The 288,358-nt window shown below is 36.0% G+C and overlaps 6 protein-coding genes across 11 annotated transcripts; all 6 read left to right on the top strand.

The window, feature by feature from the left end:
• Positions 1 to 43,831: 43,831 nt before the first annotated feature.
• LOC150084372 (hemicentin-1-like) lies at positions 43,832 to 121,433 on the top strand. The gene is made up of 18 exons (XM_090376206.1): positions 43,832 to 43,886; positions 44,166 to 44,444; positions 45,150 to 45,269; positions 56,125 to 56,322; positions 76,023 to 76,301; positions 76,426 to 76,545; positions 76,670 to 76,840; positions 81,809 to 82,087; positions 82,632 to 82,751; positions 82,875 to 83,048; positions 93,238 to 93,519; positions 95,237 to 95,356; positions 95,452 to 95,622; positions 102,552 to 102,830; positions 105,041 to 105,436; positions 120,356 to 120,634; positions 120,982 to 121,104; positions 121,213 to 121,433. The coding sequence occupies exons 1-18, from the start codon at positions 43,832 to 43,834 to the stop codon at positions 121,431 to 121,433; spliced, it is 3,666 nt and encodes a 1,221-aa protein (XP_090232332.1).
• A 21,594-nt stretch (positions 121,434 to 143,027) lies between these two features.
• On the top strand, positions 143,028 to 168,544 carry LOC150084371 (hemicentin-1-like). The gene is made up of 18 exons (XM_090376205.1): positions 143,028 to 143,088; positions 145,427 to 145,549; positions 145,644 to 145,811; positions 149,919 to 150,197; positions 157,050 to 157,172; positions 157,264 to 157,449; positions 158,712 to 158,990; positions 159,275 to 159,397; positions 159,488 to 159,655; positions 160,374 to 160,469; positions 161,172 to 161,450; positions 161,979 to 162,101; positions 164,692 to 164,970; positions 165,319 to 165,441; positions 165,537 to 165,704; positions 166,951 to 167,232; positions 168,138 to 168,260; positions 168,354 to 168,544. The coding sequence occupies exons 1-18, from the start codon at positions 143,028 to 143,030 to the stop codon at positions 168,542 to 168,544; spliced, it is 3,174 nt and encodes a 1,057-aa protein (XP_090232331.1).
• A 6,151-nt stretch (positions 168,545 to 174,695) lies between these two features.
• Positions 174,696 to 274,446, top strand: LOC150084367 (cell adhesion molecule Dscam1-like). 6 transcript variants are annotated; one of them, XM_090376009.1, is made up of 15 exons: positions 199,052 to 199,164; positions 199,515 to 199,793; positions 200,412 to 200,534; positions 200,620 to 200,787; positions 259,463 to 259,610; positions 259,762 to 259,910; positions 265,286 to 265,417; positions 265,740 to 265,904; positions 266,230 to 266,300; positions 267,605 to 267,842; positions 268,013 to 268,111; positions 269,426 to 269,614; positions 269,848 to 269,991; positions 270,117 to 270,310; positions 273,454 to 274,446. In XM_090376009.1, the coding sequence occupies exons 1-15, from the start codon at positions 199,092 to 199,094 to the stop codon at positions 273,538 to 273,540; spliced, it is 2,259 nt and encodes a 752-aa protein (XP_090232135.1). In that variant the 5' UTR covers positions 199,052 to 199,091; the 3' UTR covers positions 273,541 to 274,446. The 6 variants fall into 6 exon arrangements, with proteins under 6 accessions (XP_090232138.1, XP_090232135.1, XP_090232134.1 ...); XM_090376008.1 differs by lacking the exons at positions 199,052 to 199,164; positions 199,515 to 199,793; positions 200,412 to 200,534; positions 200,620 to 200,787 and adding exons at positions 225,961 to 226,171; positions 226,570 to 226,848; positions 228,767 to 228,886; positions 231,407 to 231,574; XM_090376011.1 differs by lacking the exons at positions 199,052 to 199,164; positions 199,515 to 199,793; positions 200,412 to 200,534; positions 200,620 to 200,787 and adding exons at positions 237,531 to 237,595; positions 237,925 to 238,205; positions 238,377 to 238,496; positions 238,939 to 239,112.
• Positions 175,866 to 192,420, top strand: LOC150084370 (hemicentin-1-like). Its single transcript, XM_090375268.1, has 18 exons — positions 175,866 to 175,944; positions 176,440 to 176,718; positions 179,211 to 179,333; positions 179,418 to 179,585; positions 180,342 to 180,440; positions 182,227 to 182,505; positions 182,628 to 182,750; positions 183,185 to 183,352; positions 184,305 to 184,583; positions 185,950 to 186,072; positions 186,155 to 186,322; positions 189,351 to 189,629; positions 189,759 to 189,881; positions 190,115 to 190,282; positions 190,373 to 190,509; positions 190,643 to 190,850; positions 191,281 to 191,559; positions 192,275 to 192,420. Exons 1-18 carry the CDS (start codon positions 175,866 to 175,868, stop codon positions 192,418 to 192,420), a joined length of 3,228 nt encoding a protein of 1,075 aa, XP_090231394.1.
• LOC150084369 (cell adhesion molecule DSCAM-like) lies at positions 201,424 to 221,641 on the top strand. Its single transcript, XM_090375265.1, has 10 exons — positions 201,424 to 201,472; positions 201,919 to 202,128; positions 202,656 to 202,778; positions 202,880 to 203,047; positions 204,690 to 204,968; positions 205,520 to 205,642; positions 205,744 to 205,911; positions 220,323 to 220,601; positions 221,179 to 221,298; positions 221,445 to 221,641. The coding sequence occupies exons 1-10, from the start codon at positions 201,424 to 201,426 to the stop codon at positions 221,639 to 221,641; spliced, it is 1,716 nt and encodes a 571-aa protein (XP_090231391.1).
• Positions 232,219 to 236,788, top strand: LOC150084368 (cell adhesion molecule Dscam2-like). The gene is made up of 4 exons (XM_090375262.1): positions 232,219 to 232,318; positions 232,531 to 232,812; positions 232,967 to 233,086; positions 236,610 to 236,788. Exons 1-4 carry the CDS (start codon positions 232,252 to 232,254, stop codon positions 236,786 to 236,788), a joined length of 648 nt encoding a protein of 215 aa, XP_090231388.1. The 5' UTR covers positions 232,219 to 232,251.
• Positions 274,447 to 288,358: the final 13,912 nt, after the last annotated feature.

The raw sequence follows: 288,358 nt of genomic DNA, 5'->3' as shown, positions 1-288,358 counted from the left end.
TTTAATACTCCAAAACCTCCAGCAACAATCAAAGCCGGATATCTGAACTGCCAAGTACGACAATACATACCAAATCCACTACGTTGTTACAAATGTCAGAAATTTGGACATTCACAAATGGCATGCAGAAACTCAGCCACCTGTGCAAAGTGTGATTCTAAAGAACACGAGACTACAGTTTGCTCTGCCAACATCTTGAAATGCACAAACTGTAAAGGGGAACACCCAGCCTACTCAAAAACGTGTGAAAAATGGAAACAAGAGAAACTAATTCAGAAATACAAAACAGAACACAACACAACGTACCAAGAAGCAAGGAGAATAATACAGCCACGGCCTACAAACAAGCCAACATATGCACAAGCAGTAATCCAATATAAATCAGTAGAGGTTCAAACCGAAATTTCCATGATGCCAAAAGAATCATCTACTGGATTGAAGGCACAGAAACAGGAGAAAATAGTGAATACCTCAATTTCTCTTCACACAGAACAGATATCCACAAATCAGCATCACAACGAAAACCGACCTAAACTTATAAACACCAAAGAAACCGAACAGATGGAAATAGGAAAAATAAACACAACTGAAGAACCAGTATTAGAAATTTTCACAGAAGAAGATATGGACATGGACAGACCAAACTATCCTAAAAAAGATAAGACAAAGCATAAGAATGCTCCATTTCGGAAGCAACCCGGAAGCCCTAGAAAAACCAAATAATGGATCAGTTCATCCAGTGGAATTGTAGAGGACTACGTGCCAATTACGACGATGTCCAGTATTTAATAACACAACATACGCCAATATGTTTTTGTCTACAAGAGACATACCTTAGACAACAAGACACCCTTTCAGTGAAAAATTATAGACTGTATAGGAAAGACAGATTAAGGGAAAGGTCAACACATGGAGGTGTAGCCATCTTAGTCCATAACCATATCCCAACCGAACACATTCCTTTAAACAGCAATATAGAAGCAATAGCTGTGAGAATAACACTGAAATTTAGGGTAACCATCTGTTCAATGTACCTCCCACCAAGACCAAATATACCATTTGAGGAAATAGACCAACTAATCTCCCAACTCCCATCACCTTTCTGTATAATGGGGGACCTGAATGGCCATAGTCAACTGTGGGGAAACATTGATACCAATAGACGAGGACGGATAATAGAAAGAATAATAGACCATCATAACCTTTCTCTACTCAATAATGGCAAACATACGTATCTTCACTTTCCTAGTCGCACAACCTCAGCAGTAGACCTAACCATATGCACCCCTTCACTCCTACCGGAATTAAAGTGGCAAGTAATAGAAAACCCACACAGCAGTGACCACTACCCAGTAATCACCATACTGACCAGAAACCTACCTTGCCACCCAAACAGACCACCCCGCTGGAAAATAGAAAAAGGTAACTGGGAAAAATTTAGAGAACTAGCAATATTTAATCCACAAATCATCCAAGAAACATCGGTCGATGATGCTCTAAAGCACGTCACAGATACCTTAATACAAGCAGCCAAACAAACAATACCCACAACCTCGACTCGTTTTCCATTGCACCCAAAATCCTGGTGGGACGAAAATTGCATGAAAACAAGAAGAGAACAAAACAAAGCCTGGAATAAGTTCCGGAGATATCCTACAACAGATAATATGATAAAATTTAAGCAAGCACGAACACTAGCTAGGTATACACGGAAAAAAGCCAGAAAAGCTTCCTGGATCCAATTTACTTCCTCTATAAATAGAACAACAAACACAAAAATAATATGGAATAAAATAGGAAAAATGAATGGGAAGTATAAAAACCAACCATCACTAGTATTACATTGGAATGGAGAAAGCATTACCGAACCATCAGAGATAGCTAATATACTAGGTGAAACGTTTGCTAAAGTATCGTCCAAACAATCCTACAATACTGAATTTTTGACCTATAAAGAGAAAACAGAAAAAAACAGAATTAATTTTAATACTAAAAGGATTGAACCCTACAACCAACCAATTACAATACATGAATTACGTCAAGCAGTATCACAAACAAAACCAAGTGCAGTTGGACCAGACAACATACACTATGATATGCTTAAACACCTAAAGCAGGAAGAGATAGAAAACCTCCTTCAACTGTACAACCGCATATTTCTAGAAAACCAATATCCTGAAGCGTGGCATCATGCAATAGTATTAGCTTTCCAAAAACCCAATAAAGATCAGAAGGACCCAAACAACTATCGTCCGATAGCCCTCACAAGCTGCTTAAGCAAAGTACTAGAGAAGATCATCAACAAAAGATTAGTCTGGTTTTTGGAGACAACTAACTGGTTCACCAATATGCAGTGTGGGTTTAGACACAATCGATCCACATTAGATCACCTTGTACGAATAGAAGCAGATATAAGAGATGCATTTATAACCTCAAAGCATATGGTTACTGTATTTTTTGATATAGAAAAGGCTTACGACACGGCATGGAGACACGGTATATTACAAGATATCCACGATGCAGGACTCAGAGGACATTTACCACTATTCATTCAAAATTTCATGAAAAATAGAACATTTCAAGTTAGACTACAAAACACCATGTCAAAACCATATAAACAAGAAGAAGGAGTTCCGCAAGGGTCTGTCCTGAGTGCCATACTATTTTCAATAAAAATAAATAGCATCACACAACAACTACCACCCACAGTGTCATATGCATTATATGTAGATGACTTCAGTATTTCATACCAAGCACAGAACATGGGAACAATAGAAAGACAACTACAATGTGCAATTAACAACGTTAGTCATTGGGCTCAGAAAAACGGGTTTAGAATATCAAAAGGAAAAACAGTCTGCATACATTTCTGTAGAAAACGAAATTTACATCCCGAACCTGAACTAATATTACAAGGTAACACAATACCAGTTAAACAAAATGTAAAATTTCTTGGACTTATTCTAGACAGCAAATTGACCTTTGTAGAACATATAAAAGAACTACGAATAAAATGTATGAAACAACTTAATATTCTTAAAGTCTTAACAACAACATCTTGGGGGGCAGACCGTTATACCCTGCTCAACTTGTATAAAGCACTAATAAGGTCAAAAATAGATTATGGAGCACCGGTTTATGCATCAGCAAGAAAGAGCGCCCTCAAATGGCTAGATCCGATTCACCATAGCGCAATTCGAATAGCAACAGGAGCTTTCCGCACATCCCCTATATACAGTCTCTATACAGAGGCTAATGAACCACCACTGTTCCTGAGGAGACAACAGTTGTCATTGCTGTATGCTTACAGGATTAAGACCCATAAGAGACCATCCGACTTGGATAACTTTATTCTCGCCAAAATGGGAAAACATATATAAGAACCGCAAAAGAGCAAACCAGCCTCTAGGCATCAGACTACAGGAGCTACTCATAACACATGACCTAAAAATAGACGACGTTGCAAACCAAGAAGGACATATAGATCCACCATGGATAAACCATACCACAGCCTATGAACTCCTCACACAAAACTGGAATAAAAATACTTTGTCAGACAGCAACTTTCAACAACTGCATGCAGCACATAGAATGCAATATCCCAATCACATACCAATATATACAGACGGATCAAAATCAGAGAACCATGTTGGAGCAGCAGCAGTATTCCCAGATATTACATTGTCACGCCAACTCCCAAAAGAATGCAGTGTCTACACTGCAGAATTAGTAGCAATTCAGATAGCCCTGGAGCATTTCAGAACCACCTACCACTTGAGAGCAGTAATATACTGTGATTCATTAAGTGTAATCCAAGTCATACAAAACACAAGCAATATAACCCATCCAGTACTCAAGCAAATTAAAAGGATACTAACAGACTTCACAAATAAAAAACAAGATATACGTTTCTGCTGGATACCAGGACACAAAGGGATAAAAGGAAATGAAGCAGCGGATAGAATTGCAAAATCAACCAATAACCTTCAAGAACAATATTTCACAGTTCCACACAATGACTACAAGCCAATCATTAAAAATCGCTGTCTAATCCAATGGCAAGAACTCTGGCAAAAACAAACAGGGAATAAATTATATGAAATAAAACCAAAAGTTGAGCACTGGAAAACGAGTATAAGGAAATCAAGGAGAGAAGAAGTTGTTCTGACCAGATTGCGGATAGGCCATACGCATTTAACAAATGGTCATCTATTACGTGCAGAAGAACCCCCAAGATGTCAAGTATACAATACTATCCAAACAGTTAAACATATACTAATAGAATGCCCAACATATGAAAATGATCGACACCGAATTTTTTCATCATTATATAAAGGAAACCAAAACATCACCCTTGAAGATCTTATAGGTGACAAAGAACACGTGTCAGATATTTTTAGATTCATACAAACAATCAACATATACCATCTACTGTAAATAATAGTATAATACCGCAGAAACAGTTAACCTTTCACATTCGAACAAGATTTATATAAAGAGAACATTGTATAATCAATGAACTGGCGCACTATGATCTCCGTTGTCGATGCGCCAATAAACACCAAAACAACAACAACAACAACCTTCTTCCACATGCCTACCCGTACCTTTTCTGCCATTGATCTCTCTATCTGCTCCCCTTCTCTACTCCCTTCACTCACTTGGGAAGTGGAGGAGAATCCATACGGAAGTGATCACTTCCCTGTGATAACCTCCTTACACAGTGGGAGACCGTGTCTTCCTTTCAGGTTACCACGGTGGAAGATTGATCAGGCTGACTGGACTGCCTTCCAACATCAGGCAAATCTTGAACTCAGTACGGTCAGTCAGGAGCCGATCAATGATGCAGTAACGTACATCACAGAAATTATCGTCCAAGCAGCTGCGAATACTGTTCCAAAAACATCTACCCGGTTTCCACCATTTCCCAAACCTTGTTGGAATTCCCAATGCACAACAGCAAAAAAGGCTCAAAACAAAGCGTGGGGGATATTCCGCCGATATCCTACCACTGTTAATCTAATAGCCTTCAAGCGTGCACGAGCCAAAGCACGCTACATTCGCCGTCAGAGTCAAAAGGAATCGTGGATCCGTTTTACATCATCCGTTAACCAGTCTACCAATTCTAAGGTAGTCTGGGATAAAATCCGGAAAATGAAGGGAAAATATACATCCCACCCTTCTTCAATCCTAGATTATAATGGATGCGCTATTGCAGATCCAACTGCAATAGCCAATGCTCTTGGGGAAACATTCTCTAACATCTCAGCAACATCTTCGTATTCCCCAGAGTTCCTCGTCCTGAAACAAAAACTGGAAAAACAGGCACTTAATTTTAAGTCTAAAAACATCTATCCCTATAATGGGTCGTTCACTATTCAGGAACTGAAAAGAGCCCTCGCCCTTTCCAAAGCAAGTGCCGTTGGACCAGATGGCATCCATTATGAAATGGTTAAACATCTTTCACCAAAATCTATGGATTATCTGCTCTCTCTGTATAACAGAATCTTTTTTGAAGGGCAGTTTCCAGATTCCTGGCGCAAGGCAATCGTTCTTGCCTTTGCTAAGCCAGGAAAGGATCCAAAAGTCACTACCAATTATCGTCCTATTGCTCTGACTAGCTGTCTGTGCAAAATCCTGGAGAGAATGGTCAATTCTCGTTTAATATGGTACTTAGAATCAAATGACCTTCTCTCCAATATCCAGTGCGGCTTCCGAAGGAACTGGTCCACTTTGGACCATCTTATTAGACTGGAAACATCCATCCGGGATGCTTTCCTAAAACGCGAACACTTGGTGTCGGTGTTCTTTGACATGAAAAAAGCGTACGACACAACTTGGAGATTTGGCATCTTAAAAGATCTGCATAGCCTGGGTCTTAGGGGGCAACTCCCCTTTTTTATTAAAAACTTTTTAGCCAATCGATCTTTCCAAGTTCGTGTGGGATCCTCACTCTCTCGTTCCTTTAGCCAAGAGGAGGGAGTACCACAAGGATCAGTATTAAGTGTCACGCTTTTTGCCATCAAAGTAAATGCCATCACAGAACAACTTCCTCCAACTGTAAACAGTGCCCTCTATGTTGATGATTTTAGCATATTTTGTCAGTCATGCAACATGAGGGTTATTGAAAGACAACTGCAGAAAGCCATTGATCGTCTCAACTCCTGGGCACTTGCAAATGGCTTCAGGTTCTCGCCGGAGAAGGCCGTTTGCGTACATTTTTGTCGTAAGCGTAGTCTTCATCCTGAACCTGAATTAAGGCTCGGACATGATGCTATTCCAGTAGCAGCGGACACAAAATTCTTGGGACTCATATTCGATAAAAAACTTACCTTTCTGGATCACATCCGTCAACTCCGGACAAAGTGCACACGCGGTCTTAATATTCTCCGCTCGCTCTCCTCTACATCTTGGGGAGCAGACCGATGTACCCTTCTACGGCTTTACCGTGCACTTGTGCGATCCAAATTAGATTATGGGTCCCACGTATATTCCTCAGCCAGAGATAGTGTCCTTCGATGGCTGGACCCTGTCCATCATCAGGCCCTACGTATTGCTACTGGAGCATATCGCACATCTCCTGTTCAGAGCTTATACGTCGAGGCAAACGAACCATCGTTATTGCTTCGACGTAAGCAGTTGTCTTTCAAGTACGCTTTAAAACTGAAATCCCTGCCAGACCATCCTTCGTGGCCATTCGTTTTTGAGCCACGATGGGAAAATTTATACAATACCCGTAAGACTGCCAATCGTCCTTTTGGTATTCGTCTCCAAGAGCTACTCAAAGAACTTAATATCAAGGTAGACAAGGTTGCTCAAACACCGAAGCAACCCCTTCCACCCTGGCATGCTCGTATTCCAATATGTGACTTGTCCCTTAAAAATTGGGGAAAGTCGGACACTCCATCTTCTGTCTACCTGCAGCTTTATTCAGCACACCGAGCTGAACATTCTGACTTCGCGCCAGTTTACACAGACGGCTCGAAGTCGGAATCATATGTGGGATCTGCTGCTGTCTTTACAGACAGCATTACATCGGAGCAGATTCCCTCTGAATGCAGCATATTTACTGCAGAGCTGCACGCAATAGAGTTAGCCTTGGATCACATCAGTAAATGCCAACACCAACGGTTCATTTTATATTCTGACTCTCTTAGCGTGTTACAGGCTTTAATAACCGTGAAATATAATTCTCATCCAGTTCTGTCTAGCATTCAGCAGAAGATTCACTTCCTCCGTGAACGTGAATATGACATCCGCTTCTGCTGGATTCCTAGCCACATTGGGATTAAGGGAAATGATTTGGCTGACGCCGCAGCCAAATCAGCAATTCCCAATAATAACCGTTGCCTGTCAGTCCCCTATACAGACTACAGGCAAACAATACAGCAAAAGATACATTCCCAATGGCAGGATTTGTGGAATAGACAGACTGGGAATAAACTATATTGTATAAAGCCTGTAATTCAACCGTGGCAGTCTGGTCTGCGCAGGAATCGTAAGGAGGAAGTTGTTCTTGCCCGGACCCGCATAGGACATAGTCATTTGACTCATTCGTTTTTGCTGAGGGCTGATGACCCTCCTATGTGTGTGTCCTGTGGTACAACTTTAACTATCAGACACCTTTTAATTGACTGTCCAGATTTTAGCAATATCCGTTTTACCGCTTTTAACCATCTGACTGAGCCGTATACACTCAGTCAGATTTTATCTGACAATGAAAATGTGTCTGCTGTTTTTAGCTATTTTAAATTAATAAAAGTTTTTAATTGTATTTAATTTATGCTTTTATTACATTATTATATATCTGGACATGGTGGCCTTACTAATTAGGTCACCGAGAATTTAAACTTTTTAAATATTACATAGTCTTGCTGCATTATGGCCACAGCTGCCAATGCGCCATAAAAAAACAAAAAACCAAACCAAACCAACCTGAGTTCGAGTCCCGTCGATGATGTGAGGAATTTTCATGGGCCTTTTTCGCAACGTGGTTGAGTTAGTCCGTCTCGCGCGACGGTAGCATTGTTTTTTTCTCTCGGAAACTGGGATTTTCGTCCAGAAAAAACGGAAAATCGACCTCAGTACACAAACAATTTACAGACAAAATACACAGAGCACTATGGCCTTAACGGTGATGTTTTTTAAAACCCTACTACAACAGCAAAGCTATTAAAGTTGAAAAACTTGGGTGGATATCCAATAAAGGTTACTCCCCACGCCACCCTACACTCCTCAAAGGGAGTATTAAAAAAATGGACTTAATAACTGTATTAGAGGAGGAAATTATCCAAGATCTATGTGAACGAAGAGTCATCCAAGCAAGGAGGCTCATGACTTGAAAAGACGGTAGCCGTGTCTGACCTTACATCTCAAATCCCATCAGGTGCTACAAGAGCCAAGAAATATGGGCACTCCCAAATTGCGCGTCGGGTGAGACAGTGCATCCTAATTGTGGATCAAAGGAGCACAACCAATCTGACTTCATCGTTACTATTCTTTATTGTCTAAATTGTAAGGGGTGGAGAACAAGATCACATACTCAGAGGCGAGAAGAAAATTAATTAAAACAGGGTTAAAGCATATGCACGCCACAGCTGCTCAACATTTTCCATCAGTAGGTATTCAAACAAGTGTATCAGTTTCTCCAAATATATCTATCGCTAATTGGGCACGTTCTTTTCTCTCTGCTTCTAAACTATGTAAAACAACTGGACAAGCCAATAATACCCCAATCACCATTCCATTTTATTATTCCTCCAACAATAAAACCAAATGACAGAAACCATCAAACTGCAACCATCACTTTTCGCCGGAACTGATATTGATGAACAGAATGATCCAGACGATGGAATTTTAGAATTCTACGCGATCGATGAGGTGGACACATAAGAAGCCCCTACTTTCCTAAGAAAGACAAATTAAAAACAGATCGATACAAGCAATATCCAACTAAAACACTTGATATGCACGGAGACACTAATTTTTACCTTTCTGGATTCCACATATTTCCGATTATTGAATCGATTCGTATTACAGAAGCAGGTTTCATTAAAAAATGGTGAAGACAACGTATTTATGCCCAATTTATGAAAGAGAAAACCACAGTTTTAGACCACTACAATTTAACAGAGGATGGTTTTGCTCCTCAGTGTAACACTTCTGGTGTATTAAAGTGGCGGAGGTTGCTTTAAGGTCATGGAAAGCTTAATTCAAGTAGTCGCCCAACGTGGCTCGACTCCAAGATCTGCCCTCTAGATGAAAGATCGAGTGAGGGGCCATTTTTCTGAAACCTAGCGGATATTTAGTATCTGCTTAAAAAATAAATTTTCACCTAAGAGCAGACGAGGCTTCTTTCATTTTTCAGAACAGATTACCTTTCTTTCTGTTTCCATATTCTTCTTTCTATCCTCTATTGCTCTTTTCTCGCATCTATCAGGAGGCTGAGACACATTTTTGAGGTAAAATATCCTAAAATTGACAGGATATACTCGCTGTCCATTGGCTGTTATCAGGTTCCACCTTGGTTTTGTTTTCCTAATCGTGGAGTGTCTATCACAAAAAGCTCTAACTGGCACTTTATTTCTAAATGACACAGCATTTCTTGTGTTCGGATGAAATACTTTGGTTAGATATGTTTTTTGGGACACTTAGGTGACCGTCTACTGTTCAGATGTGACTCTATTTGGGGTGTAAAGGTCTGTTAGATTCTGGCTATATTTATCATCACACCAGCCAAGAATACCGATTTTTTATTAGCTTATTTTCTAGAGCTGATTGAATCCTTCGTGTACAGGCCTAGATTATCAGTTGCTTTTAACAAATATGATTTCGGCAGCAAAGGAAACGTTGCCTCTGTTGGATCTCCAATGTATTTTTCCTTTTGCCAAATTGCGAAACATATCTGGAATGAAAATGGTTTTTTTTCCAGAATATATAATTTCGAAGAAACAGAAAGCATTTCTCACCTTTTGGATATGATACTTGAAATCGTTTATGATGAAGCAAAAAGTATTTTGCTTCATTATAAATGAATTCAAGTACCATATCCAAAAAGGTGAGAAAGCGTCCCTCAGAAGGCATACAGCCACAGCAGTCTAGGGAAACATTATAGGGTCAACTCTCACCTCGTAATGAAAGAATTTTAATAGTGAAATCTGAACGGCTTGGGGGAACAAAATTCAAAAAGAAAGGGTGTGTCTCTTTATATAATATATTATCTAACTCATGCCCAAATATTTTCTCTTTTAACTGTCCCAATGTTGGGGCTAAATGTTCTCATTCTGGATGCTCCAGATATACGAGTTTACAACTGGATGTGTATTTACTATTAACTTGAAGGTGTTCTTGCAAAATCTCCATCACACCACACCTATTCGACTGTGCTTTGGAATAACGGAACAAAACATAAGACTTTTCACTGGACAGCAGAAATGTGTACAATAATTACCCTTCATGGTTTTGTATCCAGAGTTTTACATTGTTTTTAAGACTATGATTATTGCTGTAGGGAAGAAGGGAAGTGAAAGGATCTACAGATAGCAGAAAGTCGTGTCGTGCTGAATAGCAATTTATCTGGCAGTATGGCACAATAATTTGGTAAACGTTTTGCAAATTACATTATAAAGGACAGTAAGTTACAAATGTCAGATAATTATTCACATTGTTTTGGCCAAGCTTGTTTAGTTTCTTACCAGTAAAATGCACTTACTAATAGTGCTTTTGATGGCATGTCAACTGAGAATATTGCGCAGTTGCAGTGCGTGTTTTAGTGCTCAATCGATTAATAACAGGCATACATAAACAAACAATATCATAAATTATATACGAAACAACGTGAGTTCATTCAAGGAGAACAGTTACACTTGTGTCGAAGGCTCTCGGATCCCTTAATAATTTTTAGATTTTTATGTATTCTGTACACTTCTGGTTTGTGTATAGTACAGTGTTTTATCTAACCTTTCAAAAAATAATGATTGTAATAAAGAGATAAATCTTTGTTTGTTTTTGAAATCCTGATTTGATATTTTTGGGCAAGAGCTTTCAGTAATAAATAGTGGACAACATTAACCACACTAGGAGGTGTGGATATCATGTCTCTCAATTTGATCCTGATTTTTCTTTTTGTCGGCATTAAAATCCAACCTTTGTTGAAGAACTTAATTTCTCTTGCGACTTTACTAAAGTCCTGTTAATAAAGATTTAATTAGTTTCTTTTTAATGCAGATCGAAACTACAATCAAAAATATTCGCAGTAAGAGCTAATCCATTGAGTCACATAAGAACTGATTTCAGAGGCGTACAAGATTATACAAAAACCTAAAACCTTAGATAAAGAATTCGAATATGCTAGAAACCTCTGGTAATTCTTTATTGCTATGCTGAGACAATCGCTTAGCGAAAACATCTAAAGTCACATAAATTTCAAAATACAATTGTCGACATGTGTAATTTATATATATTACAGAATCGACGATTCAAACAATGATAATCAAGGGATGCTAAGAGGGGGGTTATACAATAATATCTTTCCAGCTAACTCGAGGTCACATTATCTCACACTGGAGAAGGAAACATCTTAAGATAAATGTCCTGTTGATAATAGAGGCAAGTACAGATCTGAGTCTAAACTTGTTTTTGCCACGTCTCTATAATCAACTCTCTCTTTTTCTCTCCCCGTCATTTTGCTTGGGGGTGAATCGTGAGAAGAAGTTCAATTATACGTTAGATGGTGACTTATAGCTCTCCTTTTCATAGTTTTGATCAGTGCGTCGTTTGTTTAATTCAGCCACGTTTCTGTTTTAAATGGAACGATCATTTTAGGGTTAAAAATTAAATATATTTCTTTATACTCATTCTTTAACATCCTTTTGCGTCAAATCCAACATAATAAAACTTGAAATTACTAATTATTTTTGATGAATTCACTGCAAACTCTTAATGTTTGTTTAAAATAGTCTTTAATGGAAAACAGAAAAAAATCGATTTCGGTTGTTTATGTCTGAAGTGTTATAAAAGAAGCTCTTTTATGTCAATGAATTGCAGAGTCTGAATACCTGTGTGATCAGTGTAATATCTATTAAAGAAACTCCAAATAATTTCTGCTTAAAATCGACTGATCCATCGCCGTTTAAATATGCTTGGAATAGGTCCTCCAGTTTTCGACCGAATGTTAATTTTTGTCGAAGTTTTTTAATTTAGGCATTCTCAAAATAATATAATAAGAATCATAAAAACTACCAAAGAGGGATCATCATGGGCATCGCCTTCAGCATGTTCATTTGTTGTTAACTGATTTCTTTTTTTTTTCTTGAATTTTAAGGAACATTTTGGACCAAATGGCCAGAAATGATGCGTACTGTGAATTTTCTGGGTGGAAGACCAAATAAAGATGGTTTTTTTTTTTTTTTTCAGAAAGAATTGGAACTTCAAAGACTACCGGACCAATCATTCCAGAGCTGGTTCTTGATTGTATCCATACAATCAAGAACCAGAATTCTATAAAGAAATAATAAAGAATATAAACATTTTATTCAATACATTAATCTCATCAAATGGGTCAGTCCTGAAAATTTTCCAACAAAATTCATTCAAACCTTTTGTTTTACCTTAGAAATTTTGCAGTATTAGTCGGAGAATCTGGGATGCGATCTTGGATGCCCGGTTAAAATAAACAATTCGGGTTTTCAATCAAATTAAACCTTTCTTCCATTTAATTTATGGTATTCTCTTTATTTTATGACGTTGATATTAATTAATAATGTAAAATTTCAAACTAAATTCATTGTTTTAAAGAAATAACTTATTTCATAAGATTTTCCCTGATGAGGTGAAACTTTGTATCAGTTCTATGTTTTATGAGTCCGAAGAAACAATTTTTTGATAATTTTAAAAATATTTATTTACACAGATGTCTATTTTACAGTTTAATGCGGCGCTGTACAATATGTTGCGATAATAGCAGCATGTTCAGTATATTTGGTTCTGGTGTCAATGATTAATTTAACTTTTTTTTTTTTTTTTGGTAAAGAACTACAAGTCCAAAATCTTACTCCTAAATACAGAATTACTTCGGACTTCCCTTAGTATAATGATTACATTAGCTAGAATTTAAATCTTCAGAGTAAATTGGGCTCTCAGATAGTTCCTTTTCAATGCGCAATACTTATCTGGCGGACTTTGTGTCCTCTGTTAATATGATTTCTTGATTATCCTGCGTTTGCACTTGAGAAATGCTTGATTGAACTGAACTTCCGGAAGAACTAGTTACTGGAGGTGATAAGGTAGGCTTCTTCTCATCAATATATCGCTCTGTAACTTGTGATGGAGCCACCGATGTTGTAGAGTTGCTAGTTTTGTCCAATTGCTGATGATTAATACTTTTTATATGATTATTTGCAATGTTCTTGATCTGAGTATCTGAGGTTTGGAATTGAGCATTCTCATTTGTAGAGGGAATTGTACTTTGATGGTTGGTATCTTCAGTTAAACCACTGAACATTATAATCTGCTCTTGAGAATAATGGGAGGGAGCAATTGAATTCTGTGAAGATTTGGTTATATCTACAGGAACTGCTGTTGTAAAACTTTTGTTATCCGAAGAAGTTAAAAATACAGAATCCTTTGTTGCTGAAGGTGGTGTAACTGATGTTATGATGGAGTTAGAAGTTCTCTTCGACTGTTCTTTGTTAAAATGGGTAGTTACCTCATCATAAGCTACTATGTGTTCTTCAGTCGCATGGTTAACGAACTGTACTTGTTCCTGCGACTGAAAATCGGCAATGGCGGATGTCTTCTGGTCTATTGCAGATGAAGTGGTATGCGATGTATTTGATATAGAAATCGTATCAGATAACGACGAGTGTTTTTCGGAATATTGCGAAGGATAATCTATAACCTCTGTAATATCTTCTTTTGTTGCAGTTGTTGTTTGTTGAACTGGGTTCGAAGATGTTGTTTTTAAGTTCTTAACTGTGGTGGCATATACGGATTTCCTTTCTTCAACCTGAAGATCCGATTGCAGTGGAAGACCTGTAGTAGAGGAAGCCACTTCCTGATACAGTCCTTTTCCTTTACGATGGATTGTACTCAAAGGTTTGGTTGAGCTTTCCTTTGGAGAAGATTTGTAACTATCAAAGGAGGTTTGTTTCAATTCTGCATTAGTGGAATCAGTAATAATTTTATTTGACTGAGGTGTAGTCGTTTGCTCTGAACCACTTGCTTTCAAAGATGGGCGTTTTCCTTTATAAGAAAGCGTTGAAGTCTGACTGAATGGTGGCCTTCCATGGTAAGACGACTCTATGGAAATATGTGCTGAATTTAGACTTTTCGTTCCAGGTTCATTAGTTTTAATCTTTGCTCTGAATCCGCTGCTATCCGCCATATATTCAACATATCTGTAATGACCATTGTCCATGGATATCCGATAAAATCCTGAAACAATACCTTTCTTGTCTTGAGATTCTTGCCGGATATATTTTCCCCCATTGGATGGAGCAGAATAACTAAACTTGTAGGGCATGGGAGGACTGGGAGAGGAGAACCTTTCCGTTTTTACTTCATTTGTTGGATGTTTTCTAGTTTTCTTGGAGGCCTGATACAAGGTAAGAGGAGGAGAAGGAGAAACGTTCCTCGTATCGATACTGCTAGAAGGTGGCGTACGTGGATTCGATATTGGATTTCGACTATCCGTTGAGTATGATCGCTGAAAAAGAAAAGAATTTTAATAATTGGTTCTTATGAAAACATATAGAAAAAGAAACACGTAAAAATTGTACATGCATACATACAATTTTAAAGAAATAAGAGAAGTTTACGTCAATATGATACGTAGACCACTTCCGTATGATACTCTCCAGAAATTAAAACGAAAACAATTTAAAAAATCAATTTTGAATTTTTAAATTGTTTTGTTTAAAGTGTTGGAGGAGTAGCGCTCTTTTTAATTCCTTCTAGACCTGTTCCCTACAAACACCATTGGAGGCAACTGCTACCATTTCACCATTGGCATAACGATAACATTAGTCTCATTGTATCTGTGGCCAAACCACGCTTACACTCTTGCTGATTTAGATGACTTAGTAAGACAAATACCAGCTCCTTTCTGTATTCTGGGTGACTGGAATGGTCATCACCCTCTATGGGGCTCTCAACGGCTTGACTGCCGAGGAAAAATAATTGAAAAATATTCTTAGATAAACACAACCTAACTATTTAAGTACCGGTGATCACACATATGTGCATTTACCATCTGGCTCAAGCTCTGCTATTGATCTGTCAGTATGTTCTCCAACAATATTTCCTCTCATAGACTGGACAGTTACCGACTACCCGTGTGGTAGTGACCACTTTCCGATAATCTGTAAGTTCTATACAAGTTCTCTTCTGCAAAGTAACATTAGAACAATTTGGAAATTTGACAAGGCCAACTGGACTAAATATGAAGAAATAGCTCATTTAGATTACTCCATCATTACAACTGTCAAGATTGATTTTGCAGTAATCTATATCACACAAAAAATAATGATAGCAGCTGAATCTGCTATCCCGAAATCGTCATCTAAAATCCGGCTCCATCCTAAAATCTGTGGAATGAAGCATGTAGCATTGCTAAAAGAGAAAGGAATAAATTCTGGAATCAGTTTCGAAAAACTCCAACCACAGCCAACCTCCTACAGTTTAAGAGAGCAAGGGCTAAGGCTCGTCATTTAAGACGAATGAGTAAAAAAGAAGCTTGGGCGCATTATGTTGCCACCATAAACAGATCCAAAGATACCGCTACAGTCTGGAAAAAAATCAAAAGAATTAATGGCAAATACTCGCTTTCAACTTCTCAGATTCTTTTTCTGAAAGGGAAGGAAACTTCCGAACCTGTGGAAATTGCTAATGCATTCGGCTCGTCTTTTGAAGCACACTCGAGTGTTTCCACATATGAACCAGCCTTTCAGTCGCTAAAATCCAGGACAGAAAAATATAAACTAAAATTCAATACCGCTCTCCAACATTCATACAATCTGCCATTGGCCATGACTAAATTGCACAATGCGCTCACACGGGTGAACAGTGCTCCGGGTCCTGATGGAATTTATAACACAATGATTTCCCATTTAAGTGAAAGATCGTTAAGTGCTCTCTTACGACTCTATAATAGAATTTTCTTAGAGGAATATTACCCCAATAGCTGGTGCCATTCTTATGTGCTGGCCTTCCAGAAACTACGAAAAGACCACACAGATCCAGCAAAGTATCGGCCTATCTACTTAACCAGATGCTTGGGAAAAACATTAGAAAAAATAGTTAACGCCCGACTGACGTGGTTCCTGGAGACTCAAAACATTCTGAGTCCAAGACAGTATGGTTTTCGAAGAAGTAGATCGACGCTTGATCTCATTATCAAAGCGGAAGCAAATATTCGGAACGTTTTTCTAAGAAATGAGCACTTTACCATGATATGCGTTGACATCGAAAAAGCCTTTGATACAACTTGGCGATATGGGATTCTTCGGGACTTACGTAAATCTGGTCTTCGGGGTCATCTCCCGAAATTTATTCAGAACTTCCTAGCTAACAGATCCTTCCAAGTTCGATTCCATTCTTCACTTTCAGGAACATACGTACAAGAAGAGGGAGTTTCACAGGGCTCAGTGCTGAGCGCCACACTTTTTACCATCAGGATCGATTCTATAACCAAGTGTATACCTGACACAGTTGATGCATACCTGCGTGCTGACGATCTTGCCATCTCATGTCATTCTCAAAATATGCGACTTATTGAGAGACAACTACAAGGCACCATTAATAAATAGTCTCTTGGGCCAAAAACAATGGTTACAGAATTTCTAAATCTAAAACAACTGCAGTACACTTCTGCCGTAAGCGTACATTACATCCTGATCCAGACCTTCAGTTAGACTCTCATTGAATGAGAGTCTCATATTTGTTAATAAATCTGAATTGCGGTTCAATAAGCGCTAAGTTAGTATTTAGTGTAAATTCAGAAAAAAAAATATATGGGCAGCACAGAAATGTATTAGAATGTCGCATTTAATTACAACAATTTCATTATACAAGTGAATTCAAAAAATGTTACAACTGACCCCAGTCTCACCTGTGTTCCAAATTTATTCTCATGACACTTCCCACTTCTTTTTAAGGTCTTTAAAAACGGAGCACTATAAATTCTTTAAAACGTACACGTAAAGTGATGGCTGCGATGTGGGCAGATAAACTTATAAATAAGACTCAAGTTTGGCAACGTGAAAAAGTGACATATGGGATAACCTGATATTTGGGACATTAACATAAGCGGGCCATTTTGATACAAGTCAAATGCCAAGTGCATTTTTATCATATGTACCAAGCAAGTTGTAAAGTTAAAGCGGAAAATTAATACTAGAATTTAGAGCAGAATAGAATAGGTTTTCGTTCCAAGATCGCGATAAATATTCCAACAATTAGGTCAGAACCATTCCTAAGCATGAATCGAAAGAAGGAATAATATATGCCTACCTTACATCATCTTATATAATAATTTATTGCTGACAGTTGCAAGAGTGGGCATATTCTTGTCACTCAAATGCATAACTATTCCTGAAAACATCGGTGATGATAAATTATTGCCTAATAATAGGACATACCGCAACGTAAACTCGCTTTATATTTCTCTAATTTCTATTTGGGTTGTTTAGAATTTGAACCAAGGAAGCTAAGAGAATGAGGCATCATCGTTTATCGTATCGACTAATTATAATAAAATCCTTTTGTACTTAAAATGTACAAAATTTCTTAATAGCTAAAATGAATCTGTGATTACGGATGTAGGATATAACATTGTATTTTAGATGTTAACCCTCTGGGAAATATCATTTCGAACCAGTGCATATAAAAGCAATTTAGGAATACATATCAGGAATGCTGTATGATACGTATATATGGTAATTTCAAATACTTACTCCTTTAGGACTACGCTGATGTAAAGCTGGTTGAACGAGTCTTCTTCCATAGAGTTGTTCTCCATGGACGAACACCATAATTGACAGCAATAAACAGCCCTGCAAATAATCAAAATTGTGATGCTTCACGCGTATTTATGCAATTTTGAATATCACAGTATGGTTATGCAATAAAATCTCAATACTAAGAGCATGAAATCATTCCTCTAGAAGATTCAAGAGTAAAATAAGAGCTCTTAAGATTATGATATTGTGGGACTCCAGAGAGGTAAAACCTTCAGAGCTGATAATGTCATCGCTATTCACTTCATCATGAATGAATTAAATATTGAAGCAAACAGAGGCTGAATTTGGATTAATATTTTAATTAAAACAATAATTAAAAACTTACAGATAAAGAGATAATATCGCTTACTATAAACATGTTGGAAATGCTACCGTTCATCCTAGAAAGCCACCAGTTGCTTCTTCATCCTATTACTCTCGGATAAACTGATAAACGAAATTATCTTTTATAGACAATTGTTTAATTAGACATTAAATGATCGCGAAGAGCACACTACTCTGTAAGGATGTCACTAAGGTTAAGAATTCTGAAACGTCTAAAATGACACGAAAATTTACGACTAACTTTTTCCTAGTAACTATGTTAAGTCTAATTAGATAAAAAAAAAACCATTTTATTGTTTGGGCGGTTTCTTTGTTAAACAAACTCTTATATTCTGTACACATTTCAGATAAGTTTGATTAGGACTTTGTACATTTGTTTATAAGGATCCCAAAGAGTGTTGAGGTGTACTGGATAATTAATCAAAAATTAGCCTATTAAAATCGAAGTGAAATATTTATTACAGCAGTTACGATTGACTTAACCTTTCGAGAGATTTTTATAGTCGCTAAGGCAATTAGAGGAACGTCTTTTGAAGAAACAATGCGTAATGTCAAGGTGAACAGGCATTTTCTGGATGCCTAGTAATTAAGTATGTGTGGTAAGTGCCAATGCAACTGAGGATATGAGGCGATAGTATATTGTGAATATAACTACGTATTCTTCAGTTCGTTGTACGAAAAACCTAAATTTCTGGGAGAAAAAAAACCGGGCAACCTTTGCCTGAGACCGACTAACTCAGCCACTTTATGAAAAAAATCCATCAAGATTCTTCGCATCATTGGAAGGATTCGAAAACTCTGGCATTTTCCACAAGGTGTGGAAGGATGATGATTATAACCACTCTGATACTAGCGAGGGTGGCCACTTGGAAACACATGTCCGAAATCTTAAAATCTTAACGAAAGTTGGCCACAGAAAGTTGATAACTGAAAAGCTAAAGCACGTTACAGATTAACGACGTAACTTTAATGCAAACAACGTAAACAGAAACGGTGACCTGGTCAATCGAACATAACTTCGACTGTGCGTCCCACCTTTGACTTCACTGAATCTGACATTGTAGGTTAACTTTCATGATGAAAGGTGTGTGGACAGTAATTCGTCAGTGAAATCACTGTTTGTGCAATGACCTGAGTACACCGTGTGCTCTTACACCCAATATTATTAGTTTCGGTACCTCTTTGGAGATTTGGGAACCCAGAAATTCACCCACAAAATAAGCAAAACGATGGAATAACACACGCAAATAGAGACATAATATACAGGATCCTCCATGTCCTTAGCTGGCCTGAAACTTAAAAGACCTTTCACGACTCGTCCACGTTCATAATTAGCTGAGTTTGTTTTAGAATATTATGACGAGTGTTGCCATGCGACTGGGATTATTTATGATGTTGAATCTGATATTATTTTCACGTAGAATGTTATTAAAACATATTAATGAAAATACTATGCTGTATTATTTTAGCATTTACATTGTGGACAGTAATTCGTCAGTGAAATCGCTGTTTGTGCAATGACTGGTGCAGTATCGATATATCTTGTGGGATTAATATACCAGAGATGGGTTTATGGCTTTCATCATTATTCTCTTCACGAAAAAATATCTGCAAATAACACGTGTTGGTTCCGCCCGAAGAGTCAGGAAGCGTTGAAGGACATGATTGCCTTGTTCTAGTTTGACTGATGTTACAAACGATACCGGTGGCGCCTTCTAATCCATCTTAAGATATATGGAACGTTTAATGCTAAATATTGTCTTATTACAGAAGCTCAAGGGAAATATTTCGAGGGAGTGTTCATGATCTAGAATTTCATGTACTACAGGAAATGAATCATATGCATAGCACGAGGAACTGCCATGAATCTAGAATAAAAAGAAATCCTTGAAGCACCATAAATACCAAATTTGCAGACGTAGATAATGGTAATATTTCAGTTAATTGCGAAACTGTCCAGTACTTACGAGAAAAGAAAGGTTCCTCAAGTACTTAAACGGCTGTTTTTGATAGTGAGATGCAAAACTAACATTAAACTAAAAAGTTTCAAAATGCAGCAAGATTCATTACAAAAAAAAAACCCTTTATGAGTCCATAAATGTAAATGTGTAGAGAGAACTAAAGTTGCAGCTCACCCATTCCTTGCTATTTCACAATCGCTGGATTGGACATTGACTTATTGATCATTGGTACCTAAGATTCTGAGATTGGAATTGTTATTCCTACTCTAAGTTCCCTGAAGTGTCTTCCCTGTAGTACAGAACGTTCATTTTCACCCTAAATAAATTTAGTATTCTCATCAAATACTGTGAATAGTAAATAAAGGTTCTTTGATTCCTTAGATCTTTAAAAATCGATTTCATGTACATTAATGAAATTAAATTGAAATCAAACAAAACGTTTGTTATATTTAAAAAAAAACACCAAAATTTCAACATTCAAAACAATAGTTGAATACTGGCGATAAAAATAAATTAGTAGGTTGATGGAAGCTGGGTCATTTTGACTTGTTAATTCTAAATTCCATAATGGTTGAAAAAATAGACCGTTTTTTTTTTACTTTTATCTTTTCACCTGTGTATAATGCACAAAAGGCGCATCATGTATGTCACTAGGGGACTCAATTTTGGGTGTCCTTGTTGTGCAATGACATAAAGGGTGATGTCCCCAGCTCCACTACGAGAAATCTAATGGATGTTTCCCACTTTTCAAAGAATTTTTTTTTTATTTCATTTTCCTTTCCCTTCCATCACTTGCTCTCTTAATCTTGGTGATAATCTCCAAAGGTCATGGTTTATGGAGACCTCAACATGATTTATGGACTTTTTCCTTGTTCTACTGCATGATATTTGAAATATTTGTTAGTGGCATTGGCTGTGGAATTTGTATAATAACAGAACGCCACCAGTCATGTGAATGTTAGAATTTGATGGCTTGTTTCCTAACATTATACATAATACAACAGTAATCAGACAAACTGAACTCTTCCTTATAATGTCTGCATTTCCTTTCAAAACTTTTCTAGGTTTCCATGATATTTCATTTTTATTCATTTTATAATTAGAATATTTGCATCATATCTATAATAAATATATTAAAACTATAAGTATCTTTTAACTAACTTTTTTTTGTTGAAATTTTCAATATTTTTGTTATTAAATCTAAAATTTAAAATTAATCAAATACACCTTAAATTTATTGGTAACAATAAACTATTTAAAATTAATCTTTCTGAACAATATGATGCAAAATGGTGTTCCATGATGAAACGTTCTGGCAGTTTATACTTTTGGTTTGTAATTTCTGCGTTGGTATAAGAGAATACTAAATTTATTTAGGATGAAAATGAACGTTCTACACTACAGGGAAGACACTTCAGGTAACTTGGAGTAGGAATAACAATTTTAATCTCAGAATCTTGGGTACCAATGATCAATAAGTCAATGTCCGATCCAGCGATTTCTAAATAGCAAGGAATGGGTGAGCTGCAACTTTAGTTCTCTCTATACATTTACATTTATGGACTCATAAAGCATAAAGCATTTTTTTTGTAATAAATATTGCTGCATTTTGAACCTCTTTAGTTTAATGTTAGTTTTGCATCTCACTATCAAAAACAGCCGTTTAAGAACTTAAGGAATCTTTATTTTCTCGTAAGTGCTAAACAGTTTCGCAATTAACTGAAATATTACCATTATCTACGTCTGAAAAGTTGGTATTTATGATGCTTCAAGGATTTCTTTTTATTCTAGATTCATGGCTGTTCCTCGTGCTATGCTTATGATTCATTTCCTGTATTGCATGAAATTCTAGATTATGAACACTCCCTCGAAATATTTCCCTTCAGCTTCTGTAACAACGGATCATGATCGGAAATTAGCGATATAATATATCGATATATTGAAAATGAAAAATCTATTTATTACCTTGTCTAAGTCGAGCTGAAAATGCACTAAGTTGTATTAAAATATTTAAAGAACTGTTAATTCTAATTGAGTATTAAAACAATATTGTAAGTTGATGTTTAGAAATGGAAGCCCATAGAAGCTAATGCGATGATCGATTTATTGTATTTTCTATTTATGGAATGAATAATTGGATATACACGAACTCCTTTAGTCCGACATTTCGTAACATTGCAATTCCAGTAGTTTGGTAGAAATTTGGAAAACAGAAACAGAAAACTCAGTTTGCAAAAGAAGTTTTGAAATTATCGTTAAAAATTGTCATGTTATAGGGCAGGGGTTGCGAACCTTTTGAAGGATGCGTGCTAAAATTGGCCAAATCTTTAAAAAAAACTACCCTCGCGTGCCCAGAACACAAAATGCATAATGCTTTGTTATCCTTCTTAATCATACCGAATCTTCCACTCCAAGATTCTTGAAATTATCACCTACTCACCTCTTCATTTGAACGTTTTTGTTTCTTTGCTGGTTGAGCTGACATTCTAAACAATCTGTAAAGGGCAAATATCAATTAAAATATTTATGAGAATTTATGGGAATTAATGAAGAATAATCTCCAATCTCCAAGCCACATACAAACCGTAATTGACAATTAAGGAGGATGCACTGAATACTGAAGGTGGATAATATATCTCACAGAACTTTACCAATAACTTATATTCTGAATAAATGTGTGAAATAAACGAAAGTGTCAGAAATCGCATTTTCTTTCAATTTGTACGCGTGCCATGGGTTCGCCGTCCCTGTTATAGGGCTACCCGAGAACTAGTTCATCTGTCCATGTGTAGTATGGGATTCGAATAATACTGGATTCGAACCCTGGAATTTTTCACGCGGTCTGGGGAGGGCGGTGATTATAATCATAGTAGGGGTAAATGTTTGTAGTTTCATAGAATATTTCTAGAAATTAATTTCTTTTGTTTCGCTGAAATTAATTAATATCAATTTTTATATTGTTTTACTGGATCAACTTTAATTTTTAAATTATGGCAATATAATCTTTAATAAAATCAGTGTCGTTTTTTATCCCACACAAAATTGTTTTTATTTCTATTTACCCTCCATGGTGGGCTATTTCTGACAAATTGGTGAAATTTGAAATTCAGTTTTTCTTTTAGCATAATATTATTAAAGTTATAAAAATATTGGGACCAGTATAATAGGTCTTAATTTAAGTATATTTTGTCACACAAATATATTGAACAACGAATATCGTTTAAAAAGTTGGTATTCATCTCGTTTAACACCCCTTGACTCCACATATGTGACAGCTGAAATTGCTTCAACACCAAAAAAGCTGATTTTTGATATTTATAATTAAATATATTAATTAAAACATTTTCTTACTAAGTTACTGCTGTTCAGTTTTTTTTCGAGAAAATAAAACCTGAGTTATCATTTAGATTTTTGGAACAAAATACTACGATTTTAAACTTGAATACTCTTTTATCCAAATATTTTATTGAGAGCGCTTTCAACCAAGGAGAGTAAAAGATTTGGACAAAAAAAATGCAGGATTTCTTTTATACACAACGAGGTTAAAGAAACTCAATTTAGTTAATGAAGCTAAACTAGAACAAAAGTAACTCACAAATTGTAACTCGTGCGTGATACAGATACTAACCCAAACACCGTTGCAACCAGTTTCTTAATTCTTTGAACATTAAAATAAGACCACGTAGACATAGCAGGTTAATGTTGCTAGAATAATGCATGAACATTACTTTGCTTTTCTTTAAATTAAACCTCTATAGAGGCTTGGTGTATTCCTATTCGGGTACAGCATATCTCATTCAGTACTTTCAAGATATATGATTAATACTCCTTTCCAATTCAGATTTTAATATTAAATTATAATTCTTCGGATCACACCTGACCATAGTTTTGTTCTATAGAGATAAATATATTATTTACAGGAAGGCCTATAGATTATTTTGTTTATCATAACGTGGGAAACAGCTTTAATCAGATGGAATGCATTCTGTGAGTGGGAAGTTACTTTTCCCTGCCGAAGTGTGCAAGGTGTGCACGAATTGTGATTCTGGATGAAGTAGCATCATGTGTTGAATCCCGATTTACATTCTTAACGTGGTTAGTGATGTATAATATACGTTGGTGGATTCTTCAGTCTCATGACCTTTCACATGTCTTTGAGAGATTGTGAGATTAGATGACAATAGCCGCATGATCCTTTCATCGTCATAATTTATTCTTCGTACGTGTACAGTGCTGGCTGACTACACCCTAATAAAGGGTGGAAAATGTTATAGAGATGCCATATGAATAAACTATATACGTATTATATCACTTTCTTATAAAATTTTAAAATATAAGGTTAGTGAAGCTTTGAAAACTTTTTAAAATTAATAAATGAGCAAAACATTTTACAACAAAAATTATAAGAGTTATTTAGAATGATATTCATAAATACATTTCTAAAAAAGTTTAATTTTTAGATAGTTTTTAAACAGTTTTATATTTTATTAATTAATAAATGAAATATGTTAGAACACCTTTTCATTTTTGGTATGATGAAACTTAAAATTTAATTTGGATAAGTTTGATAATATTTAATTTTTCGTGAAAAATTGCTATTGCCAGTAATATCGATATGCTAATTAGAGAACCATTACCATACTAATCTCGGTATTCAGTTTCATGTTTTTCATGCATTATATCTGATTACTATGGCTGAAGATGAAGTGCTGATCGTGTTCCATGATGAGTTCGAATTGATATGAAGCATGCTAACGCACCAACCGACCTCTTGTAGGGGATCCTTGCAGTACTAGTCTTTGTATTCGTATTCATGAATGAGAAACTTTATTTGGAATTCAATTTGAAATTTTAGATTGGGAATTCTACCGTAAGTCTTCACTTGAGGATTATGTAACACTTTGGAAATGATAATGTAGTACTTCCTTATTTAGAGAGGAAGTAATGCAGAAAGTGCAATGATCTTTCATGCAAGGTTCTTAAATGCTGCTTGTTACTATTGGTTGTTGTGAGAACTACTGTCTTCCGCAGCTGATCAAAGGGTAACGACGCATTAGGGATAGTCTCTAGGTGTGTTGTTAATTTATAGGCAGATATTATATATATATTCTAAACAAAATCGGGTTAATGAGGCGTGAGTGCTGTGAAGGTGGGGTAGGTACGGCTATGGACAGCATTCTTGTGGGGTTTCTTGACAGAGTTCAAAGTAAAAGGAAATAACAGTCGCTTCATTTAAGAGGGCTGTGGAAAATGTAGTGGAAACACTGGGTATAATTTGGTCAATAAAATCGTTCGAGCGCTGTGCAGGTACTGTATAAGATCACGGTTACTCTAAATCATGTGAAAGTTTAGAAGCCATAATATCGTAAGCAAGTACCTCATGACTGTTTAACAGTGTTGATGGTTGTATTCAATTTCGATGTCGAGGCATGGTCTGCACAAAGCATAAGAAGACGAGACATCGTAGTGTCTATCTCCAGAGGAAAGAATACTTTTCACCATTTCCATGAGAGTGTGTACAACGAGATATCGATCTGTAAAGTATGAACAGCAAATGCAACTTTTGGATCTTCTGCTAGAAGTGAGTGGTGTGTGTGAACGTGGGACCGATCCAGATGTGGAGTTTCTTGAAGTCATTTTAGCTATAGTCCAGATCATATCGTGCTTATTATTTGAGTGTTGTGCAGGAGTGGACCGTTAAGAACAACTTTTAAGATTGCACTTGACACGCAACTGCAAATCGGTAGAATTGGAAAACACCCAATCATCCACCATACTCTCTGAATATGGTCTCTGACACATTTGTTTAGTATTCAATATTAAAGCGCCTCTCTGGGTAAAGCTTTCGCCAGAGAGAGAGAGAGAGAAGACATCCTGTGAGCCAAAGGTAGGCCGACTGGCTTAAAAAACAACACCGGTTTACAGACGGCATTCTTCGTCTTCAATGTGTCCACCTATACAACGTGTACAGGTGGATGAGGGCATGTTTGAAGAAATATAACGATCAAAATTATAAAAAAAAACAGTTCTTTGTTGTAACTTTCTTCATGTTAGTACAGGTACAACACTGCTTTTCGATAAAAATGGTTTTCCAATTATGCTCGTATATCCTGATAATAGGGTGGGCCTAGTTTCGCTTTTATTCAGCGAACTCCATTAGCCTTATTTCTGCATTGCTTCTCATAGAATGTTGGCTGATAATGTCATAATAAATGTATGTGTTGAAACAACGAAGCCCGGAAATGCCACTCCAAGGACAACCATACGAATTTTAGATTTCTGTAGTGAAATTGATATTCCCTGCAGTGTTTTGACTGGTTTTCCGACATCTTCTCCCCCAGAATCGTGATACATGTCTTTGTTTTGGTTAAAGAATCCATAAAAAGTGTAGACCTGCTTCACAAAGGATGTCTTTGTTAGCCACACTTGATGAGTAATGCTCTGACTGGTTTGTCACAGAGCGTGTGACAAGTTCTGCACGAGACAATGCCGCTGGGGCAGGCACACAGACAGCAGATCTATTTAATTAGAATGGTGAACGGCGTCGTGTACTATATAAGGTAAATTATTACGAGGAACGATGAGCTCTAAAGCCAGATTGTAGACCCCGAGAGTTGAGGTATACAGCCTCCATTAGCCTATAACCACTTATCAGAAGGAGGGCACTCAGTCGAGTTATGGAATGGATTTTTATGGCTTATTCCTCTTAGCCCATCTTTTTACTCCAAATGCTGGAGTTAACAAGCCAGGCTTATAAAACGTCTACCCGTTGAAAGACAAAATGAGAATGTTAGGTTATAGTGTGTGGAAGCTTTGAGACTATGTGATTGGCTGTGTAGCTTTTAACCCATTTTAAAAGGCTCAGGTTCGAATCCCGTTGGTGGAAGCTACTTATTGAAGCCGTTTCTTGACTTTTATTAAATTAACCAGTCTGCATAAGTGTAAGGTTTTTCATCCCGTAAACCAGTAAAATGTGCTACATAATACACCGAATTTGAGGATGTACTAACGCCTCATAACCTTATTTGCCTTCACGCATATCCTAAGCAAGAGTATCATGTTTTTATTGTGATCACATGATCATATTCCCTTCAACCTGATTAAATAAGCATAGTTGAAATATACGGTAGAGAACAGGCTTAACCATTTGCATCAAGTACATTAAAAACATTTAATGATGATACACTGTAATTGGCTAATTACCCATAAATTTTCTGACTACCCTCGCTCTCATTAATTAAAGTGCTAATTGACACGTTGCCTTGGTCTACGTTTTATATGCTACCAGCGCACGGAATGCCAATGGATGTCGCGGGTTCTGAGCTTCGTTTAGGATGCTGTTGATCACCTGCACCATATGTCATCTCTAGAAGGACATCTGTGATCCGAGACTGGAAGTTATACACCGTTAGTCAGCAGCTAAAGGCCACTTAAAGCTCCAAGGACATGACAAATGCTTTGGGTCGCTTAAACATCCTGCTCCAGCGTTCCTTATCGGGTTTTTCCGTCAGAGGCGTAGTGGATGCCGTGCAAGATAGCGCCACTACGTGATAACCTCTGTAATTATTTCAATTAGAGAAAAAAGAAAGGTTAATTTACGGGACTGTTGATGCTGAAACCTGAAGCCCACCAAGAAAGGGGGACAACTTGTAGGTGAAGCTCATCCAACGTTGAGTAGACAGCTCTAACACCTGACCGTGATACGTCTTCCGTCTTCCCACAATAAAATCCACCTTCTAAGTACTTATTAGGAATAAATCACGCACAAAACTCCTCTTACTAATAGGGGATTCATAAAGCACTACAATACACGCTTAATTTTATTATTGCTAGCTCCAAACTGTAAAATATCGAATAATTTTATTTTACCTCCTTAATTGCATATTTTGAGTTCTGTAATCAAGCATTCATTGGTTTATGGACAATAACAACTTCAGAAGGAGTTTTTTTGTTGTTTAATTATAATATGTGAGTCTCTCTATCTCTTCTACTCTTAAAAGAGTCCTCAGGTTCAAGATAGTACCGGAAATGTTCTTGAATGAATTTTATAATCATTCAAGAATTGTTTGAAATGAAGTCATGGGGCATGCTGTATGTTGATCTTTAACTACTGTTAGATAGTAGTAGTTAAAAAGTTCTAAATATAATTGCCTTTCACTTATTTCACTTAGTTTCATTATGAGTTCCTTTGGTTTAAAAATCTTATGCGTTTCTTTGAAAATGGGTTTTGGAGCTTTTTATGGATTTTGAGAAAAGTCTATCCACAGTTAAATGTTTCGTGCGGTGAGTTTTGTAATTATTAGTTAAGGTATGTTAATTCTGGTTAGGAATGGGGGTGAGGACGCGACTGATATACCATTAGAGTGAGGAATGCGCTTTACAAGCAGGCATATGTTCGCTTGTTTAATAAGTTTTATAGACGGTTGAATCATTACGATGTTATTTGTGGCTGTTTTGAGGTTAAAAGCGTTTTTACTGTCGTTATTCCAAAAATTTTGTAACGAAAAACCGTCATGCGAAAAGCGTTACGGAAGTTACGTCATCTTCAGCTTCCGCCAGAGTGAATTATTGTAACTTGTATTATTGGAATCAACTTGTATGGAGGCAACAATAATGTATCTTCTACTGGACCAAATTTAATGAAATTTTGCAAGGCGCTTCATCTTAGCTCTATACTAGGGGAAAACCTTTCAAACTTCTGAAAATTGCAGTAGTTTTTCCAGGATAGTAGAAAATATGACCATGTGATCATGTTCATATTTTGGAAAGCTAAGGAATTTAGAAACAAAAAATATTAAGGTTTAAGATAGAAAAAACTTTCGAAAACTTGATGACTTGATGATTCGATGACTTGGTTTCAAGTCATCTGGTGTTTTCAGATTGAATGTAATTTTTTTCTCAAACTGTGAGGCTGGAAAAGAGTTCTGCACATTTATGAAAACATCCTTCAACTTGGACATGTCATCAGATCTTTCGATAAATACTGCACGTAACGGAACAACTATAGATGGTGTATTTAGTCGTGAACTCTTCAATGTAAAAATTACACATCCTACTTTAGTCATCACAGACCAATACTTTCAGTAATTTAGATATTAAAAGGACATTATAGTATGACATTAAAAGGACTTAGTTTCAAAGCAACTAAGGCCATTAAGTGTCAGTATGTAGTGTGTGTAAATTTCGTTCACTTTGTAATCGCCTTGCCTGCTTTTCGGGTGCAACACATTCACACATTCCTGAAAAAATTATTCCTATCTAATTCAGGCTTTTTATAGATATGAGGCCCCGGGTGCCAAGCGTTCCGTGGCCAAGCGATCTCAGTGCGTTTTCCAAAGCGAGCTATCTAAAGAGCTTTTGCCATTGTATATATTCTGTTTATTTCTGAATACCGTTTTTTCTCATTTTATATTTAAGTAGCTCTTTTGTTCTGCAAGAAGTAGGCAAAGGCCCAGAAAGGAAAGAAACCTTTCTGTTTCGTTTTCTTTATTACTAACACAACTAATAGCCGCTTGGTCACCTCGTGGCACTGCTCCTGCCTCCCCGTGGCGGGGCCGGTAACCTGGGTGGTAAAGACAAACCCCCAGGGCCAAAAGGAGCCGACATGGATATAAGTGACTATCCACTGTTAGAGCCCTCGAGCTCAAGGTCAGAAATTCCTGACATTGACCATGACTCCAATCGTCCAAAGAGACTAAGGACGGAAAATCAGAATAATGACGTGCCAGCATTTCTTATAATGCACTCATTATCCACGCAACCTGTTGGCAAACTATCGCCTTTTCTTATACAGAAATGTTTAGAATCGGTTTGTGGATCTCCTAAAATGGTTAAGCGTCTCCAATCTGGAGACCTTCTAATTGAAACTTCTAAGACAACTCACTCAGAGAAGCTGTTAAAATTAACATCATTTAACAGTATTCCAGTGTCAGTTACGCCCCATAACACTCTTAACACCTCTAGAGGCGTTATCAGCGAATGGGACTTACTATCAGTGTCAGAAGAAGAGATAATACAAGAACTGAGGGAACAAAAAGTGACTCATGCGCGGAGAATAATGACCAAAAAAGATGGGAACCTACTACCAACCAGGTCCGTCATTTTGACATTTAGTACTCCGACTCTTCCATCTTCTGTTAAAGCAGGTTATTTAAACTGCAAGATTCGGCCTTACATCCCAAATCCCATTCGCTGCTTTAAGTGCCAGAAGTATGGCCATTCTCAGACGGCATGCCGAGGCGATGCTGTGTGTCCTATTTGTGGCTCTAAGGAGCATTCCCAAGGAGACTGTACAGCTGCCACTCCTAGTTGCCCTAACTGTAAAGGAAGCCATCCTGCCTTTTCTAAAGCATGTGACCTTTGGAAAACAGGCAAACAAATCCAGAAATATAAGGTAGAGCATAAAGTCACATACCCTGAAGCAAGGAAGCAAATACTGTTAACCATGCCTAGCCGATCATACGCATCGGTCTCTAAAAACAGCCGGTCAATTTCAACTCAAACAGATGTCTCCATAGAACCAAACATTTCATTTGCCACCTGGGCCAAAACCATGCTAACGTGCAATAAAAAATCTACAGTTAATGAAACCAGCAACACGCCAATCAGTATCCCAACTGATGCCATCTCAACCTTGCCCGAAAGAACAAAATCTGTTAGTGTTGAAAATCAAAAGACAATGAAATCATGCTATAGCAACATTCAAATGGAAGTTCAGTCAGAGGACGAAGACACAGTCCTAGAATTACATGCCAATGATACCATGGATACAGGACGCCCAACCTTTCCCAAAAATGAAAAATCAAAACTAAGCAGGCAGAAACCTCAGAAAAAACAGTCAGATCAATCTTCGTCAAATAAACCCAAGCAATGAACAAATTCCTACAATGGAACTGCAGAGGATTACGCAGTAATATAGATGACCTGAATGATTTACTCACACAAACTAACGCATTAGGAGTATGCTTACAGGAAACATTTTTATCACCAAAAGTTTCACTCAAATTCAAAAACTATACTATGTTTAGGCGAGACAGGGATTCTGACTCTTCTCGTGGAGGGGTAGGTATTCTTGTCAAAACTACCATACCATCAAGACATCTCCAACTAGTAACCTCCCTAGAAGTTGTAGCAGTTCGGATAGCAATGGGAATATCATTAACCCTTGCATCTGTTTATATACCACCTAATTATCCTTGTACCCAGACTGAACTTGACAACCTTTTAACACAACTGCCACCTCCTGTCTGTTTACTCGGTGATTTTAACGGTCACCATCCATTGTGGGGATCCTCCACTATGGATAAGAGAGGCCAATTAATTGAAACATTCCTAGATAACCATAATCTGACTGTATTAAACACTGGCTCTCCAACGTATGTTCAATTACCTGCAGGCACAACATCTGCCATAGATTTATCTATCTGTTCAGCATCTCTTTTTCCAAGTATGGAATGGTTGGTGTTGAACGATCCATTCCACAGTGACCATTTTCCAATCATCAGCTCACTTCAAACACAGGTCGTATCATGCCCCAAAGCCCGTATATCTTGGAATTTCCACAAAGCAGACTGGAAAAACTACTGTACTTGTGTCCTATTAAACAAACAGTATGTACAGCAACAACATATTGATGAAGTAACCGAACACATTACCAGCCATATATTATCAGCAGCTGAAATGTCTATTCCAAAATCCAACCAGAGCAAGCGGGTACACCAAAACCATTGGTGGAATCAAGATTGCACCATAGCGAAAGTAGAAAAAAACCGTGCTTGGAACCAATTTCGCAAATTCCCCACTACTGCCAACCTTATAGCTTTCAAAAAACTGAGAGCCAAAGCAAGACAAATTAGGAAAAAAGCAAAACGTGACTCCTGGATTAAGTTCGCCTCAACTATTAACAAAAATACTGACACTCGGATTATCTGGAAAAAAATACAAGCTCTCAATGGAAAATTTCTACCTCTACAGTCTCCAATAATTCAGTGGAATGGGCAGGACCTATCTTCTCCTACTGACATCGCAAATGCTTTAGCAGAATATTTCTATAATACTTCCGCCTCAACCACTTATGTGACTTCTTTTCAGAGAATTAAAACTAATGAAGAACGAAAAAAATTGAATTTTTCAACTAATCACCCACTTCCATATAACCAGCCCTTTACTATAGCTGAACTCAAAGAATCCTTGAGTAAATCTCCAAATAGTGCAGCAGGACCAGACGGCATTCACTACAGAATGCTTAAACATCTGTGTGAAGCTGATCTGTACATACTATTGCTATTTTATAATAGGATCTTCTCAGAAAACACATATCCTCTCTCATGGCGTCATTCCTATATTTGTGCAATACCAAAACCGGGAAAAGATACATCTCTAGTTCAAAATTACAGACCAATATCATTGACAAGCTGTTTGGGCAAGACCTTCGAAAGGATGGTGCATAAGAGGCTCACCTGGATTCTTGAATCCCAAAATCTGCTTTCTGATCACCAATATGGCTTCCGCAAAAACAGGTCCACCCTAGATTTACTTGTCAAAATTGAATCCAACATACGTAACGCCTTCATCAGGAGACAACATTTAGTTATGGTCAACCTGGATATTCAGAAAGCATTCGACACCACATGGCGTCATGGTATTATCACAGATATGCATCAGTTAGGGTTGAGAGGCTATCTCCCTCAAATTATTCAGAACTTTTTAAAGTTACGTACCTTTCAAGTCAGATATCAAAACTTCCTATCAGCATCTCATATTCAAGAAGAGGGTGTCCCACAGGGTTCTATACTGAGTCCAACCCTATTCGCAATTAGGGTCAACAATATATTGGAAGATCTTCCAAAAACTATTGAAGTATATATGTATGCAGATGACCTCACCATATCGTGCCAATCACAAAATATGAATACTATCGAAAGACAGTTACAAATTACTCTAAACAGAATAGAATCGTGGACTTTACGCAATGGATACCATCTTGCTGAACAGAAATCCACTACCACTCATTTCTGCAAACTCCGGTCATTTCATCCTGATCCTGAGTTAAAGATAAAAAATGTGTCGGTTCCTCTGGTTAACACTGTCCGCTTTCTTGGCCTGATTCTAGATAGAAAACTGAACTTTCAAGCACATGTGGCCTATCTTCGTACCATCTGCTTGAAGAAATTGAATATCCTTCGGTGTGTGTCATCCATGTCTTGGGGCGCTGATCGGCATACGCTTATCCATATTTATAGAGCTCTCATCAGATCCCGTTTGGACTACGGTTCCCCAGTGTATGACTCTGCGAGGAAGAGTACATTAGAACGATTAAATACCATCCAGCACAGTGCCCTTCGAGTTTCTCTAGGGGCTTTCAGAACATCCCCAGTCCAGAGCCTTTACATTGAAGCCCACGAACCTCCCTTACATCTTCGGAGGAAAACATTGCTTTTAATGTATGCCGCAAAAATCCGCAGTCTTCCCTACCACCCGAATTGGAGATGTCTGTACAACACCGAATGGGACTCATTTTACAACAGTAAACCAAATGAAAACAGACCTGCTGCACTTAGACTTAAAGAACTAACTCAAACGTGGAATATTGCAATCGACAATATATATCAGGACATAACACCTCCTGATCCACCGTGGACAAATATCCCTGCAATTTACGATGACTATTTCCAACAGTGGGGAAAGAACACCTTGTGTCCCTTCAATATCGCACAGTTACATGAAGCTCACTCTGCTTTTAATTCACAGGCCTGTAAGATCTATACAGATGGATCGAAAACTGAGACCCAAGTAGGCGCTGCTGCGATCTTTCCATCTTTCAGCACTTCTGTCTCATTACCTGTAGAATGCAGTATCTTCACTGCTGAGCTTTATGCTATTAACTTGGCTCTAGGGCATATTACTCAACTTCTAATTTCGTCTGCCATAATATACACTGACTCGCTCAGTGCTGTCTCTGCCATAAATAGTAATACCAACTCCTCTCACCCTGTAATAAAACAAATCCATTCTAAATTACTTGTGTGTAATGAGTCAAACCAAACTGTAACATTCTGTTGGATTCCAGGTCATTCTGGGATAGCAGGAAACGAAAGAGCAGATCTAGCAGCCAAACAACCAGATACTACTCTTTTGCAGACTTTTCGATCCCCATATACTGATTATAAACATATCATCCATAAAGCATGTTACAATAGCTGGTCATTAATCTGGAGAAGTTATCCAGAAAACAAATTATTCCAAATAAAACCAGAACCAAAGCTGTGGCCCTCCAGCTTCCAGAAAAGCAGACGAGAAGAAACAATTTTAGGAAGGCTCAGGATTGGGCATACTCATCTCACTCATCTCTATCTATTAACTAATGACAGCGCTCCACAATGTACATCATGTCAAGTACAACTGACCATTCGCCATTTGTTAGTGGACTGTCCCCACCTTCAGAACATCCGCTTAGATACTTTTAAATCAATTGCTAAAACACAGTCATCAATAAATTTATTGCAGATTCTGGGAGATGATTCTAATAAAAAGGAACTATATACTTTCCTAAACCGGATACAAATATATCATAAAATATAGATATTATTTCATATTCACTATTAGAAGACACAATATGGCCCAAGTAGCCTTTGTGTCGTTAAACCCAACAACAACAACAACAACAACATTATAGATATGAAATGAGACTGATCCTAACCACTATACTAGCCACCAGAGCTGTTTTAGAATATCTAATACAATCGGCAAATCGAACTTAGAATAACGGAAGATTTTAGAATATTGGGCACTTAGTCTACAATTATCCCCCTCTCGGTTTAAACAGGGGCTGTTATGGGTTCCTGGTACGTGTGCGAAGGGGACTATTGAAGAAGGCGTATGGAGACAACGCTGTCGATCGCAGCACAGTTTGTCGCTGGATTAGCGCAATGACTTCAACAGAAGACTGCCGCTCCAGTCTAGATGGCTGTATCCTTTGTAAACTTTTCAACAACGTTAAAAAAGGTGAACGCCACCATCGTAGCAGACAGATGCATAAACGTAAGAGAACTATCACTCCAACTGAGCTGAAGAAAGACTATACAAGGAATGGGTCTCTAGGCAGTTTTGAAGATAATTCTCAATAGGAAACCACATTTTATATTCCGTGGGTTGTTACATCACTAAGTTATTTAAATGTAGCAGGAGAGACAATGCCACTTTCCTTAACGATGTGAAATATTTTTGAAAATAAGGTTATCGAATACTATATAGAATAAGGAGTTTAGATTTGACTAGAGAGCGAGAGAGAGACCTTGATTTGGTTGAAGAAATACAATTTCTAACACTTGAGTCCCAGCTAAGAATCCTGCTTAATGCGTGTTCTTAGGCTATTGTTCAAATGCAGTCAAGAAACAAATGAATAAGCCTTTTGCAGTCACGACTGGTCTTTTTTCTTAGGGAACACTACTGAAAGTGAATCCAACATTAGGAACCATACTAATGGGAAGAATGATTTAAGTTTATGCACTGTATTTTGTGCAGTAATTGGACTCTTTGTCTTCCGTCGTATTATGGCTCTTTCACGAGCTTGTATATCACTTAAGAAATGGAGTAAGAAACCAGCAGAACAACTCTGGTTCGAAAGAAGTATGCGTAAACAAAAGAAACACACCCAGTAAAACCAGATTTTAAAACGTTGTTGGGGTACCTGCAACACCCTATTTACTCTCTCTTCCCTTACTGGTTCCGTCTACATTTCTTTGTATTTTGAACTATGTATCTATTCTTATATTTGAACTCTTGCATTTAAAGTTTTCGGGTTAAATACATTAGGAAATGAGTGTTTAATTTTAAAGGCCAGATGCATTTAGGTCGAACGATTCATGCTATGAGGGTATGTACAACTCCCATAACAAGTTTAGAGCACATATTTTTCTCTTTGTAGCAATGCCTTTTTAAATTTAAATTGCGTAGTTCAATACCAACGAAACTCGTAGCGAAGTGAGCCTAAAATTGCATCTATAGTTTGGCAATGCCACGTACAAAAGGAACACACTCACAACCTGTATAACCGTGTTTAATTTTAAGTGTCGTTTCATTGAATGAGATCGACCAAATTTCATTTCAAATCATTATGTGAAGAATCACACACATTTCACAGTCCTTCAAAAATAAAAATTAAACCTACAATAGAAAAGATATCAAAAGGTGTATAACTTCAATAAGTTCAAAATTAGAGAGTTTTTATTTTATGCTGAAGAATTCACGAAGTTCAAGTATGAAACTTTATAGTAAAAATGTCTTTTATTACTTGAGATCAGTACCAAATAAAAAAAAATGTTGTATTCAGCGCTTAAAGATTTTTAAGCGCTTTCATTTTCAAGTATGCCCTACTTCGTTATCGCCTTTTTCATCTGCAGTTAAAACTGCGTGAAACTGGCCATAATACCTGCGCCCTTTTATTTGAAGTATTACAAATACGACCTCTTTAATTTTTTAGCATCGCTGGGAGTCTTTATTTAATATACTGGAAATGAGGTCCGTTACTGCCCATTCCTTTCACCAAGTTTTTCACGAGACTATGTTTCTTATATAAGGTTATAACACCTTTTTTGGAGTCAGAAAATTTTTATGTATAATATTTTTTTTCAGCATTAATAAGAGAATGTTTTGGTCAATGGCAATCCCTGTCACGAGTTTTCCATTCATAAAGGCTGGTTGCACACTCATTTTGAGGTCATCACAGATACTCGTCTTGTATTCTTCGTATTTTATGCACTATAAAAGGTTTTCCAATATTCCTTATGATTCTTAGGGCTTCATGAGCAACAGGGAAGAACGGTAACATTTCCTATTATGAAAGCAAGACTGCCTTGACAGTTCTTGTTGAGGATTTTACCAATGAACAGTAAGTAAGGATGTTGCCATCGTTAAGGATGAAAAGATTCTTTTCTCGATTACGGGAAACTACTGTATAAGTCTCTAAGAGATCATTTAATTCTGCCTGTGTGGTTTGGTCGAAACGTTTCAAAATCCGGATCAACTTCAATACGTTTTGGTTGTCTTCTGTGTTCTTTTGCCCGGCTACAATCTGTTGTTGATCTTGAACAACACAGGAACACTTTCGGAGTGCATATCAAGTAGCACAGAACAAATAAGATTGTGATAAACAATACTGCTTTGTTCTTTAATGAAATTTTTCATATTTGGTCAAAGTAGAAGTACCAATCTGAAATAATCTCTCAGTGCACGCCAAACCAACTATTTCGTAATACTGTTTTTGCAACACAACTTACACAGAAAATAAATAAATAAATGCATGAAAATCACATTAATCTCTCAAAGAAGTTATAGGGTGCCCGTTGCATATTCTGTTAATAAAACAAAATGATGATTCTAGTACTTTAAATAAGTAATCATAATTATATACAAAAAAATAGCTGCCAACGTAAATTCTGAAGGAGCATATAGTTCATTTCGTCCTCCTTAGTAAAATTTGGAACCTTTTTTGTTTATCACACGCGCAGAACTCAATTATTTTTTGTCTCTGTGGCGGTATGTAATCGCTTCTCTAATCAAATCTAACGTAAATGGATTCCAAACACTCCTTAATCTTCTCCGGTACATCCCCGAGTGTTACCCGAACAGCTGCTTAATAATTGAAAAGGTTCTAAGGTGGTACGTAGTGAGATGCTGGAGCGAAGGGAAGGTCAGAAGACGCCACTAGGTCGAGATTTAGTGAAATAAAGGGTAATGAGGTAGGTCTGGAGAAAATTCAAGTGGGCGTGATGAAGTAAAGAACACTTACTGTGTAAGACGGTACCCTGAAAAACTCCAGGAGTCGGGCCCAAATTCGTGTGACCAACTCCTTTAAGTAGTTCAGAACTCGCCAGTGGAAGGATGCGCAATCAGCTCTGGTAGATGGTTTTTAAATGATAAGTTCGTGCTAAGCAAGGGTATTAGAATAAATGAGTGTACACTTAAAGATTAATGTCTCATAGCTGAGACCTGTAAGATTTTTCATTACGTATTCCGGCAATTCTCGTGCTGAATTACATTGACATGGTGTTGGTCTATTTAGACGAATTTCACTTGTCATTCCGGGATTAGCTTGATCTAGAGCAGCACACAGGGGTGGAAGGAGGGACCGGATGCGGAAGTGTCATTCTTATCAAAGTTCGAAACACAATGTGGACACCTACTGAGAAATTTGATTGACTTTTAGTATTACTGGCTCTTTGACTGGCATCTGTACTGGCCCGTGGATGAAAATACGTTAACTGCAAACTGTACTAAAGGTTTCTTTAATTTAGTGTTTAAGTTAGTTGCGAGGACAGCAAATACTTGATATGAAAGATTGCTTATATGCTCGGGGGGTGGGGGCGTAACTATGATGAGATATATTTTGTGACTTACTAAAACATTAAATAACTTCAGCATCTTGAGAAAACTCAAGATAAATTAATGCTATTTAATTTAAACTATGCCACTTGGCAAAAATTAAAATGATTTTAGATAGCCATAACACCCACTGTAATGCAGACAAATTTCTTGAAACAGGAGGTAAAAATAATCTGATAATTCTTTGTTCTCCAAGTTGTTCCACGTTTTTATGTTAAAGTTTTTAAAGATCGAAGTTTTTTGTGATCTTTAAAACTTTATTTTAATCAAGAAGTAAATTTATAGCTAGAAAATAGAAGTTAGAAATTTAAAAGATACAAGGCGGGTTACCGTTTACAAAAATCTTGTAAAAATTCTGCATTGATAGATAATACAGTTTGGATTTAAAGAGACAGGAATCTGTATCTTTAATTCGATACAAAGTGTACGTGTTTCACTCTCCTATAAGGTGAAGGAGAGACGCCCAAAGACGTTTTGTTTTCCTTTAAGCTCTACCGGTTAATATATAGTTTTTATTTCATCCCTAATTTTTTAATTTTTAATAAAATAGAGGTTATTTTTTATATCATATTAAAAGAATGAATAAAATACTGTTTTTCTTAATATATATTAAATTTCTTTAAAAATTATAGCATCTCTTCTGCATTTACCCTACTCATTGGTAAGTTCATATAAACTTCTTTGAAAACTAGCTTTCCACCTACATAAAACAGTATAAAGGTGTATGGAGGAGTTACAGAAAAAAACATCGCGAGAAAAAAAGAAAAAAAAAAAAGGAAACGTGCCTGCAGAAAAGATCAGTTTGATTCTTTCAACTCAAACTTTTATCAAAATTAACAATGACAAGTTTTTGGAGGTAAAAGTAAAGTCCTCCTAGGAATATACTAAACATTTTCTGGAGTTTTTCAATCCTACAGTTTCTTTCAGCCATTCTTCAGTGCACCATTACTTCAAAATATTGTCTGGTATCTCATCTGACAATTATCGAATACTTCTGTTATATATCTCTCTGTAATTTTCATGCATTTCAATTATACATTTTTATTTGCATTTATCTTTTCTTCTGTATTTATAAAATAGAAGTAATTTCATATCAAGTGATCCACACAGGATAACTGGTAACAGATTTGGATAGAAAACATTCTCCTTAATTATCTAATCCTTAAATAATTAAAACAACAATTTTGCTCTCGGATACCAAAATTTTAGCATTTCAAAAGGAAGATAATCATTCACTAACATAAAAGATAACACTGATTTATGAAACTAAACTTTAGGTATACACGTATAAATTAATGGGGCAATTCAATTAAAATAAACAAAAAATTACAGTTATTTTAATAACTTTCAAACTAGGGGTTGTTTAGTTTAATTGATTAAGAACACTTATATATATATAAAAAAAAATTAATAAATAACAATCCATGGTCCAGCTCCTTCCTCTAGCCCAACCTATTAGTGCTGCCATCTATTATCCAAGTTACATACTAAACATTGAATTTCATTTAAAGTATTTAATAATGTCGAAGTAGTAAATAATACTTATTTTTGTACTTTTATTTTTATAAAAACGTGCAATATTTACTTGTTTTTATAAATAAATTTTATCTGTATGATGTTCCGTATTCGTTTTACTCGTAGAAATTAAACCGTCATTTTGTTTGATTCTACCAGATTTTAAGAACAAGTTTCAGTTCTGCATTCAAAGCGAGTGAAAGCCAAGTTATCTGTGCATTGTCCTCCAATTACAAAACACTCATTCAGATCTGCGTAATTATGTAATTGACAGTTTGATCGATGCTTATGAATTAATTTACGTAATTTAAGATTAACGCGCATGAAACTAAACTGGAGCGAACGATGTTATTTATGATTATATCACGTTAAAATATCAGACTGGCGTGTTACCCAAATAAAAGAATCAATAATCGAACCAAAACCAGCCTTTGATTACAGTAATTGCTGATCTTAGTTCTGTGGAGGATGGAACTTTGTTTTATAACCCGAGGCCAGTGATTTAGAATTATGGATGTTAATTCTGGTGCAAAGTAGATGTAAAATGGTCTGGCTGGACCATCATTACTAAAAAGAAATGTTCAAACTCGACCTCACACATCAAATGTTAATCAGAAGTTCCGGGTGACACACCTGTCAGCATCTCACGCCTTCAGATAATTACACTGAATGATGTTTTCATGAATTCAGGGGTGCATGAACATACGGAAGGGAAGGGTAGAATCGTAGAACACTGCAATCCTTATCTAAATCTCCTTAATAACAGAGAATTTCTCCAATAAATCACGCAGATACTTAGAAAGAGGAACATTTATTAAATATATTTCTATAAAGAAAGAAAGCTATATTTTATACATATTGGTTTAATTACTTTTAATAGCTGAAAACCGTTTTTTAGTACTCAAAGTAAGTATCCACTTTGAGTATTGACTTCTGGTGATTATTTTACTGGTTGATTGTTTTTAATTATCACTAAGAAACCGACGACTAATTCAGTTTATTCACTGCTTGGTAATCCTTTTAGAAATTTCTTTATAAATCATTATATATTGTTTCACTTTGATAACGGGAATTGAACTCAGGTATTTATAAATCATACCAAACTATATTTCCATTTGCAAGATTATTGACATGGACAAACTTAAAAATTAAACGCGACTAAGCTTGTAATCAAGCAGTGGCAGTCAAATTAGTGGAAGGGCTTAAGAGAGGAGGTTGTTCTTGCTTGGATCTTCGTGGGACATAGTCATCTTACGTATTGTTTTCTATTGAGGGCAGATGATCCCCTACATGTGAGTTTTGCAATAATATCATTCTGTTGATTTTACACATTTTAATTGAGTGTCCCTGTTTTATTAATGCGAGACGTTTCCGTTAATAAAACCAACCAACCAATAAACCAACTAACCAACCAACATTTATAAGTGGGAGGCAATAGCGATGCCATCAGAACATGAACACTTATTCTCTATTTCTTTTTGGGTGATATCAGTAAGCAGATCCCTGACCCGGCTCCACGTGCAAGGTATTTTAAACACTGCAGCAGAAAATACATGGATGGTCGTGGAGCTTTATTTCTGTAAAGTTTTAAGACGGTTTAAAAGTCAATCTAAAAGAAATAGAAAGTTAATGAGTGGTTGAATTCTTTAAGATTTAGCAAATAATTAATTAAGTTAGAGAGACAGTTAAGTTCTAATATATTTCGGATTGCAATCATCGAGCTAAAGATTCCTACACATAAAGTTTTATGGTATTAAATATTATTTGACACTGGACATTCTTAAAGAGTATTCAGTTATTTATTTATCTTTATTTATTTGTTTATTATTTTCTATATTTCAATCATGAGTTCTTCACCACACGGGTTCGATCTGCATACTGCACAGTCCACTGTTAAAAGCGAGCACTGTGTCTCGCTGCTATGTCTTATGTCATTATATGGTTGTCAAGGAGTATAAATAGAAAAAAAAATATATATTTCGAATAGTTTTTTTTTCCATCCCAAACAAAAAGTATTAAGTAGAGGTTAAATCAAAAACTAAAGAAAAATATAATAAAATAACCGCAATGGAAAATGGATGGATTGTTTCATGTTGAATAAGATCGCATTTTTTGTTTAATTCAATGATGAAAGGTGATGAACTGTGACTAGATTAAGACACTTTGGAAGAGAAAGCAATACTAGAGATAACGAAAGAATTCTTCTGTTGCATTCAAAAACTATGAATAAATCAATATCTTATGAATAAATAGTGGTGTAGATACGAGTTCTTTTTAAAACGTTTAATATTAGTCAGGCTAAATGATGTGAAGAAGCGAACTTATTAGGGTTTCTACTCCAAATTCCTTGTGATGCGACTTATTCCAGCAATCAACAACAAGCTACCAGAAGGTGAATTTTTCTAAAATTTTACTTTTCTATTCTTCGTTTTCCTGACTCACCTTAGAAACGTTAAAAATAGCTCCCTCCTTAATTCGACTTATTCTTTTAAGACCCTAAACACCTCTATTGGGTCGCCCCCAAAGAGGTCTAAACTTTGAGTGCTGCAGTCAGCAGCTCCTAAGGCATATTTCCTCTTAGAAATAACCTTTCCTACTCTCCCAGCTCCCAGCCAATTTAGTTGGCCTTCTTTGGACTTTACTCTGGAAGTTCTATGTCCTTTTTTTAGGTACGATCCAAATATAACACCTTTTCTCGAAAGTGATTTCTCTCGCTTTTATCTCCCCATCAGAGCTGATCGATGGAACAAAATGGATGCGTATTGAATTTTCCTTCAAATTTCTTTAAAGTGCCATCAGGAACATTACCCATGGAGTCGTTGTAGTGGAGGTAAAGTTTTTAGGAGCATTAACGACTAAGGCCATATTGCTCCGTATATACTATCTATAAATTGCTAGTGTTCTGTGGTCGATTTGTGTTTGCTGAAAGAAATACCCAAGTTTCCGGGAGAAAAAACCATGCTACCTTCGTCTGAGACCTGCTATTGCAGCCACGTTGTGAAAACGGCCCATAAAAATTCCTCACTTCATCGACGGCTCTCTAACTCAGGTCTTTTCCACCCAGCGTGGGGAGGACGGCAACTCTGTCAAATGTGCTACCCACGAGGCCCATGGAGCCAGGTTTATCCCATTCACATATACTTGAATGTCACAGCCATTTTCTTTATTGAAAGAGATAGTTAGGGATTATTAGAATGACTCTAGCCTTTCTATATAATATCAATGGATATTAACTGAGAATCTTTTGAATCTTTCAGAACCTTTTGAATCTCTCATGGCTTCTAATTCATATAAAAGTATTTGGCGATTTTTGGCTACTATGTTTTTAAGACAGAATCGTTAGGGGGCGCTTTAATCGCTAAAAATTAACCAATGACTACAACTATTCTCAGTGACGCCAGATCCGGGAAAGTACTTGGTAATGGAGGAGAAGGTTGTGCAAGTTACGAGTAAACTGAATTAGTTCATATAATTGTACATTTAGTAAACATTTACTGCAGAAACATTTAGTACAGTTAACGTCTATTGTACACAAAAGAGGATATATTTAAGTGTTTACCAGGTATTGTAAAGCGTACAGCTTTGTTAAGTGCCACCATGATATTCCCAATGTGGGTGATCTGCTTGCTCGCGATGAAGTATGGCTGCCCGGCCTTTGCAAGCCGAAGTGAAGGAAGCTACATTGAAGGTAAGGCATTGTGCGCTTTCATACACAAGTATGTTTTATCTAAAATTGAAAATGGATAATATTGTTGAAAGGGTTCGTAAATTATTATTAGATATGTCAGTTTGCAGAATAAAGTTATTAACACTTGAAATTATAATGGATTATGAGGTTAAATCGTTGAAAGTAACTAAAATTTAAAAAATATATTACTCAGAAATATTAGAAACTATTTATGAGACCATGGAATAGAAAATAAGTGTTGTCATTAGAGTCTCTCATGAAAATTATATTTTTCCACAGGTTCTTTGAAAATCCAGCCTTTTGTTTTTCCTCAGTCGAATATTTTGGGAGAGCGGGTGACAACTACATGTTCTACCAGATCTGGCGAGGCACAACAATTTACTTGGTTGAAGGATGGTAAGAAAATAGCAACTTTAGCTAATATACAGATTCATTCCTATTCTGGAGTTTCCAATATTATTATAGATCCACTTTCAGAAGATGATGATGGAAACTACACTTGTGTGGTGACATCTGGTGGAATGTCAGAAAGTTACAGCACACCGTTAAATGTTCTTGGTGAGTCTGAAAAAAAATTCAAAATACCTTTATGTTTTCCATAATTTGATAAAAGAAAGACACTTTAGTATGTGAACTATTTAATAAATTTATTGGCACGAAAAGGAAACAAATTGATAATTAGAACCTAAATATTTCCAATAACTAAATAAATTGGTTATATTTCGAATTCTATGTTGAAATTCGAAACGTAGCCATGGGGCTCTTTGGGTCTAATTTTATTTATTTGCCCTTTTCATACCAATTAACTTGTACTTCACATAGTAAAGTATATTTTAAACTTTCTTACTTAATGGTACTTTAATTGCCATAATTTAATTGCCATATTTAATTGCCATAATTTTACGTTATCCAAGTTAGTATTTTTCTCCTATAAGTTGAAACTTTAAAAAACATCTGTCGCATTTATTACAAGCATTATGCAGTAATTTTATAAAAAATTGTTTGAACAACAAAATATTAGCTTATTATTTTAAATTTAATTTCCATTTTTAAAATTTCTTAATTATTACATATAAAATTATTTAGACACCATTTTTTGTTTTAAAAGTATAAAATGGGCTAGAAACGTGGTCACGTGATAGTGATCAGTTGGTAAGTTGTCACATGATAGTGACGTCAGACACAAGATGATGAAAGTAATTACTCTATCTCTTATTAAAGCTAGCAATCAAATTATCTGAAATATCTTTGTTTATCTTTCAGTTCCACCAACGTGGTTAATGATCCCTTCAGATCAAGAAGTGATGTTAGGAGAGGGCGTGATGCTTCCCTGTCAGGCATCTGGCAAACCCGCACCCTCTGTGAAGTGGATGAAGGTTAAAGGTAATCTTTAATGATCTCTAAAATCACTTAAATGTTGCAGTGCAAATCACACAAAATCATTTTCCGAATTTAAAATGATAATAATGGAAAACCCTTGTTTTAAATTTTTCCGATTAACAAAATGGAATAGACATTTTATATCTTATATTATCTTTTAATTGAAGATAGCGCATTACTAAATAATGTTTTGATCAAGAAAACAATTTTAGGAGTTAGAGGCCCCGAGTGCCAAGCGATATTCTTACTGCGATAACAGAGTGCTCTCTAAAGTGTTATAGCTTTGTTTCTTTCTAGTGTGCTTATTCTTTTGTTTACTTGAAGTGATTCTGCACTTAAGAGATAAAAAGTAAGAACCAAGAAAGGAAATCCACCTTTATTTTCTTAGTCTTTATATTTATTACTAACAAACTCTACTAATTTAAACAACCACTGGTCATTGGTGGCACCGCTCCTACCTCCACGTGACGGGGCCAGTAACCTGGGGGATAAGATAACCCCCGGGGCTAAAAGGAGCAGAGATGGAAACAAGTGAATTTCCACGCTTACAGCCGAAGAGCTCTCAACTAAATGACACATACGACACTGACCATGACTTCTCTATCTCAAAGAGAATGAAGAAAGACACTGGCAGACAGGAATTACCAGCCTTCCTGATTATACATTCTCTGTCAACGCAACCTGTCGGCAAGCTCTCCCCCTTCATCATTTAGAGATGCCTCGAACATGCTGCAGGTTCACCAAAAATGGTGAAATGTCTTCAATTCGGAGATTTGTTAATAGAGACCACCGATTCTAGACACTCTGAGCTACTACTACGTCTGACATCCTTGAGTGGATTCCCAGTTCAAATCACACCACACTCAATTCTTCAAAGGGAGTGATCACTGAATGGAATTTACTGAACGTCCCCGAAGATGAAATAGTTCAAGAACTTAAAGAACAAAACGTCACTCAAGCAAAAAAGGATCATGATCCGAAAAGATGGCAATTTAGTCCCTACCCGGAGTATAATTTTAACTTTTCGTTCTCCAAACCTACCATCTTCAGTCAAGGCAGGATATTTAAACTATCTCGTTCGGCCCTATATCCCGAACCCCCTAAGATGTTTTAAGTGCCTGAAATTTGGCTATTCCCAGACAGCATGCCGTGGCGATGCAACTTGTGCAAACTGTGGGTGTAAAACTCATACACAAACAGAATGTAAAGCACCAACTCCACAGTGTCCAAATTGCAAAGGCAACCATCCGGCATATTCCAAAACTGCTACCCCTGGAAGTTGGAGAAAAAAATACAAAAATATAAAATTGAAAATAAGGTTTCCTATCAAGAGGCAAGAAAACAAGTAAAATTAAGTATGCCAAAACACACCAATGCTTCTGCTACTCACAGTCACCAATCAGTAGCATGCCAGACGGAAGTGACCATTCCTCCAGACACATCAATCTCCAACTGGTCTCGGTTAGTCCTCTCGGTCGAACATCCATCTCCACCAAACGTAGTAGACCAATGCAGTAATACACAACTAACAGTTCCATCCCAGAGACCTCCCCGTTGTCAAGCAGTGGATAATTTGCAGAAATCAGATCCTGTTGAGGCAAAGCAATCTCATCTATCAAGCATGGACACAGATGACATAACTAACCAAGATCTGCTTGAAATACATGCAGATGGCGATATGGAAGAAAGAAATGACTCAGAACGCCCTAATTTTTCAAGAAAAGAAAAATCAAAACGCGAAAGATGTAAACAAGCCACCCACAAAAAACAGACAGACTGAACGTCCACCCACAGAACTAAATAAGGGAACAAATCATACAGTGGAATTGCAGAGGTTTTCGTAGCAGTATTGACGATATCTATGAATTAATTCAACATTTCAAACCCGCTGCTATGTGCCTACAAGAAACGAATTTAACACCAAAAATCTCCGTTTCAGTCAAAAATTATACTATCTTCAGAAAAGATCGATCTGAAACTAACAGCCCTCATGGAGAAGTAGCTGTACTTGTGGAATCACGAGTCCCTTCCAGGCACATTCCTTTGAAAATATCATTAGAAGTTGTTGCTACACGTATAGTTATCGGTATCACATTGACAGTGGTCTCATTATATCTTCCGCCAAACCATCCATGCACATTTCAGGATCTGGAAAACCTTATTTCTCAATTACCATCTCCGATCTGTCTATTAGGTGATTTTAATGGACATCATCCATTGTGGAGTTCACTGGTCTCAGATGGACGTGGTGAACTTATTGAAATGCTACTTGATAGAGAGAATATGACACTGTTGAACACTGGCTTACCCACCTGCATCCATTTTCCTACTGGGTCAAGCACTGCTATCTATCTCTCAATCTGCTCTCCGATCCTGTTCCCAACCATAGAGTGGACAGTACACGACAATCCTCTAAACAGCGATCATTTTCCGCTGATTTGTAGCATTCAAACCACCCATTCCAAACAAACACAAACAAAAACTCAATGGAAATTTTCCAAAGAAAAATGGATAAAATTTACCAATCATGTATCTTTTGATGAGGATATCATTACGTCTTCTGCTATTGGCCCCAGGTGCCAAGCGATTTTGTGATCAAGTGTATTTGCCAGTGAATTGCGCTCTCTTGAATAAGTAAAATCGTCTTTTTTATTTACAGCGTTACACTAACAATCAATTAAATAAGCTTCAGTAAAGAAATCACTTTACTTGAACAGGAGGAAAATTAACCTTCTTTCTTTTTTTCCCCTTTTTTCTTTGCATATTACTACTAACCCACTACCGCTTGGTCACAAAGGTGGCACTGCTCCTGCCTCCACGTGGCGGGGCCGGTAACCTGGAGGGGAAAAGATCGCCCTTCCAGGGCGAAATGGAGCAAGAAGTCCATAAAACCCAGAAAAACACTGGGTACACAGAAGAAACTCTGACAAGGCAAGAACAAGAGGAGTCTGGTTCTGTCGCAGCAAAACGTCAAAAGACTGACGTAGGCAGAATCCGAACCCCAACCTTTTTAATTATACATTCAACTCAAGAACAACCAGTTGGAAAACTCTCCCCTTTCCTAGTGCAAAAAAGCCTAGAAAGCATAATAGGTACTCCCAAGACAGTTCGTCGGTTAAGATCTGGAGACCTACTGGTTGAAGTTGTCACTGCCAGACAATCTGAACAACTACAAAAATTACAATCCTTTGGTGGAATTTCGGTCAGCGTTTCACCGCACGTTTCCTTGAACACGTCAAGAGGTGTCATCACTGAGTGGGACCTCCTCAATTTGTCAGATGAAGAACTCAAACAGGAATTACGAGAAGAAGGAGTCATCAATGTAAGGCGAATTCTCACGAAGAAGGATAATGTACTAGTTCCTACCCGGAATATAATCCTTACTTTTGATAATCCTAAACCACCAACATTGATCAAAGCCGGTTACCTTAACTGCCGAGTTAAACCATACATACCAAATCCATTACGCTGCTATAAGTGCCAGAAATTTGGGCACTCACAGACGGTCTGCAGAGGAGCAGCTGCCTGTGCCACATGTGGATCCACTGAACATTCTACAAATGACTGCACTAACACAACTCCAAACTGCATTAACTGTAAAGAAGCCCATCCGGCGTATTCGAAGGAGTGTCCCCTTTGGAAACGCGAAAAACAGATACAGCGATACAAAACTGAACATAATGTAACCTACCAAGAAGCTAAAAAATCCTTACCAGTTCCAAATACTAACAAGCCAAGTTATGCCCAAATAACCAAAAATCATGTATCAATTGCTACCCAAACAGAGGTCACCATACCACCAACAAAGTCACTAGCTGAATGGGCAAAGTCAATATTGTCCTCAGTGCCAACACCCCAAACAAAAAGCAAACAAAGCAAAGCAATAAATACGCCGATCACAATACAACCAGATGCCACTCAACAGCAAAATACTACAGTGTCTACCACTCCCGACTCAAACCAAACAGACTACATGGATTCAGAAGATAATTCAAACCAAGATGGACAGATTTTAGAACTTTTTACTGAAGAGGAGATGGATACAGCGAAACCTTATTTCCCAAAGAAGGGAAAAGGTAAACTTGAGCGATCTAAACCTTCTGCACCTCGAAAACAAATCGAGGGCCCCACTAAACCAAAATAATGCTTACTTTCTTACAATGGAACTGCAGAGGCTATCGCAGTAATTTGGCTGACATCCGAGATCTCCTTTCGCAGTATGATCCTATTGCCTTCTGCCTACAAGAAACCAATCTAACACCAAATATAATTGTTTCCCTTCAGAAATACGTAATACATCGGCAAGATCGTGTTGCCCACAATCTGAACAACGTTGCACATGGAGGAGTAGCGCTGATCATCAACTCCCAGATACCCTCAAAAGTAATTCCACTAAAGACAAATCTTGAAGCAGTTGCTGCACGAATCAATGTCAACTTTGATTTAACCATAGTCTCATTATACTTACCACCTAACCAAAACATAAGCTACGCTGAATTAGAAGAACTAGTGATCCAGCTTCCCAAACCCTACTGTATCCTAGGAGACCTGAACAGTCACCATCCGCTGTGGGGAAACCACAACCTGGACAAGCGCGGAAAAACTATCGAAAAATTACTTGATCAACACAATCTAATAACTCTCAATAATGGAGCCCACACTTATACGCATCTTCCCACAGGATCTACATCAGCTATTGATGTCTCTTTATGCTCAGCAACCATATACCCTCTGTTCGGATGGACTATTCACAGCAACCCACTGGGCAGTGATCATTACCCTGTGATATGCCGCATTGATACAAGCGTTCCCCATATTTTTTACCGAATCCCAAAATGGATATTCTCCAAAGCTGATTGGGATATGTACAAGCAGCTAGCTACACTAGAAGAAAAACAAGTTCAACAAACACCTATAAACTTGGCAGTAGAACATATATCTAACAAAATACTGCAAGCAGCGGACAAAGCAATTCCGAAACGATCCACTAAAATATCGGCCCGCTGTAAAGTGTGGTGGAATAATGAATGTAGTGCCGCAAAAAAAGAGAAGAACAGAGCATGGAACATCTTCAGAAAGTTCCCAACAACAGAAAACCTCATCTGCTTTAAAAGGGCAAGGGCAAAAGCAAAACGAGTTAGACAGACCAGCAAAAGGGAAGCATGGAGGCGTTTCGCTTCCACAATTACAAAAATGACAAAAACCCAAACAGTTTGGGCTAAAATACAGCGTATGTATGCAAAACATCCAAGTGTCAACTGTCCCATGCTTAATGTAAATGGCTCTGATATTTCAAAACCAGAGGAGATTGCAAACGCTCTAGGTAGATCTTTCAAGGAAATATCAGCTGTGACATCATACTCGCCACAATTCCAGACACTCAAAGCACAAGCTGAAAAACACTCAATTAATTTTGAATCAACATCCAGTGCTGCATACAATCTCCCTTTCACAATGTCAGAATTACATCATGCTCTAGCCTCCACTAAACTCAGTGCAGCAGGTCCAGATGGAATACATTACATAATGATAGCAAAACTCACTGAATCTGCACTCAAGACACTATTATTGCTCTTCAACAGAATATTCAAAGAAAACACTTTCCCTGACAAATGGCGGCATGCTTATGTTTTGGCTTTTCCAAAACCTGGAAAAGATTCTTCAAATCCGCAGCATTACCGACCTATTGCACTCACCAGCTGTCTATGCAAGGTAATGGAAAAAATGATCAACGCTCGGCTATCCTGGTTTCTAGGTCGAAATAACCTTATGAATCCAGTGCAGTGTGGCTTTCGTGAAGGTAGATCCACTCTTGACCTATTGATTAAGACAGAAATAAACATCCGTGACGCCTTCGTACGCAAAGAACATCTTGCGATGGTCCTATTTGACATTGAAAAAGCGTTTGACACTGCTTGGAGATACGGTATAATGCGAAATCTATACGATCTGGGATTACGCGGACACCTACCACAGTTTATAAGAAACTTCCTACAACACCGCTCATTTCAAGTTCGATTTCACAACCACTTATCTTCAAAGTTCATACAGGAAGAAGGAGTGCCCCAAGGATCAGTGCTAAGTGCTACCCTCTTTAATATAAAAATGAACTCAATAACACAGGACCTGCCACAAACAATATCCACTACCCTGTATGCCGATGACTTTAGTATCGCCTGCCATTCTCCTAATATGCGGATGGTAGAGAGACAGCTGCAATGTGCAATCAACAAAATAGCAAAATGGGCCCAAAACAATGGTTTTTGCCTGTCAAACCAAAAGACTGTCGGTATACACTTTTGCAGGAAGCGTAACCTACACCTACACCCAGAACTTCGACTAGAAAATCAAATCATACCAGTTGTCCCTAGTGTCCGCTTTCTTGGTGTGATACTTGACCAAAAGCTCACCTTCCTGGAACATATAAAAACACTCAGGATCACCTGTCTTAAAAAGCTAAATATCTTAAGAGTTCTATCAGGCACAACATGGGGAGCTGACCGATACACACTATTACAGTTGTACCATGCGCTAATACGTTCCCGTCTAGACTATGGTTCTGTAGTTTATAGCTCTGCTAGACAAAGTGCTTTACGCTGGCTTGATCCTGTGCACCACAGTGCTCTACGTCTTGCACTGGGGGCGTACCGAACATCACCTGTCCATAGCCTATATGCTGAAGCACATGAAACCTCCCTGCAGCTACGCAGACAAATGCTTCTATTACAATATGCAGTAAAACTCAAAGGGCATCCAAACCATCCCACTTGGAACGGACTTTTCTCCCCTAAATGGATAAACCTATACCAAGCCTATCCATCAATAAATCCACCAACTGGGATACGTCTTTGCTCATTGCAGGCCGATTGGCAAATTGACTTTAGTAAAATACAGCCCACTGCCTCTCATGAAGTTCCACCTTGGACATACTATATACCACCGTGTGACTTTTCATTGACAGCATGGGGAAAACACACCTTATCCCAACAGAACGCACTGCAAATGTACACCGCACTGAGAACCCAGCACGGCCAGTACACACCAATTTACACAGACGGGTCTAAAACTAACAATCATGTTGGAGCAGCAGCAGTATTTCCCAACACAACTATATCCAAGAAACTCCCTTTAGAATGTAGCAGCTATACTGCAGAACTTTGTGCTATCCACATAGCCTTAAACTATGCACTCTCTAAAACCATATTGCACAGTGTTGTATATACAGACTCCATTAGTGCTATCCAAGCCATACAACGCAATACAAAAAATGATAACCCCTTACTTGGACAGATCTGGAATACTCTGACAAAGTTAAACCACAAGAAACAACAAGTTCTGTTATGTTGGATCCCTGGTCATGCTGGAATTTCTGGAAATGAACAGGCCGACCTAGCTGCCAAAACTGCTACCGACCCTATAGCCCAAGCCTTTACTACACCTGCATCTGACTACAAGTACATTATAAAGAAACAATGTATGGAACAATGGCAACGCATCTGGCAGAGTCAGGCCAATAACAAATTACTCGGCATTAAAAAAGATCTCAAACCATGGAAGTCTAGTATTCGTGAGAACCGTCATGAAGAAGTTGTATTAGCCCGATTACGAATAGGTCACACACACCTGACACATCTCTATCTACTTACAGCCGCTGATCCACCACGTTGCACAAACTGCAAAGCCCAACTTACAGTCCAACACATACTCATTGACTGCCCGATTTATAAAAATGAGCGTCAAACTTTATTTGCCTCTTTTTCAGCAACGAATTCTCCGAGCATTGCCCATCTTTTAGCAGACATGCCACATGTAGACAAAGTCTTCACTTTCCTTAAAGAGATAAAACTGTATAACACACTGTAAACGTTAACTGCAATATAAAAAAAAAAAAAAAAAAAAAGCACTAAACTTTACCAGAGTTAGGCGCATTATGGCCATGTTGCTCTTGCGCCGTAAAGCCCACACTCAAACAAACAACAACAAACATCTTCTGCTATTGACGCTGCCATCGAATATATTACAAAGCAGATACTAACAGCTGCAACAGCCGCCATCCCACAGTCTCAAATAAGAAACCATCGGCATACCAATCACTGGTGGAATGGTGATTGCAATAAAGCGAAAAAGGAAAAAAATGCAGCATGGAATTCCTTCCGCAAATATCCCACCACCGCCAACCTTATTAACTTCAAGAGACTGAGAGCCAAAGCTCGTTTCATCCGGCGAAAGGCCAAAAAAGATTCATGGGTAAAATTCGCCTCCTGAATGAACAAAAATACTGATACCCGAATAATCTGGAAAAAAATAAAGAAGCTAAGTGGAAAATATCATGTATCACCTTCTATTATTAACTGGAATGGGAAGGAGATCTCCTCTCCTGGAAAGATTGCCAATGCCTTAGGAACTGTGTTCTGTGGATTATCTGCCTCAAGCGCATATCGACAGTCTTTCCAAAAAATTAAAGCCGAAACTGAGAAAAGGAAACTGAACTTCAAAGCTACATGCCATTTACCCTATAACCAACCATTAACAATATCTGAACTGAAAGAAGCTATATATATCTCAAGGAACAGTGCTCCTGGCCCTGACGGAATTTACTATGTAATGCTTCAACATCTCAATCAGAAATCACTATCTTTATTGCTTAAACTTTACAATCGGATGCATGTGCATTTTGTATGCAATAAAGAGTTCTTCTTCTTCTATATATTCCCGAGTTCCTGGCAACATTCTTATATAATAGCTATACCGAAACCTGGAAAAGATCACTCGATTCCACACAATTATAGACCAATTTCTCTTACCAGCTGCTTGAGTAAGACTTTGGAAAAAACGGTTCACCATCGTCTCACATGGTATCTTGAATCCCGAAACATAATCAGTAATAATCAGTTTGGTTTTCAAAAGAAGAGATCTTCCCTAGACCTCATGACAAAAGCTGAATCAATCATAAGGAATGCATTCATTATAAATCAACATCTCGTCATGATATGCCTTGATATAGTGAAGGCTTTTGATACCACATGGCGATACGGCGTCCTAAGAGATCTCCATTCTATTCATATGAGAGGGCACTTACCATATTTTATTCAAAGCTTTCTTCGACACAGGTCTTTCCAACATAAGTAGCGGCAGGTTTTATCTCAAACATATATACGAGAAGAAGGAGTCCCACAGGGCTCTGTTCTTAGTGCCACTCTGTTCTCACTACGAATAAACAATATCACAAACTGCATTCCAAACACCGTTAACTTGTATCTCTATGCGGATGACCTTACCATACCCTGCCATTCCTAGAATATGAACTATATCGAGAGGCATCTACAAATATCCATAAACAACATTGAATTATGGATGGCACAAAATGGATACTGATTATCAAGCCACAAATCTACATCCATACATTTCTGCACAAAGCACAGAATGAATCCTGAACGTGAGTTGCACTTGGTCAATCACCCTATACCGATCGTAAACAGTATTCGTCTCCTAGGGCTAATTTTTGATAAGAAATTAAATTTCCGGGAGCAGCACATAAAATATCTAAGAACCACTTGCGCAAAGAAAATGATTATACTTAGGGTAATCTCCAGTACATCTTGGGGTGCAGATCGCTATACTTATATAAGTCCCTAATTAGATCTTGGGTAGACTACGGAGCACCTGTTTATGACTCAGCTAGGGAAAGCACCTTAGCGCGTTTTGCACCCATCCAACATTCGTCTCTTAGAATAGCCCTAGGTGCATACAAAATATCACCAGTTCAAAGTCTTTACGTTGAGGCTCACGAACCTCCACTTAGCATCAGAAGAAAAATGTTGCTGATGAATTACTCAGCTAAAATTAAAACCCTGCTTACTCATCCTGTTTGGCCACTCCTGCATGATCCTCAATGGAAAACCCACTATAGAAATAAACCCAGAACAATTCAGCCTGCTGGTATCAGAATGCAGATTTTAGCAGAAAGCTGGAACATGCAATTTGATAATATCCTCAGAGAATCAAAAGATCCAGATCCCCCGTCGTCTACCTTCACACTTTCTTCTCATGAATACCTTGAGCAATGGGGTAAAAGTTCCATAGCAAAGATTAACACCCAACAACTACATTATGCTCATACACAAAAGTACCCCGAATTCACCAAGATCTATACTGATGGTTCAAAGTCTGACAATCAAGTGGGTGCAGCTGCTGTCTTCCCTAATTCAACTATCTCGTTTTCACTTCCAGTCGAATGTAGCAGTTATACCGCTGAGCTTCATGCCATTATGCTTGCTCTGAAAAATATCTCACTGCTGTCAATAAATAAAAGTATAATATATACTAATTCACAAAGTACTATTTTAGCTGTGAAAGGCATTTCCTCACCTAACAATCCTTTATTAAACTCATTAGACATAAGCTGATGCAGCTTCATGAGCATCAACAAACTGTTATCTTTTCTTGGATCCCTGGCCACAGTGGTATTCCAGGAAATGAATGTGCAGATGATGCTGCAAAACATCCTTCCAATATAGCGTCAACAAATGATCTAGTCCCATATCCTGAGATTGTTTCTAACTGCAGTACAAGCAGTTCCTGTATGTAAAGTCAATTCATTTGGGAGGTGCAATAGGGCTAAGTTGCCCTTGCACCAGAAAACACCACAACAACAACATTAGCATTTAGAAAACCACTTAAATTAATATTAAAACAAAATAAATTAAAATATATATTTACTAATACCTATTTTAATGCCAGTTATATGAAAGCACATAAACGTGCTGCACAGATACACAAAGATATATTTATATTAATGACTATGTATCAATCTGTTATTTTATCATTTTAAAATTTTATATTTTAAATATTTAAATAGATAACAAATTTTCTTTCGGTACTGTAGGAAATGAAAATTCGTACGAACAGATCATATCCTCTGAACGACTAGTGCTGCCATCTAATGGCACTTTGATGATTCCTTCTGCGATCAAAGATGATGAAGGGCACTACATGTGTAAAGCGACCAATGGAGTAGGAAAAGTCCTTCATAAAACGATTAATATTAATGTAATAGGTAAGCCTGCCTTTTCCACAATACTGATATAACAAACCATATTAAGCGCTGTTCAAAGAGGATTAAAAATTGTTGTAATTAATATATATATAAGTTGTATAATTATAATTTGAAATATTTGTTTTGTGTGGTTAACGTGTCTTAAATATTGTACTTGAATTTTCACAGTTTTATTCCTTTTTCATCTCAAGTTTTATTGTAATTTTCATATTTTTACACTGTTGTTATATTTTCATTTATGCAGTAAAAGTCGTTGAAAACAGTGCTTAAATCTTTGAATATCTGCTTTATTGGTAACATTTTTAATTTCTAATTTCATATTTATTTTTTAATTTCTTCAAATTTTTGTCGTTAATGAAGTGACTGCTATATACTGTACGTTGTATGACCTAATTCGTTCATCGTATTAATCTATTGAAGAAATTCTCATTTAAGTAGTTCAGTGGTGTGCATTTTTTTATTAAGTGGGTGTTTAAATTTATATTCAGGAAACTTTTATGCTTTTTGCAACATGCAGTTTTTTTCAGCTCTTTTAAGGCAGAGAAGCAAATTTGAAGTGACAATAAAGCACCAGCCTGCAGCTATGAATAGTTGAATCACTTTCGTAGTACTCAAGGTAAGAGTTACTTTGAGTAATGTTTTCTGTTGATGACAATGTGAGATAATATACACTGAGTGGCCATTTTATTAGGTACACATAGCCAATAGGTTCCTCTTTAGCCACCATAACAACCTGCATTAATTATGGCATGGATTGTTGACACCTAGTAGGATGGGTTCATGGACTCTCCATGTTTTTATCATATTTTCACCCCCTCCCCATCAGCATAAAACATAAAGCAACAGGAACCCAGATTCGCCAGGCCAGGCAACGTTTTTCCAATCCTTCACTATCCAGTGTTGGTGTTTCTGAGCCCACTGAAACCATGTGCCTTCTTGTATTTTGTTGAATGGAGTGCAACCAAGTTATTTGATCATTGGCCTAACGTCCATACCAACTCCATTTCATGAAAAGGGCAGGTGCACCTTATGCAATGTTCATTTAGTGTATATTTCTCAATAGTCATAATTCTCTAGTCATAAAGAAAGAAATTTAATAATTTTTACTCTCCAAAGTACTTCACTTTTATCAAAATTTTAATTTTTAAATTGTGTACATAATTTTGAAATTATTTTATGATGTGAATGCTCTTTTTCAGTTCTGTCCTTTAGTTCACGTTTAACTTCAGCCGTTATTTAAATATAAATTCTTGGTAAAGACGTGTTGACCGAACTAGTTCAGGCTTTTTGATCAGAATACCTTTTGTAATCACTGGGTTTGAATAAGCACATATTGTGCGTGAAATGAATTTAAATGGAAAGTGGCTGAGCACTTTATATCGAACCTTTACTGGTCTATCTTCAGTCTCACGAGTCTGAGTCAGATTAAATACTAATTAAATCAACAAAAAAGACTTTAAATATACAATTATGATCACTCCTTACATAAATATAATTGATAAATATTTGTTAAAATATGTGATACAGTTCAAACACCTTTCGAATATATAACGTAAAATGCTTCAAATGATTATGACAGAAGAAAGTCATTTGAAAATCATGATGCTATTACGAAAAAAGCATAGTTTTTTTAACCAAAGTTTTGAAGATTTAGGATTGTTCAAATATAATTCCTGATAAGCTTGAGTCTGTCATAATGAGATAACAAAAAGATAAAAGGAAGATACTGGATCTTCTTAAATAAAGCTTCTTGCTTTTCAACCTTGCTGTTCAAAAAAGCCATTCCTTCATAACTTTTTATAGGTTGAGAAGACGCTTGAACACAAATAGACTGATTGTCAAGATTTAACTGATGTAAGTATAAATTAATTATTTTCATATATTACCCTTTTGTTTTCTGCAGCAGTAATGTTCGAGAGGCAGCCAGAGAGACTAATACTCTTGATCTCGTTATCAGCACTGTTTATTCGTGCATTAAGAATTTGCAGATAAAGGAACCACTAGGTGGCAGTGATCACAGTGTACTGATGTGGGATTTACTTAAAGATATAATTACCATCAGGGGTAAAGGGTAGTCTCAGAAAATTTTTAAATTGTACACAATGGAACCAACTGATGATGTTACCAACAGCAAATTCGAAATGGAAAGCATTAAAAGAAGTAATCGTGGAAGCTACTAGGCTTTACATACCAACTAAGAAATACTGTTTAAGGTTTAGGCCAAAATGGATGTCAGATGAACTAATGAGACAAATGGCAGAGAAGAAAAATGCATGGGATGCATATGAATTATCAGGCGACACAGAAGCCTATGGCAGATATACGCTAGTCTGTAATCAAGTCCCAAACGAGATTTCGCAGGTAAAGGCAGATTACGAGAAATCTTTGGCAAAAGATGCTAAGAAAAACAGCAAGGATTTCTTTACTTATACACCGATGAGCCAAAACATTATTACCACCTATCTAATATGATGTTGGTCCTCAAAATGTAGCCAAAGTATCTCGTACCCGGCGATGCATGCACGCTACAAGATTTCTAAATGTGTCTTGTGGTATCTGATACCAACACGTAACCAGCAGATCCTTTAACTCCTGTAAGGTGCGTGGTTTACACGCCGCAGATCGAAGTTGCTGTTCCAACACAAACTACAGATGGGATTGATGTCTGGGGAATTTTGAGACCAGAGTAATACCTAGAAGTCTTCCTCATGTTCCGCGAACCAGTCTCGAACAATACGGGTGGTGTGGCATGGCGCATTATCCTGCTGAAAAACGGCACCGCCAGAGGAGCAGACCATTGCCATGAAAGGGTGTACCTGGTCAGCAGCGATGTTTAGCTAGGTGGTAGATGTCAGAGTGCCTGGCACATGGATGACTGGACCCATGGTATCCCAGCAGAACATCGCCCAAAGCATGACACCGCCACCACCGGCTTGTTTTCGTCCCACGGTGCAGCCAGGCTCTATCAATTCCCCAGATAAATGACGCACACGTATCCGGCCGTCCACATGGTGCAACAGGAAACGTGATTCATCGGACCAGACAACCTTCTTCCAATCACTCAAGGTCCAGTTTCGATGCTCGCGTGCCCATTGTAGGCGCTGTCGCCGGTGAATCGTGGTTGATATGGGTATCGAACCCTGCTGAAAATGGAGAATGCTACGCAATCCCATTTTCAGCAGGGTTCGATGTACTGTGTGTTGTGACACATTACTCCCGTCACCAGCATTCCAATTACCGGGGCCCCAAGTGCCAAGCGATTCTGTGATCAAGTGAATTTTTGCTCTGAATTAGCGCTCTTTCTTGAAGTAGAAATCGTTTCCTTATTTAAAGCATTTATTAACACACAATTAAATAATCCATAGTAAAGAAAGCAACTTTACTAGATTAAGAAGGAAAGCAACCTTCTCTTTCCCTTTTATTTTCTGTTATATCTTAATTACTAACCTAGTGCTTGGTCACAGGGCGGCACTGCTCCTGCCTCCACGTGGCGGGGCCGGTAACCTGGAAGGGAAAAGCTCTCCCTTTCAGGGCGAAATGGAGCGAACTGACTCCAATACCCAGGAATCCACTGGGTCAACGGACCGGAAGAGAACTGATCCAAGATATGAGAAATCTAGTTCTCTCGGAGACACCTCTAAGACAATCAGAAAAGGCGATGGAAATGAATCTGTCTCCACAAAGAGATTAAAAACTGACTCTCAAGTTTTAATTTCTCCAACATATATTATTGTACACTCAAATACTGAGAAAGCGGTAGGACAATTGTCACCCTTTCTCATACAAAAGACTCTTGAGAGTTATGTCGGCCCACCAAAACAAGTTAAAAGACTAAAATCAGGCGACATTTTGGTAGAAATGGCCAATACTAAACACTCAGAAAAATTATTACAAATGACAACCTTTGCAGGAATACCAGTAACAGTATCCCCGCACAATACATTAAATACTTCAAAAGGTGTCATTACGGAATGGGACCTTCTAAATGTGCCCGAAGAGGAAATTCAAATGGAACTTCAGGAACAAGGAGTCATCAGTGTTAAAAGAATTACAATTAAAAAAGAAGGGATAATCACCCCCACCAGGAATCTGATACTCACTTTCAACACGCCTAAATCACCCAGATCAGTAAAAGCTGGATACCTACACTGCAATATAAGACCATACATCCCGAATCCTCTCCGTTGTTTCAACTGTCAGAAGTTTGGTCACTCACAGACAGTATGTAGAGGAAAATTAACATGTGCAAACTGTGGTTCGCAAGAACATGCCACTTCTACTTGCACAGCTGGATCCCATAAATGTGTAAATTGTAAAGGAGATCATACTGCATATTCAAGGGAGTGTGAAATTTGGAAGAAGGAAAAAATGATACAAAAATACAAAGCAGAAAATGGAGTTTCATATCAGGAAGCTAAAAAGGCAATTACAATAAATATAACAAACAAACCTTCTTATGCGCAGATTACCACAATCAAAAAGGCTCCGGAAATTAAACTACCCAATTCAAAATGTTGTGGCACACAAACGGATGTTACAATCCCCCCAGGAGAATCCATCTCAGAATGGGTTCGTGAGTTTTATAAACCATCTCCTTCACAAAAACAAGAAAAGATTATCAATACTCCTTTATCTTTCCCACCAGATAATTCAGAAAATGCAAGAAGAAAAGCAAACAAAGAAAAGATAGGTAGTACAGGAAAAAAGACTGCAGAACAAATGGACACGGATGCAAGAAACCAAGGAGAGGAACCAATTCTCGAAATCTTTACTGAAGAAGAAATGGATACGGGTAGACCCTATTTTTCAAAAAAAGACAAAACCAAGGTAGACAAAAATAAATCAGCCCCAAGGAAGCAATCCGAGGGAACATCTAACCCCAAATGACAGATACGATTATCCAATGGAACTGTCGAGGTTTTCGCTCAAACACTAATGATGTTATAGATCTCATCACCCAGTACCACCCACTAAGTATCTGCCTACAAGAAACCTATTTAAAACCACAGGACAATAGTATAATCAAAAATTATATCACATATAGAAAGGATCGCATAACGAATGGAACAGCGAGAGGAGGAGTTGCAATACTAGTTAACAGACATGTCCCCTCCCAAACAATCCCATTGAACACACCATTAGAAGCAGTTGCAGCCCGTCTAGCAATAGGCTTCAATATTACCATAGCCTCAGTATATCTACCCCCTAATGAAGAATTCCGATTTAAGGATTTCGAAGAGCTGATCACTCAACTACCACCTCCATTCTGCATCTTAGGTGACCTAAATGGACATCACCCACTATGGGGCGATCACAAAATAGACCAGAAGGGTAAGCAAATAGAAAAATTAATTGTCGAGAACAACCTAATGATTTTAAATGACGGCACACACACATATTTCCACCTTCCATCAAAAAGCAGTTCTGTAATAGACTTATCAATCTGTTCCCCAACACTGTTCCCTATGACTAAATGGAGCGTGCACGAGACTCCATTGAGCAGTGACCACTACCCCATTATTTTGAAAATCATGGAAAAAACGCCATGCCAAGCCAGTAGGCACCCCAGATGGAAAATATATGATGCAGATTGGGAAACATTCAGAATACTAGCCAAGCTAGACCGCAACATTATTAAAAGAGAATCAGTACAAACATCAGTAGCCTATGTTACTGATAGTATGCTTCAAGCTGCGGAAAAGACAATACCTAAAACATCTTCTAACATCAGAATATATCCAAAACCATGGTGGAACAAAGAGTGCCAGGAAGCTAAAAAAGAAAGAAATAGAGCCTGGAACCTTTTTCGCAAAAATCCAACAACAGAAAATCTGATACAATTCAAGAGAACCAGAGCCAAGGTCAGGAAAGTGCAAAAAACAAGCAAAAAAGCTGCTTGGATGAAATTTGCATCCACTATAACTATTTCCACACCAACTACACTTATCTGGAAAAAGATCAGAAGGATGACCAACAATTCTCAATTAAACCACTCTCCATTGCTAAATTGGAAGGGACAGTTGGTTACAAACACCTTAGATATAGTCAACGTGCTTGCTGAAAATTTTTCAAATACATCTGCTAATTGTACATACCCCACAGCTTTTAAAACGTACAAGAAAGAGGCCGAAAAAATAAAATTAAACTTTTCAACCAATCAGTGTGAACAATACAACTTGCCACTCACGGCAGCAGAACTAAAACAAACTCTGCTACAGGTGAAACACAGCGCAGTCGGTCCTGATGAAATCCATTATGCAATGGTACAACAATTAGATGAACAGTCCCAATTAGCCCTGTTAGATCTATACAACAAAATATACCTTGAAACTTCTTTCCCAAACAAATGGTACCACTCAATAATACTAGCTTTCCCAAAACAGGGAAAAGATCTCTCAGACCCACAGAACTACCGTCCCATAGCTTTGACCAGCTGCTTAGGCAAGATCATAGAGAAAATGGTCAACAATAGACTAACATGGTATCTAGAAAATAATAATCTTCTCAATCCAGAACAATTTGGCTTTAGAAAAAATCGCTGTACCTTGGATGTACTTATACAACTGGAAAATCAAGTAAGAAATGCTTTTCTCAGGAAACAACACCAAGTCATGGTTAATTTTGATATCCAAAAGGCATATGATACCACGTGGCGATATGGTATACTTAAAAGATTACATCAACTTGGCCTTAGAGGACATCTACCCCTCTACATATACAATTTCCTTAAGAATCGGACCTTCCAAGTTCGAATGAACAATACACTTTCCAATGTATTTTATCAAGAAGAAGGGGTCCCTCAAGGATCTGTACTTAGTGCCACACTTTTTGCAGTCCACTTCAGCACAATAATAGAACAAATCCCAAACAATATCTTTACAACAGTTTATGCTGATGATTTCAGCATTTCTTATCAAGCGCAGCATATGAGAACAATAGAACGGCAATTGCAAGTAGCCATTAACAGAGTCATAAAATGGACAGAAAGAAATGGATATAGAATATCGGTACAAAAGACTGCATGCATACATTTCTGCAGAAAAAGGAATCTCCATCCTGACCCAGAACTCAGGCTGAAAGAACAGATCATCCCAGTTAAAAATAGTGTCCGTTTCTTAGGATTAGTTTTTGACAAAAAACTGACTTTCCTAGAGCATATCAGTCACATAAGAGTCCACTGTTTGAAGAAAATGAACATCTTGAAGGTCCTATCCGCTATATCCTGGGGAGCAGACAGGACAATCCTACTACGTTTATATCGCCTTCTCATTCGGTCTAAGCTAGACTATGGTGCCCCAGTCTATGACTCGGCAAGACCTAGTGCTCTGAGATGGCTCGACCCGGTACATCACTGCGCACTACGTTTAGCCCTTGGAGCTTTCCGCACCTCACCTGTGCAGAGCCTGTACGCCGAAGCTCAAGAACCTCCTCTGCAAATCAGAAGACAAAATTAATTACTCTCTTATGCAGCTAAAATAAAATCCTTACCAGACCACCCTCTACAGAAAACTCTTTTTGCTTCTGAATGGGAACAACATTATCAGCAACAACAAAGAATCAATAAACCTGCGAATGTGAGATTAAAAACCCTTCTTCTCAGTAGAGAGCTTAACCTAGATAACATAAATCCGCTACCGAAGCAGTCTACTCCACCATGGACAATCAGACAACCTTTATGTGACTCCTCCTTCCACATTTCGAGCAAACAAATCCTTTCTCATATAAACCATCAACAGCTGCATGCTGCTTATAAGGCACAATTTTCAGATCATAGCTTTCTATATACAGATGGATCCAAAACTGATTCTCATGTGGGAGCGGCAGTTTACTTTTCTGACATCACATTGGCCCAAAAACTTCCAAAAGACTGTAGCATTTATACCGCAGAACTGCAAGCCATTATGTTAGCACTAGACGAAATCGACCATTCAAGTTTTCAAAACAGCATAATTTTTACTGACTCCCGTAGTTCCATGATGGCAATACAAAATATCAGTTCTAACAAACATCCTCTACAACAGCAGATTCAATACAAAATATCAAGACTCCTTGAACAACAACGTAACATTAGATTTTGCTGGATCCCAAGCCATGTCGGAATACATGGAAACGAACAAGCAGACAGAGCTGCCAAAGAAGCTAACAACAATATTTCTGCATCAGAATATATCCCTTTCTCAGACTATAAACAAGTTATTGATCACAGTGGGATACATCACTGGCAGCAGCAATGGCAAGTACTTACCACTAACAAATTGCATCAGATTAAAAGATTACTCCAACCATGGAAATCCAGCATTCAGAAAAATAGACGCGATGAAGTGATACTTGCTAGGTTAAGGATAGGACACACGTATTTCAGTCACTCTTATCTTTTGCGAGGAGAGGATCCCCCTCTATGCCCTATCTGTCACATACAACAAACAGTAGAACATGTACTGATTACTTGTCCAGCTTTTGCAGATGAACGCCGAAACTCCTTCAAAGAGCTAAACAAACATCACTCCCTCACTCTCAAAACCATACTGGAAGATAGGAAAAATATAGCAGATGTTTTTCAGTTACTTAAGAAAATAAATTACTACAATCAAATATAAGACTAAATATTATTTCTAAAGCAAGCTATAGTCATTCTCTGTTACTCTTGGAAATCATTAGCAGCAATATACGAATTAAAACAAAACCATTATATAAAATAAAATTTTACAGGCGCATTTTAGCCGCAGTAGCTCTTGCGCCAAGAATTCTTAAAACAAACAAACAAAACCAATTACCGGCGAGTTGCGCCACAGTCGCCTTTCTGTTGCCACGTACCATCCGGGAGAGCCTTCGCTCACTCGAGCATCGATGAGCCATGGTCGTCCAACACATCGTCGGCGGTTCGTGGGTTTCCCCTCCTGGGACCACTTTCGGTAGATATAAATCACGGCTGACCGTGAGCATCCCACTAGCCTTGCCGTTTAGGATTTGCTCGGGCCCAGTTTTCTTGCCATTACAATTTGATCTTTGTCAAACCCGCTGAAGTCCGCTGCCGTTCCCATCTGAAGAACAAGAGTAACACTGATAGCGGAGCTCAGTAGGAAGTGTTTTTTATACCGTGTCCCGACTCGTGCAAGCGCCGTAGTTCACCTGCAGTTGCTTCGATTTGTATAACGACTCGCTAGTCATAATGTTTTGGCTCATCGGTGTATAAATTCTAAGAATTTGTTAAGGAAAAGTCTTATCTAACAAATTTGGTTAATCACATTGGACTATGATGTGGTCACAAAGGAACTGGATGCAAAAAAATAATTTTGATATCTTGTAGTTATTCTGATAATAAGTACTACATGTATTGTATAATTTAGTAACGAGTGTTACATATAATGTAAAATTGTATATAATATTATTCTTTGTTGCATAACAGAATACGTATCTACACTCCCTAGTCAATGGCTGTAACCGGTGTCTCCTAGGAGAAATAAAGATAATAATAATAATAAATAATAATAATAAATAATAATAATACTTGGATTTCAGGAAAGCTTTTGATACTGTTGCGCATGGAAGACTATTGCACAAATTGGAGCAGAATGGTATTAAGGGTAAGTTGCTACAATGGATAAAAGGATGGTTAAGTGGGAGAAGACAGAGGGTGGTAATCAATGGGTGCTGCTCTTCTTGGACTAATGTTATTAGTGGAGTCCCACAGGGTTCGGTGTTGGGTCCACTGTTGTTTTGTGTATTTATCAATTATATTGATGAAGGTATATCAGGCTTAGTGTCGAAGTTTGCAGATGATATAAAGGTTGGCAGCAGGGTTGTTAATGACAGTAAGGCAGTGTGCTACTGCATCAGGATTCAGAAAAGTTGGGCAGATGGGTTGAGAAGTGACAACTGAAGTTTAACAAATGCAGCGTACTGCATATGGGTAAAAGTAATTCAAACGTACCAACTATGTGTAGTTATAAAGTTCTCTGAACAGTGCAGACAGGCTGCAAGAGCAAGCCATGAGTATTGTCAGTGATATACAGGAACTTTGCTATTGGGGAAAAGGAGGTGATTGTCCCTCTGTATAAGGCAATGGTCAGTCCACTCCTTGGGTACTGCATACAGGTCCGGATGCCTCATTTTAGGAAGGATGAAGAGTTGCTTGAGCGAGCACAGCGAAGGGCAACAAGATTGATGTGGGAAACGAAAGGGTGGTCTTACGAAGAAAGGCTTAAGTTCTGCGTCTGGAGACTAGGCACCTGCGAGGTGATTTTATTGAGGTGTATAAGGCCTTGAATTGGTTGAGCAAGCTCAATTTTGATGGGATTCTTCCGCTTGCTCATACAAAGTATTACGAACCTAAGGGGGCATAAATTGAAATTGAGAAAAGAAAGTTGTAGAACAGATGTGCGGAAATTTGCCTTTAGCCAACGGGTGGTTAATTGCTGGAACAAACTTCCGTCTATCGTTGTGGAAGTTCATAGGTTAAATAAATTCAAGGAGGAACTGGACAAACGTTTAGAGATTATGGATGTGTGAAATGTTTTAGCATTAATAGAGGTATCTTATGGCTTTATTAATACTAAGTATAATATAACCGAATTTCTTGAATTTCATGCATATTATGTAAGTTAATAATTTTGTCGTGGTGTGGGGTTTCCTTTGCTGTTGTTCATTCTGGCTTTCGAAGAAGCTGCTTATCATATTTGGAGAGAATTTTCATCAGCACTTATATATCTAGTGGACATTGAATGAAACCTTGAGTTGTTTCTCAAATATGTTTAATATTGTTCATATCTAAACACAATTAAGAAAATAATAATTATTATTTCACAGAAAAGTACTGGACAAACTGTTGCTCACTTCAATAGCAAAACGCGTTCAAGAAGCAATGGCTGCCGTGCCAGGCTGTGGATGAATCTCATTATGGATCACAATGGCTCATATGGGCGTACTTACATTTGGTAAGTTTCACATCTCATATTCTTTAATTTGAGGAAAAATATAAGATTAGTATTTCAAGTGATAAATAATATACCTATAATGGGTCATAAATAAATCATTAAACGTATAACATGATTTATTAAGTGAATATGTGATGAGTGCCCCGAGTGCCAAGCGATATTAGTGACCACAGCGCCTTTTCATAGTGATTATCTGATACGCTTTACTGTAAATACGTTTCTCCTGAGTTTCGCAAGTCCGTTAACTCTTGAGATCTAAATAGATCTTTCAAATTATATAACCCAGAAAGGAAAGTACCTTTCTTTAACCCCCTTTTTTAATTTTCGTTAATACTAACCTTCTCTTCGCTTGGGTCACTAGGTGGCACCGCTCTTGTCTCCACGTGGCGGGGCTGGTAACCTGGGAGAAAAAGATAATCTTCCAGGGCCAAAAAGAGCACGTCATGAGTAAATCAAACTCGGACTTATCTGGTCTGCCAGATGCACCCCAGATACCAAAAAAGAAAGATAGTTCTATTGCAGGAACATCAAAACGGCAGAAAACTGACTCTCAGAACTAAACTATCCTACTCCAGCTTTCCTGATCATGCACTCAACTGGTGAAAATGCAATTGGCAAAATCTCGCCATTTAGAGTACAGAAGGAATTAGAAAGCAGAGCTGGAGCTTCTAAGTCTGTAAAAAGACTTAGGTCAGGAGATATTCTGATCGAGACCTCTAATAGTAAACACTCAGAGCGGCTCTTGAATATTAATCTTTTTGCTGGAATACCAGTTACTGTGACACCCCATAGATCACTAAACACCTCTAAAGGAGTGATCTTTGACTGTGATTTAATAGATGAGTCCTAAGCGGAGATGCTTGAAGAACTTAAAGAAGAAGGCGTTATACAGGCCAAGAGAATTTCCACCAGAAAAGAAGTTCTGACTCCTACACGCAATCTCATTTTGATCTTTAATACACCACATCGCCCAGCATCCATTATGATTAATCATCTTTCACCAAAATCTATGGATCACCTGCTCCTTCTATATAACACAATATTTATTGAAGGGCAGTTTCCGGATTCCTGGGCAATCGTTCTTGCCTTTGCCAAGCCAGGAGAGGATCCTAAAGTCACCACTACTTATCGTCCTATTGCTCTGACTAGCTGTCTGTGCAAAATCCTGGAGAGAATGGTTAATTTTCGTTTAATGTGGTATTTAGAATAAAATGACCTTCTCTCCATGCAGTGCGACTTCCGAAGGAACCGGTTCACTCTGGACCATCTTATTAGATTGAAAACATCTATCCTTGATGCTTTCCTAAAACGTGAATATTTGGTGCTGTATTCTTTGACATGGAGCAGCTTATGACACAACTTGGAGATTTGGCATCTTAAAATATTTTCATAGCCTTGGTCTTATAGGGCATTTCCCCATTTTTATTAAAAACTTTTTAGCCAATCGATCTTTCCAAGTTCGTGTGGGATCCTCACTCACTCGTCACTTCTGTCAAGAGGAGGGAGTACCACAAGGATCAGTATTAAGTGTCACGCTTTTCGCCATCAAAGTAAATTCCATCACAGAACAACGTCCTCCAATTGTAAACACTGCCCTCTATGTCGATGACTTTAGCATATTTTGTCAGTCATGCAACATGAGGGTTATTGAAAGACAACTGCAAAAAGCCATTGATCGCCTGAATTCCTGGGCACTTGCTAATGGCTTCAGGTTCTCGCCGAAGAAGACCGTTTGCGTACATTTTTGTCGTAAGCGTAACCTTCATCCTGAACCTGAATTAAGGCTCGGACAAAATGCTATTCCAGTAGCAGTAGACACAAAATTCTTGGGACTCGTATTTGATAAAAAGCTCACCTTTCTGGATCACATCCGTCAACTCCGCACAAAGTGCACAAGAGGGCTGAATATTCTGCGCTCTCTTTCCTCTACATCTTGGGGTGCGGACTGATGCACTCTACTACGCATTTACCGTGCGTTTGTACGATGCAGATTAGATTACGGGTCCCTAGTATACAATTCGGCCAGAGACAGTGTACTTCGATGGCTGGATCCTGTCCATCATCAGGCTCTCCGTATCGCTATTGGAGCATATCGAACATCTCCTGTCCAGAGCTTATACGTCGAAGCAAACGAACCACCGTTATCGCTTCGACGTAAGCAGTTAACATAAGTTTCATGCTCATGTTATGCTTCCAGGGTGGAAGGGTGTCCCTTCCACCCTGGCATGCTCACGTTCAAGCATGTGACTTCTTCCTTAAAAATTGGGGAAAGTCGGACACTCCATCTTCTGTCTACCTGCAGCTTTATTCAGCACACCGAGCTAAACATTCTGACTTCGCGCCACTTTACACAGACGGCTCGAAGTCGGAATCATATGTGGGATCAGCTGCTGTCTTTCCGGACACCACCATATCACAGCAGATTCTCCCAGAATGCAGAATTTTTACTGCAGAGCTGCACGCTATAGAGTTAGCCTTGGATCACATTAGTAAATGCCAATACCAACGGTTCATTTAATATTCCGACTCTCTCAGCATGTTACAGGCTTTAATAACTGTAAGATATAATCCTCATCCAGTTCTGTCTAGTATTCAGCAGAAGATTCACTTCCTCCTTGGACGTGAATATGATATCCGCTTCTGCTGGATTCCCAGCCACACTGGGATTAGGGGGAATGATTTGACTGACACCGCAGCCAAATCAGCAATTCCCAGTAATAATCGCTGCCTGTCAGTCCCCTATACAGACTACAGGCAAATAATACACGAGAAAATACATTCCCAATGGCAGGATTCGTGGAATAGACAGACTGTGAATAAATTATATCGTATAAAGCCTGTAATTGAACCGTGTCAGTCTGGTCTGCGCAGGAATCGTAAGGAGGAAGTTGTTCTTGTCCGGACCCGCATAGGACATAGTAATTTGACTCATTCGTTTTTGCTGAGGGCTGATGACCCTCCTATGTGTGAGTCCTGTGGCACAATTTTATCAATCAGACACATTTTAATTGACTGTTCGGATTTTAACAATATCCGTTTTATTGCTTTTAATTATCTGACTGAGCCGTATACACTCAGTCAGATTTTATCCGACAACGACAATGTGTTTGATGTTTTTAGCTATTTAAAATGAATAAACGTTTTTATTGTATTTAAAATTTACATGTTATTGTTACTTCTTTATTGATTTATCTTTGACACATTTATATATCTTAATATGGTGACCTAATTAATTAGGTCACTGAAAACTTAAATTTTTATTATTCTTATTTTTTATTAACTATTTTTATTATTCAGGATTAAATGAATGAGTAGTATCGCTTTTTCTTTTACCAATGCTGTTTTATTTAAACAAATAATGTATTACTGAAATTAAAATCACAATTTTTTTCAAAAAAAAAAAGATAAAAGTGGATACTTTGATTAGTCATACGTATATTCATGCATAATTTGAAACTCACCTTCAGCAGATTTAGTGTTCCTTTCCACCGACAGCTTTTTGTAGAAACTATGGTGACAAGGAGGAATATAAAGTAATTCATATCTGCTTTTTGGCACTTGTTATGGGCGATCGGTCTTTGTATAGTTGATTTTGTTTAACTTGCGCCAATGAAGACCGAGGTCTACCAATTTTCTCCTTCTTCTGTATGTCAATTTCTTCGAATGACATTAAATCGCTTGATGAGTTTTTGTAAAATATTGAGAGCGAATACCCTCTTTTAAACTGCAGCCGTTGAAAGTTAAGCTAGTTTACAGGCTCCTTTCTAATTTTTCCCCTGTTGATTATGGCCTTTTCTAAAGGCTCTGATGACCAACAAAATCAGCGTGCTTAAGTTCAACTACTTTAAATGGTAAGTCTTTTTTCTTTGAGTTTTTTATTATATTAATTCAGTCTTCAGGGCCATATGTCAGTGAATTAAGCTTTAATTCTAAAATTAATTCTTATTAAGCTTTTCTATAAATCCAGAATCGGATTTGGTAGGTAGGAGTGATCAGAAATCATGAATACTACGTCAATTGTATTGACGGCCATAGGAGGGTCGTTGCACAACTTCAGTAATTTAGTGCAATCTTTATATTGAAGTTTTGCCCCCACGCAAGCATCGCAGTAGAGAGCAATGTTGGTGCATTGGCTGGTGTTATCTTTTAAATGCTTTGTAATAATAGCCGAGATTTCTTGAGACCCTCTTCCACCTTCTGTCTTATTCCATTATAAAGAATCCAGATTTAATTGGGTGGACACCCAATTAAACGTATTCTACCACGAGAACTTGATAACTTTAAAACGGTAGATTGGAATTTTAAATTGATACAAACTAATAAACAACATTTCATTTTTCCAATGTCCAATATCACACGTTTGCTCCTCCCTCCTCCAAAATGGTGCTGCCATCTAGTGGACTTTCCAAATACAGACGATATCAGGAGGATCGTGGAAATTGTATGGTCAAAAATTGGAGCATTGATATAACGTTTAAAAGAGAGAGAGGGAGAGAAATTTCATGACTGATATGGACAGTTTCTGCTAAAATAAGTGTTGGTGTACATCTATTAAGCTATTAATGTAGTTTTTTTTTTAAAATAGTATCCTTTTATAAACTAAGCTGGCCGTGTGAGTTATGAATATTGTCTTTGAGTCTAGTTTAAAACTCTTCTATGAACTTCTGAAAAGCTGCATGGAAAACAGTCCATGTAAGTGAATAAATAACATAATGGAGGCTAAAAGAATTCCGTTTAATTTGTTGTAATGTCACCTTAATTAAGAATATGATAAAAGTTTCCAAGTTGACTGAAAGAATATTTAATTCCATCTGGATTTCTAAAGCAATCCATAATTTGCAAGATAACGTGTAATAATTGTTTCTTACTCTGATAAAAGCTTAATTTGAGTTCTAATTAATACAAAAATCCAAAATATTCAGTTGATGCCTTTTTATTTTATAAGAAATTACTGATTTTTAGTGAATTATCAATAAATTTCGAATTTATAAATTCGTGATTATTATAATCAAAGTATGACGCTTACTAGTTCACATTTTTCACTTGGTGTGGCGCTCTTTACAATAAAGATAAAAGCTGTGTAATGGAGTTTACAGACACGCTCATGTTTTGTGTCTCACCTTGCGTAGTTTGTTTTTAAATTATAATCAACTGTAGGTAATATTAACAAACTGTTCTGTGAGTATTATAAGTATTTGTGCATGCTTTGATGATTCTGTAGAAATCACCTGCAGTATAGAAGTGTTATTGTGGACCTAATTTCATCCGGTGGAAGTAAACTTTTCTTTGTGGCAGCCATGATGAAAGTTAGCTGTGCTCTTAGCTTGTGGTGGCTAGCTGTCGTCCAACAGTCTTTGGCAGTTGAAGGTAAGAGAAATTTGTCAGCATTTATACAGAGTATTTAAATTATAAGATGCTTTATAGAGACCTGGTGGAATTATTGTAATATTCCATGCTTTTGGGATCATTAGAATAATATAAAAATCTAAAACTATTTTTTTTAATCTCACGCGCAGTTATCTTGTATTTGCATGCAAGTAATTTTTCCAATATAAAATAATTTTAGAATACTCTGCATGCTAAATAAATGTTAACAAACCAAAGAATCATAGCACATTATTTTATACAGATATGATATCATTACTGGAAGGAACTGACAACACTGTATAATAAGTACAGTATTTTTATAATGGTGCTATTTCTTTCATTTTTTTGTGGAGGTCCAATTCCAGTTTCAAGAATCAGTAGAGTTAGCTGTAATGATCTATTGAAGACTAAATTATTCTTTTAGCTCGTGATAAATTTATCTTTATTCATCGACTTTATTTTTTGAATTTAATATTTTTTTAAAATGAAAAGTATTTTTTTAAATGTTATTTATATATCCTTCTTGAATAAAAATATCTTAAAATATGGAAATAATAAACTTCTACTAGTTGGGTGATGAATTATAAAAAGGAAAACAAAACTAAGCAGAACGACTAAATTGTAATATTTTGTGACATACAATTGTGTGGCCATTTTATTGAGTACGCCTATCTAATAGGTCCGTCATTTGCCCTCTCAGTGGCCAGGATTCATCATGCTATTGACTCAACTAGATATCGAAAACGTGACACAGAGATGCTAGCCCATGCTGACTTAACTGTTTTTTAAAGTTGTTGCAGTGAAATAGTTGCAGCTCTCTGATCTGAAGAGCTCAACCTGCAGGTGCTCTATTGGATTGAGATCTGGTGACCGGGTAGGCCACCTCAGTAGGCTGAATTCACTCTTATATGAGTCCAGCCTATTGTCCAGAACCAATTCTATACAATTTTGGTCTCTTGCTATGAAACATTTGGAAGAATCTGTTAATGGTAACACTGCAGCCATGATGGATGTACCTGGTCGGAGACAGTTTTCAGATAATCTTTAGAATCAAAATGCTGTTACGCTGGTATCAAGGGTCCCAATGCCCACCACGAAAACAGTCTCCACGCTGTTACACCGCGAACAGCCTGCATTTTTGACACTTGGCAGTATGAGGATGGGTCGGTGGACTCATGCTAGTTTTGCCATATTTTGGTTCTCTCACCAGCGTGAAACAGTACAAACGGGATTTCGTCAGACAAGGAAAAGTTTTTCCAATCCTTTACCTTCCTGTTTTGGTGTTTCCCATCTTAATCTAACTTTCTTTTTTTTTCCCCATTCGTAACAAGGTACGACAATGTGCGTCTTGAATGCCTTTTTTATTACCGTCTCAATTTTGGGTTGTTTTTTGACTAAATGCAGACTGCCTTTGGCTTCTTTCATCAACGAGCTGTTTCCGACCACAAGCTCGCCATTGGCTGGCTGTTATTTGGTTCTAGAGACGGCTGTACTTGCGGATCCCTTCATGATCGCAGTTTCCGAGATGCTCACATCGGCGGATCTGGCACCGACTGCTATGTCACATTCAAAAGTCACTTGTCTTTAATTTTTTCCATTGTCTCAGTGAGCTGTGCACTTATATAATCCATGTATAGCTGCCCACCTGATATATTATGTACGCGTACCCTTTGCATGAAATGAATTGCTTCTTCAATAATAGCATCTGATAATACGAACACAAGTTTAGGTGTACCAAACAAAGTTTTGATTCCATGTAAAAGCTGTTTTACAAGAAAAATCAGTGTTGCTTCTGTTTCTTTAGAAACAGTCACATATACTGTAAGTCAAAAATTGAAAGCTGTTCAAAACAAGCTCATACACAAATAAATAACCACCGATTACCTCCACTTGTGATAACTGGCTTCTATTTTTTATGTCGTTGCCTTTGTTAAATCTAGTCTCCCTTTTCGCCCCATCTGGAAGTATCCATTCAATCCTCAGTGGATAAGCATATATGTAAGTAAACAATGAAAATAAACCTGCTAATATCTGGCTACAAGAACTAATACAACAATGGAACATCCATCTTAAGAATATCTCTCAAGCCTCAGACACAGTACAAAGGGCAATGTATATATATCTCCTTGCGATAACTATTTTTGGAGGGGAAATACTCCACGTCAAGCCAAAATTTTAGAGAGCTCTATGCAATCCACGCCTTGGCCAATGCACAAACTCTTTAAAAAAATTAGTTAAAAAAATCTGTTACCACTTGAATGCAGTGTTTTTACTGCTGAATCCTACGCAGCCAAGATGGCTTTGACTCTTCTTGATAATCTTTTAAGTTCACAGGTCGTAATATATTTAGTCTCTTTAATTGCAGTGATGATCACACAGAATAAATGCAGAATTTCCATCCACTTCTGACTCAGATCAGATATCGGTTACTTCATCTCAATGAAGATAAATCTACTGTCGAGTTTTGCTGGATACCAGGGCACATTGGAATACCAGGAAACCGGCAAGCAGATCAAGCAACAAGGCACCCCGCTGGATTTGATTCCATCCCAGTTCCTTACATTGATTACTAGCCAATCATACGACAGATGTGCATTGACTTGTCTCAAATGTGGCACACCCAGATATATAACAAGCTTCTTGAAATAAAAGCGGAATCCACAGCTGTGGAGATCCAGTTTACGATTAAACAGGCATGAAGAGGTCATGCTTGGGAGAGCACGAATTAGGCATACGCATTTAACGCACCTCTTTTTACTGCTGGGGGAGAATTCCACACATTATTTGCGCAAACCTTGCACGGCGGTTCCCTACTTACCGTTAAGCATATTCTCAATGAGTGTACACATTATCATTCAGCCAGAATCGCATCTTTCAGATGACCGCTTAACTTGCACGAACCTCTGCAAGAACACATTATTGGAGATGAGACCAGTTGATCAACACTCCAGTGAAAGCGGTGCAATTTAGCCAGAGACCATGCGCCATCATTGCCTCCTCTCCATCAATGACAACAACAACACTGTTAAATCATTATGTATTAATTATGCATTGATCTTGCTTAAAATGATTACTCATATCACCGGAACCACTTATCGAATAAACGAGGCAAAGACTTCCTTTGTTAACACACGTGCAGAAGAAGAACTTGCGTATTTAGGAAATTAATTTGGTAATGGTCCAATGATTTTACGGTAAAATTGTCATAGAACCCGAAAGATAATTTAATTAATTTATTTTAAAGATTTTTTCCATAATAATAATAATTTGCTCCTTCCACTTTTATAATAGTACGAGTGCATGTTTATTATTTTCAATAGTCATTTATAATTAGCAAAATTACCGAATACTTGTTTGCTTCCAAGAAATTTTAATACTTGAGCCTCCTTTTCATTGTAGCACATCTAAAAATCCAGCCCTTTGCATTCCCAAAGTCATCTGCTGTCGGGGACAGAGTTACGGCAACATGCACCACCAGATCAGTAGAACAACTTTCATTCCAATGGCTCAAAGATGGCAAAGAAGTAACAAAGGCGCCTCACATTCAAGTACGTTCTTACCCAGAGATATCTAACCTCATTATAAATTCAGTACGTGAAGAAGACAGTGGGAACTATACGTGTGTGGTGGCATCGCCTGGACTCACAGATAGTTACACTACACCGCTCGTTGTCTTAGGTAATATACATTTAAAATTTAATATATATTTAAATAATTTTAAGAATATTTTAATATTTAAATGATTATGAAGTTATCAATTAAATAAAGTTCATGACAGCCCTGCTTTCTTTCTTCTGACCAGTACCACCCCATTGGGTTCATGTTCCAAGCGATGTTGACGCCTTTCTTGGTGACCACGTTTCCGTGTCGTGTCAGGCAACAGGAAAGCCACTTCCTACTATCAAGTGGAGGAAACTGAAAGGTAATTAAAGTTACATTTACATGAAAGTCTAATATAATGTGAGCGAACTGAACTGTTGATAAGATATACTAATTCTGGTTAAATTTTATAGACATTTTTGTTTCTTAATTCAAATATTATTTAGGAGTAGGTGAGGAGTTTTTCGAACTCGTCCCTTCCGACAGAATATTTCTCGCTTCCAATGGATCTGTCCTTGTATCCTCGGTCGAAAAAGATGATGAAGGTGTATATGAGTGTGAAGCTGCAAATGGCGTTGGTGAATTGCTTAAGAAGTCATCTATGTTAAGAGTAATGGGTAAGTTTCTGCTAAAAACTCTTGAATCGATTAAATGTCTCGAATTGCGAGCTGAAGTTTTTTGTTATCAGTAAATGAAATTGAGGAAACATTTTTTTATTGTGTCTTCATTGAATTTATGCAAAAGAGCATTCATAAAATGCGATTGGGTTTATAAAAAAGAAGAAAAAATCTGAAAAATGAGTTAACACATTGATTCTTTCTTAATTTCGTCAGTTTATTTAATTTTTAAATGTTTTACTAATTTTCACTGCACATTCCTTTTATATATATGACTTTGTCTGTTATTTTCCATGAATTAGAATCATAAACTTTAAAGATCTAAGTATTTGTCTCGTATTTCCTGCTATTATTAATATTTCTGTACAATTTAAATATTGAAATGATAACTATGTTTATATTGGTTTTTATTAAGGTCAGTATTTCTTTTACATAAAATAACATCTGCTAATAAGAAATTATTTCTTTATAATAAATAATTATTCTTGTATACATGTTATTAAGATATATTACTTTATAAAATTGTGTATTGTGCCAGATTTCTGATTATGAATGATGTGTTGATCATTCTTAATGGATTGTTATGTCCAGTGTTGCTGATATGAACTAAGCCTAATTTATAAATACTTTAAAATCTTTATAATTGTTTCTTTATTTGTTAATTTTTCAGGCGTATTCTTATTTTGTTATAAACGTTTCCAATTATTGTGTTTAATTAAGTATAGGCTTCTATTAAACAAAATTGAGGAGTTTATATTGAATTTTTATTTTTAATTTTAAAATGTCCATGAATAGACAATGAAACCGAATAATCAGTATTTTATTTTTAAACTGTTGGCAACTTACAGAATAATTTCAAATATTTTGTAAGTTGCTAACAGTTAACACCGAGTGGCGCTACAGGTATCACGAGCAGAAGATTATGAAGAAGTTGTACTGCCATGACAGTTTCTTCACGAAATATTGCAATCAAAAAGTCTACTAAATTCCTGATATTGTTTTGTTTTGTTATAGTACTTTCAGGTGTTGTACTACTGATATTTATTAACTAGGCGTTTTGGAAATCTAGTGGAATACTGCGAATCTTGAACTGATTAAAAGCAGTAGAAAGAATTCATCTTGCAATGCTACAAAAGGAAGCTGTTGGTGTTTTTATGTTACAGTTGGTTGTTGTTCACGTTGCCACCACAGGTGAGAATGACATTTTAAATTCGCTTTAATACATTAAAATTAACAAGTAATGAATATTTTGGAAGCATTTAACGTTTTAATAAAACTTTATAGATATTTGAACTTAATGTAATAATCTGTAACCAATCTCTCATATATTTTATATCCGTAAATTAAATTTAAAAAATCAAAGGTTGTATGAAAATGTTCTTTCGTTATTTCTATTATTAAGAAATTAAGTTGGATATAATGTCTTTTTGTAATTTCGTCTTAAATTGTATTATTTAATACAAGTATTCATTGGTTTGAGTAAAACCATAATATTTGCGTATTAAATATGGTTGTTCTTTCTTTGATGTAATCATATGTGGAAAGCTTGTTATTTTTCTCAATAAATTTAGATGGTATGGCATGGAACCTAATCTCTTGAGTTGAATCAGGACGTAATGCTTATATCTCATGTTTCTGCCTCTGTTGTAAACGCAGCTAGGATACTCAGATATTTCAAACTGCAATTTTAATAATTTAACATTTTTGATATATTGAGTTTCGACCAGGTCAGTTATAAACAGCTTTATGTGAACGTCTATCGTTCTTTATGTAAAACAAGTCTTATTTGATATACAAATGGGTATTAATATATTGAGAGAGCATTTGGACTATTTTGAATTACTTTAATTGCAATCGAGTTTTGAAAACGTTACTTTCAAACACTTCAGTAGGCCTATCCATAAGTAGAGTTTTATTAATCAATCGTGTTTTTTATATATGAGTAATATTGCTTTTATATTTTCTCCTGACATGGTAAATTCTTTAAAAATTAAAAGCCCTTTATATAACAATGAACCATATTTCGTGTAAATGAGCACTAAAATATTGAATTTTATGACGGTCGAATTTAACAGCCCAATTAAATTATGTTGTTCTGTGCTTTTGAAAACAATACATCGAAGCCCTGTATTAGTTCAGTTTGTTGATTTGGTAAATAAGGACGAGTTAAGCATATTATACGAAGAAACTCACATGTATTATTATTAGCCATGTGGTGCAAGGAAGCCTGGGGTTTAGGTTTATATTCGTAAATTATGTTAATTATGACATTATTTTGTCTGTAGTTTATGCTGTCTTTCATGTACAGCGTGTTTAGCTAAATGATACGAGGAGTTTCAAAAAAGTTTTGAGAACAGGTTATATACAATATAATAATAAATTATCCAGTAGGTTATTATGAGAGCTTGATGTCTTATAAAATAACATGAAAAAATTGGGTCAAGGTCCTACGCTGTTTCTAAAATTTAATTTTTTTATGTTAGTAAGTCGGTAGGTGGAAGAAGAATGAATATCCAGAAAATGGTAATCAAAATGGTTTAGTAATCAAATTTTTAATCAAAGAGGGCAAAAATATTAAAGAAATCTACGAAAGAATGACTAGAGTGTTTGGGAAGTATCATCCAGTTATGCTACTGTTGAAAGATGGGTGGAAGAGTTCAAAAGAGGACAGGAGTAAGGTAAGGATGATTCAAAGTCTGGTCGGTCATCTGATTCTATGGCAATCAACCCTGAAACAGCTGCCATTGTTAAAATAAAAATTTTAGAAAACAGCAGAACTAAATGTCTGAACTTGAAAAGTATTTAGCATTTCCATTGGAAGCATTTTAGCTGTAATACATGAGCACTTGGGAATGTAAAAGTTTATACAAGATGAGTTCCAAGAAACCTTTCTATCATCAGAAGAGAATTTAAAAAATCTTGCTAATCCAGATAGAATTTTATCCCGTTTGGCGACTGACAGTGAAACTTGACTATATTTTTATGATCCAGTATCCAAATTAGAAAGAATATAGTGGAAGCACGAGAATCTCCCAGCCCGAAAAAAATTTGAAGCAAACCATCAGCTTGAAAAGTGGCGGCTTCAGTTTTCTTAAACAAAAGCTTGTTGTTGATTGATTACCTTGCACCTAAAACCAGAATGATAGGGGGATATTCTGCCAGCACTTATACTAAAGTTAAAAGCTTCAATTCGGCAGAAAAGGACGAAGAAATTTGGTTTCGCAGAATATGCTGTGTTGGATAATTGTATTTTACTGTTTAATATTGTCGATATAGTTATTTTTTGTGCGTTCATGTTACTAGCATAGGCAATCTTTATAAGAAGTAAATATTTATCCATTCAATAAAGAGAAATAAAAATGCAACAAATATGCCACCAAAACCAGTTCCAAAATAAATTTAAAAATTTCATATGATTTTATTGTTCAAATGGCATTTTTGTTGATTTTAAAGTATTGAGAATTAGAAAGAGAAATATATGAAATCATTTTCCACCGTTAGCTCAGGGAGAACGGAAATACATCAGAAAATAAGGTACCAAGCGGTCACTTTATTTCAAACTGGCAGATCAACTGGATTAGTCAATGTGTCCTAGGTTGTTTAGCAAAGATGAGGTATCATGAAATACATTTGTATATACGAGCATATTATATATGAGCATATACCTTGACATTCCTCTTCTTAAAACGTGACTTATATCTGTCAATTATAGTGCTGAGTTCGCTGACAGATCTTTCGGTTTTCCAGTCAAGACTGGAGCCTGAGAAATAGTTTTAGAGGATTAACCATGCTCAAGATCGCCTTGGTATAATTTGAGCATAGGAATTCCTTACACAACTCGATTCTGTTTTTCGCTTCTAGAAGAAATTTGCGATTTGAGCCACTGGTCTGGTAGAGTTTATCGCCAAAAAGGATACCGTGGGTGTTATATGTTTACGTCTTGTAGTTGCCATGAATCATTTTTCCTGACGTCTAGACGAAGCAATTCTTGGTAAGTGGAATAGATAATCCAATCTTTGCGGGCGTTAACTTAAGAAATTTGGTTTTGATACAGGTACACGAGATTATCTATTACAAATCTAAAAAAAAAAACATCCATGCGTCTGTATCTAAAGAAAACCCCTGGTAGCAATCAATGAGTCAATGCGAAGTACTACTGGGAAGGTATTACTCAGTTTTGTTGATTTTAATAGTTGAAGTAAATTATTCGGTGTGCCAGCTTTATTTTTTAAAATATTTGTTTTAAAAGTTGTGTTACAATAACATCAACTGAGTTCGGGGCAGTAACCAAGTTTATTTCGTTCGCTTTCATATGAAGCATGTAGTGTGCTTATCTGTGTTGAGATAAAAAGGAAAAGCTTGTATTTTAAAACGTTTATACCCCGGCACGACCACATAGATCAGAGAAAGTTACAATAGGCATTTTAACTAGAATGTTATTATTAACCGTATTTAAGGTTCACGTGGGCATGTACTACAGCACTCCGTTAACCACTTTGGCTGGGATTGACCTGAGTTTCTTGACCATTCGTAATTCAGCTGATGTCCTTCATCCATATGCTCTATTTTCTGCTGGTTCTGTCAGTCAGTAATGAAATTTCATACACATGCCTAGAGAGCAGACCGATCAACAGGTTTATAGTTAGAAGGTATTATATCTCTTGTTTAATTCTTCCTTGGTGAATCCTATGGTGCTATGTGCTTAATCAACCAAGGTGTTTAAGACGTTATGCCAGCGCATGCATGGATAGGAGTTATTCAAAGCCTTACCCTTTATTGACAGTCTCTCATATGACAAAGCATGTGCACAATGTTGAGATAGATGCTCTCAAGATTTTCAAGGGCCACCATTTTTATCTGCATAACATCAGTGGCCTTTGATTATTGTTAATGCGAAAAAATGGAATTATTTAGAAAAATTCATAAATGGCTTATGCTTCCTTAAAATGTGTTGTTATTTCTCTATAGGGAATATAAAACTCCAGCCATTTGTCTTTCCTGGAACCCCAGCTGTGGGAGAAAGAGTTGCAACTACGTGCATCGCTAGGTCAGGCGAACAGTTAAAGTTCCATTGGTTAAAAGATGGAAAAGAAATTCTCAAATCTTCCCACATTCAGATTCGTATATATGCAGAGTTATCCACTATAGTTCTTGATCCAGTGAAAGAGGAAGACAGTGGAAATTATACCTGTGTTGTGTCCTCTCCTGGAAGTTCAGATAGCTACAGCTCACCTCTTTCAGTATCAGGTAAATGTACGATAAATTTGTATTCTTAATATAATTTCATTTTTGATTTTAATCTGCATACTGTAAAGTTTTCCATATGTTTTATCCCTCTTTATTTCGAATAATACGTTGTCAGTTATACTTCAACATTTATTCTCTTCTTGCCAACTGCCAATCTTAAACCGGTGTAAAACGCAAGGAACTTGCTAAAGGAGGAAAGTTTTTAAAATAATTATTAGTTCATGAAATCAATTAATAATATTGAGCTGTATTCATGTTTACTGATGCCACTTAAATAATAAAACGCGATGACATGTTAGGCTAAAGTTTAGAACAATTAGATATATTCTTTCTGTGGATGGTATAATCGTTATCTGATTCTTGGATATTATCTTAAAAAATTGTCTCTGGGTACCTGCAGCATTATAATCTATTGTACAAATGTCGTTCATTAGAAACAAGTAATAATTAAAATCATTAAATTATTTAAATATACAAATAATTAAGAAACACTCGTATTGATACTATAAATTAACTAACTCCTCATTTTGTTCGGATTTTGTAGTTCCAACAGCTTGGATCAATGCACCCACAGATAAGTTCGCATTCCTCGATGAGAACCTCATTTTAGATTGTCAGGCAGCGGGAAAGCCACCACCAAGTATTACTTGGAAGAAATCCCAAAGTAAGTAATTAGAAATTCAAGGATTTTCGTCAGGGAGACAACTTATGGCGATATCCTCATATTTCTCATTTGTGTTTTCGATTTGTCATTTATGTTTGTGATGGAGTGCAACCGATATTGTAGGTGATGAATCTAAAACTTTTCGAAGTCTTCACTCTTCTGAAAGGATCGCACTACCATCAAATGGCTCGTTAATGATCTCTGCAGCAGAGAAAGGGGATGAAGGGCTTTACACATGCGAAGCTACAAATGGGATTGGGAAGAAGTTGGAGAAATCGGTCATAATTAATATAATGGGTAAGAAGTATTTCGTTTTTAAATAAATAGAATTTTATTAAATAGAAATTGACCCTATTGAATGCACATTAATTTATTTAATTTAATATAATTTAATTAAAAGATGAAACGGTTCATAATATGTAAAATATAGCACAATTTAGTTTCTGTATCTTACATGGAATGCTTAGAAACATTGTCAAGTGTTATAACAATCCATCTTCATGATGAAGAAGGGCTGTTAATATTTCGTGTGAATTTTCTAATTTCAAAATGAATATTTGAAGGAACAGCAAAGATGAAAATTTGCTTTATTTGTGTATAGTGAATATTCAAGTGTCTTTAAGAGAATGTATTAATATATTTGAAATAATTAATTGTACATCTTGAACTAACAGAACTATTCATTAACTGTCAGTGTCAAATAGAATGCTTCAATATTAATAATTTGTTATTTATTTATTTATGTTTAATTATTGAGAATATACTGTATAATTTATTTCTTGGCCTGTTAAATATAATTAATAATTGTGCTAATTTGCTTAAGTCCCTCTATTAGTGAATCTCCAGATTGGAGATTTTCACCATTTTCAGGATCACCGTTTTCGGTGATCCTGCTGCATTTTCGACGCATCTCTGAATGATCAAAGGGGAGGGAAAGCTTGCTCACAGGTGTGCATAAGTGGACATTCTGTAAGTAGACATTTATTTTCAAAATGATCCTTTTAAGTTTTACATGACAACATTGCTTTCATCAATTAATTCTAGTTAATTTATTTGATATGAATGCAATTAACTTATTGCCCTATTTCATCACTCTGGTTATAAAATATTCGGATTTGAAAATGATCGATTGATGTGCTAAATATATTTTTTGTTTTTCGCCATATAATTTGCTTTAGAATTGAAAATCATTGTATTATATTTATCATTGCAATATTTAACTTTGAAATAATAAATAGAAATTGTGCTAAATTGATATTTTCCCAAAATGCTACAAGAGACGTTCTGAAAATCATTCGAGGAATATTTATTTTCTAAAAATGCTATTTTTATAAAATAAATTTTCTAAAAATAGCATTTGCATTTTCTATAATTTCCAAAAAAATATATTTATAATTTTTTAATGTGTTTATTTAAATAATGCAAAGCTATTTATTGTCTACTCTGCTCTAATGTAGTGTTCATGTTTTGTTTTGTGGTAAGATGTTGTTGTTTGAGAGCTATTGGCGCAAGAGCAGCTTAGGCTATAATGCGGCTAGTCTAGGTTAGAGAGTTTCATATTTCGACATTTTTCATTATGTTGTTCAGAAGGAAGCCAAGATTTTATTTTATAATTACGTAGCTTTTTCGTAAATGTTATACTATTAATTTTTATATGTTTTGGTAGTATCCGATTAACTTAAGGAAAAAGAAAACGTCGGTAATATTTGGCCTGTTATCTAAAATTGTTTTGAGCATTAGGTTGTTTTGTGCATTCATGGTTGTTTGAAAAGGTCTTATACGTTCTGAATTAAATCTTGGACAGTTCATCATGAAGTGATGTACAATGAGCGGAACTTGACAATTTTGGCATTGAAGAGGGTCTTCACCTCTGAGTAGGTAAGAATGAGTCATTATGGGTATGCCTGATTCGCAATCGAGCAAGGATCACTTCTTCGTGTCTGTTGGATCGGCAACTGGTAGTCCATCGTCGGAGTGTTTGTTTAATTACACGAAGTTTGTTGTTATTTTGATCTTTCCTGTGTCGTTGCCATTGTTTTAAACTGCTTTGGTGTATTAAGGACTTGTAATCAGAATATGGAATGATCTGTGCAGTCGCAATAGCTATGCTATCATAATTAAGCTCTCGGCTTAACAGTAAATATTTTAGATGGATGTTGGAAAGTCGGTTTATTCGTAGATGAGCTTGGTATAAGTTTTCCCAGTACGATGAAAACAGAACCTCTCTATTTGGATGATCGGTGATGGAGTTTATCTTTACGGCATAGTGTAATAATAAGTTCTGTCGTCTAAGTTGTAGTGAAGGTTCATGGGCTTCTGCATATAGGCTTTGTACAGGTGAAGTGCGAAAAGCTCCAAGTGCTATACGGAGCGCACTGTGGTGTATGGGATCTAACCATCTCAGTGCACTTGGTTTTGCGGAGTCGTAAACAGGTGCTCCATAGTCCAGCTTGGAACGCACTATTGCTCGATAAAGTTTAAGTAGTGTATGTCGATCTGCACTCCAAGTTGTTGCGGAAAGAACTTTGAGAAGGATTTGTTAGTAGTTTTACTAACATTTTTTCTGAATGGTCCCAAACGGTTCCGACATTCAATACGAGTCATGCGAGATGAGGCGTGGTTCGCACTTAGTTGTAGTCCGCCTCCTCGTGGCGTAGATGGTACCTGGATTCACTTTCATGGTGTTTGTTGCCTCCCTAGTAGCTAAGTGGCCAGAAACAACTAAACAGCCTAACAACATACACTGCACGAACATAGCACTACGGACACCTCTGGCCTCTCTACACAGTTTTATATCATAGTTTACCATGGTGAAGTTGGACAAGTGTTCAGGAGCCAGCCGCCCTCCATAAGAAAATATCTATATCCACATGACAAAAATGTGGCACAGGTGTGCCACATTGATGTCTGTATTGCGAATATAAATTCTTCTTAGCAGGTATCCATGCAGCCGATCACTGGTTGTGCAAGTGCATAAACTGTGGTGCCGATTATGTTGAAAATTATTTTATAATGGCTGTAAGTGTATTATTTTATCCCTACATCTATAAATGAATCGATATAGCAGTCGTATGTACCTCATCTTCCAAACAGCCAGGGTAAATAAATATTAATTGGCTTCTTTCTCTTATTTATTGAATATATTAGCAGATTCAGTTATATAATGAAGTATTAAATATAATTATCGTACTTTATAAGCTGGATGAATAAAAGCACGTCAAGCTTTACAGACTTTATACTTAACGAATCAGGAAAATGCTTCTGAAATGCTTAAAAGCTTTAGAGTAACTTTCTTGACAATTTTCAACAAACTCAACTGTTTTAATCTACAATTTTGGATGTTTTATTTTTAATTAAATTCTTAAAAAAATATCACGCTGTATTTTTTTTGTAATAAACCTGTACTATACGTATTACACATTCAATAACAAAGCTGTACAATATGCTCCTTAAAATTTTGCTTTTATTTGTTTATTGCCTCTGGTACAATATACAACGTTCAGTTTGCAAAAATAAACGCTGATTTGATATTCTATACTAAAAACTTCCCATAAGGTGTTTCATTTATTCTAGTTTCACTAGCATGATTACGAATCAATCACTTAAAATGTTTGAACCTTGCGTAAATTTTCTGTTAAGATATGAAAATTCTCATGAAAAATATTTAGCAATAAATCTCAAGGTTTTTAATTAAATATTTCTCTGAGGTTCTGTGAAATAGGTTGAAATGTTATTTTGTACCATAACCAAAGTTAAAACGAAATAGAATGTTATTTTTGATTTTTGATGTTTAATATTTGTCAACTGCTTACAAAATAATGTGTGATGTTGTAAACTGCAATAATAAATATATTTTTAACATTCTAGTATTCTTTCTTTGATTCCTGGTATCACTATGAGTGGAACTTGATGAATCTTTATTAAAATTATTAAATAATTTTCATTGTAAATTCATACTATAATATAAGTATTTCAATGTATATCATACTTTTCATCTGAATTGGAATTCAGTGAGGCCCCGAGTGCCAAGCGATTTTCTTACTGCGACAATAGAGTGCTCTCTAAAGTGTTATAGCTTTGTTTCTTTCTAGAGTGTTTATTCTTTTGGTTACTCGAAGTGGTTCTGCACTTTAGAGATCAAAAGTAAGAATCAAGAAAGGAAATCCACGTTTCTTTTCTTAGTCTTTATATTTATTACTAACAAACTCTACTAATTTAAACAAACGCTTGGTCACTGGTGGCACTGCTCCTGCCTCCACGTGGCGGGGCCAGTAACCTGGGGGATAAGACAACCCCCCAGGGCTAAAAGGAGAAGAGATGGAAACAAGTGATTTTCCACGCTTAGAGCCGAAGAGCTCTCAACTAAATGACACACACGACACTGACCATGACTTCTCTATCTCAAAGAGAATGAAGAAAGACACTGGCAGACAGGAATTACCAGCCTTCCTGATTATACATTCTCTGTCAACGCAACCTGTCGGCAAGCTCTCCCCTTCATCATTTAGAGATGCCTCGAACATGCTGCAGGTTCACCAAAAATGGTAAAACGTCTTCAATCCGGAGATTTGTTAATAGAGACCACCAATTCTAGACACTCTGAGCTACCACTACGTCTGACATCCTTGAGTGGAATCACAGTTCAAATCACACCACATGCCACCCTCAATTCATCAAAGGGAGTGATCACTGAATGGGATTTATTGAACGTCCTAAAGACGAAATAGTTCAAGAACTTAAAGACCTTCCCGTTGTCAAGCAGTGGATAATTTGCAGAAATCAGATCCTGTAGAGGCAAAGAAATCTCATTTATCAAGCATGGACACAAATGACGTAACCAACAAGGATCTTCTTTAAATACATGCAGATGGCGATATGGAAGAAAGCAATGACTCAGAACGCCCTAATTTTTCATGAAAAGAAAAAAAATCAAAACTCGAAAGATGTAAACAAGCCATCCACAAAACACAAACAGACTCAACTCCCACCCACAGAACTAAATAATAGAACAAATCATACAGTGGAATTGCAGAGGTTTTCGCAGCAGTATTGACGATATCTATGAATTAATTCACCATTTCAAACCCAATGCTATGTGCCTACAAGAAACGAATTTAACACCAAAAATCTCCGTTTCAGTCAAATATTATACTATCTTCAGAAAAAATCGATTTGAAACTAACAGCCCTCATGGAGAAGTAGCTGTACTTGTGGAATCACGAATCCCTTCCAGGCATATTCCTTTGAAAACACCATTAGAAGTTCTTGCTACACATATAGTTATCGGTATCACATTGACAGTGGTCTCGATATATCTTCCGCCAAACCATCCATGCACATTTCAGGATCTGGAAAACCTTATTTCGCAATTACCATCTCCAATCTGTCTATTAGGCGATTTTAATGGACATCATCCATTGTGGGGTTCACTGGTCTCAGATGGACGTGGTGAACTTATTGAAATGCTACTTGATACAGAGAATCTCACACTGTTGAACACTGTCTTACCCACCTGCATCCATTTTCCTACTGGGTCAAGCACTGCTATCGATCTCTCAATCTGCTCTCCGATCCTGTTCCCAACTATAGAGTGGACAGTACACGACAATCCTCTAAACAGCGATCATTTTCCGCTGATTTGTAGCATTCAAACCACCCATTCCAAACAAAACACAAACAAAAACTCAATGGACATTTTCCAAAGAAAACTGGACAAAATTTACCAATCATGTATCTTTTGATGAGGATATCATTACGTCTTCTGTTATTGATGCTGCCACCGAATATATTACAAAGCAGATACTAACAGCTGCAACAGCCGCCATCCCACAGTCTCGAATAAGAAACCATCGGCATACCAATCACTGGTGGAATGGTGATTGCAATAAAGCAAAAAAGGAAAAAAATGCAGCATGGAATACCTTCCGCAAATATCCCACCACTGCCAACCTTATTAACTTCAAGAGACTGAGAGCCAAAGCTCGTTTCATCCGGCGAAAGACCAAAAAGATTTATGGGTAAAATTCGCCTCATCAATCAACAAAGACATTGATACCCGAATAATCTGGGAGAAAATAAAGAAGCTAAGTGGAAAATATCATGTATCACCTTCTCGTATTATTAACTGGAATGGGAAGGAGATCCCCTCTCCTGGAGAGATTGCCAGTGCCTTAGGAACGGTGTTCTGTGAATTATCTGCCTCAAGCGCATATCAACAGTCTTTCCAAAAATTTAAAGCCGAAACTGAGAAAAGGAAAGTGAACTTCAAAGCTACATGCCATTTACCCTATAACCAACCATTAACAATATCTGAACTGAAAGAAGCTGCATGTACCTCAAGAAACAGTACTCCTGGCCCTGACAGCATTTACTATATAATGCTTCAACATCTCAATCAAAAATCACTATCTTTATTGCTTAAACTTTACAATCGGATATTCTCAGAACATATATTCCCGAGTTTCTGGCAACATTTTTATATAATAGCTATACCGAAACCTGTAAAAGATCACTCGATTACACAGAACTATAGACCAATTTCTCTTACCAGCTGCTTGAGTAAGACTTTGAAAAAATGGTTCACCTTCGTCTCACATGGTATCTTGAATCCCGAAACATAATCAGTAATAGTCAGTTTGGTTTTCGAAAGAATAGATCTTCCTTAGACCTTATGACAAAAGCTGAATCAATCATAAGGAATGCATTCATTAGAAATCAACATCTCATCATGATATGCCTTGATATAGAGAAGGTTTTGATACCACATGGCGATACGGCAGCCTAAGAGATCTCCATTCTATTCATATGAGAGGCCATTTACCAAATTTTATTCAAAGCTTTCTTCGACGCAGATCTTTCCAAATTAAGTACCGGCAGGTTTTATCTCAAACATATATACCAGAAGGAGTCACACAGGGCTCTGTTCTTAGTGCCACTCTGTCTCTGTTCGCACTACGAATAAACAATATCACAAACTGCATTCCAAACACCGTTGACTCGTATCTCTATGCGGATGACCTTACCATATCCTGCGAATTCCAGAATATGAACTATATCGAGAGGCATCTACAAATATCTGTAAACAACATTAAATTATGGATGGCACAAAATGGATACAGACTGTCAAGCCACAAATCTACAGCCATACATTTCTGCATAAAGCACAGAAAGTATCCTGAACCTGAGTTGCACTTGGCCAATCACCCTCTACCAATCGTGAACAGTATTCGCCTCCTAGGGCTAATTTTTGAAAAGAAATTAAATTTCCAGGAGCACATAAATTATCTAAGAACCACTTGCGCAAAGAAAATGGATATACTCCGGGTAATCTCCAGTACATCTTGGGGTGCACATCACTATACCCTGCTCCACTTATATAAGTCCCTAATTAGATCTCGGCTAGACTACGGAGCACCTGTTTATGACTCAGTCAGGGAAAGCACCTAAGCGCGTCTTGTGCCCATCTAACATTCGTCTCTTAGGATAGCCCTAGATGCATACGTAACATCACCAGTTCAAAGTCTTTACGTTGAGGCTCACGAACCTGCAGAAGAAAAATGTTGCTAGTGAATTACTCAGCTAAAATTAAAAGCCTGCCTACTCATCCTGTTTGGCCACTCCTGCATGATCCTCAGTGGAAAACCCACTACAGAAATAAACCCAGAACAATTCAGCCTGCTGGTATCAGACTGCAGATTCTAGCAGAATGTTGGAACATGCAATTTGATAATATCCTCAGAGAATCAAATGAGCCAGATCCCCCGTGGACTACCTTCACACTTTCTTCTCATGAATATCTTGAGCAATGGGGTAAAAGTTCCATAGCAAAGATTAACATCCAACAACTACATTATGCTCATACACAAAAGTTCCCCGAATTCACCAAGATCTATACTGAAGGTTCAAAGTCTGACAATCAAGTGGGTGCAGCTGCTGTCTTCCCTAATTCAACTATCTCGTTTTCACGTCCAGTCGAATGTAGCAGTTATACCGCTGAGCTTCATGCCATTATGCTTGCTTTGAAAAATATCTCACTGCTGTCAATAAATAAAAGTATAATATAATACTGATTCACAAAGTGCTATTTTAGCTTTAAAAGGCATTTCCTCAACTAACAGTCCTTCATTAAAACTCATTGGACATAAGCTGATGCAGCTTCATGAGCATCAACAAACTGTTATCTTTTCTTGGATCCCTGGCCACATTGGTATTCCAGGAAATGAATGTGCAGATGATGCTGCAAAGCATCCTTCCAATATAGCCTCAACAAATGATCTAGTCCCATATCCTGATTATAGACACAAAATACAGAGAACATGCATGGAACAATGGACACTTCTGTGGAAAATGCAAACAAATAACAAGCTATTTCAAAAAAACCTGAACCACAATTATGGACTTCTAGCCTTCGTAAAAATAGAAAAGAAGAAGTAATCTTAGCCAGAATCCGAATAGGTCCCACTCACCTCACCCATTTCTATCTGCTTACAGGGAATGGTCCTCTCAGTGTGCAAACTGTTCGCAACCACTTACAGTAAAACACATACTTCTCGAATGTAACTTGTTTAACAACGCTCGACGAATGGCTTTAAGTTTCATCTCAGATCTGCAACAACCTCTGTCTCTCAATAGCATTATAGGTAAAGAAGCAAATCTCTCTGAATTATTTCTCTATTTAAAACAAATTCAAATGTATGATCGTTTCTAACTGCTGTACAAGAAGTTCCTGTATGTAAAGTCAATTGATTTGGGAGGTGCAATATGGGCTAAGTTGCCCTTGCACCAGAAAACACCACAACAACAAAAACAGCATTGCATAACAGCTATCTGAACAGCGATCACTAGCCAGTAATATCTTTCCTAGCAAACCAGCTGTCATGCCAACCTCATGGAGATCTCCAGTGATAGACACAGAGGATTATAGAAAGATATTAATTAAAGCGATTCCAGCCAACCTATGGCAACTTCGCTGGATTATAGAAAGATAGCAAGACTAGGTGAAGGCGCTATCTGTTGTGAAATATTCAACTTAACAACAGCGAAGGCTAGTCACTGGCCAGTTAATTCAGACAGCAGATCAAAACAACGACACAGATCCTGACAAAACCAACCAACTTAAAAATAAGTTGTTTCGAAGTATCAAGCGGAATCTTGAGCAATGACCTTCAAGCTTCAGTCCAATTCGACAACAGGAGGTAATATTACTCGTCTGCGAATAGGTCACACATCAATATTACTCATGGTTATCATTTAAGAGGGGAGATTAACCTTCAGTGTTATCACTGTAATACAGTGCTTTCAGTGAAACATATCCTTGTGGAATGCGCAAAATTTGCAATAGAACGACAGAATCTCTTCAGCCACAACAGAAGATCCTCTAACGCTTACTTCACTTTTGAGCAATAAAAGAAATGTCTCAAAGATTTCTACCTTTCTCAAAGTGATCAATGTATACCACCTCCTTTAGCTAGTCAAACCAGTTTTCTGACTCACGATCTGTGAAGAAATAGCATACATATTATCATATGTATGGCGCACTATGGCCATAGATGCCGATGCGCCTAAAAATCCCCAAACATACATACGAATTCAGTGAAAACCTCTTCATCCTTTGTAATATGATATATTTTAGCGTGTTTTGTAATAGTTATTTATGATAAAAAATACAAGTCAATTCAAATTTATAACTGGAGAATGTTTCACTGTCATTATTACGTTGATTTATTTAAATATGTTATTTCTATCTGTTATTTAAATTTTCCTTTTTTACTTCATTTTCTAATTCTTGTTTGTAAGTGCACATTTAAAATGTACTAATCACAGAGGGCGTTGCGGGACACAAGTTATGAGTAGCGTTCTTTCTAGTAGCCATTAGTGATTACAATTTTCTCTCAGAAATGCTATTGTAATCGCTGTGCATTATATGAATTTAGTAACGGTTTGTAATAATCTTTAGTGCATTTATAATCTTTAGAGCAAATATCCAAAGAACAGTGGAATTCATAGATTACTTGCTCGTGTCATCTTTTTGTCTGTAAGCGTTCAAGGCTAGTCTCTTATGGTGCCATGATTGCTGCTTTAGTGATTTCACTGCATTTCCTATCAGTAAATGGTAAGTAACATTTTAAAAAAAATTTCGTCTTCTGAACATTAATATGTCTAAGTAATCATGTAACAAAATCACACCTTGCCAAATATAATCGTAATTGTTGTATTACGATTGTCCAAGTTTGATGGTAAATAGTTTCTTTTTTCTACAATTGAAAATGCTATAAAACCTGAATGTAAAGCATATTTGCAAAATCTATGATTTACTGTCATGAATATTTAAAAGCCATAGAACTGCTAATATTTAGAAATCTCATTTTGCGCTTTGCACTTATTGTTATTGATTAATAGGATCAACCTCTATAAATTAATCAACTTCTTTAAATTACAATCAGACTGAAAACGAGGAAAGAAATATACTCAGTTTGTCTTTCTTTAGCTGTCCTGAAGATAAGACCATTTTCTTTTGCGAACACTGCAACAGTAGGTGAAAGAGTATCTACTATATGTTCCACAACTTCAGCTGGAGATGGTCTAGAATTTCGGTGGTTAAAAGATGGTAAAGATATATCCTTAAATGATCATATCAAAGTTCACTCGTATTCTGGAGTGTCAACTATCATTATTGACCCATTATCAGAAGAGGATACGGGCAATTACACATGCGTTGTGGGGTCCTCTGGAGAACTGGATAGCTACACGGTTCTTTTAGATATTCTCAGTGAGTATGCTGCATTCTGCTTATTTTGTATAATAAATACATATAAATTTATTAAAGGCACCTGGGCGTAATACAACGCTGCAAACTTTATAAATCAGATGATCTTATGATTGAAGAATATGTATATTAACAATACTGAATTTCGTTGATTTATTTAGATACAAAAAAGAAACATGCATTGTTAATTATAATTTTTAAAAAGTTACTATTTATTATGATAATATTATGGCAGCGTTATATTTCCAACAGCATAAAATTTTCTGTGCATTTTTTCCCTAAAAGCTTTGATTGAACATTTTAATTGAGATATTGTTATTGAGATATCAAATGATAACTCAAAATAATCCTTTGAACACAATATAAAAAAACATATTTAATATTCAGTTACTTGAGGCAAAAATATAAAAATAAGTCTAAGATTACATACCGCTAAGAAATTAAAATTTTTTGTGTTTTGACATACCTGCGATGCGCCCAATGTGCAATATGTAAACGAATCTTTCACGTTTTTTTTGTAGTTTATATAGTTAAACTACATTTTGTCAAAAAAAGTTAGCTTTAAGCTTTTGGGTAACTGCTCCTCTCTGTCGGCTATTCTAAAATCTCTATGATTAGTTCCTTAGTTCCTTAAAATCAGTATCGCCCTTAGGCAGTAACGATATTGATTTTAATATTTGAAAGGTATGAAAAAAGAAATGCTTGGAACCAGTGTCCATCAATATCTGAGGACAGTCTATCATTCTAGATATTTTCTCTTTGGATAGCCCTGCTTTTTGAAGCGCAAGATTATAATCAGAATATAAGTTACCATAGTTCTTGTCTTCAAGACTACATATTAAGTTTTTCTAATTGGATAACCCATAAAGTGTCAACATATTCCAGAAGCAGCCTAACAGTAAATGTTTATATATTTATTACTACACAGTAATCACTGATGATATTTTTAAGGAGTCCTTATGTGCTGTGATGTAATGACTAGATCGTAGATATTAAGATAATTAAGATAAGTAGTAATTAAGTTAAGCTATATCTACGATCTACACAGTAATCATTAAAATTCCTTGTATATCTTTTAATTAATCATAATAAACAAAAGATATAAACCTTCATTGATGCTAATTCAGTGTGCATTTTATAATCAGCATTCTCGTAAAACTAAACTCCCAGCAATTTGACAGAAAAATCGATAGTTATTACTGCAAAAGCACTGTGATGGAAATTAATTTCATTTTTTCCCTCTAATCACAGTAAATTTAATAGCAAAATATTAACTCATTTTCCCCCTTCCTTCCAAATATAATAACTTATATAAATCAAATTATTCTTGTATCACTAATTTCATTAAACAGATACTAAAGGGAAAAAATAGCTATCTGTCTGTATATATTTGAAAAACTTGGTGAATTCCTAATGAGAATTATTCTAATATCATTTGAAAACTATTACCCTTTAAACTTATGCAATGAAATAATCCAGTTTATGGATTTTAACTACATTTGTCCTAGTAGTAGTTAAAATATGATAATAGCAACGATATTTTAATCTCTAAATATAATCGAATTTCTTAAATCTGCAAAATATCAAAATATATTCCATATCTGAGAAATCCCACAGTGACCCATGGGGAATGAGTTAAATTTCTAAACAGCCTGATGACTAAATAAATACAATGAGATAAAATTTTAAATATATATGGAATGAAATGATTTTTTTCCAGTACCACCTTCCTGGGTTGCAGTTCCTGCTGATAGAGATGTCTTAGTTGGTGAGGTGGTCTCAGTTCCTTGCCAAGCCCATGGAAAACCTGTTCCGTCAGTGACCTGGAAGAAATTACTCGGTAAGAGACTGTTTTTAAAATTATTTAGATAACTTATTAAAGTGGATTCGTAAATGAAATATTCATTGTGAGTGTATTATATATTATCTCTCCAGGAGAGAAGGAAGAAAGTGTTAAGTCTTCTCACAAACAAAGAATAATATTAACTTCTAACAATTCACTAATCATTACATCCTCCACAAAAGAAGATGAAGGCACTTATCTGTGTGAAGCAGCCAATGGAGTTGGACAAAATTTGATCAAAACTGCAGTGATAAAAGTAATTGGTGAGTTGATATACAGTTTTACTTAGTTTTGTTACTGTATTCTCATTTGTTTAAAGCCATTGTTCTGCATTACATTTGATTGCATAATTCTTATTTATCAAGCAGATATCCTCGTTTTTTTAATTATTAGTATAGTTTATAAAGCAAATTATTTTTAATTTCTATCAGTTGGAACAATTATTTTCAATTCAGACATTTTTCAGATATGAAGATCATTAGATTATTGAACATAATTTTAAACAGTGTTCATTTATTATTTCCCAGTTGTAATTTTTTTCGAAATATAGAAAATATGCCTCTTATACTGTATATCTTTAAATATTATAGAATCTAAAATTTAGTCTTTGAATAAAAATTACAATTAAATGTTACAGAATTATGATTTCTCTTTCTTACAAACATTTTCTAAAGGAATTTTAACATAAATACAGTATTACTGCATTTTTATGAATATATATTTTTTCACGAATTTTTATATCTATAGAATATGCATATTTATGTATGTGCATAATGTTTTGATATTGTCAGATTTATTAATATATTTTGAATATTTTGGATATATACACGATAAACTTTTCCAATTTAGAATTTAAGAATAAAAGTCATTTTTTATAGTTAGTGTTGTTTTCGATGTTTTTAAAATCTGTTAAAATTCTGTATACGACAATATCTTACTAATTAAGGAATATTTTCTAAAAATGTCATTAAAGTAGATTAATTCATGAAGCATTTCTGTTGTGTGGCGCTGTAGTCGATAATTTGTTTGCTATTGTTTCCATAGCTAGAAGTCGCCATTAGATGTTCAAACTATTACTTTGTTGATCATGTTAAAGAGATCGCATGGAATAAGTATCTAAATCTGTAATAAAAACGGTGCTCTTATTCTTGTATGTTTTTTCTCTGAATTGGTGTACAAAGGGTCTATTAAATTAAATGATTCACTGAATTTGTCACATTTCTGAAGGAGTAACCTTATCGTCATAAGCGTAGGACAGATTTTTTGTAGAATGGAATCACCTACTCTGCTGCACTTACTTAGTTTTCTGCTTTGGGTGGTACAAGTAATCCTTTCTGGAGAAAATGAAGGTGAGTAATAATGTTTGAATAAAACATATATATTTATATAAATGTGGTTAATTACTGTGTATTATTGTGCTTGTATATTAATTCAAGTATTATTCAATTTTTGAATTAATATACAATTATACTGTATATTAATATTAGTATCTGCTAATACATCAAAGGTTTATATACCCAAATATTTTTCACTCTAAATATCAGTTAAATACCAAATAACTTAGAATGAATTCTGTGCAGAAAACTTTAACTTAAATTATAAACGTCTCACATTTATAGTTTAGATTCTAATGAATATTAGCAAGAAATAATAACTACGTATTCATATAACTGCACTAATTTTTTTCTATTCTGGCAACTCAATGGTAGAAAATGGTCATAAAACCACCATTTTGTCATATTGAATTTGTCACGTTTTTGCTGGTATTACCTTATTGCTCATATATTATCGGCCAGTCTGGTACTCCAATTTTTAAACTTCGTTGTTACTAGTACTTTAAAATATACCTTTATGATAAATAATCTAATTTTAGTGACAAATTTAATGAAAATATAGGACATAATTTGTAAATAAATTAGTGTATAAAATATTCACAGCCTTTAACTTAATAAACTGCAGTCATACTATTTCATATTTTTAACAAATATTGCAGTACTGGAAATGCATTATCTTATTGAAATTGCACTCTTTCGAAGTTTATTTCTGATGAAAAAAAAAAAGAAATAAATATTTTAGCCATTAAAGTAATTTTATATTTTTTCTGCTCTATGTTACTAAAAAAGCTTAATTTATTAGTTTTTATAAAATGTCTGATAATGAATTCTTTGCTTTTTTAAACTATCGACACAGTGGAAAGCAAGTGGTACCCTTTAGGACAATAACCGTCGTATTACTGATTATTAAGCGAACTTTTAAAGTATCTGCTCAAAGAATATCTCCAGGACAAATCAAGTATACATAAAGTATCACTGTCATTAAGGATAATTTAACAATCAGAAAATGGTAATAGAGGAACTACTTTTCTGTATACCTGATAAATTCTTATTGGACAAAAGCCTCGTATTAGGTAGGCCAGTTAACCCCAATACATCATAACATCACCTTAAAACATCACCACTAAAGAATATTAAAGGTAATTTTTTGTGTTGTAACAGTATATGATTATTTAAAGGCTGTTCTTGACAAAAGTCGTCCTACCTTCCTTGTTACGGCATTCTATTTCAAGTTTTTGGTCCACCAAGGTTGTTGCTTTTTTTCACAAATATTTACTAACTTTGAGAGTCCGTTTATTTTAGTTGGTTCCAGCCTATTTTAAAAGGTACTTAATTCTTGAGCTTGCAGAATGCTGAAAAGTTCATCGCTCCTAAAATAGGAAGTACACTCATTAGACCATAGATCTCTAACTCATAAATTGGGTCTGTAGTCCAATTAAAGTTATGTTTGTGGTTTAAATGGTTGTGCTTGCGAAAAAATGTAGTTCTTGGCCAATTGATTGTGCCTCCAAAAATTATATTTCTTGGCCTGTTGGATAGAATCAAGGACAGTGTCTCCTAGAAAAAGAAGTTATTTCTTTTGTGATTGCGATAGTAGCAACGATTTCAACCAATTCGCTGTTTTCCTCATCCACAGCACTTCTACGTATGGATGGAGCTAATTTCTAATAATTTCCATATGAACAGGTTAGAAGTACTTAAATCTCGTTTGACCAATTTGATTGGATACTACGATGTGATCACAAAGGAATTGGATGCAAAAAATAATTTTCATATCATATACTGTACTTGGATTTCAGAAATGATTTCAGAAATGATTTTGATACTGTTGCACATAAAAGACTGCTGTACAAATATGAGCAGTGTGGTATTGAGGGAAAATTGCTCCTATGGATAAAGGGATGGTTCGGTGGGAGAAGATAGAGAGTGGTAATAAATGAACATTGCTCTTCGTGGACTAATGTTATTAGTGGAGTCCTCCAGTGTTCAGTATTGGGCCCTGTTGTTTTCTGTATTTATCAATGATATCAGGTTAAATGTCCAAAGTTTCAGATCATACAAAGGTTGCCAGGGTGCTTAATGACAGTAATCACAGTGTGGTTCTGCAAGAGGATATATTAGGCAGATGGGCTGAGAAATGACAATTGAAGTTTAACATTAACAAATGCAAAGTACTGCATATGGGTAGCAGTAACCCCAGAGTAAAGTACCAACTGTGTTTTACTGCACTCAGCGTAATGGAAAATGAAAAAGACCTGGAGGTAGTTGTGCAGTCAGGTATGAAAAGTTCTCTGAGCAAGGCAGACAGGGTGCCAGAACAACTCATGGGGGTTTGTCAATGATATACAGGAATTTTTCTAGCAGTGGTAAGGAGATTATTGTCCTATTGTATAAAGCAATGGTCTGGCCACATCTTGAGTAATGCATACAGGTCTGGAGACCTCATTTTAGGAAGGTTATGGATTGCTGCAACAAGTACAGAGATGGGCAACGAGATTGGTGAGTGGAACAAAAGGGATGCTTTTACCAAGAACAGCTGCAATTCCTAAGGACTGAAGCCGTTCTTAGAAACTGCAGCGTCTGGAGACTGAGCACCTGTGAAGTGATATGATTGAGGTGTTTACTGCTTTTAATGGATTAAGCAATCTCAGTGCTGATGGAATTCTTGCTCTTGCTCAGACAACATACATGAAAGGGCAGTTTATCTCACAGGTGTTCAATACGAATTTGGTCAGGCGAATTTGGGGACCAATCAAGATGGGTGATCAGCTGTCGCACAATGACCTGCCGTTGAGCCGTACAACGCGCTGCGCCCTTCGCTTACCAAAAACATCCACCTTAGTTTGTCCATTACAGTTCTCTTGGCGAGAGGAGGTTTGACCTGGACGACACCATCCTTTGTACACCTTAATCACAATGGACCCTGTGTATCCGCCAAGATGTGCCGTTTCTGATATGGAAACGCCGTAGCACGAGCTCCCACAATTATGCCATTTTAAAACTCCGTGATAGTGGTTTTCATCACAAAAATCCATCGGTAAATGTTCAATACACGTCATTAACGAAGTAAACTAATTTCTGTTCATATGCTTTAATTCTTTTATAGAACACATATATGTTATTTAACAGTCAAATAAACAGAGGGCGCTCCAGACGCGTTACTCGGTGATATCAGTTGTTTTGAACGAATCGGAGTTTATGATACGTATGTTCTGTGCATTTATGTAAACCTAATTATTTAGTTACTGATCATTATTAAGTTGAATTTGTTGATATCCATGAATTCTATCCACTAACAATTTGGAATTCTCTATACTGTCTTCCATCAAAGATTTCCTGTTTTGTATTGAAACATGCCTGCCTATTTTGGGTTTGTAATGGCGACTCTTGTAGCGTTCTGTGAGGCCAGTAAAGGAGAAAGCAATGGTGAGTAATTTGATGACTTGTTATAAACCATCTACAATATTCAGCAAGCTTATAACATCTTTTTGTAGTCCGGTTTTTAAAGTTCTTTATACATTTTTATTATTTTGTAGAAATATCTGTTTGGTTAAAAAAGGCCTTGTCTTTTTTTTTTTTTTTCTTCATTGTTCATTGTGTAGAATATAATGTTCTGTGCATATTTGTTTGTAAAATATCAGTACATATAATGTTGATAGATAACACAAATGCATCTTATCTAAATTTGCAATAAACGAAGGATGCGCCTCACATTCATGATTTAAAGAATTAAGAGACACAGTGTCTTAGTAATTTGAAATGTCGATATAAAAAGACAAAAGTAAAAACATGATCATTATTTGAAATATTCTCAATATTTACAGTTCTATATTAATATATTTAAGCAAGTTTATGTACATCGACAACTATATATGTATATTCCGACATATTTCAAATTTTTAATTGGATGCAGTTTATTCGGGGGAAAAACAAGCCTTACAAATTTGTTTGCAGGATCCAAATTTGAAGAATTTAAGATTCTTATGCCTAACCCAGTGATCCCTAACCTATAACCTGCGGGTTAGCTAGTGACCCTTGAGAACATTGTTTTGATCAACTTTATAAATTAAGGTTTCTTTCTAAAAATCAAATCATGTAATAATACATTGCTGCAATAGTTTGCGAATTCATATGCATTGAATGATACTTTTATGTGAATTTTATTAGATAATTTAGCCCCACAAAATGAGTAAAATTTTTATTATAAACTAAATTCAAGTTGAATATCTACGTCAAATTAAATGTTTATTAAATGTCAATAACAAGTCTATTTAAGAGTATGTTTTTTTATAGATATAAGATTATTACAGGGCATATATGTATGTAATTTGTACAAATTAGATAATATCATAATATAAGGATTGTTGAATGTAGAGATAGAAATTTATCTGAATTTTAATAATGACCCATTTGCTGAAAACCAATGATCAAATTGACAAAAACTGATCAGCAATAAAAAGCGTTGACGGCCATTGGTCTGACCGATGATAATTTAAAGTGAATGTAAGTTAGTCTAAGCAAGTAGTGCAGATGTTACAGAAGGGCTGAATAGTAAGGTAATATAAAAATCAAATTCATTATGACCAGAATGATAAAGAAAAGGTACACATAATCACCTCTTATGGGTTTGCGTCCAATATTTTTTTGTAAATAAAAGAATAGTTTAAAGCTAGTAGATTCAAACGTGAACTGCAAGTTGTAATATCCTTTACATTACTGTATTCATGTAAAGGATATTGCAACATGCAGTTTAAGAAATTATATTTCATTCTATGTTTAATGTTTATATTCAAAGCTGAAATATTTGTGATCGAGGATTAGCATATCCAAAGAGTCAGGCAATAAGGGTCTTCTCTGGCCTTAGTTCCATTTCTCTTAAGGATTATCTTAAATCTTGTCCATTTGGAAAGTGCTGTGTTAAAAGAGTTTATGCATCACGCAGTTAAAAGCACACCCTAACATAGGACGGAGCAGTGACAAAAGTCAGGTATCTCTAAAATATGTAATATAATGATTGCGGAGAAGACTGTATCAGTGGCTAAGAATGTATATGGACTGTGATTTATAGGATCTTTGCAAATACAGAGGACGTCACTTCCTACTGTATGATGAGGTCACATTTGGAAATTTATATTCAAGTCTGGAGACCGCACGTAAAAAAGACAGCACTTCTACTGAGGGTTCAAAGATGCAACCACATTGATGAGATGCATTAATCAACGACCCCACGAATAACGACCTTGAAGGTGCCAACTGCAAAACTTGGTAACTTATTTTTTTAGGGATGCTTAACTTAGGTAGATAAAACCGTAAGGGGGATGAATAAAATAAAAATTAGGGGTTGCGAATTCTCACTAGTAGCTGAGACAAGAATGAGGTAGGGTTACAAATGTAAAAATCTTAAGGAGTTACGGAAGACTGAATCCGGATCTCACGAAGCTTACCTTTCTGCAGCATGCTGTAGAAGATTTAAATAAATTACCTCCCAACTTCGCTGAGTAGGAAGTTGAGCAAAGTTTAAGGACGAATTAGATTTTTTACATTTTTTGGAATTGTGGAAAATTATGAAAGATGAATGAAAATCATTGATGATATTAGTCATCACTGAGTATCATTAAGAGGATTTGCTAGCGTATTCTGCCTACTTATATTGGTCAATTTAGATATAAGCTAGGCATAGTTCAGTTTACATAATTTTTAAATAGTTTTAAATAGTGTTTTCGGTGCATGCATTTAAAGGTAAATGCATGCACCGAAATTTATTTATTGGTTTGAAGGAAAATACTTTTCTGCAAATCTATGAAATCACATTAAGACCATCTTTATTACTACTTAAATATGTTGTGTGTTATTTATAGGTATTTTCAAGGTCCAGCCCTTTAACTTTCCCAGCATTTCTATACTTGGACAAAGAATTAGTGCCGTGTGTACAACAACATCAGGAGAGAAAATCACTTTTCGGTGGTTCAAGGACGGAGTAGAAGTCATGTCGACATCTCATATTCAAATTCGTTCCTTTCCAGAACTTTCAACCATTGCAATAGATCCTGTCGAGGAAGACGACAGTGGTAATTATACTTGTAGTGCTATCTCTGGTGACAGGAGAGATAGTTTTACCACAAGCGTGAATGTTTTAGGTGAGTGCATTCCAAATCTATGAGTTTTAAATGATATACTCTTTAGCAATGCTAAGGAAACTTCGTGTATAGCATTAAAATATTCGAAGAGTTATTAAAGAATTCAGTTTATGTTCCAAGATGTAGTATTTATGACTAAAAGACGAAACCCAAAACATAATCAAATTTTAAAATAAATAATAATCTTGAAAGACAAACTATGCCCAGCTAATAAATAACTTACAAAAAGTCGTAGAGTTAAGCTTAGGGAGCAGTAACGTAGAAGAGAACCAAAGAATTGGTATATTTACGTAGAGATCATATTCATGATGGGAATAAATAGAATATATTTATTTTTTTTGTTTGAAGATTCTGACATATTTTCAAAAGGTACAGAAAATGAAATTTTTTTTTCCCTCTTGGTTTATATTACTGAAAAAAAAAACTATTTATACAATGCGTACAAAATAATAATAGATTGTTAATCTTGCTAACGGAGTAACAAATAAATTATCTTAATTGCTGCTAAGTACGATACAAGTACTTGGAATAATAATATTCATCACGGCAACATGATAGATATTATTATTGGCGCCAGGAGTATTTTTAAAAGTGATGAAAATTATTCTAATTGTAATAACTGTAAAAAAAATGAATGTGATCAGAAACCTCAGTAAATGAAATCATAGTTTATAGTACCACAAAGCAGAATTTTCTTCATTATTATAATGTAAATAAAATATTGTCAATGACAATATTATTCTCTGTTGACAATATCAGCCATACTTTTACTGAGGTTCTTCTGCTTAATTGCTCAAAATTCGACCAGTTCCATAAATAATTTCATCCTTTTACCAATAGCCATAGTCGTGAGTATAGAAACTATTTGGTCCTTCTCGTAATTACCACCCTCTCTCCTTCTCTCTCATGGGGTCACTAATCCTACCCTAATGTGGACTGCGATTATAATATCATGATGCCCATTACGACAGATTTTTATTACTTATTAATCATAAGCACTTAATTTTTACCTTACATTTGGTTTTCTTGTATAATTTAACATGATAAATCGGAATGTGGAGTCATATTACAGTTTTAAGCCCCGGAACCTGCAAATTAGATGGCTGGCGATATAAAAATGCGCAGTACGATATCAGTACTGACTTCTAAGCTATATGTAACGTGCACTTTCGAAATATTTGGAGCGGTAGATGGCAGTTGGAAGGATGATGAGAGGATGCTCATCCTTCCGATAGGCTCATTTCATCTATAGCATTAAACATATCAAGAATGATAATTTTGACATTATATCCATCAACATTAAGAGACAGGAAAGGCTTCTCGAAGCACGTTCAAAGTCAGCCAAAAGTTACAACGTCCAGGATGAAATGACGTTTCACAGTGTTCACATTTGCCACAGGCCACTCACAATAAAACACATACTCCTGGAATGCACCTTGTATAACAATTCCCGTCTAATTTCATTTTCACTTCTCTATCAAACTTACAGGAATTGTCATTTAGCCATATCATAGGCGAAAATTCAAACCTTACAGAAGTTTATTCTTTCTGAAACGAATAGGTTTATATAACCGTTTCTAACTGCTTCCATAGAAGCCAATAAAATTAGTATTAACTACTAGGATAGGTACAATATGGCCGAAGTAGCCTTTGCACTAGAAAAATCCAAGCACACCAACATCCAGGATGAACTCTATCTTGACCTAACAAGCAGACATCATAAGAAGAGTACAGCCCTCTCTCAGCAGCAACAGGAAAGAGAGTTTAGGCAGACTGCACACTGAAGATTTCAGAAAAAGGAGGCCTTTGCGAGACAGCTGCGTGTTCCTTCACAGGAGAAGAATGGTACAAGATTTAGATAAATTATTGTATTTAAATCGTTCTAACTGGGAAGATAATCTCTAGCCGATCTATAATATGTACCGAACCTTTTCTTCTATGGTTGTTTGCATGCTAGCGTATTCTGCCTACTTATATTGGTCAATTTAGATATAAGCTAGGCATAGTTCAGTTTACATAATTTTTAATCTATTCTTATTCTACTATTACGAAAGTCTATCTGTACCTAATCTTGACTTTGATGGTACTTTAATTCAACTGATCATACAGTATATATTAAAATACAATAATTATATTTCATGAATTTGAGGCTCGTAGTTTCTTGACAAGGAAGATAAAATTATTTCCATAATTTGATTAATTTTTCATAGTGCCACCGAAATGGATCCACATTCCTAATGATTTGGAAGTGATGATTGGCGAACCATTATTGGCAGACTGTAAGGCATCTGGAAAACCAACTCCAGAAATGAAATGGAAAAAGAAATTACAGAGTAAGTACCTAATGATGAGTGTTCCAGTTCAGCTGGGAATTATTTTTGTTGTTTTTGATTATTTATTGGCTCGACATTGTAGCTCCTATCAAATCTTCCTTGCAGATCACGAAGAATTGCACGATGTCCAATTTTCAACACATATTAAACTTCTGCCAAATGGAAGCCTACACCTAGATTTTGCTACAAAAGAGGACGAAGGGGTTTTCCTCTGCGAAGCTTCAAACGGAATTGGAAAATCTCTGTCGAAAATGATAACTATTGATGTTATTGGTAAGACTGTGTGACACTTGTTATCGGACATTTATCTTAGTTAAGTATCGTAATTTTAGTTTAATTAATTTACTTTAAATATGTATTTGGTATACTGAGAAATAATCATATTGTGTGACAAATTACAATTTGGTAATATTCAGGTACTTAATAGAGTAATTTCACTTACATTATTTTCTTTAATACTTTATTCAGAGTATTTGTTGTCTAAATGATTATTTGGCGGTTAATTTGAAAGTGTGAATTCGATAAAATTTTATGCTGTTATCGTAAGAAAAAGTTCCCTTTTTTACAAATTTTTAATTATGAATTGCGCTTATTCCTGAACACGTGTGGATCACATATTTATGAATATGTAGGGAAATATTTCATTCAATATATATTTTTTTCATTTAAATTCATGTTCAGGTATATTCGTTGAATTTAAAATTTTAGTATGTTTTCATTATATTCTTGCCTTGTATTTATGAAAAATTACTGAGAAAGTTTTACAAATCTTGCCAGTTTAAATATTAACGTGTATTAATTGTTTCTCTTAAAGCAGTACTGTTTTCATTTTAGGAATTATTCGTATTAATTCAAAGCGTGTACATAGAGGTCGCCCTAATCGCCTTATTTTGTTGAGAATAGTTTTCAGGAGTATCAGAGCACACTTAGTGTACTTGATTTTGTGTGTGGAGATATATGTTAAAGATTATAGTTGAACTGTGTGTCAATAGTCATACCTTGCATTGAAATATTCAATTTAGATACTGTATGGTTTTAGTACAGTTTATTGTAGATTGAAAGAAGAATTACCAGTTCTCTGTGAATATGCTTTGCTTGCTTGGTTTTATAATGGCGGTTATCTTAGCGTTGTGTGAAGCCAGCACAGAGGAAGACAACGGTAAGTAGTATATTTGTGTCCTTTCTTATTAAAGTGTGATATAAGTACCTTCGGTTGCAAATATGATTGGATTTATTACTTTAAATATTTTAGTCAGTTAGAAACATAGTTGTATTATTTATAATTTTTCAATAAATTTTTAAAAATAATTCATTTGCGATGTATGCGTGAAATATCAAAGATGGAGGAGAGTTCTGTTCCATAGATTAATTGGAGACCATCACCATTTCTAATTAATAGTTTGGATGAATGCTAGCTGGTAAAAGGAAACAATTTAGGTAACTCTCAAAAGTTTAAATAGATCGAAACCAGCTTATATCTTCAGCGATGAAAAAAGACCGAAATATCCCTCCAAATTGGGATATTTAGCCGTCACAGTAACTAATGACAAAATTGTAGCACTAGTATCGTAACTAATGTTAATTTAAATTTAATTTCTAGATGTTAGATTCAGTAAGAAATTACACTTAAGTTATACATTAAAAACAGTTAATCAAAATAAAGGTCTACGGAATCAGACAAAGAATCTTTCAATGAAATAAATCGAAAATTAAGTACAGAATATAGTAAAAGTAATTTATTCTTTACAACCAAATGAACGTTTTACTAAAATAAATCTAAATATCTAAACTAACGCATTAATTTTATCAGACTCGAATACTTCAAAACACCCTTTCCAAATGTATATGAAATAGTACATTAGTGAATACCACTTCCAGCACTTATATAACGGCAGCCTTTTTATTTTTCTATTAAAAACCGAAGTATAACTGGACGCGTTCCCATCCAAATCCATAAAAAAAAAGTTAATTTCACAATTCATTTTTTTAAATTTCCTATAATTAAAAAAAAATTCTGAATATAAAAAGCTGATGGGTAATTAACAGAACTAAGTAGCGAACATATTTTGTTTAAAATGATATTTATTAAGCCTAATATCCATTTTAGTATTAATATTACATGAGAAATTAAAGCTTGTGTATAATACCAAATACACTAAAAATGTGAGACTAAATAAAATTTTATTAAAACGAGACAGGTCCTTTGTGAGGATACGCGACTCGTCTGACAGACCTGGATTCTAATCTTGTCAACAATGAATTTTCGCTTCTTTGACCCAGAAGCATCTTCTGTCCATTTGTGAAAGGCCTCGGTTGGAATATTTTCGTAGACCAGAAGAATTATAACCACTTTTTAACTGGGAACGTTTTTTTTGTTTATGGAAACCCCAAACACGAGAGGTATTAGAACGTATAGTACTTAGTACCGTGCTTGGGTTGGAGGTTGAGAAGACGAAAGAAGATATTTGTTGACACTGGACTTAAATTTCTGTAGACTGTAATTTTCAGGAAATACGTATGAAGGAAGGTTGTTCCAGAAAACGGCAGTTGAATGAATAAATGAGGAAGATGAAAAGTTGGTTCTGTGGGTTTGAAGTGGGACAGTAAATGGATGTTGGCTGGTGGCGGCACGTGTTCGGACTGTTTTGAAAGAGAGAGCAGGAATCATAGAAGCTAATTGAGAAGAACAGTGCCCATGTAAGTATCTGTAGAAGAGGCATGCAGCAAAAAGAGTACGTCTATGAGACAGCAAGTGCAGAGACTCTGTTAGAGATGAATCATTAATTAACCTAACTGCCCTCTTCTGAATGGAATCAAGAAGCCTGAGAGAGGTTTTTGGGGCACCACCCCAGATGTGGGAACAATATTGCATGGCAGGCCGGATTTGCGATTTATACAGAGTGAGCACTGTTTGGAAAAAAAGTAACGCCGAGAGCGAAAGAGAAAACCAAGTTTTTTAGATACAGAGGAAGCAATATTTGTAATGTGCTTGTGCCAAGAGAGATTAGAAGTCAGGGTAATCCCAAAAGAGATGTATCATTTTACCCAGAAATCGGAGTGTCACCATATATAAGCATAACAGCAGAAGAATCCTTTTTACGAGATATAAGACATGACTGAGTATTAGAAGGATTGAAATCAACTAAGTTGTCTTTGCCCCACTGGAGAATTACCTGAAGGTCGGCATTTAAGGAATTGGTAGCAGCTTTTCGAGAAGTTGAAGCTGATTGTGCAGGACAAGGTTTCTCAAAATGGAAAGTGGAATGCAATGTGCTATCATCGGCAAAACTATGGATGGGATTTCCAGTCAATGGAAGAAGGTCATTAATATACAAGAGGAAAAGAGTGGGGGAAAGAACTGAACCTTGGGGGACACCGGCATTAGTGGAGAAGTTAGAAGACAGAGAGCCATCTACCATCACCCTCAGTGAACGATCAGAGAGAAAACTGGATAACCAATTACTAAAAACAGTTGGCCAACCATAAGATGGAAGCTTGTTTAGAAGACCTTTATGCCAAACACGATCAAAAGCCTTTGAGATGTCAAGAGTAACTACTTGTGTTTCACCGAACCTTTCCATTGAATTAATCCATAAATGGGTAACATAAGCCAGAATATCACCAGTGGATCGACACCGACGGAATCCATACTGGCGATCGTTGATAAGACGGAAGATTTCTAGGTAGTTTAAAATTTGGCGGTTAATTGATTTTTCCATTACTTTAGAAAGAGTAGAAGTAATTGCAATGGGACGATAATTGGATGGGAGGGATTTGTCACCCTTTTTAGGAACTGGCTGGATATGAGCAAATTTCCAAGCAGAAGGAAAAACACCTTTGGAATAAGAAAGTGAAAAAAGGCGGCAAAGAATAGGAGTAAGTTCAGGAGCACAGGTTTTGAGAACAAGTGGACAAATACCATCGGGATATGGAGCTTTCTTAGCACCAAGATTCGTCAAAATCCTTCTGACATCCTTTTGACAGAAGACCACAGGAGGCATTGAATGGAGCGTGTTGGGAATGGTGGGAGGTGTTTTACCAAGGTCATTAATACGTGAGTTGGAATCAAAATGGGATGCTATCAGGTCAACTTTATCCTTGGCTGAAGTTATAATAGAACCATCTGGTTTTGACAGAGGTCGGTGCAGAGATGGACAAAAGTTCCGGCCAATAGCTTTGGCAAGAATCCAAAATGCTCGGCAAGAATTCTGGGGCAAAAAGCGAATTTTCTACTCTTAGCCTTTTCAAAATTTAGTGTGGACTGATTAATAACTGCTTTACAATTGTTGCGAGCTTTGGTGTAGGCAGAAAATGAAATTGAAGAATTGGAAACAAGCCAAGTACGATATGCAACATTCTTCTCTTGAACAGCCTTAGAACATTTATTGGAAAATGAACAACATTTATTGGTTTAGATAAAGGACGAGATTTTAAAGTGGAGTGTGGAATAAAGGATTCCATTACTACACTTACACGATCTGAGCAAACGTTGACATCAGAAGTTTTGAAATAGTAATCCGACCAAGGAAAAGAAGAAAATAAATTTCAGGTCATCCCATTTTGCATCTTGTAATGCCAAACAACACGAGGTTGGGAATAGCCATGAAATAAAGGCTCCATTGGAGAAGAGACAATCACAAAGTTGTGATCTGAGGTGCCCAAAGGACCACTCACTTCGACCTTGTATTTAGAAGGGTTGTTTGCGAGATAAAGATCAAACGTGTTGGCTGTATGGTTAGGATTGTCCGGTATTCTGGTAGGTAAATGAACAATCTGTGCGAGGTCATTAGTAATTGCAAAAGCCTCAGCATCTCGACCAACTGGGTCTGTGTGACAGAAAACACAGACCAGCTGGACTTGTGAACATTAAAATCACCAAGGAAAATTACCTCACTTTTAGGAACGTTGTACTGGAGAAAGTCAAGGTGCAAAGAGAGGAAGTCAAAGAGGTCCAAGTGATTAGTGGAGTTGGGAGAACGGTAGGGACAACAGATGAATTTGACAGAATGAGGTAGAGAGATTTTAAGCCAGAGGAGGTCGAAAAGAGGAGATTACAAATTACCAAGTCTCTGATAGGGAATATCGGAAGGGACAAATGCACAAGTACAACCTTTGAGGCGAAAGGATCATACAGCGAATAATTTGGGAAACTGAGATGAGCAGTGGTTGAATCAACCGATAACTGAGATTCTGTCAGAAAAAAGTACATGGGGTTTGGCAGACTGTAAGTGGAAATTTTTTTTTTTTATATGTAAACCACAAACACGAGAGGTATTAGAACCTAGAGTACTTAGTACCGTGCTTGGGTTGGAGGTTGAGAAGACGAAAGAAGATATTTGTTGAGTTATGAATGAAGGTTGTTCCAGAAAACGGAAGTTGAATGAATAAACGAGGAAGATGAGAAGTTGGTTCTGGGAGTTTGGAGTTGGACAGTAAATGGATGTTGGCTGGTGGCGGCACGTGTTCGGACTGTTTTCAAAGAGAGAGTGGGAATTATAGAAGCCAATTCAGAAGAACAGTGCCCATGGAAGTATCTGTAGAAGAGGCATGCAGCAGAAACAGTACGTCTATGAGAAAGCGAGTGGAGAGACTCTGTTAGAGATGAATCATTAATTAACCTAACTGCCCTCTTCTGAATGGAATCAAGAAGCCTGAGAGAGGTTTTGTGGGCACCACCCCAGATGTGGGAACAATATTCCATGGCAGGGCGGATTTGCGATTTATACAGAGTGAGCATCTGTTTGGAAGAAAAGTAATTCCGAGCGCGAAAGAGAAAACCAAGTTTTTCAGATGCAGAGGAAGCAATATTTGTAATGTGCTTGTGCCAAGAGAGATTAGAAGTCAGGGTAATCCCCAAAAGAGATATATCATTTTGCCTAGAAATCGGAGTGTCACTAAAGATAAGCATAGGAGCAGAAGAATCCTTTTTGCGAGATATAAGACAAGACTGAGTTTTAGAAGGGTTGAAATCAACTAAGTTGTCTTTGCCCCACTGGAGAATTACCTGAAGATCGGCATTTAAGGAATTGGTAGCAGATTTTCGAGAAGTGGAAGCTGATTCAGCAGGACAAGGTTTCTCAAAATGGAAAGTGGAATGCAATGTGCTATCATCGGCAAAACTATGGATAGGATTTCCAGTCAATGGAAGAAGGTCATTAATATACAAGAGGAAAAGAGTGGGGGACACCGGCATTAGTGGAGAAGTTAGAAGACAGAGAGCCATCTGCCATCACCCTCAGTGAACGATCAGAGAGAAAACTGGATAACCAATTACTAAAAACAGTTGGCCAACCATAAGATGGAAGCTTGTTTAGAAGACCTTTATGCCAAACACGATCGAAAGCCTTTGAGATGTCAAGAGCAACTACTTGTGTTTCACCGAACATTTCCATTGAATTAATCCATAAATGGGTAACATAAGCCAGAATATCACCAGTGGATCGACACTGACGGAATCCATACTGGCGATCCAGCTGAAACAAAACCCAAAGTTCTGGCATTCCAGCAATCAGACAGTGCGGCGGGAAGAAGTGGTACTCACACGAATGAGAATAGGACACACCCATCTGACTCACCTCCATCTACTAATGGGCGATGATCCTCCTCAGTGTCCATACTGTTTAGAACATCTAACAGTCAAACACATTCTGATTGACTATCCGCAGTATCAACAACATCGAGCTGCAATACTTCAAAATCTGGCTAATCGTTCAGAAAGATTGACATTACAACATATCATTGGAGAGGACGCAAATGTTAACAAACGTTTCTGCTTTTTAAAACAAATTGGAGTGTATCATCTTTTATAAATAGGCTACAGAACTGAAACTAATTTAAACTGGATTATTTTTTAATATTCCTACTAATAGGCGCACTATAGCCATAGCAGCTAATGCGCCAATAAACACCCATACCACACACACACACACACACACATACTGGCGATCGTTGATCAGACGGAAGGTTTATAGGTAGTTTAAGAGTTGGCGGTTAATTGATTTCTCCATTACTTTAGAAAGAGTAGAAGTAATTACAATGGGACGATAATTGGATGGGAGGGATTTGTCACCCTTTTTAGGAACTGGCTGGATATGAGCAAATTTCCAAGCAGAAGGAAAATCACCTTTGGAATAAGAAAGTGAAAAAAGGCGGCAAAGAATAGGAGTAAGTTCAGGAGCACAGGTTTTGAGAACAAGTGGAGAAATACCATCGGGACCTGGAGCTTTCTTAGCATCAAAATTCTTCAAAATCCTTCTGACATCCTTTTGAGGGAAGACTACAGGGGGCATTGAATGGAGCGTGTTGGGAATGGTGGGAGGTGTTTTACCAAGATCATTAATACAAGAAAAATGTGATGCTAGCAGGTCAGCTTTATCCTTGGCTGAAGTGACAACAGAACCATCTGGTTTGGACAGAGGTGGGAGCAGAGATGGGCAAAAGTTGCGGCCAATAGCTTTGGCAAGAGACCAGAATGCTCGGCTATAGGGCAAGAAGCAAGTTTTCTACTCTTAGCCTGTTCAAATTCTATTTTGGACTGATTAATAACTGCTTTACAATTTTTGCGAGCTTTGGTGTACGCAGAAAACGAAACTGAAGAATTAGAAACGAGCCAATTACGATATGCAACATTCTTCTCTTGAACAGCCTTAGCACATTTATTGGAAAACCAAGGTTTAGATAGAGGACAAGATTTTAAAGTGGAGTGTGGGATAAAGGATTCCATTCCTGAAAGAATAATTTCACTGACACGATCTGAGCAAACGTGGACATCAGAAGTTTTGAAATAGTAATCCGACCAGGGAAAAGAAGAAAAGAAGTCTCGCAGGTCATCCCATTTTGCATTCTTGTAATGCCAAACAACACGAGGTTGGGAATAGCCATGAGATAAAGGTTTCATTGGAGAAGGTGCAATCACCAAGTTGTGATCTGAAGTACCTAAAGGACCTCTCACTTCGACCGTGTATTTAGAAGGGTTGTTTGTGAGAAAAAGATCAAGCGTATTGGCTGTATGATTAGGATTGTCTGGTATTCTTGTAGGTAAATGAACAATCTGTGCCAGGTCATTAGTAATTGCAAAAGCCTCAGCATCTCGACCAGCTGGGTCGGTGTGACTAGAAAACGGAAGCCAGCTGGAGTTGTGAACATTAAAATCACCAAGGAAAATTAACTCACTGTTAGGAAAGTTGGAATGGACAAAGTCAAGTTGTAAAGAGAGGAAGGCAAAGAGCTCCAAATGATGTGTGGAGTTGGGAGAACGGTAGAGACAACAGATGAATTTGACACAATGAGGTAGAGAGATTTTAAACTAGAGAAGATCAAAGTGCGGAGATTCCAAATTGCCAAATCTCTGACAGGGAATATCACAACGGACATATCCACAAGTATCACCTTCGAGGCGAAAGGAATCATACAGCGAATAATTTGGGCATCTGAGATGAGCAGTAGTTGAATCAACCGATAACTGAGATTCTGTCAGAAAAAGTACATGGGGTTTGGCAGACTGCAGGTGGAAATGGACATCGTTGAGATTAGAATTGAGACCACGTATATTTGTGAAATGAATTAGGAAGTGTTTGGAAGGTTTATATCTTTTTGCAGATAAGCTTACTCTATTATTTTGACAATTCATGGTGTATTCAATAGTGAGAAAAAGTGGGTGGGACATGCTGTATGAAGTAATGAAATTTTTGGATATGGCGTACACATGGTAAGAATATACCCAGATCCTTGACATAACGTGGCCTCGACAATGCTCCCCGCATACACACTACTCGGACTCCCTCCAGTCACTATCTGGCAGAGTAGAGGTAACAAGATTATACACTAGCTGATCCGGAAGCCTCCTAGAGAGTTACCAATAGGTTCGGTCCGGTGTACTAGCTAGCGGCCGACCTGCGAACACCGTTTTAGAGCTGTACCCTCGAAATGTAAGGAATATCGTATCTCGCCGCGATGTTCATCATAACCTCAAAAGTCATCAATCATACTGCATGATGGAAGAGATAAGGAAGGGTTGACTGGAACTTAGCTCTAGAGACTAAACATGGGTTCCACCACTTCAAGCCTCCAATAAGCAAAGTAGTCGTATTGCACCAGTTGATGAGAGTCATCTACCACCTTGTACTGCCTGGTAACATAGAGGGGCGGCATTCCTGCATGTGGTGTGGGCGCCACACCTCGACCCCTGCTTACCTTGGTTCACACCTGGGTGGTCACCCACCATGTACTTGTGCATGGAGGTTATACCCAGGATTACTAACAGTCCCACCATCGTGAAGGTGCAAGCAGAGGATTTGGCTGTCATAGACCGTACGGACGTCGCCGAAATTGGGTCCACTTGACTTGAGTGTCACCCGAATATCAGTTCCATCAGCGTTTTAGACTCCCAGGTAGCAAGTACATCTTGTCTAGCATATCTGAGAGAATGTCTGTGACAACCTCAAGGACCATCGTTGAGATTAGAAATGAGACCACGTATATTTGTGAAATGAACTAGGAAGTGTCTTGAAAAGATGATAAACTGTCATCCGATATGGTACCTAGAAAACGCTAATCTGCTACATTCTGCACAATTTGGTATTTGCCAGAACAGATCAACCTTATACAAACGCACATTTCAGGTCCGATTTAAAACTTCCATATCCTAAGTATCGCACAAGAAGAAGGAGTTCCCCAGTAAGCACCACTGCTGAACAACTTCCAAAAACTATTGATGCAACACTATTTGTAGCTGATCTTAGCATTTCGTGTCATGCGAAAAACATGAATACTGTTGAGAGACAGTTACAAGGGGCAATAAATAAGATCAGTTCATGGACACAAGCTAGTTACTTTCAAATTTGTCCCCAAAAAACGTTGTGTATCTATTTTTTCCGCCAACGTAAACTCCACCCACTTCAGGAACTACTAGTGAATGGCCAACCAATAGCAATTCACCCCACCATACAGTTCTTAGGAATCACATTAGACCGTAAACTTACCTTTTTAGAGCATATTAAAAAATTAAGAATATCCTGTCAGCAAAAGGCAAATATCATCTGTGTTCTTTCAGCAACTAAGTCGGGAACTGATCGCCTTACCTTGTTACGATTATGCAGTGCCTTGATAAGATCGAAGCTTGACTACGGAGTACCAGTGTATAGCTAAGCAATACCTAGTGTCCTTCGATGGCTTGACCGTATCCATCATAGTGGAATACGCGTTGCTTTCGGAGCATATCGCACATCTCCAATACATAGTTTATATGCTGAAGCACATGAACCGCCTCTCTCCATCAGAATACAGGGTGCTTAATGATTTGTAGCAGGGTGCTTAATGATTTTGTAATAACTGAAAGCAAAGTGGAGGAGAAACTGTTGAAGTTAAACGTAAGAAAAGCACCTGGGGTGGATGGGATCTATCCAGTTATATTAAAGGAGGCAGCAAAGGAAGTAAGTAAACCCTTAGCCATAATTATGAGAGCATCCTTGGACTCAGGGGAGGTCCCCACGGACTGGAGATGTGCAAATGTATCCCCAATTCACAAAGGGGGATCGAAGGGTGACATGGGTAATTACAGACCAGTTAGTTTAACTTCTGTTACGGGTAAAATAATGGAGTCGCTGGTTAAAGATGCATTGCAGGATCATCTAGACAAGACTGCAGCAATAATTCAGACACAGCATGGGTTTGTTAAGGGAAAGTCTTGTCTGACAAATTTGATAGGATATTATGATGTGGTTACAAAGGAACTGGATGCAAAAAATAATTTTGATATCATATATTTGGATTTCAGGAAAGCTTTTGACACTGTTGCGCATGGAAGACTATCGTACAAATTGGAGCAGAATGGTATTAAGGGTAAGTTGCTACAATGGATAAAAGGATGGTTAAGTGGGAGAAGACAGAGGGTGGTAATCAATGGGTGCTGCTCTTCTTGGACTAATGTTATTAGTGGAGTCCCACAGGGTTCGGTGTTGGGTCCACTGTTGTTTTGTATATTTATCAATGATATTGATGAAGGTATATCAGGCTTAGTGTCGAAGTTTGCAGATGATACAAAGGTTGGCAGGGTTGTTAATGACAGTAATGGCAGTGTGCTACTGCAACAGGATCTAGATAATTTGGGCAGATGGGCTAAGAAGTGGCAACTGAAGTTTAACCTTGACAAATGCAAAGTACTGCATATGGGTAGAAGTAACCCCAGAGAAACGTACCAACTGTGTGGTACTACACTTAAGGTGGTAGAAAATGAAAAAGACCTGGGAGTAATTGTGCAGGCAGATATGAAGTTTTCTGAGCAATGCAGACAGGCTGCCAGGGCAGGTCATGGGGTTTTGTCAATGATATATAGGAATTTTGCTAGCAGGGAAAAGGAGGTGATTATCCCTCTGTATAAGGCAATGGTCAGGCCACGCCTTGAGTACTGCGTACAGGTCTGGAGGCCTCATTTTAGGAAGGATGTAGATTTACTTGAGCGTGTACAGAGAAGGGCAACAAGATTGGTGAGGGGAATGAAGGGATCCTCTTACCAAGAGAGGCTTAAGTTCTGCAAATTGCAGTGCCTGGAGACTAGGCACCTGCGCGGTGATCTGATTGAGGTGTATAAGGCCTTGAATGGGTTGAGCACGCTGAATTCTGATGGGATCCTTCCACTTGTTCAGATTACGAACCTAAGGGGGCATAAATTCAAATTAAGAAAAGACAGATGTAGATTAGATGTGCGGAAATTTGCCTTTAGCCAGCGGGTGGTTAATTGCTGGAACAAACTTCCATCTGTCGTTGTGGAAGTTGATAGGTTGAATAAATTTAAGGAGGAACTGGACAGGCATTTGGAGGGAATGGTGTGATTTTTTTTTTTTTTTTTTTTGGCTGATGCTGCATAAGCTCATACATTTGCTTTCTTGCATCACATGCCACTACTACTACTACTACTAATACAACAGCTGATACTACGCTATGCATATAAAATTAAATCTATGCCAGAACACTCAAATTGGCAGATACATTTCACATTACAGCACAGCAGGTTATACCAAAATCCCCCTATTGCTAACCGTCCTTTGGGTATGAGAATAAAACACCTCTTAGAAGAACTAAATTTAACCTTAGAGAATGTGGCGCGTACCCTCTCATTCTCTCTTGCTCCTTGGAACATTGCTCCACCTGCATGCGACTTACACCTGCATGAATGGAATAAATCTACTTTACATAGTAAAAAATTCTTGAAATTATACCATACAATAGTGGACCAGTTTCCGAACTTCGTCGTAGTACATACTGGTGGATCAAAAAATAATACTCACGTTGGAATCGCTGCAGTTTTCTCAAACATCGCATTAGCATATCAGTTGCCATGTGAGTTTAGCATATTCTCTGCCGAACTAATAGCAATTCAGGTTGCACTGAATTACACTGAGTCCTCTAATATTAAAGACAGCATAATTTTCTCAGATTCTTTAAGTGCACTTCAAGCACTGAAAAACACCATGAACATTACTCACCCAGTTATGAAAGAAATAATCACCTCTTTGCATATCTTGTCAGAACTTGAGAGAAATATATACTTCTGTTGGGTCCCAGGACATATGGAAATTCCTGGTAACTAACTAGCGGACAATGCTGCCAAATCTGCTCACCTACCACCCGACAACAAATGGAAAGTACCTTATCAAGACTATAGACCAATAATCCAGGACAAAATGCATGTGTCAGTGGCAGTTATCATGGCAGCAACAACTTAACAATGAGCTTCGAAGTATTAAACCAAATCTTGAGCTGTGGCCTTCCAGCTTCAGTTCAATTAGACAACATGAGGTAATACTAGCTTGTCTGCGAATAGGTCACACTAATGTTACTCATGGTTATATTTTAAGGGGGGAGATACCCGCTCAGTGTCATCACTGTAACACTGGGCTTTCAGTAAAACGTATCCTTGTTGAATGCACAAAATATACAAGAGAACGCCAGAATCTTTTTACTCCAGCCACAACAGAAGACCCTTTTACACTTACTTCACTTTTGGGCTCAAAGGTACCCTCGAAATGTGAAGAAGTTTCGATATCCCCATGGTGTTCAATATAACCACAAAAGACATCAGTCATACTGCATGATGGAAGAGATGGGCGGCCTTAGATGAAGGTAAAAAAAAAAAAAAGGTAAACTGCAGCCATTATCAACCCACTGCAGGATGGAAGCCTCCTCAACAATTCATGCTGAGGGCCATGGACCATAATCTACCACGCTGGTCCAGTGCGGGTTGGCTGATCGACCGTATTTAACAGTCAGGGGCTTGAACCCGGGTCTACTCAAAGAGCGTGTGCTACTGCACTCCTGCTCCTGACCACTCGGCTACGGAGGCGTCTTTCTTCCCGATTTATCTAAATATTTTCATTCTTCCAGCAGCCAAACTAGCATGTAAACAAATGGCAATTACAGGCACACACGGTGAGCCAAATGTCTGAAAACCTAATCTTTTCTTTCTTGCATAGGATTAATAATGAAAATCAGAAGTGCAGTTTAAAACATCAACAGACTAAGTTACACAAGATGCTAAAGTTATTCGCTGTTAATGACTAAACGTATATTCACTGGGCAAGAGCCCTCGTGGGTAGCACAGTTGGTAGGATTACCGTCCTCCGACACACACCAAACGACCTGAGGTCCAGTCCCGTTGATGTCGTAAGGAATTTTTATGGTTGTTTTACCAATGTAGCTGAGTCAGTCGGTCTACGGTAGGTAGCGTGGTTTTTTTTTGCAGGAAACTCGGTATTTTCGTCCTTCAAATAAAAAATCGACCTCAGAACGCACGCAATTTACAGATAATATTCATGGAGCAATATGGCCCTAGTCGCTGATTCTCCTAAAACCATACTACAAGAACAACACTTCTATCAGAAGTCCGGCTTGAGGTCTCACTAGTAATGCTTTCATTTAGATTGTGGTCTGTTTTTCAAAGGTATGTTCTTTAAAATAATCCCAAAGGTCGTAATCAGATGAACTCAAATCAGAAGATAGCGGAACCGAAAAGCCTTGAGATAACGTAATCACTGATACTGTATATCATCCAATTGATAAAAAATAATTCTTGGAAAAATGTGCAGATAGTTTTCAGAATTTGGCTACAATTTCGCTTAGGTGCTTTTCTCTGCTCTCGTACAATCATCTCCGCAAAGGAATTTCAAAGTCATCTCTTTAGCCTTCGTTATGGTTTGGACCACTAGCTCTCCTTCATCCTCGCTCTCTCCCGCACAGGCTGTCGTAATTCAATATGATCTTAGCCAAGAACTGCAGCTGCCTAATTTGGAACAAAACTTCTAATTTGAAAAGTCTTCTCATTTACAGATTACCAAAAAGAAATTTCTATTGTTTTTTTGAGAAGGTAACTACTTAATCATGCTAATTACATATACAATTTTAAGTAACTATAATTTTGACTAGTTTCTTAATGACAATAGTGACGTATAAACTATATTCCTGTCAATCTGCGTTTTTGCGGGTAGCACAATTGGTGTAATCGTTATCCTCCCCACACCGGGTGGAAAAGATCTGAGTTCCAATCCTGTCAATAATGCTAAGAATTTTTTTGAGCCTTTTTCTCAACGTGGCTGAGTTAGTCGGTGTCAATGATCGGTAACAATGATCTCCCTCTGACAAACTCAAATCAATAATAAACTGTTGCAGATAAAAAAAAGAGCCACAACTGTGGCCATCTAGTTTCAGAGAAGCAGGCAACAAGAAGTGATTCTGGCAAGGCTCCGCATGTCATTCGGATCTAACTCATCTGTATTTGCTTGTGGGAGAGAACCCTCCTCAGTGTTTCTTTTGCCAGTCGCAGCTAACAATAAAACACATTCTCATTGAATGTCACCAACATTCAACTATCCGAAAATCCAGATTTAGCTCCCTATCCAACTGCAGGAACCCTTAACTTTATTACATGTTCTTGGGAATGAAACAAATTTCCAAAAAAAACCCAAATACAACAACAACGTAACTGTTTGATACGTCAGTATATTTAAATAATGTACAGGTTATGGTTAACTGATACTCTGAATTGTTGGATTCCTACTTGATATGTCACTATTATTGCAATCATTGTACTGTTCAGTACAGCGACTAAGGTAGTGATATTAGAAATTATACTAGAAATAATACTTATACTCGAATAAATGTGAATAATGCAAATATTTAAGAAATTAAAACATATTTCAGGTATATTCAAGATCCAGCCATTTATTTTTCCCAGTACTTCAGTAGCCGGGCAAAGAGTGAGTGCCATGTGTACAACAACATCAGGGGAGAAAATCACCTTTCTGTGGTATAAAAATGGAGTCGAAATCACTCAGTCCCCTCACATTCAGATTCGTTCCTTCTCGGATCTTTCAAATATCGTGATAGATCCTGTTGAAGAAGAAGACAGTGGTAATTACACCTGTAGTGTGACCGCTGGTCATAGGCGAGACAGCTTTACCACAAATCTGAATATTCTAGGTAAGTCCTTAACTAAAAACACTGTTTAAATAAAGATATTGTTACTGATAATAACTCTGCTTTCCATCGCTAGTGAATACAGAACAACAGATGTTCTTCATGCTAAATAAATTTTTGATGTATTATTGCTTGGATACTTTTCACTTGTTGAAATGACTGTTGTTAATAAATCTTCTTAAATATAAGGCATTATTTTCCATGCATCTTATCGTATCGATTCACTGTGACTGCCCTTTCGTAAAATATAATTAGTTGAAGTTATTTTTTTTTTCACCAAATTGAGAAACTAATTTTGAAATGTTTTCTAGCCAAGTGGAAAGTTGTATTTTAATTATTTTTTTCAACAGTACCTCCGAAATGGATTCGCACTCCTGGTGACTTAGAAGTTATGGTCGGCAACACAATATTAGTGGACTGCAGAGCATCTGGAAAGCCGATGCCAGAAATAACGTGGAAGAAAAAATCATCGAGTAAGTTATTGGGCGTTCTGCTTATTTTAAAGTAATTATATCGTTTGCCCATTCTAAATTCCTTTTGAAAACATTTTTATTATTAATAAGTATGAATCTTCATTGCAGTACAAGAAGAATTCCACGATGTTCAGTTTTCAACGCACGTCAAATTTTTACCAAATGGAACATTGCACATCGAACCAGCTACGAAAGATGACGAGGGTGTCTTTCTTTGTGATGCTTCCAACGGGGTTGGAAAATCTTTGTCAAAAGTAATAACTGTTGCAGTTATTGGTAAGGATATGAGACATTTATCAAATAACTTTAATTTGAAAATATTTCATTGATGAGTTCCCCTAGAAATAGTGATTAGTTAGTTAAATTAACCAATTATGCATAATTATTACATCCATAATTTACAAATACAAGAACATTTTTCTTTATTTTTTTTTCGATTTTATTTGGCACAATATATTTTTGTCATTGATCGAATAATAAATTAGCCTTCGATTTTAGATGTGCATTCCAGATCTAAATATATATAATCTTTATAGATACTTCTTTTACCTGCACTGTGTGGAAAGATTACATCTGGCTCTTCCCCTTGTGTAGTTCTGTTAAAGTATACAGTTTATGTATAAATATTTGGATATTTATTTATTTATTTATATATGGCCGGTATTTCTCAATATATAAGTATGGATATTTATCAGTTGTTTAATAAAACTCAGTATATTTTCTAGATACTTTTGGTCTTTTATTAGTGATGGCAATTAATTAGATGATTAAGAAATATCAATTGTTGAATAAAGTGTTTCTCCAAACTCTATCTAATTTTGCTGATGAATACTACTAGCAAGGAAGCTTTGAATTTTTAGAATGAATTTTTTCTAGAAATTATTTATCTTAGTTCTCAGTCATGAGAATAGAGGTCGCTCGAGTCATCTTATTTTGATTATTATTTGTGTGTCGATCTTAGGATATACTTAAAATACCTTTGGTGGTTTTTATATATGTATACTGATATTATCACAAGATCTGTATCCAATAGCCGCACTTTACTGTTTAGGCTTCACTGATATATACTTCAGAATAGTTTCAGTTCAGTATATTAGAGTCTGTGAACCAACCAGATTCCTCGAAGATCTGAATATGCCCGACAAGCTTGGCTGTGTAATGGCGGTTCTTGTAGCGTTGTGTGAAGCCAGTTTAGGAGAGGATAATGGTAAGCACTTATCATCAGTTTTACCTAGCTTGTTATAATGTTGTGTCAAGGATAAGTACATGGATCAGAATTTTTATTTTAATTGTTCAAACCTTCATATGGACATGGTGTTTAAATTGTAATAGTCATACGCCATGCCTGAAAAAATAAAAAAGTCTGAAAAAGTATAACCTACTAATGACTATGCAAGAGTGGACGCGTAATTTATTTAAATTATAAATAAGTTATTTATAAATCACTTATAATTTAAATAAATTTTAGTGTGCCGAATAAAATTAATTTATAAAATATTTAAATTACCAAAATTTTAAGAATAAATTACTAGTGTAAGCAATGCATGCATTCATTTTTCTACGTGAAATTGTCCTTAGTGTGCCGTGTAGTTGCAGTAATTTCTTAATTCATATTTGATAATTTAAAATAGGTTTAAAAATAAAATGTCACAAATCATTATGTACTCTTAGTTGTTTAACGGGAGATTAAAATGTGAATGGATTTTATTGTATTGGCTGAATTCTTAAGGAACGAATAAGGTTAATTCAATGTGATTTTCAGGTGCTTTCAAGATCCAACCACTTCTGTTTCCGGGTACTTCTGTAGTAGGGCAAAGAGTAAGTGCCGTGTGCACAACAACATCAGGAGAGAAAATTAGCTTTCAGTGGTACAAAAATGGGATAGAAATCATTCAGTCTTCTCATATACAAATTCGTTCTTTCTCAGACATTTCTACTATCGTAATAGACCCTGTTGAAGAAGAAGATAGTGGTAATTATACGTGTAGTGTTAGCTCTGGTGAAAGAAGGGACAGCTATACCGCGAGTCTGAATATTCAAGGTGAGTGTTTAATAAATGGTAAATAGTCATTAATCATTGTGGATTTTAAATGAGTTTGTATTGTAGTTTGTTATACATTTTTGACAAGAATAAAGTAATTCAACTTCGACGAAAAAAAAAAGTGAGGCTTAATGAGAATGTCTTTTATACTGGACATATTTTATATGACTCAGCTTAATCAATCCCATACAAAATTCTATAACTTATGTCACGTTTTGGTCGTCGTCGTGAACAGAATTCTTAAATTTCAAGGAATTGCATCAAATGTTGCAGTTGAAAACACATTTTCTATTATAAGTAGAATCGTTTGCATTTGTCAAAATAAATATTAAAATATCTTCAAAAATGCAGTCTATTATTTTATGTTAAACTTAGAATAATTTCATAATAATTTGAAATTTTTCTTATTCGCGTAATAATATAATGTACTTACAAAACACTGACCAACGAAACACTTTTTCAATAGAAGTATTGTGGGCATAGTGTATCTGTAACGCTAACGCCCATTTCGAGTGTGTTAAGCCGATTTTTCCTATCACCTTTAGTTCGCAAGATATTTTGCGAACTAAGATGTCATATTTCATCCATCTATTCATATTAGTCAGACTACTTACTGAGAAGTTCTGGAGTCAGGAATTTCCCACATCTTCCTGTGACGTTTAATTTCTGGTACTTTCTGAACTTCTGGCACAATCCCTGCATGTCGGATATGTAAAGAAAATATCGCAGATAGGTGAACTACTTAAATTTTGTGTGTGTTAAAGATGTTACCAGTTAGTACACTTGTGAACTTGCTTTAAAAATGTCGCTTCAGCATCATTTCACCAGACAGTTTTTGTTATATGTATGGTGATTTCACGATTGTGTCTCACCATTTATATCTGTTGAAAAGTCGAACTAAATGGAAATTTTCCAAGACAGACAAACAAATATGCCACTCATATTGTGTTTGATATCAAAGTCTGAATCTCTGCACATTGATGATGTAACTGAACACATAACGCAACAGATACTAGCTGCAGCCATAGTACAGTATCTGTTGCATTACTATGGCAATGGCATGTAAAAGAAACGAAAACATACTAATCACTGATGGAACACAGAGTGCACCAGTGCAAAAAAAAAATAAAAATAAAGCATGGAACTTGTTTAGCAACTATTCAATAACTAATAACGCTATCAACTACAGGAGACTCAAAGCCAAAGCACGTCAAGACAAGCAAGAAAAAATTCTTGGACTAAGTTCGCATCCACTATTACCAAGGGTACCAATACTCAACTGATTTGGTAAATAATTAAAAAACACGACGGCAAATAACCACCAGTTTCTCTCCCGGTCCTCAGTTAGAATGGACAAGATATATCATCTCCCAAAGAAATTGCAACTGTCTTTGCAGAAATGTTCTCCCAACTATCTGCATTGACTGCATATGATAAAACCTTTCAAAATACTGAAGCGATAGCTGAGAAATGCAAAATAAACTTTAGCACAAATCATTCACTTCAGTATAATCAACAATTTCTTTCACCAGATCGTTAACAATGCATTTGGTCCTAATGGCATATAATCTCATGTAAAAGTTAAACGAAAACATCCTTAATTCCTTGCTGTTTTTCTTCAATCGAATCCTCTTCGAAAATGATTACCCGAGCATTTGGTGCCACTCAGTTGTACTGGTTTTTCCCAAATAGTTCAGCATTCCTAGTCATTCTTATGAGTCTCACACTCGAAGCTCTCGTCCAGTAGCAGATTAAACAGATATATCGGTACAGCTAAGCACCTCTCTAGCTAACTGGGTTAAAGCTACGCTAGCAGCCTCTGTAAAAGACGCCTCAGAATAAAACCATCGAAGCGACTAACACTCCAATTAGCTTCCTACCTGATACTCCATCGGTCTCATATAACACTGAAAAATTAAACACTGCTAAACAGTATGGAAGTGGCTGAACATTTAGATAACGAGGAACCCATACTACAAATTTATGCGGCCCCGGGTGCCAAGCGATTGTGATCGAGCGTTTTCTCTGTGCATAAAGTGCGATTATCCAAAAGCGATTTGAGTTATATTAAGTTTCTGCGCTTACAAATTTATTTGTTTAAAATCAGCTACTGTTACAAAAGTACTTGTACAGAGCAAGAAAGAAAAGTTACCTTTCTTTATTTTTCATATTTCTTGTACTAACACTTACTACTTTACGCTTGGTCACACCGGGCACTGCTCCTGCCTCCCCGTGGCGGGGCCGGAAATCTTGGCAGAAAAGCTAATCTGCCAAGGGCCAAAAGGAGCAAGCATGGATCAAAATACGTTTCCGCCTCTAGAGCCGACAAGCTCTCGGCCAGAGATAGACATTGACCATAACATGTCGCAACCTAAATGGTTGAAAACCACTTCCTCAGCGACAATTTATCCTACATTCCTCATAATGCACTCTCTTACAGATCAGCCTCTCAGTAAGCTCTCTCCGTTCCTTATCCAGAAACACCTGGAAAGTCTGGCAGGATCTCCTAAGACAGTCAAGAGGCTACAGTCAGGCGACCTTCTATTGGAAACAGTGAATTGTAAACATTCAGAGAAACTGCTTAAACTTACAAGCTTTGCTGGAATTCCAGTAAAAGTTTCTCCCCATGCTACCCTAAATACATCTAAGGGTGTTATATCCAGCTGGGATCTATTGAATGTCACGGAGGAGGAGATAACACAAGAGCTTCAAGATCAAAATGTCATTGCTGTGAAAAGAATTATGGTGAAAAGAGAAAATATACTCACACCTACAAGGAATATTATTCTAACTTTTAACACGCCAAATCCAACACCATCGATAAAAGCAGGCTACTTACTCTGCCGCATTAGACCATATATTCCTAACCCATTGAGATGTTTTAAGTGCCAGAAGTATGGCCACTCTCAAACGGCGTGCAGAGGAAACCAGGTTTGTCCTAATTGTGGGTCCGCTGACCACACCCAAAGTGACTGCTTGGCAAAAGAAATGACTTGTCCGAACTGTAAGGGAAACCATCCTGCCTACTCAAGGACATGTGACAGATGGAAAACTGAGAAGCAAATCGTTAAATATAAGATAGAAAATAAAGTGAGCTTTCAGGAAGCACGGAAATTAATTGCTCCCAGTATGAATAAACGTACGTACGCCAATATTACGCAAAAATATCAATCAGTAGCCACCCAAACTGATGTTACAGTCCCTTCTACCACCTCAATCTCTGACTGGGCTCGGACTGTTCTCTCTCAGCAACAGTCCAGTGTCCCGAAACAGTTGAACCCGGCAAGTAATACTGCACTTACAGTACCAGCTACATCTCCTTCTCCTCCCCCAGTGATTTCTTCTATATCGAATAATCGTAACACAAATTTAAAAAAGAATATCCAAGAAACATCTATGGATACTATAGACTCGTCCAGACAGGAAGAACCGATCTTAGAAATATATGCGGAAGAAGAAATGGACACCGGTCGACCATTATTCCCAAAAAAAGACGAACCAAGGCCTGAACGTCACAAGACAGTCACATTAAAAAAACAGTCAGAAGCAGCTTCTTCTACTAAACATCAGTAATGCCTTACATTCTACATTGGAATTGTAGAGGATTTCGAAGCAACCTTAACGATATTCAAGTCTTAATTAACCGCTACTCTCCAGTTGGTTTCTGTCTACAGGAAACCTATCTAACTCCGCAAATTTCCACCAACATAAAGAACTATGCCATCTATCGGCACGATCGTAATAATTCAAATACTGCCCGTGGGGGTGTGGCCATCTTAGTCAACTCAAATATCCCGACCAAGCAAATTGTTTTGCAAACTACAATTGAAGTTGTCGCCGTACGTTTGATAACCCAGATTGCTTTAACACTGGTATCAGTCTATCTCCCACCAAGTCATACCTTCTCTTACCAAGATCTTGAAAACCTGCTAATGCAACTAGTACCCCCTGTCTGTCTCTTGGGTGATTTCAATGGCCACAACCCCTTATGGGGATCGACAAAATTAGATATACATGGCCGCTTAATTGAAACCTTTCTGGATAAGGAAAACCTTACTGTTCTTAATACTGGTGCACCTACTCACATACAACTACCAACTGGACAAACCTCTGCAATCGATCTATCAATATGTTCCCCGATTCTGTTTCCAATTATAGAATGGTCTGTTATGGACGATCCCATGGGCAGCGACCATTTTCCGATTATTTGCGATCTGCTCACTGCACAACCACCATTATTGAATCCCTGCAGGAAATGGAAGTTCTCTCAAGCCAACTGGATCAAATTTCAATCAGTTGTCACCCTGGATGAACAATATATACGAACACAGTCAATAGATGAAGCCACAGATTATATCACTTCACATATAATATCTGCAGCTAAATGTTCAATACCATTGTCGAATCCCCAATCCCGACGGCACCTTAACTATTGGTGGAATCAAGAATGCACAATCGCTAAGAAGTTAAAAAATAAAGCGTGGAATTTATTTCGTAGATCCCCAACCACAGCTAATCTTATCAATTACAAGAAACTAAGAGCAAAAGCACGTCGCACTCAAAGAGAAGCAAAGAAAAATTCTTGGATTCGGTTTGCATCTACCATAAACAGAAACACTAACTCCAGGTTAATATGGAAGAAAATCAGGCAGATTTCTGGAAAATTTCCAACGACCCCTTCACCAATTCTTTCATGGAATGGGCAAGAACTATCTGCTCCTCAAGACATTGCAAATGCCTTGGCTAAAACTTTTGCCGAAGTTTCTGCGGCATCAAATTATTCTCCGGATTTCCAGAAAATAAAGACCAAGACTGAACAACGAGCCATCAACTTTCGAACCTCAGTTTTCTTTCCATATAATCAGCCTCTTCAATATCATGAACTTATACATGTCATTAAAACAACACGCAACAGTGCCGCTGGGCCAGATGGAATATCTTACATTATGTTACAAAACCTTGGTGACAGAAATTTACAAATACTGCTGGTCTATTATAACCGGATATTTATGGAAAACCTTTATCCCAGCTCTTGGCATCATGCCACAGTTCTTGCCTTCTTGAAACCCGGTAAAGATCCTACCAGTCCTAACAGTTATAGACCTTTTTCTCTATCCAGTTGCCTCGGTAAATTACTTGAAAAAATGATCCATAATCGCCTTGTTTGGATCATCGAAACGCAACAACTAATTAGCAATAATCAGCATGGCTTTCGAAAGAACAGGTCCTCCTTAGATCTAATGATCAAAGCTGAATTTGCGATTCGTAATGCCTTTGTGAAAAATGAACATCTTGTTATGGTTTCCATAGATATAGAAAAGGCATTTGATACTACCTGGCGTCGTGGCATTCTCAGTGACCTCCATGCTCTAGGTCTACGAGGCAACCTTCCTATATTCATCAGGAACTTTCTCAGGACTCGTTAGTTCCAAGTTCGATACCGCAACTCGTTTTCTATGACATTTTTACAGGAAGAAGGAGTGCCACAAGGGTCCATACTGAGTGCAACCCTATTTGCCCTAAGAATCGATTCCATCACAAAAGATCTTCCAAATACTGTTGAGACCTACCTTTATGCCGATGATCTCTCTATTTCTTGCCATTCTCTGAATATGAGATGTATTGAACGGCAGCTGCAGATATCTTTAAATAAAGTTCAAAGGTGGGCAGAGTTAAATGGCTATCATCTATCACAGCAGAAAACTGTTGCAATCCACTTTTGTAATCAACGGAAAATGCATACAGATCCCGAACTTCAGATGCAAAACTTTACCGTTCCAGTGACTAACAACATCAAATTCTTGGGATTAATCCTTGACAGGAAACTGAATTTCCTTGAGCACATTAAATCTGTGCGTATATCCTGCCTCAAAAAGCTGAACATACTAAGAGCTTTATCTGCCTTGTCTTGGGGAGCAGATCGTACATCTTTGTTGCTCTTATATAGAGCATTGATCAGATCCCGATTGGATTATGGTGCTCCTCTTTATGATTCCGCCCGTAAGAGTACATTGAGATGGCTGGATCCTATACAGCATAGCGCATTGCGGATTGCACTTGGTGCTTTCAGGACATCTCCTACTCATAGTTTGTACATTGAAGCTGATGAGCCCCCCCTTCACCTCCGCAGAAAAACGCTGCTTCTAAAGTATGCAGCCCGAATACAAAATTGTGGTCATCATCCTGTTCAGCCATACCTGTTTAATCTACCACTTCAAAACCTCTATAGAAATAAACCCAGTAAAATAAGACCGGCAGGCTTACGCCTCATTGAGTTAATGCAGAGTTGGAATGTTCAAATTTTCAACAGGCAACATTTAATGAATTACTCCCAACCGCCATGGATTCCGCCTCCTCAGTTATATTTGGATACTTATCTTGACAAATGGGGAAAGAATCGTCTACCAACACTCAATATGAAACAACTCCATGCAAGCCATATTCAGAAATACGTTGATTTTTTGCCCATATATACTGATGGCTCCAAATCACATTCAGCCGTTGGAGCAGCGGCAGTATTTCCCTCTACTATCATCTCAGCTGCCCTTCCACCTGAGTACAGCAGCTTCTCCGCAGAACTTCATGCAATAAAATTAGCTTTAGAAAACCTGAATCTCAACCCATCTGTAAAATATGTTGTATACACAGACTCTCTCAGCTCAATAACTGCAATACAAAACTCCTCCTGCAAGGCTCATCCTGTGTTAAATCAAATCGGAAGACTCCTATTACAAATTGAAGAATGCCATCAATCAGTGACCTTTTGCTGGATCCCAGCACATTCGGGGATAAAGGGTAACGAACTTGCTGATGAAAATGCTAAACATCCGTCAACCTTTGATTTAACCTCCATTCCGGTTCCAGCCTCTGATTACTGTCACATCATACGAACAGCAGGTTTCGCGAAGTGGAAAGAGCTATGGCACACACAAAAGAATAATAAACTCTATCAGTTGAAACAGGATCCAAAGCATTGGCGCTTGGGGAGCAGATCGTACAACTTTGCTGCTCTTATATAGAGCACTGATTAGATCTCGGTTAGATTACGGTGCCCCAGTTTATGATTCTGCTCGAAAGAGTGTATTACGCTGGCTGGATCCTGTACAACACAATGCACTGAGGATTGCTCTTGGTGCTTATAGGACATCACCAACCTATAGTCTATATATTGAAGCCCATGAGCCCCCTCTTTACCTCCGCAGAAAAATGTTACTACTTAAATATGCAGTCAGAATACGAAACTGTTCTCCGCACCCCATCCAACCACATCTCTTTAATCCACCATTTCACAATCTCTATAGAAATAAACCAAATAAAATACGCCCAGCAGGCCTACGGCTCCTTGAAATAGCACAAAATTGGAATGTTCCTCTACAGAGTAGGCAGCACAGAAAGAATTATTCTTGCCCACCATGGACCCCATTTCCTCAACCAGCCTGTGATAATTATTTTCTCCAATGGGGAAAGAATCGTCTACCAACTCTGAATGTGCAACAACTCCATGCTAGCCATATTCAAAACTGTTTTGACTTCTTACCGATATATACTGATGGTTCCAAATCTCATTCAACTGTTGGAGCAGCAGCAGTGTTTCCCTCTGCTATCATATCAGCCTCTCTTCCACCTGAATACAGCAGCTTTTCAGCGGAATTATATGCAATTCAATTAGCTCTAGAAAATTTGAGTCTTTACCCATCTGCAAAATACTTAATTTACACTGACTCTCTGAGCTCAATTAGAGCAATGCAGAATTTCTCTCATAAGGATCACCATATACTAAATGAAATCAAGTATTTGCTGTTGAAAATCGAAGAACGCCAGCAACGAGTGAACTTTTGCTGGATTCCAGCACATTCAGGCATCAAAGGGAACGAGTTGGCTGATATTTCGGCTAAAAATCCATCAACAGTAGACTTAACCTCTGCCTTTATTCCAGTTTCTGATTATAATATTATAATTCAAACAGCATTTCATGCACAATGGACAGAGCTATGGCATAAACAAGCAAATAACAAACTGTTCCAGATAAAACAGGACCCAAAATTTTGGCACTCATGCATTCAGACAGTTCGGCGAGAAGAAGTGGTACTCGCGCGGATTAGAATAGGACATACTCATCTGACTCACCTCCACCTACTCACAGGCGATGATCCTCCTCTTTGTTCACAATGCTCTGAGCAGCTAACAGTCAAACATATTTTGATTGACTGCCCACATTATCAACAACATCGAACTTCAATATTTCATTCTCTGGCTAATTTCCGTGAACGGATAATATTAAATGATATCATTGGTGAAAATGCCAATATTAATGAACTTTTCTGTTATTTGAAACAAATAGGAATGTATAAGCGACTCTGATTAGTTTCTGGCATGAAATGAGATTGAACCGTCTTCACATTAATTATTTATTTTATCTTTTCAACATACCTATGAATAGGCGCAATATAGCCACAGCAGCTTGTGCGCCATTAAACACCCATACCACACACACACACACACGCATTGGCGCTCTAGCACCAAAACAGTGTGAAGAGAAGAAGTGGTTCTTGCACGGGCACGTATTGGACACACATATCTGACCCACCTCCATCTGCTCAGAGGCGAAGATCCTCCTCAATGTCCATACTGTTCAGAAAATTTAACAGTCAAACATATTCTGATTGACTGCCCTCAATATCAACAGGACAGAACATCCATCCTGTGTTCCCTGAGAAATCTGCGAGAACCAATGACATTGCAACATATTATTGGAGATGATGCAAACATCAACGAGTTTTTCTCTTATCTTAAAATAATTGGACTTTATAATAAATTCTAAAATATCTCTGTAAACGCAACCAAGCTGTTATGCCTAAATTATGTTTTTAGCATTTTCATGTGAATAGGCGCATTATAGCCACAGCAGCTTATGCGCCGATAAACCCCCATAACACACACACACACACAAATTTATGCGAATAATACTGTGGATACTCGATGCGACATCTTCCTTAAAAAAATACCGGAAGAAACATTCCGCTTACAAAAAAAAAACAGTGAGCCGAATCTACCACAGCTGAACCAAAACAATGCACATCATAATAATGGAACTTCAGAGGACTAAGCAGCCATTCTGATGACTTAAGGGATTTAATCGCTGAATTCTCTCCCATAGGAGTACACCTGCAGGAAACATTCTCGTGACCACAAATTTCTCCAAAATTTACAAATTATATCATGTATCGACAGGATAAGAACTCAGAGCCTCTTGCCCGTAGAGGACTAGCTGTTCTTGTTAATTATAACAGGCCCTGGGTGCCAGGCGTTCCGTGGCCAAGCGATTCTAGTGCGTGTCTAAAAGCGTTTTCTCTAAAGAGCATTTCAGCGAATAGATTCTGTTTTTTGTTTCAACAACCGTTTTTCTTGATTTCTCTATCAAAGTAGCTCTTTCACACTACAAGAAGTAGGCAAAGTCCCAGAAAGGAAAACCACCTTCCTGTTTTGTTTTTTTTTTTTTTTTTCTAGTAGTACTAACTTACTTACTTACTACTATACTTACTTACGCAGCCGCTTGGTAACCTTGTGGCAGTGCTCCTGCCTCCCCGTGGCGGGGCCGGAAACCTGGGTGGTAAAGCAAATCCCCATGGCCAAAAGGAGCAAAACATGGATTTGAAAACTTCCCACCGATTCAGACAGCAAATCCAAATTCAACGGATTTGCACTAACCGAATGATGACAATACCAACCGAAAGAGACTGAAGACTGATGCTTCCCTAATAGAATATCCATGTTTCCTGATCCTGCATTCCTGAACGAATCAGGCCCTAGGCAATCTATTGTCATTCCTTATACAAATATGTCTGGCAAATGTAGCAGGTTCCCCGAAAATGGTGCGCCGTCTCAAATCTGGCGATCTATTGGTTGAGACAAAAAACTCCAAACATCAGAGTACCTGCTCAAACTCACAACATTCAGCGGAATTCCGGTTAAGGTGTCACAAAATGTTACCCTCAATACTTCCAAGGGGTCCTCTCAGAATGGGACCTAATGAATGTCCCAGAAGAAGAAAGTGTCAGGGAAATGCGGGATCACAAAGTCACACGAGCGAAGAGTATTATGATGAAGAAAGAAGGCGAACTTATTCCTACTCGCAACATCATACGGACATTTAGCTCTACGTAGTAGCACAATGGTATCGTCACCGTCCTCCCCACACCGGGTGGAAAAGGTCCGGCTTCGAATCCCATCGATGACGCAAGGAACTTTAATGGCTTTTTTTCACTCCGTGGGGCCCCGAGTGCCAAGCGATTTTCTTACAGAGATAATAGAGTGCTCTCTAAAGTGTTATAGATTTGTTTCTTTCTAGTGCACTTATTCTTTTGTTTACTTGAAGTGGTTCTGCACGTTAGAGATCAAAAGTAAGAACCAAGAAAGGAAATCCACCTTTCTTTTCTTAGTCTTTATATTTATTACTAACAAACTCTACTAATTTAAACAACCGCTTGGCACCGCTCCTGCCTCCACGTGGCGGAGCCGGTAACCTGGGGGATAAGACAACCCCCGGGGCTAAAAGGAGCAGAGATGGTAACAAGTGATTTTCCACGCTTAGAGCCGAAGAGCTCTCAACTAAATGACACACACGACACTGACCATGACTTCTCTATCTCAAAGAGAATGAAGAAAGACACTGGCAGACAGGAATTACCAGCCTTCCTGATTATACATTCTCTCTCAACGCAACCTATCAGCAAGCTCTCCACCTTCATAATTCAGAGATGCCTCAAATATGCTGCAGGTTCACCAAAAATGGTGTAACGTCTTCAATCCGGAGATTTGTTAATAAAGACCACCAATTCTAGACACTCTGAGCTACTACCACGTCTAATATCTTTGAGCGGAATCCCAGTTCAAATCACACCACACACCACCCTCAATTCTTCAAAGGGAGTGATCACTGAATGAGATTTATTGAACGTTCCCGAAGATGAAATAGTTCAAGAACTTAAATAAGCAAAAAGGATCATGATCCGAAAACATGGCAATTTAGTTCCTACCCGGAGTATAATTTTAACTTTCAGTTCTCCAAACCTACCATCTTCAGTCAAGGCAGGATATTTAAACTGTCGCGTTCGGCCCTATATCCCGAACCCTCTAAGATGTTTTAAATGTCAGAAATTTGGCCATTCCCAAACAGCATGCCGTGGAGATGCAACTTGTGCAAACTGTGGGTGTAAAACTCATACACAAACATTATGTAAGGTACCAACTCCACAGTGTCCAAATTGCAAAGGCAACCATCCCGCTTATTCCAAAGACTGCGACCTCTGGAAGTTAGGGAAAAAATACAAAAATATAAAATTGAAAATAAGGTTTCCTATCAAGAGGCAAAAGAAAAAGTAAAATTAAGTATGCCAAAGCAGACCTATGCTTCTGCTACCCACAGTCACCAATCAGGAGCATGTCAGACGGAATGACCATTCCTCCAGACACATCGATCTCCAACTGAGCTCGGTTAGTCCTTTCGGTTGAACATCCATATCCACCAAACGTAGTAGACCAATGCAGTAATAAACCACTAACAGTTCCACCCAAGAGACCTCCCCGTTGTCAAGCAGTGGATAATTTGCAGAAATCAGATCCTGTTGAAGCAAAGTAATCTCATCTATCAAGTGCCAACCTGGCTAGTCGCGTGGGTAAAGTGCCTGCCTGGTAACCCAAAGGTCGCGGGTTCGAATCTCGCCTCGGGCTTGGATCAAAGTACTGCAAAAACCTTGGGAGGTGCATTATGGCCACAGAAGGCGATGGGCCAACAACTACCAAAAAAAAAAAAAAAAATCTATCAAGCATTGACACAGATGACATAACTAACCATCTGCTTGAAATACATGCAGATGGCGATATGGAAGAAAGCAATGACTCAGAACGCCCTAATTTTTCAAGAAAATAAAAATCAAAACCCGAAAGATATAAACAAGGCTCCCAAAAAAAAAACAGACAGACTCAACTTCCACCCACAGAACTAATTAATGGAACATATCATACAGTGGAATTGGAGAGGTTTTCGCAGCAGTATTGACGATATCTATGAATTAATTCACCATTTCAAACCCGCTGCTATGTGCCTACAAGAAACGAATTTAACACCAAAAATCACCGTTTCAATAAAAAATTATACCATCTTCAGAAAAGATCGATCTGAAACTAACAGTCCTCATGGAGAAGTAGCTGTACTTGTGGAATCACGAGTCCCTTCCAGGCACATTCCTTTGAAAACACCATTAGAAGTTGTTGCTAGATGTATAGTTATCGGTATCACATTGACAGTGGTCTCGATATATCTTCCGCAAAACCATCCATGCACATTTCAGGATTTGGAAAACCTTATTTCTCAATTACCATCTCCGATCTGTCTATTAGGCGATTTTAATGGACATCATCCATTGTGGGGTTCACTGGTCTCAGATGGATGTGGGGAACTTATTGAAATGCTATTTGATAGAGAGGATCTGACACTGTTGAACACTGGCTTACCCACCTACATCCATTTTCCTAGTGGGTCAAGCACTGCTATCGATCTCTCAATCTGCTCTCCGATCGTGTTCCCAACCATAGAGTGGATAGTACACGACAATCCTCTAAACAGCGATCATTTTCCGCTGATTTGTAGCATTCAAACCACCCATTCCAAAAAACTCAAACAGAAACTCAATGGAAATTTTCCAAAGCAAACTGGATAAAATTTACCAATCATGTATCTTTTGATGAGGATATCATTACGTTTTCTGCTATTGACGCTGCCATCGAATATATTACAAAGCAGATACTAACAGCTGCAACAGCCGCCATCCCACAGTCTCAAATAAGAAACCATCGGCATGCCAATCACTGGTGGAATGATGATTGCAATAAAGCGAAAAAGGAAAAAAATGCAGTATGGAATATTTTCTGCAAATATCCCACCACTGCCAACCTTATTAACGTCAAGAGGCTGAGCTAAAGCTCGTTTCATCCGGCGAAATGCCAAAAAAGATTCATGGGTAAAATTCGCCTCCTCAATGAAGAAAGATACTGATACCCGAATAATCTGGAAAAAAATAAAGAAGCTAAGTGGAAAATATCATGTATCACCTTCTCCTATTATTAACTGGAATGGGAAGGAGATCTCCTCTCCTGGAGAGATTGCCAATGCCTTAGGAACTGTGTTCTGTGAATTATCTGCCTCAAGCGCATATCAACAGTCTTTCCAAAAAATTAAAGCCGAAACTGAGAAAAGGAAACTGAACTTCAAAGCTACATGCCATTTACCCTATAACCAACTATTAACAATATCTGAACTGAAAGAAGCTATATATACCTCAAGAAACAGTGCTCCTGGCCCTGACAGAATTTACAATATACTGCTTCAACATCTCAATCAGAAATCACTATCTTTATTGCTTAAACTTTACAATCGGATATTCTCAGAACATATGTTCCCGACCTCCTGGCAACATTCTTATATAATAGCTATACCGAAACCTGGAAAAGATCACTCGATTCCACACAACTATAGACCAATTTCTCTTACCAGCTGCTTGAGTAAGACTTTGGAAAAAAATGGTTCACCATCGTCTCACATGGTATCTTGAATCCCGAAACATAATCAGTAATAATCAGTTTGGTTTTCGAAAGAATAGATCTTCCCTAGACATAATCAGTAATAATCAGTTTGGTTTTCGAAAGAATAGATTTTCCCTAGACCTCATAACAAAAGCTGAATCAATCATAAGGAATGCATTCATTAGAAATCAACATCTCGTCATGATATGCCTTGATATAGAGAAGGCTTTTGATACCACATGGAGATAGGGCATCCTAAGAGATCTCCATTCTGTTCCTATGAGAGGGCACTTACAGTATTTTATTCAAAGCTTTCCTCGACACAGGTCTTTCCAAGTTAAGTACCGGCAGGTTTTATCTCAAACATATATACAAGAAGAAGGAGACCCACAGGGCGCTGTTCTTAGTGCCACTCTGTTCTCACTAGGAATAAACAATGTCACAAACTGCATTGCAAACACCATTAACTCGTATCTCTATGCGGATGACCTTACCATATCCTACCATTCCCAGAATATGAACTATATCGAGAGGCATCTACAAATATCCATAAACACAACATTGAATTATGGATGGCACAAAATGGATACAGACTGTTAAGCCACAAATCTACAGCCATACATTTCTGCACAAAGCACAGAATGCATCCTGAACCTGAGTTGCACTTGGCCAATCACCCTATACCAATCGTGAACAGTATTCGTCTCCTAGGGCTAATTTTTGATAAGAAATTAAATTTCCAGGAACATATAAAATATCTAAGAACCGCTTGTGCAAAGAAAATGAATATATTCCGGGTGATCTCCAGTCCCTAATTATTTAGGGACTAGAGATCTAATTAGGAACTATTTCTTGGGAAATAGTCCCTAATTAGATCTCGGCTAGACTACGGAGCATCTGTTTATGACTCAGCTAGGGAAAGCAGCACCTTAGCGCGTCTTGCGCCCATCCAACATTCGTCTCTTAGGATAGCCCTAGGTGCATACAGAACATCACCAGTTCAAAGTCTTTACGTTGAGGCTCACGAACCTCCACTTAGCATCAGAAGAAAAATGTTGCTGATGAATTACTCAGCTAAAATTCCATAGCAAAGATTAACCTCCAACAACTACGTTATGCTCATACACAAAAATACCCTGAATTCACCAAGGTCTGTACTGATGGTTCAAAATCTGACAATCGATTTTGTAAAGCTTCTGTCTTCCCTAATTCAACTATCTCGTTTTCACTTCCAGTCGAATGTAGCAGTTATACCGCTGAGCTTCATACCATTATGCTTGCTCTGAAAAATATCTCATTGCTGTCAATAAGTAAAAGTATAATATATACTGATTCACAAAGTGCTATTTTAGCTTTGAAAGGCATTTCCTCACCTAACAATCCTTTATTAAAACTCATAAGACATAAGCTGATGCAGCTTGATGAGCATCAACAAACTGTTATCTTTTCTTGGATCCCTGGCCACAGTGGTATTCCAGGGAATGAATGTGCAGGTGATGCTGCAAAGCATCCTTCCAATATAGCCTCAACAAATGATCTAGTCACATATCCTGATTATAGACACAAAATACAGAGAACATGCATGGAACAATGGACATTTCTGTGGAAAATGCAAACAAATAAGCTATTTGTAGAAAAGAAGAAGTAATCTAAATAGAAAAGAAGAAGTAATCTAAATAGAAAAGAAGAAGTAATCTAAATAGAAAAGAAGAAGTAATCTTGGCCAGAATCCGAATAGGTCACACTCACCTCACCCATCTATATCTGCTTACAGGGAATGATCCTCCTCAATGTGCAAACTGCTGGCAACCACTTACAGTAAAACATATACTTCTCGAAGGTAGCTTGTTTAACAACGCCCGACGAATGGTTTTTAGTTTCATCTCAGATCTGCAACTACCTCTGTCTCTCAATAGCATCATAGGTAAAGAAGCAAATCTCTCTGAATTATTTCTCTATTTAAAACAAATTCAAATGTATGTTCGTTTCTAACTGCTGTACAAGCAGTTCCTGTATGAAAAATCAATTGATTTGGGAGGTACAATATGGCCTATGTTGCCCTTGCACCAGAAAACACCACAACAACAACATTCACTCCGTGGCTGAGTTAGTCGGTCTCAGGCGTAGATAGCAAGGTTTTTCCCCCAGAAACTGGGGTTTTTCGTCCAGCAAAACAGAGAAATCGACCATAGAACGCACACAATTAGCGGACGTAAGACGCAGCACGGCATATGAATTTAATTATTCGGATGGCCTAAAAATAACAGTTTGGTTTTTTTGATATTTAGCTCACGAAACCTACCTTCATCAGTGAAAGCCGGGTATTTGAACTGCCGCGTTCGCCCGTATATATCCGAAACTCGCTATAAATGTCAGAAATTTGGACACTCCGAAACCGTCTGTCGTGGTGATGCAATATGCCCTAACTGTGGACCGAAGGAACATGCCCATGCCGATTGTAAATCGCGGTCCTCACTTTGCCCTAATTGTAAAGGTAACCATCCAGCTCTCTCTAAAACATGTAATCAGTGGAAATATGAGAAAAAAATCCAAAAATACAAGCTAGAAAAGAAAGTTTCATTTTACAAAGCCAGAAAACAATTACAGCAACAGATGCCGATGTCAAGACGTACATATGCCGAAAGTGCTCACAAATTTCATTCAATATCAGTTCAAACAGATACATCAATCCCGCCAAGTATCTCTATTTCTGAATGGGCTCGAACTTTACTCTCCTCTGTACCTCAGTCCTCAAAGCAACAGACGTTGAGGCCTGTTACTCATACAACTCCTGTAAGATCTAGTCAAACAGAAAACTCTGATCTCGGTAACAAGCAGCATCTTTCCTTATTTACACAAATGAGACTTGCTCTCAAGAAGAAACGGAAACCATTCTGGATATTCATCCAGAAGACGAAATAGATGCCAGACCAATATTTTCAAAGAGAGACAAAATAAAAATCGACCGACTGAAACAGACTTCCCAAAAGCAGACAGACACAGCTTCTTCATTTAAATCCAAACGATGAAAAACATCGTCCAATGGAACTGCAGAGGCTTTCGCAATATCGACGACATCCACGAGCTAATTATGCGTTATAAACCAATTGGAATCTGTTTACAAGAGGCATATTTAACACCTCAGGTGTCTACCTAGATAAAAAATTATACTCTCTTTCGGCAAGACAGACCTGCTACTACTAATGCTCACGGAGGGACAGCCATACTTATTGACGCAAGAGTACCCTGCAAACGCATTCAGTTGCAAACTATTATTGAAGTTATTGCCACACGAATAGCGATTGGCGTTACCGTAACACTTGCTTCAATCTACCTGCCACCCAGTCACCCTTGTACCCTACATGAACTTGAAGATCTCATTCAGCAGTTGCCAACTCCTTTCTGTTTATTGGATTACTTCAATGGACACCATCCATTGTGGGGTTCTCCCAATACAGACGGACGAGGACAAATCATTGAAATGTTTATCGACAGACAAAATCTAACCATATTAAATACTGACTCATCAACGTACCTCCACCTCCCAACAGGAAGTCTCTTCAATAGATCTCTTTATCTGCTCTCCAATCTTTTATCCTAGTATCGAGTGGACAGCTCTGGATGATCCGCTCGACAGTGACCACTACCCTATCATATGTAAAATTGAAACATCACACTGCATACCAATAGAAACCCGCACAAAATGGAATTTTTCAAGGCAGATTGGGCAAAGTCACCTCTCACGGCTCCTTTGATAATGAGCTCATCAAATCTCATCCAATTGACACAGTTGCCAATCATATTACAAAACAGATCCTAGCAGCTGCATCCATTGCCATCCTGCAGTCACAGTCAAGCATCCGTAGAAACACCAATTATTGGTGGAACGCGGACTGTAAGAATGTAAATAAAGGAAAAAACTGTGCATGGAATTTATTCCGCAAACATCCTACCATCACCAATCTTATAAATTACAAGAAAATTAGAGCTAAAGATCGTCATATTAGGAAGAAAGAAAACAGAGACTCTTGGGTTCGATTCGTAACTGCAATTAATAAAAATACCGTTGTAAGAATTATCTGGAGAAAAAGCAGGCAATTAAATGGAAAATTTTCTTCCTTGTCATCCCACTTTTCACCTGGAATGGACAGTAGCTATCTACTTCTGCAGAGATTCCAAATGTACTAGGGACAGTATTTTCACAGTTGTCTGACTCTACGGCATATGATCCATCATTTCATAATATTAAAGCTTTAGCGAAGAAGTACCGTCTGAAATTTAGAACTACATCCTCTTTACCTTACAATAAACCACTTACTTTGATAGAACTTCAAGAACAGTGTAGAACGCTACATAATGCTACAGCACTTAGAGAATAAATCATTATCTTCGCTGCTGACCTGTAATCGCATCTTCATGGAGCATTCCTTCCCCAGCTCCTGGCGTCACGCGTTTGTACCGTCAATACCCAAACCAGAGAACGATCACTCTATTCCGAATAATTACAGACCCATTTCGCTCACCAGCTGCTTAAGTAAAACTATAGAAAAAATGACACACCGTCGACTAGCATGGTATCTTGATTCCCAAAATATGATTTCTGACAATCAATTTGGTTTCAGAAAACATCGAAAATCCCTGGATCTCATGATTAAAGCAGAAACAAATATCAGGAATGCGTTTATCCAAAATAAGCATCTCGTAATGGTATGTCTCGACATAGAGAAGGCGTTCGACACCACTTGGCGGTTTGGCATCCTCAAAGATCTTCATTCCCTGAACCTGAGAGGATACCTACCGTATTTCATACAGAATTTCTTACAGCACAGGACCTTTCAAGTTCGCTATCGGCAATTCCTTTTGCAAATATATATATATACAAAAAGAAGGAGTCCCTCAGGGTTCTGTACTCAGTGCAACCTTATTTGCAATAAGCATAAATCACATGACCAAAAATATTCTCAACGCAGTAAATTCATACCTTTATGCCGATGATCTGACTGTCTCTTGCAGTTTACAAAACATGAGCTTTATTGAAAGGCAACTGCAAACCTCAGTTAATAATATTGAGCTATGAATGACACAGAATGGTTACCGACTATCCTATCAGAAATCAAGAGTCATTCACTTTTGCAATAAACGAAAGATGCATCCAGATCCAGATCCAGAGATACACCTAACAAATCATCCCATCACGGTTATGAATAGAATTCGTCTCCTTGGTCTGAATTTCGATAATAAACTGAACTTCTCTGAATATATTACACATTTAGGGACTGCTTGCCAAAAAATGAACTTACTAAGAGTAAGTTCTTACTAAGACTCTTCTACATCATGGGGTGCAGATCGTTACACCTTACTTCACTTGTATAGAGCCCTAATCAGATCTCGTCTCGATTATGGTGCCCCGGTATATGATTCCGCTAGGGAAAGCGTGCTAGCACGTCTTGCCCTATTCAATATTCTGCCCTCGGGATTGCTGTACGCTCTTATAGGACATGGTCAGTACAAAGTCTTTATATCGAAGCCCATGAACCTCCGCTCAGTCTCAGCAGAAAGATGCTACTTCTGAACTATGCAGCCAAAATTCAAAGTCTACCTGCTCACTCCATTAGGCCAATACTTAATGATCCACAGTTCACAATGTACTTAATGTACGTAATGATCATTAATAATACTTAATGATCCACAGTTCACAGTGTACTACATAAATAAACCTAGAGCAGCTCAGCCTACTGGCATCAGATTGCAGGCTTTATCACAAACTTGAAATATACATCTGGACAAAATCCTCAAAGATACAAACAGTTCAGATCTTCCATGGTTTTCTATTAGACCATCCTGCGACAGCTATTTCCTAAGCTGGGGAAAACATTCACTAGCAAATACCAATATACAGCAACTGCATACTGCTCATACACAAAATTACCCAAATTTTACACAAGTATATACTGATGGATCAAAGTCTGGTAGTGGAGTCGGTGCTGCAGCTGTCTTTCCCTATACGTTTCACTTCCCACTGAATGCAAAAGTTACATACAGCTGAATTATGTGCCATCAAGCTTGCCTTAGAAAACATTCTCCATCTGTCCATCCAAAAAATTGTAATATATACTGACTCACAGACAGAGTTCACTTTCAGCCTTTCAAAATTCCTCCTCGGCAACGCATCCCTTAATAAAATCTATAAAAACTCAGCTGATGCATATCCATGATCACAAGCAAGTAGTCATTTTTTGCTGGATCCATTGGGATATCAGGGAATGAAAAAGCAGATTATGCAGCCAAACATTCATCCAACATGGCATCGCCAGATTACTACGTTCCATATATGGACTACAGATCCCATATAAGAAATAGATGTAAGGAAAAATGGACACTTCTATGGCAAGCTCAACTGAATAACAAGCTCCGTGAAATAAAACCTGAACCACAGTTATGGGTCTCTAGTTTTTGTGTAAACAGAAAAGAAGAAGTCACCCTGGCCAGAGCATGAATCGGGTACAGTCAGCTCACCCACATTTTTCTTCTTTCTTCTTCTCTAAGCATTGCTGCTAAGATCGAGAGTCTTCTATCGCATCCCAGTTGAGAGAGTATATTTACAATACTCGGTGGGATTCCTTTATGAGAGTAAACAACATGAAAACCGACCTGCCTCGCACAGGATTAAAGAGCTTATTCAGACTTGGAATGTCGATTTAAGTAATGCTTTTCATGACACAGCTCTACCTGTTACACCTTGAATGTGCGTTTCTGCCTCACACGATACACACTTTAATCAGTTGGGAAAGAATGCTATATCTCTCTGCAATATCAAACAGTTGCACTCAGCACACGCTACTCCGAACTCCCATATCTATAAAATATACTCCCGCCTAAAAGTTTGGAATCACGTTTAATTTTATTTAATTTTCAAAGTTTTTATTAAAATAGGACCAACTTGTTTACCAATTTTTATTAAAATTCGTAAACACGATTTGGTTATTTTCTGTTATTTATGAAAATCAAAAACGTAAATAATATTTAAGAAATTTCTAGATTATTCTAGAATATTCCAAAAAGGTGTAGAGGACTCCTTAGTGTGGTATAATGTTGTAGATGATTCTAGAATATTCTAGAAACTGGGAGTATTGTTTCAATATTATAGAAGATTGTAGATGATTCTAAAGTATCGCTGTAACTTATAAAATCGAATACCTGTCATTCAGAAAGAGTGTTTGGTGTACGTTTGTGTGTTTCGTGATAAACATGGTAAGAAATAAGGAACTGAATGTTGAACAAAGAAGTGCTATTATAGCTCTGTATAAAAGTTATTCCATTTGCAAAAAAAAAAAAAAACTAGTTGTACGCCTTGAAATGTTTTTTTTTTTTCAAGGAGTACAAACTACCATTCGAGAATTCAAGGAGACTGGTAGTTTAAAGGAAAAACCACTATCAGGACTACCGCGCGTAACAGCGGAAGCTCAATAATTGACAACAACACTGATTGCTAAACGCAATCAACGACTTACTGAACCTGAAAACCGAATTGAGTTCAAGAGGATCAGAGATATTCCTGTGTCTATATCCACTGTAAAACTTCGTCTTAAGCAAGCAGGTCTTTATGGTCGTGTAGCGGTCCAGAAATCTTTAGTAAAACCGGAAAATGGAAAGAAACGGTTGGTCTCGGCTGAGAGCCATGAACATTGAACAATTCAAGAGTGAAGAAAACGTACTGTGGACGGATGAATCCCAATTAATTTTAATTTTTTTTGGATCCAAGCTTAGAGTTTATGTGAGACGATCAACTGAATTAAAATGGTACCGCACCGTTTAGTGCCTACAGTCTAGCACGGTAGTAGTTTCAACTTGATCTGGGGTTGCTTATTTTATTTATTTATTTTTTTTTTCTGGAGTGGGCGGCATTGTCAGAATTGAAGGAGTTTTAAAAAAAGATGGCTATGAAAACATTCTTGAACATAACATGATGCAATTCCTCTGGACTTTGACTTTGTAGAAGAAATTTTATACAAGGTGGGCCAAAAGTAGTTATAGAATACTGTATACCTACGTTTCGAACCCTTTATATCATGGCTATATATATATACAGAGAGAGAGAGAGAGGTATACTCGATCAGTACTGTATACCTACTTTTGGCCCACCCTGTATTACAACAAAACAATGACCGGAAACGCAAGCTCTGAGCTAGTCTGCAGTTATTTTCAGGTTTCGATGTTAATATGCACCTTGATTTTTACACTTTAATAAGAAAAGCCAGCTACATATTGCTATGAGTAATTTCCGAACTGATCACAACTAATTGTAAAGCAACTGCTGTTGCTGTCCGTTTTCATAATGAAAACGTTGCGCGAAACAGACGTATACTGATTAACTGTTCCTTAAAAATAAAATTTGTAACATGATTATTAGTGTAGAGTTCCATCGAAATATTTTTAAAAAATTATCATACAGTGAGCGAATTGGTTACTTAACATGATCCTTAAAATAACTATCCACTATCGGCAAATAGTTTTGGATAAATAATCGAACACCATAGTCATTGTTGAAAGTATTGAATCAGTGACTCGGTCCTCACCCATTTATGTTCTTCTCCCAAATATAGATGAAATGAGCTTTAATCAATTTGATGTAATGATAACCTGCTTCCCTGACAAATAGATTATTAATTATTTTACTATTTAATGTTTATTTTTTCACAGTACCTCCAAAATGGGTTCACACTCCTAGGGATTTAGAAGTTATGGTCGGAGAATCAACATCAGCCGACTGCAAAGCATCCGGAAAGCCAACACCAGAAATTAAATGGAAAAAGAAATCTCAAAGTAAATAAATTGTATAGTTTTAATGCCATAATTTTTCCTCTCAGTATCCCTTTCAGAAGTAATTTTTATATCCGATATTGAATCTACCTTGCAGATCAAGAGGAATTCCATGATGTTCACTTTACCACTCTTGTCAAATTTTTACCGAATGGAACTCTGCATATTGATTCAGCTACAAAAGATGACGAAGGGGTTTTTATTTGTGAAGCTTTTAACGGAATTGGAAAGTCGTTATCGAAAATGATGACTGTTGCAGTTATTGGTAAGCCTTTCAACGCTGATTTGTCATATAATGTGAATTTAGATTTCCTCTGTTATGTTTTATATTTTAAATACAGGGAGTCTGAAAAATGTATACAACATCAAGAAAGAAGTTATTCATATGTTATACGTATATTAATATTATACCAAATGTGCATTTTCCGGATTTCATTAATCTGACTGACACCGTGCTCTATCCATGAGTCGGACCATAATGCAAAAAAGAGCATACTAACTTGATATTATAACAACATAAAGGAGTTTTAAGATGGTACTGAAAAACAGAGAATGCGTGCGATGTGCAAGGACTATGGAGAAGCGAATTTACTACTGAACCTGAGACTCGACCAAAAATTACGAAAATTCATGATCAATTTGAGGCGGATGAAAAGGTATAAGACATTCACAAAGGATTTTCTGGAAGACTAGTACCTCACCGGGTCACTGCATCTGCTGTGATATTAAAAGCATTTACGCAATAGTCAGAAATATATTTATGAAGGTGTGTCCATCATACTGAAAACAAGAGGGCATGTGCACACTGAATGCTGAGATCTGGTCAGTGGAAACTGCATATCTCAAAGCTTTTCCGTGCCCTGACTTAAATGATCCTGATGAGAATATCAAGCTTTCTGAGTGATTTTAAAAGAAGGGGAACAAGGATGAAAAAAAAAAAAACAGATATGATTTACTGGTCGGACGAAGCATCTTTAGAAGCTCAGTGGTATTAAAGACTACAATATGTGTGTGTATTCATCTCTAATGAATGCAAACGTTCATGTGAACAATACAGTAAATTTGCTAAGACTTTCGTTATGTGTGTCTTCAAGGATTATTTCTGGACCAGATCAATTTGAGGGGAAAGTTACTCATGCTTGAGTACCTTAATATGCTTCATTCCTGGACCATCTACAGATGCGAGGGAATGAGGACGTTTGCTGTTATCGAGATGAAAACCTCCACCACATTTCAGTTTTGATGTCAGGGCCTACCTTGACGCTGAATTTCCACACAGTTTGATATGCCGGTGAAAGTAAATTTCCGCCACATTCGGTTGGTTTGACTCGATCGGACTTATAATTATAGGATTACCTGAAGGATAAGTGTTAAATCGAAAACCAGGTACTGTCGAAGAACTTAGGTACGACATTGAGTTTTTCTGTGCAACTATTCCACTACAACACTTTCTCTTGGTTGTCGCTCAATTGTTTGGTTGAATCAATTGAAACAATTGATTCAACCAAACAATTGTTTGGTTGAATGACTCAACAAAACAATTGTTTCTCTTAGTACATAAGTATTTTATTTATTGACGAATAAAAATATTCAGGCATGAAATGTGTATATATTTTTTGCCACACCCTGTATTACAAGATAATGATAAGTGTCCTTTTTATATGATACAGAGTAGTTCTTATTTTCCTTTTAGATTTTATTCAGGATCGTAACTTATTCTTGTTCATAAAGGATACTTTACGTTTCAATTATTTCATAACATATGTTCTTGAAAGTATGATTACTTTTTATGAATTTATGATTGCTCTTTATGTAAAATATTTCGTTAAATATTTTATAAATCGCAGGACTTGTGTTTTCTTGCTTTTATCATTGGCAGTACTGCATACAATTTAAAATTTATTTAAAATGAATCAATTCTAAATAACGTTTGCTATCATGAATATCAGTGTCACTCATCACGAGTTTGAATGAGCTAAAAAAGGTTATTTTAGTTCACAAATGAGCGCATAGAGGTCGCCGTAGTCACATTAGTTTTGTTCGGAATACCAGTTTAACGCAGCTATAATATTTGACACTTTCTTTGGTTTTTGTGTGTATATATTGAGCAAGATGCAGTGAAGTGTTCGTTCCATTGGTATATGCTGTTTCTGAAGTTATTCATAACCCACATAATTTTCAATTAGTGTGTTTTTCAGCCTGAAATTAGATAGTGCCCAGTTCTTTAAATATGCCTGTTCACTTTGGATGCATAATGGCGGTTCTTATAGCGTTGTGCAGAGCTTCTATGGCTGACGACAATGGTAAGTAGTCGAGTATATTTATACACGGAGTAATAACGAATGTTCATGTCCTTGTGCTGTACGCATTTTAAATTTTTAAGAAAAATACTTAGTAATAAATATTTCCCCTTATTTTAGAAGTTTTGTTACATCATAAATATTGTCATTATAATAGATACATTTGTAATATGCACTGCATCTAAAACATTATAATGTAATACTCTCACGATAATATGGAGGTCCTTTGTTACCTATAAATATGAACAAGTGCTGTCAGAACGGTGTTTAATCCAGTTTTTAAAATCGCCTTTGTTTTCTAATATAGTAATAATCAACTCAAACTAATTTTTTTTTCTCGAGAAAAGAAGCTTAATTATAAGAAACCTGAACATCTAACAAATAAAACCTTGAGAATACAAATTTATATCTACTTAAAGCATCTATTATAGTAAACATATCTGTGTAAGGAATTAAAAAAAACAAAAAACTCCCTCATTCATAATCACTGTACATTGTATTGAAGCAATCATTTCATCGGGCAGCCACCTTCAATAAATGGTACCTTCATTCTAAATCCATTTAACTGTCTTTTAAAATAGCCCCGTGGGCTATTTTAAAAGACAATTAAATGGGTTTAGAATGAAGATAGAGCCCAAACGTGCTTTCGTTTGGGCTCTATCTCTAATAAACGGACAGATGGATATCTTGCTTCTTCCGGCATTTGTTTGAGGTTGGTGGTAAATGTCTATCCGCCCCTCACACTTTCCAGTCATACACTGCAATGTTTTTTGTTAGTTTAATTTACATAGCATGTTAATATTTGTAAATAAAATGGAAATGAGACAAAAAATATATATTACTGCTTGCCCTATAAATGAATTGGAACGATACCTATAAAACACAGAGACAATTGATTTTCACTAAATCACAAGGCTTGTAATAATAAGCAACTTACAAGTTTAGCTTTTCAAGTTTTCAGCCATCATACACTGATTATAAATCCACTGTTAAAACAGCATATAGGCTTCAATGGACTGATCTGTGGCAAACACAAGCGAATAATAAACTATTTCAGCTTAAAAAAGAACCTCAGTTGTGGACTTCTAGTTTCAGGAAAAGCAGATGAGAAGTAATTTTGGCAAGACTCCGTATTGGTCACTCTTATACCACTCATCTGTTCTTGCTTATGGGAGAAATCTTCCTCAATGTCCCTTCTGTCAAACCCAGCTAACAATTAAACATATCCTAATAGAATGCTCTAAATACTCAAGTAACCGGAAATCCAGTTTTTATTCTCTATCCAATCTTCAGGAACCTTTAATTTTACTACACATACTTTGGAAGCACTGTTTAGATAATACTTGAAAAGCATAAATATATATAATCGCCTCTGATAACCATTATATTAAAGACTCAGTCATAAGTTAATGAAAAGGCACAATATGGCCCAGGAGGTCCTTGTGCCAAAAAACCCACAACAACAACAATAATAATGTAAGCCATTATATAAAATAACCGAAATCTAAATATCATAAATGTATTTTAAAACGTGAGTAACATTTATACAATACTATCGAATTGTAGTACTTTTATAAGTTTTCTCTAAAATAAAGTTTAGACTTAAGTAATAAGTTTTTTTAAAAAAATTCATACCTTGAGAGCTACTAATAATAATATTAATGAATTTGCACTGCATAATATAAATAAAAATGTTTTAATCGTTGACTCAAAATCATGCTCCAATTAAATTCGAATTTCATTTATGAAATCATAAATTACATGAAACGGAAAATGTATACATTTCGAAGGATTTATTTGTTCAGCCTTCTGGCACATTAAAACAGAAAGTGCGAAATAAGCTAACATTCAAATGCCACATAATAAATGAATAGTCTAGCGGTTGTATTATTGCTAAAACGTCGATATGTTAACTATTCCATTTCTTCTATGCGATAATTCATTTAAACCTCACTGATTAAGATATTATTTTATCGCAGCACGTAATTTTATTAATATGTTCATCTTCAGTTGAACAAAAAGAGCTAAAATATTTCAAAAGCTAAAGCGCATCAATATAATTAAAATTTCAGGTGTATTCAAGATACAACCAGTGATCTTTCCCAGTACTTCAGTAGTTGGCGAAAGAGTGAGTGCTGTGTGTACAACGACATCGGGAGAAAAAATCATATTTGAATGGTATAAAAATGGAGACGAAATCACTCAATCTGCTCATATTCAGATTCGTTCGTATTCTGATCTTTCGAACATTGTGATAGATCCTGTGGAAGAAGATGACAGTGGTAACTATACGTGTAGCGTTAGCTCTGGTAGTAGGCGAGACAGCTTCACCACCAGTCTGAATATTTTGGGTAAGTTTGTATTGAAAATATTATTGTTTTAAGTGCAGATATTGTTATTGATAACAAAGGCCTACAGTTATTTTTGTGTTCCAGCTAAGTGTATGTGTCCTTCATTGACAAAAATATGCCAGTTTCGAAAATGACCCATTTTTCTTCCTTGCACACTAATTTTTCACAAATGTCATACTCGTTTAGATTAATTTGAATAAAATACGTAAAAATCATATTCTATTTTTATTGTTACAAGATCAGCGACCACTGGTTACTTATTTTTCTAGTATGATGGAAAACAACGAGCGTTCCAGAAGTACTGAGAATGCATAGCACAAGACAGCGTTAGATTTCAGTGACAAGCCCTGGTACTGTCAAAATAATTTGAATTTGAAGTTTCTTGAAGTGGAGCTTAGTCTGTACGATACACTGCTGTTCATTTGCTCGATTGAGGAGAGGGCATATTTTGGGATGAAACTAGGCGACCATGATAAATTATACTTCTGTAGAAAGTTTCAGTGACAAGCCCTGGTACTATCAAAATAATTTGAATTTGAAGTTTCTTGAAGTGGAGCTTAGTCTGTACGATACACTGCTGTTCATTTGCTCGATTGAGGAGAGGGCATATTTTGGGATGAAACTAGGCGACCATGATAAATTATACTTCTGTAGAAAGTTTCAGACAACTGTGTTGAATAGTTGAGAAAATGAAGTCAATATAAGAATTTTTAAGATTCATTGTGTATTGACTTGATCTACGTTACGATTTTTCATGCATTGACCAAGAACTTTCAGTACAAATTCATTAGCAGATAGTTTTTGTAGTTGGGTTTTAGGAGCATCAGCGACTAAGGCCATATTGCTCCTTGTATACTGGCTATAAATTGCGTGTCGATTGTCTGTTTGCTGGACGAAGAACCCGAGTTTCCTGGAGAAAAAACCATGCCACCCTCGCCTGAGACCGACTAACTCATCCGTGTAAGTGAAAAAGCACCATAAAAATTCCTCCTGTCATCGACGGGACTCGAACTCAGGTCTTTTTCACCCGATGTGGGGAGGACGGCGATTCTACCAACTGTGCTACCTGTGAGGCTGTTCATCTTCAGAATCTGATGAAGAAATTGTATTGAGATTTCCCAGCATGAAAATATATGTGAATTGCATAAAGTTCACACAAAACGAGCCATTTTTGTGTGAAAAAATTTTCATCTTCCATAATTTTCTGTGGACATCCTGAGATCAAGACTCCAAGCTCAGGATAGACCTCAATTTCCTAGAGCAAACACTATCAGAGGATACTTGTTCCGTAGTTTCTCGGGAAAGTCACTTGTCCATTTTCAGTCATTACTTTTGAATTAATGACTTGTTTAGGAGCTCTGGTATATGAAACCAAATGAGTAGAGACTCTCCATCGATTCGCCCAAAACTTTTCCGGAAAGTCTCCTTCATAAGTGGGGGGGGAACCTCAAAAAAGTTAAATATGAAGAACATAATTGACTTCCATAGCGTTGTGGAGATTTGAAGATTGTATGTACATTGTTAGATCAGCAATCATGCCATGTATCATACGTGAATGAGATAAGAGAGCAGATTAAAGATAAAGGACAAGAAAGCGGTTGCCACGCAGCGACAGCATTGCATCGATGTTAAAAAGTTGTGAAATTCTAATGTCTTCAACAAACGTTTCGTTACGACCGAAGCAATTTGAAAAGGCGTTGGAAAGAGACGGTAACCGCTTTAAGTACCTTTGCAACCAATATACAAGTTTATCTGATGCGAAAACAAAAGAAGACGTTTCAGTGGATTACAGAATATCATCTTCATAAGTGCACCTCTTGTGCCAAACATGCTCAACAAGTTTTGAGAGCTAGAATATCTATTATCGTAACCCCACATAAAACTTTGAACTCTTCACGTCATGCCATAGCAGAGTGGAATCTTCATGTCTCCGAGGAAGAAATCTGCTCTGAATTTAAAAACCAAGGAGTGACAGCTGTCAAGTGAATACCGATGCGAAAGGATGGGAATCTTGTCCCTAATAGAGTTATCATCCATACAATCAACCCCCACGGTTTCCAATTTCTATCAGGACAGGCTACTTAAAATTTCCAATAAGGACATACTTTCCAAATCCGACGAAGTGTTTTAAGTGCCAGAATTACAGCCTCTCACAAATAGCCTATTAGGGTAACCCGCACGATTTCTTCCATTGATCAATGTGGTGCTAAAAGATCACGAAAACAAGGAATATTCAGCTTCAAAACGAATTTGTGCAAATTGCCAAGGAGAACACCCTGCATAATCTCGAGCATATCAGAAGTAGAAGGAAAAGAAAGGAATTCAAAAAGTGGAAACAAAACTGAATTTTTCCTACAAATAAACCAGGAAACGCATCCAATCAGTAAATAGTGACAGCTCTCATACGTCCAGAAGGTTTCCTGGAAGTATAGAGTCGGGATACAAAAGGAGATGACAACACCATAAGAGTCATTTACTCCCGTCGCTCGCTACTTACTAAGCTCACATACACCTGCCTAGAAAGACCAATCATCTACTACTCCTATATCTGTGCCTTCTAAAATTCCCAAGGTACTAAAACTGTGACATCTTATAATGCACTCGTCTCCCCATTTCTTAATTCTTAGGGATTTTAATGGACATCACACCCTGTGGATTACGGCTGATATCAGTGGAAGGGAAACCATAGAGCATATGCTCACTAACAATGACCTTTCCCTTTTAAATATGGGAAAAACATCTACAACATGCCTACCCGTACGATTTCTGCCATTGATCTTTCCATCTGCTCCCTTTCTCTCTCTCCCCTTCTCTTTCCTTTACTTACGTGGAAAATGGAGGAGAACCCGGATGGAAGTGATCACTTCCCCGTGTTCACCTGGTGGGAGACCACGTCTTCCTTTTAGGTTATCGCTGTGGCAGATTGGCAATGTCTTCCAACACCTGATAATTTTAAGGTCGCTACAGTCAGTCACGAGCCTGTCAATGAAATCACGTACATTATAGAAATTATCGTCCATGCAGCGGCATTTGCAATTCCAAAAACATCTACTGACGATATCCCTTTTTTTTTTTTTTTCACAGTTAATTTCATAGCCTTTAAATGCGCTCGCACTAAAGCAAGTTATATCCGCCGTCAGAACCAAAAGGAATCCTGGATCCCTTTTATTTCTTCCGTTATCCAAACTATCAGCTGTAAGGTGGTCTTGGGAAAAAAATATCCAGAAAATGAAGGGAAAATACACAGTACACCGCTTATCGGTCCTGGAATATAAGGATGCACTATTAAACACTCAACTGCAATAGCCGATGCGCTTGGAAAAACATTATCTATCATCTCAGAAACAATCCCCACAGTCTATGTATTTAGTGAAGGGCCATTCCCCATTCATGAGCTGAAAACAGCTCTCACTCTTACGAAGGAAAATGCTGTTGGACCAGATGATATCTATTATGAAATGATTAAACACTTTTCCATGGATCACTTGATCTTCCTATTCAACAGAATCTTACTTGAAGACAGTTTCTGGACATCTGTCGCAAGGAAACGACTCTTATTTTGTAAGCCAAAAAATATCCTAAATTCCTAGCAGATTATTGCCGTATTACCCTGACTAGCTGTTTATGCAAAATATGAAAGAAAATGGTCAACGCGTTTCTTATGATACCTTAGAATCAAATGATCTTCTCTCTGCACTCATTGCGGCTTCCGAATGAACAGGTCCACTTTGGACCACTTATTTAGAATTGAAACATCTATTTGAAATGCTTTCCTAAAAAGAAAGTACGTGGTGTCAATCTTCTTGCATATGGAAGAAGGGCATGACAACTTGAGGATTTGTTATTTTAAACGATCTTTATAACCTCGGTCTAAGAGGTGACCTTCCCATTTTTATTAAAAACTTTTTCTCCTCTTTTTTTCAAGTTCGTTTAGGATCTACTCTCTCTCTCTCGATCCTTTTTCCTTGAGGAGAGAGTACTACAGCGATCTGTTTTATGCTTTACGCTTTTTACCATTAAAGTACACCCAATTACCGAACAACTTCCTCCAACCGTAAACAATGCGCTCTATGTCGATGATTTCGGCATATTTTCCCAGTAATGCAACATGAGGGTTATCGAGAAACTACAACAAACCATTGATATCCTTTAATCCTGGACCAATGGTTAGCCAATGGTTTCAGGTTCTCATCGCAGAAGACCGTTTGCATCCATTAATTTTGTTGCAAGCGTAACCTGAATTATGACTTGCAGAAAACACTGTTCCACTAGGACTGGGGACGAAATTCTTGGGATTCAACTTAACAAAAGATTGCGATTTCTCCAACATATTCGTAATCTATACGACCTTCTCATACACAAAGTGCATGAGAAGGTCGAACATTCTCTGTGTTCTACTTCTTGGGTTGCAGATCAGTGACAGTGTCCACGTTGTTCTTTAAATCTGACTGTTAAACATATTCTCATTTACTGCCCCTACCATAAACAAAATAGAACTTCAACCCCACTATCACTGGTTAATCATCGTAAACAAATAACGCTAGAGAATCTGATTGGTGACAGAGTAAATCTTTCCGAATTTTTTTAATTTCCTCAAGAAAACTGGAGATTTTAATCTCTTTTGATTACAGAATATCTGATTTCTTTATATAATAAATGAATAGGCGCATTATAGCCAAAGCAGCTTATGCGCCATTAAATCCCCACAACAACAACAGCAGCAGCAGATCGGTGCACTTTACTCCGCCTGTATCGTGCACTTGAGCGATCAAAATTACATTATGGGTCTTCAGTATATGCGCCCCCCAGAAATAGCCTCCTTCTTTGGCTTGACCCCATTCACCATCAGGATATTCATATTGCTACTGGTGCATTCAGAACAACTCCTATCCAAAGCCTATATGTGGAATCAAATGAGACATCCTTCTCACTTCGGCGAAATAGTTGTTTGTACAGTATGCTTTAAGCTGAACTCCCTGCTAGACTACCTCACATGGACATTCCGTTTTTGAGCCACGTTGAAAAATCTTCAACACTTGTCAGACTGCCAACCGTTCATTCGGTATTCGTGTCCAAAAGCTACTCAGACAGTTTAACATCACGGTAGATAGGTTGCACGATCACTAAAGCAGCTCCTTCCACCCTAGCATGCTCAACTACCACGTGTGACTTCTCCCTTAAGAACTGGATGAAGTCTGATACCCCGTCTACCATCAGTTCTATTCAGAACACCGAGGCAGACATTCTAACTTCTTGTCAGTTTACACAGAGGGATCTAAGTCGGAATCGTCTGTGGAATCTGCTGTTGTCTTTCCAGACAGTACTATATCTGAACAGATTCCTCTGATACAGCGTATACACTGCAGAGCTGCACTTTATAGAGTTAGCTTTAAATCACATAAAGCTCGCCAATATATACACCTATTCTTTGGGTGCACTAGAGGGACTTTATCAGTGATGAGATACGCTATTCATACAACCCTGTACCGGGTTCAGCAGATGATATGTACTCTCTATGAATGTGGATTTTAATATCCACTTCTGTTGGAACTCTAGCTACGTCGTCATTAGCGGAAACGATTTGGCTGATACTGCAGACAAACAGCCTCGACCAATAATCTTGGCCTGTCAGTACCCTGTACAGACTATAAGCAAATAATGAGTAATAAGTTATATACGCAATGGCATTGGCAGGTAACAAACCAATTATATCAGATTAAGGTTGTAATCAAACTATGTCAGTCTAGTCTGCGCAGGGATTGTAAAGAGTGATTGTTCTTGCTCGGCTCCGCATAGGACACAGTCATCTGACATTCCTTTGTTATGAGGGCTGATAACTCGCCTATGTGCAAGCAATGTGACATCGTTTTATCCATTAAGCATGTTTTAACTGTGAGTACAAATTTTAGAAATGCACGTTTTATCGCTTTTAACCATCTGACTGAGCCGCTGTCAGATTTTATCCGATGATGACCAGGTGTCAGCAGTTTTTAAGTTTTTACAAGCTGTTAATATGTATACACATATAAAATATACGATTTATTTTTTTCTTATGCGGCATTTTACTTATGTATATATAATCTTTCGACAAGGTATTCTATTTAAAAGGTTACCAAAATCTAGTTGGTTTTTTGAAAGTTTTATTCCAATTCCGTTAGTGAGAAATAGGACGAGCAATTCCACGAAGACATAAAGGAAATAAAACGAACCAACAGGGAAGGTAGTATATAAACATGATGGCAGATTACTACAGGTCTTCTAATAGGGAGATTCCTAGTGTAATATGTGAAAGAAAAATCGAAATATGTCCATTTGGGGCCAAATGACCTAGAAATTATTCCTAGAAATATGGTGAATCTGAGTGCGCTTTCACGTTTGCGTTAATAACTAATATTGTTTTGTGTTCTTCCTTTTTGCCCTTTTTAAATTTATGGTAAATACAATTTGTAGAATTCCTTTGTATTACAAAAAAAACAGATGCTATTAAGACCATTGCATTAATCCTGCTTGTTGCAAAACGCATGAACTGACAACTTCAAACTTCTTCTTCTAAGTACTGCATGATTGCAACAAAATTTCCTTACCCAAACATTTATTGCGTATAAATAAACTCTTTTGCATTAATGTTCATAAACTGTGTTGCTTAGAAAACCAATTGGCCTTGAATTTAAAAAAAATCTTTTTTTTTAAATCCAAGGCCAATTTTCTAGAAATTTCGGTAGATCAATCCACTGTGATCGACCATTCCTGAACCCGAATTAATATAAATTTTTTTTCCCATTTCTGAGCAATGTTAAAATGTGTTTTCAAGAGAAGGAGAAAATCTTTTTATTTATTTAATATTTTTCACAGTGCCTCCAAAGTGGATTCGTACTCCTAATGATTTAGAAGTTATGGTCGGTAATACAGTATCAGCCGACTGCAGGGCATCTGGAAAGCCTGCACCAGAAATGAAATGGAAGAAGAAATCACAAAGTAAGTTAAAAGACATTCGCTTTATTGTCAAAGGATTATTTCTTTCTTTTCTTGAAATACTTTTTCAGAAAACGTTTTTCTTTCTGATAAGGTAGCATCTTTATTGCAGATCAAGAAGAATTCCGCGATGTTCAATTTTCAACGCAAGTTAAACTCCTACCAAATGGAACTTTGCACATAGAATCAGCTACTAAAGAAGATGAAGGTGTCTTTCTATGTGATGCATCCAACGGGGTTGGAAAATCTTTGTCAAAAATTATAACTATATCTGTTATTGGTAAGGATATACAAAATGGCATTGGCCATTTTATTACATAATTTGAATTTGCAGTTTTTCAAGGATGAGTTTTCCTTGACATATTTAAATGCACAACTGATTATGATTTATATAGTAGAGAATAACCCTTTGAATAATTTGAAAGTATATAGAAGGAAGGAATTAATTTTATAAGCCTTTATACTTTATCTAGCACAATGTATAATGTTTTACCTGAACGACAGATCTTTTAAGAAATTTGATTTTAAAATTGCATTTGTTTATTAGATCGATTTTTTGTATTCTGTTTGCGAAAGTTGTCTTCTTATTTTGTATTTATATTGACATATTTCTGGTATTTCTCATATACAAATAAGTATATCTATAAAATAGTTCATATTTTACTATAAGCAAGTAAGTGTTGCTTTTTAATGAATATTTTTGAAAGATCATGTCTTTTAGTTCATGGTCAAATGCATAGAGGTCGCGACAGTCACTTTTTTATGTTTAGAATACTACTTTCGTAACGTTCTCCGGATATACTTAATACTTTTTGTGGTTTATATTGTGTATTTGAAGCAACTTCAGGACCTATGAATCCTATAGCCACACTTGATTGTTTAGGCCCCTGTTACATGTACTGAAAATTAGTTTCAGATCAGTATTTTGCAGCTAGAATTACCCAGATTCGCTAAGGTCTCTGTGAATATGCCTGGAAAACTTCACTCTGTAATGGCGGTTCTTGTAGCGTTGTGGACAGCCGGTAGAGGAGAACATAATGGTAAGTACTTATGTACTATTAATATGATTTTGTTTGTTGTGTTATGGAATGTTAAATATGCCACTGGATAAAAATAAAAGCAGATACTATTACTTTCACTTTTAAGTGTACAATTCATGTAAGAGAATTAAAGTTTAATATTCATACATCACGCTTAAGAAATTAAGAAAACTGAGCTTTGTGTTATGACACTCAGGTGTACTACAGCTTGTGGCTTAATGTGACCCGAAAGTTTCAAAATTTTGAACAATAAATGAGCATAAAAATTGTTTGAAAAACATTTGTTTATCACGACAGCTATTTGAAACAGAACAATACTAGTAAGACACTGTTTTTAATGTATAATATTTTTAAATTCATACTGGATATTTTAAATTATCCAGGAAAGATGACTAAAATTAATAGTTCTTAAAACAACTGCTTGAAATCTTTAGAGAATATCTGTTTATTATATTACGTTAATACCACAAGTGTGTGATTTGTAATTAAATATCTCTTTCAGATGCTTTCAAGATTCAGCCAGTTATCTTTCCTGGTACTTCTGTAGTTGGACAAAGAGTGAGTGCAATGTGCACAACAACATCTGGAGAGAAAATCACCTTTCAGTGGTATAAAAATGGGGTCGAAGTCGTTCAGTCCTCTCGCATACAAATCCGATCTTTCTCTGATATTTCTACTATCATGATAGACCCTGTTGAAGAAGAAGACAGTGGTAATTATACGTGTGGCGTGACCTCTGGTGAAAGGAGAGACAGCTATACCACGAGTTTGCATATTCAAGGTAGGTTACTATAAACAGTAACCAGTGAATGTAGATGAATGTTCGAGTGGTTTGTTATAAATGTTTCAGCACAAATAGTGTAATTGGATTAAAGAAGGAAGAGTAATAATTGTTTAAAAAACATGAATATGTCATGTGATAGCTTAGTTTCAAATTGAGTTCAATGACTTTTGTAATTTCATACAATTTTGTAATTTGTAATCTTGAATAACTTTATAACTAATCATAGACTTTTCTTCCCTGGACAAATATGAGATTATTTGGTATTTTAATGTTTTTCACAGTGCCTCCAAAATGGGTCCACACTCCTAGGGATTTAGAAATAATGGTTGGTGAAACAATATCAGCTGACTGCAAAGCATCTGGAAAGCCAACACCAGATATGAAATGGAAGAAGAAATCACAAAGTAAATGAATTAAATGCTGGTTTATGAAGCAATTATTTGTTCCTCTTAGTTTTAATTTTTATTACTGATGATGTTTGATCTACCTTCCAGACCACGAGGACTTCCATGATGTCCAGTTTTCTGCACGTGTCAAATTTTTACCTAATGGAACTCTGCACATCGATTCAGCTACAAAAGACGACGAAGGAGTCTTCATTTGTGAAGCTTCTAATGGAATTGGAAAGTCATTGTCGAAAATTATAACTGTTGCAGTTATTGGTAAGATATTGGTCATCGCACATTTATCATATAGGAATTTATATTTTACTTTTCACTGTTGTTTATTTGTATGATAAGTATATCCATTTGAATAAATGCAAATATATGACAGGCGAATTAAAGTTCTTATTTTACTGTTTGGTTTTGTTAGAATATTAAGTGGCATAAAATAAGTTTCCATTTAATACGGCAGTCATTAATTACAGCTTATTCTTGTACATTAGATGCAACTCAAGTTTTATATTATATAGTATTATTTATCTTTGGAAATATGCTTATTTTTTATAATAAAATTTATAGCTGCTGTTTATGTCAAATATTTTCGTTGAATATTTCGTTAATTGAAGAACATGTGCTATTTTAACTTTTATTAATGACAGCAATGTATATAGTGCAAATATATTTAGAATGAATTAATAATTAAACAATAAAATTTTATTATGATATGCTGGAATGTGAGTAAAGATCATTACCTATTTGATGGAGTTTTAAAAAAAAGTTAGTTCACAAATAAGTACATAGAGGACGCAGCAGTCACACTAGTTATGTTTGGAAAGCAGTTTAACGCTGCCATAATATTTGACACTCCCTTTGTTTTTTGTGTGTATACATTTGAGAATTTTGCATTGCACTGTCTTTTCCATCGAGGTATGCTGTTTTTGATGTAATTTACAAACCATACAGTTTTCAATCAGTGTGTTTTACAGTCTGGAATTAGAGATTTCCCAGTTATCTGTGAATATGCCTGTCGACTTTGGATGTGTAATGGCGGTTCTTTTAGCGTTGTATGGAGCTTCAAGGGCAGATGATAATGGTAAGTAACCACTAGATTTATTTATTATGCAATACTCAATGCTCGTGAACATATGGTGCTGCACTTTTATAGAGTTAACAGAAATACTCAGTAATATACACTTTCTCTTTAATTTTAGTTCTTTAAGTCATTACACGCTCTACAACGAAAAAGTTAGAATATTCAATGTGGATACGTAACACGCTCAGGATACATTTGGAGTCCTTTGCTAAGACTCATTAGTCCTGAGCCTGTTCACAGACGGAATCAAATTAAAATCGGAACGTTAACAATCAATGCACAGTAGGAGACAGTAGGAATGATTATTTTAACAATCATTTGACAAGGGTTTCACCATTGTTACATTACAGTTCAAGTTTGTGTGGTATCCTAAATATTGCTATCGCATTTGTTTAGAATAATATAAACTTTCATGAAAGAAAGCGCATTGAAATCGATTTAAGAATATTGCTTAAATAAACTTTACATTTTCACAATGACTGTTGTTAACTTGATCGCAGATTTATATCCGAAAATTCTGATTGCTCTCTCTTTTTAAAGAAGACTGTGCTAATTAAACTTATGAAAGTTGGCATTCTCATGCCTCGTCTTCATTTGGTTATATCTAAAACCCAATGTTCCTCATAGTAATAATATACTTGTAGACATACGCGTTAAGAGTTAATTATTGAAATAAGAGTGAAAATGCGATCTGCTTTTTAGGTGTATTCAAGATTCAGCCTTTTATCTTTCCCACTACTTCCGTACTTGGACAAAGAGTGAGCGCAAGTTGTACGACGACATCAGGAGAGAAAATCATTTTCCAGTGGTACAAAAATGGAGTGGAAATAATTCCATCTCCTCATATCCAGATTCGTTCCTTCCCAGATATTTCGAGTATCATGATAGATCCTGTTGGGGAAGAGGACAGTGGTAACTATACATGCAGTGTGACGTCTGGTGGCAAAAGAGACAGTTTCACAGCTAGTTTGAATATTCTGGGTAAGTGTCCACGTACATCCAATGTAGTTAAATTTGGGTATTTAAAATATAAAAATTAAGTATGCTAAGTACAAAACTTTGGAATATTCTCTATTACATTCTATTGATGTTTTGTGTTTCACAGATATTGCTGTCTTTGATATAGCAATATTTCTTATACTTTTTGGTCCACATGAAAGACAGAAGTGAAACTCTATCTGTATTTCAATAATATAACTCATTACACGTTTATGAAGCATCCAGTCACTTATTGTTTTTTTTTTATATACGTATATTATGCATAAACTAACAAACGGGGTTTCATATACGCGGTTCCGTATTCTCTTCTGTATTTGTGGCGTATTTAGGATATCAGGTACTGTATCCTTTAGACAGCAAGATCTGTGGACACATGTTTCTGTTATTTTGAAATTTCAGTAGGTAGTAAGAGTAACTTAGTAATAACAAGTAGGTTTGAAATTGGCATAGGCGAATGCCGACAGGGATAAAATAAGTTTTTGTTTTACTTTTCTTTTGCTTTTTATATAGTTCCGCCAAAATGGACTCGCAGCCCTAATGACTTAGAAATGATGATTGGTGATCCAGTAGTAGCTGACTGTAAAGCAACTGGAAAACCAATACCAGAAGTGAAGTGGAAGAAAAGAGTGAAAAGTAAGTTAATTCATATGCCATTTAGACCAATGTAAATTTTTCCATGTCCCCCTTTACGATGATACCTGCATACGCCACTGACGCAAGCACTAATTTTCTCTTCATACTAGAAAAGAATGAAATATTAATTATTAGGCCTTCCTTACAGATCACGAAGAATTTCACGATGTGCAGTTTTCATCCCACATCAAGCTTCTGCAAAATGGAACGATGTACATTGATTCAACAACAAAAGAAGACGAGGGTACCTTCCTTTGTGAGGCTTCGAACGGAATCGGAAAATCTCTCTCGAAAATAATAACCATAGCAGTTATTGGTAAGACCAAGAATTAATCAGACATTTATAAGCGATTTCAAGTTTAAATTTTTATTTCGATCCTGGTTTTCTCCTTAAATATTTCAATGTATTAAGAACTTATAATTTGTGTGATACTAACAGCTTTTCAGTAATATGCACATGTAGTAATAAATAATTTACTGGTTTCTCTTCTGGTGTGGTTGTAGATAAAAAATGCTAACAGTGATAGTAATTTTGTTATCTATTGTAATTGGATCATTGTTTTTACTTGACCCTATGACATTACTTTTACATTTCCTGAATAACTTAAAAGGTTTTTACCCGTATTCTGTAGGGGGCGAAAAAAAGGATCATTTCATTATAGCCATTTGAGACTTATTTAGAATATGGGTATAAACCTTTTGGTCAAAATAATTTAAGATAGAGTTAAAGGTTTTTAAAGTTATTCCTATATATGGATGATAATGGAGAATATTTGACCAGTTTAAATTAATTTTTATTTTACGCAAGTTATTAATAATATGGTTGCGAAATATAGAAAAGCTTTGTTATAATATGATCTAGTACAGTGTTTTTTGACTTCAGTGACGTAAATTATGATAGAAAATATTTATATTAGTTCCACTCTAAGAACACAGAGGTCGCTCTGGATTCTTTACTTTGTTTGGAAATGGTAGTCGTGTTATGCTGCCAGAATACCCATCTTATACATGCCATTGTAACACGTAAATGGTATCAGTAATTTGTGTATTCTCTCATAGTTGTACGCTATTCCATCATCAGATTCTGCATATAGTTTCAAGCTCTTCTTTCTACACTGTCTGAAAGCAAACAAGAATCTCTAAATGTTTCTGAATATGCCTGGGAAGTGTGGTTGGTTAATGGCGGCCCTTGTAGCGTTGTGCTCAGCCAGTAAAGGAGAAGATAACGGTAAGAATCTTTTTATAATTTGTATCATCCTAATATAAAGTTCTGGTACACAACTTTTATATTTTTAATAGAGAAAAACCGTTGAGCTTTTTATTCTTATGGATAACTTTGTAAAAACAGATCGTTAAATTGTACTGGATATGTTCATCGGCTACACCTAATAATTCAGACCAGTTAGTGGATAAAAATAAAGCATAATTTGCACAGGAGTACATTAACATATTTTGTGTGCTGTTGTGTTTGCCCATATTAAAGAACGAAATGTCGGTTTTGATATAATAAGTTTTATTTAAAGCTTAACTAAAAAATATATATTTAATCGTTTTACACGTTGATGTGAAATTAAATGATGCAATTGTCAGATATTGAAAATTTTAATTTATTTCTTCTTTTATTTATTGCTGACTTTAGCAATATCAGTAGAATGGGTGGCTTCAGGGGTTATTTAATATGAACTGACGATTTTAATAATTACTCTTTTAGTTTTTATCATAACGAAAAGATATATAATACTTTAATATCCAATTATTTGAATATCACTGCTCTGGAAATCGGTGATTAAATAAACTTTTACAAGTCTAAAAATTGACTGATTTAGTCACGAAAGTTGCCAGTCAGTTTAAAAGTTCTGGGATTCATTTAGCCAAAACAACTTCAGGCTTATTTCAATTTTTATGCAGGCAAGAGAATTTTCTACTTTGTTTTCTACACGATACTTTGATAAAAGTAACTTAAAGAATTGACAGTAGTGTATAGCAGCAACAACAGAAAACTATGTGGAACAGTGAAGATTACATCGAAGGGGTTTGAAAAACCAAGGAATTTTTTTTTCAGTATTGCTGATGGCGTAGGCAATTCAAAGTAATGCTTATGGTGTAAATTACTCCTTTTACAATCGATATGAATTTATAGTAATGTTTCTGTCCGATAAACTAATTTTAATAGCTTCCATGCAGCCTTTATTTTTATCTTATCTTTATTCTTGGAAACAAAAGCTAAATATTTTTTGGAGTATTCAGCAGAATATTGAAAATCGAACGTCTTTTATGTTTTGAGTAGTTTTATTTTGGTAGTTACTTTTAACCGTTTTAATTATACAAAAATATCTATCATTAGGATGTGGTTTAATAAATGTTTCTTCAGCTTCATTCATTCATATGTTTTATTTTATATTTAATAAAACATTCTATTTAATTAATAGAATAATAGATATATATACTTTATAAATGTGAAAGTTGTATTAAGTATAGTAATTTGTTATTAGACTTTATTAGATTGACACGAATAACTATGGTCCTCCTTTAATAGTATTAGCAATACAAATTTTTCTAATTGTCTTCAGCTATAACTTATTATTTTTAGGTGTGCTGCAGATCCAGAGATTTAACTTTCCTGGCACTTCAGTTCTTGGACAAAGAGTGAGTACAATTTGTACTACAGTATCAGGAGAAAAAACTAATTTTCAATGGTTTAAGAATGGAATTGAAATCACTCAGTCCCCTCATGTCCAAATCCGCTCCTTCCCGGATCTTTCTACAATTGCAATAGATCTTGTTGAGGAAGAGGACAGCGGTAACTATACATGCGCTGTTACCACTGGTGACAGGAGAGACAGCTTCACAGCAGAATTAAAAATTCTAGGTGAGTTAATTTTCCTATTATACCTTTTTTATCACTGTTCAAGGTATGGAATAATTAGCTTTCGAAAGGATTTAGTGAAGTGGTATAAGTGTGGTGTAGTGGGACATGATATCTTCCCTTTTTTAGAATTATAAAAAAGTCGCATTTATCCTATCGTTGTAGGATAAATTAAGGAGACTTTCTGCCTGAGAAAGAGGAGGAACTATATCGAGTAGTTAATCTAATAGTTAAATAATTTTGACTGTTTTCATCAAATCATATTAAAATGCATGAGTTACATAAAATACCTTTTGAAACCAAGTATAGATATTTTAAAATTAATAACTTAGATCTCATCATTTTTTGTAGTACCGCCAAAATGGGTGCACATCCCTAAAGATCTGGACGTCCTGGTAGGGGACATCATTTCGGTAGATTGCAAAACTTCTGGAAAACCTTTACCTGAAATAAAATGGAAGAAAAGATCAAGAAGTAGGTTCATTTTTAAAGATACGTTGATCGAGAATTATAGAAAAAATTGTGATTTCGTGTTTGTAGACATACTTTTTTCGCTGGGTCTGTTACAGATCACGAGGAATTTCATGATATCCCCTTTTCACCCCACATGAAAATTTTACCAAATGGAACTCTATATATCGATTCAGCAATAAAGTCAGACGAAGGAACCTTTCTCTGTGAATCTACGAATGGGATTGGAAAACCTTTGTCAAAGATGATAACTATTGCAGTTATTGGTAAGCCCATGAAATACTTTTCTTAAACCAGTTATGAACTGTATTTATTTTGATATCTTATGGATGTCTCTGTTGTTGTTTATTTGTTTCTAAAATTAAATCTTGGTTTGTAGTATATATTTAAGATTAATTAAATATTTTAAAATTTGGTGTTAAGATTTATCCACGATAAATCCAATGGTTTGATCTATCCACATGTTCTAATTTGTACCGCATTCTTTTTATGTAATCTGCATTTTATAATGCCTATTAAAATATATTACCCAGTTCTCATATAACAAATTAGTCTGAATTAACCTACAGTATTAATCTATGAAAATTGCATATATGTTTTTCAATTGAATCAATACATAATAATTAAGAATGAAGTTATTTTTGAAATATATTATTTTTCTAGAAAGAGAATTATATGCCTTTTAGAAGTGCAGCAATGATAGAAATTTTAGTTTGTGGTGTGGCGAATATTTATTTCTCTGGTTAAATGACATATTTATTGTACACAAAACAGTATGCAGAGGGCGCTGCAGTGTCTTAATTTTGTATGGATGTCAGTTATTGCACGCCACAAGAACTATCTGGTAGATGTTAAATTTATAGTGTTAGTAACTGATTGTGATACTTTGTGTAGAATGAAATAATTGTGAATAAGTTTGTTTCAGTTACTCCTTTAATACTCGATTATCTTAGTGCCTATTAGAGCCTTGCTAATGATTTCTTTCCTGGCTGTATAATGAATTTGCTTACCACGTTTAGTTCTATCATGGCGGTTCTTGCTGCTTCACATTCGGCTGCCATAGGAGAAAACAACGGTAAGTGTTACTTTGTTATTGCGAATACTAGCATGTGTGGTAACAGTTATCTCAATATTTATATTCGTTATTAAAAATTACCATATTGATAATGTATAATTTTAATACATTAAATGTCATAACTAATAAAATCATTTTGCAAAGCAATGGCTCACGAGTAGTTATTATTTCTTAAATTGTATATGATATTATAATCAGTCCAAGTATATTAAAATAATTTATACCTTATGATGTGCGCTTTTTCTTTTAACGTAAGAAATGCCTCCAGTATCTGTTATTATAGTCCATTCCATGTATCCATATGTTGTATTCTAAATAGCACTTGAGAATCTAATGTAAGACATTTCTCAAAGAGGTTGTAACACGACATATCCCTTTTTACAATAGTCGCTTAAGATGAATCGCTGTTTAAATGTTTACTTACGTCTTTCTTGCAGATATTTTCCAAATACAGCCATTTATGTTTCCTAATACTTCCATACTTGGAACAAGAGTAAGTGCTACTTGTACTACTACATCAGGCGAGAGTAATACGTTTCAGTGGTTGAAAAATGGAGTTGTGGTGACCACTCAGTCTCCTCATATTCAAATTCATTCTTTTCCTTATTTATCTAACATTGTGATTGATCCTGTTGGAGAGGATGACAGTGGAAATTATACATGTAGCGTAACCTCTGGTGGCAGAAGTGACAGCTTTACTGCAGTTTTAAATATCCTAGGTAAGTGTTTTAAATAGTGTATATTCAAAGATACATACTACTAATATTTAAAATGCAATTACATTATTTTAATATAATAATGTACCACACGTGTGAATGTATAATAAGTGTCAACTATATTATGTCAAAGGATTAAAAAATGTGTATGTTTGTTCAGTTCAACTGAAATTAATCGATAAATTAATATCCATTTTGATTGTTATTGTTTCCAATTTTAATTTCGCTACTGGAGCAGCGACTGTTAAAAATCTAAATATTCTAATAAATATACAGCATGTGTAGTTGGGCTATTCTGAATAGGCTGATTTTCCAAGCCCTGAATATCATCCTATTGTTAGCCTTGCGATACATACCAGTTCATTGTTAGCCTTGGATCACATCGCCATTGTTATCTTGGTCTCTCATATCAGCTGCTTGTTAGCCTTGCATTTCATATCATTCCATTGTTGTTAGCCTTGGATCTCATCGCCATTGTTATCTTGGTCTCTCATATCAGCTCATTGTTAGCCTTGCATTGAATATCATTCCATTGTTGTTAGCCTTGCATTTAATATCGTTCCATTGTTGTTAGCCTTGCATTTCATATCGTTCCATTGTTGTTAGCCTTGCATTGCATATAATCTCTTTGTTAACCTTCCATCGCATATCATCCATTTGTTATCCTTTCCTTGAATATTAGCCCGCTGTTAGCCTAGCATAAATTTTCTAGAATTAATGAAATGGAATCTAAATACAATTGAAGATTTAGAACTAATCATACTAAGTGTGTAGTAAAACATAAAAGTCATGAATAAAAGCAGCAGGAGAGTCATATTAAAACAGAAAACTATTATAGTTCATAATAATCTATTTTTAGGTTGGTTCAGAAAGATCAAATATGAAAATTCCATTTTTTTTATCTGCAGTTCCACCAAAATGGATCCATATTCCTAAAGATGTAGAGGTCATGGTAGGAGACATTATTTCGGTAAACTGTAAAGCATCTGGTAAGCCTCTACCAGAAGTAAAGTGGAAGAAGAAATTACCAAGTAAGCTAACAGACACAGTTTCCTTAGAGTGCATACTTCTTCTGCAGAATTTGTAATTCTTCAAACTTAATTTAAATTAATAATTATTTCCAGTGAATGAGGAATTCCAAGATATTCCGTTTTCATCACGCATTACACTTCTTCAAAATGGAACATTATATATGGATGCTGCGACAAAGGAAGATGAGGGTACCTTCCTTTGTGCTGCTTCGAATGGAATTGGAAAATCTTTGACAAAAATGATCACAGTTGCAGTTATTGGTAAAGTAACTTTATTAAAATAATCCTATAATTTATTTATTTACTGTATATTGTGGAATCTATTGAAACAAAATGCAGTTTTGGACTCGTAAAAGAATTGGTCATTGTGGAATTTATGTTAGTATACGACATGTTAAAAATGCAAGTTTTAGCCTTTATTTTTATCAGATAATGTCATATGTAAATTCACTTTACTTAGAATATATTAAATATCCAGTAAGAACTAATATACCCAAAATGAATTATATTTGAATCTTATATTATTTCTTATATAATCATTCTTAAGAATGATTCTTGTTATTTATTTAAATAGAAATATCAGTGCAGTATTTTGCTTTGTTTGATTCAATCTCCTCTTCCCATTTTTACTTTAAGTTAGCTTTTTTTGAAGATCTGTTTATTATATAATTATCAAAATATGTTGTTTATATTATAATCTTATTATTGGTCTGCTGTCGATAACTCCAACCTTTTTACCTATTTTGTATGTACATTAATGATTATTCATTTGTATGCAAAACGTAATTTTATACAAAAACGTGTACAAATGTAGTTGTACACATTATTATTTAAAATTTGACCAATACGGATTTCTTATTTCACTAGCGTACAATTTCAAAAAAAATATATATATATAATTTATGTTAGTTTATAGCTAAGAACATAGAGGTCGCGGTAGTTGGTTTACTTTGTGTGGAACTCCCAGTTGTGTCACGTTGTCGGTATATTTGCTATATCTATTGGGTTTTCTAAAAGACCATATTAGTGAGGAGTATACCTTTGCTATTCCTTATACCATTTAGCCTCTCTTCACATATAGTTTTAGTTTAATATTTTCAGTTTGATGCTAAGAAGATTCCAATTACTTTGCCTGAATATGGCTCGCAAGTTGGGCTGCGTAATGGCGGTTGTTGTAGCGTTATGTGCAGCCAGTACAGAAGAAGATAATGGTAAGCATCAGATTTTATTTATTTTCTCTTTTTGCTGTCAGATATGTAGTTCTGATAAAATATTTAGATGGTTAAACAGAATTTTTCATTTTGATTTTCATAGTAAAATTATTCTTTTTATTGATGAAATATTTCTAACGAAATATTTTATAACTCTTCTAAGCTGTTACAGTATGCAGCGATACCAAATTCCATATAGTTAAGAAATATATTGCCTGCATTAACATACACTCAACATACAGATATTGAGTGATAAAGGATGAAATGATGCTTAGTATAAACTGTTCCCCCCCACAGGATTCTTTTGCCGAACAAAAATCGAGATTCCTCCGTAGCCAAGTGGGCAGGAGCAGCACACGCTTCTTGATTAGACCGGGGTTCCAGCCCATAATCCACCAAATACGGAGGATGCGGAAAGGTCAGGGAATGACCACCGAATATCCCCGGAGCAATATGGCCTTAGTTGCTAATGCTCCTAAAAAAACAAATAACAAAAATCGAAAATCTTAATTTTCAATGTTATCTAAGTCTATGGATTGTTCACATTTTGTATAAGTAAGGTTTAGTTATCTACATTAATAAACTGAAAAGAGGCATAAAATTATTAAACTGAGAACTCGTAGCGTAACAATCACAGTTGTTACTGTGATTGTTACGCTACGAGTTCTCAGTTTAATAATTGAAATCGTAACAATCTAACATTGCTTAACAATCACAGTTGTTACTGTGATTGTTACGCAATGTTACGATTGTTACGATTTCAATGATTATGCTACAATATTCTTAAACCACAAAAGAAAGAAAACTGACACTGTAAACATCAGCATCAGTTATCACGTGTTACTAGAATCCAAAATTTTGCGAAATTAGTTAATTCGATTCCAAAATACTGAAAAATCAAAACGGTGTGTGCTATTAGATTAATTAACAACCTTAAACTGGTGTGATGCAAGCAGCCCAAAAATAAATTCAAATAAAATGTCTGCTCTTTCAATGTGATACATTTTATCACATTATATAGCAGTAACCTCACATACTATTTCATATTTTAAAATTTTAGTCTATAACTAAGGCTGCGTCATACATTTATAGCCCATAATACAAACTCATGAGGCAGTCAAAACTGAACTGATTCATTTTGGTAAGTTTTCAACAACCATTATTAGTTTACTCATAATCACCGTTAATATTATAGTAGTAATAGTATTCATAATATAGTGCAATGAAGCCACAGGCTTTTGCTGCACTCGTCAAAAAAAGAAGTTAATAAGAAAATACTAATTATGTGCCTTCCTCCTCACATAGGTAACTATAGTTGACATTTGAATTTATTCAAACGCCAGCCTCAACTACCTGTGAAGGCAACTTTTTCCAGAAATCAACGACTCGCTGGCTAAACCTCTACCTCTGTAATTTTAATTTATGGCCCCTAGTTCTGGAATTCTTTATAACAGTGAAAATTCCATCTTCGTTCGTTGTACTAACCCCTCTCAGAACTTTATAAACCTGATTCAGGTCACCTTTGAGGTGCCTGGTTTCCAATCTCCTGTAGCACACATAATCGAATCTTTTCTTGTACGGTCGCCCTTTTGCCGTTCTCGCCGTGTGAGTTGCTCGCCTTTAGACCCTTTCAAGAAGCTCAATGTCTTTTTTCCGATGAGATCTCCATACCTGACCACTGTATTCCAAATGTGGTCTTGCATTTGGAATACACAGTGAGATTATGATTTCTCTATAGGATAATGTATTACACCAAGTGTTTAATTGATTATTATGGGGTTGCTATTCCCCAAGTGCAAGACCTTGCATTTTGCTGCAATAAAACATAACTGCCACCTTTCTTACCATCCTTGAAGCCTGTTCAAGTCATCTTGAAGCAGAGCTACTGGGAACTGGTCATTCACAACTCTCTCAATCTTTATATCGTGTGCAAATTTTGACATTATGCCTTTTATCCCTAAGTCGATGTCGTTTATGAGAATCACAAACAACAGTGGTTAAAGAACCGATCTTTGAGGGACTCCACTTTTGGCATTACACCAATCTGAAGAATGTCCATTATTACAACCCTCTGCTCTTTGGTTTTGATTTATAATAAGACAGTAATTTGATTTTATATTTGTAATTTTATTAAGGTCACTATCTTATTAGTTTGCTTCATATTTGACCAATAACCTAGAACACTATATATCTGTAACAGTTAGTTAGATCATTTTCGTTGGGTTTAGTTTATGCAATTAACATTCACACTAAGATAGATCATTTTCTCTTAATATTATTTTAAGTACATTTTTATTCGTATAGCTTTATCGAATGTAAGTAACGAATGAAAAGGTACATTATGTCCTTAACGACAGGAATTTTTCTGGCTATTTCCTCCATCTGTAGTAATACTTAAAAGCTCTTAATAGATAAATTTGGATAAACATGATAGTCTTTAAGCACAACAGTGGAGGACACCCGACCTTGTAAGTGGTGCCATCTGTTATCAAACCGGATTATTATTACTATGGAGCACCGATAGCTCAGTCTGGAGATTCAAATTTTAAATTTAATGAAGTGGAGTTCATAATTTCTTTAACAGAAGAAGTTAGAGATCAAGAAGAATTAATGGATTTCGTTTCAAATCACTGTCGCAGCCATGAATAATAATGATCTTAAAATATAGTAATCAAACAAAATACAAGAGTCCGAGGCTCTGTGGAAAGTCCAAAAAAAAAAAAAAAATATATATATATATATATATATATATATATACATATCCAAAGTATTCATACACATAACACATTACACCACCTCTCATCTCACTAATAATCTTTTACACATAATAAATGATCCACGTAATAATGAACTGTTTAAAATTTTTTCTAATAAACTTAAATAAAAGTTGTCTTAAGTGTTTATAGTTGAACTGTGACTGTGTTTTTTTTTCCAGGTATATTCAAGATTCAGCCATTTATCTTTCCTAGTTTTTCTGTACTCGGGCAGAGGGTCAGTGCCGTATGTACGACAACATCTGGGGAGAAAATTACTTTTCAGTGGTACAAGAATGGAGTTGAAATCACTCAATCCGCCCACATTCAGATTCGTTCATATTCAGATCTCTCGAATATTGTGTTAGATCCTGTCGAAGAAGATGACAGCGGTAATTACACGTGTAGCGTGATCTCTGGAGGTAGGCGAGACAGCTTCACCACATCCTTGAACATTCTAGGTGAGTGTCTGCCTTCTCAGTTGAATATTGCTCTTCAGAATATTTTATTTAATATCGTATTCACGAATGTATTAAGGGCTATAGATTTCACTTTATATAACTATGGAACACGGTTTAGAAAGAAGTATGGATTTTTTTTTATACAAAATGAATTTCTATGATTCGTGATTCGAGTTTTTCGTAAATGTAATTTTGGGATCAGCGAGGTCATTTAATAAATTTACCGTTATAAAAATAAACGCAAATTTGAGAGCCATTTTTCCCTCATATTTATCGTTAAAATATTGTAAATCCAATTGAATACAGTTTTAGACTAAAGTAAATTCATTGTCGAAGAACAGGGAGGAAAATTATTCGATAAGGTCCTGTAACGGTAAGCAGTATTTGCCTTTTTCAAGTTAGACTAAGTTAGCAAGCCTCAGCTTGATGTTTAGAGTGTTTTTCGGATTTTTTTTCTCTTCTTTTTAATCTGGTAAATGAAGCAGACTCAGAATACGTTTTCAACTAAAATACTATTACGCTTCGTTACCCGAGTAACTTGGACGAATTTTATTTTAATTGTAGAAAGTACAGGCTCGTGTAATAAATCATGGATGAATAAAGCATTAAATAGGACTGAAGGCGACAAAAGTAATATTCAAAGTCATCGAGCCATCCACTTTCAGGAATAAGTTTCAAACTAAACAGAATTATTCAAATTTTTAGCAAGCGCTTATAATTGCGGTACTCACCTCTTGATCCGTAAATTGAGGAAATGGATTCATATAAAGCGAAAGGCGAAAAGAATTAAAATTAAACTATTAAAAGCATGCCATAAAGAAGAAAGAAGTGCACAACTTTTCCCAGGTTGTAATCTATAAAAGAATCGAAACTGATTTAAAAACCAAGAGCCTAGCCTTGACACAGGCTTTCGAAATCATCATCAGTTGGTTCCATGCTTCATCACTTGGTTGGGACCAGTTGATGATGATTTCGAAAGCCTCGTTTTAAGGCTCTTGGTTTTTAACACAGTTTCGATTCTTTTATAGATGACAACCTAGGAAAAGTTGTGCACTGCTTTCTTCCTTAGGGCACGCTTTTTAATCGTTTAATTTTAATTCCTTTCACTTTATATGAATCCATTTCCTCAATATACGGATCAAGAGGTGAGTACCGCAATTATAAGCTCTTTCTAAAAAAATTAATGAAAACTTAACGATACTTCAAGTCTTAGCTAAACTTATACTAAACAGAATTTTGAAATGCATGGCCTTGTGACATGGATGGTATGTCTTGTAGTGGCAAGACATTCAGAAAAATGAGATCGCCCTAACATTAGTGAATTTTTTCTCAGTTATCATGGTGATCTCCTCGGAGAAAATAGAAAGCTTTATTGTGTATGGTTAAAAAGTTTGATTTTTTTGACATAAGTGAAAGTATCTGCGCTATCATCATCATATAAAATATGCATATGCTATAAGAATGAGATTTATTTCGATTCAGATATAACTGAACAAAAGAACCAAACTTTTGAACCCATTTCTAATTTGTATTACCGATATTTCTAAGAACCATCACAAAAATGCTGATATAAAAGGAAGGCACACTAAGACAATCAAAATTTGGTACATAATGGTAAGAAGATGTATTTTTGTTGTATATAAAATTCAAATCGTAATTCTTCAGTAGGCAAAATATGAACTTTTTAAAGAACTTTATATTGGATTAAATATCCGTACAAAGGTTTTTGTTTTTGAATATTTAAATTTCAATTTGATATTAAAATGATATTCATTTTTGAATCTCGAATAACGTCAGATATTTTATTGGTGGAATAAAACACAAAGGAAGTAAGGATACCTAATTCGAAAGGGTAGGCGAATCTATCCTATTAATTGCATATCTGAATAACTTTCGTTGTTTTAATTAATGATCATTCAAGTAAGTGAAAGAAAATATCGTTCAAGATAGATTTAAAAACTTACGTAATTCATATTTTTAGCCCCACCCAAATGGGTCCATATTCCCAATGATGCAGAGGTGATGGTAGGGGACATCATATCTTTAGACTGTAAAGCATCTGGAAAGCCACAACCAGAAATGAAGTGGAAGAAAAAATCAGCAAGTAAGTTAATATTTTTAGTCATCCAGTTTAAAAATTGGGAAAATATCGTATTGTAACTTTAAAGTTCCTCCATCTCTTGCAGATCATGAAGAATTTTTAGATGTGCCTTTCTCCTCACACGTTAAAATCTTACCAAATGGAACATTATACATTGATTCTGCTACGAAGGAAGATGAGGGTATTTTTCTTTGTGAAGCATCAAATGGAATTGGAAAATCTTTGTCAAAGATGATAACTACTGCAGTAATTGGTAAGATTATGAAATCTGTTGTAATGAAATTCGTACGTTTTGGTTTCTTGATTATATGTATCATTGGCTCGTATACTTATGTATCTGTTATCACACTTTATTCCTGATTTTGATATTTAATTTTATTGTTTTGGAATTTTAAAGTCTGATTTTATGAATTGAATTATGATGCGATATACACTTTTGAGTTACACTTCGATATTATTCAACTGATTTATCCTCAAATTGTGTCATTTTAGTTTGAAATTAAGAGAATTTCTGTAGATTGTAATGAAATAGTCCATAAATATTACTATAACAGCAAATGGTAAAGTTGATTATGATTTTGTTAATGTTTATATTGTACTCCCTATTGGCTGCGCTGTTTGTGGAGAACTTTAAAAACTGGAAATTAATAATATTTAATTATATAATAATGATTATCCTCATTATTGCCCTTATTTAAGTAATTGAAATAGTACTGAGAATAAAAACGAATCTAGATAGTACCCAACAATATAATTATTTAATAATTAAACCGAAATATCTGCCACAGCTTAATATCTATAAGTACAATATTTCTGATAATGCTGTCCATTATTCTTAATTTTCAGAATGTATTTAAAATATTACGCCAAATTCAGCCAGAGGTCGCAGCAGTCGCTGTTTATGACAGAAGATGCTGCACGTTACAAATGTTGCTTTGTTGGTGATGTTTCATGTTTTATATTTGTATATATAATAATTATAGGAATCTAACCACTCTGGATAGTGCCCAAATATAGTATAAGTTCGCCATAGTGAATTTCAATTCTAGAAGATCCTGCTGAAGGCCTCTTTTTTAAACATGTCCAAGAACGTTGTACTTGTAGGTGTAATGGCGGTTATGGTGGCGTTGTGTTCCTACGTGGATGGAGAGGATAATGGTAAGTAGCATATTACTAATCTCTGAGTTTCATTATCTGGGTTAAACTGTAGCTATTAATTCGATTGTAAAATAGTACAAGCGCAGATATTTAGCTAAATAAAATACTGTAGCTGTTTTAAAGCTTTAACAAAAATTATCGTGAAAGTAAAGTTTAATTATGTATTTAACAAACTGTTCTGGAATATCTAAAGGTGTGTGAAAAATATCCTTTCTTTAATTCCGAGAATGAAAATAACTACTACGAATACTAGGTAAATTTTTGAATTCGGTGGCTGTCTACGATATTTATACAAAATAGAAAAATACAATCCTTTCAGCAAACTTATCAGTGCAAATTAATATACTTTACTTTTCTTACGCTTAGCGAGGTTTATGTGAAAAATTGTAGAATAATCCATCAACAGCTAAACGTAAAATATCATATCAGTGCTATTTTATTTAATTAAAATACTGCTTCAAGATAATGCTGAACTGACAAAAACTTATATTTCAGGCTTGTTCCAGGTACAGCCTTTTACACTTCCCAGTACAACTATACTTGGACAACGAGTCAGTACCACCTGTACAACAACATCAGGGGAGAAAATGATATTTCAGTGGTTTAAAAATCACGTTGACATAATTCAGTCCCCACGCATTCAAATCCGCTCTTATTCGGATCTTTCAACTATTGTGATAGACCCCGTTGAAGAAGAGGACAGTGGTAATTACACGTGTAGCGTGACCTCTGGTGGAAAAAGAGACAGTTTCACTACAGTACTCAAAGTTCTAGGTAAGTTTCTAGTTGTGTGTGTTGGTGTTGATGAAAGGAAATTTATTCGCAGTATATGGAAGAGAATTATACATAAAAGAGAGCTCAAACAAGCCGTCGCTGTTTTTTTTTTTTAAACTAGATATCTTAAGTTTAAACCGTTTTCCCATTGAAGAAAAGTGCAGATTCTCAGAAACTCAAAATACATGAGTTATTATTATGCAATTAGTTAAATGTAAGCTGATTTAGGTAGTTTATACTAACAGAAAAATGAAATGTCGACATTTTATGCCAATAATTCACAGCAATTCACCATTTTGGTGAATTACTGTGATGTAATCATTAAACAGTTGATGCACGTAACAATTTTGACATTATATACCTAGACGCTGGATCGAGGGTGGGTAAAAGATAGGAGACAGGGGGTTGTCATAAATGGTCAGCCTTCGGGGTGGATCGGTGTAACAAGTGGAGTACCTCAGGGAGCGGTATTGGATTCCTTCCCATTTCTAATTTTCATAAATGTATTTTACGAGGGTATCCGACGGTGCTGTCAAAATTTGCTGATGATTTGAGGGTGAAAAGGGTAATTAACAATGATACTTAAAAAAGGGTTGGGCCCATTGCATATATGATTTTAAAAATAGCAACTAAAATTTAATGCTTCTAAATGTAAGGTTTGGTGACCTGAAATTCTGTAATCACATATGAGTTAGAGGGGAGAGGAGGTAAAAGTAGTTCAAGAAAACTGAAGTGTTATTATTTAATATGACAAGGAATTTTCTATGAAGAGTAAATAGGCTGCTAGGAAATTACATGATATCCTGTTTACCTTTGCTAGCAGGAAACCTTGTAATATTGTATTGAGGTCTGGAGACCACACTTAAAATAAGGCAGAACATCTGGAGAGGGTTCAGATAGGGCCACCAGTTGGTGATGAGTGAAAAGCAATGAACGTATGAAGAACAGCTTAAATGTAGATTGCAAAGTTTAACAACAAAACATAAGGGAAGATCTAATTATGGTGTATAGGCACAGAAGGGATTGAGAAAATGAGTGAGAAGTGTCTCTTTTTCCCTCGTGGGTGAGATACGAACCAAGGGACACAAATATAAAATCTCTTCTAAAATGATAGAAGATTGAATTTCATGAATTTTGCCAATTATCACAATCTGCAGATTGGGATCATTTAATTTTTACATACTATGCGATGGGATGTTTATAAATTTTCGGCCCGATCCACTTCGAATTTGTTTGATAAATGGGTGTCAAGTTATTAAAGTGGATATCTTTTTTATGTTAACAGCCCATTTGCCTCATAAAACTCTAATATCCATTTTTAATTTTTGCAAGTTGCAGAAAGGACGTCAGCCCCAAACGTCACTTTCAGCAGGACTGCCAGTTGAGCGATTATGAAATACTTACTTTTATAGGGAAAAGCACGAAAAGAAATTCATGCTGATATGTTGGCGGCGTTACGAGAATAGGGTTCATGTGATTCAACCATTAAAAGCTGGATTTCAATTTTTTTAAATGTGTTTTTTGACAATGAAGAATGAAAAAAAGGACAGGAAGAACAGATCCTGCGACAGTGCCTGAAAATATTGATGACATTCACACCATAGATGAATCTTTAATAGATGAATTCTGCTAAACAGATAGCTGAGACGCTAGGCATGTGCAGAGAACGTGTTGGTTATGCTATTCATGATATTTGGGCATGCGGAAACTTTATGGCAATTGAGTCCCAAATTTTCCGAATTCTTATCAAAAGATTTTTTGGCACAAGTTGTGACTACGAATGATCCAAGGACCAAGGAACAGTCGAAAGAGTAAAGGCACAATGGCTCCCTCGATCCATTATGCGCCGATAAACCCCCATAACACACACACACACCACCACGGTGTCCACGTTGTTATATAAATCTGACTATTAAACACATACTCATTGACTGCCCCTACTATAGATAAGACAGAACATCAACCCTGCTATCACTGGTAAATCTTAATAAACCAATAACTCTAGAGAATCTCATTGGTGACAAGGCAAATATTTTCGAATTTCTCAAATTTCTGAAGCAGACTGGACTTTTTAATCTTTTCTGATTTTATAAAAATTTTGATTTCCCTATATAAAAAATGAATAGGCGCATTATAGCCATAGTAGCTTATGCGCCATTAAACTCCCATAACAACAACAACAGCTCCCTCGATTCAAAGAAGTTCTACAGCCAGACGTCTGCCGCTGGGAAAGCCCCAGTCTTTTGGGACAAGGATGGGATTTATATCTCAATGATAAATTTTTGTCCATTCAAGGTCTGTGTTAAGTGACAAAATAATGTAGTAAATAATGTGCAAAATAAGGGATATGAACGGACCAAATAATGTCCAGATTAAACAGCTGGGAGTGTGAATTCCGAAATTATATACTCTAAGATGAAGTGAATATGTGATGCTCCTATCCCACATTTCAGCTAATTTCATTTCGTAAGCTGAGGTTTTGTTTCTTGCAGTACCACCAAAGTGGATTCATGTCCCTATTGATGTAGATGTGATGGTCGGCGAGGTCGTGTCCATGGCTTGTTCAGCGTCTGGAAAACCTATACCAGAAATCAAGTGGAAGAAGGCAACGCGCAGTAAGTTTTGTGAAAAAAGGCTGCACGTTATTGTAAATTAAAGAACAGTGGGTTAAACAATTAATATTTCATTTTCCATTGCAGATAAGGAAGAGTTCCAAGACATTCAGTTTTCTTCTCTTGTTAAATATTTCTCTAACGGAACTTTGCATATTGATTCAGCAACAAAGGATGATGAAGGTGTTTACCTTTGCGAAGCTTCTAACGGAATAGGAAAGTCCCTGTCAAAAACACTCACCGTAGCTGTAATTGGTAAGGCCAGTTCACACATACCCGTGAATAATGAAAGATTAATATTTCAATATCAGAGATATTTGGTTCATTTTCATTCTGTTCAGATTCATTGTTAGGCAAAATGAAGTACTGTTATTCTCTTTGTACTGTAATGTTTTCATATTATTTTTCTACATATGTAATTATCTAGATTTACTGTTAATTATTGTAAATTGTATCTGATTAACCTATTGACTGATAATAAGATATATAACTATGGATACTTTTTAACTAAGTTTCTTCAAGAAATGTTCTTCACCTATTCATGAATTCATATTTATGGTATGATTGGCTAACTTGTTTTAAGATGTAAGATATTTATCCTAACTGCTTAATGAATTGAAAAGAGAATTCAATATTTTTATTGTATTTGTTGAGATGATTAGTAGAAATCAGGCAGAAAATATAAAAGAACTTTATAAATGGATTCTACTGAATTTTGTATATAATGTACGGAATTTTTTAATGAGTCCAATCTTATCTGTTTATTGCTTATGATTTCCATTAGGAGACGAAATTATATTCAACAGAAACCAGAAGGCGCTGCATTCGCATTACTTTGTTGGACATGATATTTCGTTCACGCTGCACGAGGTATTTATTGGATATTAAGTGTTTTCTTTTTACAGATTCAAGTATATGCTTTTATCGAAGTGTGTGTGGATTCTCTGCACCATAGTTGACACCATTGAATTCTGCTTTGAGTGCAAAGGATCATAGTTTTCTGGTAATCAGCAAAGGAACTCATCTGCACTGTAGATATGGAACACTGGTTTCAATGTGTAATGGCGGTCCTTGTAGCGTTGTCTACGACAAGGGCCGGAGGTGATAATGGTAAGTGAGCTGCTATTCATGTAATTATTTTACCAGTTCTAATTCTGTTGTAAAGTGATCTTATATAATTTTAATGGTTGCTACAAACTATTTGCATATATGCTTTTAATGTAAATATTTTGCCAAGAGATCTGATTGTGTAATACAAAAATAAAATATGTTAAGATTTCATAGAATAATATAAGAAAAGTCGGTAGTATTTGTGAAATAATGCAATTTTTTTAAAGATCAATGATGATGATGATCTTAACAAATTTGGGCTTCATTTTTAATTATATCTCAGGGCTTGTAAATATAACTGAGCGGAATGGCCAAAACAGATGTGTACTAGGTGGAAGTTGAAGATTTTTCTTTAAACTGAGGCAGTCTGGAATGATATTATAATGATAAGATATTGCGAATGAATGAGAAGCAAAAATGATTTTTTTGCTTCTCATTCAAATTCTCAAATTTGAATAGCTGCTCGGTATCGAGATTGAAAAGAAAGAATTAAGCCTGTGTATTATAAATGTAGAAGCGACCTTAAGTTATGGAGGTCAGAATTAAGAGCACTACTAAGTGGGAGTAGAATAGTGAAAATTGAAAATTTGATGGTTATGCAAGCCAGTAATTAATAATGTCACATTTGTTGAAGGCTATAAGAAAAATAGTACATTAGAGATAGTTGAGAAATGGTTTTTGACAAGATTCAGTTAGCAGAAATACCAAAGAAAGGAAACCGCAGAGCATATTTATGAAACAAATGCAAGAAGAGAATTCACAGAGGTCACCATGCATTGGAGACCTCAGAAACGCAAAATAAGGTACTTGGGAATTATCACTTATAGGCGATTAAGATAATTTAGGGGATGACAATGAAAGCGTAATAGTTGTGAGCTGTTTGGAGCGATAATGTGACCGTCTGTTGGGGACCAATATACCATCTGGGAATTTAATATATTGATAATATTTTTTTTGTTTTGTGGGATAAAAAAACGGAAAAAGCCTAAAATTCTTGCCGGAGATTGATTGTCCACGGTTTCTAGACTTCAACTAACTACAGGAACCGAATTCAGAGCTTTTTCCCCACGAACATATTTAAGTCCTTTACCAAGCGTTGATGATAAATCAGCTACGAAGCTGATAAATCTTCTACAAATAGCTGATAAATCAGCTTCGTAGCTGATCCGAAAAGTGGGTTTAAAAGAAAGACTGTTTTAATGAATTAAACGCATTTTTATAGGTATTCTCACTTGGGACACAAACTGTTTTTTTTTTTTTCTTTTCACTGAAAAATACATTAAGTGTATTTACTCTTATTTACTTACATATTTAGTTGAATTGATATTAATAAAATTGAAGATCAGATCCGCACTGGGTTCTTTTTAATTCATCATCGTAACTCAGAATCTCATTGATAAATTAGATTGTCTGTGTTTACAGCAGAAGTCACAAGTATCGTTTAGAAAGAAGAGGACTAAAAGTAAATATTAGAAAAACAATGAATATGGAAAAAAAGAACTTGTCTCACTGATTTCGAAAGACAGAAATGGAAGAGAAATAAAAGTAATGGAACACTTCAAGTTCTAGAAATAATCGTACTTAGGAAACACTGGAGCTTGAAGATGATTTATGAAAAAAACATTTGAAAAAATTGAAAGATTGTTGGATAAAAATAAAATATTTTTTGAAATAGTGTGTATTAGAGATAACATGATTTTGTTAAATGGATTTATGAAATAATTTAAACGTTAATAAAATAAAATGATAAAACTTTATTACAGAAGTAAAATCTTTACTCTTTCAGGTGTTTTCAAAATACAGCCTTTTAATTTTCCTAGTACCCCCGTACTTGGACAGAGAGTTAGTGCCACGTGCACAACAACGTCGGGGGAGAGAATTGATTTCCAGTGGCTTAAAAACGGCATCGAAATAATTCAGTCTCCTCACATCCAGATACGATCCTTCCCTGACCTTTCTAATATTGTAATAGATCCCGTAGAAGAAGATGATAGTGGTAATTATACATGTAGTGTGACCTCTGGAGGCAATAAAGATAGCTTTACAACCATTTTAAGAATTCTAGGTAATTACAATGCTTTATTGAAAATCATTTTTATTATACAGTATAAATGTTACCTCTTTTCTTTATTTCATAAATCTTTCTAAATGATAGATCATATTTTCTTGTTGCATGTGTGTTTGCAGTTCCTCCCAAATGGATTTCCACTCCTTCTGATTTAGAAGTGATGGTGGGTGACGTAATATCAGTAGCATGCAAAGCATCTGGGAAACCCTTACCAGAAATCCAGTGGAAGAAGAAAATAGGAAGTAAGTTTAGACAGGTCTTGTATATACAGTAAATAATAATTACTATATTTTAGTCGGAAAATCCTTTCTGTTGTAGATTTGTTTCGGAGTTCTCTGAGTTTGTTTCGAATCTAGTTTTTTGGACTGATTTCTTATGCAGTGTACAGAAACGCATGCACATATTCAGGGGCATTGAGGGCCAGAACAGGCTCCGGGGACAAACACCCTCTCCAGGACCCCTTTTTCCCACCAATTCCTCCCTTCTGTTGTTTCCAAGATACAGTCCCGGTTCTTGATTCTCTGTGCAGGTTCATTATAATCCTTCTCCCTTAATTCCCTTTTGCAGCTTCATTACGTTCCACGAATATATTTTGGGATCACTGCTCAAAAATACTCTTAAAAATTGCTCTTTTTCAAATAATAGTTAGATCCTAATATGATACCATAATTTTCAGATAACGAGGAGTTTCAAGACATTCGGTTTTCCGACCGTGTTAAGCTTTTGTCAAATGGCAGTCTTCATATCGGAGCAGCATCAAAGGATGACCATGGTGTTTTTCTTTGTGAAGCCTCTAATGGGATTGGAAAGTCACTTGCAAAAACTATTGCAATCGCAGTTATTGGTAAGACAGTGATATTTCACGACATGATGTGTGTAGAATTCTAAAATGGAACTGTTTTTTAAAGTGATGACGTCCAATTATAGTTATCTTAAAATTAAATATGAATTAAATAATACTATTGTATTTATTTATTTTTATCTATGACTGTGCCAAATCTTAATGATAATAAAGATGAAATGCTGTTGATTATCCCTTTTTGAAATGCTGTTGATTATCCCTTTTTGAAATGCTGTTGATTATTCATTTTTAGAATATACGTTTGAATAATTACACCAAGTACAGACAGAGGGCGCCTTTTTCACATTTTTTTTGTAACAGTAGGCGTTTCATACGCCATTAATGCTACCTTGTTGTTTCATGTTTTCTGATGGTTATAGCAAAATACATCTGTTGAGAGAGCCAGACATAATTGGATACCGTCCACCCACCTGCAAGTGTTATTATAGTATACTTAATTCCTGTCCAAAGGCTGCAATATTATTGTGTTTTCCAGCATGTTCAAGAAATTTGTGTGTGTGATGGCGGCTGTAGTAGCGTCATGTTCTCGTGGTGCCGCTGAAGATAATGGTAAGTTGAATATGACAGTCCTCTATGATGAATTAAACTCTTAAAGTTTCGTAAAATGCTATAATTAAATTATTCACTTAAACACTGTGATACCATTTATATGTAGTTGTTTAATATCTAAGCGTGCAGATAATTATCATTATAAATTCTTTAGACGAAACGGAATACATCTGATGTTTTGTCACGAATTAGGCAATATTATTTAATGATGCAATTAATACAGAATAGCATAAACTGACTAAATGAGATGTGAGTCTTTCATGTCTAATGAATGTATGCTGTAGCGAATATTAATTGTAAAAGATTAGGCTTTAATCTATATACGAGAAAAGAATTGTTAGCTATTCACAGTTATTGTATGTTTGATAAACGTTGATTTTTGCAGGTGTATTCAAAGTACAACCCTTTAATTTTCCCAGTACAACAGTATTAGGACAACGAGTTAGTACCACTTGTACAACAACGTCAGGGGAGAAGATTGCATTCCAGTGGTTCAAGAACGGTATTGAAATTGCTCAGTCTCCCCATATTCAAATTAAATCTTTCCCAGAATTTTCAACTATTGTAGTAGATCCAGTCGAAGAACATGATACTGGTAACTATACTTGTAGTGTGACTTCTGGTGGAAAAAAGGACAGCTTTACAACAGTTTTAAATGTTTTAAGTGAGTATTTAGTTGTTTTTCATTCGAGAGAAATATTTATAAAACAACTTAGACAAAGCCTTATATGTTATCTATTGAAAATTAGCGCTAATTCTTGACTTTTTTGTATTCCGACTTAAATTTGAACATATTCTTACTCTTTGCGCTTGAATGACATGAGCACGAATTGCAAATAAATCTCTATATGGTACTCGATCCCTGCCCAATGATCGTATGAATGCTGTGAATTTTATGTCAATAGTGGCGACATTAAATCTGTCTAGTTGTATCAGTTTATCTTTCTCTTAACTTATTTTAAATATAGTATGACAAATGAGTCCCAAGTTTTGTGAATTCTTATCAAAAGTGATAAAAGTGATGTCTTCAACTTCTATTCTGAGCAGTGCCAATGACTTTTTGTCGCGAATCGTGACCATGGATGAAACATGCTTCTTCATTATGATCCAGAGACCAAAGAGCAGTCGAAGAAATTGAAGCATTCCTTCGACTCCCCAGTCTAAAACAGTTCCACACCCAGAAGTCTGTTGAGGAGGCCTCTGTTTTTTTTCGAACAAGGATGGGATTTTATTTATTGACTGGCTGAAAATGGGTAAAGTGCTGAACATTATTCATCACTCTTGAACAAATTGAAGGAGGGACTGTAGGCCAAAGCAAGAGAAAGCTTACCTGAGGGGTCTTCGGCATACGCATCACACTGAACACATGCCAGCTGGGTTGAACTAGACTTCTTCATCATCCACTATATTCACCAGATCCTGTATCTTCGGACTATAACCGCTCCCCAAATCTCAAAAAACATTTAAAAGGCATCAAATTTGCATCAACTGATGGCGTCATATGAGCAACAGAAGCCTAGTTTGGGGAGCAGCCTTTCGATTTCTATTCGAGAAGTTTAGAAATACTGGAACATCACTGTGCAAAGTGTGTGGAGTTGAAAGGCGATTATGCTGAATAAACTATGTATATAATTTGGCTTATCTTGTTTCTTTCTATTGTAGAAAGAAACAAGATAAGCCAAATCATCTGCAGCTTGCCACCTGTGGCTCATTTCGGATCCTCTTTGTATAATTCTCTTCCACATAGTGTAACTTACCTCCATTTAAACATTTTCCGTCATCGATAGATACAGAAAATTACTTACTCAGTCATTTCTCGGCCAGCTGAGTTTAACTTTGGTCACACAAGTATAGATAGACACATATCCTGTAACGAAAAATTAATTATATGAATGGACCAATAACAGCTGGGAGAGTGATGAATTCGGAAAACAGACTAAGATTAAGGGAATATGTAATGCTCCTACCCTATATTTCAGATAATTTCAATTTGTAATGGTGAGACTTACACGTAGTTGTGTTTCTTACAGTACCACCAAAGTGGATTCATGTTCCTATTGATCTAGATGTGATGGTTGGCGAGGTCGTGTCCATAGTTTGTTCAGCGTCTGGGAAACCTTTACCAGAAATCAAGTGGAAGAAGGCAACACGCAGTAAGTTTTGTGAAAAAGGCTGCACGTTATTGTAAATTAAAAACAGTTGGTTAAACAATTAATATCCCATTTTCCATTACAGATAAGGAAGAATTCCAAGACATTCAGTTTTCTTCTCTTGTTAAATATTTCTCTAACGGAACTTTGCATATTGATTCAGCAACAAAGGATGATGAAGGTGTTTACCTTTGCGAAGCTTTTAACGGAATAGGAAAGTCCTTGTCAAAAACACTCACCGTAGCTGTAATTGGTAAGGCTAGTACACCATGATCAGTGAATAATGAAAAAGATTGATATTTTAATATCAGAGTTATTTGGTTCATTGTTATTAAGATTTATTTTTGGGCGAAATGAAATACTGTTATACTATTCCCAATATGATATTTTAATATTATTTTGCTACATAATTACATGCCTTTCTGTTACGTATTGTATGAGAGTAAGTTATTGATAACAAGAGCTATAATTACTGGCACTTTTTAACTAAGTTTTTTTCAACAAATGCTTTTTACCTGTTCATAAGTTCATGTCTATGACATTATTGGGTACCACTTTTGTTTTAGATGCAAGATGTTTATTATAACTGCTTGCTAAATTGAAAACGAATCCAGATTTTATTATATTTATTGAAATGATTAACTAAAGTCAGTCTGAAAATTTAAAAGGACTTTATAAATGGTTCTGTTGAAGTTTTATGTGCAGAAATATTAATTACACCAATCTTTTCTGTTTATTGCTTGTTATTTCCATTAGGAGGCGAAATTATAATTCACCAAAAAACAGAGGGCGCTGCATTCGCATTACTTTGTATTTTGGCCATTTGATACTTGATATTTTGGCCACGCCACACGAGTTATTCATTGGATATTAAGCGTTTTCTTTTTACAGATTCAAGTATATGCTTTTATCGAAGTGTGTGTGAATTCTCTGCACCATAACTGACTTCTGAATTCTGCTTTGAGTGCACAGGATTATAGTTTTCTGGTAATCAGCAAAGGAACTCATCTGCACTGTAGATATGGAACACTGGTTTCAATGTGTAATGGCGGTCCTTGTAGCGTTGTCTACGACTAGGGCCGGAGGTGATAATGGTAAGTGAGCTGTTATTCTTGTGATTATTTTATAATATAATTCTGTTATAAAATGATTTTATATAATTTCTAATAATCACTAGGATATTTGATCATGTAATACAAAAGTAAAATCGATTACGATATCCTATTATAATATAAGAATAATATTTATGATTTAAATCATATTTCATTAGAGTCTGTTAATTTTTTTTTTTGGGTTACACTTTTAATTATATATTTGGAGGCTTTGAAGATAATGATAATAAAAGAATATCATGATCAGAGAAGACAGAACTGCAATAGAATTTCAAAAATAATAAGCGAAACAGAGAACGCAATGTTAAAGACATAGTGGAAAGGAATAAGGAATGTTTACTAGATTAGAGAATAAAGAGATGAACTTTTTTTTTTAACTGAGAAAGTTGGGAATGACATTATAATGATAAGATCTTAAAAATAAGAAACAAACAAAAAAAAAACATAGGAAGAAAATATAAATAATCACTCAATATCGAAATTGAAAATCAAAATTAAGCCTATGTATTTTAAATGTAAAAGTGGTCATAAGTTGCGGAGATCAGTATTAAGAGCACTACTAAGGAAGAAATAATGTGTGTGAAAGTTTGACTCTGAAGCGTCAGCATATTGTTTGTAAATTTATTGTATGATAAATTTTTAATGTTTCATGGGATAAAATACCCTGACTAGAACTACGAAATCCTTGTCAGAGAATGATCAACTTGTCCAACGTTCAAAAAACCCCACGAAATTTTCTCATCCTGAAAGGAAGTATTTCTTGACTTCGGCCGGGGGTCACAGGAACCGAATTCGGGCATTTTTTCACGGAGCGAGTGAGATAGAAAGAAGTAGTAGTGGCATGTGATGCAAGAAAGCAAGTGTATGAGCTTATGCAGCATCAGCTAAAAAAAAAAAAAAAAAAAATCACACCATTCCCTCCAAATGCCTGTCCAGTTCCTCCTTAAATTTATTCAACCTATCAACTTCCACAACGAAAGATGGAAGTTTGTTCCAGCAATTAACCACCCGCTGGCTAAAGGCAAATTTCCGCACATCTATTCTACGTCTGTCTTTCCTCAATTTGAATTTATGCCCCCTTCTTGGTTCGTAATCTGAAGAAGTGGAAGGATCCCATCAGAATTCAGAGTGCTCAACCCATTCAAGGCCTTATACACCTCAATCAGATCACCGCGCAGGTGCCTAGTCTCCAGCCACTGCAATTTGCAGAACTTAAGCCTCTCTTGGTAAGAGGATCCCTTCATTCCCCTCACCAATCTTGTTGCCCTTCTCTGTACACGCTCAAGTAAATCTACATCCTTCCTAAAATGAGGCCTCCAGACCGCTCTCCACTGCACTACTCATGAAGACAAGAGAAATTACCATGCTAATGAAGGCTGAGTATGAATATCTATGTACCATTTGTGAAAATAATGGTAATAATACCAAACATTTAGATATTGTGGGCGAAAGACATTACATGAAGATAATTAGTATAGAAATAAAAAAGTAAATCCATTCATGTTTCAATTTTTTTAAACTTCATAATCAAGTTGTAGATTGTCAGCTTGATAACGGACCTCAAAGAGGATTCTGAAAGTTGTAAAGTTGTTTTTAAAAGAAAGATTGATTTTATTGAATTGAAGGCGCTTTTATGGGATTCGCACTTAAGACACAATGAGAAAAAAATTCTTTGAAAATTTGTATTTTACTCTTATTTACTTGTATATTTCGATATTATATATCTTGATTTTATTTAAAATTGATCTATGTCAGAGATCCACACTGAGATCTTTTTAATTCATTCATAATTGCACTGATGAATTACATAGCTTAGAGAAAACAACAAAGGACGTTTAGAAAGAGGACTAAAAGTTAATATCAGAAAAACGAAAGAGGGAAAAACTTGTGACATTAACTTTGAAAGAAAGAAATGGAAGCGAAATAAAGCTAGTGGAACTTTAATTACGAGGAAATATTGGTTCTTACAAAACACGTAGGAAACTGAAGGTGATTTAGGAACACAAATTGAAAGACAGCTCTAATAAAAATAAACTATTTCCGTAAATATTAAATATTGGAAATGTCATGCCGTTTTAAATGCATTTATAAAAGCATTAATATGTTTATAACTCAGTCAATCAAAATGGTCAAAATTTAATCACAAAAATAAAATCTCGACTCTTTCAGGTGTATTCAAAATACAGCCTTTCAATTTCCCCAGCACCCCAGTACTTGGACAGAGAGTTAGTGCCACGTGCACAACAACATCAGGGGAGAGAATTGATTTCCAGTGGCTTAAAAACGGCATCGAAATAATTCCATCCTCTCACATCCAGATACGTTCTTACCCTGATCTTTCAACTATTGTATTGGATCCTGTAGAAGAAGATGACAGTGGTAATTACACATGTAGTGTGTCCTCTGGCAGCAATAAAGATAGCTTTACAACAATTTTAAGAATTCTAGGTAATTACAATGCCTTCTTGTATATCATCCTTATTATATAATAGACGCCTCTTTCTTTATTTGCCGAGTATTTCTAAAGACGAAATAATTACAGATCTTTTTTTTTCTGTTGCTTATGTGTGTTTACAGTACCTCCCAAATGGATTTCTACTCCTTCTGATTTAGAAGTGATGGTGGGTGACGTAATATCGATAGCATGCAAAGCATCTGGGAAACCCATACCAGAAATCCAGTGGAAGAAGAAATTGGGAAGTAAGTTTAATGATTCCTTATACATAAATAGAGATTTCTGTTATTCTAGCCTAAAGATAGTTATATTTCTCAGTTTGTTCAAGTATAGTTCCTTATGCAGTGTTGAAATTTATCCGCAGCTTCATAATTGTCAACGAATATATTTTGGAGTCATCGCTTAAAATAAACTCTTCAGAATTGCTATGCTACTTTCAAATAATATTTAAACTCTAATATTAAATTACAATTTTCAGATACCGAGGAGTTTCAAGACATTCGGTTTTCTGACCATGTTAAACTATTATCCAATGGTAGCCTTCATATCGGGGCAGCAACAAAAGATGACCATGGTATTTTTCTCTGCCAAGCTTCTAACGGGATTGGAAAACCACTGGCGAAAACTATTGCAATCTCAGTTATTGGTAAGGCAGTTACACCTAGTGACAATGGATAGAATTTTAAATTGGACCATTTTTAAAGTGATAACTTCCAGTTATGTTTTTTCTTAAAAGCTGAATGTAAATCAAATAATGTTATTATATTTATTTATTTATTTCTGACTATGCGAAATCCTGATAAAAATGAACCTCTTGACCATCTCTGTGATGATAACATTTTTGATTTACTTTTATATGGTAACCTGTTATTGGTATTTATAATATCTATATGTATTATTTACACCAAGTACAGACAGAGGGCGCCCTGTTAGCTGACTCTCTTTGTAACGGTAGATGTTGCATACGACGTAAATGTTACCTTGTTGTTTCATGTCTTCTGTTTAGCTTTCTGATGGTTACAGCAAACATAGGCTGGTTCCAGATTCAACCCAACTGGATACTACCCACTTACTTATAAATATCAGTTTAATGTACCCAATTCCTGCCCAAAGGCCCTACAATATTATTGTGATTTCCAACATGTTCAAGAAAGTCGTGTGTGTAATGGCTGCTGTAGTAGCGTCATGTTCTCATTGTGCCGCTGAAGATAATGGTAAGTAGAATATTGAAACCTCTTTGAATTAGACTCTTAAATCTTCGAAAAACATTGTAGATTAAATTATTAACAGGAGACAATGAGATATTGTTTATGTTTAGTGTGTAGTTACTAAATATCTAAATGCAAAATAATTATTATTATTATAAATACTCCAAAAGAGACCGATTTCGTGTGATTTTTGATGCCGAATTAGGCATTATTATTTACTGATGAAGTGCAGTATTTTCAAACAGATTGACATGAACTGGCTAAATGAGAAGTGATTTTGTAACCTTGATTTTCTTTCATGTTTAGTGTATGCATTCTGTAACGAATATTATATTGTAAAATATTAATCTTTATACGATAAAGAATTTATATAGGAAAAAGAATCATGTTGACTGTTTTCAGGTATTGTTTGTTTAATAAACATTAATTCTTTTAGGGGTGTTCAAAGTACAACCGTTTATTTTTCCCAGTAGTACTATACTTGGACAACGGGTTAGTACCACTTGTACAACAACTTCAGGGGAGAAGATTGCATTCCAGTGGTTCAAGAACGGTATTGAAATTACTCAGTCTCCCCATATTCAAATTAAGTCTTTCCCAGAATTTTCAGCTATTGTGGTAGATCCAGTCGAAGAACATGATACTGGTAACTACACTTGTAGTGTGACTTCTGGTGGAAAAAAGGACAGTTTTACCACAGTTTTAAATGTTTTAAGTGAGTATTTAGTTGTTTTTTATTCGAGAGAGAGAGAGATTTATAAAAGGATGACCAAGAGAGAGCCTTATATATTATATATCGAAAGTTTGTGCTAATGCTTTTCTTACTGTATTCCGACTCGAATTTTAGCAAATTCTTAATGTTTCAGCATATCTGTCATTTTATCAAATGATAGGGCATACCTGCTCAATGATTATATGAATATTATTGTAAAATAAATGCTAGTGATTAATTTTATATTAATATTTATTAACACTAAATTTACCTACAGGTTTCAATATTTATCTTCTCTTGCCTTATTTGAAACATAATAGTGATGGCATCATAAAATGTTTATATCTAAATTAAATTTCATCAAACTAATATGAAATGAATGTAGTGAGTGGCGCTCAGTTTAAAGAATTCCGGTTTAGATCATCCATATTTTTAATCTTTATAAAAATGCTCTCTTGGGGATGAATTAGCCATCAAGCATAGTAGCCAGTATACATATGATTTCTAAGTCAGTGTGTCTAAGTTAAATGAGATCAGGGCATTCTTGGAAATTTAAGAGCATCCTGTAATACAGTATATCCAAATAACTTCAGTAAATGATACATCAGTAGCTACTAATGTACCTTGCATCGTCTTCTTCAATATGTGATATGCCTTTACTACATAAATTTGCATTTATTTCCAGCAGAAAGTTGTATAATCTTTCATCTGTTTTCAGTACCGCCAAAGTGGATTCATGTTCCTAACGATATCGATGTGATGGTAGGTGATGTTGTCTCCATCTCTTGTGCAGCATCTGGGAAGCCCTTACCAGAAATCAAATGGAAGAAGGCATCAAGAAGTAAGCTAATGCCTGCTCTATGAAAATATGCCAAAAATTCGTGTAGTTTAAAGGAAGTGTTGGGCAGCGCATTTTGTCATAAATTTTCCCTTTCAGATAACGAAGAATTTCAAGAGCTGCACTTATCCTCCCATGTTAAACTTTTCACAAATGGAACCTTATATATCGACTCGGCAACAAAAGATGACGAGGGCATTTTCCGCTGTGAAGCATCTAACGGGATTGGAAGATCTCTTTCAAAAACTGTCACTATTTCCGTAATTGGTAAGACTATCACGTACTCAGTGTATATTTGTTTTTGGTACTACTGATATCAAAGTTGGTAGATTTTGATCTGTCATTCTTTGAATCGTAATACGATACATAGCAATGAAATGAACCCTTTATCTTTATGCTCGTGTTAATAAAACTGTTTAAAACTTTATTGAAATATTTGGACCATATGTTCTTTATTACCTGAACGTTTCATTTACATCCTATTGAATGTGAAAGTATGCAATTACTAGTTAAAATGATTTAAAACATTATGATGCACTTTATTGATAATAATGACATTATTATAGTTTCTGATCTGATAAACAAGTTCCTGGGTAAGAAATATCCTTTATTAATCCAAAAATTGACATTAATAAATAAAAACAATATTTCTCTTTCGGTATAAAATAGGCTTTGATGTATATGCATGCATGTAATTTTCTTTTTTTTTCTTTTGTATTAATGTTTTCTGGATACTCTGTAGTTTTGCACTTTCACTGATCAAAGAAAATAAGTGATGAAAAATAAATTATTGAATTTACATTTTATCTTAAATAATAATATTTAAGCGTCTTTTTTAATTATATTGCTGCTTGTCATTTTACTTTGAATTTAATGTTACAATATATGAAAATCAGAATTGTTAATGAACCACGAATGAATTTAACAAACGTGATATATGTCCATGAATTAATTTTTTAGTGTTTTCTACCCTTCTACAAGTGTTTGTAAATTAAAAATGCATTTGGCTTTTGTCATTGTATTTTTTCAATTACTTTTGATTACTGTTTTACGTAAAAATCCTAATCACATTTTAATTATGTATATAAAATAATACATTTACAAATGATAACTATCTGCTGCATTTTAGCAATTATTTTAATATTTAAAAACCAAAAATAGTCGAGTAATCTAGAAATTTCAATATTGGAAAGTGAATTTAATATTTTAACGCGACATATAGAGGGCACTACTGCCTCTTTACATTGTTCGGTATGTGATTTCGTTTGTGTCACACGAGATATTTGCTGGATGTTTAAGTTTTCTGTTTGGTAATATTTGTAATAATGGAATGTGTGTGATCTCAATGTTCTATCGTTTACCTCTCTGAACTCTGCTTAGATATCACAGGTTTGGATTTGTTATTTACCTTCACTGAGATCAACGAAGATCAACTGTAAATATGCCAGACTGGAGTCAGTGTGTAATGGCGGCTCTTGTAGCGTTGGCTTCTGCTAGGGCTGGAGAAGATAATGGTAAGTGCAATAACATTGATGGATTACATTTTCAGCTATAGTTTTGCTCCATAATTTTTAAACTCTGTTGGGTAGAGGAATTATAATTCACTCAAGTTATCTTTTTAGATATTTGCCTGTGCAACATAACTAAAATACAACGGTATTGCTAGGATGTGATAATGGTTATGCTAAAGAAAGCAAAATTGAGAGTGAGAGAGTTGGATAGACTACTTTGAAGATTGAAGGGGTGGTCGTGAAAATCTAAACTGCTTAAGATGGTAATTTTACCTGAGCATTATATTCTCTGGGCCTTCTGCCGTTACATGCCTCAATAATAAAAAAGCACAAAAATCATAATTAGCAGAAGCAGAGTGATGGAGAAACCCTACCATATTAAGAAGTTGGAGAAATTTGTGTTGGTGGGGGAAAGAGAAGCAGACCAGAGGAACCATAAAATAAAGACAAATAACACAGAACAATAGATGAAATAACACTGGAATTAAAAGAGGGAAGATAAATTTGAGGGTAGAAAATATCGAAATCTAGTTTGAGGGAATTACGATGTCTCGAAAGTTGAAATAAAATATAAAAACTCCCTTATGGTAATATTCTTTTTGTGATAATAAACAACATCCCGTTTTCAAGTTTAGTTTCACAGGGAATTTTGTTTTTCAGGTGTATTTAGAATCCAACCGTTTTCTTTTCCGAATACTCCTACGCCAGGCCAGCGAGTTACTGCCGTCTGTACAACGACGTTAGGGGAGGGGATTGCATTCCAGTGGCTTAAAAACGGTTTTGAAATAACTCAGTCTCCTCATATTCAGATTCAATCTTTTCCGAAATTATCAACTATTATGATAGAACCTCTAGAAGAAAATGACAGTGGTAACTACACATGCAGCGTGACCTCTGGTGGAGAAAAAGACAGTTTCACTACAGTTCTTAAAGTTCTAGGTAAGTATTCATTTTATTTTCATTAATTGCTGTAAATATTCACTTTAAAATCTTAAAAATATATAAAAGGCAGTAGAGACGCAATATTAAAAGTTATTATAGGATTAATGAACGTAATATGTGCATAGTTAAAAGAGCTACCAGTTATTCCTCTATTTGAAGAAACTAATCAGCTTACTTACATCCAATTTATACCGGCCATATATACTCATACTAGCCACTTATACATCTAGCTTATAATTAACATGTCTGAAATACACACGAAAGGGAAGCCAATATAATAACGAACTGAATTAATCTTAATCTAATTACCTGAAGGTCTTATGTCGGTTACCATTGTGTCTGGCTGCCAGAGGTGGAGTTCAGTATTTCAGAGATTGTTGCCAATGAGAAATTTACAGTTGAGAAAGATGGGATATTACAACCGAAGAACCTTCATCTTCATCACTGTTCCAACCTAAGGTTGGTTCAGGTGAGTCAAAGACTTCCATCTTTTTCTGTCTTTTGAGATCTTGTCTTCTATCATTCTCTCCCACTCAATTCCCTTTGTTTCCACATCTTCTCTAATCTGATATCTCCACATTTCCTGGGTCTTCCTCTCGGGCTCTTCTTGTCCATTTTCATCTCAAACATTCTTCTTGGTAATCTGTCCAAGTTTTTTTCTCTTCATGTGTCCAAACCATTTCAAACGTAATGTAATCTCGGCCGAAGAATATGCAAATGAAAATGTTCAAAACATTGGCATATGTGTTTTTGGCTTCTGCATAGTTCAGTTGGAGCAAATTAGTATTTTAAATGTATTCGATACATACCTTAGAGAACTTTAAACAGAGTAAATACCTATCTGACAGTGAATATAATTTTATTAACTGGGGGTAAATTTAAAACTAGACCATTCGGGAGAGGCACTCGACAAAAATTATAACTTATTAGCCACTATTCTTACTCATGATATAACTTAACAAATATAATTGTAAATTTTATATAAGCATAATACTTTTATAATAAAAATGAGGGTTTTTAGTATATAAATATAAATTTGCAATCGTTATCATTGAACCTATAAGGATTTAGTTCTGTAAGAGGATTTGGGCTGTTAAAAAAAAAAAGAATCTTTTCAATGCCGTATTTGAATTTCTGTAGTTGAATTTTTCAGAAAATTTACATTGAAGAAAGCTCCTTCTGTATATGGAAGGAATAAAAAGGAAATACAGTAGTCACCTTTCATGTTAATTGTGAATACGTGGCGTTTGATTGTTGCACGTGTTTTCAGTTAATAGTTATTTATGTTAGAGCTATTCTTATCAGGTCGATCCTCCGCTCTTTATAACACTCCCTCTTCCAGGAAACGCAGACCACTACAGTAGACGTCGCTTTGAAAACAAGATCGGAAAATGTCAGTTATGTGCATTGTATTAAAAATTCCAGTTATATATTTAGTATTGTTGTTATTGGTTCTACGGAGCCTCAGCACCTTACACCAAATTGCATCTGTTATATCTGTATAAATGTGTTCACCCCTGATTTTCATGTTCAAAACCTGGAATAACCCACAGAGGAAGATTGTTCCAGCTTTTTTATCCTCCTGAGTCGATCCTCGTGAGATCATCTAAATATAGCCTAATTGAATAAGTTTTATAAATTCCATCAGTATCCGGCTGGATTCGAACCTAGACCTCTCCAAACGAGTGACAAGTGGTGAAACTACTATACTGCCGTGGAGGACTATTAGTATTAGGATGGCCAAAAGATGTAAGAAAGCTAGAATTTTACTCCATCAACAAAATATAAATAAATAATAATAATTATACATACAGTTGCATCCACTTTTATCATACCCTTCTCACCACCAAAAGATCTGACTCCCCTTAAATTTCAGCACATTGCCATCCTCGAACATCTAGTCCTTGACAATACACGTATCAAACTTAAACTTTCTGAGATCCAGATAGTATTAGTTTTCTGCACGTATAGAAGAGTGGTTATGATCGCTGACTTTTGATACAGTGCAGAAAGAGGGCTGGCGTTTGAAAGGACTTTTTCATACCATTGCCTAGTTTTTTCGATCGCCGGTGGATTGCATTGTTTCCCCCACCCCAAGAAACCCTGATTTTTCATTCAGCAATACAGGCAAGCCAATAGATGACATTCAACTTACTTTAGTTGCTTCAGCGAAAAAAAAAAGTAAAAAACATACAAAATAAATTAATATAAATACCCAACTATTTGACAATTTTTATAATAATTCACACATTCAAATTCCTTATTTGACTAATGGATCGTGATCTTCAACTAAAATATTGCTCAGTGACTGTCAGATGGAATTTTCGGAGAATTTTGTAAGGTTCAAATTGTATAAGTTTCTTTAGTGACAAATTCACATTAATTGTGCACTTCATCAACTCATGAATAGAATCCCAGTGCACAGATATAAACTTGGAATATAATTTATTTTCATAAAAATTGAGAAATTTCGTACAGAATTTCATTTTCATCTCCAGGCCATCATCCTCCAAATCTTTTCCTTTGTAAAAGAACAGTCCATGTGGGATATATGGTTTGCTGCTCCTCAATCTCCAGTCAGAAGCATACTGAATATTTCATTAAATATTTTTTTATAACATAGCATTTTCTTTGTCTCAAAAAAATGGAATGTTCTCTATTACTGTTGAATCTCAACTTATACAAGTCAAAAGGCGTTTTTGTAGACTGTGTGGCTTAAGCAACTGAATTTGATGTTCTATTCATTTCTTAGGTCAGATCCTAATTTTATTCTTGTTTTTTTTTCATCCAGTCCCTCCGAAGTGGGTTCATATCCCTAAAGACGTTGATGTGATGTTGGGTGATGTTTTATCCATTGCTTGCGCAGCATCTGGAAAGCCTTTCCCTCAAATCAAGTGGAAGAAGGCAATGCAGAGTAAGTCCATGTGCGCGTTTAGAACAGTGAGTTTCCTAAATATTAAAGAAAGTGTGATCCATTTTCCATATTTAATTTTCCCTTGCAGATAATGAAGAATTTCAAGATGTTCAATTCTCCTCTCGTATTAAACATTTCTCAAACGGAACCTTACATATCGATTCAGCAACAAAATCCGACGAAGGCATTTTCCTTTGTGAAGCTTCTAACGGGATAGGAAAGTCCATTTCAAAAACTCTTACTATCGCTGTAATCGGTAAGATTCGTTACTCCCCCCACCACCAGTGCTTGTTACACTTATTTAATGTCATGAAATATTTGAAGTTTGTAGGTTGGAATTTATCATTGGATTAATTCTTTTTGTTTGTCTTTAATAGGACATTTTTAATTTTCTAAATAAAAATATAATTTTGTGCAATAATATGTAATTAATAAGCTAAACTCCAAGGTAAACTGAGCCTTATGTAAAGTTCCACTTAGTTAATATTCATGTTCTTTAGAATCCAGAATATCGTCTTATGTACAAATTGCTGCATTGCTAAGAAACACTGAAAATGTTTTCGAAATGATCACTTTTGTTAGATAAGAATTTTAATTAATACAGAATTCAGAAGTATACATTTGATCATGTTTTCATTCTTTTTATTTAAAGTTGGCATATGAAAAGTGTGGTAATTTTTCCAAAGTACGCGGTTATGATTCATAGAATTAATACTATTAACTGGTTTATTTAGAGTATAAATACATCGAATAAATTGTTCATAAAAGTGCATGTTACCTAAAATATATAATTTTAAATTGAAATGAAATTAGCTGCATAACACTGAAATTTTTCTCTGCGCTCAAATACAGTTTTTTACTATTTATATGTGTATAACTGGACAATTTCCAATTTAAGTAATCAGAAGCTTCATTATATATATATATATGGACGAATGTTTATCAAATGGGTATTAAGAATTCCTAATTTATGGTTGAATTAAGTATTTTAATCCAATTTTTCTGATTTTGAATATTATCAATTTTAGTGCTTTATTTAATAAACTAACTACCTGCTCCCTCTCAGATTCCATGTAAAAGAGTGAATTTAAATGTTAACACAAAAATCACAGAGGGCACTGCAATCGCTTTACTTTGTTAGGAGTCTTATTTCTTCTGTGCCACACGACGCATTTTATTCCTGGATGTTTAATGTTTAAAGATGCATTTGTTGTAATGGAGTTTCTGTGACTACATTTTGTAAAAGTTCATACCTTCAGGGTCTTCTCCAATCGACAGTTTCGATTCGTTGTTTATACGAAGGAACGCAGGTTGAGCTAAACTACTGAGTATGACAGACTGGATTCACTGTGTAATGGCGGTCCTAGCAGCGTTGGCTGTAGCAAGGGCGAGGGATGATAATGGTGAGTAAAACAATTTCTTTGCATGATTAGGTTTCTAGTTGTATTTCATTCTAAATTATCGCCTAAATCACATTAATTATAAAAATAGATACATCTGTATATTATAAACAAAAGCTATAGGCGAGGCTTTTATTTATTACTAAATTTAAATTAGTAGCACGCATGTGTATTGTGCTTTACACATTAAATTGGAAGCTTGATGTTTTGGAATTAATGTTTGTTATAAGCCATTATATATATAAGCTAAATAACAAGTTTCATTACATATTTTCTAAACTGTCAGTAAAATTATTGCAATTGAAGAGTTCGTTCTGAAGAACAAATTTTAATAAACAACTAATTTTTTACAGGTTTATTTAAAGTCCAGCCTTTCAATTTTCCTAATACACCAGTGCTTGGACAAAGAGTTACAACCACTTGCTCAACAACTTCAGGGGAGAGAATTACTTTCCAGTGGTTTAAGAGTGGTATTGAAATTACTCAATCTACCCGAATTCAGATACGTTCATTTCCCGAATTTTCAACTATTGTGATCGATCCTATTGAAGAAGATGACAGTGGCAATTATACTTGTAGTGTGACCTCTGGTGAGAAACGTGACAGTTTTACCACAGTTCTAAAAGTTCTAGGTATGCATCATTTAAGTATGTTTTTTTTCAAACAAACACAAATTAAAAATCGTTTGAGAAAAGTTAATTGAATGGTTGAATCCCAGAAACTTACCCTCCTTGGGTGCAGCCCTGTACTAAATTAATTAATTTAAAATCTACTTCACCAAACTTGGAAACAATCGCATTTGTCTGACTGTCTCTTAGCACGTACACTACTGTTACTTAAATTTGAATCTGATATGGTTAAGATCGTTTGAATTAGCTATCATTTCGTTTTAATTTAAGGTCCTATATGTTACATAATAAGCCAATTCCCTTCCACGAAAGTTAGGGAGGAGGCCCAATTTCAGCTCTTTGATTTTGTAATAGGACATTTGTGTCTACATTGATGAGACTGAGAATAGATCTGTAACTTTGAATCATTCTGGCATATCACGTTTCCATGTTAATTATTCATTGGTTGTAGGAAAACAGTTTGAATCTTTTTCGAGAATATTTTAATGGTTTAGTGCATATCTCCAAGTGCTGTTTTTAATTTTCAAAATTTCCTTCTGTTGTAGGAATTGCAGGGAACTTGTTCATTTTTGTTTGTTTAAAAGCCAGGCATTTGTTTAAATGATTTTTATTTATTTTCAGTTCCACCAAAGTGGATTTATGTCCCTAATGACATAGATGTAATGGTAGGGGATGTTGTGTTCATTGCTTGTGCAGCATCCGGGAAGCCTCCACCAGAAATCAAATGGAAAAAGGCGCCACGAAGTAAGTTAATGTAAGATATTTTATCAGAACATATACCCTTACAGTTAAATATTGCTCATTATCATTATTTCGTTTTACATTTCAGCTAATGAAGAATACCAGGACGTCCAGCTCTTTTCGCACATTAAACGCTTTACAAACGGAACTTTATATATCGATGCAGCAACCAAGGACGATGAGGGTGTTTTTGTTTGCGAGGCGTCAAATGGTATCGGAAAGTCCCTTTCAAAAACGTTCACTATTGCTGTGATTGGTAAGATTGAGAAATCGTTGTTGCACATTTATTTAAAAGTTCTCTTAATGCTGAAGTCAATATTTCATTTTAAAATTGGAAATTACTTCAAGAAATTCGATATAATCTGGATACAAATGATCAGAAGTGAAAGTATGAGCATGTTATTTTATTATCGATGGATAGAAAATATCATTCAATATTTTTCATTGTTTGTTTATATGCTTAAGTAGTAGTCAAGCGAAAATACTTTGAAGTTTATTTGTTAAAATGTTTACTGTACTTTTTGAAAAATTTAAACCAACTACCGTTCTGTGTATTTAATAACGACAACACTAAATTTAGTTTTCTGTATTATTTTCTGATTTATGCTTTTCTGTTTCATATTATACTATGACTTTATGTCAAAACAAAAAATCCAGACGGCGCTGCACTCGCTTTTACATTGTTAGATGCTACTTCGTCCACGCCATACGAAGTATTCATGTATGCTTAATGCTTTCTCTTTACAAGCAAATACTTCTAACGAATGGATTTATAAATCTGTTACATCACAGCGGATATCTCTGAATTCTAGTTCGGGATAAAAGAGTAGTTTATTGTTAACCTGTGGGAAAAATGCTGAACCAAAGCATGCAAGACTGGCTTCACTGTGTAATGGCGGTCCTTTTAGCGTGGTGCGCAGCAACAGAGGGAGAAGATAATGGTAAGTGTAATAACATTCATTTGGTTAATTTCTTTTTGATAAAAAATTAACTCTTAATAATCTGTGAATTCGTACCATTTTGCACGAGAAGTTTAAAATTATTTCTGCATACAAGTTATTTATAAATTAAGGATTATCTTAATTACGTAGAGGAAGCTGATGTATTCTGTGAACTGCCTTCTTTCTCTCTAATCAGTGATCTCATTGATTTTTGTGAACCAGAATAAATTTCTTATATTTTATAATAGAAAGCGATTCGAGAATATTTTTTTGAAATTATATTTTTATCCAATAATAATTTAAATTGTTTTGAATTATTCAAATTGTGTTAAATTATATCTCAAATTATATTATTTGATAAATGAATCATCAAATGGAATCACTACAATCGTCTTAAACCAATCAAGCAGTTTCAGTACTTGATGAATCGCCTTGATATTTTGCAGGTATTTTCAAAGTCCAGCCATTTACCTTTCCTAGCACCCCAGTGCTTGGACAACGAGTCACAACTGCATGTTCAACAACATCGGGAGAAAAAATTGCGTTCCAGTGGTTTAAAAATGGCATCGAAATCACCCAGTTGCCCCATATTCAGATACGGTCATATACTGACTTGTCAAATATTGTAATAGATCCCGTTAAAGATGATGATAGTGGTAATTATACATGCAGTGCTTCCTCCGGCAGCAAGAGAGACAGTTATACCACAGTTTTGACAATTTTAGGTAAATGCATAAAATATCAGTGAAATCATTTTTCTATTTCGTTTCATCTTCATGCTTAAGATGCTAATTTAAACTAGCTTATTCATAATTCTTCCTTTCTTAAATGAAACATATTTAAAATTACTGTTAAGTATTACTTACCTTAAATTGCAACGGACTTCGAGAAATATAAGAGACTCGTATTAGTATGTCTGTCATTAAGAATATGTACTATGTGCTCACTATATACTAAAGCTTATTTATACAAGGTTGTGCTCTTTTGTGATGCAACAATGAATATAATTAATATTTTCGTAATTAGTATTGTAGCGTCATAAATTAACACTATAAAATGCTTTTCATTATGAGGTAGCAGCGAAATATTTTTATTAACTTTTAACTTTTTTTTTTTTTTTGCAATTCTTTATGTACTATTTTTTTTAGCTCATGATAACCTAATAACAATTATTTTTTTCCAGTTCCACCAAAGTGGATTCACATTCCTAGCGATGTGGATGTAATGGTAGGTGATGCACTATCAATAGCTTGTAAAGCATCGGGAAAACCAACACCAGAAATGAAGTGGAAAAAGAAATTACGAAGTATGCACACCCTTTTTTATAAACTAAAATGCATATTGCTGAAATACTTCAACAGTATCATTAATTATTCCTGATTATACATATTGAGCGATGTGTTTCAGGTAACGAAGAATTTAAAGATGTTCAGTTTAATCCACACATTAAACTGTTAGCGAATGGCACGTTATATATCGAAGCTGCTACAAAAGACGATGGGGGTACTTATATTTGCGAAGCCTCCAACGGAGTTGGAAAAGTGCTGTCGAAAATTGTTACAGTTGCAGTTATTGGTGAGTTTTAGTATGCCGATGACCTTTCAGGTAGTTTCAGTATTGGTAACTTGTGTTAGTATGGTTTCCATTTGTTTTATAAAGTTAAGACATTGAACAAATACTATGGGGCATGCTGAAGATTGTGGTAATCTTTTGTATTAGTCTGTTATTGCTAAATTAACAAATACTGATTTATACTGCATGATTTGTGACGCAATTTCTAGAGACGATTTTAGGTTTATATGCTCCTTTCTCATTAATATATGAAAAAAAATTGAATCATGAAACTATTACCAAATATATTTTTCATTCATAACATTGTTTGCAGTTTCTGTTGAATTTTGATTGGTACTGTATTAAATAAATTCTTCCAAATATAGTTCTGCACAAACTACCTTTATGTAAACGGTTTATTGTATGCATTTATTATTGTAATATTTATATTTCCGTGAATTAAATGTCATTATTACTTAAAATCATAGAATAAGTTTTTTTTTAACATTTATGTTATTCTTAGTCTGGGTAGTAAATGTAATTTTTTCTTAAATATTATCATGAGTGATTTAATCGTACTAATTGGTCGAAAACGCAGGGCAGGTCTGACAGTACATTAACAAGAATAAATAATTCAATGATTGAATTATTATCTTTTATAAATTTGCCATTAGTTCATTGAGGGGTTTTGCAGATTCTTGTTCATCTGTGTTTGTAAAATAGTGTTAGCTTACAATATTACAATTACATTTTTAATCGATCAGATGTCTAAACAAAGTATCTGCTGAATGAATAATGCTTCGAAGTCTAACTGCTAAAATTTATATTGGTGGACTTCTAGATAATCAAAAACCTATCATTATTCTAACATATATTTTGTAACAATAACTCTAGCTATGTGTGCATTTAATATCTCAATAAAACCGAATATTACTTTGCTGAAATGCCTGTATTTATGTTGTAACAGAAAATGCAGACGGCGCTGCAGTCGCTTTATGCTACTTCATCCGCGCCATGCAAGATATTCGTTGGATGTTTAAGAGCTTTGTTTTCTAATATATACTTGCAACAAAGTGTGTGTGTAAACTCCATGTTTTCATATCTCTGGATTTTAGTCAGAAACCTTAGTTTGTAGATGGTTTTTGCAGGGAATTACTAAACTGTAAACATGCCAGGCTGGTTCCACTGTGTAATGGCGGTCCTAGCGTTATGTACAGCAACTGCAGGAGACGATAATTGTAAGTGGAATTCTATTCTGATTAATTTATGATTTATATATCATATGTAAAATTTACTACCTCACTCAGTCGGCGAATTAATATAATGTTTTGCATAATATGTTATTAAATTTATCTTCATATATAACCATTGAAGCTGTTAATACTATTAGAAAAAATAAAGGTATTTTCATTCTGTACAAGCTACTGCTTTGTTTCTTATTTGCTCATCTCACTGTTTTACTTACTCTGAACATTAATAGATTTGCTCTTTTTTCTAATTGGAAAAAAATTCCGAAATATGATTTATGAACTGTAGCTTTTGCCAAAGATAATTTAAAATTAATTGTTATTTTGTAAATAATAACCATTTTGCGATTTTCTTGCGAAATAAACATCATTAATCATAAAATTAATCAAAGAAAACTGCTTTTCTTAATCTTTTGCAGGTGTTTTTAAAGTACAGCCCTTTAACTTTCCTAGTGCTTCAGTTCTTGGACAACGAGTTACTACTACTTGTTCAACAACACAAGGAGAGGGAATTTCTTTCCAGTGGTTTAAAAATGGTATTGAAATAACCCAGTCGTCCCATATTCAAATACGTTCCTATCCTGACTTATCAACTATTGTAATAGATCCTGTTGAAGAAGATGACAGCGGTAATTATACATGCAGTGTTACTTCTGGCAGCAAAAGAGACAGTTATACCACAGTCCTGACAATTCTAGGTAAATTCCGTAATATACTGGAATATAAAAGGATTTCTTTTAAACAGTTTTTTTATTTAATATGTCTATAGTTCTGCCACTTAAAATTATGAATTCTTAAAAGTTACTTACCTTTATTTGAAATGCGATATTATTGAGATTTGGTTTTTGTTCTTATTGATGCTGTTTTAGCTGTATTCCGCAATGAACCTGTGTTTTGTCTAAGTTATAATGAAAAGTTGTAATTTCTCTAAACCGCATTAAAGAACTATAGCCAGTTATGGTAAGCAAATTACAAAAAATTTAGAATGGAAAAGAGACATCCAAATCAATTTGACTGGCATTATCGACATCCTACTTATTATTAGAGAATAAAAGCCTCAAAGAGGCTTTGCTTCTATTGTGAAGCAATAATGTTCTATAATTTCCATGCTAACAATAGTAAGGCCGTTACTGTTTATGTCATAAACAGCTCAGATCACAACAAAATGTAAAATTTTGCGTTTTGAACAATTGATTTAGGCTTTACGAAATTTTCAAAATGACAAGGTCATATTGTTTTTTTTCCCCAGTTCCACCGAAGTGGATTCACATTCCTAATGATTTGGACGTAATGGTAGGTGATGCACTATCAGTAGGTTGTAAAGCATCGGGGAAACCATTGCCAGAAATCAAATGGAAGAAGAAATTACGAAGTATGCGCACCTTTTTTTATTATAAACTAAAATATATATTGCTGAAATATTCAAGTGTTATTAATCATTTGTGGTTATACATACGCAGAAATGTATTTCAGGTAACGAAGAATTTAAAGGTGTTCACTTTTCCCCACACATCAAGCTGTTAGCAAATGGAACTTTACATATAGATGCTGCTACGAAAGACGATGGGGGTACTTATATTTGCGAAGCCTCCAACGGCGTCGGAAAGGTTCTGTCGAAAATTATTACAGTTGCTGTTATTGGTAAGTTTTTGTGAACTAATTGTAATGTATGATTAATTTTTATGAATAATCGATATCACAAATGGTGTTTACTGACTGTTCAAGTGTAATTAATGTAGTTTCAGTTATTGATATGGTGTTTGACTTTAGTACTTTAATATGTAATTAAACCTGACTCTCCTAAAATGAGCATTTTTAATTGTATATTGTTTGTTTCTGCATTAAATATGAATTTTTTTAAATAAGTTTGTTTAAAATTATCTTCAAAGAGAAGGTTTGATGTCTACTTCCATAATATATATATTTATATATTTTTTTTTTAATTTCAGAAAATTAAAAAGTGTCTTTCAATAGGGAGTGATCCTGTGTTTTTTTTTTTTTTTTTTTTTTTGATTCACCTGTTATTAAAGTTTCAGTTTTAAAATGCAGTTATACGTTTATTTAGAGTAAAATGGAATTTAGTTTAAATATATTAAATGGATGGAGCGAAACTAAGGATTAACTTATCATCTTACGGATTCAAAATCCAGTTTAAAGGGGTTTGGTTCTATATATTTTCTTTAATGTTTCAGTTATTTAAAAACTTTCAAATTTCAGAAAGTTTACCGAGAAGGACTTTCCACTAGTAGGTTCTGTCTTTTCCTCTTCTTCCCACAGAAATTTAGAATACTGTGCTTAAACTATATAGTATGCACTATAAAAATACAAATACTTTGGGGATATTTCTAGTTTTTTGATGTTCGGAATAATATCATGCCATAAAATTAGGTTCTGTCTATCGCTAACAAACTCCAGGGCAGTCTGAAGTTTTTCTACAGCTTCCTGAGGATAGCAACGGACGGATGGCAGAAGAAGATCAAAACACGACTCAAACTCCCAGTTATTCTTGGCTTGAGGCGATCGTTAAAATGAAGAGAAACCGCTCATTTTCTTCATTTTTTTTAGAATGTTCATGGGAAAAAAGTAAACTGGACCATGATCGGTGACATATTGGCGAAATAGAGAAGAATGATCACTGAAGGAATGAAATGGTAGTTTTGTCAATTTCAAGTACGAATTCAAACCTAATGAAGATTCAGTGTTTTCCGTAATGATACTTAGCGAACAGAGCGCTGTCTTATTCGTTTGCTTTTTTTTTCAAAATATTAATTCCTTCCTCCTTATAAAATTGGACATATAAATATTGTTTAATATCAGAATAACGAATATTATTATTGTTGATATTGACATTAACATTTATTATGTGGATCTTTAATTACTAACCAAGGTACTTGAGTGCCTTTATAAATCCTAAGTTTTCATCCTTGATGGACTAGAGCATTCTTGTTGTGACTTACTGTGTATGTTTTGTTTTACATAATGATCATATGATTGTTTACGAAGTATAGTTGAAACAAGGCCTTTTGGGAACTATTACTTTTTACTTATTTTATTGGCAGATTAAGTGTACAAAATACATTTTCAGATAATTAGATTTCAGATTCTTTTCTCAGACCACACAGATGGTGCCCACTTTCTTAAGTTGCCAACTAATTGTCAACAGTACCGAAAGTTTTTCCAGATATCTGTAAAATTATGGTGTGGAACAGGACTGTATTAAGAACAGCATTCACTGTGAGTTCCGAATATGTTTAGCAGAGTTATCGATCCTTATGAAGATGGAAGCTGAAGCTGATGATAATGGTAAGGATTAAGGTCTTTACTATATGTATACTCTTATAAAGCTTTTAAACTATGCATAATAGTAATTTATGCCTTAAGATACTACAGAGTATATTTTATATTTGTATGTTTATGTGTAAATCTATCCGCAAATATCTTGTTTTGAAATATGCATACATCACGTTAGTGAGACAAAAGGTCAATGGAAGTAGCTTATAAAGAAAAATAAAAGTTTTACATAAAGAGGAGAAAATAAAACCCTTCATTTTTAAACGGAAAAGTCAGTTTATAAATGAAATTTGCAATATGAACAGTAATGAACGGTGCAGCTACAGAGTGGGATTCAATAATTGTGTGATAGATGATAGATGGAACTCAACAATATGAACGTTGACTTATTATAACATCAGCCATTTACAGTTTACAGTGGGAGAATGGAATTAATAATTGATTGGCAGATGGTAGCTGGAACTCATTCACAATATGAACATTATGAGTTATTATAATAGCAGGGATTTATGGTTTACTGAAACTGTAATTAATATATCTCTCACTCTTCTAACTTTGAGTGTATCCTCAGGAGGGGGTTTCTTTCATTCATGTGAATCAAGTGGTTTTAATAATGACCTATAGAAAGAGATGTTTAAATTGTTATTCGTAACATAACGAATAATAGACAGTCTTAGTTGAACACAGAAATGCTGCTTGAAGATGGCAGTATAGAGATGATATTGAGGCCAGTATGCATACTCTGTTACCAAAAGTATTAAAACGGTAAGCAAAAGTATGAGTTTAGTACTTGGTATATCCTATTTAGCATTATTAAGTTCCAGCTGACACCAAATCGTTATTCATCCAGTGAATCGTGACAAGGGCCGTGTTAATATGGAAACCAAAGCGGCCTCATCCAATCACTAGTTGTGAAGGACGGCATAATGAACACAGACCACATTGTTGTTCGTATCCTAAAATCACTACTAATTATCGTTCTATTGCTCTAACTAGCTGTCTGTGCAAAATCCTAGAGATAATGATTAATTTCCGTTTAATATGGTATTCAGAATCAAATGACCTTCTCTCCAACATTCAGTGCGGCTTCCGACGGAATCGGTCCACTCTGGACTATCCTATTAGATTGGAAACATTCATCCGGGACGCTTTCCTAAAACGTGAACATTTGGTGTCTGTATTCTTTGACATGGAGAAAGCGTATGACACAACTTGGAGATTTGGCATCTTAAAAGATTTGCATAGCTATGGTCTTAGAGGGCATCTCTCCATTTTTATTAAAAACTTTTTAGCCAATCAATCTTTCCAAGTTAGTGTGGGATCCTCACTCTCTCGTCCCTTCTGCCAAGAGGAGGGAGTACCACAAGGATCAGTATTAAGTGTCACGCTTTTCGCCATCAAAGTAAATTCCATCACAGAACAATGTCCTCCAATTGTAAACAGTGCCCTCTATGTCGATGACTTTAGCATATTTTGTCAGTCATGCAACATGAGGGTTATTGAAAGACAACTGCAAAAAGCCATTGATCGCCTAAATTCCTGGGCACTGTCTAATCGATTCAGGTTCTCACCGCAGAAGACCGTTTGCGTACACTTTTGTCGTAAGCGTAATTTTCATCATGAACCTGAATTAAGGCTCGGACAAAATGCTATTCAAGTAGCGACGGACACAAAATTCTTGGGACTCGTATTTGATAAAAAGCTAACCTTTCTGGATCACATCTGTTAACTCCGTACAAAGTGCACAAAAGGCTTGAATATTCTCCACTCTCTCGCCTCTACGTCTTGGGGTGCGGACTGATGCATTTACCATGCACTCGTACCATCCAGACTAGATTACTGGTCCCTGGTATACAATTTGGCCAGAGACAGTGTACTTCGATGGCTGGATCCTGTCCATCATCAGGCTCTCCGTATCGTTATTGGAACGTATCGAACACATCTTGTCCAGAGCTTATACTTCGAAAATAAACGAACACCGTTATCGCTTCGACGTAAGCAGTTAAAATATGCTTTAAAACTGAAATCTCTGTCAGACCATCCTATGTGGCCATTCCTTTTTGAGCCACTATGGGAAAATGTGTGCAACACCCGTAAGACTGCCAATAATCCATTTGGTATTGGTCTCCAAGAGCAACTCAAAGAACTTAAAATGAAAGTAAACAAGGTTGCCCAAACACCAAAGCAATCCCTTCCACCCTGGCATGCTCACGTTCCAGCATGTGACTTGTCCCTTAAAAACTGGGGAAATTCGGACACTCCATCATCTGTCTACCTGCTTTATTCAGCACACCGAGCTGAACATTCTGACTTCGCGCCAGTTTACACAAGGGCTCGAAGTCGGAATCATATGTAGGATCTGCTGCTGTTTTTACAGACACCACTACATCAGAGCAGATTCTCTCTGAATGCAGCATATTTACTGCAGAGCCACGCTAGAGTTAGGAAATGCCAATACCAACGGTTCATTTTTTATTTCGACTCTCTCAGCGTGTTACAGGCTTTAATAACTGTGAGATATAATCCTCATCCAGTTCTGTGTGATTATCTTCACAACTGGATTGTCATGTCTTCAATACCAGGGTGCCTGCCCACCCATCGACGAAGGGTCAAGAAGCCTTGAAACGGTGCCTGCACACGCACCGACGAAGGGCCAACAAGCCAAATCAGCAATTCCCACTAATAATCGCTGCCTGTCAGTCCCCTATACAGACTACAGGCAAATAATACACGAGAAAATACACTCCCAATGGCAGGATTCGTGGAATAGACAGACTACGGATAAATTATATCGAATAAAGCCTGTAATTGAACCGTGGCAGTCTAGTCTGCGCAGGAATCGTAAGGAGGAAGTTGTTCTTGCCTGGACCCGCATAGGACATAGTCATTTGACACATTCGTATTTGCTGAGGGCTGATGATCCTCCTATGGTGAGTCCTGTGACACAGTTTTATCAATTAGACACATTTTAATTGACTGTCCAGTTTTTAGCAATATACGTTTTAACGCTTTTCTATATATATATATACAGGGTGATTCACTACCAGTGCGACAAACGTTTGTTGACAAACTTGGTTTCTGTTGAAGAAACCAAGTAGCAAACGTCCTCCGGAGTGGATAATCCGCAGGCTCCAATGATTGGACGCGTTGCAGATGGTATGAACTCATTTGATTTGTTGACAGTATCTTCCATACAGTGGATTGGGAAATACCCAATCGTTGGCCAATCGCTCGAGTACTCGTACTCGGATTGCCTTCTGCAAGACGTAGGACATTCTCCTCATTGTCTGGCGTCCTCGTCGTTCGCTCTCGATTCATGATACCTCTCGTGAAACAACCAGTCTCACGTAACCTTCTGTGCACACGTGCGAAAATCGTATGATGAGGAGCACGCCTATGCGGGAAACGTTCCTGGTAAATTCCGCAGCTCCATACGCAAGGTGCATGTCGGCCAGTTCAACGTTTGAATACTCGTCCATCCTACTGCCTCGGGAACCGGTTCGCAAATGCTGACTTCCAGCGGGATCGCTGTTCACGCGCCCTCCCCTTCAACGTCCTTTGTGGCCCCTACACCTCCTGCAAGTTTGTAGCACTGGTAGTGAATCACCCTATGTATATATATATATACATTATATAATATTGGTGTAAATACACCATAGAAAACTCTTAAACGAAAAAACTACGCTTGTAGTGTGAAGGGCCATCATTTTTTCTGTCTCTCATATTGTGCTCCTCCTTCACAACGAGTTGTCATGTATTACACTACCTCGAATAAGTAATGCTTCACCAAGAGAGAAGACTATTGTTACTTATTCTCGGAGGTGTCCCTCAAGGCTCTGTCCTCAGTGCCACTCTATTTGCTATACGAATTAACAATATCACAAACAGCATTCCAAACACTGTTGACTCATATATTTATGCTGATGATCTTACCTTGTCCTGCCATTCTCAGACTATAAATTATATTGAGAGGCAATTACAAATATCAATAAATAATATTGAACTATGGATGACACAAAATGGATATCGATTATCAAAACACAAATCTATGGCCATGCACTTCTGCAACAAGTACAAAATGCATCCAGAACCCGAGTTACACTTGGCCAATCATCCTCTTCCAATCGTTAACAGTATTCGTCTCCTAGGGCTAATTTTTGATAAGAATCTAAATTTTCAGGAGCATGTTAAACACCTACGAACCACCTGCCTTAAGAAAATTAACATACTTCGGGTCGTCTCTAGTACATCCTGGGGTGCAAACCGGTACACCCTGCTCCACATGTATAGGTCTCTAATTAGATCTCGCCTAGATTATGGAGCGCCTGTCTATGACTCTGCTAGAGAGAGTACTTTGGCTCGTCTTGCTCCAATCCAGCATGCTGCCCTTAGGATTGCCCTGGGTGCATACAGAACATCACCTGTTCAAAGTCTGTATGTTGAGGCTCACGAACCTCCACTCAGTATCAGGAGAAAGATGTTACTGTTAAACTACTCTGCTAAAATGAAAAGCTTCCCCACTCATCCTATTTGGCCACTACTGTATGATCCGCAGTGGAGAACACACTATGGAAACAAACCCAGAACAATCCGACCTGCCGGTATCAGATTACAGAACCAATTAGAATGCTGAAATATTTCCTTTCATAATATCATCAGAGATTTAAAAGATCCGGATCCCCCATGGATTACCTTAACTCCTTCATACGATGATTACTTTGAAAAATGGGGAAAAGGTGCTCTAGCAGATGTTAACATCAGACAATTGCATCTTGTCCATGAAGAAAATTATTCCCACTTTTCTAAGATTTACACTGACGGTTCAAAGTCGGGCAATAAAGTGGGTGCAGCTGCTGTCTTCCCTAATACAACTGTTTCTATTCCACTTCCAGCTGAATGCAGCAGCTATACTGCTGAACTCTATGCAATTAAACTTGCCCTGGAAAATATTTCCCTCCTGTCAACGAATAAAAGTATAGTGTACACTGATTCCAAGAGTGCTCTCTTAGCTCTCACAAACACCTCACCTTGCAATCCTTTGGTAAAGCTAATAAGACAAGAACTGATACATCTCCATGAGCAACATTGCACTGTTGTGTTCTCCTGGATCCCAGGCCACAGCGGTATTCCTGGAAATGAGTGCGCTGATCATGCAGCAAAGCATCCCTCCAACGTAGCCTTATCAAATGATCTTGTTCCCTATCCTGATTATAAACATAAAATACAGGAAATATGTATGGAACAATGGACTCTTCTGTGGAAAAAACAAACACATAATAAACTGTTTCAATTGAAACCTGAACCACAATTATGGACCTCTAGCTTCCGTAAAATCAGAAAGGAAGAAGTACTTCTAGCCAGAACCCGAATTGGCCACGCTCACCTTACTCATCTCTTTCTGCTCACAGGAAATGATCCTCCTCAGTGCACGCACTGTTTGCAGCCGCTATCAGTGAAGCACATTCTGATTGAATGTAGCTTGTTCGACATTGCCCGACAGTCTACTTTCAGCTCCATCTCAAACCTCTTGTCACTCAACAGCATCATAGGTAATGACGCAAAACTCTCCGAATTTTTCACCTACTTGAAAAAAATTAAAATGTATGACCAACTCTAATTGCTCCTAGAGCAGTTATCACATGTATACTTACTAACTTCGATAGGCGCAATATGGCCTATGTAGCCCTTGCGCCAGAAATCCCATAACAACAACAACAACTTATTCTCGGTGGGCACCACTACCACCCAGACGGCACCGTTTCAATGATTGTTGGCCCTTCATCAGTGGGTGGTCTGGTATCTCTCATATTGTGTGATTCACTCATTTCCAGGATTATCTTCACAACTGGATTGTCATGTCTGCAATATCAGGGTGCCTGCACACCCATCGATGAAGGGCCAACAAGCCTTGAAACGGTGCCGTCTGGGGGCCTGATGGCCACTGAGTTTCCAAGAATATGTAACAACAATCTTCTCTACTGGGGAAGCGTCGCCTATTCGAGGAATTTATGAGCTTTTGAGTAGTGTGAGTTGAAGGAGTAACTGTCCCTTTCTTCCTTCTACGGCATTTCCTTCCTCTACCTCTCCTACTATCACTTTCCTAGATCATTTTTGCTTTCCTAAGTCTAATAGGGATAGTATGAGGATAACAGATCTTTATCGCATACCATATTTCAAACGGTGCCGTCTGGGTGGTGATGCCCACCGAGAATAAGTAACAAGAGTAACTTTTGGTGAAGCGTTACTTATTCGAGGTAGTGCAATACATGGCAACTCGTTGTGAAGGAGGAGCACAATATGAGATACAGATAAAATGATGCCCCTTCAAACTACAAACGTAATTTTTTCGTTTAAGAGTTTTCTATGGTGTATTTACACCAATATTATATAGAATATTTACCCTCTTAAACATATGATACTTTATTGCATAAATCTTCATTTTAACATTAAATATATATACTGCTTTTTACCGATATAATTATCTCCCTGCGCATAATAGCCTTAGATGCTAATACGCCAATAAAATCATAATCTAATCTAACCACATATACATAGAGTCCCATCGATGACGGGAAGAATTTTTATGGGCCTTTCTCACAACGTGGCTGAGTTAGTCAGTCTCAGGCGAGAGTAGCATAGTTTCCTTCCCGGAAACTTGGTTTTTTCGTGCAGCAAAACAGAAAATCAACTTCAGAACACAGACAATATACACGGAGCAATATGGCCTCTATCGCTGATTCTCCTAAACACAACAACATTAACGCGAGCTGAGATCTCATGCTTCTTAAAGATGTTCCCATAGTTGTGGAAATATCTTAAAGAAATCTGATCTGGTCCACATATTTAAAAAAAAAAAAGTTGAGAAACTCTAATCTAGGTTTTAAATTAATTATTTTTAATTAAAAACGCTCAATATATTTCTCGTTTTAAAGAATATTTAAATATATTCCTACTTATGTTGTTAGAGTGTATGCATTTTTTCTTATGAGATTCCATTGATAATGTGGATTAATTTTTTAAATATGGGAACATTAAATCGTTTAAAACATTCTAATACTCTTTATGCATCAAATATGCATGACATAAGTGAAATAGTAATATCTGGTATGATTTAATATATATTTTAATCCACTTTTATTTCTTATAGTTGGATGATTTTAATATTTGAAGGCGATTTTATATTTAGAAAAGAATCTTGGCTCCTTGACAGGTAGGTCCTTTGATTTATTATGTATTACTTATGAATAATACTATTCGAACTATAATAATATAATGTGAATATATCATAGTCTTCGATATTGGTAAATTTTTGTTTTGATTGGTTGGAAGTAGGTGAAATGAAGTTCCACTCCATGGAAAATCGGTACTGCCAAATCTCTTGATTGATATAATTTTCGTTCCATTTTAATGATTTACGATTCTATTAATACCGATTTCATGAAATGATTTAATTAGCCTAAAATTAGCTGATTTAATTAATTCGAACATTCACTCCAAGATCATTTTTCTTTTATCAGATATGGTCATGGTTAGAAAAATTCTAGCTTTTTACTACAGATGGCGCTGTTATTTGTTGTTGTTAAATAACTGACGCCATTGACACACGTCTTTGAGTTGTGTAGGCATAATTGTGATCGAATATAACAGTTAGTGGTGTCCAACGTTGCTTTTTCATTGAGAATAAGCGTATTTTTCCATCTTCTGTTCTGTGATCATCAATAGAAAATAATTGAGAGGATTCATTAACACAGTGTGGTTTATAAGAACATAATGGGGAAAACTATGTGCTTGCGGTCTCTACTGCTTGTGGAAATATGGCTGCCATCGTTGTTTGGTGAACAGACTGGTGGGTATCTGGGAATTTCTGGTTTTTGAAAAATACCAGTAAGATTCGTATCTCTGACTTAATCATTGGGGATGCGTTGATTTGTAAGTTTTAGAAGAATTTAATGCCATTTATGAATACATTAGGCATAAATAATTACTTTAATATCAGCTTATTTAAGATACATGTTGCTTGCCTTTTAAATTCGGCTAACGTTAATTAGTATCTAAACGCTCTAGGTATCTGATCTGCTTTCTCAGTGACTGCGATTAATCCAGGTTCGTTATATCGGAATTAATTTCATTGCATTCATTCATATTAGAGAAATAGAAATTGTAAATTACTGTTAAAATCTTCCAGAAATTGCTGTTATAATTATATTTTTTTGATCACGGTATTGAAGTATTTTATTCATGGGGTCCAGTATCAGGTTAATCATTTCAGGTTACTTTATAACGCCAACGTAACCTGAAAGATGTGCAGGGAAGTTTCCTTCTCAAAGAGAACCAACTTGTTTCATGACCTTCAGTGACTTCATTTGCAGAAATTTCGAAGTTTACAATCGATAAATAGCATTATTTTCTCATTCTTTTTCCCTTAGAAACCTCTAATATTATTGAGTTACTTCCTTTCAATTAATATGGAGGGATTTCTATTTTATATAAACTATTTAAACCAAAAGTTTTAAATGTTTCATCCCTTACTATTCAAGCATTAAAAATTCATCAACAACGACTCTCTTAATTTGGAAACCCAACGAAGATTTCAAAAAAAAAAGAAATAAATAAGTATCTTTGGCTTTATTTGTTCAACGAGTATTTTTCTTAAAGTGGTGATTATTATCTTATATATTCTTCCCTACCGTTGTTGTTCAAACTTTAACATGAATTCTTGGGTGGTTGATGGAAGTGTGCAGTAAAAGACACCAAGTATTAATTGTATTCGATTTTAATTTGACTCCTGCGGGCATCTCATTTTATGACTAAGTTTATTAAAATTGTTCATGAATTCAAATTTTATTCGGATCATACACCATTTGAGTTTATTATTACCGGTTTCTCGGAAGGTCATTTTATTTCATCGTCACATAATAAAATAATTGTGTAAAGGGTATTTGGATTCTTTTTTCGGTGAAATTATTCTTGGAATACCATTATTATTAACGTTCCAACTTACTAAACCGGGTTTTGGCTTGCATTTATCGTGCAGTACTCTAAATTATGCAGAATCTTCGCACATGCCAAGCCTTGGTGGTCACATGATTAAATAGCTTTTATGAGTCTACAGGCATTTTACTTCTAGTGATACCACGAATCCCTTTCAAGAAATGTGCTCTACCTTTATAGACGCCGAGAAGACATCGATAGAAAACGTTGTTGACATACGGTCCAGGATGGGGAAGAAATGTTTTCTGGTGGTTTCTTAAGTTCTAAGTGCTCTTTGCATTTTAGTGACTGATTTTCGTATATTCTTCGTTTCAGAATTCAACCTTTCAAGATTTGATATCTCATTTAAGCGAATTATCTTTGGAACTATTGTCCGTTGTGTCACGTTTTAGAGAAGACTTTAAAGAGTATTATTAAAAATTTACTGGCTACGATTGATTATAGTACAGATTTAATTTCCAATTTTGTCTTATACTTGCGTTCTTTTTTTATTTTATATGTTCTGGTCGAGTTGTATAGAAGTAATTCGCGTACCAAATATTGCCCTTGCTTTTGACCCTGTCGAAATTTCCTCTAAATTGAAGCTGCGATTGTTCCCTCAAAATCGTTTTTGCTGAACTCTCTAGGTCATCCTTCGGCTAAAGGAATTTGCGACTAGCAGATCTTCTTAAAATGTACCATTGACTTATTGTCTGGAGCAGATGACAGTATTAATCTGCTTGATGATATTCAGTGGAGAATTCTTGATCTATACTTAGTAAATATACTCTTTATTTGGTGACTTTCGAGAATTAAAAATATTGCTAACTGTTCGTTCTGTACGGTTCTTATTCTTTTCCATACTTGGGGAATAGATCCTGAATTATGGAGTGGAATTTATTCGTTCACAGCAGAATTTACTTCGTCCCTTAATTAAAGAAAATGATGCTATCAGAGTGTAACAGTTGATACCTATCGATCATGTTACAAACTTTTATCTGACATTGGCGATAACTTGACACTGTCCACCCATAGGTAGGTTTAAATCATTAGGTTTATTCATTGGGGGGGGGGGGGGGTGGCACACATTTTTTAATGATTTTAGTGTCTCAGTATCACAAAATTTGAAAACACTGCAGTACATTTTACTTTTTGTTCCTTAAAGAAAATGATAACCCACAGATCCTCTTTAATGATATTTTTTGAGATATAAATCGCTAGTCTTTAATGTGTTGACAGTTTCATCCATCATTATGCTTTATCGCAACATAAACAACGAGTTTGGCATTCTGTACCGAAACATGGGCCCTTATTTTAGTTTGCTGACTGGACTCCAATTTTTAGATCTGCCCCTGATAAATTCCTATATAAAAAGTATATTTATGACTTTGGAGTGTCTCAGTATCGCAAAGTTTGAGAACCCCTGCAATACAGTTTATATTTTTCTATTATTTTTTAAGATATAAATCTCTAATCCTTGATGTGTTGACAGTTTCATCCATCGCTTTCACTCCATTTCTTAGATCTTGCTGGTGAATTCCTATATAAAAAGTATTCCTCTCTGTAAACGTTTATTTCGTAAAGATTTTTACCCTAAACTTTATTCAAAACAATTTGTACTTCGAATAGGAAAGATTATATGCATCTTTTTTTAATCTCTGTTCTCTCTCTCTCTTTTTTCCCAAACAAATCTCCCCTCCTTCACCGATAAACAAAGTGCAAATTTAGTAGTCAGTTTTAAGCTTCCTGAGAATGAAATTTGTAAGTCTGAGAGGATATTCATTGCGAAATAGACATTAACAGGCACGGATAGCTTAGTCATTCTTCTGACTCAATCATATCTAGAGGAAACAGCTGCTTTTTAATTGGTCGAAAAGAATTTAAAGTCCGAGAAAAGGCATCATCACTTCACCGGAAGTTGCCCTTCGCAACACGACAAAAGCAAAAATGGCACTTGTTTCTCCCAACCTCTCCCCCTTTGCTGGTGCAGCTGCCTGATCACGTGATTCGCCTCGAGCAAAAGGACTGTCGGGCAGATGCTTGAACACCTTGCACTGCAGCTGTTAGTCGTCCAAGAATATGCGAAAGTTAAACACCCAATGTTAGTTGCATTACACACCTTCACCTTCCATGCTCTCAAGTCTTTTGCTGTCTTCAAGGTCACTTGACGGGGTCGTTTCTTTTAAATTGCCCAAAAATATGTTAGCAACCCCGTTCATCAGCCTGTGTATTAATAGTGTAACTGCTGAGTGGGTGGCGGCCTTGCTCATTTTGCTTCACTAAAATATTATCTCATTTTAAAGCATGAAAATTAAACTGTTTTAAGATATTTATAGCATTATATTTCATTAATCTAACAGAAAATTATTCACTATAGAAGCTACATATCTTTCACACATGGTGCAATATTAAAGATTAATGGTGAGATCAGTCTAATAAATAATTCGTATTTCTTATGGTGGAATTGCAACATTGTAAGAAGACGGAGGATGATTTCAAAGAATTTTTTATGAATATTCGCAGAAAGAATTAAAACCTTTTGTGCTGCTCAATTTTGAAATTATATACGCACTAATGCATTACAGCAACAAGTAGGTCAAGGACAAATGTCAAATTATTGCAGGAAATAACGTCCTTGAAAAGGAGGCAGACATATGTTTCACAGGACGTGAGAACATTAATTCCTTATATTTATATATTAGTTAATATATTTATTTAAGTTACAAGGCTAACACAGTCATTATCTCTTATATTTCAGTAACTTTGTATTAGGAAAAGTAATGTCTTTCATGGTCACAATATTAAGTCAGCATCAATTCTCAACGAGATGTTTTACTTATCACCAATAGATGGCGCAACAATAACAGCCGTGTAGTTTACCAAAGTTTGACGTACATGCGTTTTGGATTATACTGCCGCCCCTTAACCAAGGAATAGGCAACCCGAAGACCCTCATTATGTGTCTGAGGCGATCTGTCAAAAAAAATAAATAAATAATGCCCATGTAATTCATATGGGTGGATAGTACGCGGTTCTTGGAAAGGTCACAATTGTTTGAAGTGGTTTTCAACTTAAATAAAAATTAAGAAAATGCAGGACTAGAGTAATTATTCTGTAAAGGTTTTTTTCCACAACGACGAGGATTATTTAAAAAATTCGTACTCGAATTGGAAGGGCAATATGCATCTGTCTTTTATCTCCAATATTCTTCGAATATAAAATCATCCTCGGCATTACATCCTAGTTCCCAGAAAAATTTCAGTCCTATGTTATGTTCCTTCAGTTTTGGGAACAAGTAGAATTCTGTGGCAAGATCTGGATAATAGATCAGTTGGGTATTCAGCAAGTCCAATCATGTTTACTGTTTGTAGGTAATCGAATGCCTGTCTGCTATTGTTGATACGTTGATATTCTTTACACAAATGTAATATAACTATGCTTTGCACATAAGTCTGAAATTTCAAATCTTGATCTTAAGTCCTTGTATGCATAAAATGCTTTTGTATGACCTCCACTTAAAAATGCACAACTACATGAAGATGACAATAATTCTCTGGAAATTTAATTTACGATCTCTGATGTGCTGTTTCACTTCCTTTTGTATATTCAAAAATAGTGTAAATGCCAAAAACAGAATGAGTCTTTCGTCTATTTAAGGGCATGAAACATCATCTTGTTGATCATCAGAATAGCAGTAGTGTGTGTCAATAACGAATAGAAATTAGTGATGTCTGAGCTAATTTATACTGCTCTGTTGCCTTTTTTTCATGCTGTATTATTAAATCTTTTAGGATTGTTAAAGATACGGCCTTTCTCCTTCCCTAGTCCAGTAATAAAAGGGGAACGACTGGTTACAGCTTGTTCAACTACCACCGGAGAGGGGCTAAAGTTTAAATGGTTAAGGGATGGCAAAGAGGTAACTAAGTCTTCCAACGTGCAGATTCGGTCTTATCCTGATGTGTCCACGTTAATCATTGATCCCGTACAAGAGGAGGACTCAGGAAACTATTCCTGTACAGTCACATCAGGAAAAATGTCCGATTCACATGGAGCCACCTTAAGAGTTTTAGGTAAGTGCCCATCATATTTTATAAGCCATATCTTGTAACATATTTTAGTTCGGTAACACTCAGATTACGATTTGAATAGCTGTTGATTGATATAAATTGGCTCTGTTAACATGTGTATCGTTGCTATAAGATTTATTGAAGCTTTTATGTATTTTTTCGACCACGGAAGAAGCTGTTTAGATCTTCAAATCAATATTGATTCTTAATTTTAACACATTTTTTTGTTTTAAAATTAATTACGATTACTTTGATTTTACCTTTATCAATACATTTATTTTGAAATTATGTTATTATGCTCAATACAAGCAAATAATTAAAGTGCTCACTGTTTGATTATTATTTTAGTATACATAATGCCATTATAGAATGCGATTCCTTCTATGATGCTTTTTAATCAGTAGCGATTGCAAAAGTACTGTAACAAATAGCTTTTTTCGTTCGTTTTATGAACAAAATTTGTCATTAGCTTTCTTTTTTTTTAACTTCATGTTAATACCTTTTTGTTCATTTAGTGTCTTCGTCGACAGCAAAAATTCATAACTTGTCCAGAATTCACGGTATTTAATTTTATTTTCAGTTCCTCCTGTTTGGATTGTTAGTCCTGTTGACCAAGATGTTATGACCGGCGACACAGTCCTTTTACCATGTCAAGGGATTGGCAAACCTAGTCCCAGAACCGAGTGGAAGAAATCATTTGGTAAGGGTCCTATCCTGAACACAAAGTTTTATTTCTCATATATTAGAGGTTAAGAATCGCTGTTTTATAAAAATGCGTAGTGTCGTTTATTTTAATAACTTCGCACGTTCTCTAATTTCAAAGCTAAATCTTCCTTTTCTTCGCAGGTACTGGAACAGATTTTTCCCTAGTTCAGTCCAATTCTGATATAGCGCTGACACCAAATGGGTCTCTTATTGTCTCGCCAGTCGCCAAACAGCATGAGGGTCTTTATCTGTGTCATATTTCTAATGGTGTTGGAAAAGACCTGATCAAAACAGTCAGCATTAAAGTAATTGGTATGTTTTTGTTCATGTATGCATAACGTTGCCTTAAAATGGAATCTATGGCATCTCCAGGCTAGTTTACCTACTATTCTTTTCAGTGTGTGAATTAAAAAAATGATACTAAACAGCAAGGAAGATTTCCCTTGAATATTTACAACAACCTTTTATATGATGCGCTTTAATTGATATTAACTTTATATTTTTATTATGTTATGCCATTGGACAGATAGTTATTGGAGTTTTCACTCATATAGTACTGCTGCATGTCCACAAATTGATGATAATTTTAGTATCGTAACAAATTGAATGAGTTTATCCATGAATTGGTCTCTGGTATTCACATAGCTTAAGTTCTAAATGCAAGATTATGCTACTACTTTTATTTGTTGTTCTTGCCCAATTAATATATTGTATACATGTTCTTTATGCATTGGATATTCATATACACAGAAAAAGGAAAAGTGATCTTCTTCGCTGATTAGCATGAGATATTTTCTTCGTCTTCCAGTCTGCATTAGATGACAAGCGCTGGCCTTAAATGAATTGATCAGCCAGGGTAAGTTACAGTATCGTATTTTTCTTTTAATTAAACACACAAGGAGCATATCAGGGACAAGGGATAGAAGTGGAGATTAAAGTATACACAATTTTTTAATATATTACGTATTGAAAAAAAAAACTGCCATTTTAGAGCCACCCGAATAGATGAGAATTACCTCATCTACTGTGTGTATGTCTATAAATTACGTGTGTTTTCTGGTTTGTTTACCTGTTTTGTCGGATGGGAAATCCAAGTCTCCTGGGGCGGAACCTTGTTAGCTCTCCTGAGAGCCACTAAAATCAGCCACTTAGTGAAAAAAGTCCATAAAAGTTCTCTGCGTCGTTGACAGTCCTTTTACATATTGGACAGATATCCTCTTCCATTGCTAGTGGAACATGAGGGAGGATGCGAGGTCAGGTGGTTAGTCATCTCCTAAATTCTTACAATGGAAGATCAGGAATCGAGATCTTTCTGAGTAGTTGTGACATGGTCGCAGTGCAGTATATTAATATTTAGAATTAAAACTCGACACATCCTAAGACTAAATAAAAAAAAAAGAAATAGATTGTTCGATGCATGATAACCGGCCTTAAATATCGAATGGTATTTAGGAAATTGGAAGGGCGGAATGAAAGAAGACCAGGCGATCATGGGCGAACTTCCCATGCTCATGTTAGAACAGAGATTCCCAAAATGGCGATACCTGTTTGGAAGAAAGTTATATTTCAAATTTCCCAGAAAATTTAAGCATATTTGAATCAAGTCCTAAAGAATAAATTATGATGGAAAATTACACCTTATAAAATGGGAGACCAGGACCCAGCAATATTTGTAAATGCAAGATTTCTCCTTTCTTTTCCAAGAAATTTACTGTTTAGTATTCTGCTGAATGCTCTATTTTGGGTTGCTGAATTTATACCATTCTCTGATCTGGTCAAGATTAAACTATGGAGTTATAGTATATGCTTTAGCTAAAAACAGTATCTTATGATCTCTCTACACCATCCAACGCAGTGACCTTCGATCTGCTCTAGGTACCTAAAGAACCTCGCCAGTTCACAGCTTGTACACTAAAGCACACGGCCCCCGCCTTATCTTAGACGACAAATCCTACTCTGGCAATAAGTTGCCAAAATAAGAAAGCTTACATTCCACCCTGGTGGGTATACCTCAACCATCCTCTTAGGCCAATACTTTACGAATCTGAGCCTAACGAACTGAGGCCTATTGGGACACGCTTTCGAGAATAATCCAAATATGCCATTCTACCACTTAACATCCAGTATATCTATGTTAATCATGCTTCGAAACACAATGGGAAATTCATAATCCATACGGATGGTTCTACGTCACACTCACATTTAGATGCAGCAGGTGTTCCCATCACATACAATCTCAAAATCCCTTCCATTTGAGTACAACATTTCTGTAGAATTATATGGTATCCGCCTTGCATTAAATGAAATATGCCAGTAGTCATCACTTTCTGCATTAATATACTTTGATTCGCTCAGTGCCATCTCAGCCTTATAGGGTAAACATCGTTCTTATCATCGCCTCCTACAGGAAATTGGCATTCTAATCACCCTCTGTTAAAAAAAAAATCACTACGAAATAATTGTTTGATCCCAGGACGCTCCGGAATTGCTGGCAATGACAAAGCAGACAACACAGCTAAGTCTGCACCAGAACTACCAAATAAAACGTTTAGTTCGTTATACTGACTTTAGAGTAATTATTAAAAGAGAAATTGAAGATGAATGGGCCCAGGCATGAAGAAATTAAACCATGAACAAATTATGCCAAATAAAACCTAATCCAAAAATATGGGACTCCAGCATCTGAAAAAATCGCAGAGGGGACGCAATGCTTGCTAGACTGTGAACTGGCCCATACTCATCTTATGCATTATTAGCTAATGAAGATCCCCTTCTCTGTGCTTAATGCGAAGTTCAACTTTCAGTAAAACATAATCTTTTGCTATGTCCTTGATACAGAAATTCCAAATACTGTTCTTCCAGAGTTTTATTTAATAATCGGAATGCATCTGCCCTTCAGCAGACAATAGGTAATTCTGCAGATTTGGAAGAACGGTTTTATTTCATTCAGCAAATCCGCTTTGATAAACAATTCTAACAAAACATTAAGGTATCTATAAAGATATATCTTGGTCTTTGATGCCCTTGTATTGTGAAGCCTTTAAGCAGCAACAACATGTAAGCTTATTTGTTTGGGAGTTCCTTGGCACATCGATTGTTTTTTACCACAACACTCCTCATATAATACTAGATGCGTTTTTTTTTGGCATGCTATATTTGTTCCCGCTACTTGATATGGGAAACTACCATCACGACTGACGAGACCTTTAAGAGTTCTGATGTAACCTTAAAAAGACACTACTATCATTTTGTACGGCATAAATTCTTTTATGAACAAGATACAGCCCTCGTGGGTCATAACACAGTTGATAGGTTCGCCGTCCTCACCACACCGGGTGGAAAAGATCTGAGTTCGAATTCTGTCGATAAGGTGAGGAATTTTTATGGGCCTTTTTCACAACGTGGCTGAATTAGATGGTCTGAGGCGAGGATAGCATTATTTTCCTTCTAGAAACTTCAGTTTTTCCAGAAAACAGAAAATTGACCTCAGAACACACGCAATTTACAGACAGTATACAAGGATGCTCCTAAAATTCTATAACAACAGCGAGAGATATTTATAGCTTTATTTTAATTGATATATAAAATCGGCCTATGAACACAGAGCTGTGCAAACATAATACAACTATAAAGCTTGGGAATTAACGTAATAATAGTTATTGTTATTATTACTGGTTCTCGCCTTCCTTTTAAACTGACTCATTTTTTCAGCTGTTCTCCTTGCACGGGCTACTACATGCATTCTGTGTTCAAAAATCATGGTGTCACCTCGTTTGCCCATTTTATCGTCTGCAATACTCCACAACTATTATATATTCCCGTTCACCTCGGATATATAACCCAAGTCACGTGTCAAAATCGCCTGACAGCCATTTGAATGCGGCTGGTGAGGAATCTAATAATGTAGGCACCGAATGTATTTTATAACTTTTATTTATTAATTTTAAAATTATTTAGTGTATAATGTGTGTGTGCTATGAATGTAATCTCTGCTAAATTATATGATTTCTAACATGGTATATTTTACTTATGATTTAACAAAATGTTTCTTAAATATCATAACTAATGTCCATTATAATCATTTTTAAATGCCCCTCTCTGAGGAAATTTATCGTCTCAAAACGGCCCTTTTAAGGGCTATGTTTAAAACGGCCCTTTTAAGGGCCTTATTCACAATCCTTTCAGGACTTATCATTTCCTGATAAAGAGATACTATTTCGTACCTACACTACTTCATCTTTTAGAGAATCTTCTAAATCTGTTATGCTCATTAACGTACAAATGCCCACATTTAATATATTTAAAAAAATAGAAAAATGTAAAATCAGCAGCTTGACTTTCTTACTGCTTTTCAAAGTTGCCCATTTAATTTGATAAGAATAAAAATTAATGATTTCCAATAATGCGTTATTAAATTTAAATTATTCTGTAGAAATAGACGTAAACTCAAAAAAGCATAGACCTACTGATCACTATGCTTTTGCGCATTAACTTTTCGATTAAAGTTTTAAGTGGACTTTTAAATGTCCAATTAAAACATTTAAAAGTCCAGTCCACTTCTTTGTACCTCATTTCAGCGGCTGTGGATTATTTTAGTGATTGCAGTTAGAGGGCGCTTTCTATTCCTTGTAATCATAAACGACGCGAATTCTTCAGTCATGGCGGTAGTGTTGCAGAAGCTACATATCACACGTTATCCAGTGTATGTGTGTTCATTCTAATATACTCTGACCTTTCATGACTGAATGATACATGGTTTCGTGTATGATAGTACTGGATAACATTCAAAATGATGGGAAGAGTTAAATACGTAGAAGCAAGCGCTATTGTGGTTATCATTGTCAACTTCGTCGCTGGTACTCAACTCAGTAAGATGTTTCTTTTTTTAATGTACAGAATTTTCATAATCTTCTGTCTTATTTCGTTTGTTTATATTAAGGGCATACTAAGTTTAATGAACAATAACAGCATTTTGGACTAGTATTTATGACATTAGAGATGAGGAATTATTAATAAATATTGCCAGATAATTTAAATAATGCATATTATTTAATGAGCACAAAACTGAAGAAAATACGTCATGATCTGGTAGCAATAAAATACACGCGTCCAGACATAAGTATTAGAATGAAAGCTTGGTGTTATTTATGCAATTCATTTCCTAATTTGAAATGGCCTTTCATTATTTAAAAGGTATAAATACACGATTGAAATTATTGATTGAGTAACCCATTTTACGAAATACTAATTCGTCATCCTTTTTCAGGCATGTGGAAAATCCAACCATTTACTTTTCCTCCAAGTTCTGTTGTAGGACAGAGAGTTATGAGTACCTGTGGTACAAGTGGTGGAAAGTCCCTCAAATTTCAGTGGTTAAAAGATGGTCAGGAAATCATCCCAGACTCACATATGCAAATATTAAAATTTACAGGACTTTCAACCCTTGTAATAGATCCTTTAAAGGAAGAGGATGAAGGGAATTATACATGCTTGGTGACGTCACAAGATGGATCAGATAGATATACCGCCATTCTTAAAGCTCTTGGTAAGTATTGGCTAAAATTGCACATTACTTTGATATTTTTCTGCTCTCTATATGAACTGATTAGATGTATTGAGGTAGAGCCTATGTTAACATAATAGTGTGGGGAGAACCCCACATTATTATGATCCCCTGAATTCCCTTCTGTTGTCCAACAGACAAGTGTAGACTTCCGGTCCTATCAGTTCCGAACTTTGTAAAACGGTAAAAGTTACATTTGATTTATTAAATCCACAAAAAGTAGCGAAAACCAAAAGAGGTTCCATATTTATATTTTCCAAAAGTTACATCAATTTTATATTACTCAATGTAACTAATAAATAATGTTTATACTGAGTGTTTAACTTTGTAGGAAAAATCTCTTATTTATTTTTTAAAAACTTTTCCATTGGTCTTAACCTATGCACGGCTTCGAATTAAAAAATAAATAAATAAATAACGATCGCAGCTCCGCCTAGTGAGTAGTTTAATGACTAGCCATTCCCGTTCCATGTCTGTACAACTGCGTAGCTCATAAAGACACGATCAAGGGCTACTATTCATACTGAGAAAAATGTTTCAATTATATGGAAGATTGTACTTAAGAATTTAGCAGCAAAACCGTCCTTTTGGCATTCCTGAATACTCTCAATTGAAAGAAGTTGAAAAAATATATCTTTTTTTTTCCACCATTGACTTTATTTATGTCATTTTGGAGATTAATTCTTCTTTGCAGCCGAGGTACTATAATAATTTTAAGTAAACAGCATATCTAAAAAGATGTATCTATTATTTGTTTAAAAGGATAGGAGAGCGACGCCTACGGTTTTTATAAGGCAGGCGTCATCTTTCTAACAACAATTCAGCAGTAACAAACTTCACAAAACAGTTGGAATTGAGTTCTTATTTGAAAGTGGCCCAGCAATTCGTTGAAAATGCAATATGAGAGAATTAAATCTATAGAAAAAGACTTTTCGATTTGTTCATTTGTCAGGAATGTTAAACGGACATAGTATCTTCATATTTCTAAATATGGTACATCTGTTTATCTTCGTAAATATGGACCTTAGCACGTTAGTCAGCTTACAGAAATTCTAAGTAATCAGAAATTCAAAATTCATTTTTGAGATTTAAGAATAACTGCCAGTGAAAATACATTGACTGTATTTTTATATTTTCTCTTTTATTTTAAGCAATTTTTGGTATTTATTCAGTGAGTGGTCCAACTCATAGCGGAAAATCGCCACCTGACATGCAGGTCATAGGTTACTGACCACTGGTCTGAACAAAGACCTACGGTATCTTTGTGCTATTGGGTGAGATATAATATTATTTATTTATGGAGTAGTTTCTACGGCCAGACGATTTTAAATGATTGGATTTTTTTTATATCGTAATTGTAATAAATTTTTGCAGAGCTGCATACAGATAAATCAGAATTATTCTGATCAGGAAGATATAGCAATTTATCAGAGTAAGAGATCTTTTATTAAATCTTAATCAGCAAAATAAATAGCTTTTCTGGTATTGTAATTAAATAACTTGCCTTTCCTTAGTAGACAATTGTCAGGCCTTATTGGGATGATAGGAACCTTTAATAAACTTTACGAAACAACCGGGTTCCATCTCATTTTAGGGGTAAATGTGAGATCCGTCATATTTCTCAGTCACAATATCTAGATGCTTAAAAATACAACAGCATAACCTGAATGCTGTGAATCTGTTATCACATTATTATAAACTGAATAACTTCAAAATACAATTTCCCCAACAATGGCCTGTGAGTCGCAAGTCCCATTTTGAATCCGTATGAATCAACAAATACGCAGATCACTCTCACATCAAGCGCCATGTTTGGTAGCTAACACCCTGTGATACTCTTCTAATCTTATATAAATAGTAATATTGATATATAAACCGAAATTTATTTATTTTCTCATAGTACCTGTTTCTTGGGTTGAGTCTCCTGTTGATCAAGATGTATTGACTGGAGAAAGAATTGCACTTCCGTGCAGAGGATTTGGTAAACCAGAACCTAAATCAATGTGGACAAAAGCATCTGGTGAGTTTGTTTATTCTGTGAAATCTATTTTATGAAGCAGTTTGTCACACCAAACAATATACAGGAGGAACAGTAAATATTTTGGGAGGTTATAGTGTCGATTATTCTGAGTAAAAAAGTTCATATAAACATAAGTCCAATTCTCAATGGATACAGAGATACAGCTCCCTGAATAAGATGTGACCAAGAAGCAGTTATAATCTGACGCTGAAGTGTTAAGAATGCCGCATATCTTCACACATGCTGAATATATGCCGATATGGTGTTTGTCTACGGTTTTTGTGGCGGAAAGTGCTACTGCTGCTTGCAGAGAATACCATCGACGGTTACCTAACTGCAGAATACCGGATTCAAGAGCTTTTCCTAGTGTTTACACCAAACTGCGTGAGACTGGTACAGTTCCCAGCGCTCATATTTATTCTGAACGTGCAAATGAACAAAATGTGGATGAAATAGAACACATTCTTCAGTCGGTAGAACGTAGTCCTACTATTAGCACACGAAGAATTTCTACGCGTATCGGTGTTCCACAGACAAGGGTATGGCGAACGTTACATGAGCACGACTTGTATCCATTTCACGTACAGCGGTTGCAATACCTTCAACTAAGAGACGAAGCCCAACGAATGGAATTTTGTCGGTGGGTAAATGCTAATCACTGATTAATTCCATTAATACTGTTCAGCGATGAAGCTACTTTCACCCGTGACGGTATCAACTACACCCATAACTCTCATAGGTGGTCAGACGAAAATCCATATGCCATTGTAGAAACAAATTTTTAACATCGCTTCTCTGTGGGAAGGTATCATCGACAATCAGTTTATAGGGCCTGTTGTGTTACAGAATCGGCTTACGGGTCCCATTTACCTAGAATTTCTGCAAAACGAACTCCCACTACTATTGGAGGATGTTCCCTCGGCTACAAGGATTGATATGTACTTTCAGCATGACTGAGCTCCTGCACATTATACCCGCCCGTCTGGTGATACAATATCTAAATCAAACTTTCCCTTGAACGATGGATCGGCCGCGGTGGTCCCGTTCATTGGCCATCAAGGTCTCCAGACCTCACTCCGTTAGATTTTTGTTTGTGGGGTTGGATGAAAAGCGCAGTATACAAAGAAAAGGTGAATTGTTGTTGTTGAATGGGTTTTAAGTGCAATGGCTACTTAAGCCATATTGCACCAAAGGGTGAATGCAAGAGACGAATTGCTCGCTCGCATTTTGGATACTGCTGCCCTCATAAAGGAACGCCAAGACGACCTCAGAAGAATAACACGTCATATTACCACAAGAGTTTCAAAGTGCGTTGAGGTTGGCTGTGGGATTTTCGAACATTTATTGTGAACTGTAAAAAAAAATTGTCAATTATTTGTGTTTTGTATCATTCAAAAGCCAATAAATACAAACAATAAGTCATTTATCGTTCTTTAATACCTCTCATAATCGCTTTGTGAATCAATTGATTTGGGAGGCGCAATATGGCCTAAGTAGCCCTTGCGCCAGAAAACACAACAACAACAGTTGCTTTGTGCACGCCAGTTTCAAACAGCTGTATCTCCGTATCCATTGAGAATTTGTCAAATGTTTATATGAACTTTTTTACTCAGAATAATCGATACTATAACCTCACAAAATATTTACTGTTCCTCCTGTATGCCTAATTATCAACCATATAATATAATTTAGCACTTTTCTTATGTCCAGTCTAAAGTTAACCTTTACACTTGAAGCTAGAAGATTTAGGCAGTCTGCTGAAGGATGACCAGTTTACGCCCAACAAATAGTCCCATCAATGTTGCACCAGATATGACTTCATCATAGTTGTATGAAACGTAATTTCCTTATAAGAAATCAAACAGTCAAAGATGGTCTATATTAAATATTCTCTCACATTACAATATATAATTTCATACATTCTTAAAAAAATAAAGGTCAAGTAAACCACCGAACTCTTATTTTTTTTTTTAAGTTTAGAATTTTATATTCTGTAATATTGGTAGTCAGATGGTTAGTTTATTTCTCATTTCTTACGTGGAGCACTTTATGCTGCTCATGGGCAGGCTATAAACCTCGAAGGTAAAGGTTTTACTCTCCTTAATTTTGCCCCGTATGGAGTGCTTCGCCATTCATTACGCTAAAAGTGCAGACTAAGTATGTATTTTTGAGGTATCGTTGGCTCAAACCAGCCTGCTTCAACAGAAAATAAACTGATTAATTAACTGAAGTTTAAACTGTAATTGTAAATAACTTTCACCTGATTTTCTGATCATATTTGCTTTAATCATTAACGATAAATTTCCTATAATTTTAATAAAAAATTTAATAAAATTATTAATAGAATAAATTTATTATTAAATTTGTTTTATTCGCTAATTCACACTTAATAAATGATCATTTTATCGATTCACTATCATGGTTGAGAACCCTGTTAAATTTGATTTCACTGTACAGTATTTTTCTTTTTTTAAAGAAATAGTTATTACCGGAAAAAATTTATTCCCTTTCTCTAAACAGGAACAAAGGAATTTCATCCAGTGATTCCTTCACAGCAAATAATGTCCTCACCCAACGGATCATTAGTGATACATTCCGTGGCGAAGGAAGACGAAGGTTTATATCGTTGTGAAATTTCTAATAGCATTGGTCCGGCTCTTCAGAAGCACGTGATGATAAAAGTTACTGGTAAGGATATTTGTCTGGTGTACGAGAAAAAGGATTACAATTATTAGACATCTGTTAAGTACACTGATAATATGATGTCCTTTGAACCTACGCACTCCAGTATAGGTAATTCAAAAATTCTTATTTTTAAAGTTTCTTTAATATGACAAACAAAATTCATTGAAAAGGCTTTTGAAAGAAGATCATAGAATATTCTTATTTATCTAAATTTCTATATTGTACTGTATGACATTATTTCTCATAATATATTTAATTCAGAAATAATGTGGTTCTCAATATTCCTTGGAATAAATCGATTTTTAGGAGATATTTCTCTTTATAGAATCCATAATTTACCTATTTCGTCTTGAATTAAATAATGATTATATAAAAAGAGCTATTTCCTAGTAACTTTGCTGTTTTACCTCATATTTAGTATGTTTTTTTTTTTATGCACAAATATAGTTCACATTTCAGACACTGAGTGGCGTTGAGATAGCCAGTTACAGACGAAAAGAGACGTCGTGGTAAGTATGCTTGGCCATTGCTTTCAGATTTTCATGTTTGGGTTATGTTCCAGTGATTTCTAAAGAAATTATTTCGTTGTAGAATCTGAATGATACCTTATAATACCTGAAGAAGAAGTCCCTGTTTGGATGAAGTCCTGGTTAGCTTTAAAGTTAGTAAATAAGGTGACGATGCATTTTGGAAACGTGTTTTTAATGACGCTTTCTCTACTGATGTCTTCCAGCTGTAGTAATCAAGGTAAGTTGGTGCTGTAGATATTTGATCCTTATCTTGAAATAATTATAATAATAATAATAATATTTATTAAATTCAGCAAATAATAATAATAATATATAAAATGATTATAATTTATATAGGATTATTACAAAAAATTAAAGATTTTTATTGAAGAAATATGCAGTGTTGCAATGGAGATTTATTGATTTTACGTTTCTAAAACAAACTTTTAGAGAGCCCTAAAATACAGCCATTCGTGTTCCCTAACAATGTGATAGCTGGGCAAAAGGCAAGTGTGGCCTGCATACCTTTATCGGGAAGTCCTCCAATAGAATTTCATTGGATGAAAAATGGAAAGAAATTCTCGCCATCTGCAAAAGTATCAATTACAAATAACAAGGATTTCTCTGTGTTCATCATTACAAATGTTAATGCTGAAGACTCTGGTAACTACACATGCATTGTAAAGTCGCCTTCCGGCTCTGATCAGTATACTGCTACATTAGAAATAAAAGGTAAAGACTTTCATCAAAAAAGTGCGAACTCGTTTTGGTTTTTATCCATTGTTTGCGTTTAGCATTATAAATTTCGCAGGGATCTTAATAAATTAGTGCTGGATATTTATGATATGCTATGTTTATTATTTATTTATAGTTTTTATGTTGGCAGTTCCTCCTGTTTGGGTGCGAGAACTAACGGATATTGAAGTAGTGGCTGGCAGCAATATTACGCTTGACTGTGAATCAAAAGGTGTTCCGCTTCCAACAGTCAGCTGGAGAAAATATTCAGGTTGGTAATTCTTAATTTCTGGGATATCATATCTATTTGACATTCAATTCTGTCACAATCCCTATATGACGAATGACCAGACGCATGAAAAAGGAAACAATTCGCGAAGTAAATGCAAAAACGATGTACCATGTATCCATTTCTTGGCTTTCAGAATTTTATGTAATTATAAACTTTCTCCTGGTACACTCTGGATTCGATCAACAATCTTGGTTGTGGTGGTAAGGCAAGGGTACATCCATATTGCATTTCTGCACTGCAAGTTACTATACTCAGTACTGCACAAGTATATCATATTTTCGAGAGAAAGTAACATACATTACGTAGCTTACGAGTAGCCTAGTAGTTGCAGGCGAGGGTAGAGCAGTACACGCATATGATTTGCCCGTGGTTCAAGCCCGGGTGACTGGTATATACGGCAATGTTCTCCTCCGACCGTGTGTAGTTGTTCTGGAGTATAAATAGAAAATTTATTTTGTACAGTACAGCAAATATTTAATTATTTCGCTTTATAAAATACTGTTTGCGGTAAAAAGGGCGAAAAGTTGCACACAATCTTATTAGCGAAATCGGTTCAAGTTACAAAAATTGAAGCAAAAATTATTCAGTTGGATGTAAGATCTCGGAATATATAATTTTACACAAGTACTCTCTCTGAAACCGCTTGTGTGAAATCTTCAATTACCCTAAACTATGAAAGGGATATTGTAATAGAAGTAAGGTCCACCAGCAACACCAAATGGAAAACCATTTTTAAGAAACTATAAAGGAATATGTAATGGTAGTCAAAAGCAGCACATTTTAAAAATATATAATATACAGTAATGCCGAGAGCATAGTAAACAAATGAATTTTACCTTCTGATCAAGTCAACTGATGCTCAAGTAATTGGGTTTACTGAGACATGATGGAACTCCGAGATTCAGGATGAAGAATTTAATTTTGGTAAATATTGTATGTTCTGGAGTGATAGGGAGGCACAACGAAGTTGGGGAGTGATGCTGTGGAAAGGGAAGAGATAACCAGGGTATGTTACAGGCCAAATAACATTGAGGAATATGATAATCTCTTTAGGCAGATTGGATGAGCTATTAAATACGATTAAGTAGATTATCTCGTTATGAGTAACTTCAACGTAGTGCTTTTGAACCAGAATACATGATTGGGGACTACATTATATGATAACAGGTTTTTTGACAAATCTGGGGTGATTACTACTTATTCCAGTATATCCGAGATAGTAAAAGAGCTCCAATATGTTAGATCTGCTTCTTTCTAAGGAGCCTAATTGCATGGAAAACTTGACTGTGGGGTAACCAATAGCAGTCAGTGACTACAATGCTATGAATGGATCGTATCTAAAGAAACCCATGTAATCAAAGGTAAAGCGAAAGACTCAATTTCAAGAAAGGGGACGATATATTTAGGTTCTCTTAAAGGGAGAGTAGCTAAAAGTACTTAGGTCCAGAAGACTTAATATTACGATTCAATCCGACGTGAAATTTTCCATGTAGTGTAAACAGTAGGCGAGGAAAGCCTGTGCATGATTTATATCATCTTCGTTAGTAGGGACAAGGATGTCATTATTTCTCTATACAAGACGAGGATTAGATTGTATTTGGACAGTATTGAGGTCTGCAGACCGCACCTAAAAGATAGAACTTCTTGCGAGGGGGGGGGGGTTCAGAGAAGGACGACCAGATTGGTGACTGCACGTATGACGAATGGCTAAAAAGGTGTGCACTGCAAAGTTTTGCAACTAGACATCTAAAAGGAGATCGTATTGAAGCATGTAAGGCGCTGAAGAGATGGAGTAAAGTGACTGAGGAAGGTCTGTTTTGCCTCGTAGGTGAGACAAATATAAAATCTCGGGAATAACAGAAAACTGGATCTCATGAAGTTGAGCTTTGAGCAGCCAGTTGTGGAACCCTGGAATAAGTTGCCTCCAATTGCAGGAGAGGGAGTGAATCTGGGTAAGTTCAAAGTGGAATTGGATGGGATTGGTAATAGTATGAATAATCTGTTTTATTTAATTTTTTATTTTTTTTTTGGTTGATTCAAATAAAATCCTATTCTTGCATCATTTATCTTTAATACTATATAATTCTTTCCCCTTTACCATTTTCAGAGTTTTTCTCTTCATTATTTCAGAAAAAAAAAAGTATGAAAAGAGGTTCGATTGCACAGGAAGAATAAATTTATGTATATGTGAAAGTGACTTATAATAATTTATAGCCATATTTTACATTATAATTGACATACAATGCAATAGAGTGATATAGAACGCTGTAAAGTACACTCAGTGGTCACTGAATCGTGACCACCTACATAATATGGTGTTGGGCCACCGTCCGCACGGATAACAGCCGCTGTTCGCCTAGTCATTGACTCCACTAGATGTCCGTAGAGATCTGCAACTATGCTGCCTGCAAGGCTTTCCACAGTGTCGGAAAAGATGACGATTGCATGCCCATACGCCTCACTTCCCGTTCCAAACCATCTCACAGGTGTTCAGTTGGATTGAGGTCAGGCGAATTTGGAGGCCAATCAAGATGGGTGATATCTTCACTGTTTTCCTCGAACCACTCGTACGCAGTGCAGTCTCTCTGTGTTCTCTTCATACGCACCATGGATCCTAGTTCGCATTATCGTCTTAGAAGATCCCGTTTCTGTCCTAGATGAAATGCAACATGGCAGGATGCACATTGTCTCCTAACACGTCACCATTGAAAAGTTGGTTCATACGCACCATGGATCCTAGTTCTTGCCAGTAAAACCTGTCTCATGGCAACCACCGCTACCTTCCTGCGAGCTATGCGACACAGTCCATTACGGATAGGGTGGTCACAATTCGTTGATCACTGAATTTATGTGTAAGAGAAATTATTTACAGAATTTTTTAAGAACACAGTTAAAGACTTTGATAATTATTTAAATAGGAGAAAATTTGGCTTATTATGCCAGTTCTAAACGGACTCTCAATGAAAAATGCGATAGTAAGTTAAAGTAATTATGTCTCGAATTTAGACCTTTTGTTTTAAGGACTAATTAATTATAAAAGTGAAAGAATATGAAATAAAATGTATCGGTATATTCTTTAAAAGTAACTTCTAAAATTTTTAAGATCACGAAATCTTTATCAAAGCTGTTATAATGCCCTGTTTAATTACTGTGAAAAATTTAATTGATACAATAGAATCCAATATATCAAGAGCAAAAACTCTGAATACAAAATCTTTTCTCATATAAATTTAAAGTTATTCAAGTTCGTGACTGCACTGTAGATTTTAACTTAAGATTGCTATATTTATTTAATGTACAAAACTGTTTTATTATTGGTATCTTGTAAATTATTATTTATTAAGTATTACCTTAAGTTTTTCTAGATTTCCGGAATATATGGAGCTCTAGTATTTAATACGAAATTTTATGCAAAATAAGGAATACAGTGCTCCTACATACTTGTTTGTAGGTCTATGCTTATAAACTTGGATAGTTATAATAAAACATCTTGTTCTTTCAGAAAATAAAGATAATAGTATTCCTGTGCAAACTCAGCATCAAACACCAGGAAGAAGCATCATCAGTATTCATAACTCGGATAAGTCTCATGCAGGAAAATACATGTGCGAAGCCACTAACAGTGTAGGACCACTTTTAAGTAAAGTGATAATGGTAGACATTCACGGTAGGTTGAATTAATTTAAGAGATGAGCTCTCTGATGGTCACTAATACAACATGCTTTAAATTCTTTTGACTGTTATGTTTCAAAATTATAATTGTTTAAATATGAATACAATTGCAACCATTAAAGTAGTGAATCGCATCGAAAATGTTTTAAAACTTGTTTAATTTTATTAATATCTAAATTAATATAGAACTAAAATGCCATAACTTCTTTAAATATTTGATTTTAATTATCCGTTAAAATTATGCCACTATTTGCATTACTTTAACAAAAATTATGGGATGAATGTTGGAATAATCTTTTTTGAATTTATGTGTATTTTTAATTTTAGGTTTCTGTATATAAATGTGTGATTTCACGTGTAAAATAATATATATCTAGGCTCTAATAATATTTCCATAATGTTTAATTTTTTTATAGTTTTTAACTTTCTTGTTTTTCACTCATCTCATAATTTATAACCTAAGAAATTCTGTGGGTGTAGTTCAGAGATTTTTCGTTGCGAGGCGCAGCTGTCGAATCACAAAGATGGCTATGATCTAGCGCCATGATTTACGTGTCGTTTTAAACAGAAATATTGTTAAAAAATACTTAATTTTCTGGAGAAATTAGGGTGAATATTTGTGAGCATTTATAAGAGTATATGAGAGACGTTGTTCATTTAGAATTTTTACCCAGGATACTGTTACAGCTTCAGTTAATCGACTGATAGTTTAAGTCATGTGTTTGCCGGGGTTACGCTGCTTTGATAGGATTAAGCGATGGCTATGCAGTGAAGGTATCCTCATTCTTATGACCATAGGATACATAAATGGAAATGGTGAGTACGGTTTTTGACTATTTAAATAAATGATAAGAAACCTAACGTTTGATAGCAAAATTCAGTATTAAATTCTAAACGTCTATAACATGAAATTAAATATTCAAATTTTTAATTAACTAATTTAAAGTCATGCCAATCGCTGATGTAACTTAAGTCATTTTAAATTTAAAAATGTTTTACTTAATATAAGCAAAAATCTTTTTTTCTGTATAAATATTGAAAAGATATTAATATTTTTTGCTAAATAAAAAGAGCATTGTGAATAATATACTGTATATTATGTATCTATTTAAATGAATGGAAACTTTGGTGCTTTTACAATACAGGCTCACCTGAGATTCAACCCTTCAGCTTATCCTCTTTCTTCAAAGTTGGCGAAAAGGTGACGTTGATGTGTGCTGTTAAGTCTGGTGTAAGACCTTTCATTTTTCCTGGTTTAAAGATGGACATCCAGTGATCAGTGAAGGCAATATTGAAATCCGAAATTTTGATGATTTTTCTTCTTTATCTGTTAAGTCTGTAACGCTGGCTGCTATGGGGAACTACACATGTCGTGTGACTAACGATAATGGACAAGATGAGCATATGGAGAAGCTTACTGTCGTTGGTAAGATGAATTCACACGTTACCAAAATTCTTTCTGTGCTTCTAGCAGAAGGCTGCTGTATTTTATTTCCATTGATAATTTTTCCAATCTTAATTTCAATAATTAGTCTACAAAGCTGAATCCGTTTTACTTACCTATTTTTTTATATTTATATTATTCTACTTAATATAGTGCCACCGAAGTTTCTTAAGGTGCCCCAGGATAGATCGATAGTTGTAGATATAGATGTGAAGTTTGAATGTGAAGCAGAAGGACATCCATTTCCGACTATATCATGGAAGAAGTTGGAAGGTACGTTAGCTCTGTATCAATAAGTGCTACAATGATAATCACGATAATAGTTGGTATAACGATTGTAGGCACCTTGCATACAACAGTATATCTTCATATATATTGTTGAGTGACTCGGATTTAGAAACGAGGTAGCTAATTTGCATAAAACCATTGATGATATGACAATTTCAAAAATGATCCACGTTAACAATTCATTCACTTTTCCGATTTTTATCACTTACCACAAATAATATAACAATATTAATATAATTTTTATTTAAAATTTTAGTTTCTCTTTTTATCCGCGTCACTGAAAAATATGCAAATATATTGTACACAAAGTCTCCATCGCTTGAATAACAAGTGTAGCCAACAACTGGAAATGAAATTATTACTTGTTTATATTTTTCTGTTTTTTTAATCAATGATAAATCTAATAATAAAACACTAATAAATGTAGGGCCAACAGATACCATCCCAGTGGCACTAGCAGTTGGACCAAAGATAAAATTCCCAGCGAAAAACATTCTTCATATAGAAAAAGTAGGAACTGATGACCAGGGTATTTATATCTGTGAGGCTAGCAATGGCTATGGAACCCCTGTAACACATAATGTCAAGTTATTGGTACACGGTAGGAAGTATTCTTTTTTTAATTTATTTATTTTATTAAACTTTTGTTATGGTTGTTCTCATTGGTGCTACTATTGGCATCGTATGAATTATTTCATTATTTATCTATTTACAGTTTTCTATTTTACATATTTAATTTATTTGAATTTCAGAATTAATCTAAATAATAATAAAATTATTACGGTTTCGATAGAATTACGCATATTTATTTATCCTTTTGAAATGAATTTTATTTTTATAAACATAATTATAATGAAGTTTTAAAAAATATTATTTTATTAATCGCTACTTAAATATCTTTATTATAATCGCCCAACTTTTTTAATCCAATTAAAGTGGCTTTTGCTTAATTTTTTTTGTTGTACGCAATGCATTTCCTATTTCCCTCACAGTGTGGCGCTACGAAATGTACTTGGTGTTTTCTGCCTTCTTGGACAACGCGTCTAAGCACTTCGCTACGTTTACTGGGCTGACATTTCCTTCTTCAAGTTGTTTGATGGTGCATTTTTACGTTCTACCATAATTTGTAGGTTGAAAGTTAGCAGTATCCTTTGTAATGAATGGGATTAACAAACTGGTGCTGTGCTTGTGCATGATGCTAAGTAATTTTCGTCAGCAACTGCCAGTCAACTGCGAAAATATGGGTAAGTTAACATAACGATATGTTCATTTTATAACAAACTTTTTCTGTTAATTGAATAAAAATCAGGGGCGTATTCAGGGATGGGCAGAAGGGGCATATGCCACCCTTAGCCAAAAAAATTGAAATTAAATATCATTGAATGGAAAGTGAGTTATTTGTTAAATAACTCACTTTCCATTCAAAGGAGTTTTTGTTTTTTTTTTCTTTTAGTAATTTAAATAGCAATGTATTGGCTTTTTGAGAACTTGATGATTATATTTAATAGCAATTATTGGCTTTTTGAGAACTTGATGATTATATTTAATAGCAATTATTGGCTTTTTGAGAACTTGATGATTATATTTAATAGCAATTATTGGCTTTTTGAGAACTTGATGATTATATTTTATTTCATGGTGTTTCTGCGCTACTAGAACATTCTTTATGTTCTTAGGAAGCAATGCAGATCAGTACGCAGTTCGTTTCCCGATTATATTTTGGTAAGTCTTGTAGGAAAGGAACAAAATAAGACAGCAACATGTGGTCTAAATGGGAGGGACATCCCAACACCAGGGATGGCGTCACTGTGTTGGGTGGATGATTACTATCCAAAGAGTACGTCAGTGAGAGTCATACTACAGTAATGAACGGAAAAGGATGGGTGCAGAGGGCGATAGAACTAATACCTGGCCCCGGGTGCCAAGCGTATTTCGAGGCCAAGCGATATTTGTGAGATTTATAAAGTGCTCTTCAAAGGCGATTAAAGTCATTTTTAAGTTTATACGTTTATCTAAAGCCTTATTTTTTTAAAACCGTTCTACACTTGAAAAGCCACAAGTTAGAACAGAGAAAGAAAAGCCACCTTTCTTTTTATTCATTTTTCTAGGTCACTAATCAACTAACACTTTAACCGCTTGGCCTCCTAGCGGCACTGCTCCTGCCTCCCCGTGGCGGGGCCGGAAATCTTGGCAAGTAAGTCCACTTGCCAAGGGCTAAAAGGAGCAATCATGGATAATACAGACCATAAGGATATTGAGAATGATAATCCAAAGAGACAAAAGACTGATCGGATGGGGCAACCTTGCCCGTCATTCTTAATCATCCACTCCCTTACTAGTCAGCCCATGAATAATTTGTCTCCGTTTGTAATACAAAAATATCTGGAGGGTATTGCAGGATCTCCCAAGACGGTGAAGAGACTGCAATCAGGAGACTTACTAGTAGAAACCACCAACCACAGACATTCCGAGAAGCTGTTACAACTCACAAGCTTTGCTGGCATTCCAGTTAAAATATCTCCACACACAACCCTAAATTCATCTAAGGGTGTGATATCCAGTTGGGACTTACTGAATGTCACCGATGAAGAAATAACCCAAGAACTGCAGGGACAGAATGTAATTGAAGCAAAAAGAATAATGACTAAAAAAGATAATCAACTGACACCTACAAGAAATATTATTCTCACCTTCAATACACCCAACTTACCCTCCTCTGTAAAAGCAGGTTATTTACTTTGCCGCATCCGACCTTACATTCCAAACCCTTTAAGGTGTTACAAATGCCAAAAGTATGGCCACTCACAAACTGTATGCAGAGGAGTTCCTGTCTGCCCTAATTGTGGATCCTCAGATCACATACAAAGTAACTGTACAGCTACAAAAATGACCTGCCCAAATTGCAAAGGTGACCATCCTGCATATTCAAAGACATGTGAAAAGTGGAAAACGGAGAAAAAAATAGTAAAATACAAGGTTGAGAACAAAGTAAGTTACCCAGAAGCGAGAAAATTAGTTGCTCCAACTATAACAAAAAATATGACCTATGCCAATGCTGTAAAAAAATATCAGACAGTCTCCACTCAAACTGATGTAACAGTTCCCACTAACAAATCAATTTCTGACTGGGCTAGAAATGTTCTTTCTAAGCAACAATCCAAGTTCTCTGACCAGGCAAATAATACTCCTCTGACAATACCAGTGGCATCTCCTGCTCCAGTCATAGATACCATATCTCATAGTTTAAACACAAATGTAGTAAAACATTTTCAAGATACAACCATGGACACAGTTGGCACACCCATACAGGAAGGTCCCCTTCTAGAACTCCATGCAGAAGAAGAAATGGACACAGGTCGGCCAGTTTTCTCCAAAAAAGATAAATCTAAATTAGAACGTCATAAGCCAGTAACCTTCAAAAAGCAGTCAGATACATCTCCATCAATAAAACACAAATAATGCCTTGTATTTTACAATGGAATTGCAGAGGCTTTCGTTGCAACACAGATGATATCTGTGATCTAATTAACCGATATTCTCCAGTTGCCCTTTGTCTTCAGGAAACTTACCTAACCTCGCAAATTTCTCCTTCAATAAAAAACTATTGTCTTTATCGAAGAGATCGTAATACAGCAAATGCTGCCCATGGTGGTGTAGCAATCTTAATAAATTCAAAGATCCCAACTAAACATATTCCACTTCAAACTGACATAGAAGCTGTTGCTGTTCATATAACTCTCCATATTTCAATAACACTGGTCTCAATATACCTACCACCAAACCATACTTACTGTTTAAAAGATCTTGAAGATCTACTCATACAGATACCTCCACCTCTCTGTATATTAGGGGATTTTAATGGACACCACCCCTTATGGGGCGGTCCTAAACTAGACACACGTGGTCGACTCGTTGAAAGCTTTCTAGAGTCACAAAACCTCACCTTACTCAATACTGGTGCGCACACTCACATACAACTCCCAACTGGACACACCTCAGCAATAGATCTCTCAATTTGTTCTCTAATACTCCTCCCAACCATAGAGTGGTATGTTTTAAATGATCCTATGGGCAGTGACCACCTTCCAATCATATGCAATTTTTTAATATCACAGTCTCCTCCAAACAAACTCCGCAGGAAATGGAAATTTGTTCGTGCAAACTGGGCAAAATTTCGATCATCAATCTCTCTTGACGAGGAAAAAAATCCAGCTCCAGAATATTGACAATGTAACAGATTACATCACATCACATCTCCTAAAAGTAGCCAAGGACACAATACCATTATCAAATCCCCCTGGTCGCAAGCATTATAATTACTGGTGGAATGACGAATGCACAAAAGCAAAGAAAGCAAAAATCAAAGCCTGGAATTTATTTCGGCAATGTCCAACCACAAACAATCTCATTAATTATAAGAAGCTAAGAGCAAAAGCACGATTTGTACAAAGGCAAGCCAAGAAAGAATCCTGGACCCGTTTTGCATCGACCTTTAACAGAAACACTGATCCGAAAACTATATGGAAAAAAATTAGACAGTTATCTGGTAAGTTTCCTACTATACCTTCTCCAATCCTCTCCTGGAAAGGGCAAGATCTATCTAGTTCCTCAGATATTGCTAATGCTTTGGGCAATACTTTTGCTGAAATATCAGCGGCATCAGCATATTCTTCGTCATTCCAACGAATTAAAAAAACTAGAGAAAAGCATGCCATAAAATTTCAAACCGCACGTACTCTTCCATATAACAAACCTCTGCAACACTCTGAACTTCTGCATGCCATTAGAACAGCCCAAAATGGTGCTGCCGGGCCAGATGGGATTTATTATGTCATGCTTCAACATCTCGATGACAAAGCTTTAAGCCTGCTTCTGATTTTTTACAATCGTATATTCTTAGAAAATGTTTTTCCAACTTCTTGGCATCACTCTACTGTTTTGGCATTCCTAAAACCTGGAAAAGATCCAACTAACCCCTATAGCTATAGACCGATCTCTCTCTCAAGCTGTCTGAGCAAAATCCTTGAAAAAATTGTCCACAGAAGACTCGTATGGATCATTGAGTCACAACATCTAATGAGCCATAGCCAATATGGCTTTCGTAAAAATAGGTCATGCTTAGATCTTATGGTCAAGGCTGAATTCGCCATTCGAAATGCCTTTGTTAAACGTGAACATCTTGTAATGGTTTCAATAGATATCGAGAAGGCTTTTGACACTACCTGGCGGCATGGCATACTCAGTGATCTTTACTCTCTTGGTCTGCGAGGCAACCTTCCTATATTTGTCCAGAACTTCCTACGTACTAGATCGTTTCAAGTTCAGTACCAACATGCCCTCTCTAAAACATTTATACAGGAAGAAGGAGTACCACAGGGATCAGTACTGAGTGCCACTTTGTTTGCTCTTAGAATAGATTCCATCACCAATCAGCTTCCAAATACAGTTGAGACCTACCTTTATGCAGATGATCTTTCCATCTCCTGCCATTCCCAAAACATGAGGTCTATTGAACGACAGCTACAGATATCACTTAATAAAATACAACAGTGGGCCAGCCTCAATGGCTATCGACTCTCGCAGCAGAAAACAGTTGCCATCCATTTTTGTAGACAGCGCAAACTTCATCCGGATCCTGAACTTCAAATTTATAATGTCTCCATCCCGGTCACTAATAGCATCAGATTTCTAGGATTAACATTTGATAATAAGTTAAATTTTATAGACCACATAAAAAATGTACGTACTTCCTGTCTAAAAAAGTTAAATATACTCAGAGCTTTATCCTCCCAAACATGGGGCGCAGATCGTACATCTCTGCTTCGGCTATATCGGGCATTAATCAGATCCCGTCTTGATTACGGAGCTCCCATCTATGATTCAGCCAGATTGAGTGCATTACGCTGGCTTGATCCAATTCAACACAGTGCCTTGAGACTTTCACTCGGTGCTTTCAGAACATCACCAGCACATAGTCTCTACATTGATGCCCATGAACCCCCACTAACTTTACGTAGGAAGACACTGTTATTGAAGTATGCTGTCAAGATACAAAGCTGTGCCATGCATCCGACTCAGTCATACCTGTTCAATCCACCATTAGAAAACCTTTTCAGAAATAAACCAAGCATAGTAAAGCCAGCTGGTCTTCGCCTTCTTGAACTGATGCAAATTTGGAATGTTTCCATCCTTTCCGTACAACAGACAACAACTTGTACTCAACCACCATGGGTTCCACCTCCTATACCGACCTGTGACACTTACCTCTCTCAATGGGGAAAGAACATTTTACAAACATCAAATATCAAACAACTTCACGAAGCTCACACTCAAAGATACTTTGACTTTTTTCCAATTTATACAGACGGCTCTAAATCTAATTCAAACGTCGGAGCGGCTGCAGTGTTTCCAAATACCGTTATTTCAGCATCCTTGCCATCTGAATTCAGTATCTTCTCAGCTGAATTATATGCAATCAAACTAGCTTTACAGAATCTCTCTTCTGACTGTGCTTTAAAATCTGTTATTTACACTGATTCCCTCAGCTCAATTTTGGCTTTATGTAACCCCTTAGATAAAGTACACCCTGTTCTAGATGAAATAAAAAGCATATTACTACAAATTGAAGAACGCAATCAACTGGTCACCTTCTGCTGGATTCCAGCTCATTCTGGCATTTTGGGCAACGAACTGGCTGATAAAGCCGCAAAAAATCCAACTAGCTTCGACTTAACTGATATCCCTGTTCCGCCATCAGATTATGCATTAATCATTCAGGCTGCATGCCTGTCAAAATGGACAGCAATATGGCACTCTCAAATTAATAATAAACTCTTTCAATTTAAACATGATCCAAAAATTTGGCGCTCCAGTATCCGCACATCAAGACGAGAAGAGGTAGTCCTTTCAAGGGTAAGAATAGGCCATACATATCTGACCCACCTTTATTTACTCACAGGGAATGTCCCGCCACAGTGTCCACTTTGTAATATAAATCTGAGTATTAAACACATTCTCATTGACTGCCCTTACTATGAACAAGACAGAACTTCAACCCTACTATCACTGGTTAATCTTCGTAGACCAATAACTTTAGAGAATCTCATTGGAGATGATGCAGATATTTCCGAATTTTTCAACTTCATAAAGCAAACAGGACTTTTTAATCAATTCTGAATTTATGAAACCTTTCCATCTCTTTTTATAATAAATGAATAGGCGCATTATGGCCAAAGTAGCCTATGCGCCATCAAACCTCCATATCAACAACAACAACAACAACAACTAATACCGTAGGACAAGAAACACCAAGTGACAGATTGCTCTACTCTCAACGTATAAATATGTTTGAGTAGCAAAATTTCGCTGCAATAGAAAATTAGATATGTTAAAAGAATGGTGGCTATTGAAATATCTATACAGGAGGCGAGCAGCAGAAACTGATAGTCTATGCGATAGGAAGTGGAGTGAGTTGGTGAGAGATTGTTCTTGTTTAGAATTTGTTCTTTCTTTTCGTACATCTCGTTTACGCCCTCACTAGACTGAGCGAGGAGATCGTTTTGATGGTGTTATTAGTAGTAGCAATGGCCACATGCTGCAAGGAAGCCTATGGCTTATGTTGCACTTGCCAAAAAAAAAAAAAAAAATATATATATATATATATAAATAAATAATAATAAAAATAAAATAATACTAAGAAGAAGAAAAATTTAAAAATATAATAATAATTAATAAGAGAAAAGGAAATAATCCAATCTAAGCATTCTCCCCCCCCCGTAACTTGAAATTATGACCCCTAGTTCTAGAATCATTTATAACCGTGAAACTTTCGTTCTCATTCATTTTACTTATGCTTCTCAGAGCCTAAAACACCTCAATCAAGTCTCCTTCTCATATGGAGGAGACTTGACGCCCTTTTTTCGATCTCACCAGGCGAGTTACCCGTCTTTGGACCCTTTCAAGATGCTCAATGTCTTTCTTTAGGTGCTGTCTCCATAGGCAGTATTCCAAGTGTGGTCTAACACATAATGGAATTATGACGTCCTTTTCTCTACTAGCAAATGTTCGATAAATCATCGATAGGACACCATGGGCCTTCCTTGCAACCAGTTTACAATACTCGAAGAACTTCATGTCTGACCGTATCGTAACACCCAAGCCTCTTTCCTCCACTGCTGGGCTTAGTTCAATTCCACTAACTGTATAAGTTATTCTGGGGTTACTGTTCCCCAGGTGTAACACCTTACACTTTGCTGGATTAAAGCATAGCTGCCATTTTTCTGATCATCCCTGAAGTCTATCTAGGTCATTCTGAAGAAGCTCTGAAGAAGATCATTAACTACTCTACTAATCTTTACATCATCTGCAAATTTAGACATCACGCCTTTTATCCCTTCATCGATGTTATTTATGAAAATCAAAAACAACACTGGTCCTAATACTGATCCTTGAATTTCATCAACCCAATCTTTATTTCCAATCTGATATAATGTATAACACCTTATATCAGATTGGAAATAAAGTAATATTTTCTTCCAATTTTGAAAAAATATTTATATCCATTCCCGTTAAAAGTAGAGGTTGATCAGTTTTACTTTTATGTTTTTTTAATTGCAGAATACGAAATATGCAAAGATTGAAATTAAATGAATAAACCCACTTCCCCTGAACCCACACAAGTTCGGAAAACTCATTCCTCAAAGAAATGCCAAGATACCGATTGGTGCCGTAATTTTCAAATGTTTGAATTAGGAACTTTGATCTCATCAGTTCACCTCGTACTGGCCGACTCTGAGATTAAAAACGGAGACCTTGGAGAAAAAAAGGGCGATATCAGTATTACAATTCGGTTATACTTCTATGTGTGTTCAGATAGGTTTTGAGGCCATGTTTTCAATCTGCAACTGAAAAGAAAAGAAAATAAAGCAGGCAGACTGCAGTCTTTAATACGGCTTACGTTAATTCACGTTAATTGCTAACCATAAGAAATTTGACATTATACGAGCATTTTCTATGCAGAAGCATGATCTCTTATCTTTCAAGATGTAATTGTAAATAAGGTGTGAGGACCTCACATTCTCAGCAGTTGCAAGAACGTCTATCTCTCTGCCACATTCACAATTTGGCCTCAGTTGCCCTTGTGTCTTTAAACCCAATAACAACAACTCTGCCACATCATAGTAAATGATTTACATCTCTGACTTTCTTTCCCTTTTTTTTAAAATGAACAAAAATGTCCAATCGATTTTGGATTCATCCTTTTAGCATCCATCATGTTAAGTCAGAAATATGTTAAAGGCACAATATGGCCTAAGTAGCTCTTTCATCAGAAACTCCTATACAACAAAAACTCAGCAGATGTCGAGAAAATTGTTTGTGCTGATTTACTTTTTATTTTTCCACATTCGGAAGAGTGGAAGTCTAGGAACACCGGAAATTATTGACACACTATCTCTCTCAAGGGCCTGCTTATAGCTTTAATGACTACATAAATAAGATATTATTTGAAGAAAAGTGTATTAATATATGTCTACTTAATTATTTAACTGCTACAGTATTCCTTAAATATAATATAAAATAAGACTTTCTGAAAATAGTATTTTTTCTATAATCGGAAATGCTTTAACACCATTCAGTTTTACATATGCAAAACAGAATGGTGTTAAAGATGTAAGGTGTAATACGAATATATTAATTTCATTTTTGGAATTACATGTCGACTTTATTTTACAGGATTGCCAAAAATCCAGCACTTCACTTTCCCACCGGGTTTGGTGTTAGGTCAAAAAGCTAAAGTGTTTTGCACAGTCATAGAAGGAACTGCACCTTTTGAATTCACCTGGATGAAAAACGGAATAGAAGTGGAAAAAGATGGAAATTTTATCATCCAATCGGAGAAAGAATTTTCTCTTTTGCAAGTGAATGGTTTAGTTCTTGGAAATAGTGGCAATTACACGTGCATGGCAAGCAATAAGGTAGGGCAGGACTCCTACACGGCCACGCTCACAGTGAATTGTAAGTAACAATCTGATATGCCTGTATTGTATTTATCGAATAGGACGAGCATCATTTTTTTATTTTAATAATTTTCACGAAGAGTGTACACATTATTAGAATATATGCGACAATTAGCTTATTTGTTAATGTTTAATTAATATTATATGCCTGAAGTCCACTAACGTTACCATTTTCATACGACATCCCAAAATATACGGTGGCTACCACAAAAATTGCATCACTCTCCCCGCTTCAACTTTGTTGTTTAATATCTTCTTATACTCGTAAAATTATGTCACTTGAAAGCTTGTTCAGTTAGTTTATATTTAGGCAGCGGTTTGATGCAGAAGCAGTTAACTCCGATAAAAAAAAAAAAGGTGTAATTATTACTCTTGAGAGGGAGGACTTTTCTAGCTTATAAAGTTCTTAAATGGTTGCCGGCAATTAGTCTTCGATAAAAATTCTTAAAAATAAACACGAGACCGGAAATATCAAACGAAAATCTGGAATAGAGTTGTCGTTCTTGGTGGTTTGTAGAAGTGTTAGTTAATTATACCATCTGTTGTATCGCGTCTGTAAAAGTTTGTTCACAGGCCTGTTTGAATGCTGTGTGGGTTTAAAAACTTTGAATAGCTCAACGGGAAACCCTATTCCCTCCACCTGAAATCGGCTAATTGTAGATTCTATTGAAGTGGTGTTTAGAAATTTTTCCAGCAATTAACCAGACCGAACCTAGATCTCTCCAAACGAATGAGAAGTAACAAAATCACTGTATTGCTAAGAGGACTTAAAACAAGGCTGAAGAGGATTAATACTCCAGTACCATTCATTCCTTTATAAAACGTCTAAGCCTCCATGTAAGCTCCTTAGGACTAAATGCGATGTGGAAAATCGCGCTGGTGTAAAAACTGTCTGATGAAGACCTGCCATGAGTAGTCTGAAAGCATACCTGTCTTGTAAGAATTTGATAAAATGCTAACACTGGTTTAAAAAAGAACTAATTGTACAGCTGAACTGTGGGAATTTGTAATCTTCTCTGATGGTTCTAAATTTAACTTCCATGGTAATTATGCTTTGCTGGTACCTAGTGAATCTTGTCTTCATTGAATCAACAGTGACGCTTCCATTGAACCAGATGGTTTGGGGATGCATAACAACTAAAGAAGTGCGCAGAATAAACTTTGATATTATTAATGGTGATTACCACGAAATATATTCAAAGGAGATTTTTTGTTATCAGAGACAATTTCCGGAAAGCCGAAACTACTTTTCTGCCCGACTCCTCGCCGTATCTTAGGCAATATAAGCACAACATTACAGAATCATTTCGTTCAACTTCCAGTATTTCTTACAATTAACGATTAATATGTGCCAAATAATGTATTGTTTTATCTTTAGGTGAAGAAACATCATGAATCTCATATACGCCATGCCATGCAAGGCGGTAATTGAATCTCGGCTCGGTCAACAAAAGACCTACCTTTTATAAAAGATCAACAGGCATTTATCACGGGCTTGTGTTTACAGGCATCATTATTTTTTTCACTAAATATTAATGCGAAATATTGGTTTTGACCGAAATATATTTCTGTAGCTTTTTATAAATCATTATTCTAAATAGTTTGTTTTGTAATCTCTGTTATCAGTATAATGCAGTATTTAATCATTCTTGTCACTGTATAGGAAAATCCAAATGTTGTTTTGAAATATATATATATATATATTAGTAATTCAGTTTATGTGGTCGCTACTGTACTACCAGTATCAACCAATATTTTGACTGCGAAACTAAAAATTTAAACTCATCGAAAATTTTAGAAATTTTACTTCAGAAAGACAAACAAAATTCTTAATTTTTACGCTGTTCAAAAATTGTAACTTGACATTGGCACTTTTGCGTTTTGAATGTTTCTTTTTATAGATTTACATTATATAGATTGCATTTTAATGGATTTATATTGCTGGATCCAGGAGAACTTGTATACGGGAATACTGCTACAGAAGGCTACATGAGCCTTCTGCAGCAGTGTTCTCTCGAGAAACATTCGCTGCTGCAATGTATCGAGTTCAGATCCTTGATCCTTATAAGCTCCTGTCCAGACTTTCTTTTAACAGCTGGTAATGTCCTCATAGAGCTGTCCTAGCCAATCGATTCCTTCAAAGAGAGAGAGAATAGTCTGTATGAATTGGATAGCTAGATCCCCAGACCTTAGTCCAATGGGGCATGCCTGGGATGCTCTAGGCAAGAAGGTTATTAGCTTTCCTCCAAGAAACCACACTGAGCTTGTCAGACGTTATGACTCGATACCTTCAGCTAATTAACAGTTCTCAACGTGAGAAGTCGATATCATGCCTGTATTACTATCCACTGAGATCATACCTTATTAAGATATATTTATGGTCATTAGGATATGACTGTCGACATCGCAGTTGCTGCTCATTAACTCATTTGCATAACTCAGCAAATTCAAGTCAAAATTTAGTGCATTATTAAGACATTAAGGTTAATGTCTCCCTAACTTTGTGTCATTTTTTTTGAAAGATTTCTTTGATTTTTTTTGCCTTTTAATTTTTGTTTTTCTGCCGTTTATCACCTGTGTAGTCATAAATAATAACAAATAAATCAGCTTCAGTAGTTAATGACAGGAGATAGACTTTACATGCAGGCGCATTATGGCCTTCTTGCCCTTTCGCCTTAAGCCTATAAACAGACAACAAGCTTTACATGGAATCGCAACCACAGTTCATGTCTAGCAGTATTAACTGATTGGTATTCCCAAGGCAATTGTGTTTCATGAAATTGGCTTCCGGTGATCATGCCCAGTTTATTAATCACGATGAGAGACTTGTAAGTCCCAAAACAGGTTATAATAACAGTTTGTTGTCTTTTGAATAAATGCCAGATTGACCCTCAGGGGTTATCATTTGTTTGTCATTTGATCCTGAGGGGTTGTCACAGTAGATCTCAGGCAAGGGTTGCATTTTTTTTTTTTCTCCCGGAAATTCGTGTTCTCATCCAATAAACAGGCCAATTGATCGCAGAATACGCGCAATTTACAGACATAATATACTGACGCCTTTGGTTCCTCCGTGGCCAGGTGGGAAGGAGCAGCACACGCATCTTGATTAGACCGGGGGTTCGAACCCGTCACTACCAAATACGGAGGATGCGGAAAGGTCAGGGAATGACCACCGCATATCCCGGAGCAATATGGCCTTAGTTGCTAATGCTCCTAAAAGCCAAATAAACAACAAAAACAAACAAACATACCGACGCCTTAGATGCTTTGGCTTGTTATACGTACACAACGAAACAGACTATTTCTATGGTCTACAAAAATCCGGTGGAAGAGATAGGAAAACATGAGGAATGAAGAACATACAAGAATTTTTTAGGGATGAGGATGCTAGAAGTACATCAAATTCTAACATAGAGCTAAATGTTTTTGTGATAAACTGAGAGAAGAGTGGAAGAGAAACTTGGGTTGGATGGCATATATTCACTTATATTGAGAGAGGCTGCAAAAGAAGTCAGAAAATGTTTAGCGATAATTATGAGAGCGTCCTTAGATTCAGGGAAGTCCCTGTAAACTGAAGATGTGCGAATGTAACCCCAAATCACAAGGTGGGGGGTTAAAGGGTGAAGTGAGTAATTACAGACCTGTAATCTTGACTTGTGACCAGTTATACGGCAGTCACAGCATGGATTTGTTAAGGGGTCGTCTTCTCTGACCAGTCTGATTGGATCCTATAACACAATAATAAAGGAACTCTATGCAAAATATAATTTTGACATCATATAGTGAGATTTCAGAAGAGCTTTTTATACCTTTGCATAAAAAAGACTGCTGTACAATTTCTAACAGTTTTAAGGGCAAGTAATTGGAAACTAAGATTATTCGTGGAGTAGCCCTGTGGATTCAGTGTTGAATCCATTTTTTGTTTCCGTATTTATTAAGGATAATGATTAAAGCTAACTTTAGACATTAAGCCCGATGACATAAAAGTTGGCAGGGTAGTTAATGGCAGTAATCATACAATAGTGCAACAAGATCTATAAAAATTAGGCAGATGGGCTATGAAGTGGCAAATGAAGTTTAACAATGAGAAATGCAAGGCACTTCATGTGGGTAGCAGTAATCGATTAACGTACCATCTAAAAAAGGCCTGGAGGTAATTGTGCAGTCAAACATGAAGTTTTCTTGAGCAGTGCAGGCAGGCTGTCAGGACAGAACAGGGAGTTTTGTCAATTATATAGAAGCTTTTTTGCTATCAGGGATAAGGAAGAAAATATCCCATTGTATAAGTTACATCTTCAATACTGCATTCAGGTCTTGGAGCCTTATTTTATGAATAATGTGGATCTGTTGAAAAGGGTGCAGAGAAGAAAAATGAGACTTGTGAGGTAGAAAAAAGGGTATTCTTTTCAAGGAAGGCGTCAGTTCTGCAAATTGTAGCACCACTAGGATATCTTTAAGTTGATTGAGTAAGCGTTAAAGCTTGGAATTAATTGATTGATGGAATGCTTCCTCTTGCTCAAACGCAAGGGTATAAATTCAAATTGAGGAAGGATTGGTAGCAGGATAGATGTGCCGAAATTTGTTTTGTGCCAGCGTGTTGTTGACTATTGGAACAACTTCTTACCCGCTGGATGAAAGAAAATACATATGGTTGATTTGAATAAATTTAAGGAAGAACTAGGCAAATTATTAGAATGGTCGGACTATGATTTTTGGCTGATGCTGTACGAACTTGCTTTCTTGCATAATTTTCCACTGCTAATACTAACTGCAGAAAATATGCTGAATATGTTGGCTATTAAAATGAAGATTTATTTAAAATATAGTTAATATTAATGGAATATTTTCTCAAAAATTAGTGCATGCCATGAAAAAGAGAATTTTTCCATAATATATATTATAGAAATTTTCTTAAGATTTGTAGAATGGTCATTTACGAGGAAACATGTCCCTTTGAAATTCCAGCAATGTTCCTTAGAATATTGAAATGAATGATTATGAATGACTTTATATGATAAAATAATGAGGACGCACTTTGAAATATACTGTCTTCCTATTTGGGTTTCCTATAAGCAACAACAGATATATTAATAACATTGCCAAGGAGTTTTTGAGCTGCAGCTGCACAAGTTTTGGTAATGTGCCAGCATACATTATGGTTGTTATTCTTCAAAACCAAAGCAGTGACTTCATATTATACATGAATCTAAATTCCGATGTATGTACAAGTATTGTTATTGAAAAATACGCTTTGTACACTTACCAAGTAAAATTTATTGTAATTTCATAATAGCAGTCACTCGTTGTCCATCGTTTTAAAAAGCCTTTAATTTCGATTAATCTTGATGGTATTCATCGAAATGAAATTTACTATTTTTTCATTTCTTTTAATATAAATAACAAGGCACATTATTTCAGCTCCACCATTTTGGATAACTGAACCTGAAGATCAATCTCTCCTCGAAGAATTTAGTACTGTATTCAAGTGCCGAGCTGGTGGTTATCCTGAACCCAAAGTAATGTGGACCAAAGGTAAAAAAAAAGAGGTCATATTGTTCAATGGTCTGCTCTTAGTCCGAAACATATTCATTTGTTTATAACATCACAAATTTTGTTTCTCTTTCAGGAACCGTCGATAATCAGCGACATCTGGGAGAACATGTAGGCACCACAACCAATGGAACTTTAATTCTCACTGGAGTTAAAAAGGCGGATGAATGTTACTACACTTGTTCTGCAGAAAATAACATTGGAATCTTAAAGAAAACCGTGTTTCTTAGCGTGATGGGTGAGAAAACCTGATATCTCAGAATTGGATGTCCCATATCTTGGCATCCGGTTGTTTTATGCCAGGGTTTTATCTACTATAATACTGATAATATGCAATTTAAATAATTATAATTAACTTACCATTAGTTGGTACCGTAAATAACATCTGTAGATAAAAAGTAATAAGATGATTCTGTTCATTTTAAAAATTGTTTCTTTTTTTACTCTAATCTGAATGTGTTGTACTTTCTTTGCAGGCTGTATTAATCTCATTGCAGGTACGTGTTCCAGTGTGATCATCTCAGAGAAGACAGCATCTTGAGGAAAAAATAACTGGGGAAGATTATTTAAAATTGTATAATATTTTTAAAAGCGTTTGTTTATTTTAGCAGCAAACGTCCAGGAGATGTCATGTAGTGACCTAGATACTGGGACCTCATTTGCATAGATCACCATGCATATGTTTGGCTGATAAATAAAACCATGCATATGTTTGGCTGATAAATAAAACATTTTCTTGTATATAAAGTGTAAGCTATTTAGTGTTTCCTAAGTTTAATAACTGCTTTCCTTTTTCAGCTTTAATAATTTATTTCTTTCAGCTGCAGTAAGGGTAAGTATTGTGAATGAACAAGTTGAAACTAATGGAGGATTTCCATTACTGTTTAGTATCGCAAAGGTGCGGTCCTTTTGCTTGAATAGTTTTTATATTATAGGAATAACGGATGTTTATTTCAGATGTTTATTCCAGGAGGTTTTAAACTATATAGGTATCCAAAACGTGCCTGTTGGAGTTATATATATATAGTTATTTTAGTAATATGCGAAATGTTCGGTATGCCCATGAGGGATGCATGGTGGATTCGTCAAAATTTGCCCAGTTGTTGTAAATACAGTTTCTGATTGTCAAGAAAGAATTCTTCCCAAGGTGAAATTTTTGGTTGCTTACAAATGCAAGTTATGTACAGTGAGCATTGCGTGAGGAGAATAATGGTTTAGAAGTACCAAAAAAAGCAAGAATAGTCACCAGACTCACGTGGATTTGCTACACCGTCGATAAGCACATCAGATAAAAATGCACTTGAAAATCTACTTTTGTACTGCGAAGGTACAGTTGTGAGGATGAATGATTTGATTGAAGAAAATTGCGTGTTTCTCTGTGAAATGGTAAATATAAATAATGTTGGTTGGTGTATGCAAAAATTCATGACTATTTGCATTATCAGAAAGTATGCGTAATGTGGATTGCATATGCTTTATCAACGCAAAATATATATTATTTTGTTTTGGCGTTGTGTTTTAAAGGAATGTCTCACTGATGTGCAACAAACCGTTGTAAAATTTCAGAAAAATGAGGAAAATGATCCATAACTGGATCTTCACCAATAAGTGTGTATTAAGTGCCAAAGCAACTAAAGCTATGAGGAGTCAGTATTTTTCCAATAAAATACGTGTATTATGTGGTCGATTTGCTTGTTGAACGAAAAACCCGAGCTTCCTGGATAAAAAACCATGCGACCCTTGCCTGACAGCAACTAGCTCAGCTACATTGGGAAAAAAGCGCATAAAAATTCCTTGCATAATTGATGGGATTCGAATCCAGCCTTTTCTACTCGGTGTGGGGAGGATGACATTTATATCCATCATGCTACCTTCGAGGGCCGTTGGATCTGGGGAAGTTGGAATTGATATTGATCAATGAGAAATCAAATGAGCTAATGAACGGGATGTGAAATCTGGTACGTAAATTGGTGGCAGACTATGAAAGTGATTCAGTTAGGAATATGCTATATTTTAACATTTTGTCAATGACAACATTTAAAAGACTAACTTTAGAAACTCATTAGTAAATCATATATATTAATTTCCGCTTAATTGGGACAATCCTATCGATATTCAATCAATAGGATTTCTCTAATTTCCAGGAATTACAATAATTTCAACAGATATACCAATTCATTACATAACTGAATGCGCAACGTACTCATTGGCTTAATCTATCCGTAGATTAAGGGAGTGTTGTATGTGTAAATCAATACTAAAAACTAAACAGATTTATAAAGATGTGTTGCTGGAAATGGCTGGATTTCAAATTGGCATTTCTTCTACAATGATAATAAATATTCTTTTATATTTCCAAACGCATTAAAACAATCCAACAAAGAGTCCACCTGCTCCAACCAACCATACTTCATATTATTTATTAGGACACCGAGTGAGGCAAAGCGATTGTGGTTTTAAAACAGAAAAGTTAATATCTAGTGTGGTTATCATGGACTTTAATGCCCTCAGCAATCTGGGAAGAGATGTATACTCTGAACAAGATTTCTATATGTCGAAATTGGAATACTGCTCCACCCATCTCTCGAGTTGTGGCCAGTTCGTTTACGCGAGTTATTTGGTGATCTGCCAGAGTTCCTGATCCAAAATCTCTCAGGAGTGTTCCGTTTGTTAAGATCTGTTCGCTAGACTGGCCAAGGCGTGTTTTTCAGAGTAATCTCTCCAAATCACTGCGTCATTGCTTAGCTATAACTTGGGACAAAAGCATGCTCATACAAGTATTACGCTTCTCCGTAGATTTCTCAAAATGCAAGCAGAGCGGGCTAGTCCACGATGTAAATGAAGGCATGGACGATCATTTCTATAAAGAACAACCGCCAATGAACCCAACTGTAGTGTAGATACATTGCAACTTGCATGAAACTTATGTCCATCTGATGCATAGTGATTGTGATTCCTAAGTCTGCATTATCCTCTGGAAGTGGTGCAAAGTTTATTACTTTTGCTGTTTGTACCTTAGCTTTAAAGTGACAGCCTCGAATTATGAGCACTACCGGGTGCTACCACTCGAAATCATTTACGTTATTCATCGACATATTACTTTGGAACGACTACTTTTTCCGAACCTGGTGCATCCCTACATGTTGGAGGAGAGTGTATATGCTCCTATTAGTTTCGGTAACAATCTAGAATAAATTTTTTGTGAATTTAAAACTGAAAGACTTCATATAGAATTTATATTAATATAACAACGTGTCAATATTGGAACGAAGATTTGGAACTTCATTATTAATTGCCTTTGCATATTTTACAAGCAAAGTTTTCTTATGTATTTCCAAGAATATAATGTCATTTGAAATTTTTCATACTGAGGGTTTCCACTTGCTATATTAGTCCACCTTGAGGAATGTACATTTTAGACTACTCTCTGGCTCCTTTCCTTTGGATAGCCCATGTTCCAACGCAGGATCTTACCATTAATCCCAATTTCCTTTATAATTGACATAAACAAATAATTAAACGCATGGTATGCAAACGAAAGTTGTCATATGGCATGATCACAAGTTCCTTGGTGTCAGATAAATACTGCACGCTCTAATCCGTAATCAATGCAGTCATGGGGAAGAAAGGTGATCTTTCCGATTTTCAGGAAAGTGTTATTGTTAGACAATGTTTAGTTGGAGCCGCAGTGGCGAAATCAAAAGAAACCATCTGAAAAGTGTTCAATGACTGAAATACAAGAGAAAAATGTAGCTCTAAAGGGAAGAAAAGCAACAGAGAGTCGGTACTCGAAAAACGAGACTCTAGGATTTTAAAGCGAAATGGGAGTCAGAATAGACGGTCCGGTGTCCAGCAAATGATAGAAGGTTACGTTACATCCTTCAAATTAGGCAAATAAAGACCCATTTCCAACTGAACTATGCGGCAGGGGTTGAAAAATCATCTGGATTTAGTAATCTTGTGCCTTTCTAAAAACCTTTCTGTAAAAAATCGAAAGTTTCAACTTGGGCGGTGCCGCCAATACCAAGTCTGGACTGTGGAACAGTGGAAAAGATCATTTGGTCTAACGGGTCTTGCTTTACACTTTTTTTCACCACTGGTAGGGTTAAAGTTTTTTGTGAACTTTACGAAACCTTGTCCAGACTGTCTCAGGTTCACCATTCAAACAACAGGAAGTGGTGTCATGGTGTGGGTTATATTCTGTTGGGTCCGCTCTTATCATCAGAAGGTCACGTTACCTCCAATGAATATCTTTCTATTGTATTGGACCAACTTTATCATGCAATCCTTCATTTTCCCCGGATTACAATGGATTTTTTCAAGACCACAATGCTACTATCTCTATCGTGCAAAAAATTGTATCTCAACGGTTCGAGAAACATTTCGAAGATCTTCCCTGGTCGTCTAATTCTCCTGATCTGAATCCAGTTGAGAATGTCTAGGATATGCTGGAAGGGGCAGTTCGGCTTTACTGTTCTTTATCGATCACACTGCAGCAGCCATTAAATATCCTGATGGAAGAATGGTCAAAACTGGAGATAGATTTCCCTGAAACACCTTGTAGAATCTATGCTATGACGACGTTTTGGGTTGTAATTCTGGAAAAATGCGGGCTACTACATATTGAATAAATGTTTATAATATTTTGGCTAGTAAGTGTAATTGTCTTTCTTGGAGAACTCTATCAATCATTATATATTTCTGAGTTGTTTAATATGATTAAATTACTTCTAGTTGTTGCTTAAATGTTTATAGTTATATGTATCTCGACTTACGTGGTTTCAATCCGCTTTTCATAGAACATTTCGCTTTTCCGATGACAGATTATTACTTTTGCTCTCCAGCCATCCACAGACTGTAATATCATGATAATAATCATTCAGATACTAAATCCTATTTGCTGGCCTAGCTAAATGAACCGCTGTATTCGTACCAGGAAATATAACCATTTTCAATGAACGGCTGTTTAAGACCTATACATGTTCGTGCGTTATTTCGTAAAATATCTTATTGTTTTTGCCACATTATCTGATACTAAGTTTGTATAGATGTCTTTTGCAGTACTCCATCGTGTTCTTTCTCTTAAACAAGACTTTTCAATTCAATTAGTAGCATATTCTCATCAGCTTTCATTGCTGACTACTAAAATTCCCAAATTATGCCATTTGTAAAATTCAGCCAATTCCAGTGATATATTTATGCAACACCATTATGAACACTAGGTTAGGGCTACGCATATACACTACGAATTCTTATAGAATTTGGTACTGTGGCATACTGGAAATCCCTATTTTAGTATGCATCACTCTACCACATTCTTGCTCCACTAGAAGGTCCGAAGAAATAAGAAATTAATGTCACTTGTTTTTCTCTCTTCTTCTGTAGTTCCAGCGCGGTTTGAAGAGAAATTTACTGTTCAGACAGTTCGCCGTGGGGACAGTGCAAATTTGAAATGTGAGGCCCTGGGAGACAAGCCCCTGACTATTGAGTGGACTAAAGATAAAAAACCGCTTGACTTTTCGAAACAAACCAGGTGCGTAAACCAAAAAGGGTATTTTTCTTTTTTTGCTTTATTGGCAGATTATTAGTTTATTGTGGTTGCCTCTGTTTAATTTCAGTTTCGGTAAAGCCGTAATATTTCAATATTATTAGTAATTTTTGCAAACATTAATTTTCTTTTCAAGGATCGAAAAATTCGACAGAGAACAAGAAAAAGGGGTGAGTTCTGAACTCATTATACGAGCTTCTGGAAGAAAGGATGGAGCTCTTTATGGCTGTGTGGCAAAGAACGAATACGGAAGGGACGAGAGAAATGTAAAACTGCTAGTTGTAGGTAAGAAAATATATCGATGTAATTATTTTGAAATATTTTGATAAATAATTCATCAGAATCGGAACCATTCGTTCAAATCATTTGTGAGGTACTTTTTTTTATTCTTTCTCTGGCTAACATCATATTTTTCATTTTACCGTTCAATTCAGTTTGTTTTTACGGCTACACGCGAAGTTTTAGCTTTGTTTTGGCATTATTTTAATGGTTGAGCCGAGACACTCATTTTATTGGCACCGAAATGAAATGGACCATGATTCATATCAATCCAAGAGACTAAGAAATAATGAGCATCAACAGGAATATCTAACATTTCTTATATTACATTCACTTTCGTCCAAACCTATGAGTGCCCTTTCACCGTTCATGATTCAGAAATGTTTAGAAAACCTGGCTGGTTCACCGCAAATGGTGAAAAGAGTCCGATTTGGAGATTTACTCACTGAAACAGCTAACCATCAGCATTCTCAGGCTGTGATGAAAATATTAACTCTTGGCGGAATACGTGTACAAGTACCCTCATGCTACATGAAATAGTTCCAAAGGGAATTTCAGGAATTAAAGGATCAAAAAGTGATTCAAGAAAAACAAATAATGATAAAAAAAGATGGAGAACGTGTTCCTACTAAAAACATTATTCTTAAATTTGATACGCCAACCTTACCATCGTGTGTCGAAACCGGATGTCTCAATTTTTGAATACGTCCCTATAAGCCCCATCCAGTCAGATGCTTCAAGTGTCAAAAATTTGGACGATCTGAAGGGGGACACAGTCTGCCTGAAATTTAGCTTCAAAGCCCACATACAAATGGACTGCACTGCAGAAATACTGAAAACTGTAAAGGCCAACATACAGTCGACTACTCAATAGCCTGCGAACTCTGGAAGGTAGGAAGAAAGTTTCAAAAATACAAGGTTGAACAAAGATTACCTATCAGGTAGCTAGGAAGAGAGTTATGCTCAACATACCAAATCTCACTTATGCTGAAGTAACCAAGAAATACCAGCCTATAGAAACACATAACTCTCATTATATTTAACGTTATCTCGTCTATGACGTGGGGAGCGGATCGCTTTCCACTGCTACACCTATATCGAACTTTAATCAGATCATATTTAGACTACGGATCGCCAGTTTATGACTCTGCAAGTAAAACCGCATTGGCTTAGTTCAATCCAGTCCAGTATAGTGCTCTCAGAATTTCCCTAGGAGTTTTAAGGACACCCCTAGCGGTAATTTGTCCATAGATGCCAATGAACCTCCACTACATCTTAAGAGAAAGGTATTGCTTCTTAACCATGCAGTCAAATTACGTAGCCCCCCTTCTCACACCATCTGGACATATTTCTTCGATCCTCAGTGGGTAAACATATATAGAAACAAACCCAATGAAAATAAATCTGTTGGTATGCCGGTTGCAAGAAGTAACACAACAATGGAACATCAATCTTTAAAATATCTATCAAGCTTCAGGGACCACCTTGGACAATGTAGATACCTGCTTGCCATAACTATTTTTGTCAGTAGGGAAAACACTCTCTGTCAAGCCAAAATTTTAGACATTCACATGAAGTCCACGCCTTGGAATGAACAAACTCTTCAGATATATATACAGCCGGCTCAAAAACTAACAAATCTGTAGAAGTAGCAGTAATCCTTCCTATTCACTCTATTTATCCTGTTGCCGCTTGAATGCAGTGTTTTTACAGCTGGACTCTACGCCATCAAGATGGCGTGACTCTTCTCAATAAACTTTTAAGTTCACAGGTCATAATGTATACAGACTCTTTAAGTACAGTGATGGTCCTTCAAAATCAATAGCAGGATTTCCCATCTTCTTCTGACACAAATCAGATCTCGGTTACTTCATCTCAATGAAAATTGGCTGAGTGTCAAGTTTTGCTAGATACCCTTGCAATTTGGAATAACAGGAAACGAGCAAGCAGCTCAAGCAGCATGGCACCACACTGGCATTTATTCTATCCCAGTTCCTTACACCGATTACAGACCAATCATAGGACGGATATATACTGACTTGTGGTTTCAAATGTAGCATACCCAGCAGGGCTCCCACTCACTAATTTTAAAAAAAACTTAGATTGCAACTTAAATAAACCCAAAAAAAACCTAGTTTTCATCATATAGTATAGCAACACAAATAAGATAAAATTTACCATGCATAAATATCTTTTATTTAATTGTAATCAGAATTTTCATCCCATTCAGTTCCCTCCACAATTATTTTTTGAAGTTCTTTCATTTTTTTCAAATGTTCTTGTTATCTTTTATGACAAGTTCCTTGTATGACTTCTTTTACCAATTCTGATTTAGGTTTCCATGTATAGCAATTTTGATTAGATCTATTTATCGCCTGTTTTGCCACTGGTCGATCTTTCACAGTTTCTGGTTTAAGGGAGTTTGTGGCTTTTTTTTTATATGTTTTACTTGGGAGAAGATTCTTTCTACGCTTGCCGAAGAGTGAGGTAAAATAGTTAGACTGGTCATAAAGTTAGATAAAATCTCATATTTAGAATTATTAAAGCCATCTTTTACATTACATAACAGATACCAAAACTCAGGGATGGTTTTGTAAGAGAGATCTAAATCTTGATTTAAACGAAATGATCTCCATTCATCATCTAGAAGATCTATTTTGTCTTCAGAAACAAGGTGAGGGAACTGCATTGCTAAATGGAAAATTGAGGATGGCGATTTGGCACAATCATGTATCACTGCTGGGCCAAGAACATTGAGACTGGTGATAATTCCATTGTCATTTAGAGGAAATCTTTTTCTGATTTCCATACAAAGTTCAACAAGAAATTTTAAACAATCATTTTTAAACCTTTCTTCAAATAGGCCTCTGGGGTTGAGTATATTCATGCTATGATTTTTTAGTGTTTCTCACCAACCATTGAAGTAAAAACGAAAGACGAAAAATTTTAAGAATTTGGTTTTTCGTCTTTCATTTTTAAACCTGCTTTCACTGTCACCAAGTGGTGTTGAATTTAATAAGGCCATGCAACGGCCTCCCAAATATATTTTACTCAGAGGCTTATGATTTATTGCATTGCTTAGATCAATTTCAAACAGCTTGCACGAAGTAATGACTTCTTTTATGAAAAAACTAAGAATATTTTTATACTCAATTAAAACCATTGAATGAAGTAAGTGTAATCTGAAATGCTCAGATTGAAATTCAATATTCAGGCAGTTTATTTTCTCCAGTACATATCCTAAAAACAACAACATATGCTTGGTTCCTTTGGTGATCATAGTATTGTAAATATTCCCCCCACCATCGATTTTGTCAATTTTTGACTGAGACTGAAAATAAAGAACTAACGCATCCCACTGCTCAATAATAATTTTTATTACATTGCCACGGGATAACCAACATGTTTGTGCTAATTTGGGGATTTTATGCTTAGCAGTATCTACAACATCTTGAATCATTTTGAACTCGTTTAATCTTTTATTACTACGGGAAAAATAACAAGAGATATCTTTTAGAAATATTTCTAGATATGATGGGTAGTACCTTGACTGAATGACTAGCACATAATGCAAAAGAATGGCAAACACATCCCATTATAAATACTGATGGTACATCCTTTTTTAGCAATGACTGGAACCCACTCTTAGTACCCATCATAGTGGCACAATTATCACTTCAGAAGCCAATGAGATTACTTATTTGAATGTTTTTTTTAGATGAAGAGATCTTTTACATCTTGATAAAGCCCTTCTGAAGTACCATTTTCGACACAAACAGTGTCAAGTAATACATCTACAACATCAAGTTTTTGAATATCAAAATATCTAACAACAACAGCTAGAACTTGCGATAAAGATAAATCTGTACTTTCATCTATTTTCATTGAAAACTTGTTGTTTCTGCATATGTTAGAAATGTATATTTTTTCATGATAGGCTGTGCCATCTTGTGTAAGATAAGAGACTTTAGTCGCCTTTATCTGAACTTATTTTGCAATATTGCTATCATGAAATTCTTTCTTACATGCTTCTATAAGGTGATCACATTGCGCAAATGGAATATTATGCTCAGAAATTAGTGCAGCAATTGTTAACTCTGCCTTTGCTAATTCTTCATTCTCTGTAGGTTTACTTTTTGTGAAGAACGTGTCTAATGTTGAACTTGTCTTAGCAATATTTGCACTTTTTTTATGTTTAACTGTATTTTTATGCGCTAGTAACATCGATTTATTGACATTCTTTAATTTCATTTCACAACAAATACAGTAAGACACACCTTTTTCATTACTGTCTTCTTTCAACCAATCCTTTAATTCCGGATCTTCTAACCATTCATTCCTAAAATTTTGAGTGTACCACCGTTTACTCATCTTTCTCTGTGGGGAACAAGTTTCAGACATTGTGGGCAATTTGTGGGTATGGCTAGTTAGCAGTTATCTTATTTAAAAATGTTCTATAAAATAAAAAAAATAAAGCACTAATCCATTAACATAAAATAGAAATAGTCACTACAATTTAAATTTATTATATCATTGTATGTAGTACACGCATAAATTTAAAAATCACACCAAATAATGCAATAATACCACGAACGATCATGAAAGACTGTGCAGTAAAGACCCCCTTCCGCCTGCTCAATAGGCTGCGCACACATGTTAGTAACACGAACGAAAACCATAGTGTAGAACCCTGTGAAAACTTTGAAATCCTTTTAAATTTATAGTATTTTGTACAAGCACTTGAGATATTACAAATTATGATCAGTATTGTTAGAATATACAATTAAGAAAATTGTAAACTGTTATTAAATTTTATTGTATTTACAAGAAATAAAAATAAATTTTGACTTAAAATTAAAAATTACCGAAAAAACCCAGATAATGAGATATTTTTGTGAAAAAAACCTATCAACCCAGATGACAATCAAAAAACCCAGATCTGGGTGGAAAAACCCAGGCGTGGGAGCCCTGATACCCAGTTATATAAAAAGCACAAATTGAAATAAAAAATTCTTTATTACCTAGTTTGTTATATAGGGTGACAGATGGTGTTAAGCCGTTATATTAGCAGATTGACACTGTTTGCCATTGGTTACCACGATAAAAATGTAATAAGTAAATTAATTAACAAATGTAATGAGTAAATAAATAAACTAATTAATTAAAAACTGAATTTTCTTATTTGCTTACCAATAATTTTGGAACCTTTAATTTGCAAGGAGAGTTCTGACTTACTTTGCATAAATCTGGGTTTTTTATTATTATATTTTTATAAATAAAAATAAATAAATATAACTTATAAAATATTAAATTTAAAACTTAAATTTAAATTAAAATGTAAAGTTATAAAATAATCCGTATCTAAATTATTTAATTTTTAGAAGTTCCAGCTCAGCCACTCGATGTAAAAGTTCAGGAAGTTTCCAGTCAAAAAGTAAACATCCGTTGGTCACCACCGTACACCGGAAACAGCCAAATTAATAGATACATTGTGCAGTACTGGAGAGATAGGGGTCAGTACTAATATTTCTGGTATTCATCTAATAATAGTCATTCGAATTAAGTATAATATTACTGCTCTATTTTTAGTGGAAGATAATGTTTTTTTTTTAATCCTTAATTATTTCTAGTATTCGATCTTATTGAGTAAATAAATTGGTGTATTTAATTAAAACAGGGTTAGGGTTTATAAAATGAATGTATTGGCGAAAAAAATTGCTTCCTGTCTAGTAAATCGCATTGAAAAGTCTGTTTTTCTATTGAACTTTAAGTATTATTCTCAATTTGTTTAAATGGGGTTGGAATAAGGCGACCAAAATAATCCCTTTTTAACAGGAGGACCACACAGACTTCTAGAGGAGACTGTCGGAAGCAGTCTGACGTCTGTTGTAATTCAGAATCTTCAACCTGGAACGCCTTATGCAGTTACTGTTGTAGCCGAAAATGAGATAGGACAGGGTGACCCTTCTGAAGTGCTACGATTTGTTACAGGAGAAGAAAGCAAGTATATTTCGATTTTTAGGAATAAATCAAATTTTCGATTACGTTTAATACTCACCTGCTATTTTTCAAAGTCTCTTACAAATTATATTTTTAAAAAGAACTAGGAATTAGCATTTTAGACCTTCTTCACTAACACCTAAAATTTGAAAGTAAAGTATCTTTTGTTTGTTAAAATAATGACTATTATTGCGCAAACAGTGGAAATACTGAGCATTATTCCAAGTATTAATTATTGTGTATTATAATGTAATTATTATACCAAGTACAATTTATTATTCAGTTATAATTGTTATCTCAGAAATTTGCATTTTATATATTACAGAACCACGTGGACCTCCTACAGATGTTTGGATAGAATCAAAAGGATCCAGCTCTATTCTGGTTACTTGGAAGGTACGCAGGAATTTTTATTTCGAAACACATACGTTCTCTTCACAGTAACCTAAAGGTGTACATTTATTCCACGTTTAATAATTGTTTATTGAATTAAGATATAAACCACCGACTCTTGTCAGTCCAAGCATACCATATGCTTCTTCAAAGAGAAGGCCTCAAAATGACTACCCTAGCAAACGTATTTCACGCATTCTGGTTCTATTCTGTTGTCTACCGCAGAGGCGAAGGGCACGTGTGCAAATAAATCGATGGAGTTCTCTAAGTGCAACGAACCCATGCTACGCTTGTGTCTTGATCACGCCCGTTTCTGTACTGACCTATAATCTGGGGTTTAACATGACACGCATGGATCTATAGAGAAAAGTATTCTTAAAACTGGGACACTTAATACGAGTGCTGAGATTATAATTACTGTAGTAAAAATCTGGTTTCATGTTCCAAAATTTAGTACCAGTACTTCAACTGAGATAGATTATGCATAAATTATTATTACTAATTACTATTTGGTATCTACATGTTTTAATAAATTGAGAAAAGAATTAGAAGAGAAGTTTTGAGATTTATAAAATCTTAGATAGGTAAGGTTTAACGAAATTAAGTAATAATCAGATGACTGTGCTATTTTGAGGGAGGTTGGCCATGGATGACCTAGCCAGTAATACACTTGTCCTCGAGGGTAGTATATGGGTAAAATCACCGTCCTCTCACACAAAGCCGGTCTTTCCACAAGATGGAAAAGTTCTGATTCGAATCCTGTAAATGACGCGAGAAACTTTGCTGAGCATTTTTTTACACCATGGCTAAGTTAGTTGGTCTCAGGCGAGGATGGCGCATTATACTGTTACACGCTGATGCGACATAAAACCCTTAAACCAACCAACCATCAGGTGAGGATAGCAAGGTTTATCCCCTGAAACTCGCGTTTTTCGTCCAGTTAAACTAGCAAACCGACCAGACAAACATATCCAACTTATGATCATAACACCCAATCGTTAGATGAGATTATTCTTTGGTGTCCTTAATATAACAGTTATTTTTTTACTGGATAAGATACGCAGCTACAAACTAAATATTTCAGTTAAATAACTGGTCTTTTGAAATACAAGAATATACAAAATTTACGCGGTATAGATACACTATTCAAGTGCTGACACCTCATTTCTTTAGTTTCCTCAATGCACATTTCTTGAAACAAACCATCCTGTAATTATAATTTGGCTGCCCCTGAAAAATATTTTTATGCTCTATCAGAACATAGCCCAGCTTACAGTTAATTATTTAATTTATTTCTGTTTTTGTAGCCCCCTCCACTCGAACACTGGAATGGAGAGTTGAGAGGATACTTCATAGGTTATAAGGTAGAAGGCTCTACTCATCCGCACTCCTTCAAGTCAGTAGACAATGCTGCCAATGAAACCTATGAATACGTGCTGACCAACCTTGTGAAATCTACCAAATATAATATTGTAGTAAAGGCCTATAACAGCGCAGGGACTGGTCCACCTTCTCAAGAAATGGTTGCTAAAACTTTAGATGGTGGTATGTATTATGCTCGTTAGATTTCTTCTCTTTGTTGATATTAAACCGGATGGTGGGAATAAATAGAACGGGAAGATATTAAGACAGATAATTGGCTATTTTATATTTTAGTAAATTTAATTTAAATTAACTCCATTATTTGTGATCCTGTTTTTAAAATTTGTTTTCAGATGTACCTCTTCCGCCTCCATTGGCACTTATGTCATCCTCAGACTCAGCTGTTAGTCTAAAATGGGGTGCTAGTCCGGCTCGTAATGTTCCAGTTACAGGTGAGTTTAAATTACTGTTAAATAAATATGCAATCGTTAAATATTCGGACACTAGCAGTTTTAGAAAAAGGCGTTTAAATGCGCCTTTCTTATGCACATGTTGTTACATATACTATTACTTTATGGCAATTTAATTTTCATTACAAATGGTTAATAAACAAGAATTTTGAAAACACTTTTTTGTATTAAATTTCGCTTCATAAAAGTTCATAAAACTTCATAAAATGTGCTGATGTTAATACATCTATGACTGATGGTTACTGATAGAAGTGGACGCATTGTGGATCGATCCCACAAAGTTAAAACGATTTACTTTGTGGGATGAACCAAGCTGATATGCAGTCCATGTAATATGAGTCAACTCTGTCCTATGGGTGCGCAATTCTTGCTTCTATCAGTATCACATAAAAAAATTGGAATAATGTTCAAGATATTCCTTTGATTGAGGATATTTTTGACACATACAAAGCATGATCACTTCTTGATTGTGATTTATTTATCAAATTTAAACTCTGGTATTCCTGAAATTCCAAATGTTCCGCTTACACAGAGTAGATGCCAGTTATGAGGGTACTTGGTACGGGTTAACTGCCATTGATCATATCAACCATTTATAGATTTATAAAATAGCTCAAAGACCTTTTTGAACTTTAAGTTCATTGTAGGAATTATCGTGATGTTCAGATGGGAAAAGTGAGTGAAGTTTTTCACAGTATATCCTTTGTAGACGCCTTAACTCGGTCGGGAAGATAAAAATTGCTTCCCAAAGTTCCAAAGTAGTCGTGTCTTTAACTCAGAGTGCTAGATTTCGAGTTGACAGATCCAGAATCTATTTATTGTTTTTCACTAACGTGTTGTTGATGTTTATCAGGGTTTTAGAAGCATCTGCGATTAAGACCATATGCTTCGTGTATAGTGTCTGTAAATTGCGTGTGCTCTATGATAGTGTGCTAGGAGAAAAAATCATGCTACCCTCGCCTGAGACCGACTAACTCGGCCACGTTTTGCAAAAACAATTTCCTCCCTTCATCGACAGGACTCGAACTCGGGTGTTTTCCACCCAGTGTGGGGAGGACGGCGATTCTACCAACTGTGTTACCCGCAAGGGCTTTTCACTAACTGAAATAATACTATATCTAACACTGAGAAATTAGAATTAAACAGTTCTTAAAACCTGAACTTATTATACGTTATACCTTTCAACTTTCATTTAGAAATATGTTTATCATTATGAAAAGTTCGGAAATTCCTATAAATCTATTTAAAATATTACTGGTTAATCTTACAATAGATTAAAACGATCTCTATCTGCAGGTTATACGCTCCACTACAGAAAAGACACAGGGGATTGGTATCATATTCCCATAATTGCATCTAGTCAGAACAAGTTCACTGTGACTGGCTTGGAAAGTGGAACGATGTACAAAATGTACATTACTGCATCGAACCAATACGGTAATGGAGAGGGCAGCGACGTGCTAACAGTAAAAACAAGTTCCACTGGTAAGTAGTTTCATTTACCCACTGAAGCTTACAAAATCATAGTTTTTTTTTCTGTTTATAAGGGTTGTTTTTTTATGCAAATAAGGGATTGAATTAAAACTTTTTCACTGGGGCATGGGCATACAGATTTTATTTATTAAGCGAGTACAAAGAAACTTTTCAAATAATGAAATTTTCAAAATTAAAATAAGTTGTTAAATTTTAAAAAATGTTTGCTATAATTTATTATTTAGGTTTCCACATAGCTGGAGTCCCTTTTTATATGGATTTGTCCGTGATTATCCCTGTGATAGCGTGCATCATGGCCTTCATGGTAATCGTGATCGTAACTGTCATTTATATCAAGAAATCCAGAGCCAGAAGCAATTTAGAAAGAGGTTAATTACTTTCAGTAACATCCTTCATTCTTTCTTAAGTTGAAATCACTTTAATAACATTCTTTTCAAAAAATCCCAAAGTGGATCATATTTATTTATATATTATTTTCTTTTAATTCTTTTAGCTCTTCAAGGTTCCAAGCCCTTTACATACACTGGATCATCACAGCGCTACATTGATATCGATAAGGCAAGGCCGATTATTAATCCTGAGCCGGGGACTCCAGCAACAAGCACCTTAGCTTCCTATGCAACAATCCCTTGTCGAACCGAAGACCCTGATGATCCACGTCAAGAATTAAAATCATTTAATCCTCCCGTAAGAAGAATCTGAATATAATCTCATCCTATAAGCACACCTCATAGTCACATGGTTTGTCACTTTGCTTATTTTGCATTTCTTTCTGCCGTTTGTTTTTAATACGACCATATGTAGTAATCCTTCCTCCCTCCCATCCTGCATTTAAAACAACAGGACTTTCAGCATTCATTTTGCATGCATTTGTTTTGTAGTTGTCTGAATGATCATCCGCCGTAATTTATAACTACTCGGAGATATTTTCCAATTAGCTTTTCCAAATACACACATTTTATAAGTTGTTTTTGCCAGTTAATTTTATTTTTGTGGTTGACAAACATTTATTTTCTAGTATTTTAACGTCCAGTGTCATTCTCATCATGCCTTTATATCTGACAGGACTAATATTTAAAGAAATAAATTGCCTTTTCAACTAACTGCCAATTTAATATTTCATGGCAATACTAAACTATAAGACTAACGTTAGTCTTACAACAACCTTGATGTCTTTTACACAGCATGCTGTTTCAGTGATTTACCAGTTCATCACTAATTTATGCTAATAATATGCACTGTACAGCCAAAACATTATGACCACCTACCTAATAATTTTTAATAGCGATATGGCCTCCTCTTGCCGCCATTACTGCTGCCACACGTCAAGGCATGGACTCTTTTAAGACCTCTGAACCTTGCAGGAGGTATGTTGTACCATATCACCAGGATTACGTCCTGTAGATCTATGTCAGTCCCTGGTGGAGGATCCAATCGTCGTAACTGTCGTTCCACGTAATCGCAGAGATGTTCAATGGGATTCATATCCGCCTAATTCGGCGCCAAGATAGCACCTGGAGATCACTTTCAGCGAACCACTGTCGAACAATACCGGCAGGGTGCATTATCCAACTGGGATGCATCTGTGAAGGCTATCTTCACAGATGCATGCACCTGATCAGCCAAGATGGATTGGTAGTTTTTAGCTTTCAGAGTGCAGTTTAGAGATGTGAAGACTCCAAGAGATTACCAAGAAAACATCTCCCATACCAAAAAACTACTGCCACTTGCCTGTTTCTATTGGACTTAGAAATCGAAATGATTCCTCTCCGCAGTTTGTCTTCATATCCTCCATCTACCATCCACACGAAACGTGATTCATCGGAAAAGGTAACTTTTTCCAGTTGTTAATTGTCCAATGATGCCATTCACATACAAACTTCTAGGAGTCATTGGTGATGGGTGGCCATAAGCATGGGCACTTTAGATCGGCGTCCATACAGAGGAAGGTTCGTTGGTTGCATCGTGGCCCTGGAAACACCGCTGGTCATTCCTTGGTCAAAAGAACTGTCATATTAGGATTGCCTGAAAGCCAACTCATCTGTCCACGTGTAATATGTCCTAAACTGCGTGTTTTCACTGGTTGATTTGCCTGTTTTGCTGCACGAAAAACTCAAGTTTTCGAGGTGGAAACCTTCCTATCTACGCCCGAGACCGACTAACTGAGCCACAAAGTAAAAAAAAAAGAAAGAAAAATCCATAAAAGTTCCTCGCGTGCCATTGACAGGATTCTAACCTGCGCTTTTTTTCACCGGGTGTGCGGAGGACGGTGATTATCGCCGCAGTGCTACTGCAGAGACAAAGTCCATGGTCAGCAGTCTCGCCCCCGTGGGTAGCACAGTTGGTGAATTGCCGTCCTCCCCACACCAGGTTGAAAAGACCTGTTCGGGTCCCATCGATGACGTGAGGAATTTTTATGAGATTTTTTCACAACATGGCAGAGTTAGTTAGTCTCAGGCGATGGTAGCATGGTCTTTTTCTCCTGGAAACTCACAGGAAATCAACCACAAAACACGTAATTTACAGACAATATACACGGAGCAACATGGCCTTAGTCGTTGATTGTCCTATAACAACGACAACAATGGTCAGCCTTTTAAACCTTTTCCGTCTATCATGTATTCAACGTTACCAGAGTTAGGCGCATTATGGCATTGCTGCCCTTGCGCCGTAAAGCCTATAAACAAACAAACTTTTTCGTCTATCGGCTTGCACGAAGTGGGACAGGGAACACTTTAACTGCAACACTCCGTGAGCAGCCCACAAGACTCGCTGTTTCCGTAACTGTTATCCTTTAACCGGTGCCAGTCAATTATCCCGTTTTCGAAGTCCATCAGATCACTTCCCTCGGCCATGCCAATCAAGTATTTCATTGGGACCGCATGTCACGAACCTTCAATATCACATGTACCAGTTCTCGCAACGAAACATGTGCTGCCAGCCAGGAAGAAATGGTGGATTGCTAAAACACCGAGAGAGGTCACTGGACAGTGTACTGACTGCGTAACACAACAGTGTTTTAGTTTGACAGTTCTTTTTGTAGTATGGATTTCTATATGGTCGGCGCAACTTTTTGAGCTGTGTTAGCCATATATAGGGTATTCTGTATATCTTGTTTTCTTCCCAGAAAAAAGGAAATGCAAATTGTGCAGTAGAACAAATATTTATTTATATGTATAGTATTGAATGAAATCAACGAAATAGTTTCTGTAGATTCAGGTGATACACTAGAGTACCATGATGCTCTTTAAAAGGATAATATGCCACTATTTTCTTGGGAGGGGGAGGGGGGCCAATAAGCGATTTTTCACGTTTCTAAAAATTTTTTCCCCAGCATTTTTCAACTCATCTGTGTCCCCATAACGTTGTTCGGAAACTTCTTTAATAATTCCCCACAGCGTCCTGTTGTAAGAGAATATACCAGGCTCTCCTGGATAGCACCTATCATGGCAGAAAATGAACCAGTCCTCTTCCTGTCCGATTGCATAATGGTATTTAACTCTTCAAATTTTGTATTGAACTAATCCTTCAGCATAGTTAAATAAGAGTTTTGGAGGATACCAACTGTGTTACCCATGAGGGCAGGTGATACTGTAAATTGTGCTTTCTGTGTGGGGAGGGGAATACTTTTCACAGAGTGTCCTAGATATACTAGAACAGATTGACATAGGTAGAAAAAAAAGATACATATACTCGTAAATCATGAAATAGCAGTAACCTTAGTGTGTAGATGTATACACCTTCATTTTTGCCTCAAATTTTAATTAAAATAATAACATATTCTTAAAAGTTTGGTCAGTTCTTATGTGATGCGTTTCTTTTTATTGCAGAGGGATCCCCCGCATCCGTACCCAAGAGAAGAGTCCCTGAAGAACAGACGGAAAGAACGACCAGAACAACATCCATGTGTCCAGTAATATAAATGTTTATATGACCAAAAGGTCGATTTTTATATTTGTTATGCATTTACAATGTTTACCATGCTAAAGTCTCTGGGACATCGCAGGGAAGGATAAAATGTCCTAGGAGAGAGACATAGGATCTTAGTTTAGGATTAGAGAATTTTCAGCTAGTGGTACGTGTGTGTGTGTGTATGAGTATAATAGGAGGACAAATTCTAATCTACTTATTTAAGAGATCTTGTTTTAAAAATTTTGTAAGACACTTATTCCTTAAACGTTTATATGTTTCACGATCTGTGCCTGAAGAGTTTGTCTTGTAAGAATATTTATTAGCTCATATTTCTTTCCTCTCTTCCCTTTACAGTAGAGAGGAGAAACATGCTATTATATGTAAATACTTAGCTGATAGAAAGAGTATTTGTCAGAGATGCTTTATATGTGAGTTTAGCGTTTTAAAATGATATTAATGGTATTGATTGGAATATCCAATTGGTATCTTGCTAGAATAGATTTAGAAAGTGGGAAAAGGACGCAGGAAGCAGACTAAGGGAAGATATTCATAGCAGTCTTAAAACATGATTTCAACAACTACATAGTAGCGAATCTGGGAAAAATCCTACTGAAAAAAGCTAGTTAGAATATGGAAATATATTCGCCCCAGAGAATCTCGATAATCAGGAATAAAAAGCTGATTGAATTTTAAAGAGCAGGACTTTTATTTTATACGTAATTCAATGAAAGTCTTTGTTCATTTTTAATATATATGTTTGATCCTTCGAAATGAGTAAAGGAAAATTTTCCTGTTTATCATCCAGTTGCTCAAAGATGGTGCTGATAATTATTCGCTACAGCATTGCTGTAATCAATTTTTCAACTATTTCGAAAGAACAAACATAATGTATTATCCAGCTTAAAATATTCATTCAATGAAAGTTGGAAGAGATTAGTCAGTGAAAGTACCAACCATTTAATGTTAATTGTTTTACTGCTTTCACTTTCTGCTTTTAATAACCTTATTATATTTTTAATTGCACTTAAAAGTACTCTTCAAGTAATTATAATCATCCTCGACTTGGGAAAGAATTATGATTAAACAATCGAAGAATATGAAATGCTAAATCAAAGGTGAAACGATGAAAATAATATGTATATGAATACCCTTACTATTGTTTGGTATAATATATACTAATTTAGTTATAATTTAGTTACCACAAGACTGACTCTTATTTGTCACTCCGAGAGATATATTAAAACTTAAAAATAATACTAATAATGGCAATAATTATATTTTTGATCTTTGAAAAAAGGAAAAATTGTCTAAAGAAAAATGGGAAATGGACTCCGATTTCAGTCATCACTATTAAATTTTTAAAATAAATCTTTAAAAAAATTTATAATGTAGCTGAAATACCTCTTATTATTAACGAAGTTTCCATCAATCTCTTTCACATGGCCAACACATTTGGAAACTTAAGAGATTTCCGGTTACATCCTGTTTGTCTCTTGTGAATGTTACCAGAAGTATATTAGTAATATCTTCATTCACGCGAAGGGTGTGGAAAAGAGAGAAGAAGAAGTAAATGATTAATACTTATCTTCCTATACAAAAAAATTTCTTTCTGTTTTTATAGAATGACTGAAATAATCATTTGTTGACGAGATAATAATACTCATTCAGTTAAGAAATTATTATTAGTCTTTAATATACTTTAGCAATAATTATTTCTGGTGAATGACACCATTGAATTAATGAAATATGTTTGTTTAATGTATATATTTTTAAGTTTCTTAGAAATATATACTGCGAGTAGTATTAAATTCTACGTCATATGAAAAATTATCAAATGAATCATTTAATATAACTCAGGATGTTAACTGCCATCATCACTTAACTAACAGAGTTATAAACATATAAGTCAGACCATTAGTAGACTGTTGATGGTTAAAACTGTTAGTAGAATGGTAGACAGTTAATTATGAAAATAACATATCCTATTGTTCTCTTCTTGTTATTTTTGCAGAGTTACATTATTGTATTGATAGTGATCATTACAGATTTCCACTATTGAAATGTCTAAAGTCAGTTGAAATTTGTACGTATTGATCTTTAGATAGGGGAAATTGTGTAGAGAAGTCAAGTTTGGATAGGGCTCTATCTAAAGGTAAAAATTAATAACTATATGAGAGTAGTTCATTCAAACAACTGGATTCGAACTAGCTGGATGAAATGCTTATAACTCTGTGGAAATTATATTGAAGTCACTAATTTTATATCCTTGAAAAGTAAGGACATGTAGAATTCTGGAGTGTCAAATTCTTTAAGCCTAATGAAGACTAATTGGCTGAAAAAAGGAGATAAAAAAGAAGGATCGAGAACTGACGATTTATACCATCATCAAAAAAAGATCATGTTGTATAAATGATGTATAAATCCAATTACCAATTATCATTATTGATGACAATTAGCATTATGGAATTATAGTATTCCATTACTGAAAACAAGAACACGTTATATTGACTTTACTTCATTGAAATAATTGTGCATTTTTAAATCGATATATATTAAAAGGCATTTTTTTTTTATTTTATAGAATTAGAGATGCTACCACTTCATGAAAAGATCCGATAAGATAACCAGTTATTGAATTACTTTGACTAATCCCAGTGTGTTTTAAATATTATCCTTTACAAGTATTTAGTTTTTTTAATAAAATAATTATTGTATTAATTTACCTCATTAACTTTGCATATCTTATTATATAAGTTATTGTATAGCTTATTAGATTTTCACATCAAGTAATTCAGTGCTGTGTTAAATTGTACTTTGTAATTTGTTTTTTCAACAGATCTATCCGTTTCCGTTCATCCTCAGCCCATTTTTCTCTCTGTGTAATCTCTCTATGTTCATATATTTAATTTCTATGAAGCTAAGTAAAATTAAAACAGTAAATAAATAAAACTTCTCTGCTGTTCGTTATGTTGAAATAAAGATCTTGCCAAAATAGTCTTTTTGTCATTTTATTTTGTTCTTAAATCTGCGTACAATTTTCAGTGAATAAATTTCAAAAGTTTAAATTAGATATTTCTATAAATATTGCTATATCAAGTTACGATGATCATCTGAGATAATTTTGTTTGTGACACAAATAATTACTATTAAAATACAAGTATAATAAATACACTTTTATATGCTGTGCTAATAATATATAAGCATATACACTACGTTATCAAAAGAAAGGCAAAAGCCATGGAATATAGTCACGGGTACAAATAATGGGATTTGACACATTAGTAGAAGCGGGACATACTTATGATCCAAAATTCATGATTTAATGATTCATTAAACGATTAATAATTTTTCATAAATTTTATTTTGTGCAGTTGGAATGCTTGGTTGTCCAAAAATGAGATAGCAATAGTATCATCTCATGATGCTCACATTTGATTGCATGCGATCTCGTGGGAACAATTTGATATTCTCCATTGCAAATTTGAAAAACAAAGAAGGCTTAAAATCAGCCTATCGGTGTAATTCACTGCAGTATAATAGGTAAAGTTTGAGTAGAGCTGAGTTTTCTTTACAACGTAAGAGAAGGATATGCTTTTTAAATGTTTGAAAATTGGTGGTGATTTTGGGTAGAAGGGTCTTGCAAATATGAGTTTCTCAAGGTATGTGAGTTTCTATTAAAAGAAATTATGTTATCGTTAGTACACAGCTATTACCTTATCTGTTTAATTCGACAGCAACTACAATTTTTAATTTGCATTTTTTACCCATTTTGTCGAAACTGTTGCATTTAAGAAATCGGTAACCAAATATTTTCTGCAGTATTAATGGTGGCAAAATGATGAAATAAAGCCGTTATAGGTGTGTGTTCTGTGGTCGATTTTCTGTTTGCTGGACGAAAAACCCCAGTTTCCACAAGAAAAAGACACGCTACCCTCGCCTGAGACCGACTAACTCAGCCACTTTGTGAAAAAGGCTCATTAAAATTGCTCACCTCATCAACGGGCCTCGAACTCAGATCTTTCCCACCCGGCGTTGGAAGGACGGCAATTCTATCAACTGTGCTACCCACGAGGGCGAAAGAAAGCAAGCTTACAGAGTATCAGTTAAGACCAGAAACACAACCCACTTCATTTGCCCATCCCGTCCAATAATTTGTCAAATTCTCCTTTAAATGTATTCAAACTACCCGCCTCCAATATTCATTATGGTTAATCATTTATCAGTTTGGTTATTCCAAAAAATCAATTGCTCTATGGCTCAAAGCAAATTTCCGCATCTCTATCCTGGCAGTCTTTTCCAATATGTCCCTTGTGTATGTGTAATCTAAGAAAAACGATGACATAAACATTTAGTTCACTCGACCCACTTAAAGCCCCAAACACTTCAATCAAGTCCCTTAGCAGGAATCTATTTTCCAGTCGCTGCGATTTGCAGAACAAGTCTTCTTGGTAAGAGTACCATTTATTGCCCATGACTAATCTATTTGATAAATATCAGCAGTAAATATGGCATTAATTTCATCTCTAAGAAGACGGTGCATGGGCAGTTCATTGTATGGTTGCGTTATTCAAGATGCCTCTTGATGTACGTCATCCAAATCTGTTGATTAGAAATTAGGATAACTTCCAAATTCTTAGCAGTCTCTTCAAAGGAACTCATTTTAAATGGTCATTCGTGAGTTTGATGAACAGTACACTCTCCATTTCTTTGTTATCATCCTGTACTTAGATTTTGTCGCATAAAAGAGGAATCTTTCTGATAACTATAATAACCGGGAGTTACATGATTGCCAATATAAATTTATTCACACGTTTCCTAATTTCTATCAATCAACGTCGTTTATACCATTCTTTTTTTGAAAATTGATAAAAGTATCAATTTAATTGAAGAAATTTTAAATAATGGAACATAGTAGAACTATGATTTTGAATTATTAATTGCTAAGGCTCAATGATAGAATATTTTAATTAAGCGTTTAATAGAGCTGGTTCTTTATAGATTCTATCCTTCTATACTCATTGGCCAACAACTTAGAAACCTTTATTCAATGTCTAGTAGGCCCATCTTTTGCCAGAATTACAACCTATACACACTTGGCACGGATTTCGCTAGGTGTTGGAGGAAATCTAGCTAAACTACCTTTATATTTGACTATTCTTCCATTAAGATATTAGCCAGCTGCTGTATTTTGTTCGATAGAAAACTGCCGATGTTGAAAGTCTTGGTAATGTTCCTAGAACCATCCGGTGCAATTTTTTGCACTGTGGGTGGTTGCGTTATCTTCTTGAAAGAATTCATGGGAATCCAGGTAAGAACCACTATAGGATGAAGTTGGTCCGATGTGACATAAAAATATTCATTGGAAGTGCACGACTTTCTAACAGTACGAGCAGACCCAGCCCTTAGCGACAGGATATGCCAATACCATGACACCACCTCTACCCGCTTGAATGGCGAATACTATGTGGAAAGGTCATTTTCCATGAGCATGGAAAGGTCTGGGTTAGATTCTTGACACCAGATCGTGGAGTACTTAACCTTCGGGATAGCAGAAACCATTAATAAGTTTCCTGGTTTCTCTTTAGTGACATAAATCTTATCTTTTTAAGGATTCCTACTGTCCGAGTTTACTGTTTAGAGCTGAGGCATAGAAGCTTGTTTCCTTCTGGTAATTCCTGTGCGTAACTTCGCGCTGAGAAACCCTTTGTTTCTACGAAGAGTTTCTCATCGCTTCGGTAGGCAAATCTACTACAAAATACAGTACAGTATAGGGAATATGTAGACACGATATAACGACACCTCTGTTCTTTCCGCAGCATATACCAGAATATAACCCTCTTAGAGAATACTAAGACAAACGTCAGAAAGTGATCAGTTCCTCCTTGCTTAATTAAACAGACGGGAATCTTATGGAGTGTGCAATTGAAATCATAGTCAGAGGCTATGGCGTTGCGTCCATGAATTGTTTAATTTTTTAAATATTTTCTTTTTATATCCCGCAAGTTATTTATTTAGCGGTAATTCCTCACTTCCAAATCTTCAATTTTTTATTTTATGCCTAATAAAAATTTGAGGTTTATAGTTGTTAATTACAATCAGGCGAAAACCGGAAGTTGTGGTCATGTGTTGTGAACTCTTTAGCAACATCTGTCTCTATCTGCACGACGTGCAAATCATTTATCAGCTGCTTTAGTCCTAATTTGATATCAAGCTTGGAGAAAACTTAAGATCTAGTTTTCTTAGAGCATGCATGCAGCGCTTTAGTGGTGGCTTGCTAAAGGATTTTGCTAGCTGTAGTGTCCCTCCCCCTAGTTTTATTGTTTCAGCAGCAAGAGTTTCTTGTAAGCTGAAGGGTACGTGTGCGTATGCATGTCGGGAAGACTTGTCAGAAGAAGAGCTGTTCATTTCTCAAAGTAAAGCGAAGAGTACACAATCGTTTTTAGTTTGCTTGAGCAAGAGATTCTTACATTCTTGTGCAGCAACAAATATTCAGAATTATTCAGTTAGTTGAAAATTACCGTGTGTGTGGAAGATTATACAGAAGTTAGTATTTTAAGAAGAGAAAGATTCCTGCTGTAAGGATTGCGGTAAGCTCTGTTTATTTCTGGAATCTTTCAAACTAGAATAAATCAGTTCTGAATTTTGTTTGAAATTTGATGTATCGCAGCTTAAGAGTAAAAGTCGCTTGTTTATAAAGGATTTTATGCTTTCTTAATATCTGAAGATAACTTAAATTTTAAAATTTTCTGCTAGGATTACAAGGTATTGTTGAATTGACCCTGCAAATTGCGTGTATTCTGTAAATAGTTTACCTGTTTTACGAACCATAAAACAAGTAGGGTTAACTTATTTTATCAAAATAACAGTTTTGTAGATTTGCCAGATTTCTTTTAACGAATTGTAGGTATTTTTAACTAAAATGGTTTGTAGTTTTTTTGTGTGTATTACTCAAGATGTCTTCCACCTTTCAAAGGTCAACACCCTTTCCAAATTAATTTTAAAGCGTATATTCTACTGAACTTATATATACTGTCACAATATACTGTTACCAAAAGTATTGGAAAACTAATTAAGAAAACATTTTAGGAAATTTCTGATGATTATGCAGATATTTTATCACGAGGGTAGCGCGAAATCACAACAGCAGGAATGAAGCAGAGCGGTGTTCTTTACGATTGACATACCATGAAGAAAAGAATTTGAATCTGAACGTGGACAGGTGGGTGATGAGAAGCCGCTCAATATTTCATCGAACGAGAATTTTCGCTGTTGTAAACATTTTTAAAACTTCAGTATGGAATATGATATGCAAGTGGAAGGTAAATTTGAACCTGGACCAAAGAAATAAGCTTTGACCAGAGGAGATCACCAAAACAGTTCACTAAGAAGGTCCGTGCTTAGAGAATTTCGCCATTGTGGATTTTGCGGACCAGCTTTCACTGACCAACTTATGACGAAGCCACAGGTTGATACCATTTCGCCTGTGCACTTACGTCAACCCAGAAAACCTTTCGATAAAGGCTGCACCATCCCATCTGCGAATCCTGGTGGTAGCAACTGGATCGCGTACTGAAGAAATAAAAATGTCTAAGGTACACGCAACCCTTAATTTTTGCCACCTCTAATTTTTGTCATAGTTGTATTTTAATCTTTCAACTGACATCTTGCCGACCGGGCTAGCCGGGTGGGTAAAGTGCCTGCCTGGCAACCCAAAGGTCGTGGGTTCGAATCCCGCCTCGGGCTTGGATCAAAGTACTGCAAAACCTTGGGAGGTGCATTATGGCCACAGAAGCCGATGCGCCAACAACTACCAAAAAAAATAAAATAAACTGACATCTTGAGTCCACTTTGGTGTCGGGAGTCAGGGTGCTTCGCAGCTCCCTTTTTTACACAGCACTCAAAAACAATTTTCAACAATAAAACTTAATATTTAAATTGAAACGATGTCGTCAATACCCCAACACTAATATATTTTTATTATGAACATCACACATTTATAGCAGCGCAATGCCTCGTGTTACAGGTCCCGATCTGTTCGTTTAAGGAGAAAATTTCACCCTTACAATGTTCCCAACCTGACCCCTCCAAAAAATCATAACTGTAAGATGAACTGAAAAGGAGTTCGAAGGGTCATCCACAGAGGTCAACATCTCACTTTCCCTAATTATTACAGAAATGAGATAGTTTAGAAGATCAATCTTGAATTCTGCACGGGAATGGGTTTTCTTGTGTAGTGGCTAGAAAACTGAGTAAACACTTCTGGTGATTTCGTACAATCTTTTGCGACCCAAAGGGAGAGCGAGCACAAAATAAACTTTCACCGTGAATTGTCAAACCACCAAGCAACAATCATTGAAGCGAAAATCTGAAAAACACATGGGTTGTGTTAGGGTAGCTACGAATGGGAACAGGTGCATGTATACTTGCGTGTACACCAGTGCTAGAAGTATAGTAAATAAATTAGAGGTATTGCTCAAAACATCAAAGGCAGATATGGTTGGGATATCAGAGACGTGGTGTCACACAGATATAAGGAATGCAGAACTGGAATTTGGGGAGTACAACATCTACAGACAGGATAGACAGGATAGGAAGGGAGGGGGGGGTTATGCTATTAGTTAAGAAATACATAAAATCCAAGGAAGTGATGCCAGTGGACATCGCTGGACAGTGCAGTGTCGAGTCAGTTTGGTGTTGACATAAGCATTGGAAGATCAAAATTGAGAGTAGGAGTGTGCTATAGGCCTAATGACTCTGATGAGTATAATAAGAAACTGTACGGGGAAATAGAGTGGGCCAGTAAATCAGAGAGTCTTATAATGGGGGATTTTAATTTCCCAGATATTGACTGGAATTTGGGGGCTGGTCACTCCCACACTAGCAAGGCTTTTGTGGATTTATTGGATGATTGTTTTCTACATCAGCATGTTCGGGAGGCAACTAGAGGGAGTAATACTCTTGATTTGATTATCAGCAGTGATTCTTCATGCATTAAGAATCTGCAGGTAAATGAACGACTGGGTGGCAGTGATCACAATGCGCTTAAGTGGGATTTACTCAAAGAGGTAACTACCATTAGGGGTAAAGGGAAGGGTTTTTGCTTTCGTAAAGGCGACTACGATGGACTGAGACAGTATTTAAATTCTATACAGTGGGATCAACTGATGATGTTACCAACAGCAAATTCAAAATGGGAAGCATTCAAAGAACTTATCTTGGAAGCTACTAGGCTTTACATACCAACTAAGAAATATTGTTCAAGGTTTAGGCCTAAATGGATGTCAGATGAACTAATGAGACTCGTGGCAGAGAAGAAAAATGCATGGGATACATATAAATTAACACGTGACACAGAAGCCTATGATAGATATAAATTGATCTGTAACCAAGTTACAAAGGAGGTTAGGCAGGCAAAGGCAGATTAGGAGAAATCTTTGGCAAAGGATGCAAAGAAAATCAGCAAAGAGTTCTTTACTTATGTAAACTCTAGAAGGAAGGGGATGAATCAGATTGGCCCATCATCATCATCAGCCATTTTCAATCCACTGCAGGATGAAGGCCTCTCCAGCCACTTTCCAGTTCCTTCTGTTTTGAGCACTGGCCATCCATTTACTACCCACAAACTCATGAATTTCATCTATCCATCTCCGCCTTTGTCTTCCAGGTTTTCTTCTAGCTCCTCTTGGATACCATTCTGTTATTTTCTTCGTCCATCTGTCATCATGTCTTCGAGCTATGTGTCCTGCCCAGGCCCATTTTAGTTCTTTAGTTTTGATAAGAATGTCCTTTACTTGAGTTTGTTGCCTAATCCATGTGTTTCTCTTCTTATCTAACAGTCTGATTCCCAATATGATTCGTTCCATTCTTCGCTGTGTAGTTATCAGCTTCTCTTCCATTCTTTTGGTGAGTGCCCAAGTTTCACTTCCATAAGTCATGGTGGGGAGTATACATTGGTTCATTATTTTACGTTTCAGACAAACTGGGATATTGCTCTTCAGTATGTGACTATATTTCCTGAATGCTATCCATCCAAAATTTATTCTTCTCTTGACTTCCAGCCATTTATCATTATTACAACTAATAACTTGTCCCAGATAAGTATATGACTCCACCTTTTCAATTACTGCTCCTTCAATCTTTATTTCCCTTTCTGTGGCATACTTGTTCATCATTACTTTTGTTTTAGCCATATTCATCTTTAGTCCAAAATCCTTACTAGCTGTGCATAACTGATTAAGATTTTCCTCTAATTCGTTGGGATCGTGGCTAATGACCACAATGTCATCTGCAAATCGTAAATGGTTTAGGTACTCTCCGTTCACATTGACTCCTTTCTGCGACCAGTCTAATCTTCTGAAAGCTTCCTCAAGGGCAACAGTAAACAGCTTCGGAGATATTGTGTCTCCTTGTCGAACTCCTTTCTCAATTTTAAATTTCCTACTGTCTTTATCTAGTCTAATATAGGAGGTAGCACTCTCATATATTTTCTTCAAAATCATAATATATGGGGTATCAATGCCTTGTCTTTCCAGTGCCCGAAACATTGCCTTATGCTGTATGGAGTCAAATGCCTTTTCATAATCCACAAATACCAGGCATAATGATGTTTTATATTCATTTGCTTTCTCCATTAGCTGTGATATTACGTGAAGGTGATCCATAGTTGAGAATCCTGTCCTAAAGCCAGCTTGCTCTTTCGGTTGATTCTCATCAAGTATTCTGTCTAATCTGTTAGTAATGACCCTTGTGAACAACTTGTAGATGTGGGATAGCAAGCTAATTGGTCTATAATTTCCAATTTCTGATTTATCTCCTTTCTTATGCAGCAAAACTATGATTGCATTATTCCACTGCTTAGGTGTCACACCTTTTCTAATGCACTTTGTGAAGAGCCTTGCCAGTTTTTGTGTTATGTCTCTTCCTCCCAATTTTAACAACTCTACAGTAACTTCATCTTCCCCCGGGGCTTTCTGATTCTTCATTTTCTTCAATGCATGTTCTACCTCATCAGGAAGAATATTGGGTATGTCGTATGTGTTGCTACTTTGCAATCCATCTTCCCCACTGCTGGCATCATTCCCCTGCTCCTTGTATAATTCTCTATAGTAGTCTTCTGCTATTTGAATTATGCCTTCTCTGCTGTTTATAAGTACACCCTCGCTATTCTTCAGTTTCAGTATCATTTGTCTTTCTGTATTACTGCTCATGGCTGCTGATTTAATTCCTTTGTTTTCCCTTAATGCTTGTTCTACTTTTCTTGCGTTAAATCTTCTTATGTCCTCTCTGAGTCTCTTTCTAATGGCTTTGCATAACTCAGTATACTCAATTTTCTCCCTGTCAGTGTTTTTCTTGCTTTTCATTTGTCGTCTTCGGTTCATCATGACAAGTGTTTCTTGACTAATTTTTTCTTCTTTGGATTTCTTTTTCCCTATAGGTTTCTTGGGCTTTATCACTTTCAAAAAGTTGTAATATTCCTCGTCGATATCTTGGTCCTCAGCAGTCTGCAGAAGCTCAAACTTGTTCTTAAGTTCCAGTACATACTGCTTTTTCTCCTCTTCTGTTATCTCAAAGACCTTTGTATTATTTACTCGGGTCAGTTTTTTCCTTTCCTTTCCTACATCTATATCAAGTGTACATCTTACCATTCTGTGATCACTTCCAACATTTACCTTATTCAGGACAGTAACATCATTCACAATATATCTTCTGTTAGTGAGGATGAAGTCGATTTCATTAGTAGTTAATCCATTTGGACTCTTCCATGTCCACTTTCTGTTCACCCTTTTCTTGAAAAAAGTGTTCATTACTGACAATCCTTGAGATTCTGCAAATTCCACAAGTCTTTCACCTCTTTCATTTCTTTCACCAATTCCAAAATTTCCTATTGTTCCCCTTTCTGCGCTGTTTTGTCTTTTTCCAACCTTAGCATTGAAGTCTCCCATAATAATAGTGTAGTGGGTTTTCTGCTCATCTAGAAGACTCTCCATTTCTGTATACATTTCTTCAACCTCTTCATCATCATGGCTCGATGTTGGTGCAGAAATCATTATAATCTTTAGCTTGTATCTCTTAGAAATCTTGAGTATTAGTCTTGACACTCTTGGTGATGTACTTTTGAATTCCAAAATGTTGTTTTTAAAATCTTTATGGACCAGAAACCCAACTCCACCTTCACTTCTTTCACTGTTTCCATTGGTGTACAGCAGATTTCCACTTGGTAAACTTATAAGTGATTCATTTCTTCTTCTTGTTTCAGCCAAACCGATGATATTCCAATTCACATTTTCCAATTCCTTTTCCAGCTCTAATATCCTGTCTTCACCGATGAGTGTTCTTACGTTATAACAGGCCAAGTTCATTTTCCGTGCATGGCAGCCTGGTCGTACCCAGAGATTCTTAGCACCCTCTGCTTCCACTCTGATCCTCTCGCTGCCGTAAGAGGGAGAGTGAAAGCTGCTGGGGACTGAGGGCCATTTGTTTCGTCGTGCTTTCATGTGCTGGAGGGTTTGGTCTTTTCCTCTTCACGCTGACCAGGCGTCTTGAAGAGAACCACTCTACACGTTCGTTGCCACCTAAGTGACGTAACAGGGCTTACCATCGAGAAGGTGTGCATGAGTGGATTTTAGGGAGGCAGGTCAACCGGACTTCTAAATCTTCTGTAATAGAGAGATATTGGATCCATCAGTGTTTTAGGCTGAGTGTCTGATAACACACAGGATACCTGTTCCCCTTTAAGCCCCAGAATGGCCCACTTGATATCAATGGTTCAACTGTTGATGATCCTGCTCAGGTAAGTAACAAATTAAATGAATATTTTGTATCGACATTCACACATGAGGAGTTATTCAGTGAGGGGAAGGCCAGAGGTGTATTCAACTCTGGCAGTAAGCTAGAGAATCTTGTGATAACTGAGAGTAAAGTGGAGGAGAAATTGTTGAAGATAAACACAAGAAGGGCACCTGGGGTGGATGGGATCTATCCAGTTATATTAAAGGAGGCAGCAAAGGAAGTAAGCAAACCCTTAGCCATAATTATGAGAGCTTCCTTGGACTCAGGGGTGGTACCCATAGACTGGAGATGTGCAAATGTGACCTCAATTCACAAAGGAGGATCAAAGGCTGACACAAGTAATTATAGACCTGTTAGTTTAACTTCTGTTCCTGGAAAATTAATGGAGGCACTGGTTAAAGAAGCACTGCAGGATCATCTAGAGAAAACTTCAGTTATAGCTCGGACACGGCATGGTTTTGTTAAGGGAAAGTCTTGCTTGACCAATTTGATTGGATACTATGACGTGATCACAAGGGAACTGGATGCAGGGAATAACTTTGATAATCATATATTTGGATCTTAGAAAGGCTTTTGATACGGTTGCCCATGGAAGACTGCTGCACAAATTCGAGCAGTGTGGCATTGGAGGCAAATTGCTGCTGTGGATAAAGGGATCGTTGAGTGGGAGAAGACAGAGAGTGGTAATCAATTGACACTGCTTATCGTGGACTAATGTTATTAGTGGAGTCACTCAGGGTTCAGTGTTGGGTCCATTATTGTTTTCTGTATTTATAAATGATATTGATGATGGTATACCAAGCTTAATGTCGAAGTTTGCAGACGATACAAAGGTTGGCAGGGTTGTTAAGGACACTACTGACGCTATGCTGCTGCAACAGGATCTGGAAAGGTTGAGCAGATGGGCTGAGAGGTGGCAAATGAAATTTAACATTGACAAATGTAAAGTACTACATATGGGAAACAGCAACTCCAGAGCAATGTATCAACTCTGTGGTACTACACTGATAGTGGTAGAGAATTAAAAGGACCTTGGGGTAATTGTGCAGCCAGATATAAAGTTCTCTGAGCGTTCAGACGGGCTGCAAGAGTAGCTCATAGTGTCTTGTCAATGATATACAGGAATTTTTATAGCAGGAATAAGGAGGTGATTATCCCCTTGTATAAGGCAATGGTCAGGCCACACCTTGAGTACTGTATACAGGTCTGGAGGCCTCATTTCAAGAAGGATGTAGAGAGGAACGAGTACAGAGAAGGGCAACAAGAGTAGTGAATGGAACAAAGGGGTGCTCTTACGAAGAAAGGCTTAAGTTTTGCAAATTACAGTGTCTGGAGACTAGGCTCCGGCGAGGTGTTCTGATAGAGGTGTATAAAGCCTTGAATGGTTTGAGCATGCTCAATGCTGATGGGATTCTGCCTCTTGCTCAGAATAATCACCTGCGAGGGCTTGGCCCCAGGTGCCAAGCGATTTATTAGTGACTAAGCGATTCCCAGCGATTTATAGAGTTAGAAAAAAAATATATCCGTTTCTTTAATTTTCATCGTTAACTTACTTTCATTTTTTTGCGAAACAGCTCTTTGTCTTACAAGCAGTAAGTGAAGACACAGGAAGGAAACTCACCTTTCTTATTTTTTCTCTTAATCTCACTTTACTAACCTAACACAGTAGCCGCTTGGTCACTAAGTGGCACTGCTCTTGCCTCCACGTGGCGGGGCTGGTAACCTGGGAGAGGAAAGTAACACTCCCAGGGCCAAAAGAGCAAACATGAGTAGTAAAATAACTACTGATACTACAGGGCTTCAAGAGAAAGCCCTACCAAGTAGAGATACAGAAAAGACAAAGGCAAAGAGACAGAGGACTGATATGGACCCACCAAAAATACCGACATACATTGTTATACATGCGACAGGAGATCAGACATTAGGACGTATGTCTCCCTTCGTAATTCAGAAAACGTTAGAGGGTCTAGTAGGATCTCCCAAGTCTGTTCGACGACTGAGATCCGGGGACATACTAGTAGAAACAGAAAGTCC

The sequence above is a fragment of the Mastigoproctus giganteus genome, chromosome 6, assembly GCF_048544385.1.
Source record: "Mastigoproctus giganteus isolate SK-2022 chromosome 6, ASM4854438v1, whole genome shotgun sequence".
NCBI classification, from domain to species: Eukaryota; Metazoa; Arthropoda; class Arachnida; order Uropygi; family Thelyphonidae; genus Mastigoproctus; species Mastigoproctus giganteus.
Note: the sequence above shows the minus strand (reverse complement) of the source record. Positions and strands in the feature narration are given on the sequence as shown.

Excerpts from the sequence above, each read along its gene's own strand:
- LOC150084372 (XM_090376206.1), top strand. The coding sequence starts at position 43,832 with ATGAAGTATGGCTGCCCGGCCTTTGCAAGCCGAAGTGAAGGAAGCTAC. Across the intron at positions 45,270-56,124 it reads GAAGTGGATGAAGGTTAAAG|ATAACAAATTTTCTTTCGGT; the intron begins GTAATCTTTAAT and ends ATATTTAAATAG. Across the intron at positions 121,105-121,212 it reads GTGGAAGAAAAAATCATCGA|TACAAGAAGAATTCCACGAT; the intron begins GTAAGTTATTGG and ends TCTTCATTGCAG.
- LOC150084371 (XM_090376205.1), top strand. The coding sequence starts at position 143,028 with ATGGCATCGCCAGATTACTACGTTCCATATATGGACTACAGATCCCAT. Across the intron at positions 143,089-145,426 it reads ATCCCATATAAGAAATAGAT|TACCTCCAAAATGGGTTCAC; the intron begins GTAAGGAAAAAT and ends ATTTTTTCACAG. Across the intron at positions 168,261-168,353 it reads GTGGAAGAAGAAATTACCAA|TGAATGAGGAATTCCAAGAT; the intron begins GTAAGCTAACAG and ends AATTATTTCCAG.
- LOC150084370 (XM_090375268.1), top strand. The coding sequence starts at position 175,866 with ATGTCCAAGAACGTTGTACTTGTAGGTGTAATGGCGGTTATGGTGGCG. Across the intron at positions 176,719-179,210 it reads TACAGTACTCAAAGTTCTAG|TACCACCAAAGTGGATTCAT; the intron begins GTAAGTTTCTAG and ends TGTTTCTTGCAG. Across the intron at positions 184,584-185,949 it reads AACAGTTTTAAATGTTTTAA|TACCACCAAAGTGGATTCAT; the intron begins GTGAGTATTTAG and ends TGTTTCTTACAG.
- LOC150084369 (XM_090375265.1), top strand. The coding sequence starts at position 201,424 with ATGGCGGTCCTTTTAGCGTGGTGCGCAGCAACAGAGGGAGAAGATAAT. Across the intron at positions 201,473-201,918 it reads AACAGAGGGAGAAGATAATG|GTATTTTCAAAGTCCAGCCA; the intron begins GTAAGTGTAATA and ends GATATTTTGCAG. Across the intron at positions 221,299-221,444 it reads CGAGTGGAAGAAATCATTTG|GTACTGGAACAGATTTTTCC; the intron begins GTAAGGGTCCTA and ends TTTTCTTCGCAG.
- LOC150084367 (XM_090376008.1), top strand. The coding sequence starts at position 226,093 with ATGATGGGAAGAGTTAAATACGTAGAAGCAAGCGCTATTGTGGTTATC. Across the intron at positions 265,905-266,229 it reads ATTTGTTACAGGAGAAGAAA|AACCACGTGGACCTCCTACA; the intron begins GCAAGTATATTT and ends TATATATTACAG. Across the intron at positions 270,311-273,453 it reads TAAAATCATTTAATCCTCCC|AGGGATCCCCCGCATCCGTA; the intron begins GTAAGAAGAATC and ends TTTTTATTGCAG.
- LOC150084368 (XM_090375262.1), top strand. The coding sequence starts at position 232,252 with ATGCATTTTGGAAACGTGTTTTTAATGACGCTTTCTCTACTGATGTCT. Across the intron at positions 232,319-232,530 it reads TTCCAGCTGTAGTAATCAAG|AGAGCCCTAAAATACAGCCA; the intron begins GTAAGTTGGTGC and ends ACAAACTTTTAG. Across the intron at positions 232,813-232,966 it reads TGCTACATTAGAAATAAAAG|TTCCTCCTGTTTGGGTGCGA; the intron begins GTAAAGACTTTC and ends TTATGTTGGCAG.